This window comes from Chelonia mydas, chromosome 9 (assembly GCF_015237465.2).
Source record: "Chelonia mydas isolate rCheMyd1 chromosome 9, rCheMyd1.pri.v2, whole genome shotgun sequence".
In the NCBI taxonomy this organism is placed as follows: domain Eukaryota; kingdom Metazoa; phylum Chordata; order Testudines; family Cheloniidae; genus Chelonia; species Chelonia mydas.
The window spans coordinates 59,618,372-59,860,212 of record NC_057855.1 but is presented as its reverse complement, the minus strand read 5'-3'; the positions used below and the strand labels follow the sequence as shown (position 1 = coordinate 59,860,212).

The window sequence follows — 241,841 nt, the reverse complement described above, 5'->3', positions numbered from 1 at the left end:
CCCCCCCCCCCCGCGTGGGACTGCACCCCGGCCAGCGCCCTTCCCCTCTCTGCCTCTCCCCCCATGGGACTGGACCCAGCCTCCGTTCCCCCTCCATGGGACTGGACCCTGGCCAGCGCCCTTCCCCTCTCTGCCTCTCCCCCCATGGGACTGGACCCAGCCTCCGTTCCCCCCCCATGGGACTGGACCCTGGCCAGCGCCCTTCCCCTCTCTGCCTCTCCCCCCATGGGACTGGACCCCAGCCCCCGTTCCCCCCCCCCCCCGCGTGGGACTGCACCCCGGCCAGCGCCCTTCCCCTCTCTGCCTCTCCCCCCATGGGACTGGACCCAGCCTCCGTTCCCCCTCCATGGGACTGGACCCTGGCCAGCGCCCTTCCCCTCTCTGCCTCTCCCCCCATGGGACTGGACCCAGCCTCCGTTCCCCCTCCATGGGACTGGACCCTGGCCAGCGCCCTTCCCCTCTCTGCCTCTCCCCCCATGGGACTGGGCCCCCCCCCCCGCGCCCCCCCCCCCCCGCGTGGGACTGCACCCCGGCCAGCGCCCTTCCCCTCTCTGCCTCTCCCCCCATGGGACTGGACCCAGCCTCCGTTCCCCCTCCATGGGACTGGACCCTGGCCAGCGCCCTTCCCCTCTCTGCCTCTCCCCCCATGGGACTGGACCCCAGCCCCCGTTCCCCCCCCCCCCTGCGTGGGACTGCACCCCGGCCAGCGCCCTTCCCCTCTCTGCCTCTCCCCCCATGGGACTGGACCCAGCCTCCGTTCCCCCTCCATGGGACTGGACCCTGGCCAGCGCCCTTCCCCTCTCTGCCTCTCCCCCCATGGGACTGGACCCAGCCTCCGTTCCCCCTCCATGGGACTGGACCCTGGCCAGCGCCCTTCCCCTCTCTGCCTCTCCCCCCTGGGACTGGACCCCAGCCCCCGTTCCCCCCCCCCCTGCGTGGGACTGCACCCCGGCCAGCGCCCTTCCCCTCTCTGCCTCTCCCCCCATGGGACTGGACCCAGCCTCCGTTCCCCCTCCATGGGACTGGACCCTGGCCAGCGCCCTTCCCCTCTCTGCCTCTCCCCCCATGGGACTGGACCCAGCCTCCGTTCCCCCTCCCCCATGGGATTGGACCTCGGCTAATGCCCTTTCTCCCTCTGCCCCCCGCATGGGACTGGACCCAGCCCCCGTTCCCCCCCCCCGTCCCCCGCATGGGACTGGACCCAGCTCCCGTTCCCCCCCCCCCCCATGGGACTGGACCTCGGCCAGCGCCCTTCCCCTCTCTGCCCCACCATGGGACTAGGCCCAGCCCCCACAATGGGCTGCCGCACCCCCTGGATTGAAGTGGTTTCCATCATATGCAGGGTTTACAGTTTGGTTCAATGGCTCTCAGCATCCCCACTGTACAGATTGTCTGGGCAGGTGTTAGCCGATGGCCAGGGATGTTTGGTGAGGTGCCAGCTATGCCCGTTTATACCATCCGTGACTTTAACCGCTAGGACGCACTGTCCCTTCGCGGCGGGCAGCCCGGGCTAGGCTGACGGATGCCCCAAGGTCCTAACCACCCGTGACTTTAACTGCTAGAGCTCAGAGCTCCTTCGCAGCGGGCAGTCAACACTGACTGACAGGTGCCCCAATGGCAGCACTAAGAGCCTCTCCACACCCGTGACTTTAACTGCTAGAGCTCAGAGCTCCTTCGCAGCGGGCAGCCAGGATTGACTGACAGGTGCCCCAAGAGTTTGCCCCGTGGAGGCGGCACAACTCAACGCTAGGCTCTTAGTACTCTCACCTAATGGCCAGGCTTTATAGCCAAAACGGCTGAGGTTCTTTAATTGTGTTGGCTGCTTTACAGTAAACCAGAGAAACAAGTCAGGCTTATGCACAATGGTTACCAAAATTTATTAAACTAGATTCTAATCATGTGGTTACAAAATTGCTAGTGCCTACTTATTTAAATGTAGAGATGTTACACACACAAACAAGTTACAAAACAGAAGCCACAATCCCAAAGAAAAGAAAACAAAGTATAGAGCTCTATTTCAAAATATGTGTACACTAAAGATAGGAGATCAGGTGTGGGTGCTTCTTACCCTCCTTGCATCTCTCGATTCCAGCGGTGCCAAGCCAGGATCGGTCACTCAATTCCGCGGAAAGACGAATAAGGGACAAGGCTTAGGGACCCTCTTAGCTGCAGGAGCCTTGGGAGGCTGTCACTTATCTGACCAGCAGATAGATAGTGAAAAGCACTCAAAAATCATGGTGCTGTAGGTCCCATACTTATACCTCTGTACTCCTTTATTCTCTTTCTCCTTTCTTATGCCAAATTGGGGCTGGTCTGTCTGGGCGACGCCAGCTCTCGCAAGAGTAGTTCACACTTGCAAGGGAGAAACAATAAGTTTCGACTACTGGACACTTCTTTTATCAGGGTAAATATTTTCCCACCTAGGATGTTGGGGTGTGTGCATCACGCTATTTAGTAGGGGCTAAGAGCCATGTCTGTCAAGCTTCTCTGTCTGCTGTGAGCCTAATCGTTGTATATGTTCCCAGAGGCACATTGTCACAGCACACCTGTGCTTCTCACAGCTTCAAAGGCTGTGCTGGAATTTATGTTGAGTGCCCTGTTATTTTGGTTCCCGTGTGTTTCCAGCAATGCTGGTCTGAGTGGGGGGGGGGGCTGGCTGTCTGGCTACATTCCACCCCCTGATGCACCACACTACATCCCAGATTGCAAGGTGGCGGTGATGCCAGCACCTCTTGCCCTCCTTGGGGAAATCTAGAAATACCCAACAACCAAATTAGAGGATGAGGGTTCGCGGAATTGGTTAGGATCCCTTTTTAGCTCTAGGTATCTGATTTGTGTGGAGGAAAGAGCAGTTTGAATCAAACGCTTCATAATACATAAAGTTACACAAAAAACAATTACAATAATTAAAATGGTTAAAACAGTATTTACAACTGAATGTAAAACGGGGAGAGGGAAAATCCCAAGTGTATCCCGTTACATATTCCACAGGCCGTCCCCAAACAGTGCGATGCCATTGTCCCACCTCCCCCGAGTCAATGCGAGGGTGGTTGGTGTACCATGCTGCTCCCCACTGAAAGATGTCGCTTTTGTTCCACCAATCATTTAGGCTGAGTGGTACAAATTCAATTCCCAGTCCATTGGTTGAATTTAGCAAGGTGCACATCCAGCAATTTGTAGCACCAGCAGCTGAGGCGATGGTTTGGATTGCTCCCCGAAGAGGATGTTCTGGTATTGCCAAGGTGACTGGAGCCAACAGAAGGATCATGAGGGCTTGCAGGAACATATCTCGGGTGGGTCGTGTTCTAGCTAAAAAACTTATTTTAAAACCAAAAGCAAAAATTACACCTGCTATTATAAGTAATGGCAAATATATCAACAGTCCATAGTAGTCTCTAGTGATCAAACAGATCTGCTGCATGGTCCATTTTGCTGACAGGTTAGCTGGCAGGTTGCTCGGAACCATGGGACCATTCCTGCAATAAATCACATGGTCAGCCGGTCTTGGATGCGATCCAAGCCTCTGTAATGGTTATTAGCCTTTTATCAGTATTTAAGGCACTCCATACACCTTTCTCTTTATAGGCGTGCAAAACGCAGGTAAAGGTTCCCAGGGCTGGGTGTTTAATCACAACAGTGTCCCCGGGAGCATACTTGGAACTGTGCAGTGGTGTTCTGGCAGGGGAGATAGCTTTCCCTGTAGGGAAGAATCCCCTGCTGATTGGACTTCCTGTAGGAGTCTGTCTGTTGTTTAATCTCTGCACCACTTCGTCCAGTCTGTCTCCCCATGTGCCATCAGTAGACTTCAAGTGATTCTTTAGCAACCCATTCCAGCGCTCGACCATGCCATTAGATTGAGGTCGATATGGAAGGTGGAAGGTCCATTGGACTCCATGGTTAAGGGTCCATTCCCTTATAAGTTTATTCTTAAAATGCGAACCATTATCTGATTGGATTTCTTGAGGCATTGGGACAATTGCTGTTAAGCGGTTTAGTCCCATAATTGTGGACAACCCTGTTGCCAATCGGGTTGGATATGCAAAACCAATCCCTGAAACAATTTCTACCCCAGTCAAGATGTATTTCCACCTCTGCCTTGTAGTGGGCAGTGGTCCGACATAATCGACCTGCCAGGTTGCCCATAGTGTTTTTCCATCTCTTAGCCTGGCAAACCTTTGTCCTTCTGCTATATGTTTTCTAGTCTCAGCACAAATAGCGCAGGCTTGCACCAGGTCTCTAGCCTGTCTGTGGGTGATAGGCCACCCCCTGATATGTGCTTGCCGCACTAACTCATCACTTCCTGTGTGTCCTAAATTATCATGTAACCATGAATATAAGCGTTCCCATTCTACTTGGGTGGTAAAGAGCTGGGCAGCTGCATCGGCTAAATTGTTTAACTGTGCAGCTGGGGTATTATTCCTCTGATGAGCTGAGACATGTCCTATAGACAGGGGTTGTTGCAGGGCATGCTGATATAACCACTTCCAGTATTCCAGTCCCCATACTGGTTTACCTCCTATTTCCCAGTGGTTATTTTTCCAGTTAGTGATCCACTGAGTGGCACCTGCCCATACCGCATAGGAGTCCGTATATACTGCGGTGGCTCCTGCTTCACAGGCCAGTTTAATTGCAGCCAATTCTGCAAGTTGTGCTGACCCATCAATTTCAGCAGTTAGGGGTGCTGCAGAGGTGTCTGCAGGCACTGCTGCAGCTTTTCCCTTCCATTTTCCTTTAACCAGCCTGGCACTGCCATCAGTGAACCATACTCCCTCAGGCTTAGAAGGGTCAAATGGGGCAGCATCCTTAATGGGAGATTGCTGTGGAGGTAGGCTGTATTCATCAGGCATTCCTACTTTCCATAGGGATTCCTGAATCATAGTGGGGTTTTGTGCAGTGTCTGCACTACCTACCCTGTGGTGTATGTAAAGTGCCCATCTCTGGACAGTCATTTTTTGTGCTACACCAGGTGGTAACTCTTTCCCTTCCAATATAGGTTTAATGATTGGAAGAGGAGTGTGAATTGTGATGTCCTTATTCTGAGTTAATTCCTCAGTTTCTCTCAAGGCTGTGTAAGCTGCCAGAAGCACCTTCTCATAAGGCGTGTAGTTAGCCTGTGACCCTTGCCATGACTTGGAACCAAACTGAATTGGTCGTCTGGGAGCAGTGTCACTTTCTTGCCAGAGAGCATAAGACATTCCAGTGGCTCCCACAGTTAGGTACAAATGGAATGGGGCTTCAGGATGTATGGGACCCAGAGCCTGATAGGTGTGTATCTCCCCTATCAGTTGCCTGAGGGCTTCCTCATGGGCAGGAGCCCATTCCCAGGCAGCACTTTTCTTTAACAAATTGTACAATGGTCTGGCTATAATGGCAAAGCCGGGTACATGTTTTCTCCAAAACCCCAGGGTTCCCAAAATCTGTCTCAATTGATCTTTACTTTCAGGGGAGGGTGCCTGATTTAGCTCTTGCACAGTGTCATTAGGCACAGACCTCCTACCTCCCATCCATACAGTACCTAAGAATTTTATCTCTTGGGAGGGACCTTGGCATTTCTCAGCTGGTAACTCTAAATTAAGGGCTTCTAGTGCTTCTTTGATTTGATTCATAGCCTCCTGTACCTCTTCTGAGGTTTTCCCACCTATTAAGATGTCATCAATGTATTGCACAGTTTGTATATTGGGTGGCAGTATAAGGTCATCTAGGACCTTTGCCAGTGCCCCATGGCAAATAGTGGGTGAGTGTTTAAACCCTTGTGGCATTCGGGTAAAAGTGTATTGTACACCTTTCCAAGTAAAAGCAAATCTTTCCTGGTCAGCTGGTTGCAAAGGGACCATGAAGAACATGTCCTTTACATCTAATACTGCTAGCCAGGGTTTATCCCAGGTTTGTATGGTGTTTACAATATCTGTTATGCTAGGGACTGCTGCAGTTAATGGTCCAGTGTTACTGTTTAGCTTCCTATAGTCTATAGTGAGTCTCCATTTGCCATTTGGTTTCTTGATGGGCCACACAGGAGAATTAAAGTGAGAGTGGGTACGAATTAAAATTCCTCGCTGTTCCAAATCTTTGATCAGGTCAGTAACAGGGCTTATGGCCTCAGCTGGGACATTATACTGCTTTATGTTTGTTACTGTTGAGGGCGGGAGAGCAGGCGCGCTGCTAAGTAAGTTTACAGAATAGTGGGGAGGGCTTTCCTCTTCCAGGTGGGTGGCATGAGGAACAGAACTGACTCCAAAAGCCCATCTTTCCCCATTAATCCTTCCCTTCTTTCCTCTTAAAACGTCCATGCCCAGTATGTTGGCATTGCCCAAAATCACCTCATATTTTCGGGGCTGATGGTGGGGTTGCAATGGGATATCCAGTTTTATCTTAACTAATGGGTAAGTTATGGTACTGCCATTTACTCCCGTAACAAGTACCTGCTTTCGGCCAGTAGGTGGCGAGCCCTGAAAACTTTCTCGCTTAATCATGGACATTTGAGCCCCTGTGTCCATTAAGAAAGGAACAATGTGTTTGTCATTTACAGTTACATATATCCGGGGGTCTTTTGCTGTTGTTTTCTCCTCTTTGGATTTAAGCTGGTTTATTGGGAGAGGAGAGTGACCCCCGCAAGCTAGTTTCCCTGCTCTGGTAACTCTTGCAGTTGCTGCAGCAATGGAGTATACAGGGTGTTTGCAGCTGGGGAAGGAGGAGAGAGCTGCAGAGGTGCACTGGGAGTAGCATTAGTTGTCTCCCAGTCAGCTCTTTTAAAGGTGGTGAATAATTTTAGCCGCTCTGTGGGCAGTCCATTTATCACATCTCTGGGATACCCTAAAGCCAGACATTGTCTCCACAACTTGGCTCTAAGCTCCTTTTCCTCCTGGGTTGGCTCTCGCTTGTTTTTATGTCCTTTAGATGGTGCCCCCTTGTTTCCCTGAAGGGAACGCATCTTAGCTTTGCCTGTCAGTGCTCTGATGTCTCCGAATTCTCTAAAGTATGACACCAGAAGGTTTAGCAGTGCCCGAAAGGTACTGTTATGTGCTGCAGCTTCTGATCTAAGGGACAGTGCCACAGCCCTATGGTTACTCGGAGCTCCCTTAAGCAGGGGTCTGAGATCCTCTACATTTACCTGACCCTCCCATGGACTTTCATAGGCTAACTCTTGAGGGTTTTGGCCAAGCATGCTAATGACAGCCACAGTTAATAGAACTGCTTTTACCTCATCTATGTTGGTCCAGTGCATTACTGTGGGTTCATCTCGGTCTGCTGGGTAAATTCCTCTTGCCCATCGACAAGCCAGAGACCAAAGTGTTTTAGGGGTGTTCCCCTCTGAGTGTTCCAGGAATATTCCTGCACCTAAGTTAAGGCGCTTAGTTTCTTGGGCTGTCAGGCGTATATATCCACCCCCAGGGTCCCAGAGGCGGACCAGCCACTCTATTATACCTTCCTCAGGCTTTTTAGCAAAATCTCCCTGGATTGTTTTTAACTCCATGGGAGTATATTGGCGGGTGGTAATTTTGGTAAAGTGTGTTGGAGCTTTACTCCCTTTTCCCTTTTTACCTCCCCTTTTTGTTTTTGAAGAGGTGGATGGATCATTATCATCCCCTTCTTCATCCAGCTCTGCCCCACTCAAATTTCCCTCATGTTCTTCTGATTTGTGATGTGTGATAGCTGGTCTTAATTTTACAGAGGGACCTTCCTCCTCAGAGGAGGGGGACTCATCTGCTGAATCCCAAATGTCTCCATCCCATTCCTCAGGGTCTAGCCAGAGAGCAGTCTCAACTTTAGCCCGGTTGATTCTGCGTGTTTTAGTCTCCAGCTTTTCCCTTCGTTCTATCCCTTCTTTCTCAATTAAGGGAAGTAATCTTTTCTGAAGATGTTCCATATCCCTATTCAGTGTTCTTACTCTGGTATCTAAATTCTGGCATTCCTTGCGCAGTGTGTCCCTTTCCTGTTGTAGCCTATTAAATTCTATTGCCAGACTATGATAATCTTTACAGGTAGCTTGCCAAATGTTAGTAAGCAGCCATATACAAGCACCTTTTCCTTTCCCTTTCTTCATCTTGCAGGCAGTTCTCCAGTTACAGAAATGCTGCCAGATCTCTGCTGGTTTTCCCCAATATTTCTCCAGCAGTTCTTTGCTCCACAGAGGATTTCCCCATCCCTCTTGGGTCAAACTTTTCTCTAGCTCAGGGAATTCTGTGGTGTTTATCATGACTGGTTTCATTGTGTTACTGTAGTGCAGCCTATATCACAATCCTGTTCGTGACGCCAAATCTGTTAGCCGATGGCCAGGGATGTTTGGTGAGGTGCCAGCTATGCCCGTTTATACCATCCGTGACTTTAACCGCTAGGACGCACTGTCCCTTCGCGGCGGGCAGCCCGGGCTAGGCTGACGGATGCCCCAAGGTCCTAACCACCCGTGACTTTAACTGCTAGAGCTCAGAGCTCCTTCGCAGCGGGCAGTCAACACTGACTGACAGGTGCCCCAATGGCAGCACTAAGAGCCTCTCCACACCCGTGACTTTAACTGCTAGAGCTCAGAGCTCCTTCGCAGCGGGCAGCCAGGATTGACTGACAGGTGCCCCAAGAGTTTGCCCCGTGGAGGCGGCACAACTCAACGCTAGGCTCTTAGTACTCTCACCTAATGGCCAGGCTTTATAGCCAAAACGGCTGAGGTTCTTTAATTGTGTTGGCTGCTTTACAGTAAACCAGAGAAACAAGTCAGGCTTATGCACAATGGTTACCAAAATTTATTAAACTAGATTCTAATCATGTGGTTACAAAATTGCTAGTGCCTACTTATTTAAATGTAGAGATGTTACACACACAAACAAGTTACAAAACAGAAGCCACAATCCCAAAGAAAAGAAAACAAAGTATAGAGCTCTATTTCAAAATATGTGTACACTAAAGATAGGAGATCAGGTGTGGGTGCTTCTTACCCTCCTTGCATCTCTCGATTCCAGCGGTGCCAAGCCAGGATCGGTCACTCAATTCCGCGGAAAGACGAATAAGGGACAAGGCTTAGGGACCCTCTTAGCTGCAGGAGCCTTGGGAGGCTGTCACTTATCTGACCAGCAGATAGATAGTGAAAAGCACTCAAAAATCATGGTGCTGTAGGTCCCATACTTATACCTCTGTACTCCTTTATTCTCTTTCTCCTTTCTTATGCCAAATTGGGGCTGGTCTGTCTGGGCGACGCCACCTCTCGCAAGAGTAGTTCACACTTGCAAGGGAGAAACAATAAGTTTCGACTACTGGACACTTCTTTTATCAGGGTAAATATTTTCCCACCTAGGATGTTGGGGTGTGTGCATCACGCTATTTAGTAGGGGCTAAGAGCCATGTCTGTCACAGCTTCTCTGTCTGCTGTGAGCCTAATCGTTGTATATGTTCCCAGAGGCACATTGTCACAGCACACCTGTGCTTCTCACAGCTTCAAAGGCTGTGCTGGAATTTATGTTGAGTGCCCTGTTATTTTGGTTCCCGTGTGTTTCCAGCAATGCTGGTCTGAGTGGGGGGGGGGGGCTGGCTGTCTGGCTACAGCAGGTGGGGCAGGGTGATGAGACAATGAGAAGAAAATGTTTCCTGATCTCTTCTATGACGTCATATTGTATCGTATCCTGAGTGTGTGCCTTGCCAGTCGTCTAATGCCTGAGTGCCTAAACTCTCATTAAGGAGGCTGTAAAGTACTTAACACACATCTAGGTGTTATAGAAATAAAAACAATAAGCAGGACTAGCTTGGCAAACGTATTTTATAACAAGTGATTCCTTATATAATCATTCCTCTTCCTCACCTTGAGAGAACTGTATTTTGTCAAGCTTTACTTTTCAATAACTAAAAAAAAAACCTTAAGCATTCACATTTTTATCACACTTACTACAAGGGCCTCTTACAATCTCAGGGAGATTCTTTATATTTACCTGCCTTTTTCCCTGCTTTACTTCCTTTTTTCAAAATTTGGAGAATTGTTTGCAATGTTGCAACATGTGTACTGCAGCTGTAAAGGATGCACTATTGAGTCAAATTATTGTCATGCCTTCACTGTTGATATCTTGCTTCTAGGTGCGGCTGAGGGAAGGAGAGAAAGCAGTTACATAACTATCTAGCTGTGCAATGGTGCATATAGGGGACTTTCAGTTAGTGGAATTTCTGCTCAGCTCATCTGACTCCTGAAATGGAGGCCTTATCTATCTACAGAAGTTGCACTGCTGATTTAACCTAAAATGTTTTTAGATAAACCACCCTGTGTGGATGCTGATTTTTTGATTTAACTCTCTTCCTAATTGATTTATGCTAAACTGATCTGAGCCTGATTTAAACCAGTATCAGTGTGTCTACACACAGTCTTTGGCATCAGTTTAAGTAAACCAGTTTATAATTATCTTAAGTTATATTGATGCAATTTGTGTGTGTGGACAAGGCAGGCCTAGGGAACTGCCAGATTTCTTCCCTGTTGAACACTCCTAGGCATAACATTAGTCACTGGCTTTATCTTCACCATTCTCATTTGGAGGGTCCACACGACCCCACCCCAAGTTAGCCAGCACCTGAAATGTGTCACATACTTGCCACTGATGCGTGAAGGACCCAAAGCCATCAATTTCTGTGGAATTTAACCTTGTTGGTTTTTTTTAAGTTTCTTAGATTGTCAGCTTCTTCAGGGAAGACCAATCTCTTTGTTCTGTGTTTGTACAGCACCTAGCACAACAAGATCCTTGTCTGTGACTGGGGTTCCTACATGCCACTGTAATACAAATAATCAACAATAATAGTAATAGTCCTTATCGCTGCAAATAAAACTTTGTGACGTTATCTCCTTCAGTGCGTAGACAGTAGATAGTGCTGCTGCGGTTGCTGGCCTTCATGGCATTTTCAAGAAACAGCAGAATGAAATTAATAATACCCCAGTCAGTTTCATAGCTGCTGTCCAGATCCCTGTGTGCAACAGTTAAACTGACAAGAATGTTAGTTTTACTCTGCTGCTACTTGAGAAAGCTGTTGTCACCAGCTGGGAGACATCGGAGCTTTTGCCCCTAGACCTTGCTAGCTCTCCCTTTCTCTCCCCTCTGACTTGTAGCTTTAGTTCTTTGGGTGGTAGGTATCTGATCACTTGATCAAGTCCTATGTTTATGCCCTAGATTCACCTCTCTTTGTAGGATACACTGCTACACCCACCTTGCCTCCTCCACCTGAGGAATAGGATGCATATAATAAATCAGTATGCCGAAAAATACACAGCAGCCACATTTGTATAGATACCACACTTCTCTGCATAACTCACATACAGGTAACACAGAGCAGAGTGTGCCACTCATTCTTTCACACATCCACTGCTCATGTGAGGGGTTGGAGGGAACCAGGCCATGCAAGTTTCACTAGGACAACAGGGCTTGGCTGGCTTTCCCAAATCAAAGTTGGTTTATTGAAACATAGGACTTGCCACACTGGATCTGTCCTGAGGCCCAGCTAGCCCAGTATCCCAGCACCAGCTGTTTCGGGGGAAGGGGGAGGCTCTGAGGAACTCGGTAGGGGGCACTAAGGAATGACCTGCTCACAGGCTGCATGTGTTCCTAAATCTGTGTCAGTAGCTGGCTAGAGCCTGAAGCCAGAAGATTATCTCCCTTACATGTTTTTACCCTACCTAATCCTACTGCAGATGGCCCATGTCAGCCTGCTAAGCTCTTGGCCTCAGTAATACTTGGTGGCAGTTGTGACAAAGTGAGAATTTTCTGTAATACTTTTATTACTTCTATGTGTACCTCAGTTTCCCTCTATATTGCATTGCTACCCCATGGAGGAAAAAGGGATAAAGTCTGCTCTTGGGAACAGCACAGGACACGAGGCGGGGGTGTCGCTCTGATCCAGGACAGAACTTTGCGTCTCACCCCAGACTGCTTAGTTTCCTTCATAGCTTCTTCTGAGGGACGTTGCTTAAGGATTTTTGAAAACTCCAAGTGAATTATGTCAACGGTTCTTCATCTACTCGTTTGTTGACATACTCAAAGAATTCTAGTTTTAGCCTGTCTAGAATGCAAAACTTATGTATGTCATAATTATTTGTTAAGTAGTGTGCTCTCCTTGGTGTTCTGCAAATGGGAACTACACATGCATTTCAGATAGAGTGAAGATTACATGTAAAAACCTTCACTAATTGAGTGGAAAGGGTGAAAATTGGAGCACAGTGGTCGGAAAATGCCCAAACAAAAGTTGCTGTAGCAATATTAACTCAGCCAGATTGTACCTAATGGAGACTAATTTAGAGCATATATAGCAGGGATCGTCAACCTTTCAGAAGTAGTGTGCCGAGTCTTCATTTAGTCACTCTAATTTAAGGTTTCGCCTGCCGGTAATACATTTTAACGTTTTTAGAAGGTCTCTCTCTATAAGTCTATATTATGTAACTAAACTAGTGTTGTATGTAAAGTAAACAAGGTTTTTAAAATGATTAAGAAGCTTCATTTAAAATTAAATTAAAATGAAGATCTTATCAGTTTAGTGCAGTGGTTCTTAACCTGGGGTGCACGCACCCCCTGGGGGTGCGAGATGCCCTTTCTGGGGGTGCGAGACCTGCCTGATTTTTTTTAGAAGGTAAATCATGGAAAACACAAATTAAGCACAGGCACATAAGTACAACTACTTTGTTGCATCAAACCTATGTATTTATTAACATTATACATTTTTTAACGATTACTGTAATATACAAAGTTTTTACGCTAATTGTAGTGTAATTTTTGATAAGGGGCGAGAGAACATATTTTGAGAACTCCAGACGGTCAGCAGGCTGAGCGGGGACAGGTGTGGTGTATTAAATTGCTCCCCATAGGAATGTGCTACTTAGGGTGTGCTACTTACGGCTGCCAGTCTTGATGCTCTGAGTGGCATGGTAAGGTGCCGGGGAACAGGGGTGGTTGGATAGGCGTGGGAGTCCCAGGGGGCCAGTCAGGGGTTGGGGGAGTGGATAGTGGTCGGGGCAGACAGGGGACAGGGAGCAGGAGGGGTTGGATGGGTGGAGGGTTCTGAGGGGGGCAGTCAGAGGGCAGGGGGTCCCGGGAGGGGGTGGTCAGAGGACAAGGAGCGGGGGGGGGGGGTTGGATGGGTCAGAGGTTATTAAGGGGGCAGTCAGGGGGCAGGAAGTGGGCCAGCTGTTTGTACCGTGGTGTAGTATATTAAATTTCTCCCCGTAGGAATGTGCTACTTACAATGTACTACTTACGGCTGCCAGTCCTGGTGCTCTGCAAGTAGCACATTCCTACGGGGAGAAATTTAATACACTACACCTGCGAACAGAACCCCAGACCGGTGGGGGTCCTGGCCACTGGCCCCGCTCAGCCTGCTGCTGGCCTAGGGTTCCGTTCACCCAGGCCGGCAGCGGGCTGAGCGGGGGCATAGGCTGGGACCCCGGCTGGCAGCAGCGTGCCAGTAAAAATTGGCTCGTGTGCCGACCCCTGATATATAGCATTCTAACCAATCATATAAAATGCTCCCTCTGTAGGAAATGGTTGAGTTCCTCTTGCCTGGAAAAAAAACCACCTTTACTTTTCCTGATTGTTCTATGTATGTATGTATTTTTTGAATTGTGCAGCCTTCGAGTTGCATTGAGCTAGATGTTTGTACTTCTGTTTCTTGGAGTTTTAAAAGCCTGGGGAAAAAGCTGCATTCCCAGCTATGACCCTGTGCAGTGAAAAGGCAGCTCTAGGCTGATCTATCTGTACAGAGTAGGAGAACACGTATTAGAGGAAGGGAAAAAACATTTTTAGTAATATATTGGTTCGCGATTTCCCAGGAAAGACACAAACGAGAGGAAGCCTAAAGACTGATTAAATCTGAACCTCTGAATCGGTGTGAGGAAGGGACCCTGCTGTCTCCGAGAGCTGCCCCTCATGATCCCCTCTCCTCTTCTTTTCCATCCCAGCAGCACTTCTTAAAGAGCTTGATCACCTCACCGGCAGGGCTGAGGTCAGCCTATCTCCCAGTTTTGCCTGGCTGAATCTCTGAGACGTTCCCACTGTCCTTGGCCAGATGCTGATGGGCCAGGGTGGCTGCTGCTCCCAGTTCTGCTGTCACTGTGGGAGACTAGAGGGGCTGCTTTCAGAGACAGCAGGGTCCTGCCCTCAGTTCACCCCAATTCCCAGGCTCAGATTCAATGGGTCTTTACGATTCCCCTGCTGTTGGGTCATTCCTGGGAAAGGTGCTGCTGATTCTGGCACTTTGCCTCTCTGCTCCTGCCTCTTGCCTTTTAGTTGCCATCTGCAGTGTCTCTGCATCTCCTCCCAGCAGATGGTTCCAGCTGCCAGTGAACTCTCTGGTCTGGATGCCCCTTATGGTTGTGCCTGCTAGGGGAATGCCAGACCAGTGATTAATTAGGCAACAAGTCCCGTCCCCCTGTCCCCCCCCAGTATACCTGCTATCTGGAGCATCACATGAGAAGCAAGGGCCCTGGGTTGCCAAATGCCAGGATGCTCACTGGCGAGCAAGGAAGGGCAATTCCTGGCCCAGTCAGGTCAATGGAAAAACGCCCACTGGCTTAAATGGGGTCGGGACTTCCAAGAGCATCTCCAGAGGCGTCAGTAGCTTCATCTCCGGCTCCCAGTCATAGCTGAGCAGGTCTGATTCTGTCCAGCAGAGGGCAGGGTGTATCTGCACACACCAGCCTCTTCAGCCACACTGCCGAGAACAGTGGTCCCCAAACGGTGGGGTGTGCGTCCCCTAAGGGGGGAACGACACAGAGAGACATTTGGGGGCACACAGCTGGGCCTGGGCCAGCCCCCACAAAAGGCAGGGAGGAAGAGCCCTGCTGCTCCACCCTGATCCCAGTTCTGCCTTCATTCCCTCTCCACCCCCAAGCCAGCTCCGCCCCCATCCCCAGTTCAGCCCCCAGCTCCGCCTTCAGCCCCAGCTCCTCTGCTGAGCCAACTGTGCAGTAATGTGGGGGTCAGAGGTGGTTTGTGGACAGATTCCATTACTGGCGGGACAGGAAAAGTTTGGGCACCACTGCCCTAGAAGCAGGGTGGTTCATACTCCCTGCCCCTGGAGCCCCAGCATGCTGCTGGCAGGATGTGGCTAACCGCTGTGAGCTTGGGGCGGGGGGCGGAAATCTGGCACAGGGTCACTGCTTACTCTGGGTCTCCCAGGAGGCAGCCAGTTCAGTGCACTTGGGGGCTGCTCTTGCCCATCAGAGGTGATGGAAGTCTCTCCCACTTGTGCTGCTCCCCCCAGGCAGTGCATGGGATGGGTTCCTAACCCAGCAGGCCTGGCCTCCACAGACATAGCTCTGTCCTGCCCCAGGCCATACCAGCATGCCCAGGACCTACCCCGTGTGGGCCATAAATGATATGTAATCAGATTGGACTCCCATGATGTATCAGGTGCATGCAGGACGCCTAACTTGGCTACTGACTCACTAAGGCTGTGTCTACACAGCAATGTAAGCCTAGGGTTAGTGGGACTTGGGTCAGCTGACCCACGTCAGGGAATCCTGGGCTGGAGTGTCTACACTGGCTTTTAACCCTAGATTAAGAATTTCCTGACCCATGCTTGAGCCTAGGGTGCTGGCAGCCACACTGCAGTGCACATATCCCGAGCAAAGTAACTGTATCCCAGCATGCCTAATGCTCCCCCCGTTGACACTCTAGGCCTAGGAACGTGGTGCACTGTGGGAAAACTCTACTGTCTATGTTCATGGGCCAGCTGGACCACTATTCCTACCAAATGCCATTGACGTAAATGGTGTTATGTGCTGGGGAGGGGGAGAGAAGATGGCTCATTTTGGCAGGAGGTCAGTGCTGCGGGGGCGGGGAGGAGTGATCTTGAGTGCCATGTAGCGTAAGTCAGAATGACATGATGGAAAAACAATGTATGGTTGTGAGTAGGGTGGAGGGGGGCACAATGGCTTTGCAAAATGGCTCAAGCTTATCGGTCTGCACTGAAACCCTGGAGGCTCTGAGTGTGCATGTGCCAACCACAGCTCACTCCCCCTGCAGAGGAACGCCCCAGGTGGGACATACACTGCATCAGAGACACCACACCTGGCTAATGTCCTGGGTGCAGAAGCAGCCCCCAGTGTGCAGCCGCTGGTGCCTTCTGACTCCCACTTTACTGACAAGTCTCCCGAAGCAGCAACATGGTGACCCATGGGTCTGCCTAATTATCAAGGTCTTAAGTGCTAGGCACTCCCCCCGGGAACCCCAGAACTAGCTACTTCCTTCCCTGCTCCACTCTGCCCAGGATGTGTGGCCCCAGCCCACATGACCCAGCTAGGGAGATCACTGCTCTCCTACCAAAGATCTCCGTCCCTTAAATACACACCCAGCCTGGCTGTTGCCGCTGCAGAGTGGCGAAGTGCATCCCCAGGGATTGGGGTGCAGTGTGCTCCAGCACCTCCCCCTGTTCCCTTATCCCTGCCCCCACCTCACCCCAGGAGGCTGCAAGGAAGCTTTGGGGTTGGCACTTAGCAACTTTGATCCCTGCTCCAGGCAAACTCTGGGCAGCAGCGAGCTGGAACAGGACGGGAGAGCAGGCTCAGCCAGGCAGCACTGGCACTTCGGGCTGCTGGGCTGGCTGCCTGCGGTGCACACTGCCCCCAGGAGCTGTGGGATAGATCCGGAGGACTCCCGGGACCTGAGTCGAGCCAGGGCTGTGCACACAGGAAAGCACTAGGTCCCAGCTTAACTCAGCCTCAGACCCTCCAGCCCTGCAGGGACCTGGGTCTGAGGCCTAGGTTAGCACAATTGCAGGGTGGATGCAAGGAGGGGTTTGCCTTGAGCCCAGGCTCAGAGCTGGGCTTATCTGGCTGTGCAGACATACACTAAGTGGTCTTGGCCAAGCTACTTCACTTCGCTGGATCTCAGTTTCTCCATCTGTAAAATGGAGCTAATGATACCAGCTTTGGAAACCTCTATGAGGTCTATGGCTGGACACTATAACTGCTATTCCACCCAGAGCCCTGGCACAGTTTAAACTTCACACAGGTGCGCCTGACAAGGCTGGGATAGGAGCTGTGTAGTCAATAGGATTTTAATATTTTCACTGGGTTTAAAATGTCTGACCACCCTCCACCCTGCCCTCACAGAGCTCAACTCTAGGACCTTTGCAGGCAAAGGCTCTGGGTGGCTCTGGGGAAGAAAAGCACACGTACAACTGGTGGATGTGACAGTTATTGGAGTTTACCAAGCTTGCAATAGTTAAAAAGTACAACATTCAGAAATATAAAAATGTGACTTTCGCCATCTCCGAGGGCTGTCCACGGGCAGGGATTGGGCTGACATTGCAAAAGAGGCCACTTACGCCGGGGGAGGGGGGACTGTTTGCATAACACACAAAAATAGTTCACATTCTTTCATCTTGCCCATGGCTGGCCCACTTAGGACAAACAAGCCCTATATATCTATAGGGCTTACTTCCGTCTTTGCTGCACAGAACCAGTCCGATAATTTTGTCTAAGTTCAGTTGGGGGAAATATGAGGAAACCCATCCCTAGCAATCCAATTAATTCCCTGCAGCGCTCCAGATCTGCAAAGTGACACTTCTTTCCTAGGTGCAGACGATGAACTTGGCAAAACAAGAGCCGCGTTCTCTGTTAAAGCATTGTGGGGGGGGACGCCCTGGCCCCACTGAAGTCTAGGGCAGACCTCCCAGTGACTTCACTAGAGCCAGGATTTCACCCACGGGTTTTTAAGGCCGGGATGCGGAGATTCAAACTTTTTTTTTGTTTTAAAAAAGTGAGTTTTTGATCGTGAAGAAAATCAAGGGAAGATTCTTTTCCTGAAGCAGCTATTTTCATTAGAAGCGCTTTGCAAAGTCCCTTCCTAGCAGGACATTTACAATCCAAGTGCTAAAAATCACACCTCAGTCACATCATACAAAGCCATTGCTAACTGCTGGGTGTAGCATCTTTTCCCTGAGCAATCGTGTGCAATACTGTACAGGGTTATTGGCATTTTTTCTTGGCCATAAATTCCAGCAGTAGCTTCTCTTTAACTTTATGCAACTAAACATGTTATTTGTATATAGAGCATTCAGATTTTACCCTGCAATATGCAACACTTCCCTAAGGACATGTTGCTTCTACTAAGGCTTACGTTTTTGCCTGGCCTAAAGCCAATTGAGGAATAAATGTCTATGGAAATGCTGAGGCATCTTATTACGCTCATTGTATAACAACTTTGCACAACCTGTTTGAGTTGTTCAAGGACTCGAACCCAGGTCATGCTGGTTTTCGCAGCCACAAATCCAGCTACTGGAACCGAGCAGGAGTATCAGATGACCTCAGACTACATTCTAATTGGTCAACAGCATGTTAATAGGGCAAAGGAATTGTTCTTCATTTGTTCCGCTGGCCAAGGGAGGGGACGCTGGCAGCAGAAGGGTTATGGCACATTCCCAGGTGGGTAGCAGTTCCAAGAGAAATCTGGGGTTCCCATCCCACCTGTTCTTCCTACGCCAGACACCACTTTGGAGATCCTGTTTGGGCAAAACCAAAATAAAATCGGGGCCTTAATTGGGGGCAGACATGGGCCTCAGCAGGATGCTGATCTGCTGCCAAAATCCTGCAAAATGCCACAGTTCAGTGCATGAGATTGAGATGAAGAGCAGAGGTTCTAAACTCTGCCCTGGAGGAGCCATCTGGCAAATCCAACTGGAAGATCCAGTGCTGTGTCTTTTGCCTTCCTTACAAGGTAGAGATATTAGGCATAGACCAATGGCTGGGCCACATTTCAAGCCTCGACCCATGCTGCTTGGACCCAGTCAACACAAATGAGACCAGGTAAATAAACCAGCTCCTTGGCAGTGGAGTCAGCAACCCTGTGAACAGCAGGAGCCCATGGCATGGTGACAGACCCAGCTGACTGATGTGTATGTAGTGACTCTTCGCCTGCCTTCTCAACATGGCTGTGATCGCACGTGGCACTTTATAACCCGGAGGCAGGCGCGCTTATTCAACAGAGCACAGTGATTGGCTCGTCTCACTTCATGTGACGTAAGCAACTTTGTGAGTCACATTCCATGTCTCAGATACATAGGGGACAGAGATGGGAAGGTCCTTCTGGGCCACTGAATCCATCTCCAGGAACATGTGGGATGTGAAGTCCAGAGAGAGGGGGTCTGTGATGGGAGACAGATACTACCGTGCAGCTGGGAGAATCTTCAGCCTCAGCGGCATCTGAAGTCTTTCCTGTGGAGACAGCAGGCTGAAGACTATTGGTGGCAGAGGCAGAAGAAACAACAGTGAAGCTTAGAAATTTTTATGATCTATTTTTCCTGAGTTTCTCAGCCTGGATGTTAACTACAGGCTGAAATTCTGCAAATCCATGACAACGGAAGGAGTAACATGTAATTAAAGAGAACAGAACTGGCAGCGTGAAGAGCTGAGCCTCCTGTAGAGCAAAGTACAAAGTCATCTTGGTAAAAATGGGCCAGTAACGCTTCCCCTGGGATAAAGGCAGAGCAAGGAGTAAACATAAAAGAGCCTGGTGCTTCTCCAGCAGGACTTCCCTGGTGAGGGAGAAGAGCCGGCTCTCTGCTCTGGGTGTGCTATGTTCCCAGGAAAGCAGTGGAGGTTCTAGGACTGGGTCGAAGAGTATAATTTTGCTCTACAGACTGGTTCCGCAAAGATGACTCTCCAGTGCTGCTTCAGTCAAATCAGAGTTGGGAGGAAACTGTCCAACACCAAATGCAAGACACCCAGGTTTTGTCTGGTCTCATCTGGAACAGGGGCACCCCCCCCCCCACTCCTCCCCATCCCCCGAACAGCCAGAATCCAGTTCAGGTTCTGATACAGCCACTCACGTGGGTTATTCCCTTCCCCAGAACGATGGGTCAGGCACCAATCCTCATCTGCACCCCTGGGGCTCAGAACCATCTGCAGGTGTAGGCCATGCCAGGAGCACTGCTAGAGTGGACACCATCACCATGCTGTGTGGACCCCTCAGTTCGCAGGGGCCTGGAACTTGTCAGCTGCCGTGGGGCTGTTGCTGGGGATCGGAGCTCAGAGCTCTTGCCAGTGCTGGATTCAACAGCCTATTCACCTGAGAGTGGCAGTGAAACCCGAGCCTGATCATAGCCCCTCCCCTGGGTCACGTGGCATCTTCCCACGCTACAGGAACCCACCTGGCACTAAGGACACATGGCCCTGCCATTTTCACAGCCTGACTCCCCCACTTCCTCCCTGCTGAATGGGCACAACCCCAGCTCCCCTGCACTGGATTTGGAGCCTGTTTTCCTGACACAGCCGCAGGGGCCTGATTCTCTTCACATGGACACCTGGGTGATCCCGCCCAGGCCAGCACAGTCAGCTGGGTGCAATCCATTAAAGAGAGAACAGAAACAGGCCCATTGTGTCAATCACGTACCACACCCCGTGCCAGAGAGGGACTGTTCATTCAACACAGGAGCCTGTGACACCAGCTTGGTTGCTTTTCCAGAGACACACCACATCATGAGAGCTCAGTCCAGGGCAGCTGCTGTGCCAGTAACAGCAGCAGCACCTTGCATGGTCAAGTACAGCAAGGAGAGGTAGCAAACGGTGACTGGTGAGCCAGGAAACTCTTCGGCATTAAATCTCCCAGCAGAGTGGGCTTTTAGCTTCATGTTACAATCCACAGGTGTTCATGGACTGAGGGCTGCCATAAAGCTAACGCCCATGCTCACTGCAGAGCGTCCGTGGAGCGTCCACTCCACAGGGCCCTCCCTGTGATGCATGCTGTGCAGATGGAAACCTCTGCTGTCCCCGGCCTATCTGATAGGTGAATAGCCTGAGAACTCGTGGAAAGGGCACTAATCTGAACAGGTCCTGGGGGTGCTGAGGGAAGCAGGTTGAATGATTCATTGTGAATTTAGCCCTTTTTCTGGTTCAGAAGCAGTTCCTGGGTTTCTGGCCTTCACAAAGATTTGCTGATTAGTTTGGACCAAAGATTTCCAGCTGGGTTGTGAGCTCTTTTTACTGTGACTAGCCACTTGCTGTCATTCATGGGGTGTGACTGATCATTGAAGTCACATGGTATCATTTCAACTCTGATTGGATACCTGAAACTTTTAAAACAGAAGAATAACACCCACCACCTAACGTGACCTTCACCTGTGTTACTATCCAGACAAACCCCCACCTGTGCCAAAATGCATGGTGCCACCAGGACTGGTGAGTGTCTTCCCGCATACCCCACTGGCATCCAAATCTTCACCAGCTGGCAATAACGGCCCCACAAACCCCAGCGCTTTCGTCTGTGAAAATATCGCAGCTCTTTGCATTATTCAGCCAGCTCCGGTGCTAAGTGCCAGTGCTCCTGCTGGAATCAACGAGACAGGATCAGGACCTTGAGTCACTGTCGTTCACCATGGTCTGCTGCAGGGTCCTCCTTGTACCAGATTCCAAAGGGAAGGCCACTCATGGCAGGGCATCACTCCAGGATATCCCATGCCTGTTTTGTCTCAGCCAGTCCTGGATGGGGGGGGGAGCTGCTGGGGGTGTGCTCACTTGCTGCGATGAGTTCCGTTCGCCATGTGCAAAGGGTCACACACACCAGCACATTGGTATTTAGAGAAATACAGAAGGAAGAAAAGTCCAGGGTTTTTTTTTTTCTCAAAAATCCTCCATTAAATGTCAAGTTCTTGTCCACCCATTAGTCATCAGCCAGCAACTACTAATTGCCCTGTATCCCTCAAGCCATGGTTTGATCATTAGGGATCTGGTAGGTGTGTATGGGACATGCAAAGTTCTTATTGGTGCCTCACACCCTGGGGCCTTTCGACCGAAATGTCCTGTCTTCCAGGGACCGTGTGTGATGCAAGCTCTGAGCCAAATGAGGTCTGGCCATGAAGTCAAGCAAGAAAACGTTTAGATAGAGAACCCCTGGATTTCAGTGGAGACCCTGCAAACTGGGATGGGTAAATGAGCAAGGCAAGTCCTGCTGCTACCAGACTGGCTGGCAGGGGTTGGGAGCCCCCTGGTCAAGCCAGTTGTTCATGCTGTGGTTGTGAGACCCACTTTCAAACACCATCTATATTTTGTCTAGAGCAGGGCCTGAGAGGCCAGGGCAAGCCCCAGGGCTCTGGGCCTGGGGGATCAGGACTTTGCTTTTGGGCCACTCTCTAGTTTTTCACTTTGGTGAATGCTGGACTCTGAATGGGGCTGTTTGTAGTGTGAATATCTGCCTGCCTTGCCCCACCCGCTGTTGGCCCACACTGTTCTGTGTGTGGATCGTGGATGGTGTCTCTGTGGGTACATCTACACTGGAGCTGGAGAGGGAATTTCTAGCTCAGGCAGCCAGACCTGCGCTAGCTGGAATTGAGCAGACACGCTAAAAATAGCAGTGTAGCCATGGCATCGGGCCTGGCAGGAGGGGCCAGCTATTTTGAGTACACTGCCATCTGAACCCTAGGCCAGGCTTCGGTGCCTGGCCCCTATTTGACACTGTGGCTGCGCGTAGACACTAACTTGGTCACTAACACCTTCTGACGTGCCTGCGGCCTGGCTGTGGGGAGCTCCTGGCAGTAGATTTGAGGGTTTACAGTACAATTGGCTAACCTGGCTAGGTTTGGGGGGGTTTAATTCTTAACAATGGAAGGAGAGATTCCAAAGAAAAGCCCGGATATGGTCAGAGCCCGAAGCACTTCCCGTCCCATTAGCACAGCTGTAATGCGCCTGTTAGGACAATCAGACGGTCTCCCCCATGTTGCTGGGGCTGCTAGTGGGAAGGTGCCAGGCACGGACATTGCACACAACATAGACATGAAGGTTACTGCTGTGATTCCGTCCCCTCCGGGGCCGCGGTGCAGGGACAGCACAAGGTGAGCACATGGCACTCCTTGTGGGAATGAAACCAACAATGGGTTTGCACAAGCGCCCCTGAAATGCTGCTGCTGGGCTGAGCTGGCTGAACGTGGGGATCCCTGGAACTGGCTCTCTGGTTTGCGAGCCCTGAGCCCTATTCTCGGGGCTGGTTTGTTGCTTGTGACAATGCCCAAACCGGAGGCCACTCCCAGGCTACCTGATGTGGCTTGACCTCGTTTGTGAGACTGGGCACCACCGAAGTCACATGGCAGCGTTTTTGCTCTCTGATTGGATGACTGAAACTATTTAGGCAGGCAACTCAGGAATCACACCATTTGCAGGGTGAATAAACCTTGGTGCTACAATCGCTGGGACATTGTATCCGTGAAGCATTTCCTGAGTGCCTGGCCATTGCCAAATGTCTACCAACAACCGCCCCCCGTGTGACAGCTCTGCTTACACAAACAGCATCCTCAAAATTACCAGGCAGAGTTGTGCTACACCAGAATAAATAACCCTATCACAGCAGGTCAGCTCTGATTGCGTTGCCCCACTGATTTCTCATTCCTCACAAGTCTGGGCCTGCGCGCAGTCACAGGATAGCGCGTGGACCTCAGCAGAGTCCTGGCTCCCACTACTTTCACCTGCCTTGTTTTTAGTTATTACTTGGATTAGCTGTGATGTGTAGTTCAGGGGCAGACCCAGCTCTGGTCTCTAGAGGGCTCAGTCTCTGGGCCTTTCCTAACTACTCATGGATTTGCCAATGATGTCTGCTTTTCCTTCCTTTTGCCACTAGGTGAAGCCAGAACAATTCACTGCTCGCGATGACCCCTGGCTACTAGAAGCTCTTTCTCGGTGGTGTAGCATCATCCTGGACTGTCAGCAGGGAATTCTCTCTGCATCCCCGTAGCCTCACTCACATGTCCACTGTCTCTGCCTCTCTGCAAAGCGTCATGCATAGCGAGTGCTATATAACCAGAACAGGGACATGATCACCCATTGCTGCCCACTCCTTCCGGGCGTCTCCCCAGGGCCTGGATCCCCCCAGCTGCTGCATAGGGAATCAGACCCACCAGCTAGTTCCAGGGGCATGCTGAAGACTGGGGGCTGCCCTCAGATGAACGTGCTGCTGGCTCCTTCCATGCTGCCGTCACCCCCACCTCCTGCTGTGCGCTCCTTGCATGGAGCATGCCAGAGCCTGGCGGGGGGCTGATGGGAAGCAGACAGCTGCACCTTTGATCGTGGCACTGGCAGGTTGTTTCCCCTCACTTTTATTATTATGTTAAAAATATTAAGTGAACAGGCTGGGTGTCTTTGATCCGCGTGTTCCTGCGGCAGCAGCTCTTGGGACTGACAGGGAGTGAAGGGAATGCAGACTGGGGAAAGCATCTTGTTTGATAAAATATCAATACAGGCCCGTGGGACTCTGCAAGGGGCTGAGTCATCAGGAGCACAGGGCGCTCGCAGGATCAGGCCCTGACTCAGCAATGCAAAGACCGCGCTTGGTGCTCATTTCAGTAGCTTTGCTTTAAAGCGAGCCATTCCCCCAAACCCACTGCTGATTCCCTTCCTCGAGAGCACAGGGGCCGCGTGCGAGGGAGCTCACAGCGCTATGCCTGGGGGGGGGACTCTGACAGAAGCATTCACAGCAATCGATCTTGTGAAAGCCGGTTGTGATTTGGAAGCATTTGTACCCGACCCAGGTCTGCACAGCAAGAGGAAGCTCAGGGAGAGGAGAATTTGTTATCTGAAAGCCAGGAATGGGGCCAGAGCAAACCCCCAACCCAACACCCCTCACCTTGGAGGGGTCTGAAATCCAGCTATGGCTCAGGCACCTCTCAGACAACCCAAAGCTGTCCAGCAGGGAGCAGGCCGGCCAGCCTGGGGGCTTGCAGTGCAAGTGCCAATGGGGTGTAGGGCACTGCCTGCCTGTGTGGGAATGGAAGCAGGCCAGGGCCTCGGCTCTTCAGTGATTGTCACCGCATTCAAGGGGAGTTGGGCTGCTGTCAGGCAGCCTGTACACGACTTGCCCGGGATTTGTGCATCCTTGTCACATCAGCAGACACCCACAGTGTGTGTGTGACAAGTGTGCATGGAGCAGGATGGCCCAGCTGTGTGCACACACAATGCTCATGTGTCACAGGGACGCGGCGTCTGGCTCAGCCCAGGTATAACTTCACCAAACAGCAGCCTGCCTGCGTCCGAGGGACACACCAGAGCATAGGTAAAGTGCATTTAGTGAGCAAGGTGACAGACTCCTCAGATATCCTAGAGGGAAGGAGAGCAGGCCGGTGGGAGATAGCTGATCAATCAGATCAGACTGATAGGTAAGAGAGTTTGTCTTATAAAGGAAAATAAGCCATGCCTAGCACCTCCTGAGACACAGCTCGTATCTGACTCACAGGAGAGGAGTGGTGTTGTTCCTCAAGGCCAGCTACACTATGGTTTGGGTAGAACCCCTGGGGCTGGTCCCGGGGATGCTTGGTGTCTGGGCACGGAAGGCCATGCCGTGGGTCCCTCCCGTGCTCAGTAGGACCCTAGACTCTCTAGACTGTCTCCAGCAGGGGCAGGAGGAACCAGGCTGTGAAGATTCCTGGTGAGGCTGAGTCCATGGCCTCCTACAATGCCCTTCAATCCTATGTCAGACACAGAGCCAGCGGAGCAGACACAAGCCGCTTTGCCAATGACTTGCCAAGTGCCTCTAGCTTAGTCGGTCCTTTCGATTTTCAGCAAGTTGCTTCAGCCTTCCCGTTTCCTTTGCAGAAAGGCACCTCCTTTCGTAGGCTGGCTGGGCCAAAGTCATCCTGAGCAGAATCCCAAGGACAGCCAGGCTACACCATGGATCAGTTTGCCCCAGGCACTTGCCATTTCAGGCCTTGATCCTGCTAAGAGCATGTGGCCCCTTGTGCCCAGACAGATTCCCCCTGGGCTGAGCATACAGCACTCATGGCAGGGCTGGGCCTGCCCTTGGCTTGCTCCCTCTCTGAGCGTCAGTGCTGGATGTTCCTTCTTTTTGGCTGACAACAGGCCCAGTTCTCTCCCTGCAGCATCGCCCGGGGCTGGCAGCTGGCATCGAGTGGACAGCACCGGTGGAAGCTCTCAGAAGAGCGCTAGAACCTGGCCAGGGAGTGACTGAGGGTCAGTTTGGTTGAACAGAGGGTCTGGAGCATCTCAGTTCTTCCAAAGCAACCTACATTCTAACTGGCCCTTCTGTCTCTGCTGCCAGGAATTTCCCTCTGTTCAGCTCAACTCAGCACTGGGGTCTTTGTCCGGGGAAGGAAAATTACAAGGTCAAATGAAAGAGAAAAAACATCATCATCATTTCGCATGATCAAAGCTATTTAAAGTACCACACGCTGAAGGGAATGAACAGTTTCAAGCTAGCTTCATCGTGGGCACTGGGTTACAACTGGGGCTGAACTGGAGACTGCTTGCAGAGCCCCAAAGAGCAGGAGGGAAGTCCCCACTTGTCATCAGACCCTGGGAAGCTGCTGGGCTGATGCAGGAAGGAATGGGAAGCCCACTGTCATCTGAGGATGGCCCTGCTCATGATGACCGATGTCCGCCTTCTCCATTCCACAGCCATCTCCTTCCACTGTATCTCCATTGGAAACAAGACCAGGAGCCGACTGCACAGGGGTGCGGGCTCTGTAGTTAAGACATTTACCTTCCGTCTGCTGGAGTCCCCAGGGAGACACAAAAAAGATTTGCAAATTGCCAATAAAGAAAGGAAAAAATTACACAAATCCCAGCAGGACGGGATGTCCTCACAGCACCAGCCTGGGAGAATGCAGCCCCTGCAGCTGGAGCTGGGCTTTGAAGAGCCAGCATAAAACTCCCAGCAATACTGTCTCCACCCCTCCCTGGCCAGGATGAAGTCGGGGTGGTCAGGGCTGGGTTCTGGCACCGCTTGGGTTGTCTAACTCAGGGGCAAACTCCATCATGACCCGCCGAGCCAGTGGATTTGTGCTCTTAAGAAGCTCTGCCGCGGAGGTGCGAGTCCCAGGACTGGCCTTGCTGCCTTTCTTCTGTAGCAGGGCCTTGAAGTCTTCATTCCGACTGGAGGCTCTGCCAGGGCCGCCTGCTGCTGGGGGGGACTCGCAGGCCGGGAGCCCGGCTGGGTTCTTCACCGGGGAGTGAGAATTCTGCCTGCTGCTGAAGGCATCTCCTGGCTCCTTCCAGCCCAGCAGCTTCCTCTTTGACCTAAAGACAAAAGAAGCCTGTGGTTGGCGTGCCTGTGGCGGTGTGTTCCAGCTCCTGAGGCAGAGGCGCTCACAAAGGGGCATTCCCCACAACCCCCAGGCAGGCGGCTGCATCCCACCCATAACTGTGGTTTACGCCTGACCCCCAGATATGTGGCCGTGCCCTCACTGCGACCCGGAAATGTTCCATCCACTGGAAACTTACGTATAACAGCCAATTCAGCACGGCCAATCAGTGCAGAGAGATGCAGAACCCAGTTACTTCACTGAGCTCCATTGCACAACATCATGGAGAATAGGCCAAATTCACCAGCCCCTGAAGTCAGTGGAGCTGCTTTAGGTAAGAATCTGGGCCAACACTGCCTGCAAAGGACTCTCAGGCCAGTGAGAGGTCCTGGCCTGGCAGCTCTGGACCCTGACTCTCTTCCCCCTGGAGTGAGGAGAGCAGAGGCAGAAGCAGGAAGTGCTATATTCTGCCATGGTGCCACCCTCCCGCTCGTCCCAGTGCCTGGACCAGGAGAGGAGGGGAGTTCAGCCTCCAGGGCACTTGGCACATCCAGTGTTTGGCCAGCAAGGGGGACAACTGGTGCCACTGGTGACGGGGGGATGCGCTGTGGATAGCGGGAACTGCATTGAATCCACCCACTTCCCTTCCGAGAAGCCACAGAGCAGCCAGCAGGTGGCGATGACCAGCGAGGAGCTATAGACTCCCCAGTCCAGTGGTGCCCCCAACTCCCGCCAGCACAGAGCTGTCCAGCTCCTGTGACAAGCCCTGGCTCCCTGGCAGAACTGAAAGGGGCCTGGCTAAAGGGTTGCTGCCCCAGCCAGCACAGACGGGAGGCCCCAGGGTCCCAGGGTCAGCTCTGCGGCTGGGCCAGTCCCAGGCACAAAGGGCTGCTGGGGGCACAGGGTGAGACTCGGGTTCTGCGTCCAGCCCTGTGCTGACAGCGGGCCAGGAACACAAGCTCTGAAATAAAGGCAGCTGGCTGCCCAGGGCTCTCCGTGGAGCCGCAGCGCCACCCGGCGTCCTGGAGAGAAACCTGTCCAGATTTTAGAGCCGGCCTCTCGGTGAGCAATGGGCCCAGCACCACCAGAGTGGTCAGGGCTTGCAGCAGAAGGCCCCGAGTGCCCTGAGACACACAGCTGGAACCGGGGTGCCATGCCATGGCCATCTCTCTTGCCCTGGCCTGCTCAGGGCACTCAGTGCATGGGGTGGGGGCCAAGCCGGTAGCCCTGGAGACAGAGGGGCCTTGTTTATCCTCAGAGCTGGGACTGGCCTCACCCAGATGAGTTTAGCCCCATGGCCTGCTCAGTCCTCAGCTCTGCGGAGACCAGCCCCCAATAACTGCCTGCTGGGCCGGAGACTCCCAGAGGCCAACAGTGGGTAAACGCGATGGGGGTGTGAGTTTTCCGTTCACAACATGGGCTGGTACCTGTGGATGACGGTAAATAGATCCTCTGTCGTACGGGTTGTCACAAATACGTCATCATCCTCTTCCACGATCGACTCGGCTGTTTTGTCACTTACAAAACTCCTCTCATCAGCGCTGAGCTCCACAGAATCCCCTAGACAGAGGGAAGAACAGCCATGAGCTGGGCTTGCTGAGAGCAGGATGGAGGGGAATGTTCCCAGCATGGCAGGGGCCTTTCCCAGGAGATGCGTGGGATCAGCCCGTTGGAGCAAGCTGAGGATATCTGTATCCAGGTGTGTGCCTGGACTGGGGCACCCCTAGGTAACCTGGCTCTGCACATTCCTGTGGCTCAACAGGAGCAGGATCCCAGAGTTAGTACCAGCAGCACCTGTCCTGCCCGCCTTCCCGGGCGCTGCGACTGACCAGACGGCACGAGCGCACAGCTCCCCTTCCTGCACGCACGCACCACCCGGGAGACACCTGGGCTACAACGAGACTCAGACAACGATCCTGCAGTCCTCGCACAGGCAGCTCTGGCTGCTGGCCATGGGGTCTCCAGCTGGGCGTCCCAGGGTGCCCTGGCCACGTCCTGGCATGGGTAGCCGCCTGCCAGCTCTGTTGAGCACTTCCCACTTTTATACCCGCTCTGGGGAATGCACCCCACCCCCTATGGGCTGTGGGGAAACGCAGCAGAGAAGAGCCAGTTGCAGCAGCGGCAGCCAAAGCCAGGGCTCCTCATGTGTGCAGAACTCGCTGCAGCATGGCTGGACGTTCTCTGCCCTGTGCTCACCGGCTGTTTGTCCAACCCCCTTCTCTCCTGCAGCCTCACTCCACATCCGCCCCCTTACCTTCCCCCTCCCTCCCAAGTAGCTGCACCCCTCTTAAGTGCCCCCCCACTTGCTGCCTTGCCATTGGTCGCTTTGCTGGGATGTTCTGCCCATTCCCCAAGTCTGCGCTGGCTATTGGTCCATGAGAACTGTCTGCGGTGCTGTGTCCGTACAGCGTCTAGCACAGCAGGGCCTGTTGGCACCATTGCAATGGACATGTTAACTAATAATACCCCCTTCCCCTCCTCAGGCAATGGAGCCTGCCAGTGCCCCTGGGGCGGGCAGGCCAGGAGAGACCTGCTGACAGGAGCCCAGCAAGCCAGTGCCAGGACCAGGGCTAGACTAGTCAGCTCCTACCTGCCTGCCGGTGCTTACCCCACCCTGCCCTTTGGGGCAGCCCACTTCCCTTGCAGACACATTCCTCTCTCTACCAGGTCTTTTACATTTCTGGGCTGATCAGCAGCTGCCACACTCTGCCCCAGAGTTAACTGCTTTTCAGGGCTGGTTGGGACGATCCCTGGGCAGCAGCGTGGGTAGAGCTCTGGGGTCTAACACCGATGCTGTCGGCATGGTTTCTTGCGGGGGGGTCTGGCCACGCCGCAAGGAGCTGCGTGGCCAAGGCTGTGCACCCAGGTGTGCAGTGAGCCATTCAGACGCCCCGGCGAGCTGCACATGGCAGCGATTCCCAAGCCATTCCCGGTGTGCTGGGGGGGCAGAGAAGCTGTGACACTGACCTGCAGGACTCTGCCCAGGCATGGCAGCAGCTGGGGGGCTTGAGTTCTTCCCCATGGCCTCGGGTGATGGCAGGTAGTCCGCGTCTGGGTCGCAGCAGCTGGTGTCCTCATGCAAGGTGATGATGGGGCTGGGCGTTAGCCTGGGATCCCCCAGACAGGCTCCCAGGTGGGGCGGAGGAGGGGTGAGCGGCAGGTACAGCACGCTAGGCTTCTTGGGGACGGGGGGTGGGACTTTGGCTTTCCTCTTCTCCCCCTCGGGTCCACGGGGGGCGCCGCTCCTCTCCAGCTGGGCCCTGGGCTCCTCCTCCAGGCTGCTCTGGGACAGTCGCTGCAGTCCTGAGAAAAAGATCCCTGGGCAACCCTGGGAGGGTGCCAGCGGAGAGGGGAGCTCTCCAGGGCTCCTGGCTTCTGGGCTCCTCTTAGGCTTGGGTTTGCGAATGACCATGTAGATGTCCTGCAGCCCCCTCTCCTGGGCAGAGGTGCCCTGCAGCATGGGCGGGGAGGTGGGAGATGCCAGGGTAGACTCCTCCTGCAGAGGTGGGGGCTTGGCCATGATGTTTGGGGGCCGTTTGGCCAGCGGTGGCTTCTCTGCCACGGGCGGCTTTGCTTTCCTTCCTGGAAGTGGTATGGCATCACCCTCATGCTCCTCGGCGCGGTCTGGGCTGTCCAGGTCATCCTCCGGCTCGGACCTGCTGACGGAGCGCAGGCGCACGGACCTCAGGTCCGACTGGGTGACCACGGGCATGACGGGCTGGATTGGGCTCGTCTTCGGGCCGAGCTTGGTCCCGAAGGTGGAGTCCGAATGATGCCTGCTCACCTTGGTCTTCCCCTTGAGTGAGATCTTCAGCCCAGAAAGGTCCAGGTGTGTCAGAGGTGTGATGGGCAGGTCGAAGGAGAGCCGGGATTTGGGGCTTTTTTCCATCGGTGATGGGGGGGGCAGGGAGGACTTCCTTTCGGGCACCAGCGGCCTCACCTTGACGGTCTGGTGGGGGGAATGCCCGAGAATTGCTGAGGTGGGGATGGTGGGCGTTGGGGTCTCCGACTGGCTGGAGTAGCCACTGGAGGGGGACATCAGCCTCACGGGCCGCCCTGGGGAGGAGCTCTTTAGCTCCACTTCCGCGGAGAGCTGGGAGGGCGTGGTGGCCCTGGAAATGGAGGGGGACGGGAGGGACTCAGAGCTGCCCTGGGCCTTTGTGCATTCGATCACAGTGGTACCTGTGGCAGTACTGGAACCGGACAGGGACCGGTAGGGATCGCTGGCTTTCCAGTCCGCAAGGCACCAGTCCTGGGAAAAACGTCCGCCGTCCAGGTCCCTGGTAGGAGGCACTGCTGTGTTACCCTGGGTGTCCATGGGCACCACACCACAGCCCTGAGGATCCAAGGGGAGACAAAGGCTCTTGGGCCGCAGCTCCTTCGGCAGCGCTGTGCCAGGCTCTGCGCTGAGCCCCTGCCCATCTTTAATCAGTGAGACGCTGCGCATGGGGGGAGACGGCTTCTTCTTCGCCTTCTTGAGAGAGATGCTCTTGGAGCGGCGCCTCCGCTGGGCATCCTGCTCCACCCCCAGGGAGATGTTGTCCGTGCTGGTGCTGCCCTCGGAGCTGGCACTGGGGTAGCTCAGGGCGTAGGTCCCGCTGCCTCTCCTGTTCTCAGGGTAGGTGATGTCCACAGAGCAGAGCGAGCCCGAGTCTGTGGGCACAGACAGCGACCTCTCGCGGAACGGGCAGGCCCTGCCCCCCAGCTCCAGCCGGGAGGGCGCAGCCCCCTCTGCTCCACTGGCCAGGAAGGTCACCTTGGCCTCTCTCCCCTCAGGTGTCTCGCTGCTGGCAGCGTTCAGTGTGGACTCTGGAGCAGTGCAGGGGAGCACACAGGGCCCATTGCTTCCTGGCTGCTCGTCTTTCGCGATGAAGAAGGAGGCCGCGCCATCGCAGCGCTCGGGCGAGCCCAGGCCTGGGGACCCCGGGGAGCCGCCGGGCGAGCGATACACTGCGTCCTCCTCGGCCGGGCTCAGGCAGTTGAAGGAAGCTGTGTTCCAGGGAGGGGAGAAGGTGGCGTCCTTTGGCCCATTGCAGGCAGGGCTGGTGCAGGCCACAGCTGTGCCCTCCATCCTGGCAGGAGGCTGGCAGCAGCGCGCCTGCAGGCCTCCCCCAAGGTCACTGAACGTCTTTCTCAGTGGCACTGCCGGCGGCTGCGGGGTGCAGGGATGCCGGGGCGCGCTCTTCCCATTTGCAGCCTCGGGGACAAAGCTGCAGGACACTGACTCCCCGATGGTCGCGTGCGGCGTGAACGTGGGGCCGTTGCTGTTGCCTGGAAGGACAGACACAAGAACAGGTCAGCGCTGAGCAAGCAGCTAGTGGAGCTCCAGCCGCAGGATGGGCCACCAAGCTGTGCACTCATCCACTGCCCACGGAGAGCCCTGGGAACCACGCTCACGCCTACCAGCAGCACACTCGGCGGGCGCCTGTCTGCTCTGCGCCCAGAGCCCCAGCTGGCCTGCGCTCTGACCTGCTACCGGGTGTCAGCGTGGTGCTGAGCTCTGTCTGGCCTCTGAACAGAGCGAGAGCTGGGCCCGCCCTGAACAGAAGGGACCCTCCACGCGACAATTTCTTTCTCCAATCATGCAAGCTGGGCTCAGCCGCCTGCAGCATCAGTGCCCAACTCTGCACAGTCCTGCGTTCATGTGGGGGAGTAATGGGGGAGGGCAGGCTGGGGGATGGATGAGCTGGGGTCAGAGCAGAGGACCCCCCACCCCCAGCTCCGCAGAAATCAGCCTGGGACCCACTCTGTCCTCCTGCCCCCATGGTGGAGCAAGAGACCCTGGACCTGCTCGGTCGGCTGCATTGGAGACTGTGGAAGGCCAGGGTTTCTGTAGGAATGACCCTGTTCCCCGGGGTCCAGGCAGACCCTTGGGGATGCACCAGCTTTAGGAGCCTGCACAGAGGGTTCCTCTGGGGAGGATCTGACCGGGGGGTTCCAGTCCGGACAAGCTGGCTATGCGGGTCCAAAGTGCATGTGCCCAGCCCTTGCCTTGCAGCAGAATGCACGGCTGGGGACTGCTGACTCCCAGAGCCACTGCTGGAGATGGTGGGGAACAGCAGTGCCCCAAATCCACCAGGGGCAGAGGAAGCGAATGCTGGGGAAAGCCAAGGGCCCTGCACTGGCACCTGTAGCTTATCCCTGAACATTAGGAAGGAGCCCAGGAATGAATCCCACAGGTGTTCCCAACGTTGCAGATTTAACATGACTGGATGCAAGCCCCCTTCGTGGGTGCAGGCTTTGGCATCGCTTCCCTAACCCCAGGGATGGGAGAGCATCCACTGTCCAGTACTGCCTGCTAGGCCCTGCGTTCCCCCGCGGTGAATCCACGCAGGCTTGCCAGTGCCAGAGGGGTTCCCCCCAGCGGGGCCAGAGCAGGGGCCTTTCCACTGGGGGTGGGGGAGGGCAGGAGCCCTGATAAAGGCATCACCCCTCACTGTCATCCCCCACTCCTAGGGAGGGAGGTACTTCACCCCACTGGTGACACTAGCCTCAGACTCGCCCTCACTCCTGAGTTAGCTGTTCAGAGCTCCCAGCAAACCGAGACACCCCCCCGCGCTCTGCTCCCCGCTCATCGCTAGAGCTTTCAGGGCAGAGCTCCCCACACAGCACAACAGCACCCGGGCTAAGGAAGGGCCAGGCCTGAGAAGCACAGAGCAGCCTCTGCTCCCAGGGACAGCCGTGCATGCAGCACCTCGCAGGACCTGGTTCCCTGGGTTGAGCACACGGAGCCATGTAGTTGCTGCTCCCCCAGGGACTCTTTGCTATGACCCAGCAAGGGCTGCAGGGCAGGAGCTCCTCCCCCCCCGGGACTGGCCAGGGCGGTGGGGGTGTTACGGCTGCAGTCAGGTTAGGCGCAGGATCTGGCTGGGCTGAAGTCTCACAAGCTGTTCTCACCAGGTTCTGGCCAAATCCAGCCTGCATCTGGAGACCGGGCCCCTCTGGACTGGAGGCAGCTGGACCCAGAATGGCAGGAGAGAGGTGAACTGGAGGCAACCTTCCCCCAGCCCACAATGGAGAGGGACTGGCAGGTGCCAGCCCCAGACCCAGTGCTCTGCTCAGTGCATCCTGGGCTGTAGGGTGGGGAAGTCTGACTGCTGTCTCCCCAGGCTCCTGTCTCCAAGCTGGGTCCCAATCCCAGCCACAGCTTCCTCCAGGGCCGGGCCTGGACCTCACAAAGCCCAATGTGGGTGGGGTGATGTTGTTATCCTGAGAGGTGTGGGGAGCAGGACAGGTCCCGAGACCCAAGGAGCCTCTCTTCCCGTGGCTTGCAGCGTGCCTAGGAGAGGGGAGCCCTCCTCACTCCTGAAAGGCCAGCCCACAGCATGGCTAGCAGCTCCTTCTGGCCTCTCTGAGATGGAGTACAGGCCAGCCGTGAGCGATCTCCCATCCCAGAGGAACCCTCCCTCCCTGCTACCTGTTGCCCAGACCAACCCAGCCAGCAGCACCAGCCCTGGTGGTGAGCAGAGCCAGGACTGGGCTGGGCTGCAGGGAAAGGGAATTCTCTGTGCCCAGGCTGCAGGACACACCCCCTGAGGTTCCCTCAGCTCCTTAGCACCAGCCAATGCTGCTGGGTGGCTCCTGACATCCTGTTCTGGAGTCGTGGAAGAGGCTGGACCCCAGGGCTGTGAGGTGTGACTCTGGGGAAGAAAGACAAGGAGGACTTGTGGCACCTTAGAGACTAACCAATTTATTTGAGCATCAGCTTTCGTGAGCTACAGCTCACTTCATCGGATGCATCCAATGAAGTGAGCTGTAGCTCACGAAAGCTTATGCTCAAATAAATTGGTTAGTCTCTAAGGTGCCACTAGTACTCCTTTTCTTTTTGCGAATACAGACTAACACGGCTGCTACTCTGAAATCTGGGGAAGAAGCTGCTTGTGCCACCAGAGATCTAGTTGTCATTTTACTTCCGCTCCTTTCCAAGAGCCAGTGTGAACAGAGCCCAAATTACCCCTAATCGCTTGTCAAGAGAGAGCATTTCACAGAGGAGCTGTCAGGCGCGTGTGAGCCCAGAACAAAAGCACTGGCTTCCTGGCAACAACTCCCCTAGCACTCCCAGCAACTGCACTAGCAAATCCAGCGGGGAGCCGATGCTGCAAACCAAGGGCCATCAGGGCAGCAGACCCTGAACTCCGTCCCCAGCCTGAGCTCCCCAGTACTCAGATCCAAGAGGAGCTGCACACCCACCTCTGCCAGTGCTCAGCACCCTCCAGCCAGGCCTCTGGCACTCACTTGGCGCACCCACACCCAGGGCCCTGAGAACTAGTGGGCACTTCAGAAAACGTGGGCCCAAATGACTGGCCCACGGTCACACGGCAAGGCACCAGCAAGGCCAGGAATCCCACCCCGGGCACCTGTTCCAGGCCCCTTCATGATGGACCAGCCAGCCCTGCTCCCCAGCTCAGGGTGTCAGGCTGTAGCTCCTGGGATCCTCCTCGTGGACTGGGGCAGCCAGGGAAATGGAGGACATGCCCCTGGAAGAGGGATTCTGGCTGCCTAGCCTCAGAGCTGGAGAAGGCTGATTAGATCTCTAAGCTGACCAGCCTGGCCTGAGCTCCCTAGGGTGGTAAATCAAGGCTCTGTGTGGAGCCCCAGGCTGCTCCTTCAGCTAGCACATCTCAGGCAGCGGGAGTGGCCCTGCCTGCAAATGAGGGCGGCCTGCAGTCGGCTCTGGCTGCATGGCCCCTAGCATGGCCTGGGGACACCTGCCCTTAGGAGCCACGTTCCTGGCAGTCCCCGAGTGCTCTCTAGCCTGGGACAGGGGAGAGTAGCTGTACAGTTGTCGTTGTCACCTTGGTCTCGCAGCGCGAGGTTAGGGAATCCGATAATGGTCCGTCTCCGCCGCAGCGTGGATTTGGGGTTCACCGCGGTCTCCGTGTTAAACAAGGAGTGCCGCGCACTCGCGTGCCTATCAAAGAGCTGTCCTGTAGCCAAAACAAACACACTGTACATGGCAGCAAGCAGGGGGCATGGAGAACGCCTGGCCCGGCCCTGGCCCAGCTACTCAGGCCACCTTCTCCCTGCGTTAGCTCCCCAACTCGCTTGCCTAAAGCTGCGTTGTACTAAAGTGAATTTGGCTCTTGGGGTTTATAACAAAGGGCTCTGCCCTTTCCCCCGCATTGTTCCCGTTCCTGCGTGAGCACGAGGGCTCTATGCTGGAGCACGCAGGCAGCCGTGGGGCGAGGCCCGGGTAGGGAGGGGGTTCCAGGGTTCATGAGTGGTGTTTGGGAAGGTCCCGGGCATGGTGGGGGGTCACACTAAGAAACTGCAAGCACCAGCACAGCAACACAGACAGTGGGCTGCTGTCCTGGAGCCAGGCAGGCTGCAGGGCAGCACATGTGGCAAGGGGTGGGGACACTCACAGAACAAGGAGTGTGGTCACGTGTGTATGTATTTACACATGTGTGAGTGTGAGACAGAGACGGGGTATAGCGTTTTGGGCCTGTGCTTGGGACGCGTGCATCGGTCATGAGTGATATACTCCAGGGGAGTCCTGTGGGTCACCCACATGCTGTCTGCCCACCCCCACTCTGCTTTCGCCAGGGACTCCAGACAAGCCGCTCTGCAGACCTGTCACTCAGCCAGAGAATGTTTATGGGCATTATCTGGAGGTGTCCGACTCTCATGGGCCCCACTGCATGGCCTCGGGAGAGGAGTATGAAGACCCCCAGAAAGGCGCTGACAGGGCAGACACCAGGTCACAAGCCACAGGGCTAGAAACCAAGGCCTTGTCCCACTGGAAAGGGCACTGCTAGCTCCCTATGGCATCGAGCTCAGGTGTGTGTCAGCAAGCGGCCCTCACCCACGGTTTGGAGTACTGGACTTTGGGGAAGGCGCCCGCATCCCATCTCCCTAGGTGGCAAGCCAATGGCCATTTTATAATTGCCTGCTGGACAAAGGGGGCAGGTGGTCAGGCCAGCCCCTGCTCTCTGCTCCGGGAGCCGGCCCTGGTAGCCCAGGGCAGGCTCCAATGGGTGGGTGAGGGTCACTCTTGGGCATGGCCAGGCAGTGCTGCCTGAGGGGGCTGTGGCTGCCAAGGGCCAGCAATGGCAGCGCCAGAGAAGCAGGTCACCCCCGGCGTGCAGCCGCATTTCTCCCCCCTACCCACCCCCGGGCTGCTGGTGACTGGCCAGGCAGCTGAGGGGTCGATGCCAGGAGCAAGTTGGTGCTCAGGGAGAGGGGCTGGTTAGCAGCGAAATGCAGGCCTTTGGAGAGAGATGGCGTGATGGATGGGTAAATGACTCCAGGGGGGCCTCACACATGCTGCTGGGCAAGCCAGCCAGGGGGAATACAGAGACAACGGAGACACGCTGATGGAGACACAATGTATCGGAAGCCACTGAGACCCATCCCCCCAGCTTGGGGACCCTGGTGCTGGGCAGGAGGGCTCAGGGGCAGCCCAGTGACAAACGGGCAGAGACACGCTCTGCAGGTTCTCCCCACAAGAGGGGCTCTGGCCACACAGCTCAGAGCCCCCTGGGCCGGGCTGAGGGCCTGGCTCCAGGCGTCCGATGGGGTGTGAAGGGAGGAGTCAGGGGGCTGAGCAGGCTCCTCTGGGGCTCCGTGCAGGCCTCGTGCAGCTCCAGCCTGATCTCCAGCAGGGCCTTATAGCAGCCTGGACATTGCTAGGGAGGCCAGCGGGAGGGTGCAGGGGTATGTGTCCTCCCAGCCAGCTGTGGGGCAGAGTGCTCACGCAGTGCCTGGGGAGGAGGGCATGGGGGGTGGGGGAGCTAGTTTCCTCCAGAAGCCAGGTAGTTTGGTGCTGCTGAAGGCCCCACGCTGAGCGGAGCTGCTGCCCGCAGCCAGGGCCCTACAGCCTCATGTTCCTGCCGAACACATGAGTTCTCCTGCATGGATGGATGGATCCCAAGCACTGGGAGAACCAAGGTGACAACAGAACACACTGACCGGTTAGCTCAGAGATACTCGTTAGATGATGCAGATGAGACTGGATTAACTTAATGACGTGGCTAGCCGGTCAAAAATGAAGGGTGATGTTACGGGTGGTAAAATACATGAACAAAGCACAGAAATGCTGCCCTGCAAACTGCCCCCTGAGGGCTCTCCTCGGCCTGGCTACTGAACATGACCCCGGCCTCTGTACAACCCACAGCACATGTGGGCCAATAGCATCACTGCAGGCCACCCTTGCCTCCCTGGGCCTGGCTCTGCCTCCCCACATTGCTGCAGCCTAGCCCCGCCTCCATGTGCCTGGCCCTGCCTCCTCACACTGCTGCAGGCCAGCCCCACCTCCTGTGCCTGGCCCTGCCTCCCCACATTGCTGCATTTCGGTTTTACAGGACCTTTGCACTTTCCCTGGCGGTGGCATCACAGCGCCCGGGGCTCAAAGCCAGCCAGTGCTGTGCCCACAGCCGCCCCGTGCAGGCCGCAGAACCCCAGCGCCACTGCTGGGAGCTGACTGGACAGATTTAACCTCTTGCCCCCCATGCTCCTACACATGCTTCCCAGGGGGCCTGGAAAGGGCACAGCCCTACCAGAGACATTGATGGGGACAATGTTGGCTTGGATGGAGCAGGATTGGTGCCACCTCTTCTCCTCCACGGTGGGCAGAGGGAAGGCTCGGGTCCAGGCCGGCTGCTTGTCTGGGGTGGTGGGCAGGCTCAGGAATGGCTCTGGGGGCCTCACACCCAGTGTGGTGGCCTCATCCTCATTCACTCGCCGGGCCGCGGGCTGTCAGGGAACAAAGGAAATGGATTGAGACACCAGTGTCCTGGTGGGGTGATAACAAGTGTGGGGAAGGTGGGAAGGGAGGGATTGTGGGAGTGTGGGGGAGAAAGGGGAGCATGTGGGGAGCAGGAGTGACTGTGTGTGTGGGGAGGAATCTAGTGCTCAGAATGAGGGACTGAGTGATGGCTTGAGTCAAAAACCTTGTAGGCAGGATTATCCTTCCCTCCTGTGCCACTCCCGACCCACAGTCCCCAGCAATCCCAGCTCAGGGCAAGCTCTGCCAGTGCCCCTCACTCCTGACCCACAGCCCCCAGCTACCCCAGCCTGTCGCTCTCCCCTACCATCAGCTCTGCCGATGCCTCTCACTCCCGAATCACAACCCCCCCCGCCCCACCTACTGCTCTGCAGTAACCTCTCTGGGTGACCTCAGGCAGAGTTGGTACCCTGTGTCCCTGAGCCCATGGCCGCAGGAAGGCTGCTGAGATGCAGTGCCTTGGGGTTCTCTCTGTACAGAGATGGACTCACCATAAACACGAACTCCAGGCGCTTGGCGGGCAGGGCCCTGGGAGAGGGCTCAGGGGGCGCGTCCAGGGGCAGGTGGCTGGCGTTCCTGAAGGTCTGACCAGTGACCCTGGCCTCTGTATACTGCTCCTCATACTCCTCTGAAATACAAGCAGCCAGGGCATTTCCACAGTTGGCGGATTGGGATGCGCTCTGCCCTCTCCACCCCATTGCTGAGCCAAAGGCTAGTGGGACATGCACTGGGCATGTGCCAATAATGCACTCTCTGGGCCCCTTGCACAGCAATGGGGCCCTGCTCTCTGCCCCCCCCCTCGCACATGGGGAGAAGAGCCCAGAGGAGCTCCCAGCTCCTCCCGAGTGCTCCACAAAGCGCCGCCCAGCCTGGCTAGCTGGCAGCCCTGCTGCGGGCAAACCTCTGCTCGCTGTCTGTGCTGGACACCTCATCCTCCCATCCCCAGGCCTGTATTCGTGTCACCACTGGAGCTGTGTGGGGCAGGGCCTGGCCTAGTGCTGCCTGGCTGCCCGGCCCCAGGGCGCTGGACAGGTGCCTGCAGCAATGCACATGGGAGCCACTGCTCCAGGTGCTCCCAGGTCTCTCTGGGGGCGGCGGCAGCTCCTGAGAATTGGTGGGCACAGCAGCCTTGTGCTGGCCTCGTGCAGCTGCACGGGGGGAGTGCCAGCACATGGACATGGCTTCTGGCCTCTGGGCATCAGCCCCATGTGGGTATTCTTCCTCCTCAGCTAGTAAGCCACGTGCTTTAACAGGCAGAGGAACCAGACAACTGCCCTGGCTGGAGGAAGCGGCTCTTGCTGGGACCCACGTGTTTCTAACAGACCCACATGGCCCCACACCCTGCAGGAGGGTCTGGAAGGTTTGGGGGGGATGAGAGGAGGGAGCAGCTGATGCCAATCTCACAAGAGGACAGGGAGAAGGGAGCACTCCACCTTCTCCTGTCAGCAATGGGTCAGTCTGTTCCCTGCTCCCCCCTCCCCCCTGGGTGCAACGGGTCAATCTGCTTCCTGCCCCCCTCCCCATTGGTCACTCTGCTCCCTGCTTCCCCCTTCCCTCCTGTGTCCGATGGGTCAGTCTGCTCCCTACTTCCCCCACCCCAAGGATCACTCTGCTCCCTGCTCTCCCCTCCCCTCCTGTCAGCAATGGGACAGTCTGCTCTCTGCTGCCCCCTGCATGCCAGGAGCTGCGGAAACAGCCTGCACCCGCATCCCATGGGTGTGTCTTGGCCGAGAGCCAGCCCGGCAGCCCCAGCCCTCCCCTCAGCACGGAGTACCTTGCAGCAAACTCTGGAGATTGAACTGGGCCTCCTGGTGCAGCTCCTCCACGCAGGGCGACCTGCCCGCAGCCAGGAACACATTCACGGGCTGTTGCCATGGCAATTTGGAGTGGGGCGTTTTCTTGCTCTCCAGGTCCAAGTTAGAGGTGGCTGCAGACAGGAGAGGAGGGGTGAGACACGGGCTGCAGCTCCCCAAACCCTGTCATCCCTCCCCAGCCAAGGGTGAGCTGCAAGCCCGGAGCCCAAGGCCCCGACGTGCTCACCGGGGACACAGCCCTTCATCAAGGGCAAATTAAGCCTGGCTGTGGTGGTGGTGTCAGTGTTGTTATCCCCATGCTAGGAGGGGGAAACTGAGGCAGATAGGTGTTGGGACCTGCCCAAGGTCATATGATAAATGGATGATTCAGCTGGGAACAAAACCCCGGTGCCCTGAGTCACGGACCCTGGCTCCAGCCCACATCCCCTCCCTCCCTGCCCACCAACGAGCCTCTAACCCAACGCCTGAAGCAGCAGCATGGCCTGACACCAGGCACCAGACTATGAGCCAGGAAGGCTGGGTTCTGTTCCCAGCTCTGCCACTGCTCACTGGGTGCCTCAGTTTCCCCTCTGTAGCATGGGGTTTCTGGGCTGTCCTGGCTTTGCAAGGCACTTTGGGCTCTAGGGATGGACAGTGCCGGCTGTTATTCTCCAGCCCCCTCCTAGAGTGCAGGGGTCAGGCCTCACGTCAACAGAAAAGAACCGCACAGGATTTGAGGCAATCACACCAGCCAGGCACTGGCTGTAATAAACAATGCACATACGGACTCTCGCTAGCAAACAAACAGCTCCTCCCCCCCGGCCCTGACACCCCAGTTTGACCCTACACCACAATGGTACTGGAGCTTGCTTTGGGTTTTCCTGCCTGCTTTTCACCCTGGCGCCACTAGATGGCACTAAATAGCAGCAGACCAAACTGCAGGCACAATCTCTCCAGCTACACAGTCCCTGAAATTCAACCACCACACAGTGAACAAACCAGCAGACAAAGGGGCGCCATCACAGTCCTCAACCGCGATGACTACAGCAACAAGGCCAAGCAACAACTCTCCAGCACCACCTGCCATAAAGAACTCAGAGACCCCACACCACAGTCTACCCAGGAATTTAAGGGATATCATCGAATCCTTCCCCAAACAACTCCAAGAGAAACTCGACAACCTCATTCCCACGAACCCATCCCAAAGACCTTCTACAGACAAGGGACCCCAGGCAGACCCATCATATCTGGCCATGGAATCCTTGCTGAAGGAATATGGGGACTCATAGAACCATCCTCGGACAAAGGGCTGGCTTCCTCCAGGACCAGGGTGGACAAAAATCAATTATTTAAAAAAAATATAAAAAAAATTGGATTTTTTTTTACTTACATTGGATTTTTTTGATAAAATGCTTTTTGAGGAAAAAAACCTATCTAAAGATAGTTTTAATTAAGATACACTATAGCTCAAAGATATCTCATCATGGAATAGGGATTATAAATTATAATTCTATAGTATAAGACAATCTATTCATGTAACGTTTAAGAAAAGTTTTGTAAATGAGTTCCAATAGTTCATGGATTAGGGACCCCATTTTATGGGGTTCCACAGGCTTCTATATAGATTATTTAGATTAATCTTTCTATCTACTCAATGGGACTCAGTGCTCAGTCTAGAAGATACCATCAGAGATGCTTAGTTTTGCAGTTCTCAAACTGTGGATTTGTCTCCCCAGAGGTAACATGCTTGTTAACAGCAAAAATGTTTTTAAATAAATAAATATTATATAGAGGTGAGAAATAACAGACCTCAACTCTATTGTGCCTCTGCAAATTTGCGTACACAAAGTCAATCCCTTATCTCTCTCTAAAAGTGCAAAGTTTCAGAAAGTTCAATGAATAGAAGATTGTTGGGGGCGGAATAGATCTGGACAAGGAAAAGAAGTCTGGAGAGAAATGTGAGAAGCGAGGGATATATGCTTGTTTTGTTAAAATATTATATGTTTGCTGTTGAAGAAAAAAATCCAGAATACTTAACGTTGTTGTTTTAGTTAAATAAAATGATTTAAATGTCTGTCTGGTGATGTTCTCCTCCTAATACAGCATGGCAAGAAAATATTCCAAATATTAATGATTAACCTGTTGAATTGGAGATAGTTCACCTCCCAATGACTTCATAAATATCTGCTTCAATTACCTTTGGAAATGAAATAGCCAAACAGTCATTCATTTTCTGATTTTGCTGTAAAACTAATCTGAAAAGTTTTCAAAATAAATCACTGTTTAAAATGTATAGTGTGTACCTTCTAAAAATGGAACCTACATCTATCTCTGAGTTGTGAAGAATATGTATTAAGGCTATAACAACCAACAAGAATGCACTTTTATGTAGAAAACCATGATTAAATCGAGTCTTCCTGACTAGTGATTTAAATCATGATTTAAATCAATTTGATTTAAATCAAATCCACCCTGTCCAGGACACAACTGGCTTCTTCCAGAAACTCTGCAACATTAATAACCTTCCTCAGAACACCATCCTTGCTACCATGCATGTCACCTCCCTATATACCAACAACCCTCACAATGACAGCATCACTGCCTGCCTCAACTGTCTACAAGACAATAGACACCCCTCAGACACCACCCCCAAAACAGCACCAGACTCATCTATTTCATCCTCACCCATAACTATTTTACATTCAACAACAAACACTTTGTCCGAACCATGAGAACAGCCAACGGTACTAGGATGGCTCCCCAGTAGGCCACGGTCTTCATGGGCCACCTCGAGGAAGAATGTATCTCCTGGACAAATGCACCACGAAACCTGAAATACATCAATGATATTTTCATGTTCTGGACAGAACATCTAAACTCCCTCATAGATTTCTATCACAACTTCAGCAACCACCATGCATCCATTAAACTCTCTCTGGAACACTCCCACACTAGCCTCAACTTCCTGGACACCACAGTCAGCTTCACCTATGCAACCCTACAGATATATACAAGAATCCCATAGATCACCACACTTATCCCACAGATCTGGTAACCACCCCAAACACATCAAGAAATCTTGTTGCTACAGCCAGGCACTCAGATACCACAGAATATGCTTGGAGGAGAAAGTCACGGATATACACCTTAACCCACTTAAAATCGCCTTCACCAAACAAGGAGATGCCATCTTGAGAAGATCGCATCATGGAATGGGCCACCCACATACCCAGAGAGAACCTTCAATATGGAAATAAAACCCCTTCTGACCACACACCCCTAGTGGTCACCCACCACTCTTCACTGGAACCTAGAGGGGGTATCATTAAACAATTACAACCCATACTCGATGGGGACCCCATCCTGAAATAAATCTTTCCTGAACCCCCTCTTCTGGCTTTCAAACAACCCCCCAACCTCATCAGTAGCAAGCTCCCCACAATCCAGGACCGACCAACTCAAAGCCGCACCAAACCCTGTCAGAACAACAGATGCAAAACCTGAAGACGTAGCTCCACTGCTGGGATTATCATTTCCCACAATACACCTTTCAAGATCCATAGGTCCTACCCATCCATGCCTGTCACAACGTGTGGTGTACCTCAGCCAGTGCACTGAACGCCCCAAACAAAAACAATTGGGTGAGTGAAGCCAGACAATCACTGTGCTCTCGAATGAACTCACACAGACAAAAACACCCTATCACCCATGGGCCAACACTTTTCACAAAACAATCACTGTATCACTCTCACACCTGTACAACACCTTCAAAAGACGAGCCCGGGAGCTTAAATTCATGACTAGACACTAAAAATCATAGACTCAACAGACACATTGGATTCATGGCTTATTACAACAATCAGATATCCGCCCACTAACAACTGTCTTTTTAATTTCTTATTTTTCTCCTCTCTGTTCCTTTCTTCCCTGTGTCTGCAGGGGTGTTTACAGGCCACTTCACCTTGAATGGTCCCTTGAAATATGTACTAACTACTTATGCTAAACAATGTGTTCTATCTTGTATTTAGCTGTGACACTCTGAATACATTTCCCATACATGAAGAAGAACTCGGTGTAGCTCATGTTGTGTGCGTGGCTGTTCCAAGCTGCTGTGCGCTGCCCCGAGGTGGGCGCATGTCCCTGGGACCCCTGGCATGCTTGATATTCTCCGTAACAGTGCTGGTGCCCTGCTCTCTGCAGGGAGAGACTCCTGTGACTGGCTTCGCCCCAGGAAGTGGACAGGACCATGCACAAGGTGCTGGGCTGGCTAAGCACAGAGCTCTCTTTGCAGGGAAGCGGCTGGACAGAACGGGAAGCGGATTTCCTGCTGAGAATGTTTTCCTGCCAGTGTGATTAGCACAGGGATGGCCGGGGGGGGGGGGGGGGGGCGGGGAGGAGGGGAAGGGCATGAGAGCCCTGCCCAGCTGTCCCTGGGCTCAGTGAGCCCAAGTCACTGGCTATGCCTCTGACCCCAGTGGCCCAGACCCAGAGGAGATTCATTGCTCACTTTGCTCCTGCTGGCCTGGGTGGACCCCTGACAGTAGAACTCCAGTAACAACAGTTAGCTCCCAAAGTGCTGTGCAATCCACAGGATCTGTGTACAAAATCCACCGCCCTGAGACACCAAGTACTCAGGAGCTGCAGGCAAGGGGAAAGCTCAGCCCCAGCTCTGCTTCCTGTTGCTTGTGCCTTAAAACATGGACACTTTTACAGCAGAAGAAATTGTTCATTAATCTTTCGTGCCAACCAGAATCTCCCCTGCACCCTTAGGCCCAGTAAGGCCCAGCTCAGCCCAAGCAGACCTGCCAGGGTTCTTGGGTCTGAAGAAGATCTACAAAACAAGCCAAGTTTGAAGCAAGTCAGTGGTGCAGCTGGAGAGGGCTAGAGGCTGGCGAGAGCTTTGTGTGCCATTGCTTTGATCGATTAAAAAGGCAAGCAGGGCCGACAGGGCTCAGTGGTGCCACCCGCACCCTCAGGTCAGAGCAGGGACGGGAGTGTCTGCCAGGGCACTCACATGCGACTGAATCCCACTACCCCCATGGGCGGGGGGCAAGCTCCCCCTTGATCCTCACTTGTCGGAGCCAACAGAGTTGTCCAGGGATCGAGCCCCGCCCCACCCCAAGCACGGCTGGGGCTGGAGAGAGGGAACTTGGAAAGTGGCACCCGCTTGGGGACCCTCTGTCAGAGGCCCCATCCTAACAGCATGCACCCAGGCACCTCTGCCAGGCAGCCCAATGCCCCTCTGCAGGCACTGCCGGGCTCCTCTGCCAGGTATGCCCAGGCCCCTCTGCCAGGTATCCACACCCCCCTCCTGCATCCTCTGCCAGGTAAACCCAGACCTGTCTGCACCCTGTGCCAGGTGTGCAGATCACAGCCTCTCTGCAAATGTGGCCCCTGACCTAGCACAACCCAGCACATCTCTCCAAGGCAGGCTCTGTGGAGACCACCCCAGCTCTGCAGCATGAGGCTGCCCCACGGCTCCTGGGCCATCACATCTCTGTGCACTCGCTCGGGGTGGGGGGGGGGAAGAGGCGGGGGCTCTGCACTGACAGGAAGAGCGGGTATGAACACTGCCACACTCAGCACACCTCAAGGTGGGTTCGTGTCACCTGCTTGAGTTACACCCCAGCTCAGCCGAGGCCCGCGGTGGCTGCTGGCTGCCCTGATCCCAGTCCGATTGCACAGAGACAGCCGAAGTGGAGCCCAACGCATTGAGCCTGGGAGACCCATCCCCCAAGCCCACCCTGGGAGCCCCTGTGGCTCAGGTCCTGCACTGGCCCCCTGTGTTCTGAGAGCGGTTGCATCCACAGCCAGACTTTGTGGCCGGTCTCTGTCTCCCAGCACCCTGTCTTTGGGGGGCGCTGGGGGCCGACACATGTATCTGGGGGTCCCCTTCCCCCTCTCCCAGCCTGGTCCAAGGATGCTGAGTCCCCAGCTGGGAGCTGCTCCTGGCCGCTCTCTTCCCGCTCTGCGTGGGCTCTGAGCTCTGCGGGGCAGAGGCACGGTGCCAGCTGTTGTGGGAGGGCTCCTGGCTCATTATCGCTGCAGGAAGCCCAGCACCAGGCTGCCATGCACGGCTCCCCTAATGACCACCCAGCCTCTTTACAGCCGCCGTGCCACTGGCGCATTGAGCAACACACCCTGCCCTGCCCTGCCCAGACGCTCACAGCCGCAAGCAGGGTCACACGAGGCCACCTGGAAATGGCCTGGTCTGCACCCTGCCCAGCCCAGAGCAGGAGGAAAAGGGTATTGTTCCTACCCACAATGCACCGCACCCGGGCCAGCGCACAGAGCTGGCCTTGGGAGGCCTGAAGGGGAACAGGACAGTCTTCAAGGACCCTTCCTTTGCCCTCAGGTCTTCACCACACGCACCTCTACACAATGTACCCTGCACACACGTACACGACAGGCCTGTCCTGAGACACGTGCACATGGAAATGCATGCACAGAACACACTTGCGTGTACAAGTGCACACAGGTACACACACCCCCATTCACACAGAGGTATACACACCCCCAGAGACATGTATTCACACACACACACCCGGCATACACACACACACGCGGCATGCACACACCCATTCACACAGATATACACACACCGAGACGTATTTACACACACAAATATACAGACACACAGGTATACATACGCATTTACAGAGGTATACACATGCACACATGGGTATACACACACAGACACCCACTCACTCAGAGGTATACACACACATTCACATAGAGGTACGCACACACAGGTATGCACAAACACACACACATCCACGATTTGCATGTGTGTGTAAGTGTCTCCCACAAACGAGCCCCTTCGGCAAGGCTCTGCTCACTAAGGCCTTGTCTACCCTAGGGCTGGCTGCCGTGGGATGCCCAAGGGGTGCAGGGCTCCTGACAGCAGCACAGGGGCAGCTGGGTCTGGATGCCACGCGCTTGCCTCACTTCCCCGTGTAACCCACAAGAACTAGGAGGCAAGGGGAAAAAGAAGCCAAAGGTGCATTAGCAAGCCAGGGTTGCATACACAACCGAGGTAAGGGATGCTTGGGAGCCCCTGGCAGTCCCCTACAGCCCGCACACAGCCCATGGCAGCAGGGCCCAGACAATTCCCCTCCCATTCCATGTCAGACCACTTAGCTGAGGGTAAAGCTGGGCATTTAACGAGTCATTGGCTGTCCGGGCACCTGCTCTGCTGCTGAGTTAACCAGGGCACTGTCGTCTTAATGGCACAGACACCCAAGTGAGCATTAAACAAACCAAACCAAAGCCATGCTCATCATGCTGCCCTGCCAGCCTCGGGCATGGGCCAGGAGAGAGCAGGGCAAGTCCACGGCCAGCTGATGCAGAAAGCAGGCCCCACCTTTCATAGATTCATGGATATAGATAGATTCATAGATATTAAGGTCAGAAGGGACCATTATGATCATCTAGTCTGACCTCCTGCACTATGCAGGCCACAGAATCTCACCCATCCACTCCTGCAATAAACCTCTCACCTATGTCTGACCTATTGAAGTCCTCAAATCATGGTTTAAAGACGTCAAGGTGCAGAAAATCCTCCAGCAAGTGACCGGTGCCCCATGCTACAGAGGAAGGCGAAAAACCCCCAGGGCCTCTTCCAATCTGCCCTGGAGGAAAATTCGTTCCCAACCCCAAATATGGCGATCAGCTGAACCCTGAGCATGTGGGCAAGATTCACCAGCCAGATACCCAGGAAAGAATTCTCTGTAGTAACTCAGATCTCACCCCATCTAACATCCCATCACAGTCCATTGGGCCTATTTACCATGAATAATTAAAGATCAATTAATTACCAAAATCATGTTATCCCATCATACCATCTCCTCCATAAACTTATCGAGTTTAATCTTGAAGCCAGATAGGTCTTTTGCCCCCACTGTTTCCCTTGGAAGGCTGTTCCAGAACTTCACTCCTCTGATGGTTAGAAACCTTCATCTAATTTCAAGTCTAAACTTCCCGATGGCCAGTTTATATCCATTTTTTCTTGTGTCCACATTGGTACTGAGCTTAAATAATTCCTCTCCCTCTCCAGTATTTATCCCTCTGATATATTTATAGAGAGCAATCATATCGCCCCTCAACCTTCTTTTGGTTAGGCTAAACAAGCCAAGCTCCTTGAGTCTCCTTTCATAAGACAGGTTTTCCATTCCCCGGATCATCCTAGTAGCCCTTCTCTGTACCTGTTCCAGTTTGAATTCATACTTCTTAAACATGGGAGACCAGAACTGCACACAGTATTCCAGATGAGGTCTCACCAGTGCCTTGTATAATGGTACTCACACCTTATATCTACTAGAAATACCTCGCCTGATGCATCCCAAGACCACATTAGCTTTTTTCACGGCCATATCACGTTGGCGGCTCATAGTCATCCTGTGGTCAACCAATACTCCAAGGTCCTTCTCCTCCTCCATTACTTCTAATTGATGCATCCCCAGCTTAGAACTAAAATTCTTGTTATTAATCCTTAAATGCATGACCTTACACTTCTAACTATTACATTTCATCCTCTTACTATTACTCTAGTTTACAAGGTCATCCAGATCGTCCTGTATGATATCCCGGTCCTTCCCTAAATTGGCAATACCTCCCAGCTTTGTATCATCCGCAAACTTTATTAGCACGCTCCCACTTTTTGTGCCAAGGTCAGTAATAAAAAGATTAAATAAGATTGGTCCCAAAACTGATCCCTGAGGAACTCCATTAGTAACCTCCCTCTAGTCTGACCGTTCACCTTTCAGTATGACCCGCTGTAGTCTCCCTTTTAACCAATTCCTTATCCACCTTTCAATTTTCATATTGATCCCCATCTTTTCCAATTTAACTAACAATTCCCCATGTGGCACCATATCAAACGCCTTACAGAAATCTAGGTAAATTAGATCCACTGCGTTTCCTTTGTCTAAAAAATCTGTTTCTTTCTCAAAGAATGACAGGTTTCAGAGTAGCAGCCGTGTTAGCCTGTATCCGCAAAAAGAAAAGGAGTTCTTGTGGCACCTTAGACACTAACAAATTTATCTGAGCATAAGCTTTCGTGAGCTACAGCTCACTTCATCGGATGCATGCAGTGGAAAATACAGTGAGTAGATTTATATACACAGAGAACATGAAACAATGGGTGTTACCATACACACTGTAAGGAGAGTGATCAGGTAAGGTGAGCTATTACCAGCAGGAGAGCGGGGGAGGGGGGCGGGAACCGTTTGTAGTGATAATCAAGGTGGGCCATTTCCAGCAGTTGACAAGAACATCTGAGGAACAGCGGGGGGGGGGGGGGGGGGGGGGGGGGGAGAGGAGGAATAAACATGGGGAAATAGTTTTACTTGTGTAATGACCCATCCACTCCCAGTCTTTATTCAAGCCTAAGTTAATTGTATCCAGTTTGCAAATTAATTCCAATTCAGCAGGCTCTCGTTGGAGTCTGTTTTTGAAGTTTTTTGTTGAAGAATTGCCACTTTTAGGTCTGTAATCGAGCGACCAAAGAGATTGAAGTGTTCTCCGACTGGTTTTTGAATGTTATAATTCTTGACGTCTGATTTGTGTCCATTGATTTTTTTACATAGAGACTGTCCAGTTTGGCCAATGTACTTGGCAGAGGGGCATTGCTGGCACATGATGGCATATATCACATTGGTAGATGTGCAGGTGAACGAGCCTCTGATAGTGTGGCTGATGTGATTAGGCCCTATGATCTTGTCCCCTGAATATATATGTGGACACAGTTGGCAACGGGCTTTGTTGCAAGGATAGGTTCCTGGGTTAGTGGTTCTGTTGTGTACCTTACAGTGTGTATGGTAACACCCATTGTTTCATGTTCTCTGTGTATATAAATCTACCCACTGTATTTTCCACTGCATGCATCCGATGAAGTGAGCTGTAGCTCACGAAAGCTTATGCTCAAATAAATTTGTTAGTCTCTAAGGTGCCACAAAAGTCCTCCTTTTCTTTTCTCAAAAAAGGAGATCAGGTTGGTTTGGCACGATCTACCTTTTGTAAAACCATGTTGTATTTTGTCCCATTTACCATTGACCTCAATGTCCTTAACTACTTTCTCCTTCAAAATTTTTTCCAAGACCTTGCATACTACAGGTGTCAAACTAACAGGCCTGTAGTTACCCGGATCACTTTTTTTCCCCTTTCTTAAAAATATGAATTATGTTAGCAATTCTCCAGTCATACGGTACAATCCCTGAGTTTACAGATTCATTAAAAATTCTTGCTAATGGACTTGCAATTTCATGTGCCAATTCCTTTAATATTCTTGGATGAAGATTATCTGGGCCCCCCGATTTAGTCCCATTAAGCTGTTCGAGTTTCGCTTCTACCTCAGATAAGGTAATATCTACCTCCATATCCTCATTCCCATTTGTCATGCTACCATTATCCCTAAGATCCTCATTAGCCTTATTAAAGACTGAGGCAAAGTATTTGTTTAGATATTGGGCCATGCCTAGATTATACTTAACCTCCACTCCACCCTCAGTGTTTAGCGGTCCCACTTCTTCTTTCTTTGTTTTCTTCTTATTTATATGGCTATAGAACCTTTTACTATTGGTTTTAATTCCCTTTGCAAGGTCCAACTCTACTTGACTTTTAGCCTTTCTCACTTCATCCCTACACGTTCTGACCTCAATAAGGTAGCTTTCCTTGCTGATCCCTCCCATCTTCCACTCGCTGTAGGCTTTCTCTTTCTTAATCACCTCTCTGAGATGCTTGCTCATCCAGCTTGGTCTACAACTCCTGCCTATGAGTTTTTTCCCCTTTCTTGGGATGCAGGCTTCTGATAGCTTCTGCAGCTTTGACTTGAAGTAATCCCAGGCCTCCTCTGCCTTTAGATCCATAAGTTCTTCAGTCCAATCCACTTCCCTAACTAATTTCCTTAATTTTTGAAAGTCAGCCCTTTTGAAATCAAAAACTCTAGTCGCCAATTTATTTTTGTTAACCCTTCCGTTCAGTTTGAACTGAATTAGCTCATGATCACTTGAACCAAGGTTGTCACCTACAACCATTTCTTCTATGAGGTCCTCACTGTTCACCAAAACCAAATCTAAAATGGCATCCTCTCTAGTCGGTTCCGCAACTACTTGATGAAGGAATCCATCAGCTATCGCATCTAGGAAAATCTGAACCCTATTATTATTACTAGCACTTGTCCTCCAGTCTATATTTGGGAAGTTAAAGTCTCACATGATCACGCAGTTCCCATTAGTATTTACTTCATTAAACACATTAAAGAGGGCTCTATCCATATCCAAATTAGATCCCGGAGGTCTACAGCACACCCCAAGCACTATCACAGGGGAGACTCTAGTAGTTTTCTTCCCCATTGTGATTTTTGCCCAGACGGACTCGGTCTTATCCATTCCATCGCCTCTTATTTCTTTACATTCTACCTCATCATTGATATACAATGTTACTCCACCACCTTTACCTTTTTTTCTGTCTTTCCTAAACAGCACATACCCTTCAATACCTGTAGTCCAGTCATGACTACTATTCCACCATGGTTCTGTTATCCCTATAATATCTGGTTTCACTTCCTGCACCAGTAGCTCTAGTTCCTCCATTTTGTTACCGAGGCTCCTCGCACTGGGATACAAACATCTTAATTTTTGCTGTTTGGCCTCGCTCACATTCTTTACCCGATTAGGCACGGACATTCTACAGCCAGTATGACCTATTAGACTGGTATCCACACTGCCCTTCCTCCTTATGTCCATTCTCCCACCCACGGCTGTATCCTTTCTTACTTTGTTTTCTTCCCTCTCAGTGCTAAAATCCAGCGTGGAGATTACCTGGACATCTCCCAACCATCTCCCCCAAATTCCTAGTTTAAAGCTCTCTTACTCAGTTGTGCCAGCCTCCATCCTAGAAGTCTATTTCCTTCCCTACTCAGATGAAGTCCATCCTGAGAAAACTGTCCTCTGTCCATGAATGCCTCCCAATGGCCATACATCCCAAAGCCCTCCTTATAGCACCACTGCCTGAGCCATCTGTTGATAGTCATAATCTTGTCACACCTTTGTTGTCCTTTTCTAGGAACAGGCAGAATCCCACTGAAGATCACCTGAGTCTCGATTTCCTTAAGCGTTTTCCCCAGCCTGGCATAGTCTCCCTTGATACATTCCAGCGAGAATCTACCGGTATCATTTGTTCCCACATGAAGGACAATCAGTGGATTCTTTCCCGCTCCCTTTAGGATCCTTTTCAACCTCAGGTCCACATCCCATATCTTAGCACCTGGAAGACAGCACACTCTTCTATTCTCTGGATCAGCTCTGGTTACAGGCCTGTCTATTCTTCTCAGTAAGGAGTCCCCGATCACGTGGACCTGCCTTTTCCTGGAGACGGTGTGATTCTCCGATTCTATCCCCCGTTCCCTCTGGCTGCAAATTCTTTCCATTCCTATTCTCCCTTGTAATCCTCTTCAACCCATCCTGTATCCTCCTGGGGCTCATATTTGGTGTAGTCTCCATTGACTCTTCCCCTTTTCCTATAGGACTTTCAGTTGTGGTGCGGCAGAATGTAAACGATGGGCCCAAACACAAATGCCAGAACTGGGCACGCTTGAATTCTGAGCTAAATCCAAACGCTGGGCCAGGCTCACTATCTCCAGAATGGTCCAGAACAAAAGTCCACATCCACTGCCCCACTGCACCCTGGTTTCTGATCAGTTCAGCAGCATGACCATCTCTCACGATCTTATCACATGGCTCGCAGGATTTGGTATTTAATGAAAGCCACAGCTCCGGGAGTCCTGTGATTAGGTGAGAATCTCAGTTGCACTAAGAAGGGTACGTTCCTAGCGCTCTGGCTGCACAGAACCCTATTCGGGTCTGACACCGGAAGGCCAATACAAAAACCCAGCCTTGATTATTGTTAAAATCTGCTGACTTTTAAGCCAATCTTGGGAGCTGGGGGCCCTGACTCGTGCACACTTGGGATTGGCAGTTCTGAGCCCATCTCCAAGCAATACTTAGTAGCTCCCAAGCCAGCTCTCCTGCCATGTGGAGGGAGCCTACAGGGGCCAGACACATGCAGACTGGCCTAGGTAAGGGGTAGAAGGTGCTTTTGGTAAAATAGGAAGTGCCAGGAAACTGCCCCAAACCGCAGCACCCTTGGAAACCGAAATTCCTGCGTTTATTCCCCCACCCCCTCCCCTTCTTATGTTCCACTGTCGTGAGCCTCTGCACCTCTGGGAGCCAGTTCCCTCCCCAGGGACTGTCCTGCATCTCCCCCACCCCAGAGGTATCAGGCTTTCCGAAACCTCCATCCAACGTGGAGCATCCTCGTGGTAGAGCAGGGGCGGGCTTCAGTGAAGAGAAAGGGAGCGCTGTCTGGGGGCTGCTGGACACAGACACACCTGCCGGGCTCACTGGCTGTCCAGCTCCCAGCCCTGCACTAGCTGGGATGCAGCAGTCCTGGGTGCGCCTGTTCCCTGTCCTACCAGCCACCCACACCTTGCTGAGCAGGAGCAAGAAGTCTGGAAAACTATCCAAGAAGAGCATCCCAGACGGGCTGATCCTGTGAGTTCTGAGCACCCTCAGCTCCCACTGATGTCAGTGGGAGTTGGGGGTGCTCAGACCCCCGTCGGAGAGGTATTCGCACATCACAGGATCAGGCCTGTCTGTTTGCAGCGTTTGGTTCAGCACCTGACCTGGGTCCTTCTCTAAACCTAGGCCCAGGTCCTGCATCACTCCTAGCCAATGTCCCAGAGGTGGCAGTGGGAGGGTTGGGTGCACATGGAATGCAGGATCGGGCCCCGGGTCGCTCAGTGCCAGTGCAGGAAACCCCTCCCCGGCAGAAAGCAGAACTCCTTTACCACTAACCCTTCCCCTGAAACATGCTGCTCAACGGTGACAACAGCCAGAGAACTCTGCAGTGAGCCACATGGCAGCCAAGCGCACATGAGTTACTGACTCTAGGGATGCGGTGCTGGCAGGGGCCATGAGAACAGTGCCCCCAGGGGACAGAGCAAGTCCCCTCCCCACTGCCAAGGACTTTGCAGTAGCCCTAGAAGGACGCAGGCCTGACACAGCAGGGAGATGGGAACGCCCCAAGTGGCCTCTAAAGCAAGCCTGAAGGAGGACAGATGGTCTCACTTTTCCCTGTGGCCTCAGCAGACCCAGCCGGGCCCAGTCACTAACCCAGCCCACCCCAGCTCCCACCCTGCCGGTATTTTCCAGACTCCCTGACCCGAAACCAATGAGTTCAGATGCAGCCACCTGACTGCAAGCAGAATTAGGCAGCCTACTGCTTTGTGCTGCCTGTGGGGGAGCCCTTCCCCGCCCCACACGCCTGACCCTAATTAGTGCCAATGACAATGGGGAAGAGAGCCCGCCAGTCCTATTCACAGACTGACAGCGAACCCTCCGCAGGCCTCAGAGTGAGGTGCAGAATTACAGCCTCACTCCAATGAGGTGATCATGTCACTGTCCCCACGGATGAAAGGCAGCTGCCTCTCGGGCGGAACGCAACAGCTGGGTAAGGGCACACCCCATGGGAGGGTTCTGGAGAGGAAATGAGGAAAAGCAATTCCACAAGTGGCTGCTGTGGGGCAGACCTCATTTGTGGGAGGCAGTTTCAGAGAATGGCTACTGGTGGTATTGTACGGCCCAGGCCCTGCTCCCCCAGGCTGGGCGCCCAGTGGGAGGCAGAATGGCTTCTGGACACTGAGATGGATAAAACCCAATCGGCCCAACCCTGCTCTGTCAGTGCCGGCCCTCCTCGCCCCTCTGCTCGGGTGTGTGTCAGCCCCATGAGGACTGGGGTGCACCCAAACTCCAGGAGTGCTGGCCCTGTTTCTACAATGGATGAACCCCAACGCTGGAACCCTTGGGACCCTCAGTCTCAGAACCCCCTCCCCTCCACATTCCCCCTGCTAATTCCCTTCATTCAGAGCCACAACCTGCAGCGACCATTTTTTGACTCGACTAGTCTAGACAGGGCACGGTTCCTCCACAGCTTGGCCACCCTGTTGCTAGAGAACAATGTGAGGAACCTCCTCCTCTGAGCGCCCAGCGCCTCCCAGACCCCTTTGCTGGGAGAGAGAGTGGCACCTTGAGCTGCTGGCCTGGGCATGGTTTTCACAAAAGTGTATTCTGCTTGACTGCGGGGACACCCAGGCCTGGCCAGGGACAGACACACAAACAGGGACATGCAAAGACAGAGACACCTAAGAGACAAGCACACACCCAGAGAGAGGGACAAATACACACACACACAGGGACACACCGAAGACGGGACAGACAGTCAGAGACAGGGACACACACACACACACAAACAGGGAGACACAGAGACAGGAACACACCCAGAAACAGATGCACAGAACCATACACCCATACAGGTGCACGCGCACACCCTGACACACAGACCCACAGGTTGCACTGATATGCATCCGATGAAGTGAGCTGTAGCTCACGAAAGCTTATGCTCACATAAATTGGTTAGTCTCTAAGGTGCCACAAGTACTCCTTTTCTTTTTACTGATATGTATGGTTCATCCTCCCCCAGCATTTGACATCACTAACACCCGCCTCAGCTCCCACTGGAGTTGGGGGTTGAAGGGGGGCTGGGCTGACACTGGGAGCAAGTGCAGGCCCATCATGGGTCACTTCTGTTACATATGCAGGTGCTTCAGCTGGGCTATATTCCTGCTCCCCAGGGGCACAGGACCCACAGCAGAGTGGGAGCATGTCCTCAAAGCACTGCCACACCAGCACTGGGCACAGTGGACATGACAATCAGCATCAGAAGCTCTGTGCTCCAGAGACCATCCAGGCTGCCCCGGGCCTTCCTCCCCTCGTCCCTACCAGGCCACCCCGTCCCTCCCACCTCCCTGGGGGTTTTGCTGAGCCATGGAGTTTGTACAAAACTTGGGATCAAAGAGCAACATGCCATCTCCTGTGCCTAGCTACTGCCACAATTCATGTTCCCATGACGACGGCATTTAGCAGACAACTTTTTATTCTTTAAATAATTTGACTCGTTTCCATACCAACAGAGAGATGGGTGCACATGTAGGTGTACGTGTGTGTGCATGCATGTGTGCACGCACATGTGTAAGCACGTGCACATGCACGTGTGTGTGCATGTAGACATGTGTGTGCGTGTGTCAATATGCCTGTGTGCGTGCACACGTGTGCCCGAAAAACATGGAGCAGAATGGCCTTTCCCCAGCCGGGACGTGTCCATGAGACCTGCGCGGGGGAGCGAGTGCTCTTGCCACAGGTGTACTGGGCTGCCTTGCAGAGCAGAGTTGGGCGACCCGGATTTCGTGTCATGAGTGTTTGCCCGGGGGCAGCGTGGGATGGGCAGAACGTGCTCTGTATAGTTCAATATGGGCCCCCTGCATTTCTGCCAAGAACGTGGTTTCTCACGGGACACATAGAGACCGTCTGCCTTACACAGTGAGCTACTGGCTCTGGGCAGCATGCAAGGCTGCCCTCTCAGCACTGTGGCGAGAGGACAAGATGTGCGGAGGCACCAACTAACAGGAAATCCCTTCCGCTCATGTGGCAGAGGGCTGGTGTGCAGGGTGGGGGGGGAGCAGGGCTGAGCCTCTGTCGGGGACGGCTCCTGGGACTGTGTCAAGGTATCCATAGAGCATCGCGCTGGGGCCAGAACCACCCCTGGCAAGGGCATACCCCTGCAAACATCCACTTGGGGCAAAACCAGAGCTGCCTGCCGGTGATGATGGAAACTGCTGACACATCTGTGACCAAACCCCATTAATTTGCTCCTGCACTGCTAGGTGGCCCCCTGGCGCCCGCTCCTGCACTAACTGCCCGCCCCCCTTAGCGCCCACTCCTCCACTCCCCGCCCGGCCGCCCCCCGCTCCTGCACTAACTATCCGCCTGCCCCCCCCCGGCGCCCACTCCTGAACTCACTGTCTGCCCCATAGAACCTGATCTTGCATCCCCTAACCGGCCCCACAGCCTGTCACTCCAGTGGGAGAGCTAGTGCCCACAGAATACAGGGTCAGGTGCCAGGGAGCAGTAAGTTTCTGTGAAAGTACTTGGTAGGCTGTCACGGAGTCCCCGGGCGATGCTCTGGAACTGCTCCCTACAAAGCCAGGCAGGCCGCTGGGGAAGTCTCCTTTCTTTGAGCAGACTGTCTGCAGGACACACAGCTCACACAGCTTCCACCTTCCTGGGTCTGACCTCGGAGCATTCAGCATCCTCTGCCCCTCCGTGCACTTCCCACAGCGAGTCCACCCAGGCGGGGCTCCTGGGGAAGCCAGAGGGTCCTGCACCCCAACTCCGCAGTCAGACGTGACTCTCAGCCAGCCAGTATAACAGAGGTTTATTAGACGGCAGGAACATGGTCTAAAACAGAGCTTGCAGGTGCAGAGAACAGGACCCCTCAGCTGGGTCCATTTTGGGGGGGCAGTGAGCCAGACAACCACATCTGCACTTCACTCCATGTCCCAGCCAGCTCCAAACTGAAACTCTCTCCAGCCCCTCCTCCTCTGGGCTTTCCCCTTGGGCCAGGAGGTCACCTGATTCCTTTGTTCTCCAACCCTTTAGCTCTCACCTTGCAGGGGGGGAGGGCCCAGGCCATCAGTTGCCAGGAAACAGGGTGTCGCCCATTCTCTGTGTCCAGACCCCTGCACACACCTGCCCTCTAGGGCTCTGCAATGATCATACACCCATATCCCACCCCCTCGATATTTAAGAACTGCATAGGGGAAACTGAGGCACCCCCACACTATTCAGAGGAAACATTAAGAACAGTCCCACTTTGTCACATAGGCATTTTCCTTCTTTGGTCAGTGCCAGCTGGTGGGGTCCCACTCTGGGAACTGAACTATCTCAGGATGAGGAAGAGGAGACTCACAGAGCATCGCCCGCACATTTGTGAGGAGCGGTGTGTGTCTGTGCAGTGCTGCTCCCAGCAACGGAGTGAAGCAGTGGTAGGGCAGCCATGTTCTCCTGCTGGGCTAGCAGCACGGCTGGGCGCTGGGCGTGTGTGAAGCTGCTGCACTGCAGAGGGGGATCAAACCCTTTGGGAGGCAGGTTGCAGCCCACAGGCAGGTGAATGGTGGCTCCTGGTGGGTCAGGGGGAAAGGGCTGCAGGTACTTTGCGAGGGGACGCGCTAAAGCCCCAGGCATGCTGGCTGGTGTGTGCGCAGCACTAACATGGACCTGGCCCTGATTGTGCTAGCCGTGCACTGGCAAGTGTGTACGTGCTCCCTGCCTCTGCTGGACAGATCACACCGAGGCACATGTCTCTACCGGTCAGCGAGTGCCCCAGCAGCACGTCGAGAGCATGGGCCCAGCTGCCCTGCTTGCTAGCTTAACCATATAGCTACCATCACTCTAAATGCCACTGGCTCCGGCTTTCCCAGGTTGCCCGGCAGCAGTGGTGCTGAGCCCTGCCTGCTGTTCTTTGGTATGCCCCAGTGGTCACTGTGCAAGGCAAATCCCTGCAACCAGCCCCTCTGGGGGATCTCTGTGTGACTCTCCTGCTTAACCCGCCCTGTTGGGCTCCACCCAAGTCGTCCCTTGTGGTTCAGGTCATGCTCAAGGCTGGGCATGGGAAATGCTGTCTGCCGTGACTGTTTTGCTTCAGCATCACAACAGAAACCCCACCCTCTAGGAGCCTGAAGAGCAGGTTTAATTCAAGCAAGTGGGACACAGAATGGGGTGGAGTCCAGGGTTGCGGCCCTGGCACCTGTGGCAGCTTTAAGAGGGGTGGTAGCAGCAGCATCGAATGCCATCCTGGGGACAGAGAGCCCATGCCTCTGCCTCTCCTCCCAGTCGGCACAGACTAGCCGAAGCCTGGCTCCCTGCAATCTGAACACAGATGGAAGTGTTGTCTTACATTCCCCCAGTGACACAGCATTACTTACAGTTTTCTCCAGCAAATCTAGGCAAGCAGGGTGTTCCAAAAAAACGCCCCCTGGGCAGGGGTAGCAGAGAGCGTGCTGAGGTTGAGGCAGGGGGCTGGGAGCTCACATGGAACAAAGGGAGAGCAGTGGCAGACTGGCAGTACATTCCTGGCCCAGGGCACCCCCCAGGCTGGCAACGCCCAGTCATTCTGCGCTAAGCTCTCTGCAGCTAGGCACACTGATGACCCAGGCTGACCACAGGGAGCCTAAATCAGTGACACTGGCCTATGGGCCGGGAACCAGCATTTACCAGTGCCCAGACATAGGACCGTATTCCAGAAACGAACCCCTCATTGGCCGAGAGCAGCAGCCTGGCACTGCTTGAACCCGCAGAGCTCCCTGCCAGCTGGCAGGGGTATCCACCTCCCATGCCCTCTTGGGACCCCGTTACCTTCAAACACCTAGACACAAACAAGGCAGCTGCAGCCACCACAGCTGGGACGTGAAAGCAACCACCCTCCGCCATAGGGAGCAGGGTGTGAGAGTGCTAGGCATATTGCTTACGTGTCCACTGGCCCCTGATCCCGCTCAGTCCTGGACTCGCTGCGAGCTCTAGTCACTCTGGGCGACTCTGGAGCAGGGGCGGCAAGTGCTGCAGGGCAGTGGGCGCCCTCCAGCCCCACCCTCAGCCTGATCCAACCGACCAATTCTGGTCATGTGTGCAAACCGCAGCGCTCAGCCACGGCCCTTCTTGTGCAAGGAGAAGGGGGAAGTGGGGTGCTGCACAGGATGCAGGGAGGCATCCGACAGCTGCAGCATTAGCAAAACAGGCTTGCAACTGTCTCCTTAGCCCCACCCTGCTGACCCCATCCTTTTAAGCAGGACAGGGCTCAGGGCTGTCTCCCACTGTGGAGGCAGCTCCCATCCATTCCTCCGCTTGGATTCGGACGGCCCCACTCGCTCTGCAGGGTGTGACAATTAGAAGGGGCAGCGCAGCTGGAGACAGGGCAGGAGGCGCTGAAATGCCACCGCCAGCAGCCATTTCCTATTTCCTACCTCCAAAGAGTGCATCCAACATGGGAGAATTTGAATACAGACTGCAGACTGGAATTGATCACAGAACTAAAAGTTAACGGTAACTGAGGCACAAGTGATGTGATCACATTTATAATGTGTAAACAGAATAAATTCCAGACCAGTGATACATATAGTCGGTGCTTTAAAAGGGGCAATTTCACAAAGCTGAAAACAATTATAAGACAAGTCAACTGCGAGGAAGAAGTTAATCAGAAAAATGTGAATGATAATTCGGAATTGTTTAAGAATACTTTACTATATGCCCAAAAAGCCACAATCCCACAATTTGAGAAGTTTTCCATATTGGTTAAAAAAATTGATCTGGTTTACACAGAAAGTGAAAACAGCCATAGAAATTGTATATAAACAAAAGGAAGAAAGGGAAAATTGATAGTAATGAACAGCAGTCAGAAGCTAGGAACTGTAGAAAATCGATGAGGGAAGCAAAGGGCCATAAGGAGAAATCTATGGCCAGCAGAGTTAATGATAATAAGAAGGAGGGTTTTTTAAAAAGTATATTAGGAAGAAAAAGAATCCTAACAATATAAATGGCAGAATTATCAATAATAATGCAGAAAAGGCAGAAATGTTCAGTAAATATCTCTGTTCTGTTTCAGAGTAGCAGCCGTGTTAGTCTGTATCCGTAAAAAGAAAAGGAGTACTTGTGGCACTTTAGAGACTAACAAATTTATTTGAGCATAAGCTTTCGTGAGCTACAGCTCACTTCATTGGATGCATGCAGTGGAAAATACAGTGGGGAGATTTTATATACACAGAGAACATGAAACAATGGGTGTTACCATACAGACTATAACAAGAGTGATCAGGTAAGGTGAGCTATAAACACTCACCTTACCTGATCACTCTTGTTACAGTCTGTATGGTAACACCCATTGTTTCATGTTCTCTGTGTATATAAAATCTCCCCACTGTATTCCACTACATGCATCCGATGAAGTAAGCTGTAGCTCACGAAAGCTTATGCTCAGATAAATTTGTTAGTGTCTAAGGTGCCACAAGTACTCCTTTTCTTTTTATCTCTGTTCAGTATTTAGGAATAAAAACAGATGATGTAGTCATCGATGATAAACACCCTTTCCACTCCACTAGTATCTCTGCAGGGTGTTAAACAGCAGATACTAAAGTTAGATATTTGTAAATGGGCAGGTCCAAAAAACTTGCATCCAAGAGTTTTAAAAGACCTGGCTGATGAGCTCACTGGACTGCTAACATTGATTTTCAATAAGTCTCAGAACACTAATGAAGTTCCAGAAGACTGGAAGAAAGCTAATGTTGTACCAATATTTTAAAAGAGCCGAGCCCCACCCTGCTGTAAGAGTCTCCGTGCTTCTTGGAAACTTCGGCAGTCTCCATCCTCTCCTTTCCAGGTCATTCTCCCTGCTATGGCTCTGTGCTGCCCAGCTCCCGCCAGGACCTGCAGGGAGGGTAGAGAGCTTGCCCCACTCCCATCAGCCGTGTTCAGAGCCCAAAGAGAGGGTTGCAGGGAAAAGCTGAGCTTGCTACGGAGAGTGGAACTCAGTGGCTAGCTCTGCTATCTCTCCATGGGCCAGCATCCCGGGAGCTGCACTCTCTCCACCCGGCTGATGCTGGGGAGGGGACTGTCATTGCTAGTCAGTAATAAAACACCTTCCCAGTGCTGCCTAACTGTTAACGAATCAATCACACAGATGGGGGGACAATGCCTCTCATTAGGGATCAGGCAGGGGAAGGCAGTGCCTGGCACATGGCAGAGCAGGGAATTCACATTAGCTGGAGAAGTCACCCGGGCCCAGATCCTCAGAGGTGCTCAGGCTCCTAAATCCCACTGATATGCGTGGGAGGGAAGAACCTCGACGCCTCTGTGGAGCTGGGCCATGGCACATCTCCAAAGCGATCTGCCAGGGCACATCTCCCCCGCAGCGCAGGGTTTGTTCAAACCCAACTTCCCCAAACCCCAGCTCCCACAAAACTCTGTCTGCGGTCACTACTGTCCCCTTGCAAGTTGCAAACTTTCTCAATACCCAGACAAACCCCTGCCTGTCGGGATCCTGGGCAAAGGGGGGCAGGACTGAGGGCAGTAACTGAAGCCAGGGACAGAGCACTATCAGGTCAAGCCAGAGTCAAGAGTCAGGAATCTGGCTGAGGGGCAATAGCAGGTCTCAGGGCCCCTGTTGGGGGTCCCGGGGTCTCCTGGGAGCCAGGCTCCAAGTCAGAGCTGAGGTTCAGAGTCAGAGTGCTTGGCAATGGAAAAGCAGGGCAATCGCAACAGATAGCTAGGAATCAATAATATTACCTGGGCATTTTCTGGTATACCCCATGGGCCAATACAGGGACAAGGAGCCAATCAGGGATCGCTAAGACCACTTGAGGCTGAGCTTGCTGTGGCATGTAACTTTTTTGCACTAGGGTCCCAAGGAGAAGCCCGGTAATAGCAGGTGCCAGGTGGCAGTGGGGGCTGTCAAATAGCCCTGTGGGCCTGGGTTCAAGTCCTGTTGATCCTTACAAAGCCTGCAGCCCTGGGCTTGTGCCTGAGAGCGAAAAATCAGTGGGACCAAGAATTCTAGTTTCACCATCCAAACTGAGAGGAGCAGACACCCCCAGCCGGGGGAAAGGAGATGGGAGCACTCAAACTCACTTCCCTCACTGCGAGTGTTATTAATTCAGAAGAGGAAAGAGTGAGTCAGTGCAGATGGGTGTGAGAATCACGGAGCTGTAATCTGCAGCTGTCCCCTTCTCTTCATCCAGCGAGCCATCAGGGGTCACATGTTCTAGCCTGCCATCTCCAGCCAGAGTTGCAGGTTTCCATCGGTTCTGAGGCCAGCAGGGCAGAGCTGCCCTCCTCGCAGGGTGTGTGACAGGCTCAGGGGCTGCCCATATTGCCTGGGAACATGGACGCGGCGAGATCTTTCATTCTTAACTGAGTGGCAGAAGCTCCTGCAATGCCTGGCACCAAGGAGCCCCCTTCTCCCCATACCACAGCCCCATCAGCTGCCCCAGCCAGCCCCGAGGGCTCATCAGGCCATTTCGCTCCCATTCCCGCAGGAGGGCCGGGCTCTTCTACGGTTCACAGTCCAAAAGCAACTTTGTAGCACTACGTCAAGTTCTGCGTTCCCATGGAATCCCAGTGGGAACCTATGCAATAAAGGAGCCATTTCCGCCAGCTCGGCCCAGGAGCCGGGCAGGGCTTAGGCCTGGGGCTGGACTGCCCAGTCACTCCAAGGTTGTCTGATCCTCAGACAGCACTACCAGGCACAGTGCGCTAGGTGGCTGGGGGAGCCAGATGGGAAGGGAGGCTGCATGGGAACCCAGACACCGTAAGCAGCAGCAGACGCAGCAGGGGAAAGGGTGTCAGCCCATCCACCCATGCCCTGCAGACTTGGCCAGCCAATAGGACTAACAGCTGAGCGCCTGTGTACTAGAATGCCAGAGCAGGGGCTGCTTCCCAGGCTTGCATGCTGTGTCCTCCCCGAGGCTGGAACAGGTTTCCATACAGCCCATCCAATCGTGTCGGGTGTTTCCATAAGAGCAGCAGCCTCTGTGCTGGCTGCAGCTGACTCCCCACAAGCTGGCAATAAATAGGGCATTTCTTGTGTTAGTAGAAGGGGGATTCACACCTCAAAGGTGTCCCTGGAAGCTGCCTTCTCCCTGCTTTTCCAGTTCAACTGTCTCCAGCTGGTGACCCCAGTGGCCCCTCACATGGAGCAGAAGTGCCGCAGTTACAGCTATGGATATGCGAGGAGCAGGCTGCAGCTGCCCTGTCTTTCCTGCCGAGGAGCAGCCTCCAAGCGGACAGTTGCAACAGGTGAGATCCAGCCATTGGTGCTTAGCTCAAGAGGGCACACTGCATGTTGGGGCCTGTGCTCAGATGAAGTCACATCGAGAAAGGGGAAGAGTACCCTGGATTGTTGTGCTGACGCTGGCTACAAGCCCCCGGCCACACGGCAGCCCTGCTCACAGACCCTCCCCTACGCTCCGATTGCAACCCAGAGCAGCTGTGGATTCCATCCTTCAGCCCAGCCTGGGGCCCAGGGGCTGGAAAGCACCAGCGGAGATGGAGAGTTCTGTTAACCCCAGCTGAGCAGTGGTGACGGCCGCCCTGACCCTGGGAGACCAGCCTGGCTAGACCGATAGAGTCTGTGTGGCTGAAGAGGCTCTGAATCCCATGTTATGACGGGGTGAGATCACTGCGGGGCCTTGTCAGGTCAGAGCTGTGGCTGGCCCAGACAGCGAGCTTTATTCCCCATCCAGATTGCCATCACAACTGCAAAGCAAGGGGATACGAAAACCAGGTGCACAAGGCAGTGAGAAATCCCCCAAACCTTCCACCGTAGGTGGCCCCACGGTTGTCAGGCTCCCCCTCCCATAACTCTACCCTCCCAGCTGAGGTGGCCCTTCTGCGCAGCACCCCTCCAGGGGCAGCGCGGTCTGCAGGTGATGGACACTGAAAATGAACGACCCACCAGGTCCCCGCAGAACTGAATCATCTCTCGTGTGTCAGCACCCTCACACAAACCATTCCACATTCCCCCCCCACACACACACACACAAAACACACTGCTCAGCATGGCTGTGTCCCACCACACCCTCCTGAGGCTCTGGGGCTACAGTGAGTCAGGCCCCGGAGCAATGCTCCCGCTCTGGCACGGGATCCGGCTGGGACAATCTCTGTGCCGCAGTGTGCCCATCTCCCAGGGACAGCTGAGACTCACTGCCCTAATGTTTGCAAAGCACGCTGAGCATGCGGGGAGAGGAGAGGGTTAACAGTGAGCCTTTCTGCCAGGAAAGAGATTGTCTGCTTTCTTTACAAAGGGGACATCATTAGACCAGCCAGCAGGGAGGAAGTCCCTGGGTGCTGGTAGTGTCACAGAGAAGAGCTGGGCTTGCTTGGGTCTGAGCAGAGGCTGGCAGGACCGACCCTCCCCAGGCCCAGGAACAAATGCTAACAGACTGGGACAGTTTGCTTTTAAATTAGAGCTAGACTGACAGCCCTGGTCACCCACAGTTCACAGAGAGGGGCAGCCAGGCAGAGAGGGGGGCTCAGTCACTCACAGACAGCGCAAGTCAGCGCAGGGCTGGGACAGGCCCCAGGTCTGAGACTTGCAGGGCAGCAGTCTCCCCACTGGAGCTGCTGCTTCTCCCACTACGCCCTCCTGTTACTGTGCTTACTGCCCCCTGCTTCAGCTCCTGCCTGTCTACCCCAGCCAGAGCCAGCAAGGAACTGCCCTGGACTGACTGACACAGTCCTGACCTTCAGAGCGCCCCAGAGTTAGGCAAAGAGCCCACAGAGCAAGGCTCAGCCCACTGACACAGCAACCCCCAGCCCCTCGCTGTGACCTCTCAGCACCACTCTCTCCTTCTCACACATCTTTCCCCTTCCCTGGCCTCTCGTTATCAGGTCAGCTCAAAATAAGCCAGTCACTCAGGGACGGCTGTCACGGGGAGGCCTTTAGCTGGAGGTCTTGTTCAGTGCCTGACCACTCCCCCCTCCCGCCCCCTGGCAGAGGAATATGGTGTGCAAAGAATAACCCAGGCCCTTCCCTAGCCTGAGGCTCCGCAAGTGCCTTACAAACAGTCCTTAGTCAAGTCTCACTATCTGAATGCTACCCAGGGGAAACTGAGGCACAGACTGATGGCAGAACAAGGCCAAGGTGTCACAGGGAGCCAGCCCAGACTCCTCGCTCCCAGTCTCCTGCTCAGATCCTACCCCACCTCACTGAAAGGCCACTCCTCCTCATCCCCATGGGCAGGCAATACAAAGTCCAGCAGCAGCACAAGCTACAGTGGCCAATGCCATGGGGCCTCCTCCTCCCTCCCAAGGTTGGGGGGGGTGGGGAAGGGGTGGCTTAGACAAGGGACTCGAGGTGTCAGGGGCAGTGAAAGATACCACAGCTTATTTGTTTCAAACCCCCACCCACACTTCTCCCTCCCAGCCCCAGGCAGCTCAATGACATTTGTTTTGCACTTACACTGGCTTCCACATTAGTACAAGTTACACCCATTTTCACCACCATTTGCAACAGAGCTGGACTTGGCTCCACATGGTTAAATGGAAGATGTCTCCAGAGACAACCCAAAATGTGTGTACAAGGGGGTCTCTGCACACACACTTGCAGCTAAGGATTAAAGCCACGCTAGAGGTACCAACCACAAACATAGACCCAGGGGATCTTGCACTGATATCGCTATCATTAAATGGGTTACCAGGCTAACAGTCCAGCCTGCACTGCTTTGCTTAATAGGTACTGGCATGACAGGGGTCACCAGATGGTGCTGCTACGCATAGTCTTCCAAGTTCTTTATCGCAGCGTGCAAGCAAATGTTCAGGCTGTACTGTACTGCGGTTTGCGAGGCTTTGGGCAGGGGGACCTGTGTTAGCAACAGGTGCCTGTGCTCTCGGCCTTGGGTTCTGATTAGCGTCAATCCTTGAGGAGGCATTGGTGCCTGGGGGCTGGGCACTGGTGCTAGCCTGAGATTCCTAGGAGAAGGGCATGCCCTACAGGCTGGGTGACCATCTTATTCCTGGACTGGTGTATGTGTGTACCCCCCCAGAGGGTACCCCTGGGAATCACACCCACAGGACCCTCCTAGTGCCTGGGCATCACCAGTTCATAGAGAAAAGCTCAGCAGAGTTCCTGAGGGTCATTTTAATTCTGGGTAATGTTAATATTTGGTGGCGTCACTCTACAATGGTTGCCTGTACCTGAGGTGCCAGTCCTGGTGGGGAGAGAACAAGAGAGGATAGCAGAGAGCGCAAAGAATGAGAAAATCCATGGCACCATCAAAACTCTCCTCACTGAATAGCCTCAAAGCAAACACAAAGCAATAGCAATGCAGATTTTGCCACTCTGGTCCTCGCTGATGGGAGGTGGTAACACACGGTGGTCAGACAATAGCAACAAGTGGTGGCACAGACATACAAACAAACTCTACAGTGGCTCCAGCTGGTGGAGAACCAGTCACAAAGCACTGCCACGGCCACAGCTGGTGGTGTGGTAGCAACGCAATGGTAACACAATGGCCGATTTTCAGAGCAGTTGGAGGACGGTTACAGGGAGCTCGGTGACCTCAGTCCTGGTGACAATCTGAATTCAAGCACTGGAAACAAAAGGCATCAAAATGGCAAGCCTTACGCTCACCCCCTTCCTGCCACTCGCTCTGACTGGGCATGCCAAGGCAATAACAGGCCTGCTCCTCCTCTGGTATGCCTCACTGATTTCAGCTTCCTCCAGCGTAAGTGAAAAGAGAAGCAGCCCCAGCGCTCTGTCAGAGGAGCTGGGTGACATTCGCTGTGGTACCTGAGCTGAAATGCATGCTGGGCAGTGCCCACTGGGAGAGCAGCAGAAAATAGGAACCAACGGGATTTAGAAGGGATTGCACAGAACGCTTCTCATCTGAAGCCTGACTCACACTGAACTCACACACAGGCTGGTGCAGCTGCCCCACTTAAATGTGCCAAGTTAACAGCCCTGGATGCTGAAGATCATATCATAATGCTCACGCACAAAGAGGCCAAATTAAGGCTGTTGGGCAACCTTCATTTGGCATTTCCTATGTTTTCAGTGTTTGGCTTTGCAACCTTAATAATGTTCTTTAATGAAGGTGTATTGGATGCAATTTCCAAGGTTTTTTTTAATCCCCAAACTGTCATTCTGTGAACCATACAGACAGGGCAAGAATCTTTAGATACATGACTTGAGCTAAGGGAGTGACGGGTAGCAGGAGAAGGCTGGGACCTGCCACTATAGAGGGATGAGACACACACTGCTGTGGGCTTTCCCTGCTAGTTGCTGACAGCAGAGGACTGGTGAGACTCAGAAATGTTACATTCAATTCCAGACTGGTTAGGGAAGTGCACTCTGGTGGTTACAGACCCTTTTGCCCTGCACATCAGCCTCTTCCTCTGCTCCTGTCCCTTCACTGCTCCTCTCCCCACTAGCTCATGCCCAACTCCTGCCCCCCTGCTCCTACCCTTCCCATCTCCTTCTCCCTGACTCCTGCCCCATCACCAACCTATCCTTCCTCTCTCCCCCTACTCCTATCCTTTCCCCACCCCCAGATCCTGCCCCTTCTCCCCCCAAACCCTTATTCCAACCCCCAACCCAGCTTCTGCCCCCCATACACCCCCCGCACTCCTTCACCTAACCCCTCTCCTCTTCAGCCTCCTATTCCCCCATCCCCTTCATCTTTTCCCCTCCATTCCTCACCCCTCTGCATTCCCATCAAAGCTGTTTCCTCTCCCTTCTCCAGGCTGCCTGGGTGCCAGCCGGGGGTGGAGGGTCTCACAGCACAGGAAACAGACTCCCTGATCTTAGTTCAACAGTCAACATGTCAGTTCAACATGACAGCAACTGTAGAGTAGCCCCATTCAGCCCCTGCGTTCCCAGGCTGGAGCATGCTCTGTCCCGATCTGGGGATGGGGCAGGCCTGCACAGTCTGATCAGCACTAGGAGATGGGAGGGGCTAGAGCACGCTCGGCGCAGGGAGACTTTTGGGAGAATTTAGCTACCAAACTCTTAACAAATTTCTACTGAGTATGTGAAAACTGAGATTTTTCAAAGGCTTGACTTAGTTTGGGCATTTTCCCAAGGGGACAGTTAACGCACATCCCCGACACAAAGGAAACTCCTCCACCAAATTTCAAGCCCCTGCTTAACAGCGTGGAGGTGCTAGAACTTCTCTGTGAAAGTTGGAAGAATGGTTTTAGCATGGGCAAAACAGCATATTTTCCCCTAATGTTGGTCTCAGAAATAGCTGCACTGTTTGAGCTGAAACTCAGCCAGCCTAAGTCAGATCCCCGGCATGGGACATTTCAGCCTGGCTGGTTAAAGCCTTGCAAAGGTATAAGCAACTGAACACAGGGTCTTAGAAAGTCTCAGGCAGCAACCAGGGGGACAGCCAGGAGCACCAATCATTCCAGGGCAAAATCACTGCACGCTGCAGCACTCTGATGCAGTGGGCTGGAACTTCTGCACTGGCTTCACTTCAATTAAACAATGCCGCTTCTGATGGAATTCAATGACAATAATTAATACAATCCAAACAGTGGGCCCTGTGCTATTTAATCTACTGTTCAGTTCAATGGAGTTTACACCAGTCCCACATTTCCACTGTGCAGCAGATTTTTCCCTTGCGGGAGAGAACTGCATTGGCAAAGCTGTCGTGGGAGGAGTGAACGGTTTTGGCAGCTGAGTAGGGGACATTTGTGGTATTTAGTAGGTAGGAGACAAATTGGGATTGTGAGATAAGCATATTAGTTGTTGTTTCTGTTAAAATATTCATCAATAGTTAATGTTAGTATGTACAGTATCATTGTTAGGGTTCAGAGTTAACAGATCATAGAGATGAATGGGGCAATTCACCCTTCTCAAGCTGCAGATTCATGAAGGTGACATGGTAGCAGTTACACTCAGTTAACAGATCCAGGAAAGCAATGCTCACCTTGTTCTCTGATTTAACTTTCCTTCACTAACTCCTTTGCACCCTCCACCCCGCAGAGGCGCATCCCACTGTTTCCTCTCCAGCCTGGGAAGGGGAAGAGACCATTATTTTGATTTGTAAATACAAACTCCTATTTTTCAGAGTCTCCTTTGTGCTAGACACACAATGTTTTTTTCAATGAAAGCTTTGATTCAGCTCAGGGGTCGGGAGACATGGAGTCTGTCTTTATCTGTGGGCCAGGGTCACCTTCCACCCTACCAGGGAGCCTCAGCTAGGACTTTGGTCTCCACAGCCTGGTGAGTCCTTGGCCTCTCTGCTGACACAGGGCTACTGAGTGCCTCCTCCATTGACCCCTCAACTATCTCCAGCAATCCCTGACCAGCTGTACTGGCCTGCGCCTCAGCCCCCTGTGCATCCCCAATGCCCCAAGCCATCTGGGCCTCCAATGGCAGTGCCCTACATTCAGGATCCACTGGGCTGGCCTGAAACCTGCGCCAGCTCAGCCCCTCCTTCCCAGAGCCCTGGCAGGAGCAATGGATGCCCAGAGGCTCCCCTGCTCCCCAGTACTCAGGAGCGGTCACCATGGCAATGGGAGCACTGTCACCTACTCAGGGACAGAACAGCCATAAAATGTGAAAACAGCAACAGCCAAAGAGGCGCTGCCAGTCAAAGAGCTGGGAACCTGCCGGGATGCAGTCCTAGAGACCCCACAGCACAGCGCAGCTGGACACGGCCCCACGCAGGCCAGCTGGGCGACTTCCCAGGGAAGGCACAGTGCGGGGTATGGAGGGTGGGAAAGGAGATTATCATAAAGGAGACAGTGAAGATTGATCTCTTTAACAGGAAGGGGGGTCTAGTGGTTAGAGCCCGGGGGGGGAGGGCAAAGCTGGGAGTCAGGACTCCTGGGTTCTCTCCTGGCTCTGGGAGAGGAGTGGGGTCTCGTGGTTAGAGCTGGAATGAGTGAATCAGGAGGCCCAGATTCTATCCGCAGCTCCACCACTGACTCCCTGGGTGATCTTGCGTGAGTCTCTCGCCTACTCAGTGCCTCAGTATCTCCACCTGTAACATGGAGAAACTGTGATTCCATCCTACCTCACAGAGTCAGGAGAATTAATATATTCCTGTCTGGAAGTCAGGAAATCAAAACAAACCAGTGTAGGTTTCCATTCTGGGGATGCTCCACATGAGGCAGCTCTTCTAAAGGACCCAGATCCTGCTCGGGTCTCAAAATGATCCATTCCGCAGAGCTCCAGATACTCCATGGTCACCATTAGAGAGGGGAAATCTGGTTGTCCTCCTCATCAAACGTGGCACTTTTACAAAAAGCCTGGCAAAGCTCATGGGCCCTGTGTAGACTGTGGCAAAGCCCCACCATCCTCCCTGGACCCCTGGGTGCCTGCTGTGAGCACTTCTTCCACCACTCTCTGCTCAGCCCTTGGATTAGGGAGGGCAGTGACTGGCCTGACTTAGAGAACTGCCTTCTGACATTGTCCAAACCCCTCCTGCAGCTCCACTCCCCCTGCTCCCTGTGGGGAGGGGAAGGAGGTGAAGTCATGCACTTTCTCACACCCACCCTCCCGAATCTGGATAGCAGAGGAAATGGGACTCCAGATTCTGTTCCCACGCCAAGCCGGGTGATTCGGTCCAGCATGGCGGATGTGTGGGACAGCAAGCCACAAACATTTTCTCTGTGCCTGCCCTGCAACCTAGGCTGCTGGATGCTGCACCCACTCCAGTAAGAAGATGACAGCCAACACGAGGAAAACAGTAGTTTACTTCTAGGCATTTGAGTGGTGCTCCAAACGGTACAATCCTCATGCTTCACAAACATTAGTCCTCAATGAGCCCTGTAATGCCCCAGTGCATGCTGAATTTTACAGGTGGGGAAACTGAGGCATAAGAAGGCAATGGGACCCACTGAAGGCCACAAGCAAATCAGTATCAGAGCCAGGACTTGAACCTAAAAGTACTTTAACCACAATGCCATTCTCTCCAGGTGCTCACACAGCACAGTGTAGGAAAGAACTCAGCATGCCTCTGCCTGCTCCCACCACTGACACCCCCGCTTGGCAGAGACTAGCTGTGAGCTGACCGCACTTTCAGGGATCCGTATGTAGATAAGCAGCCCTGCATACTTTGGGAACTGGAGGCTCTCCACAGCCCAGGTGTTTCCACCACAGATTGGCCCAGCAAAACCCCAGCTCCAGAGACCCCCGTGTTTGACCTTCAGCCCAGACTTTACCGATGACCCTTATCTCTGTAAATGAGCCAGACCTAGGGTTGCCAACCCTCCCAGTTTTGCCAGGAGTCTCCCGGAATCGGGCTCTATCTCCTGGGAAGCCAAACCAGGAGATTTTAAGCTGCTAAAAGTCTGGCAGGGCAGCGGGGCTAAGGCAGGCTCCCTGACTGCCCTGGCCCCGCTCCCAGAAGCAGCTGGCACATCCCTGCGGCCCTGGGGCGGGGGGAGGGGATCTCCGTGCGCTGCCCTCCCCCCCGAGCATCGACTCCGCAGTTCCCATTGGCTGGCAACTGCAGCCATTGGGAGCTGCAGGGGTGGTGTCCGTGGGCACAGGCAGCACACAGAGCCTCCCTGGCCCCTCACCCAGGGGCCGCAGGGATGTGCCAGCTGCTTCTGGGAGCAGCATGGGGCCAAGGCAGGCAGGCAGGGAGCCTTCCTTAGTCCTGTTGCACCGCCAACTGGGAGCCAACCAAGGTATGTGCCTCCTGGCCGGAGCCTGCACCCCGCACCTCCTCCTGCACCCCAACCCCCTGCCACAGCCCTGAGCCCCCTCCCACAGCCAGCACCCCAAACCCCCTCCCACACCTCAATCTCATGCCACAGCCCTGAGCCCCATCCTGCACCCAAACTCCCTTCCAGAGCCTGCATCCCCTCCTGCACTCCAACCTCCAGTCCCAGCCTGGTGAAAGTGAGTGAGGGTGGGGGAGAGTGAGCAACGGAGGGAGGGGGGGATGGACTGAATAGGGCGGGGCCTCAGAGAAGGGGCAGGCCAGGGGGCGGGGCAAGGGTGTTTGGGTTTGTGTGATTAGACAGTTGGCAACCCTAGCCAGACCTCACCCCTAGATCTGAACAACTTTCAACCACAAGCCTCATGCTGTAGGGCAGAAGCCAGCCACAACCCTCCTGGGTTAGCAGGAGATTTGCCCATAGGCAAATTAGTGCACCTTAGCCCGTAACAGGAGTGATGGGCAGTGAGGATGTGCTGCTGGGCGGGGAGAAGGGAACGTTGGTGGCTGTATGGTCACTGCCCTTTAAGGAGGAGTGCTGTAGGCAGAGTATGAAGCACTTAGCAGCTTGAACTGGGAGCTGAGACTAGGCAGGGAGTGGGCTGGGTGCAGCTTGGGAATACGCCCACCTCTACTTACGCTAACAAGTTGGGCATTAATTTGCCTGCTGCTCAGATCCCATTAAGAGTCCCTGTAGCTAACTGAAATGCCACGGCTGGCTTATTTGAGTCTGGAGCCACAGAGCCAGACCCTGGCTGGGGTGAAGTGCCATTGATCTACTGACGTCAGCGCATTCCCATGGCTTCACCACATCTGAGCAGCTGGCCCAGTCAGCCAATGGCACAGGATCAGGCCCAGCATGTCTTGTGCTCTTGCTGTGTGAGATGGAAGTGGCATGCAGCCTGACCTAGTACTTCAGCCATTAATCAAATTACCTCACTCAGCCTCTTCGAGGGAGCAACGGCCAAAAGCTACGAGGAGGGGGCCTGATTCTATCAGCCAGAACCGGAATAGCCAGGTGTAGGGCTGCCGATGGCACCATGGCTCACAAGTACCGGGCAAGACCGAGCTGCACACCGAGTATTACCAGTGCTGGGACGGGGCAGTTCTGTGCCACTCTCATCCGAGTGCAAAGGGAGGCTGTGTATGCAAGGAGCTACCACTTCTTTGTCCCCTGGTTTCTCATTCTCTCCTGTCCCCTGGGCAGGTACCAGGTGCTGCAATCCCCCAAGACAGGAAAGCCAAATCGAGCCACTCATCTCCTGTACTCTCTCCTGCTGCCTCCTGGATCCACAGACCCAAGGCTCGAAGGATCACCGGGAAAGGAAACGAATGAGATCTGTGCCCTTTTAACTCTTGGAGGCTTTAGGCCTGACTGTTTTTAGGCCTGACTGTCTTTGCTGAAGGACCCTGTGGACAAAAAGAGAGCAGCAGGATCTCACTGAGCACTGCAGAGGGGGAGTAGTTTTTTTCAGGCTGTTTCAAGCTGTTTGTTTTATTATTAGCAGGTTTGTTGCCTAAAACTGCCCCCTTGGGAGAAAAGCTCTTCGGGACAGATTCTAGCCCCCCAGCCCTTGGACGGCAAGGAAAGCACCTCCTCAGACCCCTGATCCTCCAAGGACAGCTCCAGCAGAAAAAGGCAAGGCAGGACGGGTCACCCCTGGTATCTCCAGCACCAAGCAGCCCCCTTTTCCATGCACAGGGAAGGCACCTGTACCACTGCTGCCAGTCCTCTGTAAGGGATACGGAACAACGCTTTGCCATGAGCCGCTGGGGAGCAACCCCTGGGGGTAGGGGGATAACGTGTCCTACCAGGCAGCAGTGCACCAGGGGCTCCAGAGCTTTGCACGAAGTGCTGGACAGTGCCCGGCACAGATCAGCGGTGGGCACCCTGCTGGCCGTCCCGCCTGGGGCACCTTGCTGAGCTGCAACCCACGCAGGGCCGCCCAGAGGATTCAGGGGGCCTGGGGTCTTCAGGGCACTTCGCCTAAGACACAGAGTGGAAGGACTCCCGCTGCCGAATTGCCGCCGAAGACCCGGAGCAGAAGAAGAGGCGGCGGGTCCTTCACTTTGGGTGTGTTCAGCAGCACTGAAGGACCACTTGCTGCCGAAAACTCTTGTAGGGGCCCCTGAAAACTCTCGTGGGGGCCCGCGGCAAATTGCCCCACTTGCCCCCCCTTTGGGAGGCCCCGAGCCCGTGCTCAGGGCTGGAGGCAGCCCCTCGGCGCAGGGCGCGGGCAGCCCCATTCAGCTTTTGCTCACTGTGATGAAGTGGGACTGTTCTTAATGTTTCCTCTGAATAGTGTGGTGGTGCCTCAGTTTCCCCTATGCAGTTCTTAAGTATCTAGGGGGTGAGATATGGGTGTATGATCATTGCAGAGCCCTAGAGGGCAGGTGTGTGCAGGGGTCTGGACACAGAGAATGGGCGACACTCTGTTTCCTGGCAACTGACGGCCTGGGCCCTTCCCCCCTGCAAGGTGAGAGCTAAAGGGTTGGAGAACAAAGGAATCAGGTGACCTCCTGGCCTGGGAAAGGGGAAAGCCCAGAGGAGGAGGGGCTGGAGGGAGTTTCAGTTTGGGGCTGGCTGGGACATGGAGTGAAGTGCAGACGTGGTTGTCTGGCTCACTGCCCCCCAAAATGGACCCAGCTGAGGGGTCCTGTTCTCTGCACCTGCAAGCTCTGTTTTAGACCATGTTCCTGCCGTCTAATAAACCTCTGTTTTACTGGCTGGCTGAGAGTCACGTCTGACTGCGGAGTTGGGGTGCAGGATCCTCTGGCTTCCCCAGGAGCCTGCCTGGGCAGACTCGCTGTGGGAAGCGCACGGAGGGGCAGAGGATGCTGAATGCTCCAAGGTCAGTCCCAGGAAGGTGGAAGTTGTGTGAGCTGTGTGTCCTGCAGACAGTCTGCTCACAGAAAGGAGATTTCCCCAGAGTCCTGCCTGGCTTCGTAGGGAGCAGTTCCAGAGCATTGCCCGGGGACTCCGTGACACCCACAAACACTGGCAGAGTGAGTGCCATCCAGCCAACAGCGGGCCAGGGCCAAGAACGCAGCGAGGGGTGACCCGGGCCGAAGGGCCTGCCTGGGAGCCCCAGACCAGCCCCAGGAAGGGGCTAACCAGCCGCCAGGGTCAGGGCTGGGCCAATGGCAGTGAGGCCAGCTTGCGTTCTCATTGTCTGAGGGCGCTGTCACTTCACACTGTGCGGCAGCTCTGGGGGCTGAATTTGTTGGAAACTGAATGGGATAAAAGGGTCGGTCTGCCCCCTGCCTCCAAGCTCAGGTCCCCACTCTGCCAGATCAAGCCCCAGGGATCCCCCCAGATCGGCCCTGGGGGGGCAGTGGGAGCAACTGATTTTATTTATTTAAAACAAAAAACCGACATCCACACTTCCCGCTGGTTTGGCGCCACCAAGAGGTTCCCATCTCCTCCAGGGAAACTCTCGGTCACTGCCCTCCGCCTTCCCTCCCACAGCGGCCCCTGCTGCTCTGTGCACTGTATGTGCAGTGCCCAGCACGTTGGGGCCCTGATTCCACAGGGGGCCTTCGGGCACTGCCCCGCACCCCCAACCAACAGCCATCTATTTACACCAACTTCTCGAAACAGACGAGAACCAAAGCCCAGACCAAAAGTAAGAGTCCATGGCCAGGTACACACAGTCACCCCAGGGGATAAATGCGAGAGCTCCAGGGGAGCCTACAGAGCCCTACAACTTTGCCATCGGAGAGCCTTCTAGCTGCAGCATGCTGTCACAGGGCCAGGGCCCAGCCCCGAGAGAGAAGTGACCGGCTCAGGGTGGGTCTGGATCTAGATCTGAACTCTGCCTGGGCACACCTCAGGCCTCGCCTGTAATCCCTGCGGCACTGCTTTTACTACCACCAAGATTTTCAAGCGGTTTCGGTACCATGGTGCAAAGCCCTGTGTGGACACTCAAATTCAATTTAAATCTGGCTCCTATCGACTTAGCTTCACTTGATTGCTTTCCATAAAAACCAGTTCACTGGGAAACTAGAGCAACTTTGCACAGAGACCAGGCCTCAGGTGCTTGTAGCACTTAATAAAAAGACAGCTGTTGGGTTCCTAACTCACCGCATCGCGCTTTCAGTCACACAGCACAGACCGGCTCAGGCTGTCCCAGCCAGGCCTCACTGTCCTAGGCCTGGTTTATTATTGTGGGGAGGGGGCTCTTCCTAGTTTTCCCCTTTGCACCCCCTCCCCAGCGGCCAGCAATGTTGTCTGTGTCTCAAGTGCACAGAGAAGACAGAAGAGCCTCTCCAGTGCACAGAATAGCTTAATGTAGAGGAAAGTGGAAGCATGTTGGTGTGGAGGGAGCAGCCAGCAGGGCAGCTTGTCAACTCGTCCATAGAGGGCAGACAGAGGAAGGAGAGGATGTGGGAGCTGCCCGCAGGCTGCACTGCCCAGTTTCCAAGCGGCACACGCCCCATCATGCCGGTACCAAACCTGCCAGCAGTGAAAGCCTGGCTTCTCCTGTCATGATGGAATGGGGGAGGCTGACAGCTGCGATGGGCATGGGCCACGGGCCAGCCTCATGGCCTAGCAGCAGCACAGGCTCTCCACTGCCGTGCTGAAGACCCAGGCTCATGGGCAGGGACTTGGGTGAGGGACACCCAGGGCTGGGCGTAGGGCATGGAGGCCCTGGTGCAATTCCAGCCCAGGCTGGAGTCACTGCTCAGGCTCCCAGTGGCCTTGGGGAGGGGAGGGCTCAGTGCAGTTCCTAGAGGGCAGGTGTCCACCATTGGCTGTTTTGTCAGTCTTGGCAGAGGCTGGACTCTCCTCTCCCCCTAGAGATGCCCCCAGTCATGGCTGAGGTGTACTGGCAGGGCAGTGTGTGGGCATGACGGGGGAGGACAGCTGCTCTTGTGGGCAGCACTATATCTGCCCTGCCACAAAGGAAGGGTCCCCCAGAGAAGGGCTGCGGTCACAGTCGTTGCTGAGCTCTGCCCTTGCAGAAGTGCTCACGGCTGCTGACTGGGGGAGCTGCAGCCCCCAGGCGCTAACATGCTGCGGGGAACCCAAGACTCCAGGAAGATGGTGCTTCCCCGTGCACCTCGCTACCCTCACGGCAATGCAGGCTCTTCCGTCCCCAAGGGCAATGTAAGGAAGTTGTGTGTTAGAGGAATGAGGCTGCGCAAGGGGACCAAGAGGCAAGACACGTGGGATCAGAAAGGGCTCGGAAGGGCAGGGCAGACACCTGACCCCGCACGCAGCTGCTGAAATAACATCGATCCCCAAGTCTATAGCAAAGGGCTCTACCTAAAGGTCCTGGCCCCACCCCCACCCCTCCCGGCCCTGCAGCTGCCTCTGGGGGATGCAATAGCTGTCACCAGCACGTAGCACCACTGCCCAACAGTGCAGGACAGGAAGAGAATACCATTACCCAACAGAAAGGGAAGCGGGGCCTGTGGGGAAGAGCACACAGAGTTAGCACCCAGCTGTAAGGACAATCGGCTGGAAGCCATTAGCAATGCCCAGAACTCAGTCATCCAGAGCACCCATGGCAGACGCTCTACCACCTGCACCTTCCCAGCACCCCCTCCCCACCCCAAATAACGCAGCCCTGAACTCCCACCCCAGCCCGGGAGGGGAGCCGGAACACAGGGGATGCAAATCCTGTGCTCTGGGACCCCAGCATTTACCTTCCACGGGCCAGGCAGCCAGCCAGCATCTCAGACACACACACCTGTCCGGTAAGCCAGACGACACCAAGCCTAGGATACCCCACTCATGCCCACATGCCTTTCCAACTGGCCATCACACAAGCACCCCTGCCACTGGTGATCACACAAACTCCTTGCTCAGCCCTTGCACTCCCCAGCGCAGGTCCCACGTACCCAGCGGGAATGCGCCTGCCTTTCAGTGACATTTGGGTCTCTTTCATGGAGCCATATTCTCCATTTTCTTCAGTGTATTGTGTAAGCTGTTTCGGGGCAGAAGCCTGGAGTCCCAAGAACCTCCTGGCTCACATGCCCTCAATGCCAATAGGGCAGTGCCACCTCCTCTCAGCAACAAGGGGGCACATTCCCATAGCTATAAAGAGCTTCCTTCTCTTGCCTTTTAGCTCTGGATCCTCCCAATATGATTTCAGCTCTGACACCCACTCCATCCCCTCTGGCTGCTCCATATCCCCCTCCACTCCGTATCCCCCTCCGGCTAGTGCCCCACAGACCAAGGGTCACGGAGACCACCTTGTGCTCCCATTCATTTGGACGCAGGAGTCCCGGAGTCAGTCACTGTTCCTCTCCCGGTCACGGTGCTGCCCTGTATTTTACTGCACATCCAAACAGTACAATGGCAGAAGCCACGAGTGCTGGAGGGAGCCAGTCCCTGATTCAGAGCTCTCAGACACCCGCCTGTGAGCCTGCTGTAGCGCTGGATGGGTGGAAATGCATGCTCAGCAGGGCTCCCTGCCATTTTCACAGCTGCCAGCAGAGTAATTACATCCCAAGGGGCTGGGAAACACAAACAAGCACTTGAGGGAGAAGGAAAAACCTCAAACTCCTGGCCAGGTTCAGCAAGGCAGCACTGAGCTACAACCCCGGGGCATGGGGGTAGCACTAGAAAGCAGGGCAAGGACTACAGCAGTGCTGGCTTGCACAGCCAGGCACCAGCCCCATCACCCGGCTGTGGAAGAGAGCAGCACAGCTGGAGAACCCTGCACAATCCATCAGTGCGAGCCCTGGGCGCCAAATACGTCCCCAAAGCACAATGGACAACCCAGGGGATGCACCACGACAGTTGCATGAAGCACTAATTGCTGCTCCATGCCCACTGATCTCTCAGCTCCTGCACAGATCAGACCTCTGGCCCATCCAGCCCAATAGCCAGCTCCGATCATTCACGATCAGATTGCTGACACAGCTGGCCTGGAAACCTGCCTCCTGCCAAGTGACCAGACTCCATGTGGTCTAGTCCTGGTCAGACCCCTGACCCATCCGCCCTGCACCCCACCAGCTGCCACATCAGACCGGACTCCTGGTCCATCCGCCCTGCACCCCACCAGCTGCCACATCAGACCAGATCCCTGGTCCACGTAGCTCAATGTTCTTCCTCTGGCAGGGACCTGTACCAGAACATGAAGGGGCGCCCCACAGAATCCAGAGCAGCTGGACCCTAAACATGAACGCTCATTTAGCTGGAACATCCAAAATCCTGAGTGTCCCACAGCACAGTGTCACCCACAGTAACTAAAGCTAACTAGCCAGACCAACTGCCCATTGACAGGGCAACGCTGGAGCTGAATGGACTTGGCTGGGCTCTGGCGGGGTCAACCATCCCATTTCTAGCTCTGGTTCTAAGCTGTATTATGCCCCGCCCCACCAACCATCTGGCCCTGAGATATTCCCATTGCATATGCAGGAGAGGGGCTCTGGGAGCAGCTGCCAGCTCCCAGCCAGATAGGACACTCTCCAAGTGGTGCTTCGCTGCACTTCCTTGCTGCTCACGCCACATCCCGGCTCTGTCCCCACCCGCTAGGATCAGTGGGGCAGAATGAACACAAGTTACGGTGTGTCAGCATGGCCACAGCCCCCGGTGCACAGGCCACTCTGGAGACAGCAGCCCACTGGAGAGATGGAGGGGAGCCAGGCTGAGGGCAGGTGGCTTCCCCGCCCTGGCTGCCAGTGAAGGGAGGGCTGCTCACTGAGTCTGGGCATGATTAGAGGGGCAGAAGGAAGCAGAGGCAGTTTGCACTCTGGGTGTGCGACTCACTCATTGCATCTCCTCACTTTCCCCGACAGAGAAACACCCAAGCAAGGGACCATTATTGCTCTGTCTACCCGGCAGCGCCGCAATGTCCCTGGGAGTGGGGGCTTCCAGTCTCCTTTACCTGTTGCCCTGCAAAGGGGTGACGTGCTGGGTGCGCAGCTGTGGACCAGGATGTTTGTGCCTGGCTCCAGAGCTGCCTCTGGCATCAAGTTCACCTCGCTATCCCAGCTACTCGCCACCAGGTGCAGCCCTTAGCACAGTGAGCACCATCCTGCCCAGGACTCCAGCCCAGTGCTGAGCACGCCCCAGAATAGCTTTATAAAAGGGGGCTGGTTTGTGCACATCAACGCCCCCGTTGCTCTGCTAAGGGAACCCCTGGATTAGGACCCAGTGCCATGTCACAAGCCCTAAAAGCTGTTGGCAAAGGCAGAGAGACAGCTGCCTCCCCGTGCTGCAGCCCCCACATCAGTGGTCAGAACCAGCCTGATGTCTTTGAAACTGTCTCCAATATGCAGGCCAGGTTCAGTGATCTCTGCCCTGGGCCCAGTCCAGACAGATGGGCGCCCCACCAGATTCAGAGTCTACCTCAGAATTCTTGGAGGGGCCCCAAGTCCATGCTGCCCCACTGGAGAGCAAGATGCCCCTGTATGTGCCATGTCCAGTGCCAAGCTCATCACTGGCACCTAACCAAACCATCCCCAACGTTCCAGGGTTTCTCTGGTGTCCTGCCTGTGCTCCTCACCAAACGCCCGGCTGGCCTCCACCCCACTGGCATGGGACTCACCGCGCTGTCATCCTACCTGCCCTGTGCCGGGAAAGGACCAGTGACTCAGACCAGTCCATGGCCGTGCGGCAGCTGCCCATCACTCCACATAAAGTGCCGACCCCCGCGGTAGAGCAGGGATTATGGGAACATCCAACCAAAACAACAGAAGAGTCTGCGCCGGAGACCCCTGGCCACACCCCACGGCTCGGGTCAACTCTGCTTCTAAATAGTGCCTTCGCTCCAGCCAGGCGTGGAGGGGAGAGGGGGGGTCCCCCAGCCGGCCCCGGCAGCCAAGGCTCCTCTGGCTGGGGGTCCCCACAGCTCCGCTCACAAGCTGGACGGCGCTTGCCTCTGGTGCCCACTGGGTCCTGTGTCATAAACACCCCGAGGGGTGAACTTCCTCTGCCTCCCCACCCCGCTCCAGCGACAGACGGAGGAAATGACCAGGAACCGGCTGTTGGAGTCAGTTCCCTGCAGCCCATTGTCCTGGCCCCGTCCCCTCTTCCTTCCCAAGTGCACAGGAGGCTGGGGGAGGGGCCTTGCTTTGCATTCTCTCCCTCCCTCCTCAGACACATCTGGACCCTGCTTTGGACTGTTATCCCCAGGCAGAGAAACCCCTCCCAGGGTCCCTAGCTGGAGCCAGTCCCTGTGGGAGGCTGGGCCTGTCCATAGTCCTACGCTGATGGCCAGATGCCCAGCCACTGGGAAACGGGGAAGCTCCACCCAAGGCAGCAGAGCTGCCTCTCAGCTGCTCCCCACCACAGCCACATCACACCCCCCACCCCAAGCAGCACCAAGGGGCTGGCCCAGCCTGCAGCGGAAGATCAGGGATGCAGGTTTGTTGCCTAAAACTCCCCCTTGGCAATAGTTCCTGGGCTGCGGCTCTCCCCCAAGGAGCCCACTGCCAGCTCCCATAGACACAGGTTAATGCCAGTCCTTGGAACTGGAGCCCTCCCAGTGCCCCAAAATGCTCCTGTCGACTCCCAGGGCCATTTCTCTGCACCCAGCTGCCACAGTGATGGGTGCCCTAGGCAGGGGCTGGGTGCTGCCAGGTGCTGAGCACCCTCAACCCCAAAAGTCAGTGGGAGAGGAGGCTGCCCAGCACTGTGTGTACAGGGGGTGGGGTGGGGTGGGGGGGCGGCAGTTGGGTCACAGGCGCAGACCCTACCCCAGGCAGCACCGCGTGACTGGCACAAAGACTTCTGGGCCAACGTGGGGAGTTGCACTGCAGCCCAACCACCCCTTTCTTTCCCAGCGGTTCAGCTCCCTTGCCACTCCAGTTTGTCCCACCCCATCTGCACATGCCTGACCTCCCTGTGGGCTGTCCATGGCGCTGGAGGGAGCAGGGGCACCGCAGTGCTCACTTGGCCAGGCTGGCTCAGGGCTCCTGCTCCGTGGGGCAGAGTTGTTGGCCTGCAGAGCACGAGGCAGCCCCTAGAGAGATGCAGGCGCCGCCTTCGACCCTGGGCGAGCGGAAGGGGGGGAGGGGACGGGGCACTCCATGAAGCTCTGGAGTTGCCAAAGCATTAGGCCTCTGCCTGAAGCATGCTGCTGGGAGGCTGATCCCTGCCGAACCCCTAGTACTGCTGGTGCTGGCAACTCGCCCACTTGGGAGAACCCCAGGGCCTCTGCCGGCCAGGCTGTCCCTCCACACAGGATGGCAGTCACAGCCCCCCTCCAGTCACTCCAAAGGCATGCTGCAAACGCAGGGCGCAGCAGAGCCCGGCTGGCAAAGCCATGACCCAAATGGCCCTGTCCTAGGTCTAATCCAGACGAGGGAGGAAGTGGTTGGAAAAGTGTGCAGCTCTCAAAGGAGAAGGACCCGGAGCTCCGTGGGGCAGTGAACCAAGCCCTCGCTCTTCATTAGCCCCACATCGCATGGCCCATTTGCCACCACCCAGCCAGCCAGACGGGGTGTTCAACTGCCTCCCTACCAGCATTCACCGACTAGCAGCACCCAGCCCGCAGGCCCCTCACCCCAGAGTGACTGCACTGCAAGAGGCTGAGCACTGGGGGGGGAGCCAGACTGCCAGCCCTGGAGAGGAAAGGCCTGTGAATCCCTAGCGCAGGGACAGCACAGGCAGGGCACACTCTGCCTCCCTCCATGGCTTTCCTGCCGAGGAATCACGTCTGGGGGAGTAGGAGTCCGGGCTCTGGAGCACGATGCTACCCCCAAAGAACCTGATTATTGTCGGCATGAGGTGTGGCTGGAGACTGCTCCAGTGCAGCTCCCACAGAGCTCAGAACAGCCCTCCAACAAGTCACTCCAGGCCAGGCCCAGGGCGGTGAGAGGCCCAGAGCCCATTCCCAAGCTCTCTTTGCACTTCCTCCTTCTACAGCCCCTCGGCTTGGGGTGGGTGGGGATCAGGAATGAGCCTGGGGCCTTCTTGCTGCAAGAGCTGGGGAACCTCGGCTCACCTCCCAGCAAAACAAACACCTACATCCAACAGCAGCTAGGGCTGGGTCCGAGCCCTGGGCCGGGATCTGAGCTCCAGCTGCGGCTCATTAGTAGAGAGGGGACCATATGCAAACCCACAGCTCAAAAGCCTCCCTTGGAGGGGTGCTGATTTGGGTCAGGATTCCAGCTCGCTGCAGGCAGACAGAGTCAGACCTGGGGTTTGGTTGCACCCAGTAAAAACGTTCCCCTTCCCCTCCCCCAGCTCTTTCATTTGGGGTAATCTGCTTCCCGCTCTGCTCTGTACAGTGAGAAGAGAGGGGCATGGACCTTGCCAGCTCTGTATCTGTCAATCACTTTTGTAGCAGAGATGTGGGGGATGGGCATGGAGCACATCACTCACATGTCACTGGGATCTGGAGGGACTGATGAATGTGTGCAGGTTAAGTGATGCAGACTCAGATTCTTTCACGGGGCATGTGTACTTTATAGTGTCGTTCCCCTTTAAATGTGAGACTGAGAGCCAGGTGGGAGGGGGTGCAGGCAGGGTGACACACACACTGTGCTCTCACTCACTCTTCTGGAAACTTTGTATTTGTTCTTTCTTGGCTACTAGACATCACCGCCAGGCAGAGTGTGCATGCTTAGCTGTGTGCATGTGTGTGTGTGTGTGCGCGTGTGTGTGTGTGTGCGTGTACAGGAAATACAAGCTTGGAGGACTCACAGCTAGGTGGGGACATGGGAACAGGCTGCACATGCTGGAAGGTGCGAGCCGCAGAATTGGAGAGAAATTATTTGGGGTGGGTCAGGAGGGTGGAACTAAAGGGAAATTTAGGCTGAATACTGGGGAAGTCTCTCCAGGAGCCCCAATGCTTGGGACAGTTCAAACTAGGCTGGACAATGCAGTCCCCTGGTACAGTCAGGGATACTCCTGAACTGTCAGGAAACAAATGGGCCTTTTCCTTTGCTAATTTCAGTGGTGCCCCCATGCAGGGCTGACTCCTGCTTCCAGTCCTGCCAAGGCCAGCACACCAGTTCCTGCTGCCTGGGCTGACGCTCCCATTTCATAACGTGGGCAGCAAGTGCCCAGTCCCCGATCGCTGGGGCCGGGTGCTCAGTCCCACTGGGGGCCAGGCCAGGGAGCCGCCTTCTCATGGGGCTTTTTCCTACCAAGTGGCAAAAAGACAGGAGAAGGAGTTTTGAACTCTGACCAACTCCTCTATCTTTAGGCTGCCCGAACCCACTCACCCCTGATCCTGCCTCAGCCACAGACTAACCTCCCTGCTGTAAGGCCAACAGGCAACATTTCTGAAAGCACCTAAGTGACTCAGGTGTCTAAGGCCTGTTTCCAAAGAGAATTGGGCACTGCAGCACCTACGTCTCATTGGCTTTAATAGGGGCTAGGCCCTTCAGTGCCCATGTCACTTCTGAGACTGGGACGTGGATTCTAAATCACGCAGGCACTTTCAAAATCAAGCCCAGTGCTCCTTTGTTTGTGGTTTCAGGAAGGAGCCAAACTGGGGATTGGCTGCTACTTGCCCACAACAAGCGGAAGATGAGGTACCAGGGCATCGCATCTCCCAAAGAGCCGGGATTTAAGGCACCACAGATTCAGCAACCGCCCCTGCCACCCAGCCCCAAGGGATATCCTGAGTAAGCCGGGGACATGGGTCATCTCATCCACACACAAATTCAGCTCTCATCTCTATGCTGACAGCTCCCAGCCCTACCTCTCTTCTCCAGACCTGGCTCCGTCTGTTCAAACTGCCATCGCAGCCTGTCTCTGATGGCTCCTCGGGGATGTCTAGCTGCCCAACATGGCTGAAACAGAGCTCTTCATGTCCCCCAGTCCCTCCCTGTTCTGCCTTGCTCGATCACCGTGGACAACACCACAACCCTGCCTGGTGCTCAGGCCCATAACCTGGGCATCATCTTTGCCAGGGCCTTCTCTCTAGGTCCTCACATCCAGGCTATGTCTAAGCTACGCCTTTCCGAGCCATCCACACAGCTAAAACCCTCGCCCAGGCTCTCATCTCATCTTGCATCTCACCCACTGCAACATCCTTCTCTCCAGCCTTGACTAATGTCACCTCGTCCCACTCATACCCATTCAGAACAATGGGTTCTGCTGCAAGGATCCTTCTTCTAGCCCTCAGCTTTGACCACATCATCCTCTCTGCATCCCTCCACGGGCTCCCCCTTCTGCACTGCATCAGACAGGAGCTACTTGTTTTCACTTCCAAGTCCCTCCACAGACCATCCCCACCCGACCTCTCATCATGACAAGGCTCACCTCCAGCCGAGCCATGAATCCAGCCTCCATCGCTCATGGGTTACATGTTCAAACAAGCCCCTTCACGCTTTCCCCCCTGCTGTCCCCACATCTGGGAGGAGCTCGCTGTAAACATCTGCAGAAGTGACCCCTTCTCTTCCTTCAGATCCTGCCTCCCAGCTTTCCTTTGCCAAGATGCCTACTTGAAGCTCTCTGAGGTAGACACCATCTTTCTGCTCTGTTTGCACAGCACCTAGCATAATGGAGTCTTGCCCCACCACTGGGGCTCCTAGGTGCAACAGTAATACAAAGAAATACCAGTGTAGTGGCTGAGGTGTGGGGAAATACGAGCAGAACCCATTTCCCATAGACACAGGTTAGCCACGCCATAGTTTACATGTGACCACCAGAGATCAAACTGTTTAGCTAGCAGGATCTGCACAAGTGTGGGACAGGAAGGGGGGCTCTTGTCCTGCAATTCATGTGGAGATAGACTAGGGACTGGAACTGGATTCCTTTGCCCACCGGGAATGGACTCTCAGCACAGCCCCTGCTTGCTGCTGACTTGGTGTTGCTGAGCTAGTGTTTGCTGCCATTTCCCCAGCATTCCCCCACAGGTTACGGCAGACCTGACACTCCACGTAGCTGCAGAACTGAATCTTCCTTGCTGCTCTTTGTTCGTTTTCTCTGAACCAACAAACATGACAAGCAAAATGTCAAAAATACAGAGAAGGGAAGCAGCTCTCTGGATGCGACCTTTCTGCAGGTCTCAAAATGCAGTGCCGGAATTCCATTTCCAACCCTGCACGAGCCGTCATGCTCCACAGCTGCATGGCTTACCCTTGCAATCAATCTCTTAGAATCGAGTGACCCTACGCCCAGGCAGCAGGTGAACACTCAGAAGCTCAGGACAGAATACACACATCACTTCCCGGACCCACCACCTTCCTCGGTCACTTTTTGCACACATTTCTGTGAGCAAAACGTTGTCCTCAAGAAACCCTGTGGAAACTGAAAGCATCGGGCATACTTGCACATGAGGGTGTGTGCATCATTATTCACAATGGCCATGTTCCCCAGGCCAGCTTAAAAGTTCTTAGCAGATCTGGCAACCCTCAAATTGGGACGTGGAAACAATACCATGCAACTCTGTGACTAATTTCACAGCACAAATATTCAGCAATAGCGGCAGTGAAGAGTTCACGAGCATTCCACAGGCTGAAATAGGTTTGCACAGCCACTTGTGGATTAATCAACACATCCGTGAAACCCAAGCCTGTTTGGGGCTAATCCTCAAACAGGGAGGGGCTAATTCATCTGATGAACTGCTCACTGCAAACAGTCTGGGAGAAAGGCAGCTTTCCCTAATCAACCCCAGCACACAGTAGCAAATCTACAAACAAACAGCATGCATGACATCAGCCAAAGAACCAGGCCACAAGCTCCAAAACCAATGGCTTCTCACTCAGCCTCTTCCTCTTTGCAGGCCTCCAGCCACTAGAGGGATTCTACCCAGAACGAGCAGAGCTGAGTCCAGTAGAGGGCAGCGATGCATGTAAATGATTTGATTGGGTTTGGCTCTCGGGCATACACTGTACTCTCTATTCCAGCCTTTCTGCAGAAGCTTTGCTGTCCAGGACCTTGATGCAGGAGAGAAGTTCCAGGTTCATACAGAAGTGGGAAGGAGAGGGAGCCTCTACAATACAACACATTGGTGTGTGGAACCTCAAAGGGAGGTTCCTGTAGAGCTGATGCAGAGTCAAGCTGATACAAGGTCTCCTGCAGATCCATACAGGATCCCTGGCAACACTAGATCCATTACAAGGACTGTCCTTCAGCACTCCTGCTTCACAAAGCCAGCCTAGGAACCATCCAGGCATCACAGAGGAATTTGTGAAAAACACTAAGAAATTTAAGGAGACTTACACACACACACACATTTCCTGGTGAAATGGGGAGGAGCTATGGGTATACTAGGCCATCAGGCCCTACGCCAGTCTGTGATGCTTGTTACAGACATCTCTCTACCGTATACTGAGGACACATGGGGAGATGGAGAAGGGCAGAGTTAAGGTTACCAAAGGGTCCCAAACAGTGACATTTGTTTAAGGTGTTACGCTAACTTAGAGTGTCCTGGCTTTCCAACAGAGGTTTTTAACCCCAATGCATTCTTGTAAGGCCTATTCTTTACCTTTAATTAGGATATGTATTTAACAACGTTAGCTCCGCTTTGCGGAGGCTGTGTCTGAGCGTGTATTCCTGGCTAAGCCAGCCATTACTGGGGAATAGCTGTAAGCGTGAGTGGCAATAGTATAAAGACTCCTTCCTGCATTGCCTTCTGTCAGGGGTGAGGCATGAACAGAGGAGCTGTTTGCAGAGGCTGTTGTGCACTTCCACTCCCCCCCATAAAGGACTTTAAATGTAAGGGATTAAGCCATGGCTAGATGCAGATGACCTGATTCTGCTCAGTTCCACCAGTGTACCTCCATAGATGGCAGCGGTACAGTTCCGCCCCAGAGTCTATCATTCAGCTGAGCAGACAGCCCCATGCGCTGTCAGGTCAGCAATCTCCAGCCTGCTCAGCCAAGACATCTCAAGGCTGTTTGCTGACACTAGGCAGTGAACTGTGGCCCAGAGCTCCAGCCGCAGATGACAGTGTCACAGTCAAAAAATGGCTCTGCTTCACTCACTCACCCATCCATCAGGACCAGAGGCCTCCACCAAACCCACCAGTCTCCATGGGTCTGTCTCACTTTGGGGGCTCTCAGGACAGTTACAGCCTGCCTACACAACAGCCGGAGGTGGGATTCCCAGCTTGGGTAGACATACCCGTGATAGCTCTGCTCGAGCACTGAAAATAGCAGCATGGCCGCAGCAGCACAAGTGGTTCAGGCTAGGCACCCAGTACGTACCCCACGGATTGGGTGGATTGGACTCCGATGGCTAGTCCAGGCTGCCGCAGCTATACCACTGATTTTAGTGTGCTAGCGTGAGCAGAATTAGCACATGCACATGTGCCTGAGGTGGGAATTACACTTCCAGCTGCAGGGCAGACGTGCCCTTAAAGCCCTAGGTCCCCAGGGTGACACATGGTAACCAGGGTCACTCTGTGCAGCACTGGATTACACAGACACTGCACACAGGTGCCTGGAGTGTGCAGTCACTGTCCATGCACACTGTGTCACTCTGCAATGAGGCCACAGCATATATGCAGGGTCTGATGGAGTGTCACAAACCTGAATTGCAGGGACTGAGGTCAGACGTCCAGTGCTGGATGTCACTGCCGTTCATCTCGGCCACTGTCCTGGGGGACGTCACCAGCATCTCCCTGCCCTCACACTGGCGGTCACTGCACAGTACTGGGGGGGGCTGCATGTTAGTGAGAGTTCTGGAGCCATGGTTAGTAACTCCCACAGACCTTATTACTGCGACCAGTTACAATAGACAGATTGGCTCACTACAGAGTCCCTCCCCCGCAAAGCTTTGGCCTTTCCCTGCCAGTCACTTCGTCTTCATAAGGACATAGGAAATTCCACACCTGGTCAGAACATCGGCATAGCCACCCCCTGCCGCACCGGATCAGATGATCGGCACAGCCACCCCCTGCCCTACTGGGTCAGAAGTTCAGGATGGCCATTTCCACAGCCAGCCCCTACCGCACCGGGTCAGAGCATCGGCACGGCCACGCCCTGCTGCACCGGGTCAGAGCATCGGCACGGCCATGCCCTGCCGCACCGGCCCATACAGAACCTCAGTGCAGTCCTCCCCTGCCACATACTTGCTGTTGCCCATGTGGTCAGAACCCCGCCTACGACAGTATTTTTTTTTTTTTTGGTGGTGGTGGTGGGTCGGTTCTGACCTGGGTCCCCCTCAGCCCGCAGGCCTTAGCCCCTTCCTTCCCCACCTCTGTTGGAAAGGAGGCAGGTGACTGACAAGCTCTCAGGGCTGCTCCCCATAGAAGAGTCAGAACCAATGCGTATTTGATGAGAACAAAGAGCTGTTTAAGGAGAGCACAAGGAGCAAGCACAGCGCACAGCACAGGCTGTTTGTGTGAGCACAGGACTTCACTAGATAGGGGAGGCCAACGCAGGCATTTCCTACCCTTAGCCAGGACTTTCCCAGGGTAGTGGTCAGCTTCAGGTCGGATTCCAGCCATGCATCTTGCCCTGCTGCTCCCAAAATGGATCCTCTCTCCTCTGCTCCCAGGGGCTGACTTAGGCTTTGCCCACACTGCTGGAAAAACCCCTCCTGGGTCAGGAAACATGTCCCCACCCAGCAGGTCCATGGAAGCCTCCGCAGCCCTTCTAGCCTATCTGAGACTGGTTGCAGTCCCACTGCCCAGCCCTGTGATTGAGTGTTGCAATCACTTGATCTGGTTCTGACCTGTCTGGGGAGGGGACCCACCAAAGGCCTGGTTTCTTCTGGGATAGCAGGCACTAAGGGCTATCGAGTTTCAGTGGCTTCTTACTCAGCAGATAAGGCTTCACCTTCAGCTTTGGTTTTAGGGCGGTACCTTTCCAGGAGGAATGTCTGGGCCATCAGAATCCCAACAGCCTTCTAGCACTAACAGGACTGGGTGTGTCTCAGTTGTCCCCACTTTACATATGAGATGAGTGTGAAAATTCTCTAGCAGGCAAATTCGCAATTATGACTTAGCTAAAACCCTCAGCATAGCACATCAACAAGGATTCAAGGGCAGCTTTGCTGTGAGAAGTTACCCAAAATTAAACCGCAGCACTGGGGAGGGGTCATATTAGTGGGGGTGACTCCATGGGATACATGCACTCAGTTAACAAGTAAAGAGATAGAGATTTGTTTTTTAAATAGCTGGCCCTGCATGCTCCCCAGGGATCTGGGGCAAGCCAGGGCCTTCCCTTCTCCTGCATCTAGCCAGACTAGCCTCCAGCTCCCCCTCTCTCAGCTGTGTGGGCTCTGCCGGGCTAACATCAGCCAGGACTCCTAGGCATGAGGTTCTCCCTGAGCTGTCATATTCCCATTCACTAGGTATCTGTAAGAGACAGGGCAGCATTTCGAGCTCTAAGGATTGGCTGAGCTGAATGCAGAACAGTCTGAGGAGACCTGACAAAGGTTAGCCCAAGCACTGGGAAAACGGCAAGATCTGAGCATGTGCAGAGCACATCCTCACATCTCCTGGAGCCAGGGGTCAGAAAGAGGTGGAGGCAAGATTCACAAGTTGCTGAATTGCCGAGGTCAGCCCAGGGGAGGGCAGAGGAGTGAACAGACAGCCCTGTGTGAAGCAAGGTCAGGGCTAGACAAGGTTGGACTAGTTTGCTAGTCCAAGAGCTCTGCAGTGAATCCTGGTAACCCGCACAGGTCCCTTGGGGGTAGGTTCTGTCACTGCCTCCTTGCCTGTGGGCCTCTCCAGTGACACAGCGAGTCGTAACGCACCCTCTACGGTGCTTGACTCAAGCCCAGGAGTCGGCAAGAGACTTGCACCCATGCAGACCCCAGGCCCTCCAGCTGGAGTTTCCCTGCAAATGAGCAGTGGGTGCTGAGATATGGACCCCATGTCACACTGCACATGTGCAACAAATTCAAGTGCCGCAGACAGTCCAACTCCTCTCCGAATCGCCACCGCCCCAACACACAGCCAGTCTCAGTCAGCTCCAAACACGTAGGAGAGCTCCCTGAGCTGGCAGCAACACCCGTGCCTTATCCTCTCTGCAGGCCCAGACACCAGAGGGCATCAGCAGTGCATGTCTCTCTCCCACACACAGCGTTACAGTGCAACACCGAGAAGCCTGCCTCCCTCCACTGGGCTAACACAGCTGGGCTGGTTACAGGGGGACCCCGAGCCACTGAAGCCAGTCACCCACATTCCAGCCAATAGAGGGCAGCAGCAAGCCAGCACCTGCACACACACAACCTGGAGTGAAGGTGACATATTCTAGTTAGCAGCTGGGCCAAGAGCAGAACCCAGGTGTCCTGGCTCTGACTCACTGTGTGACCTTGGTCAAGTCCAGATGTGGACTTTGTCCAGATGTGACACAGCTAGAACAGGGGGTTGCATGCAACAGGCCCACGCTCTGGGCCAGCCAGAGGGAATGAAAGCTCCCTGGGAAATTGCTGGAGCACACAGCCCAGTGTCATTCCTGTTGCTATAGCAAACCCCAGAGCACCTGCAGATACTCAACATGTATTGTCAGCCCCCCCTCACCACCGCAACTCAGAGCACTCCAGGGAACAGAGCCTGCAGCCCAGCTAGGCAGCCTCCCCACCTGCCCCTGCTGGCCTGAGGAGGAGGTGGAGGAGGGGTTTCTAGGGAAAGGAGAGGAAGTGTTCTGCTTGTGACCTGGCAGGAACATGTGTGACAGCAACAGGAGGGCAAGCTAGGCTGCAGGAGGAGGATTAGGGCGCAGGGCTGGGAGCGCACGGCAGGCAAGGAGCTGCTTGGCAGGAGCCCGGTGCCTAGGCTGCCAAGGCTCACCCTGCATTGGCGCTGCACTGGCAGGGGGCTAGCAGAAAGAGCCGGTGCCAGGGCTGGGGCAGGCTCATCCTGCCCTGGCACTGGGTTGGCAGGGGACTGGGCACCACAGCATGGCAAAGGCAATATAAGAGGTGGATTATGGTGCTGCCCACACCCTCCCCCAGGCAGATGCAGGATCCCACTTGCATGGCTCATGCAGGAGAGGGGAGAGCAGGGGCTTACACTGCACCCGCAGCACGGGGGGAGGGGAGGGGAGACTACCGAGTGCTGGGGGTGACACAGCCAGAGGGCGCGGGCGTGGTGGGGGGGGACAGGGGCTGCGGAGCGCACCCAGGCAGGGCCCCGGGGAGCCGGGCACGGAGAGGGACCCCCCCAGCCCGGGCGCCGCGGCGGTACCTGTTGCCGAGTCCATCTTGCCTGGCCGGGGGCTCCTCGGCGGCTTGCGCTGAGAGTTGCCCATACCTGGGCGCCGGCGGCTCCGCCCGGGGGTCACCGCGCCTCGGCGCCGCTGCGCCCCGGCTCCAGCATCCCCGCGCTCTGGGGGTCCAGTAGCGCCGCGCCGGGCTGAGGGGAGCGGCCCCCGGGGCGGGCGGGAGCCAGGGCGCGGAGCGGGCAGCCGGCCCTCATGCCGCCCTGGGCCAGGCCGGGCTGGGGTGGCCCGCGGCGCGCTCCCCGGCCCCCGCGCCGCGCTCCGGCACGTCGGCGGCCCCGCGCCGGACCCAGGCAGGGGGCCCGCCAGGCTGCGGCTCCCCGGCCGCGGCACGTTCACACCATGGGGACCTGCCGCTGAGCCCGACTCGCGCCGGGAGCGGGGGTCTCTGCAGCGCTCACGCCCACGGCGCCGGAGCAGCCGCTCCGGACTGACACCCCATGGCCACGCTCCGGCCAGGGACACCTGAGAGGCGGGAGGAGCCCCAGGGGAATCAGATGTGGAACTGGAGTGAGATCGGAACCAGGCCCTGCCCCTCTCCGGGGAGACAGGCCGGCCACTGCTGTGCCGAGGGGTCTCTGCTGTTCGAGGAGCTGCGAAGCCGGATACCCAGGAGCTGCATCGCTGGCAGCCAATGGCATGGCTCCGTTCAGCAGCCCCTTTAGGAATGTAAACGTGCGAGCGTGTGTGCACACCCCCACATGGAGCGCTGCTCCCCCGGGGCCGCTGCGGGCTTTGCCGGCTCTCGGGGGGCTGGGAGGTTCAGCTACTGCCTGCCCTGGCAGCTCTTCCAGGCTTTGGGCTTGGAGATGCCTGTGTTGCACTGGGGAAAAGGGCGGAGGGGGACCCTGCAGCAAGTCCCATGGCCCCACCTGCTGCTCCCCCAGGGCATAGGCACAACTGAATAAAACAGGGATCAAGCTGCTCAGCCTCTAGGGACTGAACAGAAATCAGTGTATCCAGGTTTATCATTTGTCTAGCAGCAGTCAAGTGAGACCAGGGCCCAGTACAGGCCCCCAGCCAGGGCTCCTGCCCCAGAGAGCTTCCACTTTAACAGACAAAGGGGAGGAAGGGAAATGGAGATGGGAAGTGACCTGCATATAGAGCCCGGTGTCAAGAGGCCCCGTCTAGTGCTCCCGCATGGCAGGATTGTTCTGTGACCAGCCCATGCCAAGAGGCATCAGCAGCTAGAGAGCAAGGGGATGGCTCTCTGGGGTTTTACCCCTTGGGTTGGGGAGCCCATCCTGAGGGTGTACTGCCACTGGCATGGGGAACAGCTGAGTCCATGAGCTCAGGGTTAAGGCAGTGGATGGGTTTGGAGGTCACTGGAGTCTTCTCTCCCTGGGGGAGCTAATACCCTGCAAATAAGAATGGACACCCCTACATCTGTGTGGGTGTTGAGTTAATGGTGGGCCTGTGCTGGGGAGTACCGCAAGGTGCCAGGGTCCCTAAGAACTGCACCTGGGGACTATCCCTCCCAACACTAGTGCCGTTGCTGGGTGTCCTGGTATCTCAGTGGACTTCGGGGGCAGGCCCAGCACATGCTGCAGGAGCAACCGAGATACATTTAAAGGTGCCAGCCCCCTGCCATCCAGCCTGCCTAGTGCTGCGCATGCCCAGCCAGCACCCCCATCCTCACTGTAGCAGGGTCACTGGCCAGAGGCATGGCCAAGGCTGCCTAGCCTGGGCCTGATGTGAGCCAAGAGCTCAGCTTGTGCCTGGGCTAGGAGAAGGCAGCCAGCGCAGATCACTGAGCACAGGAGCCTTGCAGAGCACAGGAATCCTTAGGGCTTTTGAGCGCCCCCTCCTAGCGCCCCCTGGGAAGATCTACTTCCGCACCCCCTTCAGAGATAGGGGCATGTAGACAGAGAGGGCTTCTGGGTCATGCAGTGAGCTGGGCACAGAGCCCAGGAGACATCACTTGCCTCTCGGAGGAGCCCGGTCACTGCCTGGGACTCATGTATTTGACAGTTCACCCCAAAGCCCGCCCCCCATATAGACAGAAACACCCCCACGCTCAGAGGAACTCTGGAGGCCTATGCAAACATCAGTTGTTTTAACCCTCCCCCGACCACTTCCAATAGCTGTCCGACTGCCTAGGTGGCAGTTACAGAGTTAAAATACACCAGACAAAACTCTGCGCTCAGAGAGGGGGCTGCAGGCAAGACTGAGGAGCACTCATAGAGCTGGGGGAGGGGAGGTCAGTATTGGGACTGCAGGTTGGGACTGAAGGGAACTGGCAGAGCTGGGGGGAGCCCAGGGCTGGGACAGCAGGGGACTGCTGTTTGGGACTGAGGGGCACCAGCAGAGCTGAGGGTTGCAGGGAGCCCAGGGGCCTGCAGGTAAGGAAGGAAGCCTACTGACAGCTCTGTTGGTGGGGAAGTGCCCATTGCCATTGCCCCTGCCCCTGGAAAGCTGGGCACACATCACTGCTATTAGCCTCCCATCTTCACAATCCCTAAAACTCATCAGCTCCACTCAGGCATGCAGGGGAGAAAACTAGACTAATGCCTTCCAGGGGGGCGGTGCAGCAGCAGCTGAGCCAGAGTGATCCGAACTCACCAGCACTGCCCCATAGGGCAAGGAGATGGGGGGCTCACTGGCAGAGGTTGGGCCCATTCCCAACCTGCAGGGTCTGGGAATTATTATTTATCAGAGCCCGACTCTCTTTCCCAACGTGATGAATTTTGTGGAGCACTTAGACGCCAAATCTCAATGTCTGTGTAACAACAGAGGACCAGAAAGCACTGGGAGGTTGTTATGGAAACAGGAACAAATTGAATCAGTACTTAGCATAAGTTGGCAAAAGAAATTTCCTCTTTGACTGACGTGGGCACAGGTGGGCGTGAATGGCTGCAGGTGTGCGTGGCAGACCTGCACTCGGGCGTGGGCGCGGCCATGTCACCCAGCCACAGGACATGCTGCACCAACCCACTGCCCCACCAGGATACTTCAGTACAGCAACTTGCAGCTAGATTTCAACAACAATTACCCATCTTTGCAGGAACCTTCCCTCTCCCCCGGAAAGAAGGCAGCACCAGGCCTAGACAGTCTGTATGTCCCATTTAAACACTCAGGCCTTGAGACTGAGCAACACTCAACCAGGAAGATGCTCACCCTGCTGCAGGCAGACTCAGACCAGTCCCAGTCAAGGCCAGTCTCAGCCCAAGCCACTCGGCCACTCCTTACAGCAAGAAACACTCAGACCTGCTTCCAGTCGAGGGCAGCACAACTCCCTGGGCTGTCCAGTGTCTGGGGGACTCCACCCAGACAAATCTGCGCAGATGCTTGCATGGAGGAGAGGAAGCTGCCTCTGCCTCCCCCGTATCATCAGAGTTTGACAATTGCTCTAGGCCATGACTGATCAGCCTCTGGGAACAGCCGCCACTGGAGCTCTCCCCTCTGCCCCGGACGCTTCATCTGTTAGAGGTTTCTACCCCTGGGGCAATGTACAGGGGAGAGGGCACAAGGGAACCCATTGTGGACAGTCTAGGAGCAAAGAGTCGTGCTGCCCTGTGAGGTCATCAGCTAAGTGGACCTTCTGCACATTGAGAAGTTTGCAGCCATGGTGCAGCATCCTGTCGCTGAAGGTTCACCCCCACGCAATTGGGCAATTCAGTCTGCAGTTCAGAAGGCCCCTGGACTCCTTGCTGGTGCTGAGTTCTCACATAGCAGCACCTGCAAGGAATGCTTTCTGTCACCTCCGGTTGGCTAGGATGCTCCGGCCCGTCCTGCTGGATGATGACCCGGCCTCAGTCATTCATGCCTTCATCCCCACTGGGCTCGGCTACAGCAATGTGGGGCACCTGGGCAGGAAGCCATCAGCACTTAGGAAACACCAACTAATACAGAGCGCTGCAGAGCATCTCCTCAGCAGCACAAGTTTCCTCTGAGCTGTCCTCCCATAGACTAACACTGGCTCCCCATAGAATAGCAAGTCAAGGTCTCCATCCTGATTTTCAAGGGACTCCTTGGCCTAGGCCCAGGGGATCTAAAAGAGCCTCAAGCTCCAGGATGAAGACTGTGGTTGCTAACTCCGCTCCTCTGATGGAACTCTCCACAATAACTTTCTTGGGAGTCAGTCCAAGACTGGGAAACAAACTCCCCCAGGAAGCGAGGGCCACCCTAAACCTCCCCACCTTCCACTCCAAGAGCCAGGTGCATTTCCTTGACCTTGCCTCCTCTAATCTAAACACATAGCAATATGCATGTCATTCTCTGCGTGTGAGAGTCTGTGTGTGGCTCTACATTATAAAAACAAATTCCAAACCGAAACATTCCACTGGGCAGAGGATGAGAGACCAGACAGATATTAGTCATATTGCTTAATGCACGTCTGAAAGGGGCTCGGATATGAAAGTGATGAGTGCGGTATGAGAACCTCTATAGAACAGACTAGGACTCACTGGCTGTAGGAACATCAATCCCAGTTACTTTCTGATCAGTCTCCACGGGTGGAGCAGGGAAAACCAAAAATCGGTTGGTCATTGGAACCCCGCAGCGCGCTCCTGGCTTCAAGGAGGATGAGCCACCTGGACACGTCTGGGACAGTTCATTTACAACCAGGGACCTGACCAGTGTGGAAACATCTTTCTCCTGTCTCCCCCTGGCCCCACCCCAAACAGGCTCTGAGGCATGCGCTGCTCTCTGATAAGTGACTCTATAAGTGTCATCCTCATGGCCTCCAAGTTTCTCACCTCCCAGTGACTCCAGATCAGACACGCTCAGCATACGGGTGCAAACACTGCTGGGATCAGAGCCGAGCTGGGTTATTTTGGGCTCATGCATCATCTCTGATCATAAAAATTCTTTGGTTCAGACGCAGCCCTTGGCCCTCCCTGCCCTGTGACCTAGGTAGACCCAGCACTTCGGTGCTATTTAGTCACATGCTGGTGCTTGCCCAAAACCAACTCCCTGGGTCCTTCAGGCCATACAGGTTGGAGATCACATACCACATGTGATTAGGGTCTGAGCTCAGCCCCTCCCCATCCTGAACCCTGACTGTGCGATGCCTCCCACCTGGAGGAAAATTCTGTGATGCAAAGGGCTGGCAGGACATGAACCCAAGGAGCCATGTCCACCCCAGTTTGACCCAGCACATCGCCCCATGGCACCCTTTGGGGCACAAGCTTGCATGAATGGACGTAACTCAGCCCATAACCTGAAACAGACGAACCATCTCTGGGGAAGAAGAGGGGAAAGGAATTCTGGACCGAGGGCTTTCTGCTGTTGATGCCCCACAGCCAGCCCCAGGAGAGCACTCTTGGGGACTGGCAGCAAAGCCCCAGCCAGCTAGCTCTGGTGCAGCAATGCCTAGGGACGAGAGGGAGGCGGGACCCACACCAGAGATGACCCCGTTGTAAGGCCAAGCAATTTGTTTCAAATGCCCAGTGATCAGAGCACAAGACTGGGAGTCGGGAGACCGTGCTTTAAATCCAGCTCTGTGAAGGACTCATGCAGCCTCAGCCAAGTCACTCCACCCATCGGTGCCCATTTCCTGGCCCCACAGGGTGGATGGCACTGATCCACCATTTCCACGGGACTGCAGCTCTGTCTGTGTTTGGCAGTGCTTGGGAACGCTCCGCGGGGCAGAGCGATTGCCTCTGTGTGCACCTGCGTTCTAGTGGCTGCAGGAGAACACAGGACAGCGTCTGGGAGGCAAAGGGCTGCCCACCCAGAGCTTTCCAGCCTGGTTCCAGATTGTCACAGGCTGTGCAGTGTTTACATAGCTCCTGCCCCCAACATACCAAGCTCATGTCTGAGCCCCACTGGCTCAGGAAACCCTACTGCCTTCAGCTGGCTGCTTATCCTGGGGCTGAGAGACCAGTTGCTGGAAGGACAATCGGATCACAACAGATCGGTGTTTCCTGCCTGCAGGAAGGGGCACTTGCTGCTCATATGACCCTTATCCAGCCAGCCTCCCCTGGTGTCCCTGAGCCGCTGGTTCTCTGCCAGGAGATGGGCCCTCTGCCGGGATAGGTCTTCGGAAGTGCTGTTTGCTTGATCTGAAAATAGATTTCCTCCTGGCCTCCATCCATCCAGCTACCCATGTGCCGTGGGAGCCAGGAGACACTGCAGAGAATGAGACGCAGGCAGCTCCCATCTGCCCATCCAGCCCAGTTACCTTACTGTACAGGCCTGGCCCCTTGCACTATGACAGGAGTTTGTACTAAGGAAGCGGCCCGGCTGGCAGAAGCTGCTAGGGAGACGCTCTGGGTCAGCATGTCCTCACCCTGTCTCCAGCAGCACTGACCCCTGGCAGGTTGCCTTGGCCATTTATTGGCAGATGGGGTTGCGGATAAGCCCCTACCGACAGAGGCCCCGTGCTTGGGATCACGAGTGGCCTGAATCTCAGCGTGGGTGTCTGAGATGAGACAAGGCTGGAGAGCAGGCTCCTGGCGGTGGAGAAGCGATGGGGAGGGCCAGCAGGGAGTCAAAGTGCTGTCTCTGCAGGAGAACGGGAGGCCAGCCCTGGAACGTGCACTGCGGGCTCCTGACGTGGGGATCTGACTAGACCCAGTACAACTTCAGGCTGTTCGGATACAACACGCGCTGTGCATGATACAATCATTGCCCAGAAAAATAAGAGGGGCTGGAGTGAGGGGACATGCACATGAAGGACTGGGGAGCCCCTCGCAGCTGGCCAGGCTCTTGGCTCTCTGGCAGGCAGAAGCCGCTGGGCGAACTCGGCAGCTGGGTGCTCTGAGACAGGTGCAGGCCGGGGGATTCCCACAGCTCAGGAGAGAAGTGCAGTCAGGCCGGGGCTAGAGTTAGACTCTTGGTCATGTGACCCAGCATCTGGCAGACATGCCTCCCTACTTCAGGTCCTGGCTGGAGGGAGCTGTTCTCTGTCCTGGAAGGACTTGCACGCTGTGATGGTGAAGCCAACAGGTCAGTAAGCTGCAGACGCCAGGGCTTGTCTACACTAGCAATTTACAGCGCTGCAACTTTCTCGCTCAGGGGTGTGAAAAAACACCCCCCTGCATGCAGCAAGTCTCAGCGCCGTAATGCGCCAGTGTAGACAGGGAACCAGCGCTGGGAGAGGTGGCCCTCGTGGAGGTGGTTTTTTTAGAGTGCTGGGCAAGCTCTCTCCCAGCACTGCCCTGCGACCACACAAGGCACATTAAAGCACTGCCACAGCAGCACTTTAGTCTTGTCAGTGTAGACTAGCCCTCAGCTTTGCCTCCTCCACTAGCCTTTCCCTACCCCATAATGCAACCTAGCCAACTAAGTGCAAATAAGGTGTTAATGCAACACTGAAGCCATGAGATCAGGTCCTCCTTTTCTTTTTGCGGATACAGACTAACACGGCTGCTACTCTGAAACCTGTCAGAGCACAGGGGAACTCCACTGCCCAATGGCAGCTTGCAGGTAGCCAGGGGGAGAGGACTAGCAAAATGCAACAGGCCTGAATGAACCAGGCTGGAGCGGCCTGACCTTACCTGACATCTGAGCTCTTGATCTTGACCTAAGGTTGTATTAAGTCCAGCGCTGCACTGAATGTGCAGAGATCATCCCCTCTACAGCTCCCACCTGGCAGCTAGGAGTTACGCAGAGCCTCTCCCCTGCAGACAGCTGGACCCCCAGGCCGAGATAGAGCAAGAGTGGGTGGGTCTGACTCTGTATGTCAGTAGGCCCAGAGGAGGCCTCTCCCCTCCCCCCCACATACCTCCGTGTCAAAAGCAGCCTTGCAGGCCCCTGAGCTGATGGAGAAAGCCGCGTCTTTGAAGAAGTCATAAACACCCCCTACGTGCACAAGCAGAATTTTCTGCCAAGAAACGATGTTAAAAATGAACAGAGAGTGAAATGAGCTCATTTGGAGAACAATGGGCTGGGGTGTGAGCCAAGCGCTGCAGAGAAAGAGCCTGGAAAGCAGAATTCCACACACGTGTTCCTGGAAGGGAAAGGACCGCGCTCCAGCATGCTCTGGCCTTTGGGGTAGAGGTGCGAGACCCAGCATCACCCTGGGTGGTGGGAGGGAGGGAGTGGAGATTGGGGAGTGATGGGCAGACCTGCTTCCTCCAGAATCTGCCTTTCCCAGCCAAATCCCCCAGAGCCCACCTCCCCCAGGCTGTGCCCTGCTATCCCCACCAGAGACCACCTCCCTGGATTGCGCCCAACCGGACCAGCCTGGTGGAACCCTGCCCTGCCCTGTTCCACCAGGCTGCACTCCACCCCACCTCCCTGAGGCCACCCCATATCCCACACTATCCCTCAGGGCCGTGCCCCACCCCCGTCCCCTGGACCTAACTCAGGCCATGCTCACCCCATTCCACTTCAAATATAATCTGTATTAGAGAGGAGGAAACTGAGACACACAGAGGGGACTGGACTCGCTCAGGGTCAGGCAGTGAATCAGTGGCAGAGCTCTGAATGGAACCAGCACTCCAGACTTTGGGTCCTGTGGCTTAGCCACAGAGCAGCCTCCCCTCCCCCCGGCCCTGATGTAGCAGGAACATGCTCCAGACAGAGCTGTACATCTGTCCTCTCTTGTACCTGCTCTGCAGACAGTGCCATCCCTAGACCAAATGGCACCCTAGGCAAGGAGCATCTTCAGTGCCCCCCCTCCATTTGTTAAACTTTTGAATACTTATTTTTAATTGCATCTGTAACCCATTTCACAACTTCAATGCACAATTTGCATGCATGTCAATTTTATCCCTGTCATATAAGATGATAAATTTGCACACTAGGATCTGTACAACAAAAACAGCACCCCGAACCTGGTGCCCCCCAGGCCCAGCACCCCAGGAAGTCACCTGCCCCTAAATCCGGCCCAGTCTGCAGGGGACCAGTTGGTCGAAGGAGAAGCTGCAGCCAAAGGCAGAGGCTGCTCTGCCACCTTGTGCTACCTTGGGGTTCTGCACTCCTGGAGTATCATAGCATCATAGAATATCAGGGTTGGAAGGGACCTCAGGAAGTCATCTAGTCCAACCCCCTGCTCAGAGCAGGACCAGCACCAACTAAATCATCCCAGCCACGGCTTTGTCAAGCCGGGCCTTAAAAACCTCCAAGGATGGAGATTCTACCACCTCCCTAGTTAACCCATTCCAGTGCTTCACCACCCTCCTAGTGAAATCGTTTTTCCTAACAGCCAAGAACAGCCGAGCTCCATCCTCTTTGGAACCCCCCTTCAGGTAGTTGAAGGCTGCTATCAAATCCCCCTTCACTCTTCTCTTCTCCAGACTAAATAACCCCGGTTCCCTCAGCCTCTTCTCGTAAATCATGTGCCCGGGCCCCCGATCATTTTCGTTGCCCTCCACTGCACTCTCTCCAATTTGTCCACATCCTTTCTGTAGTGGGGGGCCCAAAACTGGACGCAATACTCCAGGTGTGGCCTCACCAGTGCTGAATAGAAGGGAATAATCACTTCTCTCGATCTGCTGGCAATGCTCCTACTAATGCAGCCCAATATGCCATTGGCCTTCTTGGCAATAAGGGCACACTGCTGACTCATATCCAGCATCTCATCCACTGAAATTCCCAGGTCCTTCTCTGCAGAACTGCTGGTTAGCCAGTTGGTCCCCAGCCCCAGCCTGATTCCACCAGCTAGGGGCGCTCTGGTTGATGCTGGGTGTCTCAGGAGTGCCGATGGGAGGGGAAAGAAAGCTCCGTGGACTTGGTGATGAAGTAAGCAAAGGACTAGCAGCGTTATCTTGCTAGGTGTTGGCACAGTGACCCGTCCCCTGACAGCACCCCCACTGCCCTAGTCCTGCAAATGCCAGCACCATGCAGCTCTGCTGATGCTTGTCAGTCCAAACTCACAGCCCCACTCTGCTATCCCAGCCCTGGGCTCCCCGCACCCAGAGCTCTGCTGATGCCCCTCACGCCTGGTAGCATCTAATAGCTGTTATTCCAGTCCAGGGCCTCTCTTGAACAGAGAGCTCTAATCACACCAGATGGCTTGCTGCTTTAATGACACAGACACAGTTCCACTAGTGTCTAGACCAAGAATGCCAAACTCGCTTCACTTGTGACCTGAGATGGGATCTCACCTCATGTTTCTGAGGCCACTCCTCCATGGGCCCTCTCCTGCCAGCCCCTTGTCCCCCTGCCCCAACACCAGTCCTGCTTTAAGCATCTCCGAAGGAGTTTGCAAACTGCAGCTGTTTCCAATTTGTTTTGGTTTTTACTAGACAAGATCCTAGCAAGAGGAGGAAAATATCCATGTTCCAAACACACGGCTACAGGCTGCGTCCATTTCAGGAACAGCCTCACTGAATTATCACATGACAGAATATTTATTACGGGGGAAAACTCATGTTTCAGGCCAGAAATCTGGAAGTGGTTTCCCAGGAATGAGCTGTTCTCCTGCCTTTCTTTGCTTGTCTGTGATATGGACTGAGCCACTGACCCAGCTGGCAAATGCTCTGGAATTCTATGATCGTCAGTAATAAGGATGCTGATGACTACAATAGTACCTAGAAGCCCTGATCGGTATCACTGGCCAGCCCCTGTCTGAGAGAGCCTACAGGCATATCCTCTGGGGTTCACTGCAGTTGAATTAGGGATCTGACACTTCAGAGACACCTGGGTATCACAGTGGCTGTTTATACATGTGTCCGAGACCCCACGACCAGGCGGACAGCATGCACAGCAGGAGTCAATAACAGGGACCAGTAAGGGGTTGTTTCTGTAACTTGGAGAGAACTTCTCCAGGCTCAGCACTTCTGCTGACAGCTGTCTGTAGGGACAGCCCTGCTGTTAGCTCGCTGGGTATTTGGGATAAAAGGAAATGTAGACTCACCTCAGAGCAGACCAGACTCATTCAGACTGAGAGTGGACAGTATCTGATGCTGTCAGCTTCCCATAGTTCGTGTCTATTTAACCCTCTGATTGGTTTCATTATTTTTTTGTTTGTGGCCTTTAAATCTCGAAGGCCTCTGCTGTCTGCAGACAGGCAGCCCCACTCCATTGAGTTCAGCACAGATTGTTCTAAGTTGACGCACACACTGTGCTCTCTCTCATCCAGACTTGACTGACATTCTTTTAATGTAAAATAAGTCATTCATGCTGAAATCAGCCGGCTGCTCTTGTGTATGGAGAAGCCCCACGTATGTGCAGTACACAAGGAGGGGTTCCTCCCTGGCCCTGGCTGGGGGATCTATTTACACCCCAAAGCCAGGCTCCTGTATTGCTATATGAGTCAGAAACCTGGATCCTCTTACAGGCAGACTTGGCGCAGCTAGAGGCCCTCCCGAGGAGCTGTCAGCACCAAATCCTGAACATAAAGTGGTTTGACTTCGTGCAAAATGTTACAGTCTCGCCGAGCTTTGGCCTTCCTTCAATCGCTCACCATATTCGAAAGTGACCTTGCATACCCAGCACACCGTGCTTTCAAACGTTCCATCAGCCCGCAAACGGGCACACGCCCTGACTCTGCCTGAAGGGCCACCCCAGAGAAGGGAGTCACAGGATTGAGCCAGAGTTTGGAACTTTACTACACGATACCCGGTGCAACGCCATCAGCCGTGGTCACTCTGACTGGCACAATGGTCCGTTGACTATGCACATTTGATGATAACGCATGAGGCTCCAGAGCCCCTGTAGCCTGTCCCCTAGCTAGTGTACCTGGAAGCACAATCCTTACTCATGTAAATAAAGCACGGCTAAGACTAGGCACAGGCAGAGCTGTCAATTGTCTCTGCTATGCCAGGCTGCTAATAACCCTGCATCTGATCCAACCATTCAGCTAAAGCTGCCACTTGCCAGGGAATAATGAATGTACTATGAAATCTGAGGCAAATCAAATAATTACAGACCCCGACTCCCACAGCTTACCACGATCTGATCACCAGTCAGACTGGGGTTTATGGGCCCGTTGCGTGGTGAGCCGTGTCTGTAACCGTGGAAGGGGGCTGTATATATGGGAGGCACAGACCCAGCCAGCTGTTGCAGGGCGTGATGCTAATTGGAATCCCAACTTATTTTGATGGTGGTGACAGCTGCTCCTGTTTCGCCCCCAGGCTTCACAGCCCAGAGACAAAGGCTGGCACTGGGAATCACCATTGGACTCACTGCTACAGGGCCATGCTGTACTCAGCCACCCACACCCAGAGACAGCTGCCCATCACTCCCATTGGGGGATGGAGGCACTCAGCCCCTCAGGCATAAAGCTGTGATAATGCGGCCTGCTCCCTGCACTGAGACCCACTCTACACGCCCCCCTTGTAAGCTTCTCTCTGGTGGGGTAGCGCATAGATCCCCTGCGCTGCTGACTGGGTGCAGCTGTACCTTCCCCATCCGGAGAGGGGCGCACCTTGGATGGCCGTTGGGATGCGAGGAAGTCGGTACCTCACCCCATCACTCCTCCTGCAAGACAGCACCAGTGCTGGCAGCGTAGGTCACCTGCATCCAACAACTGCACAGCAGGAAACACAGCCTGATTCCACCAACCTGGGGGGCTGCAAGAGGGCAACTGGGACTCCAGCACCGAGGCTGGGAGCCACTCCCAACCACCAAGAGTCGGGCCTCTGTCCACCAGCTTCCCCACGGTGTCCCCTGCCAACGAGCCTCAGCCCTGACCTGCAGAGCATGCAGCAGAAGGCCTGTGCCCACGGCCAAGCCGGTCCTGCTGTGGGTGCCAGGGCAGGCCAGATGCATGCCAGTTCTGGGGCTAGTGTTAGTGCCTGAGCCCCCTGAATTCCCAGCATGCAGGCCCCAGGACTCACACAGGGCCCCCCTGCAGCGAGGGAGAAATGAAGGAATGTGCTGCATTCCTGGTGGAAGCCCAGCACTGCTGAAAGGCCCCAGTGACGAGCATCTGGAAACAGGGAGGACGCGTGCCAGGAGCTAGCCTCATGCTCGCTGAGGCCATGGGGAGGGGAGGCAGCAATACCAGTAGCTGTGCTGAGGGGCTTCCTGTCCTCTCCCAGGGATGGGTCAGAAAGGGATCCCCAGCGAGGACAGCGCATGTGGGGGGGAACCCAGATTGAGCCAGTCTTGCAGAGGATTCACGAGAGTCGCTTATTACAGACTAAAAAGAAAAGGAGTACTTGTGGCACCTTAGAGACTAACCAGTTTATTTGAGCATGAGCTTTCGTGAGCTACAGCTCACTTCATCGGATGCATAGACTATTACAGACTAGTGTCTGCAAAGCAGCATGGCACAAACCCGTTACAGGCCTGAGGGTGCCAGGGGATGTTACACTGAAAGTGCCATGGGAACGCAGAGGCTCCCCCACCTCCCATCACAGAAGTTGGCTTTACTGGTTAGACCAGCGACCTGGGAGTCAGGACTCCTGAGTTCTGCTCCCATCTTTGCTGGTGACTTGGTGTGTGACCTGGGACCCCGGGGGGTCACATCAGTGCAACGGGCTGATGCTGCTGCCCGTGGCAGCTGAGAGCAGACAGCAGGATTGTTCCGGAGACAGGAACGTGCCGTGCAGGTTGCCCCCAGTGACACATGTGGCGGTGGGGCTGATCTCTGGCACATGATGTGCGCATGTTGCTGCATGGCTCGCCCTGAGCAGCAGCAGCTGAGTTTACACGACGGACGTGACCCCTCTGTGATCACTTCCAAGCCCCATGTCACTTCAGTCCCTGCGCAGCCCAGTCCAGCCTGGGAGCCTCTGTTGTCTGGAGATTCCAGCCACGCAACAGCTAGGTAAGAATCCTCCCAAGTCCACAACCCTGACAACCAGCTACTCCTCTCCAGTCCTGCGTTTTACGACAGCTCCTCCCACTCCCCTCACTAGCCCCCACTGCACCCCACGTGAGCCCCAACACTGCCGGAGTCCCGCACAGCCCCTCAACGCCAGCCTCCGTCCCCACCCACCTGAGTACTCGACTCTCTCACACATGCCAGTTCTGCGAGGAGCACACAGGGAACATGCAAGAAACCAGAGCAAGCGGCTCCACACGCACCCAGACGCTGCCATGGAGCTACAAAGCCAGGGCGTGGTGCCCCCTCCCCTCTGTAAGGGTGACTGGCTGACAGGTCTCACCCCTGTTCCCAGAGGTGTGAGGCACAGCGGTTCTGCCCTAGGCATGTGCCAGCCGTTCTGTCCTGGCCGGAACTCTCTGGGGGGATGAAGATCTGGGAGACCAAGTCTCAGAAGGCAGGGGAGGAGGAGAAAACTTGTACGTACCCAGCTCCCGGAGCGCCTTCCCCTCCAGGAACCCGGCACAGGCAGCGAGTGGCAGCAGGGGGAAGAGGCTGTCCTGTGCCCAGCTGGTTCACGTAACCTACCATCTGAGCCCGGGCCATGTACCGAGCCTATGCACAGAAGCAGCAGGCTGCTGCTCACCATGCCTGAGCGCAGGGCGGGGGAACGGCCACAGTGCCTCTATCCCCTCTGCTCACTTCCTAAACTCAATCCAGATTTGCTTTCAGGGAAACTGCATGAAATTGATTCCCCCACCCCCTAGCTTGGGCCCTTCTTAAAGATATAGCCTCTGCATTTCCGCCAGCACAGACACATACCGCCAGAGACAGCGCCGGGCCCTGCTCTGTCACGATGGCCCGCTCCATGCACTATGCCACAGGCCTGCACGGGCCATACGAGCACTATGAGCCAGAAAGGGATCTGCTGAGGTGAAATGGGACGGTGCTGCAGGGAGCAGCCAGCACAGAGACGTTTGCCCTTTGCCGGTCTCCAGCTCCAACGGTGCCTGCTGCTGGTGAGCACGTCCCTGGAGGGTGCCGTTCAGAACTCCGGAATGAATTTCTGCACTGGCCATGTGCAAAAAAATACACCTGAATTTTCTTGGACAAGCTCGACTGGGGAAAAGCTTTGGCCATGCACCCCATGCTACTCCCAGTGATGTCCCTGGGACCTTTTCCATGGATTTTATACCAAGTGTGCTCAGGGCCTAGTAGGGCCAAAATGTCTAAAGCCAAACAGGGAGAGCAGAATATGCCTGCTGATGGGGCAAACAGCTCTCAAGAGCTTGGAGCCCTTGCTATCAGCCTTTTGATACTGTTCCAATAGATTCCAAGGCCAGAAGGGCCCACTGTGATCATCCAGTCTGACCACCTGGATAACACAGAGACCTGCCCCAAAATAATCCCTACAGGAGGTATTTTAGAAAAAAACATCCAAATTTGATTTAAAACATTGTCAGTGATGGAGAGTCCACCATGACCCTTGGTAAGTTGTTCCAATGGTTAATTACTCTCACTGTTACAAATGTACTGCTTATTTCCAGTCTGAATTTGTCTAGTTTCAACTTCCAGCTGACAGGCCTATAATAACCCAGGTCATCCTGTTTACCCATTATAAATATTGGCACAACATTTGTTTTCTTCCAGTCTTCTGAAACTTCCCCAGTGCTCCAAGACTTATTGAAAATCAACATCAATGGTCTGGCAAGCGCCTCAAGCAGTTCTTTTAAAACTCTTGGATGCAAGTTTTTCAAAACTGCTGATATACAAATGTCTGACTTCAGTAGCTTCTGTATAACATCCTGCAGAGATACTAGTGAAATGGAAAAAATGGGTGAATAGTTGAATGTTGTGCCCTTGGCAATGTCCCACTGGGTTGGGTAGGCCTGTGCTCAGGACAGAGAGGAGGGGAGTAGATGAGGGCAAGTAGAAGGTGGCCAGAGATTGCACAGACCAGTCCATGCAGGGCAATACCATGCCAGCCTGAGGAGCGTCATACTGCACCCTCCTCCCCAGAAGCATGAAGTGCCCCTCCCACATCGTTTTTAATAAACTGGGATCAGGCAGCAGGATCCAGTTATTTGCTTGGGACTTTGCCCAGCTGCTTGTGACTGGAGCCCGGAGGCAGCAGCTCAGTGAGAGCGCCATGCTCATCTGGCCCTGACCTCCATCTGCAGGGGGAGACGCGAGCAAGCCCGCAAGCCCGGTGCCCTGCCGAGGAAACCAGACCCACATGAGTTCCCTGGGGGCCCCTGGAAGAGCAGGCTCCAAGGATGTCGGAACTGGGCACAGGCATGCATGCGTGGGAGCTCTGGGGAACACAGTTCGGTGTCCGCTCTGCTCCATGCATAGCAGCAGCCCCACAGGCCTTGGGGCTACTGGATCGGGGCCCTAAAAGCAAGGCTGAGTTCTGCCCTGTAGTAGAGTCACTGCCAGGCAGTGAGTTTGGGGGTCTCCCTGGGGTCGCACAGCCCCACCTACCCTGGGGCTGCAAACAGGACAATACAAAAGCTATGGCTGACACGGAACAGAGACGCCCTCCAGGGTCATGCACCAGCCAGCTGCCATCACTACATAGACCAGAGTCAGACCCCAGGAGATCAGCCAGATGCCACATCCCACACACACACCCTTTTCCATCACACACCACATCCTTCCCCCCCCCCCCACACCACATCCTCCCCCTCCACACCACACCCTCCACCACCACCCCAGACCCTCCTGTGATGTTATTGACATAATCTGGGACCGTATAGATCATTGTTGCAACCAAGGTCCTGTAGTGGCACCAAATCTTATATAAAGGGGGTCAAATGAGGTGTCTAAGACAAGGTTATGGTTTGCTGATTATGATTATGCTGTCGATATGTGTGTACCATTTTTGTAGTTGAAGTTATGAATATTGGCTCTGTACTGTCTGTATTTCAAACGTATGCTATGCTTCTGGGTGACACCCCAGACAAGTTGGTGTCAGCTCTGCCTAGCCTGCTTGATGGCCCATTAAGGACCATCAGCTATACAACTGACCCATTGAGAGAAGGCAGACATGCCTTGCGACTCAGCAAGGTATGCAGGGACCTGCCTATGGAGAGAACTCTGAGGTTTTTCCAGGCCATGTGATGGACAGCTTGTCTTTGGGACCAAGAAAGAAAGACCACATGGCAAGAGACCATAAAAAGCTGCTGCAGCTCCTCCATCTTGTCTTCAGTCCTGCTTCATACCTCTGGAGGGACTTTGCTACACTGAAGCTTTGAACAAAGGTCTGAATGACCCATCCCAGCTCTGGATGTTCTCCAGAGAGTTGATTTGAACCTGCAGTTTACTCCATCACTGCTACAAGCCTGAACCAAGAACTTTGCCATTACTAAAAAGAAAAGGAGGACTTGTGGCACCTTACAGACTAACCAATTTATTTGAGCATGAGCTTTTGTGAGCTACAGCTCACTTCATCGGATGCAACAAATATGCTCAAATAAATATTATGCTCAAATAAATTGGTTAGTCTCTAAGGTGCCACAAGTACTCCTTTTCTTTTTGCGAATACAGACTAACACGGCTGCTACTCTGAAATTTGCCATTACTGTATGTCATTGATTCCATTTAACCAATCCTAGCTCTCATCTATATCTTCTTCCTTTTGTGAATAAACCTTTAGATTTTAGATTCTAAAGGATTGGCAACAGCGTGATTTGTGGGTAAGATCTGATTCGTATATTGACCTGGGTCTGGGGCTTGGTCCTTTGGGATCGAAAGAACCTTTTTTCTTTTACTGGGGTATTGGTTTTAATAACCATTTCTCCCCATAACGAGTGGCACTGGTAGTGATACTGGGAAACCGGGGTGTTTGGTTTGCCTTGGTGTGTATAGAAACCCCAGCTTTGGGCTGTAACTGCCCTGTTTTAAGCAATTTGTCCTGAATTGGCACTCTCAGTTGGGTTCCGCCAGAACCAGCATCGTTACACCTCCCCCCACATACCCCTCATCCCCCCCAACACACCACATCCTCCCTCCCTCCACCCACAGCCTCCCCCATCACATCACACACACCACATCCTCCTCCCCCTCTCATCCACAAACACATCAACCCCCCACACCATACCATATCCACATTTATCCCCCCACAATGCACACTCACCTACCCTCCACATATACGCGTCTCTCTCTCTCTCTCACACACACACACACACACACACTGCATCCACACAGCCATCACATCCACTCCATACATCCCCCCACACCTCTGGGTTAATGGGCTTGGAGCCTGTGCTTGGAAGGGAGCCTTGCAGGCAGGGCCACTGTTCTCACAACACAATACACAATTGCCCCAGACCCGTCAGGCCCAGCCTCCAGCACTTGGGGTACCACGCTGATGCCTTGGGAAAGCTTCCCGTCCAGGGGGCTCTGGGGCGAAGGGAGCAGTGCAAAAACAATTGCCCAACGAGTCATCTGTGCAAACGGTCAGGGGTGTCTCCGGGGTCTCCACCTACCATCTCCAGGAGTGGCTAATGCAGCCTGGCACACGCCAGAGCTACCTCTGCTGGGGACACTGGGCTTCCAGGGGGAGACACTTGCCCCATGGTACTGTAGGAGTAAAATGCCAGCAGTTTGTGGGTGGGGAAGAGACGCCCTTCTACTTCCCGGGAGCTTTAACACTGCTGTGCTCCTGCACCTGCAACATGACAGCTGCATGCAAGTAAATTGTATGAGTGCACGCAGGGGAATGCACGCACATTCCCATGCACAGGTGCACCCAGCCATATGCACATTCCATGCTGTATACCTGTGTGCACGCACACACATGAAGAGCAGTCCCTGCACAGTCTGAGAGCATCTTAGTCCTGCTTGGGAGAAAAAAAACCCAGCCCGGGGTGCAGAGTAGCTCTGGACGACTGCGTGAGTGATGTCACTCGGCCCACTGAAAGGTCCGGGGTTCTGCTTTTGCTCTCAGCTCAGGGCAGTGCTAATCTCTAATTTGCGTGTTAGAGGCCTGTGCTTTGGCAAGTGAAGGATCAGCATCTGAGTCCTGGCTCCCAGTAGAGGGGTGGGTGGATGTGCATCAGTGATTTATCTGGTAATTATGTCTGTGGTCTCAGCACATTGGTTCCTTACACTTGTGTTGCCTGACCAAGGTGACAGGCAGCTTACAGAATTTAAAAACACCCTTAAGCCCCTTTCAATCTCCCCTACCCCCTGCTCCCTGCAGCGTTCCTTATGTCCTGACAGAGCATTTGAGAGCAGGTCTTGACATCTGCTCCAGGTCACCCCACTGTAGCAGCTTGTGGAGAAAGGGCTTTCTTTTATAATGGCACCAAACATCATCTCCCCCCAAAGCAACAGCCCATCCATGCAAGCGGGTACAGGGCTCCCGAAGAACTCCAGAATTGTGACAACAGTATCGGGACACAGGGCAACACTGAGAGCAGAAGTGGCCTTATTTCACAGGGCGTCCTGCCGGGTTGGCTGTGTCTGGGATTGCGCACAGACTACTCAGCCTTCAGGTTCTAGCAGACTGGCTCTCCCCTGCGGGTTGCATGCAGTGTCATATGCAGGGCTCCCCTGCCTGTGGTCATTTACAGCTGGACACAGGGAAGGGCGAATTACAGCAGAATTCTCCACTCACACTGGAGGTTGCAGTTCACACCCACTCTGCACTGGTGGAAGTGACGACACAAGGGGTAAGACAGGGCAGGAGAATCAGGCCTGAGAACCCCAGGCCAAATCTACACTGGGCAGCAGTGGCTGAAAGCTGTGATCTCCCATGGGTTCCTTGTCACGGTCTAGTCTAGCCTGGGAAAGGGTGAGCAAACCTGCTTCTGCCACCACAGGGCTCGAGACCCCATTTACAGCCCTGCCTCCACGCTCACACCTGCCTGAAGCACAGCTTTACAATCCCCGCTGGCAAAGAAGGCTCTAAGCCAGGCAGGCCTGGCCCTGGAGATGGGCCCAAACTGCCTTGGAGCAGCTGGGTGGGGACAGAGACTGGAGCACGTTTGTTGAACACCCTCCTCGCACAGTTTGGGCCCATGCTGACTAGCCTGACCCCCTGTTTGAGTGCCCCTCAACTGCGTTCAAACAGCCCCACAAGGCTGCCCTGCCGGTGGAGGAAAAGCCTCTGCACGTGATTGCAGTGGCAGTCTCAGAGGCCAGCAAGGCCTGAACAGACCCTGGAGACCATCCTGCCTTCTCCCCCTACCCGTATCCCTGCCAGTCAGGGCTGGCATGCTGCTACATGAACTCTGCTCCGCTGGGATGACCAGAGACCTCCAGCTGTCCGGCACTTTTCACTAGCACATCCTCTCCTTTCAGCACAGCAGCAGCTGCCGAGGTTGCATCCAGCTAGCCAAGGGCCCCATGTAAACAGGAAAGGAGCAATTTCCTTGCACAGTATTGTTGTGTTTACTGTCCTGCCTGTCCGAGCTATAACGACCTGGATCATGGAACGGGTTGCAAATTCCATGCAGTGCGTGTCCCAGCACAGCACAGCCATGGACGATGGTAGCAGCACATGGTACATCCACAAACCTCATTAACAGGGCGGGGATCTGGGGGCACGGGAGGCTTAGAAAACAGTGCAGTCTGCACAGTGTTGCCCGCCTTTACAAAACACACAATCCAGGTACGTAAGCACTGCCGGTTTCGGTGCATGCTGCCCTTATTCCATCCCTAGATTTCATGGGGCAACACTGGCATCTCCCCTCCCACCGCACACTGACCACCAGGCTGCACCACCGGGTTTCCAGTGGACACCTGCTCACGTCCACATGAAGCATCACAGGCTGGCTGCTTTAGTGCCCAAGGGCCCCACCTCAGCATCATCCATGGGGGCAGCCCATAGGGCCTGGTGTGATCTGGCTGGGCTGGCCTCTGCTGGAGATGCTGCCCTTTGAGGTGAGGGTGGGAGCCTCGCTGGGCTGAGGGTAGCAGGCCTGTGACTGAGGCTGATGACAGGGCTGCAGGGAGTCACACAGGGGCAGGACCAGATACATACGTTGGGGATGCCCATCAATGCTCCACTAGCTCTCACCTCCTGCCTTGATCACTGTGGACACCACCGCTCAGGCCTGCAACCTGGGCCTCATCCTCAACTGGACCCTCTCCAGGTACTCACCTCCAGGAGCCATGGGACTCCTTGCTGGCTTCTGCAGAGCGTCTCTCACTTAGCTAAACTCCCAGCAACTCATGTCTCCATTAACGGCCTTAACAAAGGTACCTTTGTCCCACTCACACCCATTCAGAATGACACTGCCATGCTTCTCTGTCCATCCCTCCGCTGGCTCCCCCTGCGCCACTGCATCACACATGAGCCACGCGTCTTCACTTCCAAGGCGCTTTGCAACCGATCCCCACCTGACCGACCATCTCTCATTCGCTCCCGCCCATGACACCAGCCTCCATCGCCCACTTGTTAAATTCCCCAACAAGCCCCTGCCTGCTTTCTCCCCTCCTGCCCCACCCGCTTGGGAGGAGCTTGCTGTAAGCAGCTGCAAAGCCACCTCATTGCTCTCCTTCAGCTCCCTCCTGGAAAGTCTCCTTTGCAGTGAGAGCTGCTCATGGCTAGGCTGCTGCTGTGTGGAGACTGCCAATATTGCCTCATTGTTTCCTTGTACTCCCCCAACCGTCTCTCCATCTGTTGTCTCTTGTCTTATATACTTAGATTGTAAACTCTGGGCCAGGGCACGTCTTTTAGTTCTGTGTTTGTACAGCGCCTGGCACAGCAGGGTCCTGGTCCATGACCTAGGCGCTACGGTAATACACATAATAAATAATAATAATCAGCCATTTATTTAGCATCTAATATTGCCCAGCAGTGCAGCATTTCCCAGCGAAGGCAGAGGCTTTCTGAGGGGTCACTGTTCTCACTTATAATGCTGCTCACGGAGCTAGGACTAACCTCCTGTCTCTGTTCCTCCAAAGGGACCAGCTGGAAACGGTCAGGAAAGGTCACTAACACCCCAGCCTGAAGATCAGTTCCCAACATATACATTTGGCTTTGAGACTGAAATCAGCCTTTACATTGAGAGAGAGGGAACAGATGGGAAGATTTTAAATACATGCTTTGCTATTTTAGTTATTTTGAATGCAAATACCAACTCCCCTGCCAGCTGAGCTGGAAAAGCCCGCACTGCTAATCTCCAACAGGCTCCCTCCAGCCAGTTCCAATCTGGGGGGACATTTTAGCCCAACCCTCAAATCTGCCTGGCTCAGAAGTTCCCTATGCAGGTGGCCAGGCTGGGAGGCACCATTTCCACAATCACTGGTTTGATCCTTCTCCCTTTAATCTGATCACAACTGCAGGCCCCGAGTCATTTGTACTACAAACAACACCAGGTGTGCCCTCTGCCCCGATCCCGGTGGATCCCTGGGGCAGATTTCATCGGACAATTCCACTGGAGACTAGAGACACCTGATAGGTGATCAATGAGATGGGAGCAAAATTGTGAATGAGTCAGAAGAGCGCCAGGAAAGTGCATGTGATGATAAAGGCCACTGACCCCCAGCTGGCTCTGTTACCCAGGCACTGGCAGTGATCTTTAGAAACATTTTTAGAAATATGAAGCCCAGTTCTGAAGCGGGGGGGGGGGGGGGGGGGGGGGGGGGGGGAAGGGGGGAAAGGTGAATGCAAAATGGCATTGTATTGACAAATTCCCTGATGCCTGAGCAGTCATCTGCACACACATAATCTTGTTGCTCATGCACGGTGTGCGTAGCCTTTTGCCCACACGTTTTGCACATGGCCTTACAGCTGCCAGTTTTAACCATCTACAAGGACAACCCTGTGCTCTGCAAACTGTAACGTGCACCAGCCTGATGGGAACATGGAGAACAAGAGCCCTCCCTTATTCCAATCAAAGAGCTAGGGACAGAGTCGACAAAGATAAGGGGAAGAATCGATAGGTCACTTGCAACCATCTCTAAGCCCTTCTGCTGATGTGCTTATAACAACCAGCATAAGAATGGCTATACTGGGTCTTACCAATGGTTCACTAGCCCAGTGTCCTGTCTCTGACAGTGACCAGTGCCAGGTGCTTCTGGCAGTGTCAGAGGTTTAGGGACATCCATAGCATGGGGGTTGCATCCCTGACCATTTTGGATAACAGCCATTGATGGACCCATCCTCCATGAACTTATCTAATTCTTTTTTTAACACAGTTAGACTTTTGGCCTTCACAACATCCCCTGGCAATGAGTTCCATAACTTGACTGTGCCTTGTATGAAGAAATACTTCCTTTTGTTTGTTTGAAACCTGCTGCATGTTAATTTCATTGGGTGACCCCCAGTTTGTGTGTTATGTGAAGGGGTAAATAACACCTCCCTATTCACTTTCTCCACACCAGTCATAATTTTATAGACCTCTATCCCAGTGCTTAATTAGGTACCTCTGGGCTTGGCAGTTCGGAGCCCCAGCACATCTGGACTTGCTGCATCAATTACGACTGTAAAAAAATTGCTTGAGCCCCAGCACCCTTTTCATTACAAATTAAGTACTGCTCTATCATACCCCCTTGCAGTCCTCTCTTTTCCAAGCTGAGCAGTCCCAGTCTTTTCAATCTCTCCTCAGGTGGAAGTGGATAGTATTGGAACTGCATTCCAGCTCCACCGTGCCACTGTTAAATCCCTCCTTCTCAACAGCATGGATGGGATTGGGGCCGCACTACTGTGTCCCGAAAGTCTTGTCTATGCACCTCTCTCCCTTTGCTCCTCTAGCTCAGCCACTCTGCTCTGAAGAGCCCGGACTGCGTCTTGGAGGGCCAAGAGCTGTTTGCACCCTATGCACATGTACGCTGCCTGCCCACACTCTGCTCCTGGCTGCAACGTGCCTATAATGGTTACTCAGTACTCATTAACCCTTTATAAACAGGACCATTCTACAAAGAACATGCCTGCTGCCCCAGTGAATGGCTCTGAGCGGTGGTTGCTTAGCACAGAACTGGGAGCCAGGGCATCTCTGCTGCAGTGCGGGCTCTGGCTCTGGGCCCTTGAGCAGGGTGGCAAGGCTAGTGTTCTCTAACAGGGTTCTCAGCTGGTCAGATTTTGGGTGCCCAGCGTGAGACACCTTCATGGGCCTGATAAGTCAGAGAAAAGGAGCAGTAGCTGCGCCCTCAGGCTCAGCCCTCTGCCAGACGCGCCCCCTGCCCTACCTGGGTACCCAGTGTCAGCGCCCACTCCTGGACGTGCTGGTATAAGGCCTTCCCCAAACTGTGAGCTGCGATGCCCTTCCAACAATGGGCTGTAGCTTCCAGGCACTATGCTTTCGTCCCTCTGTTTGACCCCCCTCACTTCTTTTCGGCTATAACCTACCCTCCCCTCACACCCAAACCAGAAGGGGTTGTGTCTCCTTCCCAGAGGGCAGGGAAAGCCAGCCACAGCCCCTACTGCAGAGAAGCCCAGTCCCCATGGCTGACTGCCAAAGTCTCTCACCAAGGGGCAGGGGCTGTGCCCTCCGGGAAGAAACTTTGGCCAGAGCTGCTGCTCTCCTGCCTGGCCTTCCAGAAATGACATGGATCACAGCTATCTGTTTCCCTAGCTGCCCCCAGCCCATTGCACCCCCGTCCCTGCTGCCCAGCCGCCAGACAGACCATTCCCAGAACACCACTCCAGCTGTCAGGGGCCACTTTGCCTAGCCTCCCTGCACACACCATAACCTAGCCTGGCCCACACAAACAGACCCCCCCACCCCCACAGCTTCCATGCTGGAGGGACCACCCAGAGAGCCCGCAGGCTCCCCCCATCTACCCTACTGGGATGAGGACACACTGCTCAGACAGAGCCAGGTTAACAGAAGGCCAGTGGAGGGGAGGGGGTGACAGCCTCTCCTGACAGCAGCAGGCACTGAGAGCCCCCAGCCTCACGGAGGGAGGTTCAGGGCCCGTGACCCTGCACAACTCACCAGTGTCTGTGGGGCCTGTGGGAACCAGGCTGGGAGGAAAGGAGGCACAGGATGCATGGGCTGGTTTCTTTGGTACTCTAAGGGGACTGGGCTGGTGGTCCTTATAGTGGGGCAGCTGCCCCACTCCTGGAGAACAGGGGTTAAAAGCAGCCAAGCTAGGAGGGATTGGGGAAGCAGCCACAGCTGTGGCCAGCTCAGTCAGGATCCAGCTGGCCCTTATAAGAAGGCTGGGGGTGAGGAGCTGGAGGAGTCTCACTCTAGCTCTGGAGGGGGAAGGGCTAGCTGCCTGGGAGCAAAGTACCTGGAGCAGAGCAACCCCCAGGCTGCAGGCCTTGTTAAAGGTCCAAAAAGGTACTGGGGCAGCCTGGGGATAGGCAAAGACAGCAGGTCCTAACCCCTTGCCAATGATGAGTGGCCATTACAGACTGCAGTCTGCCCCCAGTGAGTGGGGGCTAGATGATGACTAGCAGTAGCTGCTGAGGCAAGGTGGGCTTAGAGGATTGGCGGTTCCCCTGGAGGAGAGACCTAGAGAGTGGGGGTACTCCTGGGGCAAAACCCTGAGGTAAAGGGGCACTGGGGTCCAGGAGGGACATGGGGACCAGACTGCAGAGGGCGTGCCATATGCTGGAAAAGAGCTAATTCCCAGATGACCAGCAGAAGGCGCCATACCAGTGAGTCTTGACCTCGCTTCGCTACAGCCCTGACACTGCAGGACGCTGGGTGGGGCGGGGAGCTGGCAGGGGCTAAGGATGGACCAGAAAAGCAGGTAAAACTCGGCTTGCAAGAGGAGGAAGGGAAAGAACACGGGAAATCATGGCACCTGGGGAGCTGGAGTCGAGAAGAGCCCATGCTGGGTTCTCAGCCTCTCCTTAGCACCTCCATTCCTGGCTCTCAGAGCGTCTCCCATGCACGAGGGATTAACCCTCCGGGGGCCGTGCCAGCAATGACCTCCCTGCGTGGGCGCATCCTGCCATTCCCCAGTCCTCCCCCACACAGGGCCTTCACTCCTGGCTGGCTTCAAAGCACTTTCCTGAGAACAACTCCAGGCACCCCAGCCACTCGGCAATTTCCCCCAAAGCCCTTGCCACAAGCCCTCGGCTCCCTGCACAGAGGCTGCCTGTGCACTATGCCCTACCTTGCTCGGAGGAGTAGGGTGGGGGATAAGATGCTACCATCTGCTCTCAGTCTGACCTCACAGCTGATCCTGCATAGCGACAAGGTCTGACTTGATGGCGCACAGGCCAAGCTTCCTCCAGCACCGCAGGGGACTCCCAGTGCAGTCCGGGTTCAGCCCCGGGCCTGCAGAGCCTGCATGAGCACATGTTGTTGCAGAGCCTGGCCCTGCAGCTCAGGGGCTGTGGGAGTGAGTGTGGCAGCTGGACACGGCAGGTCACACCCACTGACTGAGGCCTGTTTGCTGCCAGAGGGGATGATGCCAGGCCACCACCATTGTCCACCCTCTCCTCACAACTCCACACCTGGGCAGCCAGCTGGAGCCTGTCCATGCCTCAGTACCCTCCCATCTGCCACCCTGCAGCCTGCAAGTGGGGTGCCCAAAGCACTGGTGCAGGCCTTGCAGCCAGCTGTGCACAGGAGAGAGCTGCCAGCTGAGCTCGCTCGATCAGCTCCTCGCACCCGTGGGCGACGCTGCAAATCTGCTGTCAGGTGCTTCACCCTGGCACACTGCAACCCTGCAGGGGTTTGGTGCCACTGCACTGCCCGGGCTCTAGCACTGCCCAGAGGGGCAGGCTGAGGAGGGAGAGCAACTGCGAAGGAGAGGGGCAGGACAAGTGAAAAAACACTGCAAGTTAAACCAGCCAGGGGAGACAGCACCCTGACACCATCCAGCCTAGGCCTTCTTCAGAGGAGACCTACAGCCAAGGCCTTGGCCACTAATGACACCATGGCGCTGTCCTCGGGAATGGGGATGTTAGCTCCAGCATCTGGCCAGATTCAGGCCCCAACAGTCCCCTGCACTCCCGGTCTGGACCTGCCACACATCAAAGAGCAGGATGATGCTTCTTGGGGCCCCCAGGGCTGTGGGGCACCTCGCCAGTGCCTGCCCTTGTCTGTGTCTGCTGGGGATCATCTCCCTGACACCACCAGCCTCTGGCACAAGTGCTGCCTGCTGGGCCTTGCCGGCCTCCCTCCCTGCATAGTTAGCAATAGGCACACACCAGCCTCCAGCATCCCCCTGGAGTGCCCAGCCCCTGACCCACTGGGCACACACAGAACTCATTGATTTTTCTACTCCTGTGTGTACAGTACACCCCAGTATCCCCACTCCCCTTAGCACACAACACTTAGCTACACCTCTAGCAAAACAAGCCCGAGATTGTTATCAAAGAGCAAATGAGTAAGTGAGAATGTTGGAAACAAACTGTCACGTATAAAAAAACCGTAGCATGCTTTCTACAGCATAAACATTACTTGTGCCCCCCATGACCGCTCGGCGTGGCGCTCTGTCCCCCTCTAGTGGCAGCTAGACCAGATAATGATTGACGAGCCTGCTACAGCTTTAGCTAAGAGAGATGTGTCTTGTAGCTCAGGCATTAAGCTCTAAAGATACAAGGTTTGATTCTGGCTGCCACCACCTGGGGTCTGTCAGCATTACACATGGGGGGTGTTTCTTTCTTTTCTCCACTTAGACTCTGTGCTTGTGGGAGGGGAAATATTGCCTCTTAGAGGTGCCCAGGGGGTGGTGTGTAATTGTCGCAGGTTACTGGGTGGGGGCTCGAGCTGGTTTTGTGTTGTATTGTTGAAAAGGAACCTCTAGATACTGAATCTGGCCCTGGTCACTGCCGACTCCACCTGGCAGAAGGGCTATACTCACAAGACTCCCCCCGTCTCCGACAGGATACTTCACCCCAAGTTCTCTTCCCAACATTTTCCAGGCAGGAGGGTTGAGATCTCCCTTCCACAAGATCAAGCCCACTGGTGGCTTGCCTTCACAGACTGAAGGATACCTGGGGTTTCATCTGCACCCTAGACAGACCAGACCACTGAACTTCACCTGAAAATGGGCTTCTTCCTCCACTACCCCCTGCTGTTCACCTGTGCCTGTTCATTTCCTTCTGAAGTCACTTCAAGCTCTTCATTAGCATGTAACTCAGCAGGCTAACAGACTGCCCCAATACACAAAGGTCCACAGGGGAAAAGGTGTCTCCCATTTCCTGTCTGGAGAGGTTTCTCTCAAAGCATGCTGCCTTCGAGTGCTCTGCCTTTAACTATAAGGCCTAGAGAACATAGTGTTCAGCATAGATACAGAACCCCTCACATATTTGTGTACAGATGTCTCACAATGGTTATGATGACCAGTGTGACACCAGCTTTCAGCAGAGACCTTGCACCGCCCTTCTGGTGAACTCAAGGGTATCCCTGTATCCCCCTGTGCCCTCTCCCAGCTGGCACCAAGAGTTATTTGGGTCCCAAGCAGCAGTTTCCAACGCAGAGGTGGTAGCATTTTGGTGGGGGATGTTGTTAGCAGCCCTCGTGATGAAAGGTGCTCGCCATACGTTGTTATTGGGGGGAAATGAAGACATGGAGTGCCCCCCTCCCCCCACCAAGAAGGTGCAGTTCACTCATCTCAACCCAAAGGGAACTGTAACACCAAAGTCCTGGCACAACTGGAGACCCCTGGAACGTCCCGATTGGCTACACTGAAATGCCCATGTCTCCTGTGCCTACGAAATGCACCATTGAGGAGATGATGCAGGCCATCAGTGCCTGTGCTAATGCCTCTAGGCCTCTGGCCTGAGCAACCACCCCGGAATCCAGTGCCTTGTGCGACTTCACCCTTACTACCAATCCCAGGGGAAGCCGGGTGTATATGGAAAGAGCCGCGTGGCTCCAACTCAGGCCAGAGCTGGCTGTTGTGTGCTGCCATAATAGATCAGTATCTGACTGATTTTCTTTCCACATGGTATGTCTGGATCATGTCCAGCCTCCTCTGAGCTGCAGACAGGTGCAGCCCTCTCTGCCCAGCAGAGATGCACACCGTCCGGCCTCTCAGAGCAACACAGCCTGAGAACAAACAAATTCAGATCCAAGGGCTGTGGCAGTCTGCCCATGCCAGTAGTAAGCCTGCCATTCATGGCCAGGAGAAGGCAACTGACGGGACCTCTGGCCTCCTTAAAGGCTGCTGGACACAGCAGGTCCATCTAGGTCCTCTTGTGACTGGGTGTCCCAGGTACGTCCTTGAAATGGACACGCCATGCAGCCATAGAGTGAGGGCAAAGCCTGGGATCCATCTTTTCAAATCCCAGCTCCTCCCAGCTCCTGTTTCAGAAGGAAAGTTCAGGGTCAGGAGGTTCCTATCAGCATGGAGCTGCCAACTCCTGTTGGAGGACAGGGCAGCAACACAGGGGATGCCTGAAGATCTGAGAGCAGAGTTCAAAGTTCAACCAAGCCCCTGGGAAAGTCCTTGCAGCCACTGGGTAACTTAGTGATACTGAAACCTGGTGGGAGGATTCCCCTGACTGGAGTGTTAAAATCAATGGTTACAACCTATTTAGGAAGGATAGAGGGCAAAAGAGATGGGGAGGGGCACTCTGTGTCAAAAATGGCATTACCTGTTTCTGAGTCACTGACAATTCAGAAGTAAAGGATCCTGAATGCTTATGGGTCAATGTCCTACCGGAGAAAGCACAAGATGGGCTATTGGTTGGCGTCTGCTACAGACCAAATCACACTAAGGAACCAGCTCCACATTCATTTAGCCATAAAACAGAGAAAATATAAATCCTCACTGATGGAGTTTGCAGATGACACAAAAATCAGGGGTTTGGTACGTAATGAAGAGGACAGGTCGTTGATACAGAGCGATGTAGCTCGCTTAGAAAACTGAGTGGAAGCAACAGTATGTGTTTTAATACAGCTAAATGTAAATGTGTACCTCTGGGAACAAAAAATGTCGGCCATACTTCCAGGGTGGGGGACTCTATCCTGGGAAGCCAGGATTGAAAAAGATTGTGGTGGGGTGGACAATCAGCTGCACATGAGCTCCCAGAGAGATGCTGTGGCCAAAAGAGCGAATGCGATCCTGGGATGCATAAACAGGGGAATCTCGAGTAGGAGCAGAGAGGTGATTTTACCTGTCTTTGGCACTGGTGCGACCACTGCTGGAATCCTCTGTCCAGTTCTGGTGCCCACAATTCAAGAAGGATATTGATAAATTGGAGAGGAGTCAGCCAAGAGCCACAAGAACAACTACGGAAGTGAGCTGTAGCTCACGAAAGCTTATGGTCAAATAAATTTGTTAGTCTCTAAGGTGCCACAAGTCCTCCTTTTCTTTTTACTTTACAGTGATAGACTCAAGGAGCTCAATTTATTTCGCATAACAAAGAGAAGCTTAAGGGGAGACGTGATCAGAGTCTATAAGTACCTACATGGGGAACAAATATTTAATAATGGGCTCTTCAGTCTAGCAGAGAAAGGTTTAACTCAATCCAATGGCTGGAAGTTGAAGCTAGATAAATTCAGACTGGCAATAAGGCATAAATGTGATCACAGTGCTCCCTTCTGGCCTGTGAATCTATGAGTCAGGCCAGCTGTTCCTCTGACTCTAATAGCTGTGTCTACTGCGCCCTCTAGTGGCCTCCCTTCCCCATAGCAGTGTCAAGCACAGTTGGCTGGCCCACGACCAGTTCCGTGTGTGGGCACTGGTAGCAGCAAGGCAGTGCACGCTGGGGCAGGGTGGAGTTGCTGGGCGCTCACACACAGGCTGCGTCCTGGACTGCATTAATGTAGGGTCATTCACCTCCCCAGACTGGGCTGCCTCCTGTCGCTGGTCTAGGTGTGTGGCGTGTAAGAGAAAGAGCAGAGGGGCACAGAGGATCGGGCTTAGGACCAAGTCTTTTCTCACAAAGACTTTACCCAAGGGGGACTCCAGAGCAGTGACTCCTAATTTACACCAGTGTCACTGAGAGGGGATCAGGCTGGTGGGAAGGCCTGGGCACGGCAGGGCGAACACTGGCCAGGCAGACAAAGGGATAGATAATAAGACAGAAAATATCTATGCCACTATATAACCCATGTTACGCCCACACCTTGAATTCTGTGTGCAGTTCTGGTCACCCCATCTCAAAAAAGGTATGTTAAAATTAGAAAAGGTGCAGAGAAATGCAACAAATATGATCAGGGGTATGGAACAGTTTCCATAGGAGGAGAGATTAAAGAAGAGGTTTTTTACCCACAAAAGCTTATTCCCAAATAAATCTGTTAGTCTTTAAGGTGCCACTGGATTCCTTGTTATTAAAGAGACTGTGACTTTTCAGCTTAGAAAAGAGATGAGTAAGGGGAAAATGACAGAGGTCTATAAAATCATGACTGGTGTGGAGAAAACAAATAAGGAAGTGTTATTTACCCCTTCACATAACACAGGAACCACGGCTCACCCAAGGAAATTAACAGGCAGCAGGTTTAAAGCAAACAGAAGGAAGTACTTCTTCACACAACGCACAGTCAACCTGTGGAACTTGTTGACAGGGGACGTTGTGAAGGCCGAAAGTATAAATGGGTTGAAAAAAGAATTAGTAAGACCATGGAAGATATGTCTATCAATAGCTATTAGCTAGGATGGTCAGGGATGCAATCTCATATTCTGGGTGTCCATAAACCTCTGACTGCTAGAAGCTGGGACAGGGGATGGATCATTTGATAATTGCCCTGTTCTGTTCACTCCCTCTGAAGCACCTGGCATTGGCCACTGTCAGAAGGTAGGACACTGGGCTATATGGACCATTGGTCTGACCCATTTTCATGTTCTTAGGCAGGAACTCCAGCAAGAGATCAGCCTGAGAGAACAGTAGTTTTGTTGCACCCTTGCTCATTGGCTCCCCAGTCTTCTCTCTAGACCAGGCCTTTCCTCCCAGCGGATGGGTGCTTCTCCAGGAGATCAGGCAGCCTCTTGTGCCCTGAGTTGTACCCATGGGAGTGAGGAGTACCCCTGTCCAGATAAGCAGCACCAATCCCCCAAGGCATGGCCAGAGCTAATGGGAATGCGTCCTGCCTTCCGTGCTAATCAAGTCTAGCTTGGCCTCCCCCACAAACCAAGCACTGTCAAGGTATGTGTGTGCATCTAACAGCCCAGTTCCACAAGCCAGTACCCTCCTGTGCCCACCTCCCAGCCATCCGTCACGCCCTCCATGCAAGACACAGGCCAGCGAATGCCAAGGAATGGAACTGTCCCCACAACAGAACAGTTGGTGCCAAAGATCTGCACTTCACATCCTCTCCTGTCGATGGCAGCAGCTGACCACCCTCAAGGCAAAGCTGTGTCATTGGGTGCCATGGGGCCGCACTGGCCAGCTGCAGCCCGGGGGTCTGTCTCTGCCCGGCCTGGAGTTCAAAGGGGTCGGACTGGGGCTCTGGGCTCGAGCTCACCACAGAGCAGGGCCGACTGGCGGTGGTCTGAAATACAGCAAGCCTGCCATGCAATGTGCACGCACAGCACCCACTCCACAGCCAGCAAAGCTGGTCAGTGACAGAAATGGCTGCCCTTACCAGGGTCCTGCCAGGTTCCATTTCCCAGCCCGGGAGAAAGAACCCCATGCACCCACTTTGGACATAAAGGTCCCCAATCTCCCACCGAGCAGCACTTCCACTTCAACAGAGCAGGAGACTCCCTTTTCCCACCTAAGCCAGGGACCACCCCTCACGCAGCATGGGACAGCTGCCAGCCAAACGTCCCCACATCCCAGCACGCAGGTGCCTGTGTCACCAAACACGCAGCAGACACAGATTGGCGCCTGACTGGCACTCACAGCAACAAGGGCAAGAAAGCTGGACCCTTCCCCGGCCCACAGAGGGCTCCCCCAAGCCAGCCCAGGCAGCTTGCCCTGCTGCAGACCTGTGGGTGCGGCCCCAGCACAATCAGTGACTGCTGGCAGCACACACAGGGCGGTCAGTGTGACAGGGGCACTTCACATGTCACCACCACCCCACTACTGACAGGGGCTTGAGTGTCCCCACATTACAGGGGGCGCGGTCACAGGGGGATGGAGCTGACACAGGGGTGGCTGGGGGAGACTGTTCCTGGGATCCTCTCTGACTCTGCTGGGGCCAGGCTCACAGCAGGGCTGGCGCTGAGGACAGCGCTGGGGAGAAGGAAAGTAGCTGGCACCTTCACTCCTGTGGGCCTGACGAGTTCGGCTCCCCTGGTTCGGTTCCCTGCACTGAACTGTCCCGCTGGCAGACGGCCCCCTGCAGTGCCACAGGCAAAGCCATCGTTGACTCTCCCCAGTGCCACCAGCGAGCAGAGGTGCCAACTGGGAGGCGCAACGCCAGGCTGAGCCCAGCGAGGAGCCAGCAGGACAGAGGAGACTGAGAGCGGCCCTCTCTGCGGAGTGTCTCTCTTGTACCCTCAGCCAGCGCTCGTGTGCTGCCAATGACACTTCAGGGAACTGAACTGGAAGCTGGCAGCTCTCCCTCGGGACTCAGCCACCGCCCTCCTGCCCTGGACTCACTCTGCACGGACCCGTCTCCTGCAGATGGATGCTCAGGCTGGGGGTATTTTCCAAGGAGGGGCCGGAGTGGCTGATACCCGCCCTGTAGTCCTTTGTGTGCTGGGTGGTGCCAGCTGGTGTCGGACCCTAGGGGGAGCGTACCCAGTTAGCACAGCGCCCCAGCTGCCCACCTGCCTTGCCCTGGAGTGGGGGTTCCTGCCTCGAGAGCTGCAGCCCAGCTGGGAGCTAAGCTGTCCCAGCCCTGGCATCAGGTGCTTGCTGTGGAGAGGCAGTCGGGGGCAGGCTCAGATTCACCCCTTCCCAGCCAGACCCTGTCCAGGGCTCACAGGGAGCCTCTGTTTACTGACTGTTCAACAAGACAGCAGCTTCTCTTTGGGATGGCGCCAGGCGGGTTACTATGGAGCTGCAAGACATCCTGACGCTACTGCATGGGCCTTCCCACTCCCACATCTCCGGCTAAGGGGTGTGGCGCCAGGGGGAAGGAGGAGGGCAGCGGCAGCAGGACCAGTGACAAATCCCCAGTGAGGACTGAGCTGAGCACTGGATATTCTCCTGACCCCCTGCCCTGGCTCCGAGAGCTCAGCCTTGCCTGGGGGGGCGGGGGGGGTGAGGAACATCTGGCAAACAAACCCTCCCCACACCATCGGCCTGATCCAATTGCATGGCACACGTTCGCTAGCACAGGCAGGCAGATTTCACACACCGGGAGCTGCCGGCTCCCTCCCTCCCTGCCTTCGCTCTGGGGCTCTAATCACAGGCATCTGCCTGTATCCCTGCAGCAGCCTTGGTCCCAGCGCCGCGCAGCTGAGAGCAGGGAACTAGACACTCTGTTGCACATGGTCTGGGAAGGCTCCAAGCCACGTTACAATAAACGCCAGCTGCATATCAGCAGCTTAGCAAGTTCGGCTCCAACCCATCTCATGCCACTTGCTCCAGGACACGGACAGACCCAGCCCAGCCAGACACTTCAATAGACCTCAGTAACATGCAACATTTCCCAGGCAAAGAGGAAGTCTAACACCCACTGGGTGCCCCTCATGAGCTTCCCCTGCTGGACTCACAACCCACTCGCCTGAGCTGTGCCTCGCACATATTGTCCAACCCTTGGGCTGCTGGTGCGCACAGCGCCATGCACACCTCCAGTGCTGGACACACGATGCCTGGGAGTGCAGTGCTGGGATTGGGCTGGCCGTGCATGTATCACTGTCACATGTGGTTGCACAACGGACTGGACCTAATGCATGAGGCAGCTGCTCCTCAGCCATGTCCACAAAGGCACTGGTGTAAGCGGGCACACGTCTATGGGGCTGGGCTGATTTACAACAGCAGCAGGCTTGGCCCCAGGAGTGGAAGTTAACCATCTGGGTCTCTCAGTATGGGCTGGGGATATGTGATCAGGGCTGGGTCCAGCTTCCAGCCCCAGGGAGGGGGAACACGAGTCCTTCCTCTGACCTCCCCCAGAGAACAAAGCAGTGGGCTATGCCACCACAGGTCAGACCTGGGAGCTGCCACACACAGCATGGCAGCACGCAAGCACACTGCATCAGACACTGGCTCATTGAGTCCAGAATCCTGGTTCCATTGCAGGAATGGGTAACTGCCTCAGTAAAGATTCCTTCCTGATCCCTGCTGCAATCACCCCTGCCCTGAAGCATGAGATTTGTTCAGCTACCAAAGCCATGACTAATCACACCATTATCCAACCCCTTTTCAAAGCCAGCTGAGAGGAAATGGAATCACTCCAGTGGAGTCCTTTGACTTGATCCCCCCCTGCAGCAGTGAGTTCCACAGCTCCGACTACTACCCCTCCGCAAAACAGCACTTCCTTTGATCTGGTCTAAGCGTCCCCACCATTCATTTCATCCTATGTCCTCTTGTTCTCATAGGCAGGGGACGATAGGGAGGAGACGCTGAGCAGCACTTGTTCCGCCAGCTCATAACACTGAACCCCGCTTGAGCACCCCTGCATTGGTTAAGCATCCTTGAATTCCCCCTATCTCCTCCTGCTTGCCAAATAACACCGGGCTGGAGGCCAGACCAGCCCATTGGCCCTTCTCAGTCTCAGCAATCCCACATATTTCTTAATCTGAGGTGCCCCATAACAGACACAATGCTGGGGCAACCCATGGTTTGCTATCTAGGCATGGTACAGAGTGATGAGCATTATCCACGCCCCCGGCCCAAATAGCCCAGCACTTGGAGATGGTCTCTTAGACCTCCAGGGCTCTTCCTGAGATCCAAGCATGGTAGGGTAGTGTGGCGAGCTGACACATGGAGTGACACCAGCGCATCAGAACCTGGCCCCGTGAGTCCCTTTCAAATGCACTAAACCAACCTAACTGCTTGTCCCTGGGTGCCTGTCTGTCAGGCTCAGCCCCACATGTTCAGCCTGATCCCTCTCCCACTTGGTGCACTGCCCTGGTGCTGCCCTTGGAGAGCCCTGTGATGCACGGTCCCTCCTGTTGCCAGGCCGGGGGAGAGGCAACGCTGGCTCCTGGCCCGCTAGCAAGGAGAAGCTGACTCAATCTCAGCACTTTGCAGCCCTTGGAAGGAGATTCTAACTTTCTGCCCAGAGAAGGAGGGTCCCTCCAGCCCCAAACAGAAAACACTTCAAACTCAGCTCCTCAGGAGACCCTGCTGGTGGGGGGAGCCTGGGGTGCAGCCATGGGACAGGTGCCTTCTTGCTAAACACGGCTCCTCAGTCCCATGGCACCGGCCTTGGGCCATGGCATCTGCCTGCAGGTGCTGCCCTTTCTCCAGCCTCAGGGTAGCATATTCCCAGGGACAACATCACCTGCCCTTTTCCTAGCACCTGTCACCCCACAGGACCCCACAGCACTCCTGGAGGTACTGGGATCACGGCAGGCACCACTGAAAAGCAACTGCCTCTGGGGCACGACATGACAGCTGTTCAGCAGCGCACAATAACACTGCACCATTTTGAGACTGTACCCAGCTGATGCTGCACAAACTTCAGGGGGACAGAACATAATGACGAGTGCTGGGGTTTGCCGAGGACCGCGGGGTTCACAGCCCCAACTCTTGTGCAAGTGCCCCGGGATCTTTAACAATCATGGGCAGACAGGCCCTTGATTCCACCTCTCACCTGATGCCTGGCATCTCCCGCAGCACAGCACCCCTAGCACCAGGGTGGGGCAGCACTGACGTGGAGAAACGCCCCCTGTTGGACACCCACCCCACTGCCTGTCTTTAGGCATGAACGAGGCCCAAACCCCACGTATCTGGTGAGATCTGACCCCGCCAGCATGAAGTGAGAGCTGCGACACGTTAGGGGCACCTGGCTTCACCCAAAGCAACCTCTCCCCGTACGCCTGCTTGCAAGGAAGAGCTGCCACTGCCCCACATGGTGTCTGTCCTGGCTCCAGTCCCAGGCCTACCAGGGTCCGTGGGAACCACCCCACTGCTGCTGCTCCTGATAGCTGCAGGTGCGGCTGAGCTGAGGTAGAAGCTCCCCCCAACACGACACCGCCTGGCCCCTCCTGCAGGGTGGCCTTTGTCACTGAAAATGAGCACCAGGGAAATACAGGGAGAATGGGCAGAACCCAGGGGCCGGGCTGGGGAAGGGGGCCCAAGGGAGAGTGTGCACAGCATTGTGTCCGAGACACAGGTGGCCAGTCAGTACCTGCCCCCAGGGTGTGCTCCCAGCCCCTCCCCCAGACTGCAGTGTGCACAGGAGCAAGGGGAGCTGTCAAGGGGAAAGGGGAACAAAGCTTGTGCGCACACAACACCCAGCACCCCCTGGAGTACACAACTCCATACACACCCAGCACAGAACTCCTCCACTCCGCACCCGTGTGCACACAACTTCACACCCTCCAGTACACACACACACACACTGCTGCTCCCACTCCCTTATGCACACAGAACCACAGAAATGTGGGACCGGGAGGCACCTTGACAAGTCCCCAGGTCCAGCCCCCTGCATCGAGACAGGACGTAGTGACCCTACTTAGCGCCACAAAGATCATGTCCATACGAGGGACACAGCGCAGGGGCCACCACAACTCTCCTCTACCAGGCTTCGATGCTGGGAGAATCTCCCCTGTCCTGCTGTGCAAACACATGGTGTGTGTTTGTGTGCAGTCATGTGTGTGCATGCGTGTGTGGAGTCTGCATTTAGTTCACAAATCAGGTTGATGACTTTGGCACAGCTCTGTTACACTTGTTGCACCCGATGCCCTTGGCTGGGCACCTTTTCCCCCTGAGCACGCTGGACAGACACAGGCTTCTGCACTTCTCCCGACGGTCGGGTCTGACGCTCATTTGCAAAGACAACCCCAGGTGCAGGGAGGGGAAAAGAACTGCCCGTCAAAGGCTATTACAAAAACCCCTTTCTGCTTCCTGGAGTGGGAAATAACATTTGCTAACCTGTTACCATTTAAGAATTATGGAAACTCGGCCTTTGGCCTCCTGCCATCGCTGGCCATGTCCCAGCAGAATACACCCCCACTGACCTGCTGCAGTGTTCTCTTGATTTCAGTATCCCCCTAGGTGCCTCCAGTGGTCTTGCTCTCCGGGTCCCAGGGCAGTCGGCATACAGCAGATGCGTTCGCCCTGGACCCTGCTAGGGCCATATAAAGCAGTTCAGTAATTCAGTGCCTCATGGAGCTGTGAGATCAGCAGCTGCGTTGCTGGGTTAACTGAGGGAGTTAGCTCATTCCCGCTAGCGGCTCTGTTCCACCTTCGTTAGACTCCCCCCGGCCATACTGCCAGGCTGCGGGTAGGGCCCCTGCTTGTGCAATCTCCTTATTGTTCAAGTTCCTCAGAGTTACCAGGCTGCTGAGGGGCCGCTCTGCTCTCAGTCGCCAGAGCGCACAGAACTTTCACCGGGCACCGCAAAGCAACGGGCCAGGTTTGTACTCACAACAGGCACTTGGGTTAAAGCCTCTTGGCAATGCACACATGCACACAGAGAGATCTGCACACAAACACACACACAGACCCACGCATGTCCTTGCACACACACACACCTGCACATGCGCTTGCACACACAATCTGCACACAAACACATAGAGATCTGCACACACACATACCCATGCATGCACTTGCACACCCAGATCTACACACACACACACACAGACCCGCACATGGCTGCACACACAGATCTGCACATACACACACAGACCCGTGCATGTGCTTGCACATACACAGAGATCTGTACACAAACACAAGTACCTTTAGTCCAGGATCCACCTGAGCGCACATGGCCAGTCTGCTCCCCTGACACATGCATCCCAGGCTGGCCGGGCAGCGAGCCTGGTAGATCTGTGCAGACCAGTGTCCTCTCTATCACCCCACGCGCTGTGTCTCCAGTGGCCAGGCTGCTCTGTCTGACAACCGCCCCATTCAGTCCCCCCGGAGCCGCTCCGGAGGACGGGACCCAACCGCGACACACACACGCACATGCGAGAAGAACAGCCAATTCTTCTGGAGCGCATACTCGTCCCCATTCAGCGTGTCGCTGCTGGCAGAGCCTGCCAGCCAACTCCTGCTTAATCCCCACTTTGTGCCGCCAGCCAATGCCCTCTGTATGCACACCCAAGCCAGGCCTGCTGCCTGGCGCAGGGCCAGCGGGCACACTGTGCTTGGTACTCTGTGGAGGGAAGCCCCTTGCTTTTGGACACTGGTAAATCGAGTCAGGTCAGAGTCCTGAAGGTTTGAATTGAGTCATTATTAACTCTTCCCCCTGGGAGCAGGGTCCCGATGCAGCACAGCCCTTAGTGACACTCAGAGCTCCCACCACTGCAGTCTCTCTGGAGACATCCTCCTGCAGGAGGCCTCTCTCTGGTGCAATTGGTGGGCACATCGCTCCCTGGACCGCCGCCCCTGTGCCCAGTAGAGCTGTAGCCTTCAAGCCTTCTCTGGACTCACTAGTGTGGTTCCACGTTTCCCCAGTGCTGCTGTACTCGGACTGGGTCCTAGTGCATGGGGCTTTACAAGCACCATCAGAGGGGCCTGACCCAGGGGGTCCTGTGGCAAAGGAGACGAGTGTCCACTGGGGCTGGGAGGTGTGGGGCAGGACAATGCAGGTCACAGCGGGCGAGTCAATGTGACCGACAGTTTCACCAGATGCTTGGGGATGCTGCATCCCGGTGCCGCACAAACCATGCCCAGGTTGTAGCGCCCCCGGGTGGGCTTGGCTGGCCCCAAACGGGAGAGACTCTAACTCACTTGCTGGCTCCCTTGGAAAGGCCAAGGCCAGGAGGGCCCATTGTGATCCTGCTGCCCCTGTAATCCCTTACAGCAGATCTTGCAGAAAGACAGCCGAGCTGGACCAAACCATTGTCAGTGCTGGAGCATCCCTGCCACCCCTGGGTACACTGTTCCCACAGCTCATTATGCCCCTGCCCCCGCGTTCCAGCCTTGCCCTGCCCACCACTGGACAGACAGGCACAGGCAGGATGGCAAGCTGGTGACTGCAGTGCCTGCTCTAGCATGGGGGGGAAGCTGCCCAGTGACCGGTCCCTGGTGAGCCTGACACCATGCCAAGTGCTGCCACCCCACTGTGTCCTCAGTAGTGTTCGCGGGTGGAGGGGGCTTTTCTCACCTCTTCCCCTGGAACCACAAACAGGGATGTCGCAGACCCACTGATCTCCTTCTCCCTGGGCAGCATGACGGCCAGGCCTCCCCTGGCCATCAGGGACCGGGTGGGGATTAGCTGGTGGGGGAGAAAAGGGAATTTGTTCCTTTTAAAAAAAGAGCTGAAACCAAAGGCAAGAGCTAGTGTGAGGTGACAGGGTGGGTATAATTGGTTCATCCTCTAATCCCACAGAGCGCAATGGTACATGGTGGGCCGAACCCTCCCCCACCCTGGGGCCCGATCCTGCCCTACCAGGGACCCTGTGTCGCCATTCACACCTGTGCAGAGCAGGCAAGTGACATACCCACGGTGGGGGTGGAGGGCACTGGCTTGGCAGCATTTCACACTATCTTTGTAGAAGGGGCATTGACAACACCAGACCCATAGGGGTGGGGGATCCACTGCTGCAGTGCCCACCCTGCCAGCTGACTGCTCTGGCCATGGTGCATCCCTCCTCTGCTCCCTCTGGGCCAATACCCCCAGGCACCCCTTCTCCCTCCCGCCATGGCCTCACGCGCCCTGCAAAATCCAGCAAAGCCACTGCCTTGTCCCGTCCTCATGCCCTCTGCTGCGCTGCCGCCACAGCACTGGGCACTGGCTGGGCAGCTGGAGTGCTGAACCGCTGCCATGACACTATCTGGAGCCATCCCCCACTGAGGCCTTCAGGTGCTCCCTCGAGACAAAGCACTGCAACTTTGACATGGTCTCAAAGGCACAGCAGGGTGTGTATACGGGGAGTGTGAGCGCACACACACACATGCTGGGGCAACACCAGAGCTTTATGCATGGCACAGGACTGGCACTGTCTCTCGGAAGGATGACCGAGAGAGAAATGTCCCCAGGAGTGAGCTTGGTTTCTGTGAGCGCCGGGTGCTAACGCTCTCGCTGCCCTCAGGAATTCACCCCCAGAGCACAGACCAGCCCCTGCTTCATGGCTGTGCCAATGCCCAGGCCAGCCTGGGGCTGAGAGGGGAGGCAATGTGCTCCAAAGGGCATTGCACAGCTGCCTGATTGCCAGGGCTCTGGCACGTCCTGGCAAAGCCCCCTCCTGCTTTGTCCCACCCCTGGTGCCAGAGGAGCCAGCAACTCCGGCCCGTCACCTTCCCGGGAGCCCCTCCATCCGAGGCACTCCCAGGGGCAGGGCTTACAGCAGGTGGGAGGCCCCAAGTGCCCTTGGCAAAGGGGCTTGAAGGCCCTAGTCCAGACACCAGGCATCATCTGTTATTAATACAAAGTGCAATGTCAGAGACCACCTCGGCTTCTGCCTGAGTTCCAGACGGCCGGATGCCTTGTCAGGGGTGAAAGTGAGCCGGTACCGGCCCATAACGGTAAGAAGCTGTGCCCCCCCGTCGGCCGCCCTGCTGGTAGGGACCCTACCAGCAGGGCCACCAATGAGGAGGGGCGCAAAAGGGGCAGTCATATTAAAGCGATGCTGCGGCAGTGCTTTAACATCCCTGCCCCTTTCCCTCCCCCCCGGCCCGGGTCGCTGATGGGGGGGTGGGGGGGGCAAAGGAAGCAGCTGCCCCGGGGCCAGAGATTTAAAAGGGCCCGGGGCTCTGGCTGCGGCTGCTGCGGCCAGAACCCCGGACCCTTTAAATCGCTACTGGAGTCCCGGGTGGCACAAGCCAGGCGGCATGGAAGGGCTGGCTGGGGGACGCTGACCCCCAGCCCCACCCCTTCCACTTGAGGTAGGGTTACCATATTTGAACATCCAAAAAAGACGACACTCCATGGGGGGTGTCGGCCCCGCCCACAGTCCACCCCCGCTCCACCCCCACTCTGCCCCTGGTCTTGCCAATGGGAGCTGCCGGAGTGTGTGTGTCAGTGTGAGCGGGGGGAAGAGTGAGTGTGTCAGGGGCAAGGAAAGAGTGAATGAGAGTGTCAGGGTGAGCACAGGGAAGAGTGAGTGACTGTGTCGGGGGAAGGGAATAGTGAGTGAGTCGGGGTGAGCAGAAGAGTGACTGAGCGTGTCAGGGTGAGAAAGGGAAGAATGAGTGTGTGTCAGGGTGAGCAGGGGAAGAGTGAGTGAGTGTGTCAGGGTGAGCACGGGAAAGAGTGAGTGTGTCAGAGGGAAGGAAATAGTGAGCGAATGTGTCAGGGTGAGCGGGAGAAGAACCAGTGAGTGTGTCAGGGTGAGCATGGGGAAAAGTGAGTGTGTCAGGGAGGGGAAAGTGCGCGTGGACTGGGCCCGGGAGAGCTGAGTGCCCACCGGGGCAGGGCGAAGGTGCACGGCCGCAGCAGGCAGGAGGAGCGCTGGGTTCTGCCCCCCGTGTGAGGGGCTGGCCGGAGTGAGGATGGGCAGGCGGGCGGTAGACGGCGGGGCTGGGCGTGCCCAGCCGATCCCCTCCCCTGGGCAGGCAAGGGGGCCGGCTGTGCTAACTGCCCGCCCCTTGGTGGACCGACCTTAGTTCGGGGCTGACTTCGCCGTGTCTCCAGCCGGCAGTGGAGGCGCAGCCCGGCCACGAGGGTCCCCGCCTAGCGCTGCCCCGGGCCGAGCGGGCAACCCCTGGGCAACCCAGCCAGGCAACCCCTGCCCCAGCCGGCATGGAGCCGAGCTGGCTGCTGGGGGGTGCAGCCCTGCTGCTGCTTCTGCTGCTGCCCGCGCTCCTGGTGCTCAGCCCCGCTGCCCACTTCCTGTTTCCCGGGAGCCACGGAGTGGGGCTTGCAGGTGCTGGCAGCACGCAGAGAGCCCTCCACCCCCAACCCCCCCACCCCCCGAACCGACGAGCCAGAGGGACCTGCCGGGGGGCAAGGTGGGGAGTCCCGGCGGTGCTTACCTGGGGCGGCTCCCGGGAAGCATCTGGCAGGTCCCTCTGGCTCCTAGGGTTGGGTCAGGTCAGAGGGCTCTCTGCCCGCTGCTGGCGCCTGCAAGCCCTGCCCCTGCAGCTCTGATTTGGCAGGAGGGAGCCGGTGCAGCACACAGAGACCCCCTCCGCCTCTGTGCCTAGGGGCCACCCACACTGCAGGCTCCCTCCGGCAGGCAGGCGCTGGGAGCTGGACCAGGAAACACCACCAGCCCTGGGACTTTGGACCAAAGGGTTACCATACATCCGTATTTTCCCGGATGTTTTTAGATATTTTAAAATTCCTTCTGGATGGTGATTTAAGAACTAAAAAGCCAGACATGTCTGGGAAAATACGGACGTATGGTAACCCTAGCCTGAGGCCCCGCCCCTTCCAGGGACCAGAGCCAGCCCCGGCCCCCATACCGGTAAGTCTTCGGAGTTACTTTCACCCTTGTGCCTTGTTAACGAGACACAGGGACGGAACAGGCTCACACTGCACAGCCCGCCAGAGCTGCCCTACCCCAGCATCTTCCACACGGATCATCTAGTTCCCACGTGACTGACCCCCTCCCCCCATCAAGTGAATCCTTCTCCACCAGGCTGCTCACTTCCTGCCCTTCCCTGCTGGGAAGAGGAAGGTGTCAATTTCAATTTCTGTTTCCAGGCTGATTTGCCACAGACTCGCACACGCTGGCGCCCAGGGCCCATCGGTCAGGGGAACAGACCCATATAATCTATGTGCTGCAATACAATGTAACCCCGCCACCCCGCAGCCGTTCATTGCACAGGAACAGATGGTTTACTCGATGAAACAAAAATTTTGCGCTTGGAGTCCAAGACAGGCAAATCCTTTGGCTTTCCATTTCAGGGCATGCGCCAGTCCCTACCGCCTGTGATGCCCACAGAGCGGAGTCAGCTTTCACCTCCCCCAGTGTGACCATCATTTGCAGCGTCATGCCTCCTGATTGCACCCACAGGAGGGAGCAGAGCCAAGCCCCTCGTCCCCCAGAGTGTCTCCTTTGCCGGTTGGCCAGTGCAAACCCCACTCTGCTCAGTGGGATGAAGCTGAAATTGATGCTCTGCGTTGGACATCCTCTCGGACCCGACTAGCACCTTCTCATACCAGCCCAAAGCACCGGTTAGCGAGGCCGCCCAGCTGATCAAGACACAGGGAGTTACTCTAACGCTCCTGCCAGAGCCTCCAGGGAGGCGCACACCTTGTTCTGTGCTCTTCCTACATGGTGTCCATTCTAAAGGTCCGGATGGCGAACGTCACGCTCCTGAATGGCAGAGGCCAGGGTACGCGCCCTGTCAAAGCACAGTGACTGTCCAGGACATTCAACTGGGGTCAAGACCTTTGCCCGAATCCTCAGCAACTGTCCTGCAGAGACTTTACAAAGCCACCATGTCTAACCGCAGCAGCCCTCCCGCTGGTCAGAGAGCTCAGCTGGGGGCCTGGCTGTGGAGAGCAGGCCCCTGGGGCTCGTCCCAAAGAGCCGGGCCACCACGATGCCCCAGGCCAGCACCCCCTTGATTCCACTACAGAGATACTCCTCTGCTGTGGCCTGCTCCCTGCTTGTTTGTTGTAACAAACGGCACAGAGGGCTTCTTACACAGAGCCCTGCCGGAGGAGGAGCAGGAGCAGGAGCAGGAGCAGTGCTTCTTGCTGGGCTTCTGTAGCACACCTGGCACTGAGCGCCCAAGCACGACACCACTGGGTGCGGCTGACACAGACAGGAACCGCGCAGAGCTCCCAGCTTCGCCAGCACTGCCTTGGGAGCCTGTTCTACCAGTACCATGTGCCCTTCTGCCCCCGACAGGTGAGTGCCACCCAGTGAACTGCAGATCACCGCAGCAAGAGAGCCCAGAGATGCGTCTGCCAGGGAGGAAAGGGACTAGCCAGTATACAGGTGCCCACTGAATCCCTGGGGCTAGAGTGGTATGTGCCAGAGGTCGTATGTGTCCTCCTAGCATGGCCCCACAGACTGGCTGCCAGCCCCAGGCCCATGGTGTTACCTTTGATCCGGCGCATGGATCCGGTTCCCGGTTCTGCGCTGCTGCTCAGGGGATTGGCAGGGAAAGGAAGGAGCAGCTTGGCTCAGCGTTGCGGCTCCATTCACCTGCTGCTCACAGCACAGACGAGTGAGCCTGGCTCCGCACATGGAGAGGAGACGAGGGGGTGGTGAGACGGGAGGACTGGGGGCGGCGTGGGGGGTGGCTGCAGCGGCTCGGCTGCTGGAGCCCCTGGCAAACACATACTGCACTTCCCCAGCGCTGCACAGCGGGAACTGCAAACGCCCACACGAGGAGCACAAAATAACGGCAGGTGAAGAAACATTCTGCCCAGGGATGGAGACATTCACACTCATTCTGCAGCACCACAGGGAGACTGGGCGACCCCAGGGGCCCTCGCCCCTGCCCAGGGCTGGCAGCATGAACAGGAGGGCAGGGAGCTATCTCCAAGCTGGAGGGAGAGATCTGGTTAGCCAGGGAATGGGGAGAGCCAGGCCTCAACCAGTCACCTTTGCTGCTCATGCGTAGCCCAGCCCTGGTGGGGCGGCTGCAGTCCAGCCGTGAGCAGCTGTGGAGGGACAGCATCCGGTGTGCGAGGTAGGTCAGGTAGGTGGCACAAGCCTGGGCTTAGAGGCTAGTGTCACCAGTAATACCAGGGTGATGAGCTCGCTGTGAGTTTTAGAAATCCTTTATCCACATCAAAAAACAAACATGCAGCTCAGCACAGATGTGTTTCTGCTCTGAAGCATGAGGGGACAAGGGGTCAGGACTGAGGGGCACCCGAGGGGTAGAGCCGGGGGTGGGGGAGCATGGAGGGGACTAGGGGTCAGGACTGAGGGGCACCCCAAGGGTAGAGCTGGGGGTGGGGGAGCATGGAGAGGACTAGGGGTCAGGACTGAGGGGCACCCGAGGGGCAGAGCAGGGGGCGGTAGCCCAGGGCTGGTCCAGACCCCTTGTCACCCCATCCTTGTGCCAGGTGGCTATGTCCACCCCAGCCCACTGTCAATACCACAAGAGCCTCTGTCGCCCTGCCTCTCTGCCTCCTGCCAGTCCCACCCGGCAGTGCCGTGTGGCGAGGGGGTGCGAGCAGCAAGTGGCAGCGAGAGGCAGGGCTACACAGCCCCAGCGCCTTCCAGTCACTCTCCCCTGTTTACTCGTCCAGCCTCAGCACATGGGGCCCGCAGGCCGGGTGCCATGGCAACCTGCTGCCAGCTCTTCCCAAGGCTGCTCTGAGCAGCCGGCTCCGTGGCAGCAGGAGGGGGCAGCACCATGGCCTGCGAGGACAGGACTCTGCCCAGGGATGCCTTGCCAGCCCATGTGAGGCCTGGGGGCCAAGCCCAGCCACCCCACAGGGCCCCTAGCTAGTAGGAATGGGGGTGTGCACAGGGACACCTAGCTCAGTGATGAAATGCTCCTTTCTTTGGCTAGTTCATGGCATGAACATGCACAGCTTCTGATGTGTCCCAGCACCGCCCAGCCCAAGTGTGCCCACCACTGGCACTGCCCAGACCGGATGTCCCTGCCCCCCCCCCCACACCACCTAGACACGTGTCCCTGCCCAAACCCTGGTACCGCCCAGATCACATGTCCCTGCCCCCCCCGGCACTGCCCAGATCAAGTGTTCCTGCCCATCCCCCCTGGCGCTGCCCAGACCGTGTGTCCCTGCCCATCTCCCCTGGCACCATCCAGACCGTGTGTCCCTGCCCATCCCGCCCAGCACCGCCAGACCGCGTGACCCTGCCCACTCCCCCCCCCGGCACCGCCCAGATTGAGTGTCCCTGCCCACCGTCCCTCGGCACCGCGCAGACCGCGTGTCCCTGCCCATCCCCCGCAGCACCACCCAGCGCAAGTGTGCCCACCCCCAGCACCGCCCAGACCGCATGTCCCTGCCCATCCCCCCTGGCACCGCCCATCCCAAGTGTGCCCACCCCCAGCACCACCCAGACCGTGTGTCCCTGTGTGACGAAGTGGGACTGTTCTTGATGTTTCCTCTGAATAGCGTGGGGGTGCCTCAGTTTCCCCTATGCAGTTCTTAAGTATCTAGGGGGTGGGATATGGGTGTATGATCATTGCAGAGCCCTAGAAGGCAGGTGTGTGCAGGGGTCTGGACACAGAGAATGGGCGACCCCCTGTTTCCTGGCAACTGATGGCCTGGGCCCTTCCCCCCTGCAAGGTGAGAGCTAAAGAGTTGGAGAAGAAAGGAATCAGGTGACCTCCTGGCCTGGAAAGGGACAGAGCCCAGCGGAGGAGGGGCTGGAGGGTTTTTCAGTTTGGGGCTGGCTGGAACATGGAGTGAAGTGCAGACGTGGTTGTCTGGCTCACTCCCCCCCAAAATGGACCCAGCTGAGGGGTCCTGTTCTCTGCACCTGCAAGCTCTCTTTTAGACCATGTTCCTGTCGTCTAATAAACCTCTGTTTTACTGGCTGGCTGAGAGTCACGTCTGACTGCGGAGTTGGGGTGCAGGACCCTTGGTTTCCCCAAGACCCCACCTGGGTGGACTCGCTGTGGGAAGCGCACGGAGGGGCAGAGGATGCTGAATGCTCCGAGGTCAGACCCAGGAAGGTGGAAGCTGTGTGAGCTTTGTGTCCTGAAGACAGGCTGCTCACAGAAAGGAGACTTCCCCAGAGTCCTGACTGGCTTCATGGGGAGCAGTTCCAGAGCATCGCCCGGGGACTCCGTGACACCCTGCCCATCCCCGACAGCACTGCCCAGATCACATGTCCCTGCCCCCCTGGCACCGCCCAGATAGAGTGTCCCTGCCCACCGTCCCCCGGCACCGCCCAGACTGGGTGTCCGTGCCCACCCCCCTGGCACCACCCAGTCCAAGTGTGCCCACCCCTGGCACCGCCCAGACCGCATGTCCCTGCCTGCCCCCCCCCAGCACTGCCCAGACCGCATGTCCCTGCCCACACCCCCCCACCACCACCTAGACACATGTCCCTGCCCCCCCCCCCGGCACTGCCCAGATCGAGTGTCCCTGCCCATGCCCCCTGGCATAGCCCAGACCGTGTGTCCCTGCCCATTACGCCCGGCACTGCCCAGACCGCGTGTCCCTGCCCATCCCCCCCTGCACTGCCCAGATCACGTGTCCCTGCCCCCCTGACACCGCCCAGATCGAGTGTCCCTGCCTCCCCCCCGGCACTGCCCAGACCGCGCATCCAGTGGTGAGCTGGAGCTGGTTCGCTAGAACCGGTTGTTAAATTTAGAAGCCCTTTTAGAACCGGTTGTTCTGCGAGGGACAACTGATTCTAAAAGGGCTTCTAAATTTAACCGGCCAAAAGTGGCGCCTTAGGCACCAGCTCCATGGGTGTTCCAGCCTTGGAGCACCCAAGGGGAAAATTTGGTGGGTGCAGAGCCCCCACCAGCAGCTCCCAGCCCCAGCTCACCTCCACTCCGCCTCCGCCTCCTCCCCTGAACGCGCCGCCCCGCCCTGCTTCTTCCCCCCACCCCCGGCTTCCCGCGAATCAGCTATTCACGCAGGAGGCCAGGGGGGCTGAGAAGCAGGCAGCGGCTTCCCGCTCAGGCCCAGGGAGGCAGAGGTGAGCTGGGGTGGGGAGGTGGGGGGCGGCGAGGAGGACCGCCCGCGCCGCAGCAGGTAACCCGGGAGGGGGGCAGGGGAACCGCTCCCCGCCCCAGCTCACCTCCGCCACCCTTGGCCTGAGCGGGAAGCTGCCGCCTGCTTCTCAGCCCTCCCCAGCTTCCCATGCGAACAACTGATTCGCAGGAAGCTGGGGCGGGGGGGGGGGGGGGGCGGAGAAGGAGAGCGGGGCGGCGCGTTCAGGGGAGGAGGCAGAGGTGAGGTGAGCTGGGGCTGGGCGGGGAGCTGCCGGTGGGGGCTCTGCACCCACCAAATTTTCCCCAGGGGTGCTTCAGCCCCAGAGCACCCAGGGAGTCGGCACCTAAGGCGCCACTTTTGATGTAATCAGTGGGGGGAGTTGCTGCTCCTCCTGCTCCCCCCCTAAGCTATGCTCCCCCACCCCTAGGAGCTAGAGGGACCTGCCAGATGCTTCCTGGGAGCTGCCCCAGGTAAGCACCGCCGGGACTCCCCACCTCGCCCCCCGGCATGTGCCTCTGGCTCTTAGGGGTGGGGTGGGCACCCACTATGGTGGCCCATGAGACCCTCCTGCCAGTTCTGGGGGCAGTCAGGGGACAGGGGAGGTGGGTGGATGGGGCAGGGGTCCGCGGGGGGCATCAAGGAACTCGGGGGGGTTGGATAGGGCAGGAGTCCCAGGGGGTGGGGGTGGGCAACGACCCCCTCGTGGGGTGAGGAGGGAACCCATTGTTAAGATTTTGGCAGCTCATCACTGTGCGCGTCCCTGCCCACCCTCTCTGGCACCACCCAGACTGTATGGAGAATCATAAAACAAGAGGGTTAGAAGGCACTGCAGGGGTCATCTAGTCTAGCCCCTGCCAAGATGCAGGATTTGTTGTGTCTAAACCACCCCTGACAGATGGCTCCAGCCTCCTCTCAAAAACCTCCAGTGAAGGTTCCTCCATGATTGCTCACATGCCCACCCCTGGCACTTCCTAGACTGTGCGTCTCTGCCTACCCCCCTGCCCCAATGCTGCCCAGACCGCACCTGTGAGCCCAACCTCATAGCACTGGCCAGACCACATGTGCCCATCTCTCCTGGCACTGCCCTGACCATGCATCTCTGCCCATACCCCCAGTGCTGCCTAGACTGCACATGCCCACCCCTGCCCTTCTTACAAAATAACCACCCCCCGCCCCCCGGCTCTCCCCATTCCAGATGTGTCTGCTGCAAACACTGCCCTGAACTCTGCCCCATACTCATCTGCCTGCCCTCGCCCAGCAGAGTCCCCCAGCCACATGCCCCTCCCAGGGTGGCAGAGGCTGTACTGCAGTCATGGCTCCGTGGTTATCGCCTTGTCCCTGAACACAAACCTTGCTGGGCTCGGCCCTCGCTGCAGCCTCCCTGCTGGGGCACCCTTGCCCGCTCCATGCCATGCAGGGCTCTGTGCCAGCTGCCCCCATGCCTCATGGGCTCTGGTCTGGGGACAGCCTCACTGAGCATCCCAGATAGGAGGGACCAAGCAGGGCAGGGTTGCTCCCTTGGAGTCATGCCCAGGGCTCTGCCCAGCCCCAAGCAATGTCCCCAAGGACACTGCTCCTCAGATCTCACTGCTCGACACTTGCCTTGCTGGCAGCCTGCATTTCGCCCAGCAGTTTAACCCCCTTCTGCCTAGTCCTGCCCCCTTCTGCCACCTCCCCCGGATCCTTGGGGGTCCGGTGACCCCACCCCTTGTTTGGCTGGCACTGGTTGGGGTGTCAGCTTAGCCCCCAGTGCTAGAAGCTGGGCAGCCCCCTCCCCGTGAGCAGCCAGGGAGGCCTCCCGGGAGCTGCAGCTCATTCATGTGGCGTTTCTTCCTTCCTTCTTGCTGGGTCCCGCAACCGCGAGGCACGTGAGGCTGCCAGGGGAATCCCCCCGACCCAGCTGCAGCCTCCGGCTGTACCCAACCCCGAGGGGTCCACGGCTGCTCCCACTCCCGGACTCTTAGCTCCAGTCTTGGGAGAACACAGGCTCGGCTCCCTCCCAAGGCCTGGGGTCATTGCGCCTAGCTGGCCTCTCCCTCCTGCTTTGCTCTAGGGACCTGGGCAGCAAGTTGGTAGCCAGGAACCTGACAGCTCCTGTGCATGGGAGCCAGGCCAGCCCTGTCCCCCACTATTTGCTGTGACCCCCAGGGCCTCAAGACTTCTGCCACAACTTCTCCCATAGCACCCCTTCTCTGCAGCCTGCCCTGGCCCCACGCCCAGCCACCATGGCACACGCTCAGTGCAATGGGATCTGGGCCTGGATGGTGCTTGGTGCCCCTGGCCCTGCTGCAATCTACGGGGTTAACAGTAACAATCATAGCCTGTCCACCGCCCACATATGCAGCCACCAACCCCGCAGCTCCACTTGCCCCCATTCATTTCAGGGTCCAGTTCAAAACCTTCCCCTGCCTTGCTGCCCTCAGCACACCTAGCACTGGCCTCCGCTCTCCCCCTCTCCTGCTCCCACTGCAAGCGGTGCAAGAGCCTTCTCCTTCACAGCGCCTGGAGCAGACACCCCATCCGCGCTGCCCAGGGCTATGAGCATGCTGTGTGTACTCACTACCCCTCCCTTACTGCCGGGCCGGTGCCTGTGCTGCACATGCTGCCTGGCCCTGCTGCGCCAGGGGACATGGGGGAACCGAGCTGGGGAGAGGCCAGTCTGGATGCTCCTCTGGTGTTTGTCCTGAGGCCAGGCTCCCTGTGGCAAGTCTGGGGCCAGGCGCGGAGCCCCCAGACAAAGGCTGGTGAGAGGGCCAGGGACCCTGGTCCTGGGGTGAGCCATGGTGCAGATGGCGAGGTCGGAGCGAGGCTCCCCCCGCCCCTCAGACAGACGGGGTACCCTCCTCCTGTGCTAACCCTGCTGCTAGCCGGAGCCTTGGCACTGATGGCACCACAGCCGCCAGAGAGATCAACACCCCAGGCCACCGGTACTGCTGGCCCACACTGGCTCTGTGAGCATAACCCCGACCAACATTCCTGGCCCCCGGGCACACTGCCCTGTCCGCAGCCCCTTCCCTCGGAGAGCAAGCGAGCCAAGCGCTCTGAGTGGCCCAGGAGGCGGCAGGTGGGCGGGGCGGGGGGAGTATACACTTCACCCCACAAAAACAACGAGGAGTCCGGTGGCACCTTAAAGACTAACAGATTCATTTGGGCATAAGCTTTCGTGGGTAAAAAACCCCACTTCTAGTCTTTAAGGTGCCACCGGACTCCTTGTTGTTTTTGTGGATACAGACTAAACACAGCTATCCCGATACTTCACCCCACGTACCGATATCAGAGAGCCAGGCCACACAACACCCCTGGAAAGGGGTCAGTATCCGATGGGAAACAGGCTCCGAGTGGGGAGGGGAGCTGCTCCAGGCCAGGCAGAAGCGGGGAGAGGCACAGCCTTTCAGGGAGGTACAGCCCCCTGCACATGTTGTGCCCCAAACCCAGCTTGCCACCTTCTCCACAGAGCCTGCTACCAGCCCCATCTTTAACCTGGAGCAGGGCACAGCCTGTGGAGAGCACAGCTCCCAACATGCAGCAGTCTGGCCGATGTGCATGCTGGGAGTTGCACTCTGCATAGCCTGCACACTGCTCCAGACCGGAGGTGGGGCCTATGGCCAGCTATGCAGTAGAAGCTGGTGAGCTGGGATGGGCACAGTGTGCTTGGGGGGCCAGCACCCGCCTGTTGAAATAGCTGGGATTCTAGCTGCACAGGAGGCAGGAGTTTGCGGCCAGTCCGTCTCCCCATCCCACAGCAGAGCAGCCGCAGGTGCACAGTAGCAGGCCCAGGCTCTGCACCATGTGTGCAGACACCAGCTGTCTGCCTCTGTCCATGGCAGGTGCAATTACTGCTGATGCATATGTGTTTTTCCAGAGGGCCCAGCTATTCACAGAGGTCACAACAACCTCGTTAGCGTCTACCAACAAGCAGAGAGGTCTCCAGATGTCTATGGCTGCATTCTCCTGGTGCCTGGCCACTTATCATAGAATCATAGAATATCAGAGTTGGAAGGGACCTCAGGAGATCATCTTGTCCAACCCCCTGCTCAAAGCAGGACCAATCCTCAATTTTTGCCCCAGATCCCTAAATGGCCCCCTCAAGGATTGAACTCACAACCCTGGGTTTAGCAGGCCAATGCTCAAACCACTGAGCTATCCCTCCCCCCACTTATCCTGCAGTGCAGTGAGTCCCTCGGCTGATCTGCCAGTGACCAGCAAGTCTGGGGGCCTGAGCCTGCAGGCTGACCTACAGCCCACTCCCCACTGCGACAGAGTCCCTGCCCTGTTCTAAGTGAGCCCTGGGCCCATGCCCAGCATGGGGCCTGGAGAGGCTTCAGCGCAGCAGCCAACCTCCCTCTCCCGCACGCAGCTGCTCTGCTCCCTGGGCCAGGAGGCCCATGACCTCTGGAGTTAGTGTTCCCCCGATGACACTGGGGTGGCATGTGCTACCAGTAGCCCAGCTTGCAGCCCTCCCCGTTTGCACGTGACCAAGCCAGTGACCCCCAGGCCACCATTTCACTGTCCAGAGTTGCAGCCACTTCCAGGAGGTGGGAGACTTCCTGGCTCAGGCTCATGCTCTCCATGGGCCTGCCCCTAAGCCAAGAACACAGAGAGCTGGGAGCCTGCTTGCTGGGGATGCTGGAGCGGCAGCCTGCAATCTGGATCCAGTTCAGGCCAGGTCCAGCACATGACTCTCTGGAGCTTGGAGCACCCGTGCCCTTCAGCCCCCACTAACTAACACCCCACACAGCCTGTGGCTGGGCTGCTCCTCTCCTTCCACAGGCTCTGGCTTTGCATCACTCCTCCCAGCTGCACGCTGGGCCAGCCAGAGCTCCAGAGCCCGCCCCCCACCCCACCCCCGCAGAACCAGCCCACATCCCCGTCCTTCTGCCCCTGCCGCGAGGAAACGCTGCTCTGTCCAGGCACTGGAACAAAAGGGCGAGTGGGTCCCTCTCCATTGGACTTGCTCCCCAGCTGCGGGGAAACCAATGCTGGTAGGACCAGTGCCACGAACTTTCCTGTACCTGCCACGCATGCAAAGCCCACCGGGAGCTTCCCAGCATTGTGCCCACCCAGGGATCTCTCTGCTGCGCGAAGAGCTCACATCACCATCAGGGGGCAGCAGCTATCTCCCAGCTCTGCAGGGACGGGCGGGGACAGGGACTACCCCATGGAACTGACTCATCACTTCACTTGCTGCTGTGAATTGGCTCTGCTCTGACTGCCCCTCTCCTCGCCCCCTGGGATCCCAGCACAGAGGAGAGAGGGGGGACAGCACCCCAGAGGTGGAACAAAGGACATCCACCCATGTTGATCATGGGGGAGTTGATTGGGACCAATGGGAAGCTTGTTGAAGGGGTGACTTCACGTCAAAGTTGGCCGAAAGTTCTGGCAGAAGAAGTTTTTGCAGAACCTCAGAACAAACCCTGTTTCCATGGGGGCAAGGGGGTGTACCTGCAATGAAAATTTTACTAACCAGACCTTCCCCCGCAACTCTCCCACTACAGGCCTGGGCTGGGCCACCTGAAGTGAAACTGGCCAAGTGTGCTGAGTGGACTATTTTCTCCCTTCAGGCGGAATGCAGAAAGGCAGCAAGCTGCCTTAGCAGTGAAAGGTCAATGCCCCTCCACCCATGTGCCCTGCCTTTCTACACGCATGAGGCCTGCACACGTCCCTCCACACTGACTAGCAGTGGGGCATCTGACAGGTGCCTTGTGGTTAGAGCACTAGCCTGTGACAATTTCTGACTCCTCCACAGGTCGCAGGACCAGACCCTGGAAGGTATAGGGACACTGAACTTCTATTGATTTCAGTGGGAGTTAGGTCCCTAAATACCTTTGGGGATCTAGGCCTGAGTCTTTTTGGGCCTCGGTCTCCCCATCCCCCTAACAGCTCTGCCCTGAAGCATGGGCGTGTGTGGCTCTGGGGTTGACGGGGGCCATCTAAAGCAGTGAAGATAAGGTAGATGGATTAGGATCCGTAATGAGGAGGAGCTTGTCACAGTTTCAGGGTTCACTGCACCTTTGACCCCCTCCCACAGTCTCCTTTGAGGGCACCTACTTGAGGCATCCCAGGTCTCGCTCCCTTTACATTTGCAGCGCCTCTGCGCATCACAGTGACTGAGGCTTCCCAGGTCTCGCTCCCTTTAGACTTGCAGCGCCTCTGCGCATCACAGTGACTTGCCAGCAGGTTGGAGCAGGGTCCAGCCCCTGTGGTTAACTCTTTCTCCAGGCCCAGGGGCTACCACTGTGCACACCAGCTACCAACCAGCCTTCACAGAGCACACTGCCTTCATTCTTAGGGAAAAAACATTATAGAGACAACATTTTAAAACAAGAAGAGAACCTCCATGCATGCTAAAAGCTTACCAGAGGTTTCATAGACTCATAGAAGATTAGGGTTGGAAGAGACCTCAGGAGGTCATCTAGCCCAACCACCTGCTCAAAGAAGGACCAACCCCAACTAAATCATCCCAGCCAGGGCTTTGTTAAGCTGGGCCTTAAACACCTCTAAGGATGGAGATTGCACCACCTCCCTAGGTAACCCATTCCAGTGCTTCACCACCCTCCTAGTGAAATAGATTTTCCTATTTTCACCTCCAACGCCACCACAGGGCTCTGGTATGTGTCAGTCTTTCAAAAGGGTTTGCCCCCTTGGTTACAAGTTCATGTCAGCTTATAGCTCAGGAACAATCTGACCTGGACAATACAGCTGGTTCTTTATCCAGCTTCGCTCATAGACTCATAGACTTTAATGTCAGAAGGGACCATTATGATCATCTAGTCTGACCTCCTGCACAACTCAGGCCACAGAATCTCACCCACCCACTCCTGTAACAAACCACTGACCTATGTCTGAGCTACTGAAGTCCTCAACTCGTGGTTTAAAGACTTCAAGGTGCAGAGAATCTTCCAGCAAGTGACCCGTGCCCCACGCTGCAGAGGAAAGCGAAAAACCCCCAGGGCCTCTGCCAATCTGCCCTGAAGGAAAATTCCTTCCCGATCCCAAATATGGCGATCAGCTAAACCCTGAGCATGTGGGCAAGACTAACCAGCCAGACACCAAGGAAAGAATTCTCTGTAGTAACTCAGATCCCACCCTGTCTAGTGTCCCATCACAGGCCATTGGTCATATTTACCGCTAATAGTCAAAGATCAATTAATTGCCAAATTAATGTTATCCCATCATACCATCCCCTCCATAAACTTATCAAGATTAATCTTGAAGCCAAATATGTCTTGTGCCTCCACTGCTCCCCTTCGAAGGCTGTTCCAGAACTTCAGTCTTCTGATGGTTAGAAACCTTCTTCTAATTTCAAGTCTAAACTTCCCGATGGCCAGTTTATATCCATTTGTTCTTGTGTCCACACTGGTACTGAGCTTAAAAATTCCACTCCCTCCCTGGTATTTATCCCTCTGACATATTTATAGAGAGCAATCATATCTCCCCTCAGCCTTCTTTTCGTTAAGCTAAACAAGCCAAGCTTCTTGAGTCTCCTTTCATAAGACAGGTTTTCCATTCCCCGGATTATCCTAGTAGCCCTTCTCTGTATCTGTTCCAGTTTGAATTCATCCTTCTTAAACATGGGAGACCAGAACTGCACACAGTATTCCAGATGAGGTCTCACCCGTGCCTTGTATAACGGTACTAACACCTCCTTATCTCTACTGGAAATACCTCGCCTGATGCATCCCAAGACCGCATTAGCTTTTTTCACAGCCGTATCACATTGGCGGCTCATAGTCATCCTGTGATCAACCAATACCCCGAGGTCCTTCTCCTCCTCTGTTACTTCTAACTGATGCGTCCCCAGTTTATAACAAAAATTCTTGTTATTAATCCCTAAATGCATGACCTTACACTTCTCACTATTAAATTTCATCCTATTACTATTACTCCAGTTTACAAAGTCATCCAGATCTTCCTGTATGATATCCCGGTCCCTCTCTGTATTGGCAATACCTCCCAGCTTTGCCTCATCTGCAAACTTTATTAGCACACTCCCACTTTTTGTGCCAAGGGCAGTAATAAAAAGATTAAATAAGATTGGTCCCAAAACCGATCCCTGAGGAATTCCATTAGTAACCTCCTTCCAGCCTGACAGTTCACCTTTCAGTATGACCCACTGTAGTCTCCCCTTTAACCAGTTCCTTATCCACCTTTCAATTTTCGTATTGATCCCCACCTTTCCCAATTTAGCTAAGAATTCCCCATGTGGAACCATATCAAATGCCTTACTGAAATCTAGATAAATTAGATTCACTGTGTTTCCTTTGTCTAAAAAATCTGTTACTTTCTCAAAGAAGGAGATCAGGTTGGTTTGGCACGATCTACCTTTTGTAAAACCATGTTGTATTTTGTCCCAATTACTACTAACCTCAATGTCCTTAACTACTTTCTCCTTCAAAATTTTTTCCAAGACCTTGCATACTACAGATGTCAAACTAACAGGCCTGTAGTTACCTGGACCACTTTTTTTTCCTTTCTTAAAAATAGGAATTATGTTAGCAATTCTCCAGTCATACGGTACAACCCCTGAGTTTACATATTCATTAAAAATTCTTGCTAATAGGCTTGCAATTTCATGTGCCAGTTCCTTTAATATTTTTGGGTGATTATCTGGGCCCCCCCGATTTAGTCCCATTAAGCTGTTCGAGTTTCGCTTCTACCTCAGATATGGTAATATCTACCTCCATATCCTCATTCCTATTTGTCATGCTAACATTATCCCTAAGATCCTCATTAAAGACTGAGGCAAAGTATTTGTTTAGATATTGGGCCATGCCTAGATTATCCTTAACCTCCACTCCATCCTCAGTGTTTAATGGTCCCACTTCTTCTTTCTTTGTTTTCTTATTATTTATATGGCTATAGAACCTTTTACTATAGGTTTTAATTCCCTTTGCAAGGTCCAACTCTACTTGACTTTTGGCCTTTCTCACTTTATCCCTGCATGTTCTGACCTCAAAAAGGTAGCTTTCCTTGCTGATCCCTCTCATCTTCCACTCCTTGTAGGCTTTCTGCTTTTTCTTAATCACCTCTCTGAGATGCTTGCTCATCCAGCTTGGTCTACAACTCCTGCCTATGAATTTTTTCCCCTTTCTTGGGATGCAGGCTTCTGATAGTTTCTGCAACCTTGACTTGAAGTAATTCCAGGCCTCCTCCACCTTTAGAGCCACAAGTTTTTCAGTCCAATCCACTTCCCTAACTAATTTCCTTAATTTTTTAAAGTTAGCCCTTTTGAAATCAAAAACCCTAGTCACAGATCTGTTTTTATTTATCCTTCCATTTAGTTTGAACTGAATTAGCTCATGATTGCTCAAACTAATGTAAGCAGTATCAGGATGAGCTCCACCCTGACATCTGGTGGTGAGGTGTGGCAAGTTGTGGAAAAGAACTTCAGGGGCCGATCTCATTTGCATAGGCACACCCACCCCACCTAGAATGAGGCCATAGCTGCCCAGATGGTCACTTTGGCTGCTGTGGGATCCCCAGTGTCTCTGTTATTGGGGCAGGAAGAATAAATTGTTATTACCCTGATTATGGGAACCGTGCTTGGAACTGTACTTGGCCTTTTGTTATGATGGAGGGACTCACCATCAACTAAGTGACACTTGCTAGGCAAGGGTCATGGGTTCCAAAACTCTGTGAATTGAGAGAGGCTGGGGACAAGTATTAATGCTTAGTGGCATGGGCCCCTTGGTGAGGGCCTTACATGCTAATTGCACTTCCTCCTCTCTCCATTGTGGAATATCAGAGCTAATTTGTATTTCATTAGAAGTCTAGTTACAGGCTGCTGACCTCACTTTGGGCTAATGGTGCACCAGCACTGAGGTTCCCCTGCTACAAGCTGAATTCACCAAAGAGCTGAACTGACTAAGAGCTGAAATCACTGAGCGTTGTGTTAAGTAGTGGGGGAGCCTGAAGATATATTGTGGAGCAGTTTGCGGGACGGCTGGAGTGCCTTGTGGACAGGCTGGTGGAGCAGTTTGTAGGATGGCGGGAGCTGCTGGTGGGATGTGGAGCAGTTTGTGGACCAGCTGGTGGAGCAGTTCGTGGGACGGCGGGAGCTGCTTGTGGGCCGCGGAGCTGAGCTGAGCTGAGCTGAGCGAAGGAGTTCGTGCGGCGGTTGGCGGAGCGGAGCGAAGGCCTATGGAGCTGTGGGGTGGTCAGCTTCAGATCATGTAAGGTGCCTCTTACCCCTGTCCCATCTCCACCCAGGGTGGGAGGTAAAGCTCCGCAGATAAACTTTCGAACTCTGGGGCTGCCCTGACCAGGGACAGAGACTTTTGGGTCATTGGACTTTTGGGACTTTGGGTGATTTGGGGTTGCTGGACTCAAGAACCAAAGGGAAAGGGGCATGCCCCAATTTGCTCGGGGTGGGTTTTTGCTCATGGGTTGTGTTATGAATCCTGTTGGTGGTGTTTCCCCAACATAATGCCACATTGTATCTCTCTGTTATTAAAAGGCTTTTTGCTACACTCAGACTATGTGCTTGCGAGAGGGGAAGTATTGCCTCTTGGAGGCGCCCAGCGGGGGTGGTATATATTTGTCCCAGGTCACTGGGTGGGGGTTCGAGCCGGTTTGCATTGTGTTATTGGAATGGATCCCCTAGATATTGAACCCGGCCCTTGTTGCTGCCAACTCTGACAGGCAGAAGGGTTACACTAAGGTTGTCCCCTACAACCATTTCTTCTACGAGGTCCTCACTACTCACCAAAACCAAATCTAAAATGGCATCCCCTCTTGTTGGTTCAGCAATTACTTGGTGAAAGAATCCATCAGCTATCACAACCAGGAAAATCTGAGCCCTATTATTATTACTAGCACTTGTCCTCCAGTCTATATCTGGGAAGTTAAAGTCTCCCATGATCACGCAATTCCCATTAGTATTTACTTCATTAAACACATTAAAGAGGGCTCTATCCATATCCAAATTAGATCCCGGAGGTCTACAGCACACCCCAAGCACTATCCCAGGGGAGGCTCTAGTAGTTTTCTTCCCCAATGTGATTTTTGCCCAGACGGACTCGGTCTTATCCATTCCATCACTTCTTATTTCTTTACATTCTACCTCATCATTGATATGCAATGCTACTCCACCACCTTTGCCTTTATTCCTGTCTTTCCTAAACAGCACATACCCTTCCATACCTGAACTCCAGTCATGACTACTATTCCACCATGTTTCTGTTATCCCCAGGTAATCACGAGTCAGTGGCCCTCTCCTCAGGGCATAGCTTCAAAAGGCTCGGGTTTTGCACAATTGGGGTTGTGTAATTTGCATTAATCACTCCCCAGGGATTCCCCAGGAAACCCACTTAGCACGGATCTTCCCCAAAGTGCAGGCATGTCCGGCACATTTCAGTCTAGTAGTTTGAACAGCTAACACTTGCCAGATTTCACATCTGCTCTTTTTCAATTTCCCTGCTTTGTACGCTTGCTGGGATAACAAGTTTGAATCATTTAAAAAACAGAACAAATAGAGTTCAATACAAGTAGAGTAGCTGTTTAACTGCCTGTCAGGGATAATTCTCTAGAAGGCGTTATCTGCAAGACTGTATGTAGGAACTTGTTTGATATCATCATCTGATCTTTACCCTGACTGCATACCTCTAAGGTATGTCTACACTGCAGCTGGGAGTGGGTTTCCTGGAACTTGTGTGTGCATAAGGGCACCTGACAGTACTCTTCACTGCCCCCTGCGAGAGGACAGGAAGGGAGGGGCATCCGAAAGCAGGCAGGGTCCTGGCCCAGGGGCAATCAGTGATAGCAGCAGCAGGGCAGACTTGGCTGGGGCCGGCTCAGCCAAGCAGCTGGAGCAGCCAGGGCTCTGCTCACGGTTCCTTTGCTCTTCTCTGAGCATGCTGAGCTTGCAGCGCACTGACTCATCTGCACATGGGACTGGGCTGGACAGCTGCTTTCGGGGCCCCCTCCCTCATAGCACCAGAGGACTGGCTTTGGCCTTCCCATAATGGAAAAGCAGGGAAAATTAACTTTGCGAGGCCGGAGACCGGAAACATTGCTCCCGCAAAGGGGGCGGGGGGGGGAAGCACTTTCTATCAAGGAACTGGCTTTTTGTCAAAACAACTGGGTTCACATAAAAGTGGCCACTTCTTCCAAAGGCCTCGGGTGTTTGCAGAGCTTCTCCTGCCGTTTTTATCAAGAACATTTACCACATCTCTCCTGTACCCAGTATGTCCTGTTTACATGGGGTTTCCCGTGGGGTAGAAGAACTGGAATACCATTTCAGTACTATCCACAATGTGCTCCATCACCCTCTCCAGGGCACTCTCCCCCAGTACCGGGTTTACCATGGCGCCGGGCCAAGAGTTAGAAGGGTCCCCAGCCAGCCCGATCCCCCAGCCGGCTGAACAGGCCAGGAAAGCTGCCCCCGCCCCACCTCTTCCCACCCCTACTCTGCCTCAGCCCCACCCCCACTCCACCCCTTCCCCTGAGCTAGGCGTCCTGGGGGACTGCAGCAGGGGTCAGGCGCGCCCTGCACTCACCGTGCGGCAGGAAGTGGAGTGACCCAGTCCCACCCGCGCTGCCAGTCGGGGGGGGGGGCAGTTCCCCCCTGTCCCCCAAGTCCCAAGGCTGGGAGCCAGGGGAGTAGAGCGGAGCGGGCTGGGGCCGGGTCACCCCACTTCCCACCACCCCACGAATATGGGGTCGGGCCTGCCCTGCAATCACCGGGTGGCGGGAAGTGGGGTGACCTGGCCCCAACCCTCTCTGCTCCGCCGAATCGTGCTGGGGGGTGCTTTCCCCCCTGCTCCCCAAGCCTGGGGAGGAGATTGAGCGGTGGGGAAGGGGCATGGGATGGGGAAGAGAAGGGGATGGGGAAGCGGGGGCAGGGGGGAAGAGGCGGGAGGGGAGGAAGCGGGTGGGGAGGAGATGGGGCAGTGGGGAAGGGGCATGGGATGGGGAAGAGAAGGGGATGGGGGAAGCGGGGATAGGGGGGAGGGTGGAGCCCAGCATGCGGCATCCCCTTGGCAGAAGCTGGGGCTCCCCTGTTAAGCAGGCCCATCAAACCCTCACCCTGACAAGCCCCACCTCCCCTGCATCTGTACCTCCCCACTGAGCCCCAACCACCTGCACCTGGACCCCCATCCAAATGAACCCCCCTTGCACCTAGACCTCCCCCTGCTGAGCCTCAAACTTCTTCACCTGGATCCCCTGCAGAGTCCCATTGCCCCTGCACCTGGAACCCCCCTATGAGTTTCTGTGCATCCAGATCTCTCACTGAGCCGTCCACACCCGGACTGCCCCCCAGAGAACTCTCTTATCCACAGCTGGATCCCTCCCCCACTAAGTTTCTCTGCACTTGGATCCTGCTGCTGGGCTGAGCCTGGTCACCCTCACCTGGTGCGCCTGGCACAGGGGCAGGGCCCCAGGGTGTTTCTGGGGCAGACCTGGCCCTTGCACTGTGTCAGGGTCGAGTGCAGCCTCACTGCTGAGTCCCTGTCCCGGGATGGGGTTGGGGGAGGCTGCAGGGTAATGTCCCACCTACATGCAACTAGTGGCCTGTGCTCCCCGCTGCCATGTTGGAGCCTCCACATTTATTTATTGACAAAATTTGTAGAATTTTAAAATATTGTGCACAGAATTTTTATTTGTTTGGTGCAGAATCCCCTCAGGAATATGGGGTGCTGTGCAGCTGTGATGGTGTGACTGTGAGGAAGATGGTGGGCAGTGGGAAGGTCTATGGGCAGAGGGCACTGGGCGAGTGGTGTGGTGTGCTGTGCAGTTGTGTTTGGAGGCCAGCAGGGGAGGTCTCTGGGAGGGGTGGGGGCTGGGCATAGAGATCTGTGGTGGAGGCCTCTGGGCGAAGGGGCGCTGGGCATACGGTTGGGGCACTGGGCAGGGGGGCGGTGTGGTGTGGTGCGGGCCCACCCTCAAGGGGAAGGGGCATGCTGGCAGCACAGGGCTGGGATGGCCAGTGTGTGTCTGGCAGCTGCAGGTTCATAAACAGTGCCCTCCTGCTGGGCTGCGCAGAGCGGAGCTGCTCCCGCCGCACTGTGCCTCATTGCCCCCAGCCCGCCCTTCTCTCTGCAGACTGACCATCCCACTCCCCTGCACCTTGCCCCATGGGGGCCCACAAAAAGTTAATCCGGACTTGCCCTCCCCACAACCCTCACCCTCACCCTCCATACTGTGCCCTCCCCCGACCTGACCCTCCTCACCCCACAGCCCTGGGTTAGGACTGCATCCAGCCCCATGCGCACGGGGGTAGGGTTAGAGAGCAGCAGGGGGCACAGGGCAGAGCTATAGAGCAGCAAGGGAGTGGAGGCAGGGCTAGAGAGCAGTGGGGTATGGTGGGAGGCAGGCTAGAGAGCAGTGGGGGGTCAGGTGGGGGACAAGGTGTTAGAAAGCCAGCCCAGCAGGGATCTCTGGCACTGCAGTTACCTTCCAGCTTTAGGACTCCAGCACTGTTTGTGACCCAGCCAAGAGCTTGCACTGCAGGGAGGGAACCCGAGCAGGACGCAGTGGACATCTCCTATCCCTGACTCCTAGGATATGCTGCAATGCCACTGGGGTCACAAATGGGTGGATTGGGCATATGCATGTGCGTGTGTGTAAGTGCACACATGCATGTGTGTGTCCACGCATATGTGTGTATGTGTGCATGTCTATGGGTGTGCGTGTATGCATGCATGTGTGTGCACGTGCGTTCGTGCATTCTTGAACTGGCAAGAAGAACATTTAGGACAGGGAAATGCTACACGGAAGATGTTGGTTACTTCTAACTCCCGGCTTCACTTAAGGCAAACCCCTTGATCATCCCTCAAATGCTTAAGGTGAGAAAAGCATCTTCTGAGTTGTATATTTGCAAATATTTTGTATCTAAATGCAAGCCTATATATAACAACTGCCTGATACCATTGGTATGTGAGTAGTAAGATGTTCTATGTACAAATATAGCAAGGTCATTTGATGCTATAACTGGTTACTAACAGAAGAAGCCATTGGAGTATTACCAACTCCTTACCAGACTCGGAAAGCCAAGTCCCACCTATACAAAGACAGTTAAGAAGAAATTGTAACACCTTCTTTGATGACCATTTAACTTTAGGGTTGTTAAGCGATTAAAAAAATTAATCGCTATTAATTGCTCAATTAAAAATGTATCATGATTAATCATGTGATTAATAGCACTGTTAAACTATAATAGAATACCATTTATTGAAATATTTTTTGATGTTTTCTACATTTTCAAATATACAGATTTCAATTATAACACAGAATACAAAGCATACAGCGCTCACTTTATATTTATTTTTATTACAAATATTTGCACTGTAAAAAACAAAAAATAGTATTTTTCAATTCACCTAATACAAGTACTGTAGTGGAATCTCTTCATCATGAGTTGAACTTACAAATGTAGAATTACGTACAAAAAATAACTGCATTCAATAATAAAACAATGTAAGACTTTAGAGCCTACAAGTCCACTCAGTCCTATTTCTTGTGCAGCCAATCGCTCAGACAAACAAGTTTATTTACATTTGCAGGAGATAATGCTGCCTGCTTCTTGTTCACAATGTCACCTGAAAGTGAGAACAGGCATTCTCATGGCACTGTTGTAGCCAGCGTCGCAAGATATTTACATGCCAGATGCGCTAAAGATTCATATGTCCCTTCATGCTTCAATCACCATTCCAGAGGACATGCGTCCATGCTGATGACGGGTTCTGCTCGATAATGATCCAAAGCAGAATGGACTGATGCATGTTCATTTTCATCATATGAGTCAGTTGCCACCAGTAGAAAGTTGATTTTCTTTTTTGGTGGTTCGGGTTCTGTATTTTCCACATTGGAGTGTTGCTCTTTTAAGACTTCTGAAAGTATGCTCCATACCTTGTCCCTCTCAGATTTTGGAAGGCACTTCAGATTCTTAAACCTTGGGTTGAGTGCTGTAGCTATTTTTAGAAATCCCACATTGGTACCTTCTTTGCGTTTTGTCAAATCTGCAGTGAAAGTGTTCTTAAAATTAATAACATGTGCTGAGTCATCATCCGAGACTGCTATAACATGAAATATATTGCAGAATACAGGTAAAATAGAGCCGGAGACATACAATTCTCCCCCAAGGAGTTCAGTCACAAATGTAATTAATACATTATTTTTTAACAAGCGTCATCAGCATGGAAACATGTCCTCTAGAATGGTGGCCGAAGCATGAAGGGGCATACAAATGTTTAGCATGTCTGGCACATAAATACCTTGCAATGCCGGCTACAAAAGTCCCATGTGAACACCTGTTCTCACTCTCTGGTGACATTGTAAATAATAAGCAGGGAGCATTATCTCCTGTAAATGTAAACAAACTGGTTTTTCTGAGCGATTGGCTGAACAAGAAGTAGGACTGAGTGGACTTGTAGGCTCTAAAGTTTTGCATTGTTTTGTTTGAGTGCAGTTATATAAAAAAAAAATCTACATTTGTAAGTTACACTTTCACAATAAAGAGATTGCACTACAGTACTTGTATGAGGTGAACTGAAAAATACTATTTCTTTTATTTATCATTTTTACAGTGCAAATATTTGTAATAAAAATAATAATCTAAAAAGAGAGCACTGTACACTTAGTATTCTGTGTTGCAATTGAAATCAATATATTTGCAAATGTAGAAAAACATCCAAAATATTTAATAAATTTCAATTGGTATTCTATTGTTTAACAATGCGATTAATTGCGATTAATTTTTTAAATCACAATTAATTTTTTTGAGTTAATCGTGTGAGTTAACTGCGATTAATTGACAGACTATTTGAATTTAAAAAACCTTTAAGAATAATTTAAGTCTTAAAAATAGATAAGGGCCCCGTCTGTGCTGGGTGTGGCCTAGACACACTTGAAGAGCACTTTTCTATATGACATTTGAAACACATTTCCAACCCTCTGAAACCCTGATGGAAGTGAAGGGGTAGCTCAGAAAATGACCAGAATTCAACAAAGAGTTAAAACTCCATCTTCAGAGATGTTCTGAGAGTTTTTTTGTCACAGACAAAAGCAGGAACCATAAAGTTGGAGAAGAGTTACAGTCCTGCTCATATGCATTAGTGGACTGCATGTTCATGAAGGTCTCACCAAAACCACTGCCCAATCTTATGAAAGCATTTTTTACATGCCCTTACACTTGTAGTGCTCATCCCAGCTCAGCCTGTTCACCTCATCTCTACCAATGAACAAATAGTTTCTCACAAAACTGGGTGACTGGGAAACAAAATGGTAGATGAAATTCAATACTGATAAATGCAAAGTAATGCACACTGGAAAACATAATCCCAACTATACATATAAAATGGTGGGGTCTAAATTAGCTGTTACCACTCAAGAAAGAGATCTTGGAGTCACTGTGAGTAGTTCTCTGAAAACATCCACTCAATGTACAGCGGTAGTCAAAAAAGTGAACAGAATGTTGGGAATCATTAAGAAAGGGATAGATAATAAGACAGAAAATATCATATTGCCTCTATATAAATCCATGGTACGCCCACACCTTGAATACTGCATGCAGATGTGGTCTCCCCATCTCAAAAAAGATATGTTGGAATTGGAAAAGCTTCAGAAAAGGGCAACAAAAATGATTAGGGGTATGGAACGGCTTCCGTATGAGGAGAGATTAATAAGACTGGGACTTTTCAGGTTGAAAAAGAGACAACTAAGGGGGAATATGATAGAATTCTATAAAATCATGTCTGGTGTGGAGACAGTAAAAAAGGAAGTGGTATTTACTCCTCATAACACAAGAACTAAGGGTCACCAAATGAAATTAATAGGCAGCAGCAAGGGGAGAAGTGAGGAGTACAGGCGGAGCTGAGGGGCAGGACTGGTGTAGCAGGGGAAAGTGAGGAGCACAGGCTGAGCTGGGGGGCAGGACTAGAGTAGCAGGGGGAAGTGAGGAGCACAGGTGGGGGCGGGGGGGGGGGGGGAGGGAGGGAGGCGCAGATCTGGAATCGCAGGGATGCTTCAGGCTGGGACTGAGGGACATCAGCAGAGCTGGTTGGGCAGGAGTAAACCAGCAGGGGAGCCATGCAGTGAGATGATAGTGTATGGGGAAGTCGGCAAGGTGTTTGCTTGGGGTGTATTTGGCTCTGTTAGTTATTCCATGTCATTCATTCACTACACTCACCCCATTTCTTTTTTTAAAGAAAAGCCAATTAGAGCGTTTTTGGGGAAGAACCTCCACTGTCACTCATTTACCAGCCACCTGGGTTCCAGCCAGGGGTGCCAATGGTAACCCATCCTGACTACCCCTAGCCTCGGGATGCATACCCTGCAGGGCTGGGGGAGGCTGTCTTGAACGGCTGCTGGAGGATATTCCAGCCATTTTTGGGCATTGGAGCTGACCCCTCGTTCTTGCTCTGCTTGCTTAAATGTTTGCTTCGAGGCCCAGGCTGGGAGGTCAGAGGGCAGCCAAAACATCACGTATTTTCTACAAAACCGGTAAACAGCTCATCTCTGCGAGCACAGACTGGGGGTCTGCTCCCCCATGGCTCCTAGGGGCTGGCTGCCTTTGGGTTTAAAGCGCTTGCCTGTGACAATCTGTGTGCCCAGTCACTCCAGTGGGGAGAGAGGGACAAATGGCTGGCTTGCTCTGCTGCTGGTATTCATGTTACACAGCCGATGCCAAGGGACCCGCTTCTCCGCCTGCAGACCAGAACCTCAGCCAAGCAGAAACCTGCAGTAAAAGCATGAGGCTTAAAGGCACCATGCTTTTCTGAAAGGGTGAGTTCAGGCTGAAGGGCTGTCAATCAGATTGCAGCTTTTCAACTCAGCCAGTGCACAGCACTCATTACGTTACAACAGCCTCCATCTCACAAACTATCCTCTGCAGGCTACTGGTTGGAGGCGGAGTCAGAAGTCCTGAGTTCTAGTCCCACATCTAGCAGGCCTTGTCTAGGGCTCAAGAGCATAGCACTGGGAGCCAGGATTCCTGGGTTCTGTTCCCAGCTCTGCCACCAACTAGCATGACCCTGGGCAAGCCTGTTAGCTTATCCGAGCCTTTGCTTCCCCGCCTGTAAAGTGGGTAGATTGACAGGACTGCTGAGATAATAAGTGTCTGTAAAGTGCTTTGAGATCATTGGGTAAGCAGTGCAAAGCCTCATTACTAAGCAACAGTGACAGTAAAAACAAAGTCAGTGTCTTCAGCCCTGTAGTGGAACCAGCCACCTGCCTTTTCTGAGTCTTTGGTTCTGATTAAATGCTTGGCCTTCAGCAGCACAATTCTTTCCTCCTGCACCCATGCATCTATTCTGTCATTTCGATCTCTCAACTAGTGGGCTGAATTCAAGCTCTGCAGCAGATCCTTGCTCTCCCGTTGTGTGTTGAACAGTCATGATGGAGTGACAATTGAGGCACACAAATGAAATCTTAAGTGCAGTTTCAGAAACACACACATGCACTTCCATTCTGGACCAGGGTAACAAGAGGACTGGATCCCATAGCTAAGAACATGAAATTGTCCAGATTGCTGGAAACGACCTCTGGAATCTCTCTGATCTGCCATATATATCTACTAATGGGGAATCCGAATTATGAGAAGGACCCAGAGAGCCAAGCAGCCACACAGCAAAGGGATGGAAGTATCTTTAGGAGAAGTGAAGAAGATAAAGTTTAGTATGAAACTGATCAAGTGGAAAAGAGAGGGAACCCCATTGTTAAATCTCTGCATGGCTGATAAACCACCTGCTTTTTCACAAGTACTTGGTGATTGTTGTTTTACAGTTAGAGTTCTGCAGCATCTGGACAGAAACATGCACAGTATAACACCACAGAAATATCTGATTATTCCCATATGGGATCAGCTAAGAACCAGAGGATGTGACAAAAACTGACCACTAGAGAACTCTGGAGATTCTCCCAGAAACTAGAAGTGGAGCAAATGCCTGACTGAGCACGGAACTGAGTGTATGCAGGGCAAGCTGTATGAACTCCCCTGTCTCTCCTAGAGGTGGTTCCTTCCCGAACCGGGTGAGTGGGAGTGTACACGTGCTGGGAGTGTGGCCAGGAAGCTTAGTGGGCTGCCTGCCTGCCTTATTCTATCTACACTGTGCATGGAGGACTTCATTCACCATAGCTGTTAATCCGCAGCTCACACCAGCACCCCCCTCAGGCCCCAGTCCATGCAGGACAGGGCACATACAATGAGCTTCTAAACTCATTTCTCAAATGTTCCCCCTTTTGGGAATAGTGCACAGGCAGGGCAGAGGTGCACATTGGTGCATCACATGGAAAGATAAAAAGATAGCTGTTTCGGCCTCCAGTGCATAAAGCCCTCGGTGGGTTAGGGTGCAGAGAACAAAGCTCTCCTCAAACTCCCGTCTGTTGGGGCTGTAGGGCCGAGTCACTGACGATGCAATGGGGCGCAGAATCTGCTCTTTAGCACAGTGGAGCAAAAGCCGAAGGGCATGTTCCTTAGCTGCAAGGCTCCTGCTTCCTAAGAGCGTTCCAGGAAAATGACTTATCAAATAGATTAAGTGTCCACAGTACATGCCTTGGCATAGTCCTGTTGAAATCCCTGGTGCTATTCAAGTGTATCAGAACGTGGCCTAGGGAGATGGTTTCCTGTGTTTTTTGGAAGCAACACATGTTCTTTCTACTCTGTTTTGAAAAGAGAACCCCGCTCTTCCCACCCAGCGCTTCCTCCTCAAGATGGGACACTGGGGTATAAAACCAAGAGGCACGCTTTGAAGATGGAAGGTTTTGCATTGCAATCAAACACCTTGGCCCCCTGGGCTCATTACTAATTCAGGCAACGTACAGACAGCAACACCGTCTTGTGTACAGCATTTCTGGACATGCTGGAGCTCTCGCCTGTTCCTACTGCACTGCTGGGATGCTAGCAGAGTTACAGGCAGCCTTCCTGCTCTCTGAAAAGCATCCAGCAGCTAGATACCAAACGCTTGAGCTTTAGAAAAACAAAACTGCCCAAACCAACATCAATAGAAATGATTTCACGTTTTAGGGTTTTTACTGAAATAAAGGTAGTGAGAGAGAGGCTGGGATTTCAGTGCTCCCTTCGGGTGACATAAATTCCCAGATACCTCAGCATCCTTCCAGAGAGTAGGAAGGAGTTACACCAGATTGACTAGGAACAGCCAGAGAAACTCGCCAATCAGATTCCCTCTCCGGGCTGAATGAAGTACCAAAACCAAGCAAACAGCCTCAGTGGTGAAAGTGACAGAAGGTTTAGAAATCGTGAATGGAGATCAGGGAATGTGCATAGTGACTTGGACCCCTTCCGTTTGAACAGTCTGAGTTAGTAACAACAGCAAGGAGATTGGATTAGTTCAGATCTATACTCTTTATCTTGATTGTCAGCCTTAAGAAAGCAATCACATCTGCAGACAAGGGATATTAACCCCACCCTAAAGAACAGCAGCTGCCTGATTACATCACACACACACACACACACACACACACACACACGGTACACAGGGCTTTTATATTACAAGTTTGTTCCAAAAGAAACTCCGTTCCGAGGACCCCGTCTGACGCCCTGGGCGCTGCGACACCACATCTAAAACCACAGCAAGGCAGGAGTTAGAGCATAAACCCTGTAAAGCAGCAGCATTCTCCTCCCTGACCCCTCGCCCCGTTCCTCCCCAGCTATGTGAGTCATACCCCCAGCACACTCCGCCTTACCCCCAAAACCCACCTTCCCTGCCCCCTCCCCCGCCAACACCTGCTCAAACAGATGGGCTTGGCAGTGAGCCCGCCAGACCTATAGACTGAGGCTATTTCAGACTCTGGGAGCCAGAGAACTGCAAAGGACGGGACCCTGGCAGAGAGCACTCTGCCTGCAGACCCTGCCTGTTACAACAAGGGGATCGAGTTCAATGACCTCTGCTGCTGACAGCACGGCTCGGGCAGGGAGGCAGCTCCACTAGGCAGGTCCCAGGCCACCTAGGGTTTCAGGGATCAAACCCAGCAACTTAATCTCCAGCCAGAAGCCGGGAGCCAGCCCAGTGAGGATCACGGAGCATTGGTAACACATGCAGCCCTGAGAGGTGCCGCATAGCACGACGATGCTGCATTCTACACCAGTTCAAGGTTGCTGGATTGACCCCAAATGCAGCATCACCCAGAAGCATGAGGAGAGATTAATAAGACTGGGACTTTTCGGCTTGGAAAAGAGACGACTAAGGGTGGATATGATAGAGGTCTATAAAATCATGACTGGTATGGAAAAAGTAAATAAGAAAGTATTATTTACTCCTTCTCCTACTTTAGCTCACAAGAACTAGGGGCCACCAAATGAAATTAATAGGCTGCAGGTTTAAAACAAACAAATGGAAGTATTTTTTCACACAATGCACAGTCAACCTGTGGAACTCCTTGCCAGAGGATGTTGTGAAGGCCAAGACTATAACATGATTCAAAAAAGAACCAGATACATTCATAGAGGATAGGTCCATCAATGGCTATTATCCAGGATGGGCAGGGATGGCGTCCCTAGCCTCTGTTTGCCAGAATCCATGAATGGGCAACAGGGGATGGATCACTTGATGATTACCTGTTCTGTTCATTCCCTCTGGGGCACCTGGCATTGGCCACTGTCGGAAGACAGGATACTGGGCTAGATGGACCTTTGGTCTGACCCAGTATGGCCGTTCTTATGTTCTTAAGCATTGCACTGCTTTGTCTCAGGTGATAAAGGCCTGGGTCATGGGAGCAAGCCCCATCCATGAGAAATGGTCGCAACCTCCTGGCGGGACACAGGTGGTATAAGCTGAACTGGTCATGGCTACAATGTGATCATCCACTAGCAGGAGAGGATCCACCACCATGCACACATGTATGCAGAAAGTGCCATCGCGCCTATGCTTGCAAGTGGCTTGGCCTCACGACTGACACGCTGTGCAATTCTGACATGGAGCGGCGGTGACTCGACTCTGACTGCAAAGCCAAGTGCGGTGATCAGAGCCAATCCAGAGACAGCCTGGTCATGACTCCACCACCGTCCGAATATTCACCCTTAGAACTAGTGAGGGACAGGGTCACACACGTGCAGCTGCCAGCCCTCTCTCCAGTTTCCCACAGTCCTGCCTGCTTCCCTGCTCCTCCTCCAGTGAATGAGAGCCCAGCCCAGCCCTCCTACCTCCCCGGTCCTCCTGAAGGCAGGGACACAGCAGCAGGCGCATGCTTCCCAGGTGCCTTCACTCCCTCGCCAGGCAGCTCTCCAGTGCGGCACTGGCAACCTCCACACCCAGCATCCCCGCCCCCAGCAGCTGAGGCTGCTCCAAGCCGGTCACCTGCCTTTATAGGAAGAAATTTAAAAAAGAATCTTTTGGGCTGGACGTGGCTGTCTCATGCCAACGCTGACAGGCTTCAATACCACAGTCTGAATCTCCTCTGGCCCAAGATAGGTTAGACTGCTAAGCCCACAGGGCATCCTCTGCTCACCCTCACTGGCTGGGGTCAATCTCACCTGGTCCGCTGGAATTAAATGCAGCATATCAGAGTTCTGACGCAAGAAATACTCAGTGAAATTCTCTGACCTGTGCTATGCAGGACATCAGACTAGATGACCATAATGGCCATTAGCCTTAAAAATCTATTAATCTATCAACGCTTTGCCTCAGAGCTTGTACCCGAGATGCAGGATTTTTGGCCTCTGTCTCTGCTTGCCCTGGTAGCTTTTTTAATTATCACACTTGTGTCTGCAACACAAACGTGTCTCAAAGGCCAACTCTGAAAACTTTGGTTTGCTCTCTGCATACAGGAAACAAGTTGCAGGATCCTGGCAGCACATGCAAGAGAATGTGGAAAACACAAGATGCACAACCTTTGCCAAAGGGCCTGACGAAAGCACAGAGTCTGCAGAGGGAATGCGCTTGACACAAGTTTAAGAAGTATTTTCAAAGAAACCTTTACAAGCAAATCTTAGATGAGTGTATTTCAACTCCTCCAAAACACACTGCCCATTTCTACCCCAACGCAGACATTTGTGCCAAAACTTAGCATTTGAAAGTGAAAATAAAAGCACTATAAAAACAAACCCATTTGGTAGAACTCCAGTGCAGAAGAGAACAGATGGGGCACGCAGGACAAATAGGGTACAACTTGTCATTTTAAGCAGCAGCACAAGACTCCAGCAAAAATCTGTCCTCCTTAGTAGAAGAGGGCCCTTAGCTAAAGGGTGAATAACTAAAGATGGGACACACCTTAGGGAGTCTTTAAAGAGAGCGATTTAGATTGGGCTTTGTCTATGGGAGAAGTTTACCTCCATGTTCCACACCAGGGCTTTGGGACAACCCGGGAAGTAACCAGCCCCACAAAATCCAGCCCAGGCCTTACACTGCACCCGGGGCATGGCAGGACAGGGTTGCATGGATGCCCAGCAGTGCAGACAGAGCATTAACACTCAGAGCTACAGTACACACCTTGCTGCAGAGTCACTAGCAGTGCTTTGATCTAAGGAGCTCCCTGTACTGCGTTCATTTGGCCAGCAGCCTGGAAAATGCCCAGTGTTTGGACAACTGTCAAGGAAAGGCAGGATTCAGGCTGCTGCTGTTGCTCTGTCCTCAGCCCACCCGCACTAGGCCTTGCTACCGCACTGGGCGAGAGATGCCCGAGGTCCTGGGTATGTTATGGGGCAGGACAGGAGCCGGACAGTGTTGGAACGCCTGCGCAACTCCCTCTTCCATGTAGTGAGACACTTGACATCACGTAAAGGCAGGTTGGGAACTAGAACTGGAAGGCGAAAGCCAAGCTGCAAATCGGAATCGTCAGCGTAAGTGCATCAGTCGCTCACTGAGATGGCGTTGCCAGCATGATGGATGGGTGTCAGGTGCTAGTGTGAGAGGAAGGCACAAAGTCAGAGCATAGTGTGTACCTGTGCAAGGCCCAATGCAGCTCCACTGCCAGTGAGGAAAGAGCAGATGGGGCTTTGCAGGCCCTGCCCTTCCTGGAGATGAGCGGCGGGTGTCCTGCCAATCTCCCAGAACAGGGTGCGTGGGTGTTCTGGGCGTGTGCCAGCATGACAGAGCACACAGCGGATCTACATGGCCACCAACACACTAACAAACATTGGGCTGTTCCCACTGCTCGCCCTGCTCCCAGCACCAGCAGCTTTGCCTGATTGCACGGGCTAGGATGCCCCAGAGTTGCCTTGGGCAATGCCCTGTCCCTTGGATTTTACTAGGGCAACACTTGAATCCTCAGGCGATTTCCTTCCTGGCGGGGCTGAGCCCGGGGCTAAGGGGCCAGTCCTGCCCCCACATAAATCATGGGGAGTTTTGCCACCTCCAGCAGTGCCGCTTCCTGTGCTCAAAAAACACCCATCAACATCCCTCGTAAACAAGCCCTCCACCCCGACCGTAGAAGAGCTTTCACTGAAAAAAGGGGAAGGGTGAGAGACACAACTAAGCCCATTAGAGACTTTGCTATTGCTACTGACAACACAGAAGGCGCTCATGTACTACAGCAGGGGTGGGCAAACTACGGCCCAGGGGCCGCATCCGGCCCTTCAAACGTTTTAATTCAGCCCTCGAGTGCCTGTTGGGGAGTGTGGTCTGGAGCTAGCCCTGCTCCGGCACTCCAGCCAGGGAGCGGCAGTGGGCATTGCCCCACTCAGCTCCATCCAGCTCCCGGAAGCAGCGGCATGTCCCCCTCTTGCTCCTACACGTAGGGGCAGCCAGGGAGCTCCACACACTGCCCCTGCCCCAAGCGCCGGCTCTGCAGCTCCCATTGGCTGGGAACTGAGGGCAATGGGAGCCGCGGGGGCAGTGCCTGCGGATGGGGCAGCCCGCAGAGCTGCCTGGCCATACCTCCACGTAGGAGCCGAAGGAGGGACATGTTGCTGCTTCCAGGAGCTGCTAGAGGTAAACACCGCCCAGAGCCTGCACCCCTGACCCCCTCCTGTGCACCAACCCCCTGCCCCATCCTGATCCCCCTCTGAACCCCTTGGTCTTAGCCCGGAGCAACCTCCTGCACCCCCAACCCCTCACACCCAGCCCCACCCCAGAGCCTGGAACCCCAGCCGAAGCCCTCATGCCCCCCTGCATCCCAACCCCCAATTTTGTGAGCATTCATGGCCCACCATACAATTTCCATACCCAGATGTGGCCCCCGGGGCCAAAAAGTTTGCCCACCCCTGTACTACAGCCACAACAGGTGATAGGGTAAATTCTTAGGACAATCAGACAGAGACTTCGAGGAGCCCAGTTCCCACAGGATAGCTGCCCATGGCAGCTCTGTGGGGATCTGATTACTATACAGAAATAATCATAAAGCCAGTACCGGATGGAGGTGACATTGGGAGCAGCACCTTCCTGGAGATCAGTAACTGGATTGTGCAGTTGCTTTTAGCCACACCAGACACAGTTCCAGTTTTTACATTAATCACTTTACAGATTAAAGCAGGTTAACAAATCTCCAAGGCTAGTCACCAGAACGTAACAGCTTCACTCCAACAGAGACTATGGATGAAGCCAGGACCAGGCCAGGAAGCCTCACAAAGGGATAGGTGCCAAGGCCCTGAGTGCTAGGTCTAGGGGAGAAATGACAACTAGCCCTCCCCAGGAGGCCATGGTGCCCCCGCCATGCTGCATGCAGCCGTACCCCTTCGGACCTAGGCACACCCCTGTGCCACCTCCTACCCCGTGCCCAGCACCACCAGGGCTCAGCCATGCCCACGAGTCCAGCGTTCAGGGCAGCCACACGTCAGCCCGGGGAACCTTCGGGGAATAGCCCCTCGGCCGGGGACGTGTGGACCCAGCAAGGTCCCGCCCTCCAAGGGGCAGAGAGGAACAGAGCCGGCGGCAGCTCTGCCCGGCCAAGCTGGAAGAGAGATTCATTCCCCGGCCGAAGGAGAACCGCGAGGCGGCTGGGCAGGGGCGGCGGACGCGGGGGATGGGGAGAGGAGAGAGGAAGTTGCTTTTAAAGGAAAACAGCTCCCGAAAGAGAGGAGGAATGGCGAGGGGGGCTCGGGTCCGGGGCTCCCCAGGGGCGCGGTGGCCGGGGAGGGGCTGTCGGAGGGTTGGGGACGCAGGAGCCTCCCGGTCTCTTACCTGGCGCTCGGGGGTGAGGGCGCCCGTGCAGCAGCCCCTGCAGGCGGCTCATGCGGTGGCGCAGCCGGCCGGCCCGGCGCCCCAGCGCCAGCAGGTGCCCCTCGATCTCGCCGAGCAGCGCCAGCGAGTGGCCGCACAAGTCGGCGAGCTGGCGGAGCAGGGTGAGCGAGGCCAGGCTGCAGACGTCCCGCAGCTCGACCAGCTGCAGCGCGGCGCGGCTGGGGCAGAGACTGCGGGGCAGCACCGTGCGCCGGTAGAACGGCATGGCCGGGGCGCCGGTGCCCAGCGCAGGGCAGGGCAGCGCAGCGCCCTGCCTGGCCCAGCCTCGGTGCGCGCAGCGCGGAGTCCAGGCTGCTCCGGCCGGCGGGACTTCCCCGAGCCAACCCCGCGGCGAGGGAGGGGTGTGGGCTGGCTGTAGCGCCGGGCCTGCCGGGCCGCTCCCTCCCCCGGCGCCGGGGACACTTGGGGGCGCGGCGCCAGGGATCCCCCCTGCCCGGTCGGGGGGGGGCGGGAGTGTTTGTGCCGCCTTTTGAGATCCGCGGAGACATGAGTGCTGCGCCCCCTGCGCCCCGGCCGAGCTCGGGGTTGTGTGAGGCGCTTCCCAGCCTGGGACCGGGGCAAATGTCCGATCCTGCAAGCCCCAGCCCAGCAGCACTCCCTCCCATTGAGCTCAAGCCAGCGAGGCTCCCCAGCTGTGCAAGTGCCTTCAGGATCGGGTCCTCAATAAGCAACTACCCTGCCCAGGGACGCAGCAGGCAGTGGCCCAGCTTGCAGGGGAGATTTGCTTTGCCAGGTTTGCCCCTGATGGCTGTCTCTGTCCCCTCCTCCAGCCTGCTCTCTCTCCAGAGCCCCATACCCTGGTTCTAACATTGCTTTGGTGCTGTGCCAGATGCTACATGCAGCCAGCCCCACAGTGAAATTACAGGGGCCCGATTCTATGATACATCCGGCCATGGTGCTTATTGTTGTGTTGAGTCCCACTGATTTTGCCTGGTGGTGACTGCAGGATCGGGCCCTACTAGAAGACCACACAGGAGGGTGACACATTTATGGCCTTGAAGGACTCAGTGAAGATTAGCCGGACAATTGCCACAGGGGTAACTGGACACCAGGTGCCGGAAGGGAGGGGGATCAGATTTCTGTAACCCTGACTGTCTTGGAGCGCTGTGTACAGGGCCATGTGCTGCCATCCTTCCTCACACTGCCCTGAGCTCACTCTGGGGACAGACCCTCGGTGAGTAGAGACCCAACAGAGCAGGGTTAGGCCCAGTGCCATAAGGAAGAGGGATTGGTGCAGAATCAGAGCACTCCTGTCATGGTATCCACGTGATTCCCTCCTTGGCGGTAAGTGATTTCCGCCTTCCTAGGGCTGTTTCCTTTCCAAGCATGGCTGTGTTCTGCGATGATACCAAGGAATCTGAAACAATACAAATAACATTAAAACCCTCCTCAGCAGCACCCTCCTCCCGTCCAGATCCCACAGTCCTCCTGGACGCCTTAGTGCACATCCTGTCAGGACAGCCTGATCCTGCAGACACGCCTGGCCTTCGCCTTTAGCCTCCCTCACGTGTTCTAAATTCTTTCCTCTCCCTCCACTCTGGAAGGCATGTGCTAAGTGTGCTCTTGAATCCCTGGGCAGCCCTGCTCGGGTAGCCAGCGATAAGCTGAACCCACCTGGCTCCCTTTCCTGAACAGCTCCTTTTCCTTCTTTCTGTCCATCTCAAGTTCTCTGTTACTATCCTCCCTTTCTGTAGGGCTCACCCTGCTCCCTGCAGATGCACCTCCCTTGGGGCTGTGGAGGGGATGGGGAGAAAGCAGGCGGAGAACCCAGGTCTCACTTGTCCTAAAGGGAGCCACTGAAGAGGGAGAAGTCAGGGGCCTTGTCCTCTCTGAGAAAGGGACTATGCTGAGGATGTGGCTGTTTGGCTTGCTGGGGAACGAGCTACCCCATTACATGGTGTGCGAGCAAACTCAGGAGCGATGAAACCTGTCAGGCTCCCTCCAGCACCCCTAATTCCCATCCACACTAGTGGGAACTTGGGCTCAGCTGCCTTCACTAGCTAGGTGCTTGCAATCATGTCTTCCTCTAGTGGCCACTGCGGTGACTCTGCAGCTCACGTCTAACACGGGAAGGAGAGAGCTCTGGCAGTGCAGGGCTTTTAATGCTGAAGGCCTCAGGTTCGTTCCTGCTGACCACCGTGCTGTGACCTACTAGCCAAGTCACGGCACAGGCTGCCAGGAGCCATTGGAAAACACCTTTTCTGCTGCACTGGCCTGGGTGGGTCCGGCCCCCAGTGAACAGGCTCTTCTTTGGGCGTGGCCAAGCCCAGGGGGCATTTCTGGTTCTTTCCCACCACCCGTTTTCTGCTTCAGAGGAACAGAGCCATGACCAGTCTTGAACCAGTGCGATGGGATAAGAACAGCAGGCTTTGAAAGCTGGGCAAAGGGGCGGAAAGGTCATAGGTGCTGGAAATAGGGGTGCTGGGGGAGAGCTGCCACACCCCCTGGCTTGAAGTGGTTTCCATCATATGCCGGGTTTGCAGTTTCGTTCAATGGTTCTCAGCACCCCCACTGTATACATTGTTCCAGCACCCCTGGAAAGGCACAGGAGGGTCACATGCTGACACCCCTGCTGCAGCCTGGCACTGACGCTCAGAGATGTGACCAGGTGTGTGGAATGATGAGACTATACTGCTGGGCAGGCCAGGCCCCACAGCCTGGCTCAGTGGCTGTTTATTTATTCTCAGCTATCGCTGCGGCTCTTTAGTCCTTTTCCCGCCCCTGCACTGACCAGCTGGTGTGTGTGTTGTGAATAGTAGGCCTAGGCCTGAGCAGCAGCCCATGTCAGCCGCACACCAGGGCTGTGTGGGAACCACCCACCAGCCCTGGCTAGCAGGGTGCTGGGGCACTGAGGCCTGGCTTTCCCATGTCCCTGTTCCCCCTGGAATCGGGGTGGGAGAACCAGGGAGGTCTGACGGGGGTTCGTTGCTCACTCTGACCCAGGACGGGAACATGGGTCCCGAAGCCTGCAACAGGGAAAACATGGTTAGCTGTTCTGCTTGCATTCTTTTGGCATTCCTCTCCTGTGAGTGTTCCTGGCCCCCCCAGCAGCTGCGTGCCTCTGCCCTCCCCTCTCCGCTCAGTGTACGCTAAAGTAAATGTTTATGCTGGACCTGCCGCAAACATTCTCCTCTTTGGAAGCCTCCCCCCTGCCTGGTGATCCCACTGGCATAAGAAGACAGTGGAACAGAGACATAAAATCCTGAGCCTTAACATGCACCATGAGCATCTGCTTCTGCATGAGGGTAGGTCCTGGTGGGGCATCACACACCTGCGGTGATGAGGACGGAGGTGCCAGTTTGGGCTGGCCTGAGCCAGGAGAAAGGGGTCAGGCTCACTCCTTCCCAAACTGAGACCAAGAAGAGAGATGTTGTCGGATGCTGGGATTCACAGACATCACTAGAGACTCTGGAACTTCCATGGGCCTTTCAGCTTCCTCCCTTTCCAAAACTTCCCAATGTATCGCTCATTGAGGGGACTGACTGGCCGAGTCAAATCTAGGACATCATCCCAGCATTTTGCGAGCGATAAAGAACGATCACTTAAGCCACCACTGAAGTGCAGCCACCTCTGGGGTGGAGTATGGCGATGTTTTGATGGCATCGAGCAATGCAGGAAGTGAAGAAGGAGTCCTGTGTCCAGCAGACACTGCAGTGGGGATTTGGTGAGGCAGAATAGAATTAACAGAGTTGGAAACTAGCCAAGACAGGCCTTAGGAGCTTTAATAGCAACATGAGGTCAAGACCTGGGCTTTATATCTCCTCCCAATTATGCTCCCTCGAGCAGCACTGGATGGGGGAAGACTCAGCTCCGCCCAATCAGTAACAGACTTAGATTCTTTGGAAGTCTCCCATCCAAGTACTGGCCGAGCACCCACCCTGCTTAGCTTCAGGAGGCTGAAAGGCTCACAGCACATGGCATCTCAAAGGAAAATAAACAAATGCAATCATGAGGCTGGGCTGCATAATCACAGTTCCTGCAGGGTTTGGCCACGGACCAGCAGGCTTCTCTGATGTGGGCTCTGTTCAGCATGCAGTGGCCAGGGTAGTGGTGGAAGACCTTGGTCGGCTTGCAGCCTTGCTGTCCCTGTAGCAGGAAGCTTGCAGCGAGGCCCTGTCTGGGAGCAGATGGTTCAGATTCGAAGTTTGCAATGCTCTCCCTACAGGGCTTTGGGAAACTTTATCCCCTGCTTGACGCAGGCTAATTTTAACGTGTTTTTATTTGATCTTTTCTTCTTGCCAAGATTTAAATAAAAGCCCTTTGGCAGCAAATTCTTATGTCCGCTTGGCCTTCCCCCCCGCCCACTCCCAGTGCTCTGCAAGCTGCGCTGGGGTTCCCACAGGAAGCTACAGAGGAACATTCACTGTCCAAGAAGTTTGAGCAACCTCCTGCGTTCGTGAAACCCTGAGATCCTCTGCTGTAGCTAGTGGAGAAAATCAAATTCCAGGCCCAGGGTCTGAGGCAGACAGGCTACCGCTCTCCTGATCCTTCCCCCCATAAAAACATGCAGCGGTCAGTAGCCCCACTGGCAGGGAAGAAAAGGGGGAGGAAAAAGAAAGAGCGAGCCACGCGCCTGTTCTGCCAAAAGCAGCACACAGAACTAAGGGTGTATAGACATGGGAAGCTCGCGGAGCTCAACGGCCCATTGTGCTTACGGAACTCTGGAGAAGGGCAGTGAATGGGATTTGCCCCATTAACAAACCCAAGGTTATGTGGTGCAGGCAAAGGTGTGTAGCAGAGTTCTGAACCATGCGTCCAGCCTGCAAACAGGGGTGCGGTAAAAAGGGAAATCTGGCCAGAGCTCCTACATCAGCATTCATGTGGGTCAGGCTACAAAATGAGCAGGAATGAGGCAGCTTTAGCACATCCTGGGTGGCACAGCCACCGCCTCACGCATGCACATGGGAGCAGCGAGGTGTGGAGCCCCTGTGCCCACCCCCCGCAACTGCAGTATCCTAAATCCCAGAAGTAACCGTACTTTGCACTTAAAAAGGGCTGCTCTGCTGTCAATCTTAAGGTGCTTCACAAAGTTCTTTCCACTCCACTGCATCGATGGGGAAACTGAGGCATAGAGCGGTGACGTGACTTGCCTAAGTTGATGCAGCAGGTCGGTGACAGAGCAATCCTGCGTCCAGCCGTCCTGAGTCTAACTATCTATCAAGTGTGAGTCTGAGCCCTTTGCTCTCAGTACAGCTGGATGAGATTTTTTTGTGCAAAACCTTTTTTCTCCCAAAAATGCAGATTCAGGTCAACCAAAACAATGCTTGAATTTAGGCTGAATTTGCCAAATTGTTTTAAAAAAACAGACTTTTTTTAGCCTACACAGTTTATTTATGACATCTTCAAAATGAAGCATTTCAATTTGAAATGCCTTTTCAAATGTTCCTGCAATTTTATTAACCCCCTGAAAACAAAACATTTCGTATGCCCCTAATTTTTGTTTTTACCTTTTCAGTTTGCAGAAAATTTCAAGTTGATCTGAAACACTTTTTTAACAATTTTTTGGCTTGGCCACCAAATTGAAAAATCAGCTATTCACCCAGCTCTAATGCCAGTGATAAATGCGCTGTAAATACCTGCCTCAGGCTGATGATGGATCTCATGTCAATCCTGCATCTGCACTTCTCCAGCACACCCTGCTGCGTGCTGCTTCCTCCAGCTTTTCACTGATTACTTGCTAGCCTCTCTGCCTATGTGTCAGACCTATGTTGCTGGGGTGTTTCACTCTGATATCTCTTGTGCCATTCACCAGCCTCACCCATCTGTAGCAGTGCTTCGAGGGCATGTGGGTTCACACCTTGCCTTCTGCTTTGGGCTGGCAGGGCCCTGATATTCTGCACTATGTTGTCCAGAATGAACAGACATTGCTAACAGCAACCCATAGGCTCCCAGCTCTAAATCCAGTGGAAGCCTTTCTCACATCAGATCCCCCTGCATGGCAAGGGCTGGGATGCCACCCTGTGCCACACACAGTGGGCTAGATGCTGCCCTCAAATAAATACCTACCTTGAAGTCAGTGAGTCATGTGCATGGATCCAAAGGGAGAATTTCTCCCAGCATGCACTGCATTGCAGGACATATGTTGTACACCCTAGAGGAGTCAAAGGTTAAGCAATTGCACTGAAGCAGAGGGTAGGGCTTTGAAAGGCAATCTGTAGCCAATGGTAGGGGCGTTCATGGCAAGTCATGTTCAAATGGGCTTTTGAATGGAGTTTGCCATCTCACTGCAATTTCCAGTAGATGCTTTTCCAACACACAGCAAGGTTCAGGTTGGCAGGACAGCCAGTTGTCTTAGGAGAGGCCCAGGGCTGAAATACCAGAGGCTGCAGATCAGGATGGAGGAGTCGCAGCAAACTTTGCATCACCATTTAGTGAATACGTTCAACAAGAATGTGTAGTGTAGCTGCATGCTGGGATTTCGCTTTCTGGGTTCCCCCTGAATCAAATTCCTAAGCACAAGGTGAGGGCTTTAGAACTGCCGTGCAAAAATAAAAAACTAGAAAGCCCTGACAGCAAAGTGGTCAGGAGATGATCCTCCTCTGGACTGTTAAATGGAGAGGCATCCAAAAGGCCCTGTCCCAGGCAGCAGCGACATCAGCAGCGTGGGCTTGGCTGTGCAGAAGTGAGATGTCAGGCAGGGCCAGAGGAACGGGGCCTGGTAACGGGGGAGGTGACCCACATCAAGTTAGGGGAAGAGGGGGCTGGGTAGACTTGTTCTCTAACAATGACTGAAGCCAGGCGATGGTGCCGCAATGCACGCGGGGGGGGGGGGGGGGTGCATGTGTTTACTGTATGTCCCACAGCTTCACTAAGGGAAGGGAGGGAGGCCAGGCCTAAGGGGGAAGGAGTAAGGGACAGGCAGTCTGAAGCTAGGTCAAGACTTCCCCTTTTGCCTGCTAGAGAGGGAGAAAAAAGGACTGACTAGAACGAATACAAGTGGTAACACTGACTGTCCAGGCCATGAGTAAGAGTAACCACTGGGGCCGTTAAGCGCTGCTGCTAGCTGAGGGGACCATCCTTTGGTGCAGTGGAAGGAGGAAAGAACATCTCTGCAGGTCAGTGCCCCGTGCAGCAGGGACACCATGCATGACCCTTGTGTCTCCACCCCTTTGACCTGATTTCAAAGTCTGCTGTTCTTATCCCATCGCACCTGCGAGAGACTCAGATCCTGGCTCTGTTTCTCAAAGCAGAGAATGAGGGGTGGGAATGAGCCAGAAATGCCTCTTGCTGCCCTGGGCCTGGCACTGAATGGCATGCCCCAGAGAGCCCCACAGGGCAAACCTCCTCTTCCCTGGTGAGGGATCTGAGCCGGGCCAGCCAGTCACCATGGCCCCATGTGGAACCCAGTGGCACTTCTGGGATCCGGAGAACACCTGACATGCCCAGAGCAGAGCAGCAGGAAATGTGGTCTCAGTGACACCCTGGCCATGCAGACCTGTCCCTCTGAGGAGCTTGGGAGAGTGCGAAGGTTGGCTGATGTGGCTTCAAGACAAGCAGAGCAATTATTAGTGGATCAGGCCTTTCTACAAGGCTTTTGGTCTGGCTAGGAGTGGCTGTTCCCAGCCCCTCTCACTGCCTGCTCATGTCCCTTTTGCCACACAGTCCATGGGTACACAGCTGTCCTGCTGAGAGGACAGTTGTGTGTGTGTGGGGGATGTTCCCAGGCAGCTAGCTTTCCCCACAGTCCAGCTCCCATGACATGCAGGGGCTCCCCTCTGTGCTGGACAGCAGATGGAGGCCTGAAGTACTGAGACTCCCCCGCGAGGGGCCAAAGTGCAGCCCACAGGTATAAGATAAGAGCAGAAGGACATTTTAACTGCAAATTGAACTACTTTACTCCAGCTGCCATGCAGCAGTGACACCTCCCCCTGGGTGGCTGCTAGCCATTCAGTGTGCTGTCCAGCGGGGACCACCCGCTCTCGGCCTAACGTGGCTTTGGCTTTAGATGAAGGAAAACTCCAAGAAGAAAGACCAGCAGTAAAATCCCCTTGAGAGAGAGCAGCGTGTGAACTTCTTCTGTAATGAGCTGAGACACCTGGGGCGAGTGCTTAGGAATGTGGAGGTGCCATGGGCACACGGAAAAGGCATCACAGCTTCATCTACCAAGAGTCTGTTCTCGGAGCAGGGTTTGATTTGTGTCTCACACACCCTGCTGCGGATCAGAAAGAGGTGTTCGTGCACAGCTGAGGCCGAGACACACGGTGCGATTGCTGATCTCAGTTACACCAGTGGTTGTTTTCATGCTGCTTTACTATTTACCATCATTTACTATTTGTTGCCAGTTAGTCTGATTGCTATGGTTTTCCAGTTGTCTGGGTCATTACACTGCAACTGTCAGTTGTAAGCTTCTGTAAGCAGGAGAGAGCAAAGTTAATATGTCAATGCAGTAATAAAACTGAGACACATGGCAATAGCACGTTTTGTTACATCCCATCCACAAAAGTGAGATAACCCTTCAGACACAATGGCTGCAACAACACTGGGCACTTGTCTAACACTGTCCATACAAGCATCTCCCAGTTCTTTGAAAGTGTTGATGAATGGACAGCTCTCTGGAGAGGTAGCTAGCATTGCCTCCATTTTGCAGATGGGGAACTGAGCTCCAAAGAGATTAAGTGACATGCCCAAAGTCACAGAGGAGTCAGAGGTAGAGCCAAGAATAGAACCCAGGAGTCCTCACTCCTGGGCTCACGCTACACTGTACTGCAATGTAAACCAAACACTTGGATGAAGCCAGAGCACAATTTGCCACCCATATTGAATCCTGTGATTGCGGCTGGCATTTCCTGTAGTGACCATCAGGATGTGATCAGAATTAGTCTAATAGCTTTTGCTAGAGGGAACTAACTGTACTTGTCCCCGGAGAGAGCTCTGTTCCTTTCCCCAACCGACCTCAACATTACCCTCAAATTCTTGCCAAAGAACCAAAATATGCACATACAATGGGCCTGTGTGTGCTTTTCAAAACCAGAGATCTCATTATCTTGTGATTTCCTGGTAGACCAGAACCCCTCTATTGCAAAAGGATCTGGTTTAAAATTTCCTCAGTTCTTTCAGTTGTTTTCTGGAATCCAAGCTGGAAGAAGGCAGGTAAGTCCTGGTTGTCAAATTTATATTTTTCTTGCAGCCGCTTGACAGATTGTTCTCCCCCTTTAAGGCAAACCAGATTCTGCTCCCACTTACACCTGTGTCTCCCAGTGACTTGAAGGGTGCACAGCATTTGTGAAATTTGGACTAATACCTAGGCTGTTTTAAACGATCATCCGTTTTAAAAATCCACCCCCTGGCACACTTTGGATGGTAAAAACAGAGAAATAAAGAAAACATTGAAAATGTAACAGATAGAAGCCAGTGAGAACTGATTACCAGGCTGAATGGAAGAAGCAGCAGAACCTGGCTGGTGGGAGAAACCTAATTATATTCATACACATATGTACACACCCATTCACACACTCACAGATGTACACATGCATGCACATTCACACATACATGAACACCCATGCACAACTACGTATGCGCATGCGTGCGCACACCCACACACACTGTGTAAAATGAGTCAGTTAGTTGTGAGGTGTGTCCCTCAGAGCCACCTTCCTGCCCTTCAGAGTTCTCAGGTCAGCTTTGTTCATGGGAGAGTGATGCTGGTGTGTAAGGGCTGTGGGCACAGGGAATTGTTCAACCCCAATCCAAAACACCAAGGCCTCTGTGCATAAGAGTCTGGGTCAGAGTTAAGGTTACATTCTAGTGAAATGTGTATTTCTTTGTTCTAGGGAAGGATGTACTTATGTTTATTATGCTGGCAATGTGAGATTTATGATGCTCTTAACTACTTATTTCCTTGCTTTTAAGTGGCTGGGCTTGTAAATGAATTATAGGTAGCCACATTTTGCAGTATGACCAACCTAAGCATTCAAAGATCATGAATCGGACTCCCAAAAATCCTGAGATTGGTTTAAAAATCATGAGATTTTAAAAAATAATACATTTTAGGTTCTTTGTCTTCTGGTTTCTGAGGCTTTAGGTTGCACAGAGGTCATGTTTTCAAGCTTTCGTCTGCAACTAGGAGGGGGAGGAACACATTTTTTGCAATGCAAGCTGAAATTCTCAAGTAATTACCTGACTCCAGGAGTTGGAGTGTTCATAAAAACATCAAATATCACAAGTCTCTTGATAAAATTGGGAGGATTGGTTACCCTGTTTTTGTTGCCTAGCAACTTAATTGCTTTCAAAATGAAGTTTTTGGTGCCCCCCACCATCTTGCGTTTTCTGCTTAGTGCAGGTAAATGATGGTTCCATTTGTAAAATGTTAGATAACTAGCAAGGCAGGATTATCACCAGATTATTACATTAAAAGTGTCCGTAGAGCCATCCAGGCTCATAATGGTGGAAACCAACATTCACATTCCCTAAGTAGGTTTGAAAAGGACCTGCCAGGGAAAATGCTTTGTGTACAAGCAATGCATGAAAGGGTACTGTGCACATGACACCCCAGCCAGGAATGGGTGCCCCATACAGCACCCAGCACAATGGGGCACAATCGTAAAGGGGCCTGTGAGAGCCATCCCAGTTCGGATGGCTCTGTTCATCATCTTGCAGGCCTGGGACTGCCCCACAGCATGACACCCCTGCCATGACAATGGAAGTGCAGTACACACCTGAGGGCACTAGGGGGCCCGTGTGTGGAAGTCAGGCCTGGCTCATGGCAAAGCCAACCTGGTGAGGGTGGTTATCCTTTGTGAGTGATCTGAACACAGAACCCACGCACTCCTGCCAGCAGCCGGCTCCCTTCAGTCAGCATCCAGCAGTGCTGACTGCATCGCAGATTGCATGGCTTCACAACAGTAGGGAGTGAACCTCCCCCTATACACATAGGGGGAACTCCCCATCATGCTCCTGGCACTGGGGTCTCTGCGGGAGGAGACCCTGGCCCAGACCCGGATGAACGGGAGGCGGCCAGGGCTCAGGCCCGTTCACTGGATGCAGCTAGTCGCAAAAGCCCAGCACAAGGAGCCATGTTTTGGGAGACATCTCACTTGGCTCCTGGCCGGAAAGGAGCTTAGCGAGAGCTATAAACACTGATTGCAACCAGATGGTGCCGTGGGGGTTTTGCTGCTCTGTCCCTCCCCGGGGCCTGCCTCTGGGGAGCAGTGCCCAGGAGGCGTAGGAGGAGGTGTGATGAGCTCTCAAGGGCAGCAGTAACCCCTCTGGATAAGGGGGTGACAGGGTTTTGCAGGAATCTGGCAGGGAGGAGGGTGCTAGGGCTTGGAGGAGTCGTGATGGGAGGGATGGTCAGGATTCCAAGAGGGGAGGTCAGTAGGGGGCATTCAGGGGCACTGCCTTTCCCTCTCTTCCCTGACTGCCCCATCTGCATCCAATCTGCAGGCTCTTGACGCTGGATGCTAGACCCCTGCAGCATCAGCTCCCCCTCGTGGCTGCCACATGGTGCTCTAGAAAGCACTATCTGGGGGCTTTGTGTGCAGCTGACTGGTCACATGGTTCTGGCTCTTCCGTTCTGGCTCTTCAGTTGAGGGAGCAGGACAGATGAGAAGGGCTGAAGAGCAAAAGGAGACAGCGAGCAGAGCTCAGTTCACAAAGGACACCACACTCAATGCGCTAGAGATGGCGACCCACACCCCACCCCTGCGCCACATCTGCGCCTGCTGTAGTTCGGGGGGATGGTTCAGGTTTGCCACGTGACAATCTCTTTGCTCCGATGTAGTCTGCACTGGATGGGGTAGGAGAAGCCTGCACTGGAAGGAGCTGTGCTGGCCTCGAGAGGATTCAGAGAGGATGTCACACTCACCGGCAGGTTGCACTGGCACCCTCCACAGGCCACAGGCGAGAGTGTGTGCTTGTGTAAGGGGACTGTTGCCCCCTTACTAACATTCAGTGGGGGTGTTTTAGTTGCTAGCTCCCCGTACTAAAAAGGGGGAAGGGTAGATGGGGAATCAGGACCCTGAGACTGACAGCCCCCAGGAACAATGGGGAGAGGCCAATGCTTCAGGTCAGCCTGATTGACAGGGCAGGCAGGCTAATCAGGGAGTCAGAAGGCCAAGGAGGTCCTGTCCTCCATGTGAGCTGGAATTGCGTGGGTCAGACAGAGTGGGGCCGAGCTATGGAGAAAGAAGAGGCCCAAGCTGAGCTAGGGACCAGAGCTGTGCCAGATCCAGAGAGAGCAGACTTGCCCTGGCAGCAGAGCTGCAGCAACCAGAGCCAGAGGGGCCAGAAAAGCAGCCCAGGAAGCAGGTCAGTGCTGGGAGCAGAGTCACAGAAGCAGCCTGCAGAGCAGACCTGTCCTGGGAGCAGAGCTGCAGCAACCAGAGGCAGAGGGGCCAAAGAAGCAGCCCAGGGAGCTGGAGGCAGAGCAGCAACAGCAGCAGCAGTGCTGAGACAGAGTGGTGGAGCTGGGGAGACCGGGCTGCAGCAGTCCGGAGCTGGGCACGGTGAGCAGCTAGGGAGAGCGAGGGGGACCCTGGGCAGCGGGCCCAGCACAGGGAGACGCCTCAGCCAAGAGGCTCTGCAGGCCAGGCTTGGATCGTAACCCCGACAGGGCGGGGGCGACACTGGGAAGAAGGGTCCTACCACTTAGAGCCTGAGAGCGTGTGGCCACCACCAGAGTGTATGTCCAACCCACAGCATCCCTGCAGCACAGCCAGGGCCTGAGAAGGCGGCCTGGGGCTTACAAGGAGCAGACTGTGAAGTGCCCTGACATTGCAGAGACACTGTTTGTGATGTTCCCTGCCACAGAGCGGGTTGATATGTTTCCTTTAGCCTTTCCCATTTTTCCTTATTCTTTTTAAAATTAATTGTTGATTAAATAACCTGCATTTGCTTTAACTTGTATCTAATGGTCAGTGGGTCAGAGAAGTGCCCAGTGCAGAGAGAGCACCCTGGAGTGGGGACACCCTAGCCCCTGTCCTAGGTGACCACAGCAGGGTTGGGGGTTGAGTCCCCGAGGAATCCTGGGCCCAGCCTTGTTGGGGTTACGAGGACTCTGCCAGACAGGAGAGTGGAAGGGAAGTCCTCAAGGGCAGGGAGGCCACTGGGTAAAGGAAGTGGGAGCGAGGACTCGGATCCTTTCGCTAACCCACTTCATCGGGGTAGTGTAGAAGCCAGGAAAGTTCCCCACAGTAACAGGACTATGCCCCCGCTTACACTTGTCCCCAGAGTGGAAAAGCACTGCAGAGAAGTGGGAGGTGGGACTAAGGGGGAGAGGGTAATGGGTGTAGGAAGGCAGGATGTATCCATTGGCTCTGACATTATAAACCACTAAGGACAACGAGCATTGAGCAGATTGCTCTTCATAGGAAGCAGCGGGGTGGGGACATCAGACTTTACTACCTGCTGTTGGGCCAGCAGGTGCCTTGTCCCCTTGGCCTAGCTCAGAACTAGAGCAGGTCAGGAAATTTCTAACAAAACAGGTTGTCCTTGGAAAAAACCAAAGCTTTTCATGGGAATGTATTAGTTTGGGCTCAACTCTTTCCAGGAAAGGTTTCTCAAGTCCAGGACAGAAATTTTTTTTCAGGGGGGAGGTAGGGCGTTCATTTGGGGTGTAAGAGAGACAGGTTACAGTCCCTGATCTGAATTAAGTAAATTAGGGACTTGAACCTGGGTCTCCCACATCCTAGGTATGTGCCCAAAACACCAACCTATAGCTATTCAGGAGTGCAGAAGAGGGGTCTCTCCCAGATTTTTTTCAAAATCTTCAAAAGGCCCCAGTTTCACCCCAATGCTGAATGGGAACATTTTCAAAATCTTGAAAAGTTTCATGATACAAAAAAAACATTGCACACCCAGCTCTATTCAGATCCTGTAAAATCCACCCAGCTGGCTAGAAGCTCTGGAAGGATTGAGTTAGTTATCGCTGAGAACTCATGGAGGGTGGATGAGATCCCAGAGGACTAGAGAAGGGCAAACATATACCTATCTTTAAAACAGGAAATAAAGAGGACTCGGGGAGTTATAGATGAGCCAGTGTAACGTCAATAATTGAAAAAATGCTGGAACAAATTATTAAATAATCAATTTGTGAGCACCTAGAAGATAAAGGGGTGCTAAGGAATAGGCAGCATGGATTTGTCAATCAGAAATCATGCCAGACCAACCCAATTTCTTTCCTTGACAGGGTTACTGGCCTAGTAGATGCGTAGAACCAGTAGACATGATATATCCTGATTTTTAATAAGGCTTTTGACACAGTCCCACATGGCATTCTCATAAGCAAACTAGGTAAATGTGGTCTAGATGAAATTACTATAAGTTGCATACACAATAGCTTGAAAGACCATATTTAAAGAATACGGTAGTTATCAATGGTTCGCTGTCAAACTGGGAGGGCGTATCTAGTGGGGTCCCACACTGGTGTTTTACCAGTTCCTAGAAACATGGCATTATGGGGGTTCTATTTCCTGCACTATACTGGGATAGGATTTCAGAGCGTTTCGTTGAGTTTAAGGTCAGAGGGGACCATTAAGTCATCTTGTCTGGAAAAAAAAATCCAGAATACATCTGGCCAAATGTGCATTATATCAGGGGAAACAAATCCTTCCTGGTACCTGCAGGTGACTGGCTGGAGCCCTGAAGCATGAGACTTGATTATAGCCATTATCTTAATGCAGAGCTGCACGCATAAGAGCATGCTGAGGGCACTGCAGGCTATCCTGGCGTCCCCATGGCCCATGAAGGAAGGGAATGAGCAGGGGGGTTCACAGATTCCAAAGATAGAAGTGACCATCATGACCATCCAGGCTGACCCCTGTGCACAAACGCCTCAGAAGCTGGATTAAAGCATACCTTTTAGAAAGGCATCTAACGTTCTCTTAAAGACGCCAAGTGATGGTGATGGGGGAGAGCACCTTCCCAGGGGAGCTGCTCTAATTAGAACTGTGCCCCTGTTAGAAACAGCCCGGCTCATTGATTTATCCCCATTAACAACTACATTTTGAGACCTGGCTGTCATTCAGTTTTTATTCCATCTAATATGTGCCCTGTTAGTTACATGTAATACAAGTTTTTAATCAAAAAGTAATATGGTACTTGCTCAAATGTCCTGGAGAAATCCAAATATTGTATATCAACATAATTGCCTTTACCAGCTAGACCCATAAATCTTTTTTTAAAAAAGACAACAGGTTTGTTTGACAAGACCTCCTTTCTACAAAACCATGTGGACTGGCATTCATTATAGTTTTAGCCTCTGATTTTAGCCAGAGTAACTGTTCCATTATTTTACTTGGGATCAGTATCGGCTTAACCAGTCTGTAGTTGCCTGGTTCATCCCATTTACCTTTTAGAAATATTGGAACTACTACGCTGGCAGTTCTCCAATCCTTCGGGATTTTCCATGGTGCTGAATCTTTAATGGAGAGTTTTTCTCCCAGTAATCTCAGTCAATAAGTGTTAACAAAAGCAAACAAAACCCAGAGTTTTAAACAGTGTGACTAAAGGTCACTTTGCCTCTCACTTCAGCTTTCACTTGCATGGCACCTTTGATGGTCTAATCCTACAGTTCTCCAGGCCTCCATAGAGTCCTCCAGAATAAAAAGGGTTAATATGGCCCGAATTTTTGTAAAAAACAAAACAAAACAGAAAAAAACCCTTTAAATTAGATCAAAACAAAGCTTTTTAGGCTCGCTTTATCCCTAAAAAACAAGCTAAGAAGGGAAAAACCCAGTGTCTTTCTTTTTTGTAGGTCATGTTTATCCATGGCTCTCTGGGTAGAAACAGAAGTATATCAGAGATAAGCCAATGCCAGAGAGATGATTCATCAAACACTGAGTCTGGAAATGTGCAAAAGTGCAAAAACTCTGGGAAATTCTAAAGCCAGACAGTGACTGGATTGTTGGAACAGGCTGACTCTTCTCCCCCGCCTCTAGAGACAGGTCCCTGGGGGATCCCTTCTGAAGATGTCTCCATCCCTTCTCACAGACGTCTCTGCATATTCCCTTTTCTTGTGTAGTTGTCTGTATCACATGGCACTGGGAATCTGTAAAGGTCCTGTTGGCAGACGAATGCATCTATAGAAGTCACATGTCAGCCAGCAATGAAGAGCTGGGTTATGGTCTATGAGAAACAACAACAAATATGGAATTCTTGGCTAGCTCCAATGGTTTAAAATACACTATCAGTTTCATTATACTTCCCATTGGTCCTACACCGCTTCCTGGTGGCTTAGTGCCCAGTACAGCAAAGATCCCCATTGCCTTAGTGCCCACTGGGCTTGTTTTTCCCTCCAATTTCCCATAGCTGTGACCACCAGTTCAGGTCACCTCGTGATAGCAATGATGAGAGGAGCTGGGGTTGACAGGGTTCCATGCAGCTGCAGGTGTTTTAAGCTCCATGTAGTCTAACTCTGCTCAGAGCAGGTCTATGTGACATGGCTGCCACTGTTGCTACCACTGGGGCAGCTGATTTAGTGGTAGCAACAGGGGCAATTTTTGGAGAAATAAGCTGGTGCAGACAAGGCCACTGGGAGCCTCACAGGAGCCAGCACTATGCTCAGTACTCAGTATTTGCAGGATCACTCCCCGTGCCAGTAAGATATACTGGGTGGTGGGGACAAGAGTGAGTTTTGTGTGTCCAGCACCCCATTCTGGTGACACAAAAATGTTCAGATAAACCCAGGCCCCACCCTACTTGATGCAGACTGTTGTGTACAGTCTATACCTACACCTGACACGTGGAAGGCTTGACACTGCGCGGTACCCCCCTCCATTCCCCTCAATGCCCCCAGAAAGTGGGGGTCTCCAGCACCTTCCAACAGGGACCCAGCACCATGGGGAAGCAGGCCCTTTAGTGACCATGCACATTTGTGTCCCCTCAAACAGCCTTTGGCTGGGCTGGCTCCTACTCCAGTGGACACACCCAGCATGTTCCATGTCCCCTGCACTCTGCCTGGCCTCATCATACACCAACAGTTATCTCCTGGCGACTGATGGTTCCCATTTCAGCCACACTTTAATAACTCCTCCTGCTTCTGTGCCTTCAAAGCAAGTATCCCCATGACAGTGCGAGCTGGCAAGATGGCTATTTAACAGGATGGACTTCGACAGCCATCTGCTGGGTACCACCTGAAACTGCAGCTCTGGCAATACCCCTACATTGTGTGAAGAGTTGGCTGAGGACAACGTATTACAATAAAGATGAAGCAAAAAGAAAAGGAGGACTTGTGGCACCTTAGAGACTAACCAATTTATTTGAGCATGAGCTTTCGTGAGCTACAGCTCACTTCATCGGATGTGCTCCATCACTGCATCCGATGAAGTGAGCTGTAGCTCACGAAAGCTCATGCTCAAATAAATTGGTTAGTCTCTAAGGTGCCACAAGTACTCCTTTTCTTTTTGCGAATACAGACTAACACAGCTGTTACTCTGAAACCAATAAAGATGAAGGGCTGGATTAAATTGTGGGGTCACGTGTGCAGAGAAGGGGAGCTTAGCGGTAGCGAGCATGCTCACTAGCATCCTGGGGGTGCTCACAGTCTAATAAGGGGGTGCTCACCCGACACACGTGGGAGGCGGGTTTCTCGTCATGTAGGAATCAGGTGATTTTACTTTAAAGTTGCTGATATGAAAAATGAAAGGCTCTAGAGGGCTAGCGGTAGTGCCACGATGGAGCTGTAGTCAGAAGCGACTGTTCAGGAGGAACGAGTGGCCCATGGAAATAGCCTAGAGCGTCTGACAATAGGAGACCATGTGTATCTCAGTATTAATGGCATATTTTGATCTGTATCCAAAATGAGATGTATGGGTGTTAGACTTGCAAAGGGGAGTGTGGGTGTGGGGTGCCTGCTCAGATAATTCCAACAGCTCCCCACCAGCGAGACACAGGTGTCAGGCCAATGACGGCAGCTCAGTAAGGCCAAGCTGGTCCAACCACCCAAACAACGGAAAAAGAAAAGGAGTACTTGTGACACCTTAGAGACTAACCAATTTATTTGAGCATAAGCTTTCGTGAGCTACAGCTCACTTCATTGGATGCATACTGTGGAAAGTGAGGCATCCTCTTGGACAGGCCCTCTGGATGCGCTGGCTCAGGGGGAAAGTCACCAGGAGACTTCACACCTGGTCTCGTAAACAAAAACACCAAACATACCAAAACCAGATTGAGCCCTAGGGCAGGGGTAATCAATTATTTTTTGTCAAGATCCAAATTTCTTGGTCAAGGTATTGTCAAGGTGCAGACTCCAGAGAAAATAATACAAAAACAATACTAACGATAATAAGTAAATAAAAAGATGTTGCGGTCCATTCAAAAGTGTCTGGCAGTCTGGATTTGGCCCACAGTTTGCATATTGACTACCCCTGCCCTAGGGTAATGGATTCGCTCGGGGGCAGCAGAGCCTCTCTTCTACTTCAGAGAGACTAAAGTCTTGTCTTTGCTGCTAAAATAGTGTGGTTTTTACCTCAGGGTAACTAACGTGAGTGAACTGCATGGACGTAAAAACACTGTGTGACGTCAGGGCACTTTAGTGGTTAACAAGGTGCGCTGAACCCCAGGCAGGGGTGGAGAGCTCAGCTGCCCTTGCCTGGCAGCAAACCCAAAGTGCCTTGCCTTCACGCCGCAGTGTAGCTCCCAGGTGCTGGTTACCCTGAGGTACAACTACTTTTAGCAGTGAAGACAAGGCCGCAGACGAAGAGCAGCAGGGCTGCTGTCAGCCGGGACCAGCGTGCGTCACAGGCCTGCCAGCTTCGCTTTCTCAGAGAATGCGAGTTGGGTCAGTTCTGTTCCTGTCGCTGGAGAAGAAGCCTGTCTTCCTTAGCTCGGAGGGAAGCATGAGACTGGATGAGGCTAAGTTTGCATGTTGGCTATTTGCTGTTTTAAAATTCTTGTTCTCTAACGCTTTGTTCCACCTGGTAAGTAAACAGACTTTCACAAAGGCGGTTGGTCATGATCACGGTCACAGTTCCTTGAAGGGAGGGTCAAGCAGGGTCCCAGCCGAGACACGCCTGCAGGGTGATAAGCAGTGAGTATGCACAGGGCAGAGTACCCGGGTCCTGCTCTGACAGTGGAGGAATCACGAGATCCTGCCATGAGACAGGTAAAGGTGGGGCAAGACCGAACGTCTGAGAGGGATGCATTCAGAGAGATCAGAAAGGAGGCAGAGATGTGGCTGGCCCTGTTATTGTGACAGTCTGACAGAGTCTTTCTGTCAGACTGAATACAGCCCCCATTCACACTCGGAGCGGTAAAAAGAGAGTCCAAGACTGTCTTCGTCCACTGGCTGAGGTGCCCCCTCCCAGGGCCACACCATGCTCTCACCTTCACTGGGCTAGTGTTCTTCTTCTGCCCCTCCTGCCTGGGCTCAGCATCCATTTACCCTGTTGGCAGAGTGTAAAATGTGGAGGACATCCTCCCACCTTCTCTGGAAGTCCCAGCCTGGACCCCTAAAAAAGAGCAGGTGTCGACTTCCTTCACCATCCATCCATAGTATCCTCTCCAGGCTGCTTCTGTGTGGACATACCCTTCCACAGGGCCTCCTAATTCCTTTTGCATCAGGGCTTGTTCCTTCAAACATTCTTGAATCAGTGCAAGAAGTAGATTAAGAATTCCATCCCATTTGGGACAATGTGAGTCCCTGAGGGGTCGTGAGGATACAGCCCCTGTGCTCTCCTGAATCCAGAGACAACAACTGTGACCGGCTCTCAGGTAGATGGTGCAAGAAGGGGGAGATGCTTTGTACACTCTCTCCAGCCTGTATTTTTAAGTCTTTTCATGTCCTGTTAGCACAATCGCTAACAGGGGGAAATGACCAGTCTAGAGAGAAGAATTTGTGAAAGTCTAATCTCCCCTGTGCAGTACACACCCATGAAGCACATCAATGCTAAGGAGTTGTGCATATGAGCCACAGAGAGAATAAATCCCCCCAGTACCAAATGCAGTGATGTGGAGAACAGCCTGACTGCAGGACTGAGTGGTATCCTTTGTGTCCACTTGGGGGTGCTCTTTGCCAGGCTTTGTATCAGAGATGTCTCCTGATCTCTCAGATTTGCAGCAGGTGTTAAGCACGGGCTAGAGACATTTAGCATTTAAAGAAACCAAATACAGGCCGGAGCGAGTAGCATTTGTGAAACTGAAAAGCAGAGAAATGTTTCCTTTTCTTTGTTAAAGCCACTGAGAGAGGGAAGTAACCCTGGTGACTGATGGACACACATCAGCCACTGTGTGTAAATACCCCTAGAACCATGCTCATGCTTCCAGGGGCTCCATCACCCCCAGTTACTCAGCCCATGGGTGACTGGCCCACTTCTGCACCCTGCCATTAGAAGCTGACCCCCTACACATACACATTGCCCTGGGTCTCACCCCCTCTCTGGAGGTCTCACTCTCCCCGCCCGCCCTGCTGTTTCTCAGACGTTCTTGTCAATTGCTGGAAATGACCCACCTTGATTATCACTACAAAAGGTTCCCCCGCCCCGCTCTCCTGGTGGTAATAGCTCACCTTACCTGATCACTCTCGTTACAGTGTATATGGTAACACCCATTGTTTCATGTTCTCTGTGTATATAAAATCTCCCCACTGTATTTTCCACTGAATGCATCCAATGAAGTGAGCTGTAGCTCACAAAAGCTTATGCTCAAATAAATTTGTTAGTCTCTAAGGTGCCACAAGTCCTCCTTTTATTTTTCCACACTCAGTTAGCTAGTAGCTACTTTGAGAGATAGTCTTGCATATGTTAAGATGATGTGTGAAAACTGCTGATGTGGCAATAATTCCTACATGCATCTTTTCTGGACCCAACCAGTCCCTTTTTCCTACTGTAGCCCCCGTAGCCCAAATCTATGAGTTTCTCTCACCTTCTCCCACCCAAATCTCATTCCAGGACTCAGTAAGTGAGCACAAGCAGCCCAGGACATATCTTCTACAAATTTCTATCATATTTCCCTTCAGTCTACCAGCATGGCTCATACAGCGTGTGTATGAATGCTCTATACGTACCTAAAGGGGATACTACTACCAGGCACCTGACTCATGATTCCAACTTTGCTGCCACCAGAAGCACACACCCTTGCTCATGAAGAACATCATTGTGTTACCAAGACGAAACAGCTCCTTCATGAACAGGTCAGGTTCCCAGGCACTGAAAGTAGGCCCAACCCGTGCTTCTCACATACATCCCATGCCAAGTTCCTGTAAGTAAAACACAACCACTTCCAATGTCTGACCTGTCAAAGAACTCTGGGAGGAAATCAGCAGTGATTTCTCTGGACCATTTTCCCTCTGGTGGCTATCACCTGTCTATCATAATTGAATACTCACACTTATTTCATCTACAGCTTCACATAGGGTCTTCTCCCTGCTTGACAAAACCTCCTCTCCCCATGATGTACTACCAGAAATCCAATTCAACAATAGGCCATCATTTCCCAGCCAGAAATTGCATCTTTTGCCAAGTATCTGGGTTTCCATCACAGCAAAATCACTCTTTATTGGCCCCAGACAAACAGTATCTTTGCTCTGGTCTCTGAAAGAATTCTCAAGTGAGAACGGCTGGCACAGAATATAGCATCTATCACCTCTTGCTTTCCTCTCTCAGCTTCAATGGTGGACAGTTGTGTCTCGTTTTCAAATGACAGGAATTTCTTAAACATTTTATTATTTTTGCTCTGGAAAACTGTATGTTGCATGAACTAATATCAAAATGTAATCTAACCTACTCTAATCTTTCTATCAGCACCAGTAAAGTGCTTCCCGGTGTGGTATCTGAAAATGGTGCTGAAAATGGATTAAAATACCACAGTGAGGTTGCCTGGGTGTAGTTAATAAAATCTTCTGCTGTTGAGGATTTGATAGTGTAATGTGATGGACTGACACAGAGGATATGTCTATACTGCAATGTAAGCCCAGGGTTAGTGGGACTTGAGTCAGATGACTTTTGTCTTGAACCCTGGGCGTGAGTGTCTACACTGATTTTTAACCCTATGTTTTCTAACCTGGGCTCAAACCTAGAGCTCTAGCATCCCTACTACAGGGTGCAGAGCCAAGTCAGACCAACCATCTCCCAGAGTCCCTGGCACCCTCCCAAAATGTAGCCTCTCTAGCCTTAGGAACATGGTGCACTATGGGAAAACTGTACTGCCCATCCTGCACATTACAGGAAGTTTGAACAGCCTGCCAGCACAGCCAGCAAGGGAGTCATTTTAGTCTGTGCACTGCCAGCAAGATGGAGGAGGTGCCTTTAGAAGAACTTCTCTTCCTTGCACTTTCCCTCCTGTGTCAGGCACAGGTGGACATTCTGGTGGTGTTTTCTGACCCACCAAAGGTACCTGACAGATGTCATGAGGAAGCAAGAGGAGGAGGAGGAGTACCCAGGCATGGCAGATGCACACTGGCAGATGCTGCTTAGTACACTCCACAGAGCCACCGAGGCCCAGCACTTCTGGTGCAGGGCAACAAGCACAGACTGGGGGGATCACATCATTATGTGGACCTGGGGTGACCAGCAGTGGTCCAGAACTTTTGTATGAAGCTTTGTGAGCAGCTTGCCCCAACCCTTCAATGTAAAGAGACATGCACACAGTTACCCTTGATGGTTGAGAAGCAGGTTGCTATAAGCATCTGGAAGCTGCCTACACTAGACAGCTACAGATCTGTTGCCAAACTAGTTTAGTGTTGGAAGGTCAACTGTGGGTAAAGCGGTGGCAGAGGTTTCTGAGGCAGTCAGTCTTGTGGATTACACCAAGATGCCAGGCATTAAAGAGAGAATGGGGTTTCAGGTAGCCTTCAACTACCTGAAAGGGGGATGGAGCTAGGCTGTTCTCAGTGGTGGCAGATGACAGAACAAGGAGCAATGGTCTCAAGTGGGGGAGGTCTAGGTTGGATATTCAGAAACACTATTTCACTAGGAGGGTGGTGAAGCACTGGAATGGGTTACCTAGGGAGGTGGTGGAATCTCCATCCTTAGAGGTTTTTAAGGCCCAGCTTGACAAATCTCTGGCTGGGATGATTTAGTTGGGGTTGGTCCTGCTTTGAGCGGAGGGTTGGACTAGATGACCTCCTGAGGTCTCTTCCAAACCCAATCTTCTATGATTCTATCCATGCCAGGCCATTGATGGGACTCCTGTGCCCATAGTTTGTCCTCCTCAAGGAGTGGATGAGTACATAAACTGCAAAGGGTACTACTCCCCTGTTATGCAGGCCTTTATGGACCACAGAGGCCAATTATGAACATCACCGTGGGTTGCATTGGAAAAGTTCACAATGCCAGAGTTTTTCACCAATCACGAGTCTACATTCATGGACAGGCTAGGGCACTATTCCCACCACATGACATTGTCATAAATGGAATTACTGTCCCAAGGGCTGTCCCTATGGGGGTGTGGGGTCCAGGACAAATCAGCCTGTAGGGGCCCCCCTTAACATCTTTTATACAGTTGAAATCTGATGTGGGGTGGGGACACCAGTGCTGGAGGGCGAGGGACAATGGAGAGTCACAGGGTGGCACCTGTGCTAGGGGGTCCCCTGTGCTGGGGCATCCTGGAAAAGTGATGGGTCCAGGGCAGAAAGGCAATGGATGGGGTCAGCCTGGTGCTGGTGTGTTCCAGCAGCGCTAGAATGCTGGTGGCCAGTGCGGCGGCAGGTGGGCAAGAAAAAGAAATATAATGGGCGCTTCCCGCCGGTGAGTGCAGGCCTGACTCCCCCTGCCAGCACCAGGCCCCCCGCTAACCTTCTGGGCTGGCCTGGCCCCCCAAACTCCTAACCCCATCCCCTGGGCTGGCCTGGCCCTCCAGGCACCTGTAAGCCCACCTCCTCTGGGCCGGCTTACAGCCCCCTGCACAACACATGCCCACTGAAGCGCAGGCCCCCCAAAACATGGGGCCCAGAGCGGTCACCCCGACTGGTCATACTCAAGGGACAGCTCTGACTGTCCCCACTGTTATCCTTGGGGACTTCACGTACCCCCCACCCCCTTTGCCTTGGCTTATGAAGTCAAACCCTGATTTCAGAGGCCCTCACAAAAGAAGGTTTAATTACATTCTCAGTAGGTGTAGAATGGTTGTTGAATGTGCTTTTGACAGATTAAAATCCCACTGGAGATGTCTACAGACCTGTTTGTATTCCACTGTCATCAATGCTGTCTGCATTACTGTGGCTCGCTGTGCTCTTCCCAACCTTTGTGAAGCCAGAGATGAGCCATTCCCCCCTTAAGGGACCTCTGACAGCGAGGGGCCGTTGAATCAGACACTCAGACAGAAAGTGCACCTGCCACAGCTGGAGCTGTCTGCACCTGGGCAACAGAAGTCAGGGATGCTCTGTGTTCTCACCTTATGGGTTTGCATGGCCCAATGGAAGAGGGGGAATAGTACCTGTAAGAATGTGCTTGTGGTGGAGAAAGGGCAAATTGATTGGAGGTGAAGGAGTGCAGTGCTTGGGAAGGATGTGGGCTTGATTACCATGGAATTAACTTATGAATGACATGGTAAATAACGAATTTGGGGTGTGGGTAAATCACAGTGTGGGCTCACATGAGGACATAATTGAAGTGTGAATTGATGTACCTAACTGCATAGAGGACTAAGGTTTGCTTAGAGCATGTCTACACTGGCAGAGTTACAGCACCAGGAGTTACAGCGCCGCTCAGAGAGCGTTGAAAGGAAACCGCAGTTGTGTGTTCACATTGTCAGCTGTCTGTGCAATAGTGTGTTCACACTTGCAGCACTTGCATCAGTATTCAGAGTGGTGCACTCTTGGCAGCTATCCCACAGAGCATCTCTTTCTCTTCTGCAGCTAAGAGTTGAGGGAAGGCAGACAGAGTCGTGGGGCATCCTGGGTCCTTTCCCAATGCCCCGTGATGCATTGCTTCGCATCCCAGCAATCACTGTGCTTCTGTCTGCATTTGGTGCCATATTTCAATGGTTTGTGTACCGCGCACCCTGCCTCTTTCAGGCTGCAGGAATGGATCCCGAACTGCTTACCAGTATGCTGCTTGCTCTGACCAACACATCACAAGTGGCAGCGGAGTTATTCCTTAAACTACAAAGGCAATTGAAGTGTAACACCGATCTTGCCACGAGTAGTAGCTACGACGCAAGATTGCTTGTGGCATTCACAGAGGTGCTGACCACAGTGGAACGCCGCTTCTGGGCTTGGGAAAAAAGCACTGAGTGGTGGGATCACATCGTCATGCACGTCTGGGATGACGAGCAGTGGCTGCAGAACTTTTGGATGAGGAAAGCCACATTCATGAGACTGTGTGATGAGCTTGCCCCAGCCCTGCGGCGCAAGGACACGAGAATGAGAGCTGCCCTGTCATTGGAGAAGCGTGTGGCGATTGCACTGTGGAAGCTGGCTACTCCAGACTGCTACCGAACGATCGCTAACCAGTTCCAAGTTGGAAAGTCTATTGTTGGACTCGTGTTGACGGAAGTCTGCAGGGCCATTAATCGCATCCTGCTCTGAAAGACCGTGACTCTCGGCAACATGAATGACATTGTGGATGGCTTTGTACAAATGGGCTTCCCTAACTGCGGAGTGGAGATAGATGGCACACACATTCCAATTCTGGCATCAGACCACCTTGCCACTGAGTACATTAATTGCAAGGGGTATTTCTCAATGGTTCTCCAGGTGCTTGTGGATCACCGTGGGCGTTTCACAGACATTAACACAGGCTGGTCCGGAAAGGTGCATGATGCATACATCTTTTGGAACACTGGCGTGTTCAGGAAGCTGCAAGCAGGGACTTTCTTTCCAGAACAGAAGATCACTGTAGGAGAAGTAGAAATGCCCATTGTGACCCTGGGAGACCCCACCTACCCCTTAATGCTGTGGCTTATGAAGCCATACATGGGGCAACTTGACAACAGCAAGGAGCCGTTCAACAACAGGCTGAACAAATGCAGAATGACTGTTGCGTGTGCTTTTGGCCATTTAAAGGCCTGCTGGTGATGCCTCAATGGGAAGCTGGACCTGGCTGATGACAATATTCCTATGCTTGTAGCCGTGTGCTGTATGCTCCATAATATTTGTGAAGGGAAGGGTGGAAGCTTCACTCAGGGCTGGACTGCAGAGACTCAGCTCCTGGAGGCTGAGTTTGAACAGCCAGAGACCAGGGCTATTAGAGGGACACAGTGTGGGCCCATAAGGATCAAGGATGCCTTGAGGCAGCAATTTGAAGCTGAAAGCCACTAATATTTATTGCTATGCTCGGGAGTGCAGTGCTTGTAATGCTAGGAGGTAATTGGTGCAGACGATACAGTATGAAAGCTTAACAATTGTCTGTTGTTTTGCAGGGCTCTGTTTGCTTTCAATTAATAGAATAAAGATTGCTTTCAAACCAACACAATTCTTTTATTAAAAAACAACAACCGGAGGAGAGAGTCAAACAAAAAAACCCATCAGCAGTGACGGGGGAAGGGAAGGTCCCAGGAGGAGGTGTGGTCCCGGGATGGCTAAAGATTTGTGTATGTCCAGGTATCATATCCAACCTTATTCTTTGGAGTACAATTCAGCAGGGCCAAACTGCAGAGGGATGCGTGTTGAGTGCAATGGATAGAGAGAGTTCCCAGTGCTGGACTGTGAGGGGGAAGGAGTGGAATGCTGCAGGTATAGACTGGAGCCAGGAGGTTGATAAGAGTGTCTGCCCCAGTGTCTGGGGCAGAGCATGGGAGAGTTTTGTAACAGTGGCTGCAGGGGAGGGTGGGCGTGGAGCTGCTCGGTCTGCAGAGCTAGTATCACCTGGAGCGTATCTGCTTGGCGCTTCATAACCTTTAAGAGCTGCTTCATAGCTTCATTCTGGCGTGCCACGTTCTCCTTTCAGTCCCTCTTCTCGCTGTTCCGCCACTCCTTCAATTCCTGTTTCTCGGTGGCGGAGTGCATCATAACATCATGCAGAAAGTCCTCCTTAGTTCTTCTTGGCTGCTTTCTAATTCTGCGCAGCTCTTCTGCCGGCGATAACAAAAAGGGAGGCTGGGCTCCCAACATCATCTCTGTGAAGTTTAAACGCAACATTTTACAGAAACAGTATTGTTTGCAACATAGAGAACACTGATTCAGTGATTTAAAACACAGCTAGTACTCACACACCTGTCATTAACTGGCTGATCCCAGGCAAGCACACATGAGCCATAAGACCCCCAAAATGGTGAGTAGCTGCAGGGGGAAGGTGTAACGATGCTGATTCTGGCGGGACCCAACTGAGAGTGCCAATTCAGGACAAATTGCTTCAAGCAGGGCAGTTACAGCCCAAGGCTAGGGTTTTTCCACCTCTAAGGCAAACCAAACCAGCCAAACAGAGCAGACTTTGGTCTCACCCCACTGGCTAACCACAAGTCACACAAGCAATTCCCTTAGACACTCCAGTTTCCCAGTATCTCCACCAGTGCCACTTGTTATGGGGACAAATGGTTATGAAAACCAATACCCCAGTAAAAGAAAAAAGGTTCTCTCAATCCCAAAGGATCAAGCCCCAGACCCAGGTCAATATACAAATCAGATCTTACCCACAAATCACGCTGTTGCCAATCCTTTAGAATCTAAAATCTAAAGGTTTATTTATAAAAGGAAAAAGATATAGATGAGAGCTAGAATTGGTTAAATGGAATCAATTACATACAGTAATGGCAAAGTTCTTGGTTCAGGCTTGCAGCAGTGATGGAATAAACTGCAGGTTCAAATCAAGTCTCTGGAGAACATCCACAGCTTTCAGTCCTTTGTTCACTGCTTCAGTGTAGCAAAGTCCCTCCAGAGGTAAGAAGCAGGATCGAAAAGCAGATGGAGGAGATGCAGCAGCTTTTTATAGTCTCTTGCCATGCGGTCTTTCTTTCTTGGTTCCAAAGACAAGCCGTCCATCACATGGCCTGGAAAAACCTCAGAGTTCTCTCCATAGGCAGGTCCCTGCACACCTTGCTAAGTCACAAGGCGTGTCTGCCTTCTTTCAATGGGTCACTTGTATAGCTGATGGTCCTTAATGGGCCATCAAGCAAGCTAGGCAGAGCCGACACCAACTTGTCTGAGGTGTCACCCAGAAGCATAGCACAAGTTTGAACTACAGACAGTACAGAACCAATGTTCATAACTTCAACTACAAAAATGATACACATAGCATAATCATAACCAGCAAACCATAACCTTGTCTTAGACACCTTATTTGACCCCCTTTATACAAGATTTGGTGCGACTATAGGACCTTGGTTGCAACAATGTTCTATATGGTCCCAGTTCAAGTCAATAACGTCACAGCAGGGTAAATCAGTCTTCCTGGACCCTGCTGTACACTGGGCATGTGGCTCTTGGGGAGAACCAGCACTGAATGCGGGGCCTGGTAATCATTCATGTCCCCGCACTTTCCATAGGATGTGATCATTATGGAAGATATCTCATTGCTGAGGGTGAGCAGGGAATCAAGGGAGGGTCTTCTCCAAGACTGCGGCTTCCGCCCTGGCCCCTATGTAGCTCGCTTGTGGGCAGCAACGGTCGTCCTCCCCCCACTTGCCGTGACAGCACAGTGGCGTGGTAAAGTTACCCTTCATGGGGGAAGAAACAAAGGAGCTCTGCTGGAGAACCTGCGGCAGTGGATTGCCCAGTATCTCCATGAGTTTCCTGGAGACCTGTGAAGTGAGGGAGTCAATCAACAGCCTGTTCTGCCACTCAGACTAGGCATGCGGTGGGAGACAAGCCTGCTTTCTGCAACCCTCCTGCCCCCAACAACTCGCTTCAGCGATTCCCAAAGTCAGATCCACATAGCAGGGGCCTCCTCTCCTGTTTGCACTTCGCCAACATCTGACAGCTGTGATTGGCTAGCCTCCTCCAGGGTAGAAAAGAACTTCTGGCTGCATGCATCTCTGACCACTGAGTTGTCCTCTGCTCTGGGTCCCCCTCCCCCTCCACATCTTCATCCAAAATGTCCTCCTCCAGGCTCGGTCTACTCTCGACCACTGAAGTATCCACAAGAGACTTTGCAGTGGAGGTGGGGTAGCCACCAAGTATCACGTCCAGCTCTTTGTAGAACCGGCAGCTCGTGGGCGCAGCACCGGAGCGGCGGTTTGCCTCCCGCGCCTTGTGGTAGGCGTTCCGCAGCTCCTCACTTTTACCCTGCACTGCAGTGTGTCCCAGTCATGGCCCTTTCTGTCATGCATCGTGAAATCTGTCTGTAAGTATCATAATTCCTATGGCTGAAGTGCAGCGGGGACTGCACAGCCTCCTCTCCCCAAATGCTGATGAAGTCCAGCAGCTCGGCATTGCTCCAAGCAGGGGATCGCCTGGTGCATGGAGCAGGCATGGCCACCTGGAAAGATGTGCTGAGAACACTGCACGTATCGCCGAGCAAACAGGAAGGGGACTTTCAAAATTCCCAAGGAGGGGTACAGGGTGGGGATGATGGTTGGTCACCTGAGGGCAGGGCAGTAGAGTTCAAACCGATGACCAGAGAGGCGAGAACAGGCATTGTGGGACACCTCCTGGAGGCCAGTTGCAGGGCTGTAATCGACCAGGGTGTCCACACTGGCACTGCAGCGCTGTAGCCCCAGTGCAGAAAGCTGCACACCTCTCGTTGGGTTGGTTTCTTTACAGTGCTGCAACTGCGCCGTTTCTGCACTCTAAGTGGCTTGGCAGTGTGTGCACCTTGGGGATTACAGCTCAAACAGCTGCTTTACTGTGCAGAAACTTGCCAGTGTAGACAGGGCCTAACTACCTTTGGGCCCATGCCACAGCCCTGGCAGGGAGCTCACTCTGGCTGCTCAGGAGGGCATTGGCCTGATAGTGCTGCCCAGTGATGAGCTGCCAGAAGCTGAAGAACCGGTTCCTTCAGTCGCTCTGGGTCTTTGGCAGCACTGAAGGACCTGCCACCGAAGTGCTGCCAAAGGCCCGGAGCAAGTGATGGACCCGCCACCGAAGTGCCACTGAAGGCCTGTAGTAAGTGAAGGATCCGCCGCCGAAGTGCCGCTGAAGGCCCGGAGTGCCGCCAGGTGAGTAAAAATTCTCAGGGGAGCTTCCCCAGCCAAGAGCTCAGGCGGGACGGACAGGACGGTCCCGTGGGCCGCATGTGACCGTGGACCGGAGTTTGCCCACCCCTTTAACAACCGGTTCTAAACCGGCTTCAAAATTTAACAACCAGTTTGCGCAAACCAGTGCAAACCGGCTCCAGCTCACCACTGGTGCTGCCCCCATTGGGGCAAGTGAGGGCTCTGGGAGTAGCAGGGGTGTGGGAGATCCCCTGTTTAAATTCCCCGCTCTTCCTGATGGACAGAGACTTGACAGGATCTGACACTGCTCAGGGGAGCACCCCAGCCACTGAGGTAGGAGATATTCTGATGTGAGGCTCCTTCAGCCTCTCCTGTTGCAGCTGTTCCACTGTGGTTAGGTAATTAATTATTGCCTGGGCCAGAAGGAAAGTGAGACTAAGGCCTGGTCTACACTATGAGGTTAGGTCGAATTTAGCCACGTTAGGTCGATTTTATAAGCAATGTGGCTACCCAACCAACCCTGTTCCGCGGACCTAAAGGGCTCTTAAAATTGACCTCTGTACTCCTCCCCGACAAGGGGAGCAGCGCTAAAATCAACCTTCCTAGGTCGAATTTGGGGTAGTGCAGACACAACGCTGTGCAAATTGATGGTAGTGGCCTCTGGGAGCTATCCCAGAGTGCTCCAATGTGACCACTCTGGACAGCACTTTCAATTCCAATACACTAGCCAGGTACACAGGAAAAGCCCCAGGAACTTTTGAATTTCATTTCCTGTTTGGTCAGCGTGGCGAACTCAGCAGAACAGGTGACCATGCAGTCCCCGAATCGCAACCGAGCTCCAGCATGGAGCGAACAGGAAACACTGGATTTGATTGCTGTATGGGGAGAAGAATCCCCATACAGCAGGGCAGGCAGAACTCCGATCCAGCAGAAGAAGTGCTGATATATATGCCAAAATCGCACAGGGCATGGTAGACAGAGGCTACACCAGGGACACACAGCAGTGCCACATGAAAATTAAGGAGCTCAGTCAAGCCTACCAAAAGACAAAGGAGGCAAACGGTCACTCCGGGTCAAAGCCCCATACATGCTGCTTCTATGGCCAGCTGCCTGGCATTCTAGGGGGGGACCCTACCCACTACCCCACCACTGTCCGTAGACACCTGCAAGGGAGGAGCCTCACACAACACGGAGAAGGATTTTGTGGATGAGGAAGAGGAGGAAGAGGAGAATGCGCAGCAGGCAAGCGGAGAATCCATTCTCCGCAGAAGCCAGGACCTTTTCCTCACCCTGGAGCCCATACGCTCCCAAGGCGTATTGTTCCCGGACCCTGAAGGCACCTCTGGTGAGTGCACATTTGTAAGTACACTACAGGGGTTAAAAGTAATTGTGTTTAATGTTTGATTTGCCCTGAACAATTGGGATGCATTCGTGGCCAGTACAGCTACTGGAAAAGTCTGTTAACGTGTCTGAGGATGGAGTGGGAATCCTCCAGGGACATCTCCATGAAGCTCTCCTGGAGGTACTCTGAAAGCCTTTGCAGAAGTTTCGGGGGATGGCTGCCTTATTTCGTCCTCCATGAGAGGACACTTTACCATGCCAAGCCAGTAGCAAGTAGTCTGGAATCATTGCAGCACAAAGCATGGCAGCGAATGGTCCTGGGTTTTGGTCACATTCATGCAACGTTCGGTCTTTATCTTTCTGTGGCAGCCTCAGGAGAGTGAGGTGAGCGGCGAACAGCGGAGCGGCTAACAGAGGGAGTTTGCCTGCGATCTGTCCAAGAGGAGGTACGCTAAGTGCTGCATTAGGGGGGCTGTGTGGGTGAGTATCTGAGTGTCTGTTGCGGGGACAGTTTGTCAATTTGACCGTGTGCTTGATTGTTTGAAAAGTGTGAATTGGGACTGCTTTGTTCCAGGTGAGCCTCGAGTGGGGCTGACTTATAAAAAGCCAGTCAGCTGCGAACCAGCTGAGTGGCGAACACCGGAGAGGCTAACAGAGGGAGTTTGCCTGGGGAGAGCCCACTGAGGCTTTCATCTTGCAGGCTTCTCTGAGTAGTTACTACAGCACCTGAGGAAGCTTGTAGAAGGAAGGTAATATGGATGGTGAGCATTCAGCCGTTGTTACCTGCACAGGATGTGCCATGTTTGTCTTTCTTCCACAGGACAGAAGCAACTTTGTCTGTACAAAGTGCAAGCTGGTCTCCATATTGGAAGAGAAGGTTCAAGGTCTGGAGAAACAAGTATCGACCCTGCGTTGCATAAGAGAAACTGAAGATTCCCTGGACAGACGTCAGGATATGCTTCTACGGACACAACATTCTGAAAACTCAGAGCAGGCTGCGCAGCAGGGACAGAAGGACGGTGAAGAAATTTGGCAGCATGTGACCTCCAGAAGAAGAAAGGGGAGCGTCCATGTACCAGCAATGCAGATACAGGTAAGCAACCATTTTCATGTTCTCTCCACAGGTACTAATGCGGAGAGTGGACTAGACGATACATCTGAGGGAAGGGAGCAGAAGGAGACTCCGTCGATTGAAAGGCATGAGATGCACTGTCCTAGGGATGGGGGTTCCACAACCACAGTTCCCAAAAGAAGGAGGCGGGTGGTGGTGGTCGGGGACTCCCTCCCCAGGGGGATTGAGTCATCTACCTGCCACCCCAACCATGAAAACTGAGAAGTCTGCTGCTTGCCAGGAGCTAGGATTCAAGATGTGGTGGAGAGACTGCGGAGACTCATCAAGCCCTTGGATCGCTACCCCTTCCTGCTTCTCCACGTGGGCACCAATGTTACTGCCAAGAATGACCTTGAGCGGATCACTGCAGACTACGTGGCTCTGGGAAGAAGGATAAAGGAGTTTGAGACACAAGTGGTGTTCTCGTCCATCCTCCCCGTGGAAGGAGAAGGCCTGGGTAGAGACCGTCGAATCGTGGAAGTCAACAAATGGCTACACAGGTGGTGTCGGAGAGAAGGCTTTGGATTCTTTGACCATGGGATGGTGTTCCAAGGAGGAGGAGTGCCAAGCAGAGACGGGCTCCACCTAACAAAGAGATGGAAGGGCATCTTCGCAAACAGGCTGGCTAACCTAGTGAGGAGGGCTTTAAACTAGGTTCACCAGGGGAAGGAGACCAAAGCCCTGAGGTAAGTGGGGACAAGGGATACCGGGAGGAAGCACGAGCAGGAGAGCACGAGAGGGGAGGGCTCCTGCCTCATACTGAGAAAGCAGGAGGATCAGCGAGTTATCTCAAGTGCCTATACACAAATGCAAGAAGCCTGGGAAACAAGCAGGGAGAACTGGAAGTCCTGGCACAGTCAAGGAATTATGATGTGATTGGAATAACAGAGACTTGGTGGGATAACTCACATGACTGGAGTACTGTCATGGATGGATATAAACTGTTCAGGAAGGACAGGCAGGGCAGAAAAGGTGGGGGAGTTGCATTGTATGTAAGAGAGCAGTATGACTGCTCAGAGCTCCGGTATGAAACTGCAGAAAAACCTGAGAGTCTCTGGATTAAGTTTAGAAGTGTGAGCAACAAGGCTGTTGTTGTGGTGGAGTCTGCTATAGACCACCAGACCAGGGGGATGAGGTGGACGAGGCTTTCTTCCGGCAAATAACGGAATTTACTAAATCGCAGGCCCTGGTTCTCATGGGAGACTTCAATCACCCTGATATCTGCTGGGAGAGCAAAACAGCAGTGCACAGACAATCCAGGAAGTTTTTGGAAAGTGTAGGGGACAATTTCCTGGTGCAGGTGCTGGAGGAACCAACTAGGGACGGAGCTCTTCTTCCCAGTTTGTGAGCAGCAGGTCAAGAATTAGTAGGGGAAGCAAAAGTGGATGGGAACCTGGGAGGCAGTGACCATGAGAAGGTCGAGTTCAGGATCCTGACACAAGGAAGAAAGGAGAGCAGCAGAATACGGACCCTGGACTTCAGAAAAGCAGACTTTGACTCCCTCAGGGAACTGATGGGCAGGATCCCCTGGGAGAATAACATGAGGGGGAAAGGAGTCCAGGAGAGCTGGCTTTATTTTAAAGAATCCTTATTGAAGTAACAGGGACAAACCATCCCGATGTGTAGAAAGAATAGTAAATATGGCAGGCGACCAGCTTGGCTTAACAGTGAAATCCTTGCTGATCTTAAACACAAAAAAGAAGCTTACAAGAAGTGGAAGATTGGACAAATGACCAGGGAGGAGTATAAAAATATTGCTCAGGCATGCAAGAGTGAAATCAGGAAGGCCAAATCACACTTGGAGTTGCAGCTAGCAGGAGACGTTAAGAGTAACAAGAAGAGTTTCTTCAGGTATGTTAGCAACAAGAAGAAAGTTAAGGAAAGTATGGGCCCCTTACTGAACAAGGGAGGCAACCTAGTGACAGAGGATGTGGAAAAAGCTAATGTACTCAATGCTTTTTTTGCCTCTGTCTTCACGAACAAGGTCAGCTCCCAGACTACTTCTCTGGGCAGGACAGTATGGGGAGGAGGTGACCAGCCCTCTGTGGAGAAAGAAGTGGTTCAGGACTATTTAGAAAAGCTGGATGAGCACAAGTCCATTGGGCCGGATGCGCTGCATCCGAGAGTGCTAAAGAAGTTGGCGGATGTGATTGCAGAGCCTTTGGCCATTATCTTTGAAAACTCATGGCGATCGGGGGAGGTCCCGGACGACTGGAAAAAGGCTAATGTAGTGCCCATCACTAAAAAAGGGAAGAAGGAGGATCCTGGGAACTACAGGCCAGTCAGCCTCACCTCAGTCCCTGGAAAAATAATGGAGCAGGTCCTCAAGGAATCAATTCTGAAGCACTTAGAGGAGAGGAAAGTGATCAGGAACAGTCAGCATGGATTCACCAAGGGGAAGTCATGCCTGACTAATCTAATTGCCTTCTATGATGAGATAACTGGCTCTACGGATGAGGAGAAAGCAGTGGATGTGTTATTCCTTGACTTTAGCTAAAGCTTTTGACACAGTCTCCCACAGTATTCTTGCCAGCAAGTTAAAAAAGTATGGGCTGGATGAATGGACTATAAGGTGGATAGAAAGCTGGCTAGATTGTCGGGATCAAAGGGTAGTGATCAATGGCTCGATATCTACTTGGCAGCCGGTATCAAGTGGAGTGCCCCAAGGGTTGGTCCTGGGGCCGGTTTTGTTCAATATCTTCATTAATGATCTGGAGGATGGCGTGGACTGCACCCTCAGCAAGTTTGCCGATGACACTAAACTGGGAGGAGAGGTAGATACGCTGGAGGGAGGGATAGGATACAGAGGGCGCTAGACAAATTAGAGGATTGGGCCAAAAGAAATCTGATGAGGTTCAACAAGGACAAGTGCAGAGTCCTGCACTTAGGACAGAAGAATCCCATGCACCGCTACAGACTAGGGACCGAATGGCTAGGCAGCAGTTCTGCAGAAAAGGACCTACGGGTTACAGTGGACGAGAAGCTGGATATGAGTCAACAGTGTGCCCTTGTTGCCAAGAAGGCTAACGGCATTTTGGGCTGTATAAGTAGGGGCATTGCCAGCAGATCGAGGGACGTGATCATTCCTCTCTATTCGACATTGGTGAGGCCTCATCTGGAGTACTGTGTCCAGTTTTGGGCCCCATACTACAAGAAGGATGTGGAAAAATTGGAAAGCGTCCAGCGGAGGGCAACAAAAATGATTAGGGGACTGGAACACATGATTTATGAGGAGAGGCTGCGGGAACTGGGATTGTTTAGTCTGCAGAAGAGAAGAATGAGGGGGGATTTTATAGCAGCTTTCAATTACCCGAAAGGCGGTTCCAAAGAGGATGGGTCTAGACTGTTCTGGCAGAACAAGGAGTAGTGGTCTCAAGTTGCAGTGGGGGAGGTTTAGGTTGGATATTAGGAAAAACTTTTTCACTAGGTCCCTTCCAACCCTGATATTCTATGATTCTATGATATCATTCATGGTCACCTGGTTGAAACAGGGGAATTTTTGTAAGGAAGAGTAATCCCCTGTGTTTGGTGATCCCCAGCACATTAGACCACGGTCATGCTGGGCTGTTTGCGCTTGGCTAAAAGGGATCATCCCAGAGAATAGCCACATGGGTGGGGGGAAGGAGTGTGCTGCACATCCACCCTGAAACACGCAGCCCCTCCTTTTAAACAGCAACCTCAGGCCCTCATTTTAAACAGCAAAACCAACCGTCATTGGTTGCTAAGGGAAAGGAGGGCACTGCAGTTTGAAACCATTCCCACATGTTATGAACATGTAAGAAGCCAACCCCGTGTACCCTTTGGCTTACCATGGCTGCCTGGAAACCGAATTGTGTTGCCCAGCCGTGTGTGATGTGTCACCATACCAGCAGGTGCTCAATATAAAAGGCAAAATGTGACCATGTACCTAAAACACATGTGCTGTCTGCTGTGAATTGCTTGATTCACTGTGAAAGAGTCTCCCTTTTGTTCTCAGAAATGTATCTTCTGTAAAGTGAACTCTCCCTTCCCTCCCCCCCCCGCAGCTGCAAAAGTTTCTATGCTCCCGATATCATCTCTGTCCCTGAGGTTAGAAGGTGGAAAAAACGTACTCACGATGACATGTTTTCAGAGCTCATGCAGTCCTCCCTCACTGATAGGGCACATCTGAATGCATGGAGGCATTCGGTGGCAGAGGTCAGGAAAGCATACAATGAGCATGATCGGAACACGCAGGAGGAGATGGTGAGGCTAATGGGGGAACAAACAGACATGATGAAGCGTCTGGTGGAGCTGCAGGAAAGGCAACTAGTGTACAGACCCCTGCTGCATCCATTGTGTAACCGCCTGCCCTCCTCGCCAAGTTCCATATCCTCCTCACCCAGAAGCCCAAGAACTCAGGGGGGAGTGTGTGGGGGGTGGAGGCGGCCCTCTGAGCACCCAGCCACTCAACTCCAGAAGATGGCCCAAGCAACAGAAGGCTGTCATTCAAACAGTTTTGATTTGTAGTGTGGCTACAATAAGCAATGTGGCCTTGTCCTTCCCTCCTCCCCCACCACACCCGGGATACCTTTTACTAGTCAACGTTGTCAGTGATCTCAATTTTTTTTTAATACATAAATAATGAATGAATGAATTCAAAACAATAGGGACTTTATTTCTTTTGCCAGCTGTGGTAGAAGGGGGGAGAGGGATTGGCTTATAGGGAAGTACATTCATCAAAGGGGGCGGCTTTACATCAAGGACAAACACATACAACTGTCACAGCGTAGCCTGGTCAGTCATAAAACTGTTTTTCAAAGCCTCTCTGATGTGCAGTGCGCCTAGCTGTGCTCGTCTAATTGCCTTGGTGTCTGGCTGTTCAAAATTGGCCTCCAGACGATTTGCCTCAACCTCCCAACCCGCCATAAATGTCTTCCCCTTACTGTCACAGATATTATGAAGCACACAGCAAGCACAATGGGAATATTGGTTGTGCTGAGTTCTAACCTACTCAGCAAACAGCGCCAGCACCCTTTTAAATGTCCAAAGGCACATTCTATCACCATTCTGCACTTGCTCAGCCGATAGTTGAACTGCTCCTTACTGCTGTCCAGGCTGCCTATGTATGGCTTCATGAGCCATGGGAGCAAGGCATAGGTTGGGTCCCCAAGGATAACTATTGCCATTTCAACATCCCCAGCGATAATTTTCTGGTCTGGAAAGAAAGTCCCTTCTTGCAGCTTTTCGAACAGCCCGGAGTTCCGAAAGATGCGAGCATCATGCAACTTTCCGGACCATCCCACGTTGATGTCGGTGAAACGGCCCTTGTGATCCACCAGTGCTTGCAACACCACTGAGAAGTACCTCTTGCACTTTATGTACTGTTTGGCAAGGTGATCCGGTGCCAAGATAGGGATATGCATTCCATCTATCGCCCTACCACAGTTAGGGAACCCCATTGCAGCAAAGCCATCCACTATGACCTGCACATTTCCCAGAGTCACTACCCTTGTTAGCAGAAGGTTATTGATTGCCTTGGCTACTTGGATTACAGCAGCCCCCACTTTAGATTTGCCCACTCCGAATTGATTCCTGACTGACCGGTAGCAATCAGGTGTTGCAAGCTTCCACAGGGCTATCGCCACTCGCTTCTCAACTGTGAGGGCTGCTCTCATCTTGGTATTCCTGTGCTTCAGGTCAGGGGAAAGCAACTCAGAAAGTTTTATGAAAGTGGCCTGAGACATGCAAAAATTTCATAGCCACTGGGAATCATCCCATACCTGCAACACTATGTGGTCCCACCAGTCTGGGCTTGTTTGCCAGGCGCAGAATCGGCGTTCCACTGTATCAACATGCCCCAATGCCGCCATAATATCCCAATTGCCACATCCTGTGCTTTCAGGAACGTCTGTGTCCGTGTCCTCCTCACAATGGTCCTCGTACTGGCGGCTCCTAGCCAGGCTCTGCACATACTGCAGGATAATGCGCGAGGTGTTTACAAAGCTCACAAAAGCAGTGCGCAGCTGAGCGGGCTCCATGCTTGCTGTGATATGGCGTCTGCACAGATAACCCAGGAAAAAAGGTGTGAAACGATTGTTTGCCATTGCTTTCAGGGAGCGAGGGAGGGAGGGGAGACTGATGACATGTACCCAAAACCACCCGCGACAATGTTTTTGCCCCATCAGGCATTGGGAACGTAACCCAGGATTCCAGTGGGCAGCAGGGACTGTGGGATAGCTACCCACAGTGCACCACTCCGTGAGTCGATGCTAGCCACGGTATTGAGGACGCACTCCACCGACCGAATGGGCTTAGTGGGGACATGCACGATCGACTGTACAAAATCAGTTACTAAAGATTGACTTCTATAAAATCGACCTAATTTCGTAGTGTAGACATGCCCTGACTCTATAGATGGGTGGGTAGAGCACTCCTGGGGGAGACCCAGGGTCTGCTCCTCCTGCCCCAGTGACTATTTAAGTATTTATACACAGTGGAGCAATGTCAATAGGAGTGACTGGGGAACAGTCATGTCCGATTGTCCCATAGTCCAGTGGCTGGGGCACTCCCCTTGCTGTGGGCAGATACCTGTTCAAATTCCTTTTCTTCAGCAGGCAGAGTGAAGAATTGGCCTGGAGATCTCCCACATCCCAGGTAAGCACCCTAACCATGCGGCTAAAAGTTATGTGGGAGGCTTGTCTCTTCCAGCTATTCTGTGTAGGGATATGCAGCCTCTGAGCACGCCTACTGGACTGGGCCACATAGGCAGGGGAGCGCCTATTTTCCCCTGCTTTGTGGATCACACTGAGGCTTAGGTGGCTGGATGCCTAGAGGGATGCAGCAGTGCACATGCCCAGAGGTAGAAACATAGGTGGCTAGGGACCTTGATCGGCAAAAAGTGTAGGCACCGAGTGAGTTTAGGCACCTACAGGGTTAGCCAAGTGGGGGTGCTTTGGATTGCAGTGGTGCCGAAATCTGGGACTTAGATGCCTATAAGTCTTTTTATGAATTGGTCACTTTTTGGTACCCTACGTCCCCCTAGATCTTGAACCTAATTATATTGGGGGTCACCACTACTTAGCATCTCAGGTATTGTCACTTCTTGAGTTGGCTCCAGTGTGGTACTTGTCACTAAGTCAAGAATAGTCTGTCCTCTTGCATGCTCTAGAACTAGGTGTGCCATGAAGTGATCATCTAAAATGTCAAGATTTTTTTCTCTAAACTTTGTCCTGTTGGACCAGGTTATAGGTACGTAGTTGATGTCCCTCCATTATTAATGTTTTGTTAGATTTTGGTGATTCTTTGAGCTCTCTCAGCATTGTGCACTCAGCTGGCTTTTCTTGATCTGCATGCTGGTAGTACAGCCCTCCCGAAAATATAAAATACAACATAAAATATATTTACATTCTGACTGGTTGGGATTAGTACCTTAGAGATTCAACTGTGTGGTCCTCTCCACTCAGAATTTTTATTCTTGCTAGATTCAATGGAATCCTTTAGCTTAGTCTATTATTCCCGGATTTCTTCAGCCTAGTTTGTCTTTCCTGTATAGTTTGCTACCAGGTATTACAGTATTCCATTGCTTTTATTTTTTTTGGTCACCCACCATATTTCTGTAGTGCCTGTTATATCAAGGTCCTCGTCTATTGCAAAGCATTCTAGTTCACCTACGTTTTCTTTTACACTTCTTTCATTTGTCTAACATATCTACTTCTTTCTTTCTTCTGTGTCACAATTTATACTTAATCAACTCGCTTTTAGTTTAATCAACCCACCTTTGCTTTTAGCTCATGTTTCATCCTCCCCCAACTTTTTTACATTTACAAGTTGGTTCAGAAACATAATGGTGAGGTTAGTAGGGAGCAGGTGTCCCTAGAAGTCCCAGGGATGAAGGCGGGAACAGAGTGGCTGTACTGACTTCTATGTATCATTGTAATGCCCTATCCCAAACAGGCCGCACTGGCAGACTCAGTGCTTCTCTCCTTTGGTCAAATCCTTCAGTCCCTAATCATTCCAAACTCCCATAGATTTCAATTAGAGCATTGCTTGAGTGAGGGAAGAATGGAGAGTTCAGAGTTTGGCCCCTTGGAAGGGGTTTCATGGTCCCCTGGCCCCGCTGGGTGGAGTTGGGATAATAAGCTTCATTAAAGTGAATAAGAAATGTGGATCCTATAACAGCTTCTAAGGGTATGTCTACACTACGAAATTAGGTCGAATTTATAGAAGTCGGTTTTTTAGAAATCGGTTTTATATATTCGAGTGTGTGTGTCCCCACAGAAAATGCTCTAGTGCATTAAGTGCATTAACTCGGTGGAGTGCTTCCACAGTACCGAGGCAAGAGTCGACTTCCGGAGTGTTGCACTGTGGGTAGCTATCCCACAGTTCCCGCAGTCTCCGCTGCCCATTGGAATTCTGGGTTGAGATCCCAATGCCTGATGGGGCTAAAACATTGTCGCGGGTGGTTCTGGGTACATATCGTCAGGCCCCCGTTCCCTCCCTCCCTCCGTGAAAGCAGCAGCAGACAATCGTTTCGCGCCTTTTTTCTTGAGTTACCTGTGCAGACGCCATACCACGGCAAGCATGGAGCCCGCTCAGGTAACCATCACCGTATGTCTCCTGGGTGCTGGCAGACGTGGTACGGCATTGCTACACAGCAGCAGCAACCCCTTGCCTTGTGGCAGCAGATGGTACAATAGGACTGGTAGCCGTCATCGTCATGTCCGAGGTGCTCCTGGCCACGTCAGCCAGGAGCGCCTGGGCAGACATGGGTGCAGGGACTACATTAGAAGTGACTTGACCAGGTCATTCTCTTTAGTCCTGCAGTCAGTCCTATTGAACCATCTTATGGTGAGCAGGCAGGCGATACGGATTGCTAGCAGTCCTATTGTACCATCTTCTGCCGAGCAGCCATGAGATGTGGATGGCTTGCAGTCCTTCTGCACCGTCTGCTGCCAGCCAAAGATGTAAAAGATAGATGGAGTGGATCAAAACAAGAAATAGACCAGATTTGTTTTGTACTCATTTGCTTCCCCCCCTCCCCCGTCTAGGGGACTCATTCCTTTAGGTCACACTGCAGTCACTCACAGAGAAGGTGCAGCGAGGTAAATCTAGCCATGTATCAATCAGAGGCCAGACCAACCTGCTTGTTCCAATAAGAACAATTACTTAGGTGCACCATTTCTTATTGGAACCCTCCGTGAAGTCCTGCCTGAAATACTCATTGATGTAAAGCCACCCCCTTTGTTGATTTTAATTCCCTGTAAGCCAACCCTGTAAGCCGTGTCGTCAGTCGCCCCTCCCTCCATCAGAGCAATGGCAGACAATCGTTCCGCGCCTTTTTTCTGTGCGGACGCCATACCAAGGCAAGCATGGAGGCCACTCAGATCACTTTCGCAATTAGGAGCACATTAAACACCACACGCATTATCCAGCAGTATATGCAGCACCAGAACCTGGCAGAGCGATGCCGGGCGAGGAGGCGACGTCAGCGCGGTCACGTGAGTGATCAGGACATGGACACAGATTTCTCTGAAAGCATGGGCCCTGCCAATGCATGCATCATGGTGCTAATGGGGCAGGTTCATGCTGTGGAACGCCAATTCTGGGCTCGGGAAACAAGCACAGACTGGTGAGACCGCATAGTGTTGCAGGTCTGGGACGATTCCCAATGGCTGCGAAACTTTCGCATGCGTAAGGGCACTTTCATGGAACTTTGTGACTTGCTTTCCCCTGCCCTGAAGCGCATGAATACCAAGATGAGAGCAGCCCTCACAGTTGAGAAGCGAGTGGCGATAGCTCTGTGGAAGCTTGCAACTCCATACAGCTACCGGTCAGTTGGAAATCAATTTGGAGTGGGCAAATCTACTGTGGGGGCTGCTGTGATGCAAGTAGCCCACGCAATCAAAGATCTGCTGATATCAAGGGTAGTGACGCTGGGAAATGTGCAGGTCATAGTGGATGGCTTTGCTGCAATGGGATTCCCTAACTGTGGTGGGGCCATAGACGGAACCCATATCCCTATCTTGGCACCGGAGCACCAAGCCGGCGAGTACATAAACCGCAAGGGGTACTTTTCAATAGTGCTGCAAGCTCTGGTGGATCACAAGGGATGTTTCACCAACATCAACATGGGATGGCCGGGAAAGGTACATGACGCTCGCATCTTCAGGAACTCTGGTCTCTTTCAAAAGCTGCAGGACTTTATTCCCAGACCAGAAAATAACTGTTGGGGATGTTGAAATGCCTATAGTTATCCTTGGGGACCCAGCCTACCCCTTAATGCCATGGCTCATGAAGCCGTACACAGGCAGCCTGGACAGTAGTCAGGAGCTGTTCAACTACAGGCTGAGCAAGTGCAGAATGGTGGTAGAATGTGCATTTGGATGTTTAAAGGTGCACTGGAGCAGTTTACTGACTCGCTTAGACCTCAGCGAAACCAATATTCCCACTGTTATTACTGCTTGCTGCATGCTCCACAATATCTGTGAGAGTAAGGGGGAGACATTTATGGCGGGGTGGGAGGTAGAGGCAAATCGCCTGGCTGCTGGTTACGCGCAGCCAGACACCAGGGCGGTTAGAAGAGCACAGGAGGGCGCGGTACGCATCAGAGAAGCTTTGAAAACCAGTTTCATGACCGGCCAGGCTACGGTGTGAAAGTTCTGTTTGTTTCTCCTTGATGAAACCCCCCACCCCTTGGTTCACTGTACTTCCCTGTAAGCTAACCACCCTCCCCTCCTCCCTTCGATCACCGCTTGCAGAGGCAATAAAGTCATTGTTGCTTCACATTCATGCATTCTTCATTCATTCATCACACAAACAGGGGGATGACTACCAAGGTAGCCCAGGAGGGGTGGTGGAGAAGGGAAGGAAAATGCCACACAGCACTTTAAAAGTTTACAACTTTAAAATTTATTGAATGCCAGCCTTCTGTTTTTTGGGCAGTCCTCTGTGGTGGAGTGGCTGGTTGGCCGGAGACCCCCCCACCGCATTCTTGGGTGTCTGGGTGTGGAGGCTATGGAACTTGGGGAGGAGGGCGGTTGGTTACACAGGGGCTGTAGTGGCAGTCTGTGCTCCAGCTGCCTTTGCTGCAGCTCAACCATACACTGGAGCATACTGGTTTGATCCTCCAGCAGCTTCAGCATTGAATCCTGCCTCCTCTCATCACGCTGCCGCCACATTTGAGCTTCAGCCCTGTCTTCAGCCTGCCACTTACTCTCTTCAGCCCGCCACTTACTCTCTTCAGCCCGCCACCTCTGCTCCCGGTCATTTTGTGCTTTCTTGCACTCTGACATTATTTGCCTCCATGCATTCGTCTGTGCTCTGTCAGTGTGGGAGGACAGCATGAGCTCAGAGAACATTTCATCACAAGTGCGTTTTTTTTTCTTTCTAATCTTCACTAGCCTCTGGGAAGGAGAAGATCCTGTGATCATTGAAACACATGCAGCTGGTGGAGAAAAAAAAAGGGACAGCGGTATTTAAAAAGACACATTTTATAAAACAGTGGCTACACTCTTTCAGGGTAAACCTTGCTGTTAACATTACATACATAGCACATGTGCTTTCGTTACAAGGTCGCATTTTGCCTCGCCCCACCGCGTGGCTACCCCCTCAACCCTTCCCCCTCCCCGTGGCTAACAGCGGGGAACATTTCTGTTCAGCCACAGGCAAACAGCCCAGCAGGAACGGGCACCTCTGAGTGTCCCTTGAAGAAAAGCACCCTATTTCAACCAGGTGACCATGAATGATATCACTCTCCTGAGGATAACACAGAGAGATAAAGAACGGATGTTGTTTGAACGCCAACAAACATACACTGCAATGCTTTGTTGTACAATGATTCCCGAGTACGTGCTACTGGCCTGGAGTGGTAAAGTGTCCTACGATGGAGGACGCAATAAAGCTGCCCTCCCCAGAAACCTTTTGCAAAGGCTTTGGGAGTACATCCAGGAGAGCTGCGAATGCCAGGGCAAATTAATCCTTTCACATGCTTGCTTTTAAACCATGTATAATATTTTAAAAAGTACACTCACCGGAGGTCCCTTCTCCGCCTGCTGGGTCTAGGAGGCAGCCTTGGGTGGGTTCGGGGGGTACTGGCTCCAGGTCCAGGGTGAGAAACAGTTCCTGGCTGTCGGGAAAACCAGTTTCTCCGCTTGCTTGCTGCGAGCTATCTACAACCTCATCATCATCATCATCTTCTTCGTCCCCAAAACCTGCTTCCGTGTTGCGTCCATCTCCATTGAAGGAGTCAAACAACACGGCTGGGGTAGTGGTGGCTGAACCCCCTAAAATGGCATGCAGCTCATCATAGAAGCGGCATGTTTGGGGCTCTGACCCGGAGCGGCCGTTCGCCTCTCTGGTTTTCTGGTAGGCTTGCCTCAGCTCCTTAAGTTTCACGCGGCACTGCTTTGGGTCCCTGTTATGGCCTCTGTCCTTCATGCCCTGGGAGATTTTGACAAAGGTTTTGGCATTTCGAAAACTGGAACGGAGTTCTGATAGCATGGATTCCTCTCCCCATACAGCGATCAGATCCCGTACCTCCCGTTCAGTCCATGCTGGAGCTCTCTTGCGATTCTGGGACTCCATCAGGGTCAGCTCTGCTGATGAGCTCTGCATGGTCACCTGCAGCTTGCCACGTTGGCCAAACAGGTAAAGTTCGCGGTTCTTTTCCTGTCTACCTGGCCAGTGCATCTGAGTTGAGAGTGCTGTCCAGAGCGGTCACAATGGAGCACTCTGGGATAGCTCCCGGAGGCCAATACTGTCGAATTGTGTCCACAGTACCCCAAATTCGACCCGGCAAGGCCGATTTAAGCGCTAATCCACTTGTCAGGAGTGGAGTAAGGAAATCGATTTTAAGAGCCCTTTAAGTCGAAATAAAGAGCTTTATCATGTGGACGGGTGCACATTTACATCGATTTAACGCTGCTAAATTCGACCTAAAGTCCTAGTGTAGACCAGGGCTAAGGCACTCTGAGCACAGCTTATTTGACTGTTAAGTCCTTGTTTCCTTTGGCATTGAAACCCTGATGTGTGCTCACTTCTCAGTTTAGTTACAGTAAACCCTCTGTTAGTCACACCATTTGCTTCAGCTAATACAAAGACAAAGAAACAAATCAGCAACGTTGGGGTGAGCCCTGGATCCGAGTGTCAGTCAGGCTCCATTGTTCTCCATCCCTCTCCTCCAACTCTCAGAAGTGTGAGTTGGCAGCTGGAGTTAGTGCCATGAGCTGTGTCTGGTTTCGGCTGTTTTAGTCTATGGCTATGTCTACACTAGTGTAAGCAGAGTCAGGAAGAGCTCCACCCTGACATCTGGTGGTGAGTTGTGGCAAGTTGTGGAAAAGAACTTCAGGGGCTGATCTCATTTGCATAGGCACACCCACCCCGCCTATCATGAGCCCATAGCTGCCCAAATGGTCACTTTGGCTGCTGTGGGATCCCCAGTTTCTCTGTTATTGGGGCAGGAAGAATAAATTGTTATTATCCTGATTATGTGAATCAAGGACAGTGGAACTGTACTTGGCCTTTTGTTATGATGGAGGGACTTGCCATCAACTAAGGAGCACTCGCTAATCAAGGGACATGGGTTCCAAAACTCAGTGAATTGAGAAAGGGTGAGGATAGGTATTAATCCCTGGTAGTAGAGGCTTCCTGGTGAGGGTATTACATGCTAGTTGCATTTCCTCCTTTCCCCCTTATAGAATATCAGAGCTAATTTTGATTTTATTAGGAGTGTAGTTACAGGTTGCTGAGTTGAATTTGCTTTGGGCCAATGGTGCTCCAGCACTGAGGCTCCTCTTCTACAAGCTGAAATCACTTGAGTTTTGTGTTAAGTAGTGGGGGAGCCTGAATATATATTGTGGAACAGTTTGTGGCTGGCAGAGCAGAGCAATTTGTGGGATGGCTGGTGGAGCAGAGCCCCATGGAGAGGTTGGGGCAATTGGCTTTGGACCGTGTAAGGTGCCCCTTAACCCTCCCCATCTCCACCTAGGTTGGGAGGTAAAATGCTGCAGATAAACTTTCGAACTGTGATGCTGCACTGACCAGGGACAGAGACTTTTAGCACTTTGGGTGACGTTGGGTTGCTGGACTCAAGAACCACAGGGAAAGAACACACTCCAATTTGCCGGGGGTGGGTTTTTTGCTGATGGGTTGTGTTATGAATCCTGTTGGTGGTGTTTCCCCAACATAATGCCACATTGTTTCTCTCTGCTATTAAAAGGCTTTTTGCTACACTCAGACTCTGTGCTTGCGAGAGGGGAAGTATTGCCTCTTGGAGGCGCCCAGCGGGGGTGGTATATATTTGTCCCAGGTCACTGGGTGGGGCCTCAAGCCAGTTTTGCATTGTGTTATTGGAATGAAACCCCTAGATACTGAACCCGGCCCTTGTTGCTGCCAACTCTGACGGGCAGAAGGGTTACACTAGTACTTTTGTGAAAAAACACCCCCTTAAGTGATGTAAGTTTCACCGACAAAAGTGCCAGTGTGCACTGCGCTATGTCGGCAAGAGACACTCTCCTGCCAACATAGCTACTGCTGCTTATTGGGAGTGGTTTATGGGAGACCTTACAGCGGCGCAGTTGTAGCAGTACAGCTGTGCCACTATGAGATCTGTAGTGTAGACCTAGCCTTATGTCTACACTAGTGAGCTTACAACAGCACAGCTGTAAGATCTCCAGTGTAGCTGTTCTATGCCAATGGGAGGGAGCTCTCCCGTCGACGTACCTAATCCACCCCCAATGAGCGGCGGTAGCTATGTTGGTGGGAGAAGCTCTCCTGCTGACGTAGCGCTGTCCACACCAGCGCTTCTGTCGGTGTAACTGATGTCACTCAGGGGGGTGTTTTATTCAAACCCCTGAGCGACATAAGTTATACCAATGTAAATGGTAGTGTAGACATAGCCTACACTACCACTTAGTGTAGTGTAGACATAGTCTTTAGCTTTGCAAACCCCTCTGGACTCGATGTGTGTCTCTTTATTGTTAGGGCGTGTCCCTCTTACACATCTTTCTGTAAAGACTGTACACTATAGCTGTAATAAAGGGGATTTCTATTTGTTAAACCTGTAGAGGGTGGGGGAGTGGATCAGTGTACAATCAGGGTCAATACAGAATCTCTCACTAGAAGTACACGGTACGGAAACCTGTAGAACCTCACCATTGGTGCTCTCCTGGACAACAGGTGATATTTTACAGCGCCTGCTGGTAGCACAATAATGAGATTAGAACATATGTCTGTTGTAGAGAACAAGAGTCCATCAGTACTTAACAGACAGCGAATGCCTCTCTGTACCAGGGACTGATCCCCCACCAGGGCAATTATGCTCCCAAAGGGTCTTCATGAACATTTGCCATCTGTCCAGAGTACATAGCCCCTTACCCCTACTCCCACCCACACCAGAGAGAGATGGATTTACAGTTGTGGGATGTTCTGTGTAATAATGTCTCAGCTAATATTCAAGGGACTCTTCGTTGCTCCGTGTTCTGTCCTGTGGGCAGAGTTTCCAGTTCCCAAATGCAACATGCTTGCTCAGATAGAGTGAGAGGAAGAGACTTGTATCCTTGATCCCCAAAAATTCAAGGAGAAGAACCTGGGAAATGCCCACACTGTTGAGGAATAACTTACTCGAACACCTAAACTGTCTAAGTTAAGAGGAAAAGCTTGAGTTCGAATGAAGCTGTTGGGATGACACAGAACTGTGTGAGTTCACATCTCAGTGGCTCTGCTGAGCAACGGCAGGTCTTCAGCAGCTCTAACTGTCTTCCAGATTAGCTGCTAGCCAGAGACTCTCACAAAGAGTTCAGCCCTGTTTAATCACTGGACAGAGAGGGGTCTCTCTCCAGTGCAGGATTCATTGGGGAGCATGCACAGGAGGGCCTTACTCAGGAGGCATTCAGAAGGGACCTGTGACTCATGGAGGGAATGTGCATTGGGGAGGGCAGGAATGAGTGATGGGCTACAGCACGCAGTGGGGAAACCTACATCCTTTGTCGCTTTTCCATAGTCAGATTCTTTTCTCTGAAACTCAGGGAAAGAATCTTGTCTTGTTTCTCTTTTTATTACAGCAGGTGCTGGGATCACAAGACACTGTGAGGAGGAGAATACTCAGCAGGAAGTGGAATAACAGTGAGTGATAGCAGCAAGGTCCAAAAGACAGATTTCCTTAGGTTTTGACTGGAAAAATTCCAGTGAGATTCAGTGCAGGTCAGGTAGGCAGCAAAGACACACTGCATAGAAGAGGAATCATAAATCAACTCCCAGGGAAAGAAGACCCAGGGATTGCAGTGGGACCATCATCCAATACCTTACATGAGGGAGAAACTCCATCACTGCACTGAACGTGTGACGAGCTCAAACTTCATTACACACCAGCGAATCCACTCTGGAGTGAACCCCGTCACTGTGCTGAGTGTGGGGAAAGCTTCACTCAGAGCTCACTTCTTGGAGAAATCAGTGGCTCCATGTGGGATAGAAACCATGGAGGACTCTGCCACTAGGCATGTGGGTCCCTACCCTGTTTATGTGAGGATTGGGGCATGATGGGGTCTGGATGCCATCCCTAGAGCGATCCATAGGGTGGCTGCTGGGGGAACTGATCATTTAAGGACCATAGAGGGGAATGGCAAGAGGAGGCTGAGAAGGAGTCATGGGAATTGGTGATTTGGGGATTGGGTAGGGGATGGGTGCTGGGGGCATGGAACCTTTTAGGGATGAGGGAATCAGCCTGGGACAAGATAACAGGGTAGATGTACTTTTTTCAAAATAGATTCATTCTTATCTTTAGAGTGAGATGGTAGACATGGCAAGTCTCAGTTTGTCTCTGTGACTGTGGGAGCAGCGATATATAACCCATTGTAGCCAGAGTCTTGGGAATTTCCTTGGCTCTTAAGCGGGGAGACAAAGTGACCCATACTGAGCTAGTTACATTGTTATTGGTTCCCAGCCTGAAGAGTCCGTTCATTTCTCCACAGGCAGCCCATTCACTGCTGTGCATGACCATCCAACTTCACTGGATAGCTCAGGCCACTTCAGTGAATCTGTTCTGATGGATTTTACTGTAGTCCTCAGTCTGTGTGCCTTCTCTTTCCCTTTCTCAGGCAGAGATCACTTCAGGGAGTTCATAGCCTCACACACAAAAGTGGGTGAAGGCCAAGAGGTCACTCAGAAATGCAGTGGTTACCCACAGAGAGACAGGATGTACAGACGCTTCCGAATGATGTACACTCTGGCGTCTTCTCCCTGCAGCATCTCCAACAGTTATTGGCTCCTCTCTCTAAGGCCTCAGAGAGTTCACACATCATGTCCAGACTCCATCCCAGGATTGCCATTGTGATTACCTCTTCCCAGGATTCTGGTATTTTTCTTTGCACATTAACTAGTTGTGTTAAGTGCTTTTACAAATGGAGTAAATCCTTTTCACAGACTGCGCATTATCCCATATTGTGAACTAGGGTCCCATTTCAGGTATAGTGGTTATAATAGCCTCAAAGGCATCTTATGAATGGAAGAGAAGCAGATCAGGTCTGTCTGGGACAGTAGGATTTCACTAGGAATTTTTGGGGAGAATAGGAGGCTCAATTATTGAAGATCTCCTGCAGATTCATTGTCTGGCTTCAACTCCGGCTGGGAACTAAGTATATCTGAAGCTTCCAATAGGATGGGTAAGAGATGTTTGCATGGACTGTGCCTGCTTGCCCTCCCCATCAGAGCAGTTACTGCATCTGGCTGCATCATACCGCACAAACTGAGGGGCTGGGAGCAGGGTGCCATGGATGCATTGTAGGTACATGAACAGCAACTGACACTGAGTGCTCCTCAAAGGCTGCCATGGATTAGTCTCTGCCTGCTGCTCTGTGCAGATACCATGGATGTGAGGGTTGCATTATCTCCTGGGGGATACTCAATGCCCCATATGAAATTGCTTCTGGAAATACTAGCTCAGTTCAGCCCTGCTGCCAGCCCCCAGAGTAGGGAATGGACTGCGGGGTGAAGCTGGAATGCACTGCACTGTGGCTGTTCTCTGCTTCCCAGGGACATAGGAAGCAGAGTGTTAGCTGCGACAGGACGGACTCTAATTTACATCGGTGCTGGGCAGGTCCATGCCTGGGATCAGGATACAGGAAGTGCAAAGGTGTCTTAAATTCCCCAACTCTCCTCATCCAGGCCAGCCCCAAGCCTAGGAAGGGAGTGCCTGCAAGTCAGGCATCTGCTGACCTCTAGTCTCAGGTGTTCCCTGTCTGGAGGACCCATCCATGGCTGACTCATCTTAGCAGGAAGCAATATGTTCAGCAGGATTGGTTGGGGAGATCATGCTGTTTTTGGTCTGTGTACAGTGCCTAGCACAACAGGATCCTGGTCCATGATGAGGGCTTTCATTATAATCAAATAATAAATAATAACAATATTCTTAATATTCTCCATCCTCTTTCCATGGCCATCCATAGCATTCACCCAAGACATCTTCTATCTCCATAATCTCTGCCTCACCAGGGTGGGTAGCGTTCCACATCATCGAAGAGCAGAGTAAATTCACAGATGATGGTTTCCCTCTCATTCAGTCCTCTGTCCTCACTGCCATGCCGCACCTGCTCTGACCCAGGGACTGCTAGGGACACCATTCTGTTGCATCTGCTCACTTTTAGCCTTTGTTAAATCTCTGGCAATCCTCTGTATATGTTAGCATATGTTAATTAGCAATCAGCATATGCTAATATTTTGGTCATGGGATTGCTGCACAATATTGGGTTTCCAGGCACTTTTCAACGAGGGTTGGAAAGTTCCAGCCAGAGCTGGCAGCTCATCCCCCTGAGCCGCAGATAATATTGCTGTCATGCTGTGAGATCTGGTCCTTGAGGGGAAACACAAAGGATGTTAGACCCTGTCTGATGGCCTGCAGCCCTAGGCATTTGGGTACAATTTGGCTTGTGCCAATGATCATGAACGGTCAGTTCTCAGGAAGGTCCTCGCAGCCCACACTGGAGGCATTTATGATGGCGGGCGGCTGCTGAAGGAGATGAAAGATTGAAGAAGTCCCCTTCAGCACACTGCTCTTTAAACACCCACCCCTGGAGATACTTCAGAACTATTGGGGAAAGACAAAGGCAAGCTCCTGCAATCTACAGCTCCCACCCTGGTGAGTCCTAGCTACACTCTGGGGAGCTAGTCCACGGGAAGATGGGAAATTCTATAAAGACAAATCATTAAAACCCCCTTGGCAAATATTATGAATTTAAAAGGTATTTTGGGATTTTCAAAATAATACACTTGTGTTTTATGTGAGAGGCAAGGATGTCTTCAACCTTCCTGGCTTCCTGGGTGATCAGTGCTGAAAGATAAAATGTGAAAATGAAACCCTCAAAAGACATAAATGTGAAATAAAATATGAGAATTACCATTAACAGAATTCCTTTTCCAATTCCTGCCTTAGTCCAGGGTATATGATGAAAGCTTACAATGTTTGGAACTCAGAACTAGTTAATTGTGTGCCAGCTGAATTTAAGGAGGAAGATGAAGCCGGTGAGGAAGGAAATTGCAGGAGTAAATATCTACAGTTTGATGAGAGGTCCTGCTTGTAAAATCTTATCGAGTTTGGAATTAAGAGCCTCTCAGCAATAAATCTTTGCTGAGTCTGTTCAGTGTTTTTTGTGATGTGCTTGGCTAGTGGTTGCTTCTCTGCTTCTCTCCCCAGTACATTGTGGATGGCGATTTCAGATATCTGGGTGTTTTCCCAATGTGAAGCTATAGACAATGAAGCTAGACTTATTGGCATCTGTGAAATATGCTGTGAATATAAAAGTGGTCCAATATCCTCAGATCCTTCGGGGACAATTCAATCCCCAGTTCTGTCTATGTATCTCGGTGCTTAGTGTCAGCTGTATTGAAATATTAAAACAATAAAAAGAATTAAAAAGAGAAAAACAAGGCTAAACCCAGTCTGCCTGTCACCCAGATTGTGAAGATTTCAGACAATGACAATAACCTTGCTCTATATAGAGAGGGCCTCTGCTAGACACTGTGATAGTAAACAAGAGCAACATTACTTTGCTTTTTCTTTTTTAGAGCTGAATGGAGACTGAATGCTGAATTGTTGGTGCTGGAAGATTGGATGAAAATGGGGATCTTGTCTCTTAAGCCAATGTTTTTGGTATTTGTTCTGTTTGGACATGCTGTACTTTGTTTTTTAATGTGCATTTATATCATATAATAATTCATGGAAAATCTTAATATAAAATGTATGGCCCACTAATTATTCATTGTCATAATGAATAACTCGGAATTGCCATTAGGAATGACAATGGAGCAAGAGCAAGACTGGAAAAGCTAAAAGAGGAGAGTGAGAAACCATCAGCCCAGACTATTGCATAGCCCAGTGGCTAAGGCACTCTTTTGTAAGGGGGGAGATGCAATTTCAAATCCCTGCTCCACATCAAGCAGAGGGGGTAACTGAACCTGGATCTCCCCTAGCCCAAGTGACTGCCCTAATTATGGAGCTAATGCACATGAGGGCGGGGGCTCCTTCTCTGGCCATTTGTGAATAAAATTGCCTGAAAGTCAAAACGTTTCATTTCAATGTTACCAAAACATTTCGACTCAATTTTTTTCAGATTTTCAATTCACAGAAAATTTTTAAAAATGTCGTTTTCAGTTTGACCAGAAACAAGTTTTTCTATCAATATTTCAAAATTGACAGTGAACCAAAAAATCCATGATTTGTCCAGCTCTACTCTTATCCTCTTATGTGACACAGCCACTGACGATAAGGGGCCCAATTCTCAAACAGATGGTGGCACCTAAACATTCACACAGGTGCTGAATGAAATTTTCAAAAGTGCCAAAAGCAGGTTAGGTGCCCAGTTCCCCTTGGAGTCCATGGGGACTGCTTAGGTACTTTTGAAAATCCCACTATGTATGTGTTTGCATCTTTACTGGTCTAAATACCTTTGAAAATTGGGCCCAAAGAGCCACCCTGGGCTAGGTTACACCTGCTCTGAAGATAAACAGGACCCATCATTTCCAGGTCAGTTCAGGCCCCTGGCTTTGCCTGTTGTTTGGATACGTCGGAGAGAAGCCTCATTTTCCAGGTCTGCCAATTTGACAGCTTTCACAAGTACTGCAGCCAATTCCCCCTACTCACTGGTTTGGGCCGATAGGACAGTCCCACGGTTGCTAACAGTAGGGAAAGCTACAGGCTCAAGTGTGATTTTAAGGCACTGGAGAAAATAACAGCAATAATTTTCCACTGAGCAGAGGGTTTTCATTGAGCTGTACACTGTTATCCCTAGTTTCTTTCACGAGAGGTTACAGTTAATTTATATCCTAGCAATGTGTATGCATAGTTCATTCTTTCCAATTATCTTGCGTAGCGTCCATATTCACCCAGTTACCTCTTTTAGCGCCATTCTCCTTACGGGTTTTGATGGACAGGGCTAGGTTCTTCTGGATCCTGCCTCCAGCTCATCAGGGTGTAACTTCCTTATTTTCTTCCCATATGAATTTATTAGGCAGTACCTCCACCCCCCTCACTCCTTCCTGTATGGGTTGCCAGGGCAGCTTGGGAGGAAAATTCTGACCACGGGGTAACCCCCACTTACTTGCCGGATAGTTGGAGACACAATATATTCAACACAGTCATTCTATCAAACAGGAGATAAATATAACCAGGTAAAAAGAAAAGGAGTACTTGTGGCACCTTAGAGACTAACCAATTTATTTGAGCATAAGCATAAGCTTTCGTGGCTCACGAAAGCTTATGCTCAAATAAATTGGTTAGTCTCTAAGATGCCACAAGTACTCCTTTTCTTTTTGCGAATACAGACTAACACGGCTGCTACTCTGATAACCAGGTAAAACACTAAGGAGCACCGGTGCCCATGCTGATAATACCTGTGAAGTTCTCAAGTCACATTACCTGATATAGCAAATGTAAAATTAGTGTCCTGCTGGTATGTGCACTTTGTAGGGGCCCTTGATGGCTCGTGATCATGAATCTTCTGTGCAGCAGTTAGCGATGTGGCTGACTGGGTTCAGTAAGCACAAGACTCAGACGTGGGATAAGGTGGTCACGTTTAATAGGCACCAGGTAGAAAAATCCCCAAACCCTCACCCCTGGCTTGAGGACAAAGTTCGAGGTGTGGGGGTCTCCCGAACAATCTCCTGGACTATCTAACTGAAGGATGGTGACTCACAACTCAGCGAACGATCCTCAGGTTCAGAGGCTCTCCAGAGCTCCCAGGGCAGGCATCTCACTCCCTATTGGTCAGACTAGCTCTTCTTCTCAGGCTTTCCCTTGTCAGTCATTAGACTCTGCCCCCTCCTTTCTCTCAGGCATTGCCCCTCCCTGCGATTCTCCCCATGCTAAGGGGACCCTGTCGCTGTGAACAGTGTCTCTCCTCTCTCCCTCTGGGCTGCCCAGCAGACTTTGAATCTGCCCTTGGCCCCCTTCCTCCCAGGGGCAGTGCCTCATGCTAAGCTACCAGCACACAGAGACCCAGGGACCTAGGTGAGCTCCTTGGGGATCACGTTTGCATTTGTCAGTACCAGATTCCACCTGCCATTGTATTGCACAATAGCCTGGCTGTCTATGCTTGTCTGTCTGTCCTCACAGTCTTTTCAAGTTGGGATTAACCTAAACAATTTTGGGTCATCTGCAAATATTGCCACTTCTCTGTTCACCCTTTTCGACATCCTTAATAAATATATTATACAACACTGGTCCTGGGACATAACCTTGGGGCACTGGCTGGGGACAAAGAAAAGGAGAATAGAGAGTTGCAGGTTCTGCTCTAGTGCTCAAGAATGGATCAGACTCAGGTTTTACAGCCAGTCCTGTTGTCTAGTTCCCAGCAGAGAATGGACAGGCAGGGAGATCATTAGGGCTTCACCTAGGGTGTGAGGAATGTTCCCTCAGCTGCCTTAATGGAAGGACAGATGCTGCCATCTCACACAGCACTGATATGCTTCCAGACATAATCTATTTCTCAGAAACATTCCCTTGCAATATAAAATGTTAATTAAAAACACTGCAAATCTCTGCTGAATTTCCAAGCCTGTATTTTGCAGAATGTAGCTGTTTAATCTTCAGGGAGATTCAAGTCATTATTTGATGTACTAGCAATTATGTGAAAATATCTAAACAAACAAGCACAAAATAATCATTTAATGTCAAAACCCACAGGCAAAACTCAATCTACAAAGAGAAAGAACAAGCTTCTTCTATAAATGCACAGTAGGTGTTTGTACAAGAATTCCCTTCTTAAAAGGTGGCAAATTCAAATCTAATAAAAGGAAATCCCCCCCCCCCCCATATTGTGAATTCAGCCACAGGACTTTGTTGAGGCCAAGATTTTAACAAGAGTCAAAAAAGGATTAGATATTTATATGGATAACAACGATATCCACACAATGCCAAACACTTTGGAAAGGATATTGAACCTCATGCTTCCGGGCTTAACCTGGTCTTAAAGTAAAAGAGATCAGGATGAGACATATGTGGGGGGCAGATTATCCCACAACTGCTAGTGCAGACTTTCTTGCATCTTCCTCTAAAGCAGCTGGTGCTGGCCAGTGCCAGAGACCCTGTGTCTGATCCGCTCTGGCAATTCCTATGTTCCCAGGTATGCGTTGTTGTGGTGGAAGGTGTGGGTGGCTGCCAGCCACTGTGTCTTTGATCTGTGGGTGATCCCAGGCCTCATTGAAGCTGATGAGTGTGCTAGCCACCTTTCATTCAGACTGAATGGAAGAAGCAATTAAGCCAGGGCTTCTCAAACTGGGGGTCGTGACCGCCCAGGGGATGAGGAGGTTATTACGTGGGGGTTGCGAGCTGTCATCCTCCACCCCCAAATCCTGCTTCACCTCTAGCATGTGTAATAGCATAAAATATAAAAAAATGTGTTTTTAATTTATAAGTGGGGGGGGGGCACACTCAGAGTCTTGCTGCGTGAAAGGGGTCACCAATACAGAAGGTGGAGAACCACTGAATTAAGCTCTTCTATGGTGTGAAATAGCTGAAACAATCGAAGTCACTGCATAAGGCATAGACCTCATGGGAAGGCCTGGGCAAGAACTAACTCAGGAAGAACGGGGGTTTCCTTGGGTCTGCAAATGCGGAAGCTGAGGCAGTGAATGGTTGGAGTTGTATGTGTCAGAGGCAGAAAACAACCAGAAAGAGAGGAGAAAGAGCCAGAGAAGCAGTCAGTAGCATAGCCCCCAGACGGAGCAGATGCAGAGATCTTATGGGACAGGACTGGTTGGAAAGGCAGGCTTGGGAATTGTGAGCAAGAAGCCTGCTGCGCTCTGTTCCTGCTGCGTTCAGGGGAACAGGACTATGTAGGCATTCTTTGAAAATAAACGGAATTACTCCAGAGAACATACCTGACTCATAATCAATTTCTCCTCCTCATGGACACAAGCCCCAATAAAGACCTCAGATACTGGCTAACTGCTCAGACCAAGGGGCAACAGTATGAGCAGAGGAATATGAGCAGAGGTACGGAGGGGTAGAGAGGTAATACTTAACCTTTGTATACAGCATGGATGAGTCTGTGCCTGGAATGCTGTGCCCTGTTCTGGTGTCCACACCAAAAAAGATGCTGACAAGTTGGAGAAGGTTCAGAAAAGTGGCTACAAAAATGATTCACGGTCCAGAAAACTTTGCATGACAGCAGAGGCGATGCGTGTGTGGGGGCAGGCAGGGGTCACATGCCCCCCAGATTACTGAGTCACATGGTGTGGCCAGGCCCCCTCCCTGTGGGGCAGCTGAGCCAAGGAGTTGCACCAGACAGTGAGAGGCAGGAGCAGAGGAACAGCTGGGAGCTGCACAGAGGGCCTGCTGCTTTCCAGGAGAGGAGGACTGCGAGGGGAGGGGGGGTGACTTGTGTTGTTCCGGGGTTGTGCCCCCCATCAGCAGGCACCAGTTGTCTATGCATGACAGTTAGAGATATGCATGCTGAAATGGTAGAACCCCTGTACACTTGAGCCCGGCTGGTGCTGAAGCTTGTCTATGCAAGGCCCAAGATGTCCTGTCGTGGCCAAACATACATCCGTGCAGTATCTCAACAGAGAGATGTACAAGATACCTGACCAATCATGGAGCATGCTGGGTATGGCTTTATGTAGAATGGGAGATCAAACATACCCCATGACTGTTGAGTCTATTCTGATTATTGGCAAAGAGATTCCTTATACACAACAGGAGCCTCCATCACTGAATGCAGCAAAGCCTAGTGTGCCTAGCATAGAATTCCAGAGATTTTTGTTACAGATCCTGGACCTCAGTTTACCTGTTGGGAATTTGCACAGTTTGCAGCAGGAGAAAATGTGAACATATCACAGCCAATGAATGAAAAGCAGAAGAAAGTGTCCAGACTTGGCAGCCCTGAGTCTGTTCTAACTTATGCTGCGGGGTGGGCAGGGTGTGCCCACAACAGCTAAAAGAGCATTGCTCCAAAGCACGGCTGGTTCTAGAAAGCACATATGCGGGTAGTGGAACAGCTGGTGCACCTGTTCAGAGCACTTTTCCAGCAGCTGTTCAGGGAAACCCACCCATCATGCACTGGGGCTGTAGCAGTGGGGAAGCTGGAGTGCTGGGGACATGTGCTGCTGGAACAAAAGCCATGATGTGTAGTCTGACTGTGGAACACTGGGCTGGATTCAGATACCTCCCCAAACCAGGTCCTGGTGGGGCCTGCACTGAGTTCACTTCCTTTCTTGGTGGGGCTGGTTCATAATTAGGTTACTGAGGGGAGCTTTAGGGCCTACGGGAAGGTGCTGAGTCTTCCTGCATACACCGGCTGAGCCCCAGTTAGTCTTGGGAGCCAAGGAAAAGTCAAGGCACTCAGGTAGCTGCCTGTTTTGCAGTGCCCTCTCTGCCCCCCTGCTCCTCACCCTGCTATGTCTCTCAATGAGGGTACCTGGCATGGAATCTATTTCCAGTGCATACTTTACTTACTGTAAAACACCTGAAGCTAGGAAGAGTTTTGTAACTCATGTTGGTAGGGTTTGCCATGCTCCGCTCCAGAGACCGCTCTACTGGAGGATAACAGCTTACATGTGCTGCCAGCTACCAGGCTTACTCCTTTAGGGCCAGCACTTTGTAAGTGAAGATTCTGGGTTCAAACTCTGCTGATGACCCAGTTGGCAAGTCATTGCACTTTAAAGAAAAGAAATAAAATCAAACTCACCTGCTAAAGCAGTTCTGCCTTCTCAGCTGCTCCAGTCACGTGGCTTGGAAGGCGCAGAGGGGCCAGTTCAGACAGCCCCAAGGCTACCCGTACACTGCGCCTCTTTAAGGGATTGGTTCAGCCCTTCCTACCATTCATACTCTGAACAGTACTGGTCTGTTCACCTTCACCCCATACCTAGCCATTAGAGAGAAGAGTCTTTTTAGATTTCTTCCTTAGTATAGTGAAGGACCAGCTCTCTGTTTAAAGCTTGATACTTCTAAGTGCTCTAAAATCTGCACAGTTACTTAGATTGCCTTGAAATTTGGTGTGCTTCCTGGGGGCAGAGGAATTTGGTCAATAAGCCAAACTTGGGGCCACTTGATCAAAGGGTTCCTGAGATTCAGGTCCCCCCAAATCCCAGCTTTTCTTAAAGTTGATGTATTGTGGCATCATTTTTTTGCCCGGGCCTGGGGATCAAACCATGGCTCTTATCCTGACATAAGGGTCTCACTCACCTGAGGGTTACCCCCAGAGTGTGTATGGTATGCACCAGCCCTTTGAGGGAACAAAATTCAGAATGTAATTAGCAAAAGAATTTGCTTCTCCAGTTAGGCTTGCACCTAAGGCTCAACAACCAAATAGATTACAATGAGCAGAGGGCTGCATTTTGGTGTATCATTATGAGAGAAAACAAAAAGGACAGGACGGGCTGGGGCCAGTGAGATTTCCAGCCCCCACAGGACTTTTGGGGTAAGCTTGAGGTCTTGTGGGATTTGGCACATGATTTGAGCCATAAGATCTTGCAGGATTTGGCTTCAGATCTGGAGCCAAGATAAGAGCCATATGGTCAGAGCCACTTCCTGTTTGCTGGTGTCCAGCAGTCAGCCACCCTCTCTCCCTGGCCTAGGTTGCTGTGGGCTGTGCTAGTTGCCACTTGGGGGCTGGGAAGTATTGGCCAAGGCTGGTTGGGTTTTTCCACCTTCCTTGCAGTGAAACCCAAGTGGGTTGCGTTTTGGGTAACTGGGTCACAGTTTGGACCTACGTGAGAGTCGTTTAGTCATTGCATATTTTGTCGGTGCCCAGTGCAGGAACTCGCTGATTTAGGCTCCAGATCGAAAAGGTAACATAGTGGGCATCCTGAGGGCATCTCCTTATGAGATGGGGGCATCGTGTTTAATCTCTTGGGGGCAAATGTAAACCAGGGGTTGAGGCATTACCCAGGGGAGTTCGCCCCGCCAATGTGCTGGATGGTAGTGTTGGCTAAGGGGGTGAGGTAATCTCTTACATCAACCCCTGAAAGCGGGAGGGCTGCTAGTGGGTGAGTGGAGGTACTGAAGTTAGGTTTACTAATCTGTAATTGCCAGGATCACCATTAGAGTCTTTTAAAAAAATTGGCGTTACATTAGATATCCTCCAGTCATCCTGAAGAGAGGCTGATTTAAGTGCTAGGTTACATACCACAGTTAGTAGCTCTGCAATTTCGTATTTGAGTTCCTCCAGAACTCTTGGGTGTATACCATCTGGTCCTGGAGAGTTATTACTGTTTAATTTATCAGTTAGTTCCAAAACCTCCTCTATTGACACCTCAGTTTGGGACAGTTCCTCAGATTTGCCACCTAAAAAGAATGGTTCAGGTATGGGAGTTTCCCTCCTCTTGTCTGCAGTGAAGATCAAGGCAAAGAATTTATTTAGCTTCTCTGCAAGAGCCTTTTCTTCGGTGAGTGCTCCTTTAGCACCTTGATTGTCTCGTGGCCCCTGATTGTTTGGCAGGCTTCCTGCTGCCGATGTATGTAAAAATATTTTTCCTATTAATTTTTGTGTCTTTTGTTATTTGCTCTTCAGATTATTTCTTGTCCTGCCTAATTATACCTTTACACTTGACTTGCTAGTGTTTATACTCCTTTCTGTTTTCCTCAGTAGGATTTGAGTCAGTAGGATTTAACTTGGGGGGAGGGATAGCTCAGTGGTTTGAGCATTGGCCTGCTAAACCCAGGGTTGTGAGTTCAATCCTTGAGGGGACCATTTAGGGATCTGGGGCAAAAACTGGGGATTGGCACTGCTTTGAGTAGGGGGTTGGACTAGATGACCCCCTGAGGTCCCTTCCAACCCTGATATTCTATGACTTCCAGTTTTTAAAGGATGCCTTTTTCCTCTAACCTCTGTTGTTTAGCCATGGTGACATTTTTTTTTGTTCTCTTACTGGTTTTTTTTTAAATTTGGGTTATACATTTAATTTGAGTCTCTATTATGGTGTTTTTAAAAAGTTTCCGTGCAGCTGGCAGGCATTTCACTGTTGTGACTGTTCCTTTTAATTAAAGTTTAATTAGCTTCCTTATTTTTGTGTAGTTCCCCTTTTTGAAGTTAAAAGCTACTGTGATGGGTTTCTTTATTTCCCCCACTACAAGGATGTTAAATATAATTACATCATGGTTGCTATTACCAAGCGTGTCAGCTATATTCACCTCTTGGACCATATCCTGTGCTCCACTTAGGACTAAATCAAGAATTGCCTCTCCCCTGGTGGGTTCCAGGACTAGCTGCTCCAAAAAGCAGTTATTTCTGGTGTCTAGGAATTTTATTTCTGCATCCCGTCCTAAGATAACATGTACCGAGTCAATATGGGGGTAGTTGAAATCCTCCATTATTATTAAACTAATTAAGTTGTTTGTTGCCCCCCTTCTATTGGGAGGCTGTTTCAGAAATTCAGTCTTCCGATGATTAGAAACGTTCTTCCAATTTCCAGGCTGAATTTGTTCATGGACAGTTTATTTCCATTTGTTCTTGTGCCAACAGCATCCTTTAGCTTAAATAGCTCTTCTCCCTCCCTGGTATTTACTCCCTGGTGTGTTTATAGAGAGCAATTAGATCCTCCCTCAGCCTTCTTACTGCTAGACTAAACCAGTGGTTTTCAAACTTTTTTTCTGGTGACCCAGTTGAAGGAAATTGTTGATGGCTGTGACTCAATGGAGCTGGGGATAAGGGGTTTGGGGTCTGGGATGGGCTTGGGGCTGGGGCAGAGGGTTGAGGTGGGGGGGCGAGGGCTGCGGGCTGGGGCCAGGAATGAGGGGTTCAAGGTGTTGGGGGCTCTGGGCTGGGGCAAGGGGTTGGGTGCGGGAGGGGGTCAGGGCTCTGGGCTGGGAGTGCAGGCTTGGGGGTGGGGCCAGGGAGAGGGGTTTGGGGTGCAGGAGGGGGCTTCAGGTTTGGGGGAGCTCAGGGCTGGGGTAGGGGATTGCGTGGGCTTACCTGCGGCGTCTCCTGGTCAGCGGTGCAGCGGGAGTGCAGAGGCAGGCTTCCTGCCTGTCCTGGCACTGCAGACTACGCTGCGCCCCGGAAGCAGCCAGCAGCGGATCTGGCTCTTAGGCGGAGGTGCGCAAGCAGCTTCACATGACTCTCGCCCGCAGGCACCGCGCCCCCCAGCTCCCATTGGCCAGGATCCTTGAGGAGCTCGACCAGTAACCTTGGTCCAGGCTGATAATTCACCTTTCAGCACAACCGTTGCTTTCTCCCCTTTAGCTAGCTCCTTATCCACCTTACAATGCTTGTACGAATCCCCATCTTCTCTAATGTACTAGTAATTTTTCACATGGTACCGTGTCAAATGCTTGAACAAAGTCCAACTATACTAGATCTACTGCATTTCCTTTATCTAAAAATCAGTTATCTTCAGTCATGAGTGACTCCTCTGTCATGCCCCTGGGAGAGAGAGGGAGGTCCCTCCAGGGCAGAGCCGGGAGAGCTACTACCTGCCCTTAGTGTGAGGGAGCCTTGTCTGTGTCTGCTGGGGATCTGCTCCCCAACTCCATCAGCCACAGGCAACACAAGCCCTCCCCTCTAGGCCTACACAGGCCACCCTCTCTCTATACAGGTAGTAATAGGCACACGCCAACCCCTGAGCCCTCTGAGCATCTCCCTGGAAGCGTCCATCCCCTGATCCTCTGGACGCTCACAGGATTCCCGGATTCACAGCTCCCAAAGGAACAACATACCCCTGCTCACCAGTTCCACTTCAGACCACTGCTCCGCTTGACATATGGCGCTTTGTTCATAGTGAAATTAAGAAAAAGTGACTGTAACAAAGTATAGAGATTCATGCCTTGGCAAGTAGGAGTGAGGAGGTGAGCGATGGTTGGGCTTGGGGGTGAGGAGGTGAGTGTGGAGGCGTATCTTGCTGCAGGCAGGGGGCCTGAGGGAGAGTGAGTAGGTGACAGGTAGGCAGGCGCAGGAGTGAGGAGCCAAGTGGCGAGCTAACGGCGGGGGTCTCACAGTGGGTGCGTGAGGATCTGGCGGGGGAGTAAGGAGGCAAGTGGCAAACCAGCAGCAGGCAGAGGGGTCCTGCGGCAGGTGGGAGGGAGTCTGGTGGGGGGTTGAGGAGGTGAGCGGCGGGGTGAGGAGGTGAGCGGGGAGTGTTGGGGGGGTGAAGAGGCAAGTGACGGGCAGGGGAGTGAGGAGGGATGCGATGAACCAGTGACAGGTGACCGGGTCTCGCAGCAGGTGGGAGGGGTGAGGAGAGACATAGCAAGCGGCTGCCGGGGGGCTGAGTGTGGTAGGGCCTGGGGCAGAGTGGGGGTGAAGTGTGGGCAAGGCTGAGGGCGGAAGAAGCCGGACAGGGAGCTAGCCTACCCCAGGGGAAGCCCATGCAAATGGGCATCCATTGTAAGGCATACAATGCAAAATACACACATGACCAGACAGAGAGATAAGTTCCTGTTTCCTCCTATCTTAAAAGGACAGGTCCAAGGTCTGTCACTGCCTGGTGACCTGCCTTTACTTAAGAACATAATTTTCAGCATAGATACATAACGTCTTAAATATTATTCATCCAGAGATTTTGCAGTGATTACGGTGACCAGCCGGCTACTGGCTCTTGGCAGAGACCTCACATTCCACCCTTTGGTGAATAATTACGTATATATCTGACCCAGGGTATCCCTGTAATACCCCCCATGCACCCTTGTGCCCTCTGCCAGTTGGCACAAATAGATTCCTGAGTCGCAGAGAGCAAAGTGGGTGTGAAGCCCAGGAGAAGGGGGTCGCTGTGGTGCAGCAACTTTGAGGGTGAAGTTAGGGAGAAGGGGGTCTGATTGGGGGGAATCAGCTTGTGTGCACTATGCGGGAAAGGAAGGGTCAAAGCAGTGGAGGTGGGGGTTGGAAGAGACACACAACCCCTTATTAAGTGCCACCATATCTATTCCCTGCAGGATTTGGGTTGCTCCATTCAACCCGATCCCCAGTGCTTGTGCCCCATCCTCAGACAGAGGCACTACTCAGAGGGAGAGGAATCCTAGAGCGACAGTGAATTTCTGGAGTGGCTGGAATTTGGGGATGGACTCCAGCACCGCGTCCACCAGAGAAATGGGCTGAGGAACTGAAATCGCTGCCTGCTCGGGGACTGTCCCGAGGGGCAGGGTACCCACTGCACCATACCCACTATCCCTTCCTCTGGCACATAAGGCATAGGGGCAGCATAGCCTGGCAGAGCAGGAGTGGTTTGGCCCAGTGGCACCTGGAGAGTGTGTAGCAGCACCAAGAGGGAAAATGTTAAATTGATGGACAAGTGATGGAAAAATGCCAGGCCTGCCATCTCCCAGCATGGGGCGCTGTAAGGAGCAAGGCAGAAGTGCTGGCTATGAGGGGAGCTCCAGACTACGCCTGTCCTGCCTTCTCCCAGTAGGGGGTGCTGTAGGGAGCACTGGCTCTGGTGGAAGTTCCTGGCTGCTCCCAGCAGGAGGCACTGTAGGGAGTTGGGCAGGAGTGCTTGCAGTGGGGGGATGCCCAGACACAGTGGTTCTGCTCCTCTCATCAGGTGGTGCAGCACAGGGAGCGCTGCAGGCGAGTTGGCTTTGGTGTGTCTTCACAGCTACTTTGGTACTAGTCGCTGCCAGCAGGAGGCGCTGTCAGAGAGTGGGAGGGAATAGTGTTCTTAGGAGGTGATCATTGCCCCACGGGCGGTGGAGGTGATGGTCACAGAACCAACACCTCCCCATTCCCCAAGCCCGCAGAGCTACTGAGATTCAGTTAATGCCGACAGTTCAGTTGCACTGTACATGCCTGTCCCCTCCTCCTATAGGAGAGTCCTAGGGCCAGGGGCTGTCAGGGAGCCCCTGTGAGCACAGCCCTGTAGGGGTCATGTGGACTGGGGCTGGAACAGGCTGCGAGCATGCACAAGACCCCCATGCCATGGCTAGTGTCCTGAGGTCTGGGGAATCCATGCCCCCCTGCCCGCCGCTGCTTCTAGTGGGTGGGGCCAAGGCACCCCCGCTCCAGAGGGAGAAGAGTGGGGACTTTGTTAGGGAAGCTCATGGACTCTCCTGTCCCCATGGGAGTGTGTGTGTGTGTGGGGGGAATGAAATGGCGAATGCTGCATCTCCTGGGGGAAAGGACATCTCTGTCCCTCCCCCCAACCAGCTGTCCTCTGTCACGGACTCACAGGACTTGTGCTCTCTCTCGTCACGGACTCACAGGACTTGTGCTCTCTCTCGGCTCCGTATGGTCCCTGGGAGGAACCCCTTTCAGTGCAACAGCCCTTCTTGAGGGTCCACTCTCTTTTGGGGGTAAAGCCGTAGGCCCCTCCACCTCCTGGAACTGCACCTCTCTGAGCCCTCAGCATGCCTGTCTCTCACCGTGGGTCTCCTCAGGGAGTCCATTTGCTCTGGACCCCTGGGGCCTCCACTCCCAGAGGGAATAATGCAACCCTGATCTCTAGTCTGCAGTGAATCTCAGCCAGCGTAAAACAGAAGGGTTTATTGAATGTCTAAACCCAGCATAGGAAACTCTCAGGGCCTCAGGCCTAGCATCCCTCAGCACAGTACATCTAGGTCTCTCCAGCCTTCGGGTGGGCTCTGGCTGCTCTCTCTCCCCAGTCCAGAAGCCCGCTCCCTGCAACTGGGCATCTGATATCACCATCCCCTCAAGTCCTGCCTCTGTCCTTTGTCTTCTGTCCCAAGTAAACAGGTCACCTGGGTCTCCTCTCCTCTCAGCCTCTCCTCTCATCAGTCCTTTGTTTCCCCTCGGGCTAGAACCGGCTGGTCAGGTCACCGGGGTCCTCTCTCCACAGCCCATTGTCCTCCCACTGGCCAGAACTGGCTGTGACTTCTGAGCTGGGCCGCCCGGTCACCAGGTCACGAGTCGCTGGAGTGTCCATTCTCCAGGCTGTTCGCTGGCCCTCTGTAACAATTAACTCCCTTCACCACCCCGTTAAACCACTAACACACAGGGAAAGTGAGTCCCATACCCTCTGCATGCAAACCACTGAAAACAACAAGAATACCCCTTGCTTTGTCACACCCTCTCAGCCCATCCCCCTAGGCCGGCAGGTGTCTGCAGGATAAGGCAGAGGTGCCGCTTGTCATTCTGCTGCTATGCAAATGGCCTGTGTTTAAGAACCATTCAGCCCTGGCTGCAAAGGGATGGAGGAGCGAGGGAGACCGTATTAAACAGCCTGGATGAAGCAGCGTTTCAGCCCCACTGACTTCCTGCCCAGCCGCTTAGAAACTTTTACTGCTCCTAGGGAAGCCTTTGATAGTGAGATATTGAGACTGCCAGCAAGCTAGCCTCTCCTGGAGCTTCCAAGCCCAGGCTGAGCAGGGCAGAGGGTGTGTGGGTCCTCCCATTCCGTTTCAGCAACTAGTCTGGCATTCATGCTGCCTAATTGCAAGAGGGCAGGAGGCAGACCGGGTGCCCAGAGCATTCATCATTTCACCATCTGCCAGCTGCTCAGTATGCAGTGGCTGAACTGTGGGGATTCGCCTGCAGTACCTGGGCTAAGCTCATTCAAAGCCTGATTTCAAAGGCATATCTCAGCCCCAGTGCAACTTCCTCCACTGCACTGCGGTTACACTGGGGAGGAACTTGACTTGTTGCAGCTGACCAGGAGCAGCTGTGCGTGCGTCATTCCTGTTAGGAACAGCAAGGTTGGCTCTGTCTCCTTCCATGCAGTATGGTGTGCTGTGAACCCTTGGAAGCTGTTGTCCTGATGCCAGTCATGGCGGCTCTGTGCAGCGTCTCCTCACGGGATGGTGAGAGAGCACCTTGTGTCATTGCAGATGTCAGAGTGCAGTCCCTGCTGTGCGGATTCCTCTAGCCATGGCACAGACATACTGCCCCGGAGCATCACCTGCCTGTGGAAATGGCAATGAGAAAGTCCTGCCATTGGGCATCTCCTTGTAGTCGTGCACCAGTCTCCTATGCCCACCCCACAATGTGATACTGTCAGTGCAGCAGCCTCCTTCTCAGCAACCCCCTTGTCTGGTCTAGTTCCTCTGGATCTCGCCTCCTCACTTCTCTGTGGCATTTTGAATCTCTTCTCTCTCTCTGCCCTTGGTATTATGTACCTGTACCTTTGCTGCTTGTCTGCAGCACATGGTTGGGGACAGTTTGGATGGAATACCAGATACCCTGAGACTTCACCATGCAGCTGTTAGATGTGGACTGAAAAGCAGCTGGGACCAGGTGCTGTCAGGTATAACAGAATGCGAGGCATAGAGGCTGCATGCCAGCTGCTCCATGGCCTTTGACATGCAGGAGGTCTGACTAGAGGACCTGGTGGTGTCTTCTGGCTTTAAACTGTGTGACACTCCTCAGAGCACCTCAAGTTGCTCAGTGACCAGCTCACAATTGAGAGCATACGATCCAGCCCTCTTCATCCAAGCAAGCAGCCATGACACAAAGCCTCTGGGCTGAGGCTCCTACAGCTCCATCAGTGACCCAGGACGCCTTCAAAACCCCTCAGTCACTAGGAGCCAAATGGACTTGCCCTGTAAGCATCTCAATGCAGAAAAAGCACAGATGTGGTGGTTAAAAATCTTCCCCATCACAGAGATTCAGTCCCCTAATGTTCCAGCCCAGCTTCACATCCAGGGTCTGGTATGGCTCATTAGTGCACAGCCTGTCTGAAGAGCTCATTTCAGCTCATTAGCATGCCAGGAGGGAGATGAATGTCACACACAGTGATCAATCAGTGTCAGTTCTGGGTTACGAGAAGACACGTCTCCTATTCCCTAATTGGACAAGTTCTGCCAGTTGGTGCCTCCCTCCCCGATGCATATTAAATGCATCAGGAACAATGTCATTACTATACATGTCACTGGTTAAATGACTCTCAGCAAATTAAGTAAATGTTGGTTAGGACTTACACTCAGAACGATACATGGCTTAATGGGCGGAAAACGCATGCTTCTCCTGTCTGAAATACACCTGCGGCGGCTGTGGTGAACTCCGTGCAGCACCCTGCAAAGAGACTGCCAAGCCACCTGCTGGGAGCAGGCCAGCCTTGTGCTCTGGCTGATGGACTCCCAGGTTCCCTGCAGCAGCCTGAAGCATCTGTTGGCCTGCCACCTCAGAGAACACAGTGTGGTGACTTTGCATTGCTATGTTGTGTTATGAAACGCGGCCAGAGTGCGACCCACCAAGTGGACAGGCCACCACTGGGTCTCCCAAGAGACAGCCGCTTATTGCTGTCATTTGTATGACAGTAGCCACTAGAGATCTCAGCGGGATCAGGCCCCCTTCTGCTGGGCGCCTCGCAGACATACAGAGACACAGACCCTGCCCCAAAGTACGGACAGTCTAAACAGACAAAGGTCAGGTCAACCAGTATAGTTATGGGTGAAACGACTGCCCTGAATCTCGGTTAACTGCTCACCTCAGACAGACCAGCAGGTGGACCCTGCCTCTGTTCCCCTGGCCCTCAGCCCTCTCTGGCCCTATGGCTCCACCTCTCCAGCATGGAGACATCAGTGGGTAAGCCCCTCTGCTGTTCCCTGGCATTCAATCTTCTCCAGCCTTCATCTCTGGCTTGGAAGTTCATGGGCAACTCACACTGTTCCCTCCAGTCCTGGCCTACCCCAACTTGGCAAATCAGCTGCTTTCAGAGACTTCCCCTGCCCCTCTGCTTCTCCTTGATCCTTTATATCCACAGGGGCTGCCCCACTCGCTTAACTGGCCAAACTGGGAGCACATGCTCAGGCCCGGGGGAGCTGGACCTGGTTCATTTAAAAGGCCAAATATCCTTGACACTATAAGTGTAAAACCGTCTACTGTATCTACAGCTGATACTGGCATAAAAGTACTTTGACAGGTATAGTTTACCCCAGTTCACCAAGAGACATAAGCATAAACAAATACACTTTTATGCTGGTATAAGTGTGTCTCCAGCAGGGCTTACACTGGCCTAGCTCTGTTGGTAAAACCTCCCCCAACTGACACAGCTACGGAGGTATCCGTTTGAAGTGCAGACCAGACCAACAGAAGGATTATTGTCCCCCTTCTACAGATGATGAGCTGAGTTTCTGCATGGCCCACGGCACAGGTGGGAATTGAACCCAACGCACCTGACCCAGGCTAGCCAACTATAAACCCAGCTCTAAAGCCTGACTTAATAACTAGCTTCAACTGCAGAACCCTGAAACAGATAACAGACCAGCCCCGCTGTCACTGACATGGTGCGCATATGGGCATGTTCTGCTGCCGCCAGTGCTTTACACGGGCTTCTGTCCCCAGGGCTGGCAGTTAGCATTAAACTGTCACGAAAAGATTGATGCTGTTTTTCTCTTGGTTTTATGTATTTCGCTAAGAAGCAGAAACTTACAGCAAACACACAGGCTGAGGGGTTCTGGGTAGAGAGGCATTCAGCATCTGATCTTAATACAAACATGGCACCTTGCTGAAAACTTGTGCTCTCCATATAAAAGCCAAGAGAGGAAATCTGTGAGGGCAGCTAAAGAGACATTACAGCTCTGCTGTCCTGATGGTTTCAGCGTCCCTTGATGTGTGCATGGATATGTCTACACTGCAATTAAACACCCATGGTTGGCTCGTGTCAGCTGACAGCTCAATTTTATTGGGCTGTAATGTAACCCTTCTGCTCATCAGAGTTGGCAGCAACAAGGGCTGGGTTCAGTATCTAGGAGTTCCATTCCAATAACACAATGCAAAACCGGCTTGAGCCCCACCCAGTGACCCGGGACAAATATATACCACCCCCGCTGGGCGCCTCCAAGAGGCAATACTTCTCCTCTCGCAAGCACAGAGTCTGAGTGTAGCAAAAAGCCTTTTAATAACAGAGAGAAACAATGTGGCATTATGTTGGGGAAACACCACCAACAGGATTCATAACACAACCCATGAGCAAAAAACCCACCCCAAGCAAATTGGGGCATGTCCTTTCCCTTTGGTTCTTGAGTCCAGCTACCCAAAATCACCCAAAGTCCCAAAAGTCCAACAACCCAAAAGTCTCAAGTTTATCTGCAGAGTTTTACCTCCCAACCTGGGTGAGATGGGGGGGGGGGGTTAAGGGGCACCTTACATGGTCCAAACCTGATTGCCACACCTCTCCATGGGGCTCTGCTCTGCCAGCCACCCCCATGAGCTGCTCCAGGGATCCGACAAACTGCTCTGCTCCACCAGCCATCCCACAAACTGCTCCGTGATATATCTTCAGGCTCCCCCACTACTTAACACAACACTCAGTGATTTCAGCTCTTAGTAAGTTTAGCTTTTTTGTGATTTCAGCTTGTAGTAGGGGAGCCTCAGTGCTGGTGCACCATTAGTGCAAAGTGAATTCAGCTCAGCAGCTTGTAATTAGACTCCTAATGGAATCAAAATTAGCTCTAATATTCCACAGTGGAGAGAGTAGGAAGTACACCAAATATTAATACCTGCCCCATAGCCTCTCTTTCCATTCATTGGGTTTTGGAACCCATGACCCTTGCCTAGCAAGTGCTGCTTAGTTGATGGTGAGTCCCTCCATCATAACAAAAGGACAAGTACAGTTCCACTGTCCTTGAGTCACATAATCAGGATAATAACAGTTTATTCCTGCCCCAATAACAAAGAAACTGGGGCTCCTACAGCAGCCAAAGTGACCATCTAGGCAGGGTGGGTGTGCCTATGCAAATGAGATCAGCCCCTGAAGTTCTTTTCCACAACCCACCATGACTCGTCACCAGATGTCAGGGTAGACCTCATCCTGACTCTGCTTACAGTAAAATTGTGGTACAGAAGTTTGGGCTTGGACTGGAACCTAAGCCCCAAGGCCCACAAGGGGGAGGGTCCCAGACCCCGGGCTCCCACCTGTGCCCGAATGTTTACATTGCAATTTTACAGCCCCTCATGATGAGCCCTGCAAGCCCAAGGCAGCTGACGTGAGCCAGCCGTGGGTGTTTCATTGCAGTGCAGCCATACCCTATGTTAGCCTGTCACAAAGAGAGAATAATTATTTCAGATGAGGAAGAACAGCAGCTGCAGAACCCTAAGGAAACAAGGAGCTGTTTCATAACTAGCAGTGATGGGGTGAAATTTATCCAGGGAGCATGTTTGACAGAGACCTGGAGTCTGTCAGTAATTTCATGGCAAGGGAAAATTGATGAAGGATTTTCAAAGAGGCAAATCCGTGTTCACTCTCTGATCAGTTAAGATGGAAACATTCAGAACTGTGCAATGAGAGAGATTGGGGGGGCTACAGCTCTCTCTTCTGAGCTGCCCATCAATCAATGAAGGGTGGGTACTTATCTGGTCCCCCCCACCATAGTATCTGAGCACTGCATGGTGTGTAATGGGTTAATCCCCCCCTCCCCCGTCAGGCAGGGCAGTGCTATTATCCCACTGGGGAAAGGAAAGACTAAGCGACTTGCCCAAGGTCACGCAGGGAGCCACAGAGCAGGGAATTGAACCCAGGTCTCCCAAGACCTAGGTCCTCACCCCTGGGCTATCCTTTCTCTCATGCCCCTGGTGTGTTTCCCGTTCAATAGATCTCCCCACTGACTCCATGACAGTCCCTGCAATGTTCCTGCTTCCTCTCCCCAGCCTGTGTGTCCCATGCTGGTGCCTGCCTCTCCTGGGGATGAGGACTGAGAAGGGTGAACCAGGCAGAGAAACAGGAGACAAACAGATGTTCCAGGGGCAGTGTCAAGGCTGATTCCTCACTCTAGCACTTAGCACTCTAGTGCAGAAGGTGGGGGCCTGCAAGGATTTTAAAAATGAATACTGGCCACTTCAGGCTTGTATTAAACCCCCAAGGTTACAGCTTTTCTCTGACCTTGGCTTGGTAAACGCTGCCACCACCCAAGTGAAAAACTGCTTCTTGCAAATCCTGGAAAAACTCACATGGGAAGTTCTCCCTGAGGCCCCTCAGCTTTTCCACCCTTCCATCAGGGATTACTTTAAATCAAAGCTGGAGAAGCTTTCGGAAGCCTGCATCCCAAGAAAGGGGAAAAAATTCATAGGCAGGAGTTGTAGACCAAGCTGGATGAGCAAGCATCTCAGAGAGGTGATTAAGAAAAAACAGAAAGCATACAGGGAGTGGAAGATGGGAGGGATCAGCAAGGAAAGCTACCTTATTGAGGTCAGAACATGTAGGGATAAAGTGAGACAGGCTAAAAGTCAAGTAGAGTTGGACCTTGCAAAGGGAATTAAAACCAATAGTAAAAGGTTCTATAGCCATATAAATAAGAAGAAAACAAAGAAAGAAGAAGTGGGACTGCTAAACACTGAGGATGGAGTAGAGGTTAAGGATAATCTAGGCATGGCCCAATATCTAAACAAATACTTTGCCTCAGTCTTTAATGAGGATCTTAGGGATAATGGTAGCATGACAAATAGGAATGAGGATATGGAGGTAGATATTACCATATCTGAGGTAGAAGCGAAACTCAAACAGTTTAATGGGACTAAATCGTGGGGCCCAGATAATCTTCATCCAAGAATATTAAAGAAATTGGCACCCGAAATTGCAAGCCCATTAGCAAGAATTTTTAATGAATCTGTAAACTCAGGGGTTGTACTGTATGACTGGAGAATTGCTAACATAGTTCCTATTTTTAAGAAAGGGAAAATAAGTGATCCGGGTAACTATAGGCCTGTTAGTTTGACATCTGTAGTATGCAAGATCTTGGAAAAAATTTTGAAGGAGAAAGTAGTTAAGGACATTGAGGTCAATGGTAAATGGGACAAAATACAACACGGTTTTACAAAAGGTAGATTGTGCCAAACCAACCTGATGTCCTTCTTTGAGAAAGTAACAGATTTTTTAGACAAAGGAAACGCAGTGGATCTAATTTACCTAGATTTCAGCAAGGCGTTTGATACCGTGCCACATGGGGAATTATTAGTTAAATTGAAAAAGATGGGGATCAATATGTAAATTGAAAGGTGGATAAGGAATTGATTAAAGGGGAGACTACAACGGGTCCTACTGAAAGGTGAACTGTCAGGCTGGAGGGAGGTTACCAGTGGAGTTCCTCAAGGATCAGTTTTGGGACCCATCTTATTTAATCTTTTTATTACTGACCTCGGCACAAAAAGTGGGAGTGTGCTAATAAAGTTTGCGGATGATACAAAGCTGGGAGGTATTGCCAATTTAGAAAAGGACCGGGATATCATACAGGAGGATCTGGATGACCTTGTAAACTGGAGTAATAGTAATAGGATGAAATTTAATAGTGAGAAGTGTAAGGTTATGCATTTAGTGATTAATAACAAGAATTTTAGTTCTAAGCTGGGGACGCATCAATCAGAAGTAATGGAGGAGGAGAAGGACCTTGGAGTATTGGTTGATCATAGGATGACTATGAGCTGCCAATGTGATATGGCCGTGAAAAAAGCTAATGCGGTCTTGGGATGCATCAGGAGAGGTATTTCCAGTAGGGATAAGGAGGTTTTAGTACTGTTATACAAGGCACTGGTGAGACCTCACCTGGAATACTGTGTGCAGTTCTGGTCTGCCATGTTTAAGAAGGATGAATTCAAACTGGAACAGGTACAGAGAAGGGCTACTAGGATGATCCAAGGAATTGAAAACTTGTCTTATGAAAGGAGACTCAAGGAGCTTGGCTTGTTTAGCCTAACTAAAAGAAGGTTGAGGGGAGATATGATTGCTCTCTATAAATATATCAGAGGGATAAATACCGGAGAGGGAGAGGAATTATTTAAGCTCAGTACCAATGTGGACACAAGAACAAATGGATATAAACTGGCCACCAGGAAGTTTAGACTTGAAATTAGATGAAGGTTTCTAACCATCAGAGGAGTGAAGTTTTGGAATAGCCTTCCAAGGGAAGCAGTGGGGGCAAAAGATATATCTGGCTTTAGGATTAAACTCAATAAGTTTATGGAGGAGATGGTATGATGGGATAACATGATTTTGGTAATTAAATATTCATGGTAAATAGGCCTAATGGCCTGTGATGGGATGTTAGATGGGGTGTGATCCGAGTTACCCAGGAAAGAATTTTCTGTAGTATCTGGCTGGTGAATCTTGCCCATATGCTCAGGGTTTAGCTGATCGCCATATTTGGGGTAGGGAAGGAATTTTCCTCCAGGGCAGATTGGAAGAGGCCCTGGAGGTTTTTCGCCTTCCTCTGTAGCATGGGGCACGGGTCACTTGCTGGAGGATTCTCTGCTCCTTGAAGTCTTTAAACCACGATTTGAGGACTTCAATAGCTCAGACATAGGTGAGAGGTTTTTTGCAGGTGTGGGTAGGTGAGATTCTGTGGCCTGCGTTGTGCAGGAGGTCAGACTAGAAGATCATAATGGTCCCTTCTGACCTTAGCATCTATAAATCTATGAATCTATAAAACAAACAAAAGGGAAACCCAGCTGCTGCCACCAGCTAATTGAAAAACATATGCACAGACCTTTTAGGACACAAAACCAATCAGCTTCTTAAAAAAGGTAAATTTTATAAAAAACAAAAAGGAAGAAAATACTTCTGGAACTTAGGCTTTTGCTAGATTTTAAAAGAGCAATTCCAAAAATTAAGCACCCAA

At 53.1% G+C, this 241,841-nt stretch overlaps 1 protein-coding gene and 1 long non-coding RNA gene across 5 annotated transcripts; one reads left to right on the top strand and one right to left on the bottom strand.

The window, feature by feature from the left end:
* Positions 1 to 17,128: 17,128 nt before the first annotated feature.
* On the bottom strand, positions 17,129 to 167,908 carry NHSL2 (NHS like 2). Of its 4 annotated transcripts, none has more exons than XM_043522183.1 (8): positions 167,554 to 167,908; positions 40,461 to 40,613; positions 39,178 to 39,314; positions 38,460 to 38,655; positions 35,757 to 35,888; positions 29,929 to 32,232; positions 28,389 to 28,521; positions 17,129 to 26,956 (listed from the first exon to the last, which is right to left on the bottom strand). In XM_043522183.1, exons 1-8 carry the CDS (start codon positions 167,816 to 167,818, stop codon positions 26,641 to 26,643), a joined length of 3,636 nt encoding a protein of 1,211 aa, XP_043378118.1. In that variant the 5' UTR covers positions 167,819 to 167,908; the 3' UTR covers positions 17,129 to 26,640. The 4 variants fall into 4 exon arrangements, with proteins under 4 accessions (XP_043378118.1, XP_043378119.1, XP_043378117.1 ...); XM_043522184.1 differs by lacking the exon at positions 167,554 to 167,908 and adding an exon at positions 92,593 to 92,735; XM_043522182.1 differs by lacking the exon at positions 167,554 to 167,908 and adding an exon at positions 81,116 to 81,454.
* A 16,628-nt stretch (positions 167,909 to 184,536) lies between these two features.
* Positions 184,537 to 204,837, top strand: LOC122461682. Its single transcript, XR_006283782.1, has 4 exons — positions 184,537 to 184,549; positions 195,606 to 195,608; positions 197,154 to 197,163; positions 204,637 to 204,837. It is a non-coding gene; the product is annotated as an uncharacterized LOC122461682 (long non-coding RNA).
* The last annotated feature ends 37,004 nt before the right edge of the window (positions 204,838 to 241,841 follow it).

Bases quoted from the DNA above. Each gene is read 5' to 3' on its own strand.
- NHSL2 (XM_043522183.1), bottom strand. From the start codon at position 167,818: ATGCCGTTCTACCGGCGCACGGTGCTGCCCCGCAGTCTCTGCCCCAGC. The intron at 39,315-40,460 runs GTACTCCGTGCT...CTTGTATTTCAG, and splicing joins TCTCCAGAGTTTGCTGCAAG to AGGAGTATGAGGAGCAGTAT. The intron at 28,522-29,928 runs GTCAGTGTCACA...CCCTCTGTCTAG, and splicing joins GCCTGGGCAGAGTCCTGCAG to GGGATTCTGTGGAGCTCAGC.